Raw genomic sequence first — 229,145 nt, forward strand, 5'->3', positions numbered from 1 at the left:
AACTGTAGGAATCAGTGACTCCATAAAATATTGGAAAATTCTAAAGGCAACCATTTTCCAAGTTTAAGTTTAACAGGGATAACCCTTGATGAGAGCGGTTTACAAGCACGTCCTACAGTGAGCTTTGGTTACAATTATGGTAAACTGTTTTGCAGGCCTTCTTTTATGTAAAAACTGTAAGGATTGCTGGCTCAGGATATGGTTGTTGCTTAAGAGCCTGTCTTAGAGGGGTTGGCATTTCCTTATCAACTCACAGCCCCAGTAGGGGCAGTTTCTCAAAATAACCTGCCCTTCCCTCTGTTCCCCTCTCACCCCTACTACAGATGAGTGTCCTGATCTACAGAGTTACAGGCCTTATAGCCCCATGCAGAGGAGACAGAGTGAACTGGACAGTAAGCCCCTGACTAAGGTCCAGTTCCTGGGAGGCCTGATTGTACTTCCTGGATTGGATTCTGTAAGAATGCCCCAATTTCCTGAAACAAAGTTCTTTTCCTTAAACTAGCTTGAGTGGGTTTTGGTTTGTTTTGTTTTAAATCTTTTTTTTTTTTAAGATTTTATTTATTTATTTGAGAGACAGTAAGAACACGGGAGGGGCAGAGGGAGAAGCAGACTCCCCACTGAACAGGGAGCTGGACAGGGGGCTGCATCCCAGGACTCTGGGTTCATGAACTGAGCTGAAAGCAGACATTTAACTGACTGAGCCACCCAGGTGCCCTGGTTTGTTTAGTTTTGATGCTCATATCAGAAGATTGGTACCAAGATTGGAAGGAAGACCCAAGGATGCTGTAGAGTTGGGGTGAAGAAGGGTGGTTACAACGGATCTCAGTGTGAGGATCTGACAAACTGGGGGAATGAAGTGGAAAAATAGCTTGCTAAGTCTCTACTGGTAAGCCTACACCACAGGCCTCCTGCTGGATCAGGGGGCCAAATACTCTATCAGGATGTGATTGCTCCTTGGGATCTTGAGGGAAGTACAAGATGAGAGGCAGTCTGAGGTTTATCGGGCAGAACTGGAAGCAGATAGAGTAGGAAGAAATTTTCTTCCCTCCTTAACCCTTCTTTCCAACTCCTTTCCACTAATATCATTGGGAGATTTGGGTAAAATACTGTGTCAAGAGTTACATTGTGAGGCATGGCTGATATTAGCAAGATGTTACTTGTAGATTGCCCAGTCGTATCAGTAGAAAATGAAGTCTCTTTCTATGAGGCTCTGTAAGAACGTTCCCTTGCATGGTAGAAAAGATAGTGAGGATTGTGATGGGGAAAAAGAAAAACAGAGTTGAGTCTCCCAGATGCCCAAGTGAAGCACAAGGACTCTATGAACTGGACACTGGAGAGTGACACAGTGGGAAAAACAAAGAGGTATTTGGCACCATCCAGAGGACTCTGTGTTTGGGACCCAGTTAAAAGATTTTCATATACACAGGACAAATCCTTATTTACTAACATTTGTAATACACCTAGTATGTACCTAGTGCTTTATACATAGTAACAACACAAGAGTGTTTCATCTTTCAGAAGATGAAGAAACTGAGGCTTTGGCTTTACATCACTTGGCAATGCTAATATGATAACCATTTATTTACAACCAGTAGTAAGTAGAGTAAGGTTCTGAACAGTGGCCATCGGAATCTCAATCTTCACAGACTTTTTCCACCAACCAATCTGTCTCAGTTTACTCTAAATGACATAGATTCAAAACACAGATGTAAAAGGATAGAGGGTTTAAGTGAATACTATAATGTTCCTACTTTTGATAGTAATGTAAATATACAAGAACAAACAGCTTATGAAATTATTCTCAAGTGTTTAATTAAAATCCATATAGCATTTAACATGTATAGATTTTTAAACTTTCAGTGACTCTTATATTTTAAAATCCTTCTGCACAACATTTTGAGGCTAACTTCATGCTAGATATCTACAAATGTACAATTTAACACAAAAATACATTCGGAGTCCATTCCAATGCAAGTTTAAAACACTTTAATTGCAGATAATGTAAAGATATTTAAAAAACAAAAACTACAAAATGAGCACATAAAAGTCTTCCCTTTTCAATTTTTAATAAAATACTGCTCTGTATAAGATCTAATGAAAAATTCCAGTTACTTATAAAATAGCTATGTGAGAAAAGAAATGAATTAAGGTATATATGTATGAATTATATTGTTTAAATGAATAGAATATTGAACATTTTGATTGATACAATACACTATTTATTACCCATATATCAAAATAGAGGAAAACCCTCAAAGAAGCAACTGGGTGCAGGCAAAAGAAAATTTAAGAGACCTGAGGCAACAAAACAACAAAAAAAACCAAACCCCAAAACAAAGGAAAGAGCCCCTTAGCTATAAAGGAAAAGGAGTAAAAGAACTTAAAGCAAACTGTGGACCAAATTCTCAGTCCTATTATTCATGAGAAACAGTATGAGAATTTGGTTTCAAATTACTAAAACATCTGTATGAACTTAATTATTTGGCCTAGGCAATTTAAAAGTATACCAATTGTTGAAATCAAAAGCAATGGGTGTACTGCTGGGAAAAAATTAATTTTTGCAGGTTTTACTATGTAAAACTATCTACTGGAAACCAGAGTCTCCATCACAAATTGCACTTGAGATGGCTGAATGCATTGATTGAGCAAGGCATAATTGCTGGTTCACTGACATACACACAAACACAAAAGCAGCTATAGATTGCTGATATTTTTAATTACTGAAACTATTTTACATGTGTTTTTTTTTCCCCCCCTCTTTCTGGGGGGAAAAAAAAAGATCAGCAATACCAGAGCTGTTAACTCAGTATGGTATGGTAATAGGGACACTTCCACATGCCTGCTGACTCACCACTATTGTCTGTCTGTTTCAACACAGTCTCTTACTGCTCCCTGGCGGAAGATGTAGAGGTCTGATGGAAATACAAACCAGGTCAGTTTGAAAGTATTCATTTCTGGAATTTTAAGCTTTATTCTGACTAGAAAAGGATGCTCCTGTGAAAAAGACTGTTCCATTGACGAAGCTTACAAAATATGCATAAAGAACACTACCAGTTTGAGTGCTATCACTATCTCTAGAAAAATGATAAAGGAACTTAAGTGATTTTTTTTTTTAAGTAGACAAAACTTGTCACAGTTATATCTCTCCAATAAATTAATTCTCCTCTATAGTAAAAACACAATTTGGAAGCAAGATGACCCTAAGAAACATAGCAAGCTTGAAAAGCTGGGAAATTGTAGACTGTTGCTTTAAAAAAGATACTCTGAAAAACGAGACAAAACACATTAGGCCTAACTTCAGTGGAGATCTGGACAGTATTATTCACCCTAAGGTAAAAATTAGACAACCACTACAAAAAAGTATGATTCATTAATACAAATAGAACAGATGAAAAGTGACTAAAAAAGCCCCTGCAACTTATCTGCTTCCTTGATCTGGAAAGATAGAATATAGTCTGAAAATGCAGTGATTGGAAGTATCTTATTTAATTGGTTTCTTTCTTCCAAGTCCTCCCTCACTGCTTCTCCCCTTAAATGAAGATTCTAGATTAGTTTGAAAATAACAGTCTAAAACCAAAGCAAATACCTGATCATAGGAAAGGAAAAACAACAAAAAGCCTGCATCAAGAGTTCTTCATCTCTCCTAATAGAAACAAAACTAAAACAAACCTTATCTTTTCAGTTTTAAAAGAACTCCTTATCCCTCTGAAAAGCAAGCAACATCTTAAACTGAAACCAAGGTACACTGACAGGCAAAATTAATGTCTCATGCAACTGACTCTCAGATGTTTAAGACCTTAGTCTACATGATGTTTAAATCAATTAATAGATTTTGTCCAATTATAAAACTAGGTGATGATCAGGCAATGCAGGCAATTGTAACAAGGAACAATGAAACTAGAAGAATCAATTTCAAAATTCACTTAATGCACTCAAAAAAAAAAAAAGAGAAATTAACTGAATAAGAATATTTAGTTACGTGGAACTAACTTGGTTATGTGGAAGCATGAAGCAATCTGGGGACTCTGCTCTTCTGTGCCCTATTGAGACCACAGCTTTCACAGAAAGTTTACAGCAGATTCAACAGTCAAATGGCATATTTCTAAACTTTGAGCTGATCTGAGTTTGCCCAATCCAAGAGGGAAAAATTGTAAGTTTCCCATACTATCAACGAATCCAGTCTCCTCAAGATTATCATGAGATAAAAACTCTGTTTTTATCTCTGTTCCTTATGTCCTGCACAGGGAGGCACAAGTCCTGCTGATCTCCTATTGATCTCATGCCCACATTTGGAATAGGTCTACAAAGGGAAAGGAAAAGATGAAGGCCTGACCACTAATCTCGTCATTATCAAGCTCTTTCCTATATTTTAATCTCTCTTCAATCTTGACCTTTAGAATACTATGTGTTTTTTTAAAAAGGGAGCAAGTACTAAAAAGAAAACACTTTTGCTGCCTATTCATGTAGAATTATCAGCTCACTTTGCTCAAACACTGGGGGAAATATCCTATGGGTCTGGTGGCAATATGCTTTTTGAAATTTTCTTGGAGTTTTCAGAAGATGGCACATGCTCCTTCCTTTGTACTCTAAAAAAGATGTGGGTTGTACGCTGTTTTTAGAGGGGCCACACAGCAGTGATGAGCGAGGCAATTCTTGAATGCTGGAGTTTGTACAGGTACATAAGAAAAAATATTACATACTTTCAAGTAGTTAAGAGGTTAACAGAACATTATTATCACAATTTAACTTTTTTGTATTGTATTCTCATAATACAGATTTCCTTTTAAAATAAAGAGAGAGTTTGTGGGACACTAAGGACAAACACAGAATTATTTGAGCTTCATTATTCAAGATCGCACTACAGATAAACATTCCCAACAAGGACATGCTGGGAACCAATGAACATCTGAATCTAGAAAATTAACAGAAAATAAAATCACAGAAACTCACATGACTATAATAAATGACAGATAATGAACACTTATCTCTTACACTAAAGGCACTACTAATATACAAATATCCTATTAACATTTCGAGAAACTCTGAAATCAGCAGTTAGAGAAAGAAATCCATTTAGTTCAATACCAGCACTTAAAAAAAAACAAACAGACTACTTTAGGACTCATGGCAGGGTTTTTAATGAGTTAAATGAAACTGGATATAATAATAAGTAGCTCCATATAAACATTATGGTTCCTACTTTTTAAAAAATTATGATAACTTACTTCCTTAAAAATATAAGCATATCACAAAAACTAAAGGATAAATATATATATGTGTGTGTGTACATATTTATATACATATATAAAAAAAACTCAGGTCCTGGTACCACTGAGAAATTTTCATAAATTCTAAAATGATTTCAACAGCCACAGCTTGAACAATACACACTTCACACATGACATGCAAGGACAAAATGCCAGAGTCACTGAGCAGTTCAGCATAAAGCTAAAAATATGGAAACAGAATGAGACAGGCGTTTGTCATGTAAATAAAGTACATCACAAACTGATTGTGCCTGTATTATAGCACACCTCAGAATTTTTTTAAAAATTAGAATTTCATCAATCTCAAGAAACACTACACATGGACCAACAAAGAAGCTCTCATATATGTTTAAGCAAGTAAAAAGCTATACAAAAGAATAACACAATTTCAACTAACAACATGATTAATATATTTTATTCTATTAGAAGATTAATTTGTAGTCATTGTACCCTGTAGATTTTGAAACTTAATTTTATTAGAAATTTCTAATGCTGGTTCTTGAGTAATCTAAAAAATTGTAATTACTTGCTCAAATCTAGATTGCTATTTATAGTTCTAAGCAGTTAAATGAAATACTCTGATCAGTATTCTAAAGTTGCTTTGGTACAAAATTTAGAATAAAGCAAAACTGGCAGCACCACAACACGTGTGATCATTTCACAGCAGGTCTAAAGGACCCTCAGAGACAACAAAATGTAAGTTAAAATACTTATAAATAAGAGCCATTCTCCTGACAAACCTGTCACATCATTAAAAAGAGAAATAAAATCCACATTCAGTAGATTGAGGCCCAATTTTCAAGCTCCATTTAATTATCCCTCAATAGTGTAAAAATTTTTTTTATTATTGCACTATGATGTCTAATTCATGGTTCAGTATACTTCTGTTGATGAGAGGCCAAGAGTTAGAGTGGTACACTTTAATGCTTAGTCCACTGATACTATTTTAATACAAGGTTTAATTTAGTTTTTCTTTTTTATAGCTTTACTGAGGTATAATTGATGTAAAACAAACTGCGCATGTTTAAGATGCACAATTTGATATAGCATGAAAAGTGCCTGACAAATTAAAACATTTTAACTGAAAGGAAATTTTTTAATCAAAATGTACTACTTTAAAATAGCACATTCTAATTTTTTATGAGACACAGATGTGGATTTCTAAAAAGGTGGGTGGAAAGGAAAGAAATTAATTTAATTCCAGGTACCAAATTTATTCAGAAGGTTTGGAAACGCCGAAATTGACAGCCAGTTTTCTTGATTTTCTTCTTGAAGAAGAGCTTGGTGTTGACTTGTGATGAGACATACTATGGCCTTGGGAGGCAGCTTCAACTTGAAAAGAAGACGCAGGCTGAGTATTCTGAGAGGACTTTAAGGAAGCGGATGAACTCTCCTGTGGAATCACTTTGGTGACACTGGAAGACCCTGGCTGGCTAGTCTGAAGTGGGGTAGCGTGAGAACTCTGGGCCTCCTTACTCTCCAAGTTCTTTTTATTTGCAACCCTTTTTTTAGTAACCTTTAAGGAATAAAAGTGTTGTTAATTATCAATGTACACAGGAAAAACTAGTGTCATAAACCATGTGGCTAATAGTTGTCAATCATGCTGACCTGTGACTTCCACTTACAGTCTACAAACCAGACTTAAGAAATTAAAGGAAATTTAAAAATTCTCCATAACTTAAATATAAAGAAAATTTTAAAATTCTCTATAAATTAAAAACAATTTATATTCCTGATTTTAAAATCACTTTGTGCTAGAAAAGGACATTACTTGTTGTAATTATTGTTATTTATTGGAACACAAACTCAAGAAAGCAGGGACCAGGTCAGACTGGTCACTGATGGTCATAATATATATTCTTAAAAAAAAAAAAATACATACATATATATTTTAAAAATAATCTCTACACTCAACGTGGGGCTTGAACTCATGACCCTGAGAGCAAGAATCGTATACTCTACTGACTGAGCCAGCCAGGCACCCTGAGCATGGGTCATTAATATATATTCTTAGGACCCGGACCAGTACTGGGCTTCTGATTGGCCTTTAATCAGTAATAATTTTTCTCAACAGTCCTTGAGCATTAGCAAATTACTCTCTTAAAATATAGCAATTCTCTTTTCAGATCTCACCTGTAGAGGTATGAACTGATTGTGCACACCACCTGGCATTCCCCCAGCCATTGGCATGGTCCCAGAATATGAAGGATGATGAAATGGTTTCCCAGGAACTGGCACTGGTGGTCCCCATGGCATGGAGCCAAAGAGGTGAGATGATGAAGGCATTATATTAGCTGTTAAAAATCATGGACAATTTCTTTTTTAGTAAAATGGTGTCATCAGAGTCCTGAAATCTAAGATCTCTTTCTGCTGCCCCCTTTATTTTGTTTTTGTTTTTTGTTTTTCATCTTGACAAAGGGCATACACTGAACTTGTAATCCATTTTGCTTACAACATTCCACCTCAGGAGCCCCTTATTTACATAAGTTAGCTTGTCATTATGCTGTCTGGCTTACAAAGGCCAAGAGTACCATATAGTTATATGAGCTTTAGGAATATTTGTAATACTATTTAATAAAAGGATCATGAAACTGTCCCTTGGGGGAGAAAAGTCAGGGCACAAAGAGAGAAATCTTAAGGATCTCACCTGTCCCCAATGCTAAGTTGCTTCCATAGTGATCCCAGCCTACAAAAAAACCAAAAAAGCTCAAGTCTTTAAATCTGATCACTTTCATTTGACATGCACAATCTTTCTTTTCCCTATTCTAGTATTCTTAATTAAAGGATTTTTAAAATTTACATTTTGTTTCTTACTAAATGTACACTGAACCGTGGTTTCCAGAACTGATTTCAAAACCAAGAGTTGGACTCTTAACCGAGTGAGCTGCCCATGTGCCCCAAACTTGTCATCGTTTAATGTAGTAGTTTCTAAATGCTGCACTGGTAGTGGCTGTGTAAGAATCCACCTGTGGAGCTTGTTATCAATACAGATTCCTGGGGTGCCTGAGTGGCTCAGTCAGCTGGGCATCTGACTCTTGATTTCAGCTCAGGTCATTATCTCAGGGTTGTGAGATCAAGCCCAAAGCTGGGCTCTGTGTTCAGTGTGGAGTCTGCTTGAGATTCTCTCTCCTTGTCCCTCTGCCCCTCCCCCAGTTGGCACATGTGCTCTCTTTCTTTAAAATAAATAAATAAACTCTTTAAAAAAATGACAAGTGGGACATTAGCACATCACCACTGAAAAAGATATGCACTGTGTTCAAAACTTCTTTTCAGAGAGATAAAAAGGCAGCCAAACCTGTAAGACAGTATAACTTAATAATTCAGCCACTTAAGAGACAGTATAGCTTAGTAATTCAGCCACTTAAGAAATTTTGGCATCAGGAAAAAAATCATATATTTTAGTGTTTTGAATTACACATGTACAACATCTAGGATGAAGACAACTTTTAATATGAAAAATGCTAAAAATATTCAGAAAATCAGGTCTTAGTACTACTAACTATAAGCAACTTTGGTGCCAGTCATAATGTTAACAAGATCTGTTTAAAAGATGCTATATTAATCTTCTGCAAGGATCAGTTCCACAATTTCCCCCTCAAAAAATAACTGTCCTAAATATGAAATACACTTTCCTCCACTTGTTTTCCACTGGGACTTTTAATACCAGAAAATAGAAATCTACAAAATAACTTAAAAATGTTAATCTGATGATTCAGTTTTTTTCTCCTGATTAACACTGAAATCTCTTGGCTTTTACTTATATCATGTATAATATGGTCCAATTGCATTGGACCATGGGAGAACACCTATTATGAGACCAAAAGATTTCCAAATATAACCTTAAAATTCTTGGAAGGTAGGAATACAGTATCATAAACATGATATACTAATGAACATAAGTATAATAATTAACACAAAAAAGGTAAAAATATCAAACTGTAAAATATCAATAAGTGGGAAAACAATCATTCTTTTTAGATAATACAACTCATAACCTACACATATTAATTATACTAAAGATTTATATATAGTTACTGGGTTCACTTTTGAAAGAGAAAAAGCTGTCAAATTAGATTTTGGAAGTCAGAGTGAACTTACTTCCTTGAGCTATATGAAAACATCAGATTTATTCAGTCACAAAAATTTTATGACTAAAGCATTGTTTATACAGTTGAAGAAATACCAGTCCAGTACAGTAACAAAACCATGGACTTTGGAGTTAGAAAGACTTGGGTATGAATGCTAGTTTTGCTACTCAGGAACTTACGTCCTTAAACAAATTACATTTTCTTAAAAAGTCAAAGTAGTATATATACATTGTAATAAAAATATTTTCAACATAATAGAGTAGATGATGCCAGGTTTAACTGTTTAAGCTGTTTATTTCTACCACTGTTCAATAATTTGCTTCTACTACTACTGATTTTTCAATGTTAGGCATTTTTAGGTCTACTGACTTCCTAGTAAGATAGATCAGAATTCAGGTTGATCAAAATCAAAATTATTTTATATCACTCCTTACTACTTGCTCTGTTTTTCCAATAAAAATATATCATTATGATTTATGATTTAAACAAATATATTTGTTTAAATATATAAGTGGGGTTTACAGTATGTGGTTCTGTAAATATTGTCATTGCAGAGCCAAGTAGGTACTCTGATTATGTTCTTTTCTTGCAAAACTTTTTATTGTTTTTTAAAAAATTTAATTATTTTTAAAGATTTTTTTAATTTGTCAGAGGGAGACAGAGAAAGAGAGATAGCAAGCACAAGCAGATGGAGAGGCAGGCAGAAGGAGAAGTAGGCTCCCCACTAAGCAGGGAGTCCAATGCAGGACTCAATCCCAGACCCTGGGATCATAACCTCAGCCAAAGACACACGCTTAACCAAGTGAGCCACCCAGGTGTCCCTATTCTTTAAAAAGTAATTATCTTCTTAAAACTTCTTACTCTTCTAACTCTTCTATGTACTTATCCTTGATGTTTTTCCAGATGCTGCCCATTTATCAGATAACTATCTTACCTTCTAAGACCTCCCTCTGCTCTTCCAATTGGGAAGAGTTACTTTCTAGACCTGCTGAGGAGCTGGCACATTGGGACTTCCATTCATTGCATTAGTATACTAGACCTCTTGTGGTGTAGTCTTATGGTTTTTCTTTAATTTTTTCTTTCCTTCTTTGTGTCTTCCTTTTTTCTTTCTCCTTTTCTTTCTGTCTCTCTTACAACTACTTTGTTTTGCTGGAACATATAATCAATCCTCTAGCTTCTTAAGGGTGCATAAGAAGGAGATTAGCATGTCTAAAAATGTTTTTATTCCACCTTGTCTTAGACTTATAGTTTGACTATACAAAGAAATCTAAGATAAAACTAATTCTGCCTCAGAATTTTGATGTATTCAATGCTTAGTGCTTCCCAGTTCTCTTCAGACAACCTCTTTATCATTTGGTATTCTCAATTTCAAGGCAATCTCTTTTTTCGTGGCCCTTTCAACCTAGAGCTGCATGTCCTTTAGTCCAGGAAACATTTTTATCTTATTTCTTTGATACTTTCTTCCTTTCCTACCTTTGTCTCTGGTTCTTTGTTCTGGAACTCCAATTAGACAGGTCCTGGATCTGTGTACTCTTCCTCTAAATCTCCATTCTTTCTGATTTTCCACTTTTTATCTTGTTCTTCCTGAGAGTTCTTTGGCTTTGCTAAGGCTTTATCTCTTGGAATTTAAAATTTCAACTTAACAATTTAGTTCTTATTCTCCAATTATTCTTTTTTTCCCCCTTACATTCTTGTTCTTATATTTTAGTTGCAATACTGTTTTATCTCTTTAAGAATATTAACCATAAGCTATCTTTGAAGTTTTACTTCCTACATTCTCTCTCTCTTTTAATGGTAGAGATTTTCCCCAAATGTTCCAGATCTCTCACAGTCTTGTATCTATTCATATTAAAGAGCACTAAAACTGTGATTAGAAGCAGTGTTTGTGTTAAGGGGCAACATGACTTGAGAGCTTCTCTCTAGAATAGCCCTAGAAAGATCCACTTCGTATTTGGTGGTGAGCCAGCCTTTTGGTATTTCTTCCAAAAGTCATTAGGTCTTTCCTTCGCAGTTCAATGAATTTCTGAAAAGAACCATCTCCTACTTCCTATATGAGCTATGGCTGGCTACAAACTGAGAACAGGATGGCAAAAAGGAAATTTACCTTAATATCAGTTTTCAGTCTTATATCTCTACTCTGTGCCTGGTGTCCCCATATCTAGGAAACCTTCTGGAGAACATACCTCCAATGCTCTGCCTGAAGAGGCAACTGCCTGTGTTGGGGAAGGATCTGAGGAGCAGTCCCATTCCTCCACATACAGACTTCGAAACAATCCTCCTCTTTTCAGCCCATGCCTCACTGGAAGCGCTGATAGCTTCTGACACTTCTAAGTTCTGAATCTCTTGGGATCTGTCAGGGATGAGCTACTCATCAACTAATTTGTATTATCTTCTACAGATATTTTAGTTTGTAACTTACTCATGCTCTGCTAAATTAGTTACTACTCCTTCAGTTGCTTTTCTTATCACAAACTCTTTTCAAATTTCTAATCTGCTGGTATTTCCTCTTTCATCTCTGTCCTTGTAGGTTTATACTTTTAAAATCACACTTACTATTCAGTTTCATGTAGTTTGGGCAAAGAGAAGGGAAAACTTGTTTAATTAGTATTATTAAATTTTCTAATGTTTGTGAGAAGACTAGGTATGTAGAGCTCCTAGAGTAATACCCGGCACACAGTAGGCTCAGAAATTTTGTAAACTCGAAATAAACAAATGATTAGTTTTAAAATGATAATTAGGATATGAAGAAGTCAACTGCCATTAGGAAAACGAGGTGATAAAAGACACGTTTAATGAGCTAAAGATTTAGAATGATAAAATTATAAAATGGTAGTCTCACAGAAATCCTGGACATAGTCTAGCATAAGTAAGAAAATAGGAGTTCCAAAGAAGTTACATGATTTTCTCAAAATCAGTTAATAAAAGAGTCTGGACAAAAATCCTGATTCCACAGTGACCCTTTCATTCCCTCCGAACATATGAAGACCCCAAATGGCTACAGAAAGCAGGAGCTATCTGCTCGATAACTGAGGTTCTACATTTGAAGGAAGAAGATAGAGAATATTAAGAGATACACAGTAAGCTTAAAAACTCCTTCATTCTTCACTTCCTTCATCATCAAGGGCAAGTTTCTTTCATATCTGCAGCTTCAAAGTCTTACCTGTTTTTTACTCCTTCCACTTCTGTTTTCTCTCCTCTTCCCCTACCTGTGCTTTGAAGTCTGACCTAAACCTGAATTCATCTGTTGGCAGCTACTGGGGAATAAGGGGCTGCCCAGAACAAAGAACAGTCCTACTATAGCCACACTAGAAGCTGTAAAAGGGAATAGTATTTCTACATGAATCTACAGGCTCTGGTTTCAGACTGACTTCTCCTAATTCCTTCTTACATTCCCTAGACATTTAAATAAATTTTTTGGTTTCTTCAAAATGATGCTTCTTAAAATAACTTTTTTAAAACAGTAACTCAGGGGTGCCTGGGTGGCTCAGTGGGTTAAAGCCTCTGCCTTCGGCTCAGGTCATGATCTCAGGGTCCTGGTTCAAGACCCTCATCAGGCTCTCTGCTCAGTGGGGAGCCTGCTTCCCTCTCTGCCTGCCTCACTGCCTGCTTGTGATCTCTGTCAAATAAATAAATAAAATCTTAAAAAAAATAAAAAAAAACAGTAACTCATTAACAAGTATTTATTTCATTTAATTAATTCATGAAAAGATTGCTTATTTATTTATTTATTTATTTGACAGAAAAACACACACACACACAGAGCTGGAGGAATGGGAGGAGGAGAAGCAGGCTTCCTGATGAGCAGGGAGCCAGATGTGGGGCTCAATCCCAGGACCCCAGGATCATGACCTGAGCTGAAGGCAGATGCTTAATGACTGAGCCACCTGGGTGCCCCTTTATTTTATTATTTTTTGAAGATTTTATTTATGTGAGATAGAGTGAGTGAGAGAGAGAGCACGAGGTGGGGGGCAGAAGGAGAGTGAGAAGCAGACTCCCCACTAAGCAAGGAACCTGATGAGGACTCGATCCCAGAACTCTGGGATCATGACCTGAGGCAAAGGCAGACACTTAACTGACTGAGCCACCCAGTTGCCCCAATAACAAATATTTAGAGGAACCAAATATCTTACCAGTAGGTTGAGGAAAAACTGGAGGAATGGTTCCGGGTGGTACAGCAGGAGGATAATTTGGAAATATTGGTGGAGGCAAAGGGAAATTCACTCCTAAGGAGCCCTATGGAAGTATTTAAAAGTTAGAAGACAATGCAACAAAAACATCTATAGAGATTAATTAAAAGTTTAGTAGAGAAGTCATGATCAATTCTTACCAATTGTTGTAAAGCAAAAAGTGCGGCTTTTTCCTTGGCTTCATTTTCAGAATGGCACTGTGGCCCATGTACCAGTAAGCCATTAGATAATTTTACCTGGCAAACTGTCATTGTCTAAAGAAGAGAATATGAAATGTCTATAAAGTTAACTGTCTAGGATATTGGCTTCCTCCCCCCACGCTTAGTCTAAACAAGCAGAATAATTTCATGTGACATCCTGTAAAAAAGAATTCAAAAATTCAAAAGGGCAATCAATTTAGTTTTGGGTTGCCCTACTAAACCTTAGAATCATTTCCTAATCTTGCAATGTTTATAAAATAAAATGCTCTTTAAGCTAGCTGAAGGATCAAGAATCCTAATGCAAATGAAAGCCAATAAAATTTTTTCTTTATACCAAGGGTTAGGAAACTAGGCCTTTTACTTGTTTTTGTAAATAAGGTTTGTTTCAGTTTTTGTTTTTTTTTGCAATACAGTCAAGTCCTTTCATGTATTGCCTATGTCTGTTTTCATACTATAACAGCCCAGCTGAGTAGGTGTGACAGAGACCATGAAGCCTAAAATATTTACTATCTGGCCCTTGAAAAAAAAATTTGCTGACTCCTGCTTTACACCTTCCTCCAAATAGCAGATATTTCATTAATATGAATTAACTGTCAAAATCTAAAAGACTTAGTGGTAATGACCAATTTCATGTTCACATTTTAAGGTATATAACTCTCTATTATACATTTTTTCTTTTACAAAAAAACTTTTTAAAAAATTCTACTTATTTTTATGTAATAATATTAATTTTTTTTAAAAGATTTTATTTATTTGACAGAGAGAGAGAGAGATTACAAGTAGGCAGAGAGACAGGCAGAGAGAGAGGAGGAAGCAGGCTCCCCGCTGAGCAGAGAACCCAACACGGGGCTTGATCCCAGGACCCCGGGATCATGACCTGAGCCGAAGGCAGAGGCTTTAACCCACTGAGCCACCCAGGCGCCCCATAATAATATTAGTTTAAGATTGTTTTGTTTTAGGTGAGAATGTATTAAGAACTTGGATAAAAAGAAGATAAAACAAACTTTCCCATAGTAAGTGGTTCTCAAGGTGCAGTCAGGGCAGCCTGGGGGTCCCTGAAACTCTTTCAGGAGGTCCTTGAAGTCAAAACTATTTTCATAATAATATTAAGGTGCTATTTGCCTTTTCCACTCTTAGTTTCTCACAAGTATACAGAAGACAGAAAATCCACTGGAATAGCTTTAAATTCTACACTGCAACTAACTTCTAAGAAAATACCACATTTAAATGTAGTATCAAAAAAATATCCATTATGGGGCGCCTGGGTGGCTCAGTGGTTTAAGCCTCTGCCTTCAGCTCGGGTCATGATATCAGGATCCTGGGATCAAGCCCCACATCTGGCTCTCTGCTCAGCGGGGAGCCTGCTTTCCTCTCTCTCTCTGCCTACTTGTGATCTCTGTCTGTCAAATAAATAAATAAAATCTTAAAAAAAATATCCATTATCTGAAAAAGTTATTAAAATTCTTTCCCTTTCTCTATCAATCTGTCTGGGGCCAGATTTTCTTCAGGTATTTCAACCAAAACGTAACACAAGAGATTGATATTAAGAAGCGGATATGAGAATCCAGCTTCTTCCATTAAGCTAGAGATGGAAAAGACTTGCAAAAATGTAGAGCAGTGCTATTCTTCCCACTAAGTTTTTGAAAAGTTATTTTTAATAAATATTTTTAATTTTTTTCAATTTCAGTTTCTAATAGAGTTAATAAGAACATAACCCAAGTAAACAAAAACTTTGGCAGGACCTCAAAAAAAAAAAAAAACAGTGGGAGTTTATGAAGCCAAAAGTTTGAAAGCTGTTCCTGTAGACAGAGATCCCTGGCTCTATCAATCTGTCCGGGCTATGTGCTGCCCAGGTTTCCTCTTTGTCAGCATCTCTGTGGGCTCTGGCATAAATGTGAGTGAGCCATAGTGGGAAGTATAAATCTATGCTGCTCATAAAGTAAAAGAAAAAATCAGCTCCATTATATTATTTTTGCCAAAGATTTTCAGTCAGTTTATTTAAGTTCAATGTTAAATAAGTTACATAAATGCAACAGTAGTATACTGTACCTGTGGCGTTCTAAGAAAGGAGAAATCTGGTTGTGGCATTCCAATAAGGGAACAAATTCGAGAAAGTTCAGTTACTGGTGTGGACACAGGAGGGATATGGCTGGGAGCAGGCCAACACACATGGTCCATAGACTGAACATTATGGTATTCGCTAGTACTGTGAGGCTTATTCATGTAAGATGCTACCAAAAAACAGAAAAGGATATATGTACAGATATTAAACTATATATTGAGCTCTGCAATTATTATAGAGTTTTATAGATAGCAAGCAGAAAATTGTTAAAAGATGAAAAAAGCAAATTATTTAGTATTGTCTAAAATTACCAAGAATTCAATAGAGATTTTTAGATGATTATAACTGATTAATGATACATGACTAAGATAAAGATTTTAAAATATGGTAAGTAGCTGACTACAAAAACCTGAAATCTTGAGAGAAACATATAGATATGTTTGAGCAAAGCTATGTTTGAATAAGCAGTTTTCTTGAGCTGATTTACAATTAAATCTTAAGTTTTGAGGGGCACCTAGGTGGCTCAGTGGGTGAATCCTCTGCCTTCAGCTCAGGTCATGATCTCAGGATCCTGGGATGGAGCCCCGCATCAGGCTCTCTGCTCAGTGGGGAGTCTGCTTCCCCTTCTCTCTCTGCCTGCCTCTCTGCCTACTTGTGATCTTTGTCTGTCAAATAAATAAATAAAATCTTAAAAAAATTTTTTTTAAGTTTTGAGGCTTTGGCTTCAGTCTTACTTGTCAAAATTCCATCTTACGTTCTGTGACACATGAATAAACGGTTTGGTTGCTCCCAAATGATGCTGCTTAGAAGTTTTTTCTAAAAGTAACCCTTTTAAAAAGTGCTTTTATAGAAGATGATTAAAACATTCTGAAAGTTCACATTCTTTATGATCAATAAACTGCCTAATAGAACAAGAGCATATCCCAGTGAAGAATGAAACTAAACCTCTTATTATTACAGATTAAAAAAAGGTTAAGTGGCTTGCCCAAAGTCACAGAACTTATTAACTCTGTATTTTGGGCTGGATTCTGAGCTTTTGACTCTAAGAGATAAGATATTCTTCACTATTCTGAAATAAAGTTGAATTGTTTTGACAGTAGAACCATCTTTTTCCAGTTTTGTTTTAAAATTTTATTTTGTTCTGGGGCGCCTGGGTGGCTCAGTGGGTTGGGGCCTCTGCCTTCGGCTCGGGTCATGATCCCGGGGTCCTGGGATCGAGCCCTGCGTCGGGCTCTCTACTTGGCGGGGAGCCTGCTTCCTCCTCTCTCTCTGCCTGCCTCTCTGCCTACCTGTGATCTCTCTCAAATAAATAAAATCTTAAAAAAAAAATTTATTTTGTTCTACTTTAAGAGCATGTGTGTCACCATGATAGTTTCCTAATAGTTATTGGAATTTTAAATTAATCATTTATTCTTATATTCACTAGAATAGAAGATAAATGAAGCTAGGCTCTGATTTTGTTCCAGATTTTGATCCTTAATGAACTCAGATCTATTTCAAAATTTTTTTACCTCTAGAAACTTCTGTCCCCACTTACTTTTATATTAGTCATTCTTCCTAGGAGGCTTCTGTAGATAATTTACAGAGGCTAATACTAAAGTACAGGGGACACAGACAGTAGGAGCAATGATGGATGTGTATTAAAATCTGGGTATATACCAGATGGTATACTATAGGCTTCACAGTTATAAGATAAGTACCTACTTTCCAATGTCTACATTCAGTCTTTTTTTTTTTTTTTTTTTTTTTTTTTTTTTAAGAGAGGGAGAGAGAAAGAGAGGTTGGGGTAGAGGGTAAGGGAGAAAGAGAATCCCAAGCAGGCTCCAGGCCCAGCACGGAGCTTGATGCAGGGCTTGATCCCACAATCCAGAGATAATGACCTGAGCCAAATCAAGAGTTGGACGCTTAACTGAATGAGCCATCGAGGCACCCCTCTACTAATTTCTTTTTTAAAAGATTTTATTTATTTATTAGACAGACAGATCACAAGTAGGCAGAGAGGCAGGCAGAGAGAGGAAGGGAAGCAGGCTCCCCGCTGAGCAGAGAGTCCGATGCGGGGCTCGATCCCAGGACCCTGGGATCATGACCTGAGCTGAAGGCAGAGGCTTTAACCCACTGAGCCACGCAGGTGTCCCATCTATTAATTATTTTTAATTGATTTTATCACTTTTTCTATTTTTATGTCAGTCAACCTATTGTAACATAGTACTAATATCAATTATTGGTACCTATAATAAGCCAGACACAGTGCTAACTGCTTTATATGTATCATATGATTATCACAAGTCATTTGCAATGTTATTCTGATTTTGTAAATAGAAAAAAAATCTTAAAATCTTAAAATCTTAGTAAAGTGAAATAACATACTTAAGTTACATAATTGTTTTTAAATTACTGAGAAAAAAAATCTAGAATCTAAAAACTTTTCTATGTTTGGGTACTACAGAATGAATATCTGTAATAGCACAATTTAAGTAATCCTAAGACAGAGACTACAGATCTAATGGTTACATAGTTATATTATTATTTAATAACACAAGCATAAAAATTATACTCTTATTTGTTACTCTTACTTATACTCTTTTAAAAATATAGTTTTAACCCACTGAGCCACCCAGCACATGACAAAAATACCACAAATTAACTGAAGTTTTGAAATGATATTGGTTATTAGTAACAGTACTTAGTTTAGTTTACATACTTAATTTCTTATTTTGTTTAGCCTGGGAGGAAGGTCCATATTCATCTCTTCTATTAGAGGAAACATTGACTTCATTACCAAACTGCTTCGTTTCATTTTTATGGTCCACAGCATCAGAGCCATCAATTTTTAGTATTTCTTTAAGCATCCGAGTTCCCTTCTGTTTTGAAAATAATTGGTACAGAGATGGTGGGGGTAGATGGACAAAAGTTAACATTAGAATTACAGAATTTATTAACCCTTCTTTTAAAGAGTTCCATTATTAAAAATTAAGATGGTAACTACAGATAGGGAGTTAAGCAAAATCAACAATCTAGAGTTGAAAAAAAATAACCACATTTTCTACCACAGAAAACAATACTTAATCCTTCTGCTTAACCTGACCAAACTGCCTGGTAGCAATGTTTGAAAAGCAAGGGAGCTACATGGTTTAAAGAGGAAAACAAACAATCAAACAAACAAATAGATAATTGTGCAGGGCAGCCTGGTTTTCCTAAAAAAATGTCAATATGATGCAACACTCCAGTACACAGGAGACCAAACTGTTTTAAGAGTTACACGGGGTAGGTATGCAGAGGCCACAACAGTGAAGTTACTACAGTATGAAAGCTCCTACAAAATACGAACCATAGCAAATGACTGTGGTGACAAAAGTTCTTCACTTGGAGGCTCTTCATGATGAGATGATTGTACTTCATTTTCTTTGGAGATATTCAAGGATGCTAAAAAGTTCTCAATTCTAGGATTTGGCTAAAAGAAGAAATATTTTGTGCATGAAGAAAGATGAAAGTAGAAGGACATGGAAAAAGTTAAGAATTTTAGGTACAAAAATGATAGGATAATTTCCACTCAATCATCTTCCCAGGAGCCAAAGTTCGGGAAGAGAAATTGAATGAATGGTTTTTTACCTTATCAATAGCGTTTGGGTAACCAGTCACAACCTTTTGGTTTTCTGAGACTTCTGCACTTTCATTTCTCTTCAATAGCTTAATATTACATTTGGCAGGCCGTCCAAACATCTATAAAAGAGTAAGAATGAGCTTTTTGTGCAAATATAATAATAAAATAACTGTCACTTAATAGTGTTCTAAATAAATTGCTGCAAAATTTTTATGTGTCATTTTCTTTTCTATCATAAGGGGACCTGTAAACTTGGATGAGAAAAAAAACTTAGACCTTTATCTTCATTAACTTCTAAATGAATTTAGAAGTTTTTCTTCAATTATGAATGTAGGGAATAAGGTGATTCTAATTGTATCTCAATATAATTAATTTTCTTTCAAATCTTATGTATTTTATTTTAGCATTAAAAACATTATTCTGAGAAAGAATCCATAAAAAAGTTTATAAATCCCTCTCTAGAAGAAAGGAAATTACAGCTAAGAGTTTCAGAAAAAGAAGGCTTTAAAAGTCAACCATTTACTGGGTTCCATTATTAATGGGTTCCATTTACTGAGAACCTGTTATGTGCCAAATATACTGCTAAGATGTCTTTAATAAATTTGATAAATTATTAGCTTATAAGGGATCTAATTTTTAAAAACTTTTTATTAAAATAATACACATATAGAAAGTACATATATCATTAGTGTCCCTGAATGTTTTTAGAGTAAATATTTGTTAATCTTTGATTGTAAAATGTGTATATTCTCCTTATCGATCAGCAGAGACTATATAAAATAAAACATAAATGATCTCAGCTTCCTCCCACCAAGCTACTCCACAGAATTAACTATTAACTTTGCTAAGTTGATTCAAATGATTCACTGAATACATGCACATATTTTTACACATTTTATACATATATTCATGTATGTAGGTATGTTCATATGTATGTAGGTACGTATGTATATATAGACTACATACAAGGAGTGAGATGAGTGATCTATTTTTACTCCATTTTAAAGATGAAGATAGTTGGGCGCCTGGGAGGCTCAGTGGGTTAAGCCGCTGCCTTCGGCTCAGGTCATGATCTCAGGGTCCTGGGATCGAGTCCCGAATCGGGTTCTCTGCTCAGCAGGGAGCCTGCTTCCCCCTCTCTCTCTGCCTGCTTCTCTACTTGTGATCTCTGTCAAATAAATAAATAAAATCTTAAAAAAAAAAAAAGATGAAGATAGTTGAGGATGTGAGAGATACAGTGAATTGCTCAAGGCCACCCAACTTTTAAATATATATGTATGTATATATTTGCGTGCGTGTATATGTGTGTGTATATAAATATCTCTAGTCCCAAATCCTGACTCTAGCTGTGTAACCTCCCATTCCAAGTGACAGGCAGTTGCTATACTTCAGCAATCTTTTTGTCATACACCTTAATGGATTAGGGCTGCAAAATTCAGATGCCACAGAGCTACCAATGGTAACAAAAAGGTGGCTACTAGAAATTTGATTTAAGAAAGCTTACCTGTTTATTTGACATTTTTTGTAGCCGAGTCTCAGTTTTAGGACTTTTACACTCTTCTTTAACTAGGAACAAGAAAATAGGAATTTTGGTAAGTGAAAAATATTGCTACAAACCAGTTAAATTTACCAAATATTTGCCACGGCAAGGCACACTGTGTTGCTGTGCTGAAAATTCACAGAATTCTAAGAGGACAAAGGCCCTCATCTTGAAAAACTTGTAGAAGAGCAGAAGAGATACTCACAGATATAAGGGAAAAGGAAAGGTGACATGTAATTGAGTCTCCAAGAACATAAATTTGCAAAGGGCAGAGTAGAAGGCTAAGCATTCCAGGCAAAGGAAATAACAGGAGAAAAGAAATGGAAGCAAAAAACAAGGAATTTATTATTATTATTTTTAAAAGATTTTATTTATTTGAGAGAGAATGAGTGAGAGAGAGCATGAGAGAGGAGAAGGTCAGAGGGAGAAGCGGACTCCCCAAGGAGCTGGGAGCCCGATGCGGGACTTGATCCTGGAAGTCCGGGATCATGACCTGAGCCGAAGGCAGTCGCTCAACCAACTGAGCCACGCAGGCGCCCACAAGGAATTTATTTATGGAACTCTTAGACTAGTTTTGTTGGAGGTCAAGGAGTATCACAGAGCTAATGTGATGGGAAACGGGCAACCAATCACAGAAAGGTTTTGAGTAGCAGTGATCTGATCAGAACTGTGCTTTAGGGAGATTAAAATATGGCAGTAGCTTATCAAATAGATAGGAGAGTAAGAGAAAAACTAGGAAGTTATGTTAGTATTCCCGTTAAGAGGAAAGAGGGAAAATGGTAGGGAAAAATGAAAAGGACATATTAGAAGAGGAAGGAAAAGGGGTGCCTGGATGGCTCAGTCAGTTAAACATCCTGGGATTGAACCCTGCACTGGGCTCCCTCCTCGGCAGGGAGCCTCTTCTCCCTGCCCTGTTCCCTCTACTTGTGTTCTCTCTGTCAAATAAATAAATAAAATCTTAAAAAAAAAAGGAAGAGGAAGGAAGAAAGGAAAAAAAGGAGGAAGGAACAAAGGAGGAAAGAGAGGGTGAGAAAAGAAGCAGGGAGAAGGTATGGGAAGAAGGTAGGGATGGGATGAAGAGAGAAGGGAAGAAATGAACAAAGATAGGAAGATAGTGAACAGAAGAGGCGACATAAAAAGGGTAGGGGAGGAGAGGAAAGGGAGGTAAGGGAAGTAAGGGAGAAAGGAAGGAAGTAATCTTACAAAAAGAAGGAAATAAAAAAGCAAGTTTACATATACTGACTTTAAGCGTTTGTTGAGACACACACACCAAAACTAAATTGGAATTCCAAACAATGTAGTTTATTACATACATTCATGTAAATAATAATTTGAAGAAAAATAGCAACATATTTCAATTAAATATAAAATCTTTAAGCGATATTTATCAGACTTGTAAGGACATTAATCTATAGGTAACTTAAAATGTAAAAGAAACAAAAATAACAGATATTCATGCAAAAAATAGTTCAGCAGTTATCAAACTGAACCAAAGTTATAAAACCACATATTTTTCTTGGAAACAGCTTTTTAGAAAAATATTTTAAAAGACCATTCTTGGCGCACCTGGGTACCCAGGCTCAGTTGCTTGAGCATCTGACTCCTTGTTTTGGCTCAGGCCATGATCTCGTGGTCATGGGATCATGGGATTGAGCCCTGAGTGGTGGTCGGGTCTCTGCTTAGTGGGGAGTCTGCTTCTCTCCCTCTGCCCCTTCCCCCACTCATGCTCGCTCTCTCTCTCTCTCTCTCTCAAATAAATAAATCTTAAAAAAAGAGACCATTCTTATACTATATTATATATACATAAAATACATGCATGTATAAAATATAATAAATTAGACTCAGGATACTGCATGAGATATTTCCTCTGCTAGAATGCTCTTCAGCAAATGTTTTACATAGCTTATCCCTTTATTTGGGTCTCTGCTCAAATGTTTTATCCTCAGAGAGGCATTCATTCTGTGACTACTCTATAAAATACCATCCCTACCTATACTTTTAATCTGCTTTATTTTTCATCATAGCACTTATCATTACTACACATTATGGAATTTATTGAATAGGGTTTTTTGGCGGGGGGGGGGGGGGGGGGGGGGGCTATTGTTTTGCCTATTATCAGTTTCCACCTAAAAATGTAAAGTCCATTAGTCTGGAAGACTTGTCTGTCTGGTTCACTCATATATCCCTACCACCTAAAATAGTACCTTGTACATATAGCTCAATAAACAGCAGCTGAATAAATAAATGAATGAATAACAAATGAAATGAAAAGGAAGAATGAAATGAAATGAAAAACAAATGAAAAACAAAATCATACTTTGAACTTAAAGAGTAATTTGCAATAATTTGGGAATATTTTGATCAAGAGAGAGAAAAACTAACTGCAAGATGAAGATTCTCATCTCTGTATCTGCATTCCCCACTGTGCCTGAAACATAGTAAGCACTACTGAAGGACTGAAATAAAAATCTATATATTATGTAAGAGAATATTAACAAAATATACATATTTTAAATAAAAAATTATAACATAGGTTAGAGTAATTTAATAGGCAAGTGTTTACACACAAAAAAGTAACTGGATTATGCTGAATAAAATTTATTTCAAAAAGTAGTGAGGGGACATCAGCCAAAAAGTCAGAGTAAGGACCTTTAAAAATTCTGTGCTCCATCCCCTGGGGATAAAAATATATTATATGTTTATAAAAAATAAAATTAAAAAAAAAATTCTGTGCTCCATAAAAGCAACAAGAAAATGGGCATAAGGTTGGGGGAACAAGGTGGAGGGTATTAGGGAGGGCACGTATTGCATGGAGCACTGGGTGTGGTGCAAAAACAATGAATACTGCTACGCTGAAAAGAAATTAAAAAAAAATGGGGGAACAAAAAAGAAAATGGGCATAAATTACTTGAATCCAAATTTTTAGAGTTACGGAAATTAATCAAAGGCCCATAACAATCTGAGGGATATTTACTCCAGAAAAAAGACTGACTCTTCCAATGGTGAGCTTTATGGCTGAACCTGCCCTAGTCTCAATCCCTACTCTACAACTCTAAGTAGCCTTAAAAAATAGCAGCCAGCAGTTTTTGGTGAAACCAATAACCTGGCAGCTACCAGAGACCAGAATGAGCCTGAGCTCTTCCAAAATATTATTCCCCACATTCTGTAAGGTCAGTATTACCATGATTTCACAATCAAAGATATCACAAGAAAAGGAAATGGCAAATATCCTCTATGTATATAAATGCTAAAATAAAATCCTCAACAAAATACTAGCAAATTAAATCCTGTAGTATATAAAAAAGATTAAACTCCTAGACAAAGTAGGATTTATTCCAAGAAGGCAAAGTTGGTTCAACATATAAAAGACAATCAATGGAATCTACCATATTAATTAAGCACAGAGATAGCAACTGACAAAAATCTAATATTCCTTCAAGAGGGAGCAAAACCAACAACCTAAGAACAGAAAGGAACTTCCTCATCTAATAAAGGGCGTTTACCAAAACCCATAGCTAATATTAGACTTAATGCTGACAGATTGAAAGCTTACTCCTAAGATCAAGACAATTAAGGGTGTTCATTCCTAATACTTCTATTCACCACTGCATTGGTGGTTTTAGCTACAGCAATTAGGCAAGAAAAAGAAATACAAGAAATCATATAAAAAGAAGTAACACTATCTCTATTTGCCAAAGCCACAAAAAATTAGGGCTAATAAACAAGTTCAGCAAGGTAGCAGGATATAAAATCAATATACAAAAGTCAGCTTTATCTCTATAAACAGCACTGAACAATCCACCCCCAATCACCAATTAAGAAAACAGTTCCACTGACAATAGGGGTGTCTGGGTGGCTTAGTGGGTTAATTGTATGACTCTTGGTTTTGGCTCAGGTCATGATTTCAGGGTTGTGGTATTGAGCCCTACATTGGGCTCCATGCTCAGTGTAGAGTCTGCTGGAGATTCTCTCCTCTCTCTTCCCCTCTGCCCCTCCTCTAGCTCTTTCTCTAAAAAATTAAAATTTTGAAAAAAACCCAAACCAAGAAACAGTTCCACTGACAATAAATAGCATTTACAATAAAATACTAGGAATAAATTTTTCAAAAGATGTAAGACTTGTACACTGAAAACTGTAAGACATCATTGAAGGAAATTAAAGACTTAAATAAATGGAGATACTTTATGTTCATGGATTAACTTTTCAAGGAAAACTTAATATTGTTAAGAGGATAATACTCTCCAAAATAATCTATAGATTCAACACAATCTCAATAAAAATTCCAGCTGCCATTTTCACAGAAACAGGCAAGTTGGTCCTACAATTCATACAGAAATGCAAGAGATCAGAACAGACAAAACAATGTTGAAAAAGAAAAATAAAGTCAGAGGACTCAAAGTTTCCAATTTCAAAACTTAAAACAAACCTGTGATAATTAAGATAGTTTGTTCTTTGCATAAAGATGGTATATAGATCCGTGGAATAGAACTGGGAGGTCAGAAATAAACCCATTCATCTATGGTCATGGTCAATTGATGTATAACAAGGGTGCCAAGAGAATTCAATGGGCAAAGAACAGTCTTTCAGCAAGGGGTGCTGAGACAACCGGATATCCACATTACAAGAATGAATATGGACCCCTCCCTTGTACCATATACAAATACTCAGAAATGGGAAAAAAAGACCTAAATATGAGAGCTAAAACTACAAATCTCTTAAAAGAAAAGATAGGTATAAATCTTTGTGACCTTAGATTATGCAATGGTTTCTTAGATATGATACATAAAGCACAAGTAATCAAAGAAAAAGTAGAAAAGATAAATTAGAATTGACCAAAATTAAAGATTTTTGTTTTAAGGACACTATAAAGTTAAAAAGACAACCCACAGAATGACAGCACATATTTGCAAATCAAATATCTGAATATGTATGTAGCATACAGAAGAGGTAAAGGACTCACACACTCAAGGATGAAAAGAAAAATAACTCAATTTTTAAAATGAGCAGAGGACCTGAATAGACATTTCTCCAAAGAAGATACACAAATTCCTGATTAGCACATGAAAAGATGCCCAATGTTATTAGTCATTAATGAATCACAAATGAAAACCACAGAGAGACTTCACTTTACACCTGCCAGAGCTGCTGCAATAGAAAATATGGGCAATAACAAGTATTATGGAAGATGTAAAGAAACTGGACTCTCATATATTGCTGGTGGGAAAGACCAGTTAGAAAAGTTTGGTAGTTCCTTAAAAAGTTAAACACAGAGTTAACATATGACTAATTCTACTGAACTGGATGTATACCTAAGAGAACTGCAAACATATGTTCAATCAAAAACTTCTACATGGATATTCACAGCAGCATTAATTATAGCCCCAAAGTGGAAAAACCCAAATCTCCATCAATGGATGAATTGATAAACAAAAATGTAGTATTCACAGAACAGACTATTATTCAGCCATAAAAAAGACTGCAAAAAAAAAAGGAATGAAGCATTAATACATACTACAACATGGATGAACCTTGTCTTCACCATGCCAAGTGAAAGAAGCCAGTCACAAAAAGTCACAAATTTTATGATTACATGAACTGTCCAGACAGGTCAATCCATAGAGGCAGAAAGTAAATTAATGGTTGCCAGGGGGCTGGAGGAATGACCGCTGATAGATATGGTGTTTCTTTTTGGGGTAAAGAAAATGTTCTAAATTTAGAGAATTACATAGGTTTACAACTTTGTGAAAACAACACAAAAATCACTGATTAAACACTTCAAAAAATGAATTTTACGGTATGTGAATTATAACTCAGTAAACTGTAACAATAAAAAAGAAACCAGTTAGCATCATAAGTATATTTTTAACTTTCAACTTACATTTCCTGTGAGCCTCATGTTTTCTTTGCTGACATTTAACACTGTTGTCAGTAAAGCCAGATTTATGATGTTGAGTTACTTGACTTATTTCTTGAGGTAGAACTGTAACCTGAAAGTTAAAATTCTTATAAATGAATTAAAAACAAACAAAACTACCTTTCCTCGAAGTGATAAAATATTTGGTTGTAGAACTAAATAATAGGAGAGCTGACACTTGAGCTCTAACACTAAAACCCATGTTCACAGTACCAGAGCAGAGAAAAAGTATGCCAGAAGTTTAATTAGAAAGTATTCTAGTTTTGGGTATAGTTTATTGGGTTGTTCTATCTGATATCTACATAAAGTTATTTATTACTCCCGTTGTCATATTTTGCCAGTAAAGACTTAAATTTTTTTAAAAACAAGACTTTTTTTTAAAGAGTTTTTGGTTTACGACAAAATTGAGACAAAGGTACAGAGATATTTCATATCCTTTCTGTCTCCACACATGTACAGCATTCTCCATTATCAACATCCTCCACCAGAGTGGTATATTACTACAACCAATGAACTAACACTGACACATCATTATTACTCAAAGACTATAGTTTACATTGGGTTCACTCTTGGTGCTGTATGTTCTATGTGTTCAGGCAAATGTATAATGACATGTATCCACCATTATAGTATCACACAGATTATTTTCAGTGCCTTAAAAAGCTTCTGTGTTCTATCTACTGATCCTTCCCCCAAACCCTGGGCAACCACTGATCTTTTTACTGTCCCCATAGTGTTGCCTTTCCCAGAAGCTTGAATACTTTTTATTTTTTTAAAAAATATTTATTTATTTATTTATTTGACAGACATCACAAGTAGGCAGAGAGGCAGGCAGAGAGAGAGAGGAGGAAGCCGGCTCCCTGCTGAGCAGAGAGGCCAATGCAGGGCTTGATCCCAGGATGCTGGGATCATGACCTGAGCTGAAGGCAGAGGCTTTACCCACTGAGCCACCCAGGTGCCCAGCTTGAATATTTTTTAAAAAATCATGTTGAGTTGTCTGGAATATGCTTATCAAATGAACACCAGGTTGCTTATTAATGCTTCACGGATTTAAGTGATATATGTGGTGGCTCATAATTCTTGGAATATATAGGAGGAAATACAACATGACAGTGTTTAGCTGATACAAATACTGAAATAGCACCCAATAACAGGAGCAGCATGCAGAAGATTCTGAGGAAATATAATATCAAGTGTTCAGTTCCATCTCAAGGCAATAGGCAAAAAAATGACTAGGAGAACTTGTTGGAGATCTAGGGGAATTTTGGTTGTGAGAGAGGAAAAGTAGAAAGAACAGTAAGAACACATAACCTGAAATGGGAATTACCTACTTGTCGGGAAGGGAAAATAAACAGACCAATCTTACTAGAACAGACCATTTTACCAAAGAGTTGAATACACTTTATATAAGAATTACGTAGAGTTCAATATAGAAGGGCTAGATACTAGTTTCACTTGAGGCTGAATTCCACTAGTACTGAACAGAGAGTCCTATACATTCTATAATATTTGAATAACATTCTTTGGGGCACCTTGGTTAAGCAACTGCCTTTGGCTCAGGTCATGATCCCAGAGGGCTGGGATCAAGCCCCACAACGGGCTTCCTGCTCAGGGACAGACTACTTCTCCCTCTGTCCCTCACTCTACTCTCATGCTCCCTCTCTGTCTCCAATAAATAAATAAAATCTTAAAAAAAAATAACATTCTTTTAGGACTGAAAAAGAGGTCATCTAAGTCTAATGCCTTAATTTTGCACATGAGGCCACAGAGGCCCAAGGAAATTAGAGTTGCTCAAATTGAGTCACCAAATCTGACTTTGAGTCCAGTGCCAGATTGATTACACCACAGTGCCTCAGGGAACAAACTAAGGTCAAACCGAGAAGTCTTTATTAATTAGGTATTTTGTCCAGTTATGCCATTAGGCCAACACAGGTGAAAGGATCACCAAGAAAGATCAACAGGAAAGATACATCAAACAGTACTATGTAAGAAGGACTAAAAAGGAAAGAGAAAAGAAGCAGGAGCACAGATAGGAGGTTTATCTAGGCTTAGGATGACAGTCTAAGGCCCAATTGTGGGAACTGGCAAGAAATAAAAAGATTTGGAATTTCACCGCAAAAAAAAAAAAGTGGGGGGGGGAGGAAAAAGGTTTTACTCTCTTCTTTTCAGATTATATGCCTGGGGAAATGGTAGTGTTAGAAATAAGGATAAGAAGCTTTAGATGAGGTCAATTCTAAAACATCTTTTGGCTGAGGTGATGGTGGGATGTCCATCTATACCTGCCTTCTAGAAAATTGGAGATACTGGCTTAGACTGATCCTGATTGAGAAATATGGATAACATAGCTTGAGTGGTTAAATTAGCAACGAGGTAAGAGCCAACATCACCAAACAATAAAACAAAGGTGGAGAAAAAAAACAGTTTTTCAGTTTTTGGGAACAGTGCCCAGAGAATAGCTGGAAAAACAGAGGTTAAGAAAGAAGCTGAAGGGGCGCCTGGGTGGCTCAGTGGGTTAAAGCCTCTGCTTTCAGCTCAGGTCATGATCCCAGGGTCCTGGGATCGAGCCCCGCATTGAGTTCTCCGCTCAGCAGGAAGCCTGCTTCCTCCTCTCTCTCTGCTTGCCTCTCTGCTTACTTGTGATCTCTGTCAAATAAATAAATAAAATCTTTAAAAAGAAAAAAAAAAGAAGCTGAATAAGAAGCAAAAGGTGAGAGGGGAGTCAGGGTAATGTTTCCTTTTAGAGTATAACTCCTTGAAGGAATTGCCTATTCTGCTACCTCCAATTTTTCTTCTCCCCTTCTCTCTTGAACACACTCTTCTTGGTATTGCACTCTTACCACTCTACTGGAAGTGCTCTTGTCAAGATTCCCAGGGACCTCAGGTGTAAAACTCTATGGTCAATTCTCAAGTTTTCATTTCAACTGATCCACTGCCAGCATTTGACACAGTTGATTACGCTTCTTGACATGCATTATTCACTTGGCATCTACAACACCACACTTTACTGGTTTTCTCTGGCTCTTTAAGGATGGAATTCTCTAAGGCTAAGTTGTTAGACTTCTCTATCTATATCCACTTCCTTGGATATAGATAAACAGATACACATACACATGCCCAAATTTCTCCCTCCAGATTGGACATCCTCCATAACCATCAGAATCAATGTCCAACACTATATCTCTACTTAAATTTCTTTCTTTTTTTTTTTTTTCTTAAAGATTTTATTTATTTACTGGAGAGAGTAAGTAAGTGAGAGAGCATGACCAGGGGGAAGAGCAGAGGGTGAGGGAGAAGAAGTCTCCTCGCTGAGCAGGGAGCCTGATGTGGGACTCAATCTCCTCCGGGATCATGACCTGAGCAGAAGGCAGACACTTAACTGACTGAGCCACCCAGGCACCCCTCTACTTAAATTTCTAACTTGTATCTCCACTTAGATGTTTAATATACATCTCAAACTTACTATGACCAGAATTGAATTCCAGATCCTCCTCCATAATCCTACTTGACTTGCAACCTTCTCTATCTCAGGTAACAGCCAATCTATCCTTTTAGTTACTAAGACCTTAAGAGTCACACTCTTTAATCCATATTTTCTTCTCTTAACCCTATACCTAATTCATCATTAGATGGCAATTCCTTCCAAATATGCCTAGAATTTGATCACTTCTCCATGCTCCTATTATTCTGGTTCAAGTCAATATGAACTCTATCTTGATGATTCCGGTAATCTCCTAAATAATGTTTCCATCCTGGCTCCTCTATGTTCTATTCTTAAGAGAGCAGATAGAATGATCCTATTAAAATATAAATCAGATCATGTCATTCTGTTGCTCAAAATGCTTCACTGATTCCTCATCTCACTAAATAAAAAAACGATATCCTTATAATGACCCAGAAGGTCCTGCATGGTATCTAATTACAGTTCCTGTAACTCAGCCTATTGATTCAAAACTATAATGGTCTTTTTTCTCTTCCTTGAGTACACTGGAATTGTCTTCCCAACAGGGTCTTTGAATATCTCTAGAACACTCTCCTCTCAGATATCTACTTAGATACTCTATTCCTCATTTCATTCAAATCTTTACTCAAATGTTACTTGATCATTCTATTTAAAACTGCAAAACCTTGTCTCCTCCTCCTGCCAACATTCTCTACGCTCCTTCTCTGAAATTTTTCTCAAACTTTTAAATTACCATCTAATATACCATGTCATTTACTTATTTATTGTCCTCTCCTCCCTAGAATACTAATTGTTTGAGGGTCAGAATTTTTGTTTTGTTTACAGCTATATTCTCATTACATAGAACAATGCACATGATAGGCACTCAATAAATACAAGTTGAATGAATTAATTAAATGAATGAATGATAACAAAGCATTCCTAATAAATTAATGGTTAGTGGTACCAAATAGATTAGAGAGGAAAAGAGGGTTTGAAACTCAGATATAGACTGCATTTAGGTAGTAAGGATTTATGGATGATCTAAGCAAAACTTAGCATATTGGCAGAGGAGCCCTGTGTATTTTGTCACTCTCACTTTTAGGTTTATTTTACCATAATATCCTTTGCTACTTTCTTCCTCTACTCTGAAAATGTCACCATCACTGGAAGACATTAGAATAAATGAGGCCTCCATTGTGCAGGCTACTGATTTATAAACTTGAGAGAATATTCTTTCTTTACCTACGCTGTGAAGATAGGTCAATAACTAGCAAAAAATGTTGTAGGAATTTATTTCTTAACTTTTCCTTTTTTTTGGTCTGAGTCTACTTTTTAAGCAGAATTTCTTTTCCCTTCTTAATTTATACTAAGGAATGTGAATTTGCTCATTCATATTTAAGACAACCAAGTGCTAACATATAGCTCCACATTCAAGTCGAAATTAATTAGTTAATAATAAGTGCATTAAGGCCTTTGTTGAATTTAAAATATAGTTATTGAGATTCTGCAAACAACTAAAACAAAATCTAAAATAATTTAAAAGAAAAATTATCTATATTCCTTCTCCTGAGTCCAAAAACTTTTATTAATGGCTGAAAAGAATTATGAAAATTCATGATTAAAACTGTTATTTCTATTTTATGAGATTTGGGGAAAAAAATAATCATTGCATGCTCACAAGAGAAATGTAAATTTTGTTTTTTAGAATTAAATGTCTATCAAACAAGGTATACTAACCTTCTCTTGTAGAGTTGGCTGAAAATGTTGAACCTTTCCAGATCCCTGTAAGGACTGCCAAATGTTGCAAAACTCATCATCATCTTTAGTAGGTACCTGGCAAAGCACAAAAAGTTTCTTAAGGAACTGAAATATGAGAAAAAAAATAAGGATTTATATTAAAATAAAAAAAATCATTAGTTATTTAGTAGTACACAAAATATTAACTTCCGTTATCTGAATCTCAGTTCTTTTTTTCTGGAGCTCAGTATAGTCATCATAAAAATATTCTATTGGAGTAAAAATGGTCTTTATCATTTGTATTGGTTTTGAATGGTTTTACTAAAAAGTATTTAAAGCATGAAAAATGCTATGGAAGATTATATTAAATTAATATCCCTACCAGTAGATTTTTTTTTTTTTTAAGATTTATTTATTTGTCAGAGAGAGAGAGGGAGAGAGAGCGAGCACAGGCAGACAGAATGGCAGGCAGAGGCAGAGGGAGAAGCAGGCTCCCTGACGAGCAAGGAGCCCGATGTGGGACTCGATCCCAGGACGCTGGGATCATGACCTGAGCCGAAGGCAGCTGCTTAACCAACTGAGCCACCCAGGTGTCCCTAGATTTTTTTTTTTTTAGTCTTCCAATGTACTGATATCTCATTCAAGCTAACATTTAACAATTTAATTTTTAAAATCTTCATTTTACACAAAAGTAACAGATTAAAAAATCAGCTATTACTTATGAGGAACTGATTTTGTGCAGATTAAAACTCTGAACAAATATGTACCAAAATTTAATAGTGGTTACCTATGAAATTTGATTTTTGGTTCTGTTTCCTTTGCTATTATCTCCTTATCTGTACTTTCTAATTAGTCTATAATGAACATGTATTACTTGGATAAAAAATGGGTAAGATTTGGGGACATGGAGTTACACAAGGTTAAATGTCTCACACAAACCAATTCAATTTTCGTCTCCAGAAAGATAAAATAGGGGAAATCACCCATGAGTTGCATGGGTAGGAACTTGAAAATGGATTTTGATTAATGTAATTCTCTCCCTTTTAACCTCTCAAATTCATGTCATTTCATAGCAGACAGAATACAACATCTGAGTTATACAAATGTAGTTTGAAAAGTAAACATATGAAAAGAAAACAGGCATTCTCAGGTTCATTTTTTAAAAATGTATTTCTTGGGGCGCCTGGGTGGCTCAGTGGGTTAAGGCCTCTGCCTTCGGCTCGGGTCATGATCTCAGGGTCCTGGGATCAAGCCCCACATCGGGCTCTCTGCTTTCGGGGAGCCTGCTTCCTCCTCTCTCTCTCTCTCTGCCTGCCTCTCTGCCTGCTTGTGATCTCTGTGTGAGATGAATAAATAAAATCTTTTAAAAAAAAAATGAAAATGTATTTCTTTTTTAACTGTAATTTTATAACAGACATAGAATGTTGTCAGTAGCTTTTTTTTTTTTTTTTTTAAGATTCTATTTATTTATTTGAAGGAGAACATGAGTTGGGGGAGAGGCAGAGAGAGAGGGAGAAGCAGACTTTCTGCTGAGCAGGGATCCTGATATGGGGCTCGATCCCAGGACCTTGGGATCATGACCTTAGCCAAAGGCAGATGTTTCACAACTGAGCCACAGAGGCACCCTAGTAGTGTTCTTTACTAGCCTATTAAATTAAAAACAAATCTGAAATGGACTTGAACCAAAAATTTTTTAAAAACTAAGTCAAATTAGGTTTTACTTATAAAGTCTGCCTGAGATTTATAAAGGGGCAGAAAGAAATGAAAGACTAAGAGTCTTACTTGAGTAGGAACAAAAAGTGATTGGGGAGAATGGTTCAGGCCTCCCAAATGCCCAGATGAAATTGATGAATTTGAGCTATAGTGATTCACAGCTGGTTGTGGTTTCACAATGGCTGTCAACTTCTGATTTCCAGTTTCAGAGCGACTCCCATGAGTAAGATTTACCAAGGCACTTGTTGGCAGTCGATAACCTCTACCAGGCGAGCACCTAAAAAGTAAACAGTTATTTCAGAGGGAAATAATACTAAATAATACTAAAGGGAGCAGAAGAATCAAATTATTTTTAGGTGGACAATCAGTCCATAATCTCAATTAGTAAATATTACTTTTAAATTCAGTAGAGGAGCCTGAAATCATAGAAAGATCTCCATTTAGGGGCGCCTGGGTGGCTCAGTGGGTTAAAGCCTCTGCCTTCGGCTCAGGTCATGATCCCAGGGTCCTGGGATCGAGCCCCGCATCGGGCTCTCTCCTCAGCGGGGAGCCTGCTTTCCCCTCTCTCTCTGCCTGCCTCTCTGCCTACTTGTGATCTCTGTCTCTCAAAAAAAAAAAAAAAAAAAAAAAATCTTAAAAAAAAAAAAAAAGAAAGATCTCCATTTATAAGATGATACATTTCTGAAACCAGAAAGGACTTTATTTAATCCTCATACATACTAGTGAAGTATGTATCTTCATTATAAATGAGGAAACTGAGGGTTAGAATGCTTTTAACTACCTACGCAGAGTAGCACAAAAGTTAAGTGACAGAACCCATTCCATGCATCTTTCATTCTATCATAATCCTTTTTCCTGTAACTTTAACTTTTCTATCAGTACTGTCCCCAAATAAGTAAATCTCACTCATATAAGTTAAAAACAAAAAAATCCTATCTTCTGGCTTTAAACCTGCTAACCTCCAGTTACCTTTTCTCTCCTTCATGGTCAAACTTCTCAAGGGTCAGCTCAATTTCCTGCTCCCTCAAACCACCCCAGTGTGGCTGTGCACCCACAATTCCACTAAAATATAAATCTGCAATCATGCCACACCTCTGATTTTGATGACTTCACATTGCTTTAAGGATAAAGACCAAGATATCAAAATCATTAGCATGTCCTCAAAGTCGGCTTAGGAGCTCCTACACAGTGTGGTCCTTGCTCTTTTCTCTTACTTTCATCTTACATAGTTGCTGAAGTTGCTGACACTTACATTCTTTTTTTTTTTTTTAATGAATAATTCCTTTGTTGCACATGCTATTTCCTCTTCTTGACCACTTGCCATTCTTCTTCCCTCTTCCTCTAGTTAACTATTACTCAATCTTCAAGTCCCATCTTAAATATCACTTGTCAAAGAAGCCTTTCTAGAAGTCATACTCTTATAGAAACTGGAACTTCTCCTTCCCAGCACTTCTCACATTTTAATTAAATAATTAATATTATAATCAGTTACACAATTATCTCCCCCACTAAAATGAAAGCTTTGTGAGTCTAGAAAGCATGTCTATCTTACTCACTGTTACATCCCCAGTAGCATGTATGATGTCTTGCATATGACAGGAATTCAAATTGTGGACAAATAAACAAATAATGTAAAGTCACTGGCCACGTGGACATACTTACAAAGTGTAATTATCATCAGGAAATACAAACCTTATTGTTAAGCCTCCAGGAAATTCTTCATCAAATAATACTTCAAATAGTACATCAGCTTCTCTATTAGCTGTTAAATAAGAGGAATTTAAAAATCATATGATGAAAAATCAGCATTTAAGTGTCTGGCTTGTAAGAAGCATTACACCTACAAGAAAATGGTGTAGGGGAATACAGTAAATGAAAAGTAGATAAACTTGCAGATTACCTAAATGGTATTGAAGTAAAATAATATTTTAAATTAGATGTTGTGAGAGGGTTAATTTTATTTTTCTCTGTGCTTTTATCTATGTTGGAAATTATTCATAATGAAAGATTTAATAAAAGAGGTAACTTTGGGGGCGCCTGGGTGGCTCAGTGGGTTAAAGTCTCCACCTTTGGCTCAGGTCATGATCCCAGAGTCCTGGGATGGAGCCCTGCATCGGGCTCTCTGCTCAGCAGGGAGCCTGCTTCCTCCTCTCTCTCTGCCTGCTTCTCTGCCTACTTGTGACCTCCATCTGTCAAATAAATAAATAAATAAAATCTTAAAAAAAAAAAAAAAGAGGTAACTTTGGAGTCTGCAGTTCAGAAGGTCTTGCAGTAAGATAAAAGACAGTGATGATCTGAAAGCATGGCAGTTTATTTAATAAAGGGAATAGAATGGAGAGCATAGAAATATTATTAGATAGAATTGGCAGTAATTTGTGACCTGTGTAGATAAAAAGGACAGAGATGCCAAAGATGACTCTAAGGTTCTGGCTGAGATGACTTGGTAGATTACAGATGCCATAACTGAGATATGAGACATGAGAAAGTGCAATAAACTTAGATAGGAACAGAGAAGAACATACTTGGCAGAGAGGCTGATGAGATATATCTGGCAAGAGTAAATTTACCCGAAACATGAAGATAAAATGAAATAATTAGCTATATTTGAATTCTAAGCCTAAATTAATAATAGATCTATTACATTACTTCAGAATTCACTGACCTTACCTCCTCCCCTCTCCCCTCTTCTCACTCCCCTTCCTCTTTTACCCCTTCCCCTCCCCACACCTCAATTTCTCTCCACCTTTCCCCTACCCTTTTTCTACTTTATTGGTTCTGTTTCTCTAGAGAACCCTAATACAATATTTGATAACATCCTAGCCTGGGATAGGAGTGGAGGGATGTCTGATCCCCATCCTCAGTCCTGCCCAGCTGAAACCAGGCCTGCAAAGCTCATCCATTCCCCAACATTCAGCTCTATCTTTCAACCTGACACTTTTGCCTGAAATCTAAGCTCCAGAAAGTAAGAAGAGGCTTAATGAGAGGCTGGAGTTTCTCCTCTGAAGGCTTAAAGCTCACCTTTTATGTTCTTATTCCCTATCTGAGGGAGGGGTACTTCCTCAAAAGATTATTAAGATTATAAATGTTCACTCCCTTTAGTGAGTTGACTATGGAGATGAGGTCTCAGATGAGGGCTGAGGGGAAATATTCCCCTTTTTTATCCATGGCAGACATGGTTAATCGGGACAGAGCTCTATCCCACTTGCATATATACAGCTTTAAAAACCTCAAAACAAAATTCCAAGGATTCACTATTACTGATAGGAACTGCCAGAAGAAAGGAAACTCCAATGTTATCAAAGTCCTAAGGCCTTATCAAGATAACTTAACTAGAACACAATCTAATAATATACTCTGTATTTGAACAGCTGATGCAGGGGGTTGAGCAGACAGCAGCAGGAGGGTTGTTTCATTATACCCATCTGGCCCTTACCATTCCTAGCCCAGACAATCAGACCAAAGTTGAGTGCTTGAGACATCAAAAGATAGTGCTGCCTTGGCACTGGATTTGCTGCTTCATGCTAGGCTGACTTTTTTGGAATCTACACTGCAAAGCTGCTCACAACAGGCATCCCTTTGAGGCAAATTTAGATCCTCAGTTGCTTCTTCCCTTTTCCCTCCATTCTCTTTTTCTTTTATTTTTTTTTTTAAATAAAAAATACATGACATAAAATTTACCATCTTATTTTTAAGTGTAGAGTACAATAGTGTTAACTATATGTACATTGTTGCTTTCTGCTTAGATATAAGACACAGAAATTTGTGTTTTACTTTACAATTACAGATGCAGTTGAAGACACACCAAGTATTGAGATATTACCCCCTTTAATTCCTATGATGGTGCCCCGAAGGCCAACTGGAACTGAAAAGTACTCTCTCACATTTACCACACGGTCAAAGAGACGAAATTCTGCATCTCGATCAGGAATGACTCCATGTTGCTGTTCTAAAGGCTGAAGAGAAGAAAGCTTTAATTATTATTAACTCTAATTTGAAATAATTTTTCTATTACTATAACAGAAATATTTTGTTCCTTCTATACTTTTGAAATACAGACTTTGAATTCTTTGATAGGAAACTTACTCTGTACAGCAAATGGGGCTTCACTGTCACTCGTACCTTCTTATTATTCTTTCTTTGCTGAAGAAAGAAAAATTTTTAGATATTTAAAAATATTAAATTATAAAATTACTGTCATTTAGATTTACACTAAAAATATAAGATTATTATTATTCAGTTGGACATGATTTTATTCATTTTTATTTTTATTATTTATTTATTTACTTTAAAAAAAGATATTATTTATTTATTTGACAGAGAGAGAGATCATAAGTAGGCAGAGGCAGGCAGAGAAAGAGAGAGGGAAGCAGGCTCCCCACCGAGCAGAGAGCCTGGTGCAGGGCTCGCTCCTAGGCCTGAGACCATGACCTGAGCCGAAGACAGAGGCTTAACCCACTGAGCCACCCAGGTGCTCCTATTCATTTTAAAAAGCCAAATGAAATGAGTAATTTAAAGAATATTTGAAGTTAAAAAAAAATATTTGAAGTTCTTCAGGTGCAGCAGGGAGGGATAATAAATTCTTACTTAAAAAAATTTTTTTTAAAGATTTTATTTATTTATTTGAGAGAGAGAGAGACAGTGAGAGAGAGCACGAGCGAAGAGAAGGTCAGAGAGAGAAGCAGACTCCCTGTGGAGCTGGGAGCCCGATGCGGGACTCGATCCCAGGACTCCAGGATCATGACCTGAGCCAAAGGCAGTCGTCCAACCAACTGAGCCACCCAGGCGTTCCACTTACTTAAAAATTTTTTTAAAAAAGATTTTATTTATTTATTTGAGAGAGAGAGTGTGCACAAGCATTGGGGAGAAGCAGAGGGAGAGGAGGAAGACTCACTGCTGAGTGAGGAGCCTGACCCAGGGCTTGATCTCAAGACACCGAGATCATGACCTGAGCCCAAGGCAGATGCTTAAGCAACTGAGCCACCCAGGTGCCCCTTACAATTTTTAAAGGGAAATTTTTTTGACATTTATGGCATAGAAAAATAAAATAGTATGCATAAAACTTGATGGATTTTTATAGTATAAGCTTATCTATGTATAACTATGCTGAGTTCAAGAAAGAAAACATTACTAAGCACAACATAAGAACTCTTGTATTCCTTCCCAGTTATTAATATCCCCAAAGTAACCTTACTGCTAACAAATGATTAGAGTTATGTTTAGAACTTTATGTAAATGCTATCCTATTCAAATGCCTTTTTACTCTAAAAAAAATTGTATATATATGGTCAATGAAGATCTGTATTAAAAGAAAAAAAAGTATAAAGTACTGATCTATGACAATACTAGGGTTTTATGGCTACTTAAAAAAATTAAGGTGGCATTGATTTAACAAAGCCCTTGCTTTTGGAATCTATTATGAAATTGGCTTTGATATTTGAATTTTTCGATCATCTAACAAATGCTGGAAGAAGAGTTCTGTTCCATCTTTACTCCTTGTTAATTTTGTGAACTCACATCCAACTTAAGCATCAGGCTCCTTCTACTGTAAAACAGAAATAACGTTACCTGTTCTACCAATAAAACCATGAGGACAGTTTATATCCATTGCAATCCATAACTACCATTCACATCAAATATTTTTTAAGTGAAGTCTTACCGACTAAGAAAAATAGCAACAGTTTACTTAATTTGCAGCCACCCATCTTTAGAACACTTACGGAAATAAGTACAAAAGAGCATAAAACAACTCCAAGCTATAGAGACCATATACCATAGAGTTCATGTATTTATATACTGTAAAATGCTCAAGTCTTTAAACAGACCCTATTATCTTTTATTATAAAGGTATTTCATTTATTCTTTCAACAAATCTTTACTGAGTTCCATTTATGTGCCATGTAGTGATCTAGGTACTAAGGATAAAACAGTGACCTGTTCCTTTGCTCTACTTAGAGAGACATACATACAAGCAACAAATGTTTGACGGTAAAAAGCAGAGAAAAATAAAGCAGGTAAGGGGGGATCAGCACTGTGGAGAGAGATCGTAATTTTGAATAAAATGAATAGTGAAGGCAGTACTGACAGAATGTCTACGCTTGGGGCGCCTGGGTGGCTCAGTGGGTTAAAGCCTCTGCCTTCGGTCATGATCTCAAGGTCCTGGGATCGAGCCCCACATCGGGCTCTCTGCTCAGCTGGGAGCCTGCTTCCTCCTCTCTCTCTGCCTGCTTCTCTGCCTACTTGTGATCTCTGTCTGTCAAATAAATAAATAAAATCTTAAAAAAAAAAAAAAAAAGAATGTCTACACTTTCAGCCCACAGCAGAATAGGACTAATAGGGTACAACTGGTGACCCCTGAAAACAGCAAGAAGGAGAAAAAAGAAGTATTTTAAGTAATTTTAAAAAGCAGTCCCCAAACTTGCGCCTGGAGTACTGTATATGAAAACAACAACCTATAAGCCTTAATATATCTCTAGACATTACTACATTATAGCACTGATTAGAGGACATGGCAATCAAGCCTGATTCACTAAGCAAATTAATAAACTTAGGAATTTTCACAATAAGCCCTAACCCACATATACGAAATGAAAATTTCTGGGGTCTGGCTATTCAAAATGTGATCTGGGAGCTTGTTAGAAATGGAGAATCTCAAATAAAATTTAGGGGCTTGGAGTAATAAACCTTTATTAAGTGAGAGACTCATTTCAAAAACAATGCTGTACAAACGGATTTTAGTCTAGATTGAAAGACAAAAAGAAATGCAGGTTAAAAATGAAATGCAGGTTTCTATCGTTATCTGAGTATCTATCAAAAGATAGTGATAGTGATTGATAGATCTATCAAAAAATCAAACTCTTGGGGGTGCCTGGGTGGCTCAGTGGGTTAAAGCCGCTACCTTCGGCTCAGGTCATGATCCCAGGGTCCTGGGATCGAGCCCCACATCGGGCTCTCTGCTCAGCGGGGAGCCTGCTTCCCTTCCTTTCTCTCTGCCTGCCTCTCTGCCTACTTGTGATCTGTCTGTCAAATAAATAAATAAAAATCTTAAAAAAAAAAAAATCAAACTCTTGGCTCTAAGACTTTTTTCCTAAAGAGAACAAGAATCATCCAGTAATAATTTTTCAGACTGTCTTCAGAGCTCTTGAATATGTGATAAGAGAATTAAAATAATAATAGCCAAGCATCGTTAGGCATTAAAAACAGACATTATTAGAAGGAGTTTACATGATTTAACTTAGTTAATCCTTTTGATGACCCTGTGAAGTAGTACTATTTGACTCTCATTTTATTAATGAGACAATAGAGGCATGGAAAATAAATATCTAAAGTATCTGGCCTAACGTTAAACGTATTGAAAGAGAAATGGGGGAAAAATGGCTTCAGAACCCATTTCTTTTTTTTTTTTTTTAAGATGTTTATTTATTTGACAGACAGATCACAAGTAGGCAGAGAGGCAGGCAGAGAGAGGAGGAAGAGGCAGGCTCCCTGCCTCCCTCTCCAGGTCCCCTGTGCTTGTGTTGCCTCTCTTGCTATCTCTCTCTGTCATAAATAAGTAAAATCTTAAAAAAAAAAAACCTCAAGACATAAAAAAATAGGAAAGATTAAATAGGATTTCAAAAATACTGAGTATGTTTAGAAGTGATTCTGTAAAAGTGAATTAAACACAATGTTTATGTTCTATAAAAAGAACTATGTCTTTAAAGAACTTAGAATAGGAAGGAATAGGGGATGGACTTTATTTCTTAATCACAAACTTTGTATTTTGGCTAGAATTACAGAATATTGATTCCTAAAATTAGAAACACCATTAGAACATAAAATTTAAATGTTATAGCTTTTATATATATTAAAGTGCATTTTTAAAAATTCATATAAACTTATTAATGGCCACTGGAAGTGGCTGGAACATTTTTTTAAACTATAGGATTACCTGACATAAATTAGAATCATTGAGTTCACATTTTATTTGGTTGAAACAAAAATAATCTGTCAAATTATATACAATCCATTTAACTTCAAATCTCATCAGTCATCTTGGTTATTGAAAATTACTACCTTGCACTTTTCGACTTCTTCCTCAATTTTCTCAACAATAGCTGCATCCAGAATTTGTAAATCACAAGAAGAACGAGACAAAGTACTGACAGGATGTCCCTTTAGCCAAGTAATAATTTCTTGAACTTTCTCAGCACTACATTAAAAACAATAATTTTTTCACAATAATTAAAACTTTCTGAGGGTTAATACAAAAGGTCTAATAAATTTCTGAGGGTTGTGAATTATAAAAGATATCAAATACATAATTAATAATTAATCATTAAACTTAATTGGGACTAATTATAAATCTTTCAGTAATTAAAAAAAACCCACAAAATTAGTTTAAAAGTACTTTACTGATATAAGTGAAATAAATTATATTACGATCTTAAAGCAAATATATAAAACCCTCCCCACAAAATTAGTATAAATTCTTGATAAGCTAGCTATTGTACCCTTCACTAGAACTACTAAGCTGAACTATGAGCCAATAAATACCACAAATTTTGCTTACCCATTCTCATTTTCTCCAGGCCAAATGTCATCTTCATAGAATACATCCTCCTGGCTGTTTTTGGCTATATAACTAAATAGTTCTGGAGCCCTAGACAAACAAACAAAAATACTGCTTAGAAAATATATATGGCTAACTTCACATAAACTTCCTATCAAATAATTTTGGATTCCAAGGGAATCATCAGTATTGAGGACTGATTATTACACACAGAGTATTAATAAGGGATAGAGCCTAATGATTTGAAAGTATTCGCAGGTCCTCAAAGAACTCTCAGTAGCTAAGGGAGAAGTGATTCAATTCATAAAATGTAATAAACTTCAATTACTTATAAATTTCAATTACTGACTCTAACTGCTCTCAGATCATAATGATAGGTGATAAATGACAAAAATAATATCTATACATTCCTTTTCTAATTTTCGCAACAAAGCTGTGTACAAGAAAGGCAATGCAACCATAATCTACAAGGTCCACCTGTGACCATTTACATTATCTCAATCAAGTAAACTTTAAATCAAGATTTAATAACTAAACTAACCTAAAAGTTTCTTCTGATACACCTAAAAATGCCATTGCTTCCTAAATAGTGCAGGACTTTTAAATACACATAGCAGGGACGCCTGGGTGGCTCAGTTGGTTAAGCAGCTGCCTTCGGCTCAGGTCATGATCCCGGCGTCCTGGGATCGAGTCCCACATCGGGCTCCTTGTTCTGTGGGGGAGCCTGCTTCTCCCTCTGCCTCTGCCTGCCACTCTGTCTGCCTGTGCTCGCTCTCTCTCTCTTTCTGACAAATAAATAAATAAAATCTTAAAAAAAATAAATAAATACACATAGCAGATTGAACTTATGTGCTTAATATTTGCTCACTTCCCAACCTACTAAAAAAAGAGTAAAGTATAAAATAAGGCATAGACCCAGAAAGGCATGAAAAGAGAAACGTTAAGTCTGAGAGCATATATGAATTGTTAACAAAATTTTAGAAACTGGAAACTGTATGGGTAAGTATTAACTGGTTTGAAAGACAGGAAAAAGCTACACCCTAAGCAACCAGGGTGGGAAGTCAACAACAAGCAAGATGATTTAAACTGTGCATGTCTGCAAAAGCTCTGCAATTAGGGTTCCAGGTACATTTTAATGCTGTAGTATGGGCAGGGTGAAGTTTACTAGGCTTTTAGTTGAAAATTTTGTATAATAGCAATTGGTTGATCATGTGCTTACTTACCTTCACCCCAGCACAAGACCTGTCTGTAGTTTATCTTTTGGAGAGGTTAAATAGAGGATGCTCTAGCTTTAGGAATACAAGGCACAGGGAAATGTGTGGGTAGGACATAAAGAGATGATAGGGAATTGATGAAACTGTAACTACTACATAACGTGTTGCTAGAAAGCAGGCTAGGAAGTGTAACTTCTTTTTTTTTTATTTTTTTTTAAAGATTTTATTTATTTATTTGACAGAGAGAAATCACAAGTAGGCAGAGAGGCAGGCAGAGAGAGAGGAGGAAGCAGGCTCCCTGCTGAGCAGAAAGCCCGATGTGGGGCTCGAACCCAGGACCTGGGATCATGACCTGAGCCGAAGGCAGCGGCTTAACCCACTGAGCCACCCAGGCGCCCCGGAAGTGTAACTTCTTTAGGAAGCACACTCTTGAGATGAAAATAAGCAAGAAGGAAGTTTATTAGAGGGCTCTTGTGGAATCAACACATGTAGAAGGGAAGGAAAAAGGGAAGGAAGCAGAACTGGGCAGAGGAAAAAGCTGGGCTGTCATCCACTATTAATGAACTCCTTGGTCAGTTCTACAGAGATCTCAAAATAGGATGGTCCTTCAGAATTATCCTGAACTAGGGCAATCAGGTCCGCTGGGTCTTACACACCTCCTTGTAGATCAGGTGTTGGATCTATGGCTGTTGTGGGATGGGGACATAACTTTAGGTGAGGCAGTTCTCTTCTGTAAGGCAATTCCTGAAGAGAGCTCATAGCTGAGGGCTCTCTGACAACAGCATTCTAGCTGCCATAGAAATAAGTCCTTTAAAGGGAGGTTTGGAGGGATTTCAGAGTATCCATTCCATAATGAGATCCCTTTTTCCCAGTTAATAACCAAAACACTGGAAGTCAGTTTTGTTCCTCACATCTGTTCTCCAAGGAAAAAGCTGGAGGAGCCAGCCTGAGAGAAAATATACACACATAAGTAGTGATATTTGGAGGGCCTCTGTGACAATAGCAAAGTCCCACCTGACAAGCCCCACCAAAGCACACTAAATTTCCAATCTGCTTTTTAGTGCCTCATTCTTAAATATAATTAGACACCAAAGAAGTACCAGACAAGTTAAAAAAAATCTTTAATATGAAAGATCAAATCAAACAGAAAATAAAAAAGAGCAATTTGGAGAAAATAGAAAATACAAAGAATAGAAGAAAAATGAGAACTACCATCTGAAGAGAAAAAGACACTACAGAAAACGAATATCAGAGGATAAGGACACATTTGAGAAATTAAAAATGATTAAATCAAATAAAAATAAAAATGATAGGAGATAAAGTTGAAGAAATCTCCCACAGAGTAGAACAGAAGTATAACAATATAGAAAATGGGTGAGAAGAGATAAGAAAATTAAGAGGATTAATCCAGAGGTCTATCATCTAACGGAAGTCTCAGAAAGAACAGAAAAAAAGAGAGGAGGAAATTATCAAAGAAATAATACAAGGAATTTTCTCATAATGGAAGGGCATCAGTTTTAAGTGTGAAATGACTCAACAGCCAAAGGAAAGAATACTCATACCAAGGCACACATCATCACATTATTAAAACAGCACTGGTAAAGGGAAGATTCTGAGAAGATTTCTGAAAATGAAAACAGATCACACACAAAGATTCAGAATCACAATGGCATAGGACTTCTTACCAGCAAAGGAAACAAAAAGAGAACAGAGTAGTACTTTTCAAATTCTGAGGAAAAACTTCTCTAATCTAGGATTTTACACCCAGGCCAGCTATCAATCAAGTCTAGCCAGGGAAGAATAAAGACATTTCCAGACACATAAGCTCTCTTAGGAAACTCTTGGAGTAAGTGCTCCATCAAACTGGAGACATAAAACAGAAAAAGGTATGAAAGCCAGGAAATAAAGGAATCCTGTAAGGCAGAATGGTGAAGGGAATTCCTAGGACAACAGTAGAGAGAAACCCTAGAATGACAGCTGTGTGATAGCTCTAGAAAATAATTAGTTTACATCGAAGCAGGAAGATAGAAGGTTTCAAGGAGGAAGTCTATATGAAAAAACGGAACTGAGAGATCTCCTGATCTGTTTGACCATACAAAGTCTTCCAGCTATGACAAAGAGTTTAGGGTTGAATTAGTTATGTGAATATAGACAATAAGCAAATGATCAAAAAAGACGGGGAAAAGAAAAATGTGTACCAGAAAGGACATGCAACCATATTAATCTACAAGGTCCACCTGTGACCATTTACATTATCTCAATCAAATAAACCTTAAATACAGATTTAATACAACTATAATGAAAGGGGTATTACACACACACACACACACACACACACACACACGTGTGCAGGAAGGTGAGGAAATAGAAAGGGAAGGTAGTAGAAGAGAGCTAAAGCTTCATCTTTCATGGTACAAAATCAATGCATATGTCAAGTTGAAAAATCATGAAAAGGTAGGGTAAATACAACATTTTAAAGAAATATGGAAGTGAAAAAAAAAAGAAATATGGAAGCGAAGAAATAAATTTTCAGATGATAACACAAGATTGAGTCATGTTTCTTCCCCAAAAAGACAGATTGAAGTCCCACTCCTACTACCTTCAGAATGTGACTTTATTTGAAAATAAGGTTTTTTTTGAGATTATAAAATAAAAATGAGGCCTTTAGGGTGGGCCTAATCTAACATGGCTGTGTCTTTATGAAAACAGGAAATTTGGGACACCAAAACAGGCATTAACAGAGGAAAAGATGATGTGAAGACGTAGAGGGACAACGCATGTGAAGATGGAGGCCTGGAGTTAAGAACAAATGTGTGAGGCTACAAGAAGCTAGCAAAGAGGCATGGAATGGTTCCTTTCCTACCATCTTCAGAGGAGGCATGGTCCTACCAAACACCTTTGTTTTGGACTTCTGGTCTCCAGAATTGTGAGACAATGAATTTCTGTTGTTTTAAGCCATCCAGTTTGTGCTACTTTGTTACGGCAGCCCTAGTAAACTAAGATGATCCTCAAATACAGGGTTAGAAACCAGTAGAACAAAGGAATGAACATTCAATTATGAATGAGAAGTAAACATTTCCCTATAAATCTTTGTCACTGAGTAACTCAGTTAATCTCAGTACACAGTTTTCTCATTTTTAAATGAGGAGCTGAGATTTATTGATTTCTTAGATCATTTCAGCATAAGATTCAATAATTTTAGGACAGTAATCTATTATCTGGTTGGAGTTTTAAGACTCAGAAAATCCACTGTGTGAAGAGTTGCTTTGTTTTTCCATACCAATTCTCTTACTACTAACACAGACATGCAAAGTACTGAATAATTTATGATAGCGAGTTAAGGAAAATTTTCAGTAAAAGGAGGCTAAAGGGCACCTGAGTGTCTTAGTTGGTGGAGAGCACAACTCTGGATCTCAGGGTTGTAGGTTTGAGCCCCACGTTAGGTATAGAGATTACTTAAAACAAAACAAAAACTTTAAAAATTTTAAAAATTAAAAAAAAAGGCCAATTCTCATCATCCTTTTTCATTTTAAATAATATACAGTACTTTTCTATTTTCTTTTTGCGAATAGCTATGATGCTCCATGATACAAAATGAAGTTTTTATGTAATACATCACATTTTACCAAAGGAAACATTTTTTTGTCTAAAATTGGTATCAGCAAAGTAAAATAGTTACTACATTCCCACATTTTTGGATGCTTAGTAGGATCTTATTAGGCACTTACCTCTCTAAGTACTCTGCGAGAAGTTGTTCTGCTGCAGATGAATACATCCACTCACTTCCAACTTTCTTAGTATAGCCAGGTACCTCCTCATTTTTTTTGTTGAATTTGAGATTCAAACCCACATTTGCTTTATGGTCTCCATGAGGGCTGAATTTAAATCACACACACACACACACACACACACACACACACACACACACACGTTTTAAAATTTTGTTCAAAGAATACAAAGTTTTACTTTCAATTCTTAGAAAAACTTAATTTTGATTGTTCTTCTATAGTTTTCATGGTTATTTCCAAAGTAGCAGTTATTGAAAGACTAGAGGAAAGGCTTTCAAACCCAAGTTAACAAATCATATAAATAGATTATATAACTAGAGAAGAGAATGAGATAAGAAAATGCAGGGAAATATATTATTGAGATTCACACACACCTTCTGATACCTTTTTTCAAGGTTCAATTTGTTAGCTGCTAAAAATAAGAACTGTCTTTCCAAACACCTAAAACATGTGCCATTTAGATGAAAGATCACCATCAGAGGAATTTATGCATAATTTTTAAAGAAAATTCAGAGCAATTAATAAAAGAAAATAAATACTAAAGTATTAACCAGTTTATCTTTATCATTTAATTTTTTCTGCCACTTTAAGTAAATTTCTCTAACATAAACTTACTTTCTCCTAGATCCTCTTCCAATAAAAATACTTCCTGTAAACCTTGAAACAAGGTATCCACTCACTCCAAGGCGACTGGCCAACACATATCCTGGGTTGTACTTTATAGAATATTTCTTCAAATATAAAAACAAAAAGGTCAATTATGGAAACACAAAGCATCAAATGTTATTTCTTTACCTTTAAAATCTGGAGATAATCAAGACATCACTAACCATTGGAATGTGGCAATATAAGGATTCTCAAAAGTAAGTGATCCATTTCCCTTTTTATTTTTTTGAAAGGATCTGTAGGCAGAATTTTTCTGCTCCTCTCTCTCCTTAAAGGACAGAATTCCCAAGGATGGATGAAAGGGGGAGGAAATATACAATTTGTGAAACTGTCTCAAGAAATAAAGTCTACTCTAAGTCTAAATGGCGAACTCTGCAGACAAGAGCTATTTTTTAAACATTAATTTTCATATTCCAAGTAGGGACTAGTAAAGCACTGGGACATAATGAGGCCTTGATGATTATTAACATTGAACTAAAACATGAGTATGTCATCAAAACAGTTGCTACTGAGCACAATTAAAAATGTTCTTCATTATATTTACTATGATATGAAAGTAAGAAGTATATATAGGCTTATAGTTAATATAGTCAAAGAAATATAACCTAAATTTATGTACATAAGGGAAGAAACTAAGATTAAAAAAAGTATCAGATCATATAATTTTTAAATTAATCAGGAAGCAAATTACAAATCCAGTACCAAAAAAGGTAAGCTACCATGTAATCTTGACATAATAGACATAATAATAACATACTTATTTTATATGGATTTCATGTACTATATTCATATGAATGTGTATAAATATAATAAACACTTATGAATTAAATGCATATTTTATGCCTACAATAACCCCCAAACGGATAAATTTTTTTTGGTGCATGGAATATATAAATTCATTATTAAAATATGTTAATATCCTGGGTAAAGAATGCAATATAGTTTTTCCATCAAGAGCATTATTAGGATTAGAAATAATACAGACAATTCAAATACACTTTCCAGAACAGATAGGAGGACTTAAGGTAGTAGTTCTCTTATCATAGGTAGTATTACTTATTTTTCTAATAAGCATCTGGAAATGTATAGGGCCACATCATTCAGTTACTGGCATGGGCCACTACCTCTTAGTCTCCAGGGGACAAAGATGCCAACTACACTATCATATACTGGACAGTCCTATTTTATACAGGAATTGTCCTATCCAAAATACCAATGGTATTGTTTTTGAGAAATATTTGATTATGATATAATTAAAATTGATGAAGATCATCACAAATATTCTAGAAAATGTAAAGTAAAAAGCAGAGAACATTGGGGTAGAGAAAAAAGATGAGTAAAAGTTAATAAGTTATGTAAAGAGAAAAAGCATAGAGGAGAAGGCATGCCTAGCAACACTGTACTTAAAAGGTGGGCAGGCTCTTTCAGATCTAGAAAAAGCTAGGGATAAAGGAACATAAATAATTTTTTCCCTCCACTGACTCCCAGAACAGAGAGCTCCAGCATCTTTATCAAGCAGGACACTCTCCTGGTTTCCTGACTGTGCTTTCTGAATCCTTTCTCCAAAAGATGCCTGATGGTAAGAATTTGGAGACTTTTCTGCCTTCCATGAAGTTTCTTCAAGTATATGCTGATGTTCAATGCCCTCAGTTCATTTACAGGATAAAAAGCTTTAGAATTTACTATTAGAGAAATAAAAGTATAAGTATCAGTAGCTGGCTGATTGTGAATTAATTTCAGCTGAAGTAATTATCTAATCAATCATTAAGAATATACAATAGATATCAGAATCCTCCTCCTATTGAAATAGAGAAAAATAAAAGGAGGCCAGTGAACATTTTGGAGGAAAAAGGTCCTAAAAAAGGATGCTGTGAATTTAAATGCAGTTTCCCATTTTTTTCTAGTGATTGTTCATCTTTAGCTTCCATTGCAAAAAAGGCCACTACTTGTAACTAAAAATGTAGGCTTTGATTATGAAAAGTTTATTTAAATAAAAAAAACTAAGCCTATTCCCAGAGGGTAGGCTAAGACACGTGCCCCTTCTTGAGCTTGAACATGAACCCATAAAAACTGTTACAGATTAATAATGAGATTTCAGTGATATTTTTCCCCCTGAACATTTGCATGAAGTTTGAAAACAGATTCCCCACACTCATTTTTAAGTACTAGACATAACTGTGAGAGAATTTAATCAGTACTAAATAAAGTATTTATAATATATTCAGAGGAGGTGGTAAAAATATGCTTCTAACATTTTTAAAAGTTTATCAGTTCTAAATTAAGCAATATGGACTATGGTACTCACATGCTGGTTCTGTATTAAAGCATCAAGATAGGGTTCACATGGAATGCTGAAAATCACACGAATCCTACCTTCTGTAATCACATCCCCTGAATCCTGAACCTTGGAGGGAAAAAGAAAATCACAATGTTTTAGTCTCTTTCATCACATTTTATTTACTTTTCTACTTATTTGAACAATGTTTATTTCTGAAATACAGCAAGACAGTAAAGTTGGATACTGGAGATTCTCTTAGAATTCATAAATGAATGTGATTACATTATAAATTTGAGCCAATACACATTGCTTTAATAGCTGTTAGCCAGTTTTTTTCCTTTAAATTAACTTTTTATTTGCAAATAACTTTAAATTATCAAAAGGTGCAAACATAAAAACAGGTCAAAGATCACTTATAAAACATTTACCTAGATATTAACATTTTACTCAATCTGCTTTAACATTTGTACTCTATGTGTATACATAATTATTTTTTTTAAACTTTTTCAGGGTATATTACATATATCATGTCCTTTACCCTTTAATATTTTGGTGCATACAGCCTAAGAAGAAGGATATTTTACTATATAACCACAGTACAGTTACTAAATACACTCATTTACATTGATAAAATAGTTCAATCAACTGTCCATATTCCAGTTTTGTCACGGCTGGCCCCAAATTTTTCCTATATTATAATAAAGAAAATCCTTTTCTCCCTCTACTACAGAATTCAGGCTAGGATCAGACATTACATTTAGTTATCATACCCCCTAGCCAACTTATATTTAGACTATATCCAAAGTCTTTGTCTTTTATAACATTGACATTTTTGAAGAATAAGGTCATTCTTCCCTGTTCATCCTGCCTTTAAAAACAAAAGTGCCTCATTTTGGATTTGTCTGATGCTTCCTTGCGATTAAGTTAAGCTCATATATTCTCAGCTAGAATAGTGCATGGGTGATGTGTCCTTCTTAATACCTTGGTATCACATATGGAGGTGCATGATATTGCTCAATTTCTTCACTGTCCAATTAGTTTTTTTTCTCTTATAACTAATTAATGGTCTGTGGGCAGACACTTTCTAAGGCCATGAAAATATCCTACTCAGATAAAAAACTCCCCCTAGATTTAGTTTCCAATGGAGATTGTTACTTAATTCAATCTTTATTGTAATGCTTATAAAATGGTTTTCCAACTCTAGCACACTCTCCATTTACCTTTGACATGATACTATAAACAAGGGCCCTTCTGTTCCCTATTTACTTATCATCACTGTGGAATCATTAATTCCTATCCCACCCCGTCCAATGGTTTATAATCCACTAGTGTACTTTATTATTTTGGTACTCAAACTATCCCAGATTTGGGCAGTTTGGTAGGAGCTCCTTTGACCTGGTTTCTGTGTTTATGTGATATGGTCCCATCACTCCTTTGAGCACTTCCTTATTTTCTGGCCTAACCGGTGGTTCTAGAAAATATAAAGTAAAAAGCTTATCTTCTACCTACCCTGCCCCAGCCTAGTAATGGGCCATTTCTCTCAAATGCTTTCAGTGGGGTGTATTATTAGAGGTCAAACCTGGAGATTATATATATTCACTGTTACTAGATTATCTTTGTTTCTTAACCTTCTGAGCAAATACAGCTAGAAAATACATGTATGTATAGGCATATATGCATTCACACACATACAAATATACATATATATCTATATACATGTGCCCATATACATATGTGTAAATACACGTATGTATTTTTAAAATCATAAGTTCACATTAATACCTTCAATTCTAATCTGTCCCCACAGATTCTTCTTTGCATTCTTCCATTTCATATTTACATGTATCTTTTTCCATGTGAGAACTGGAATTCCTCAAACTCAACACATTTACAAGTTCATCAACCCAATAATACAACTAAAATAATTTCATAACTGCTTCATCCACTACCATAATGAATAAACCTGCTAAATAAGGGATTAAGATTTGAATTCCTTCTCCTCTGCCTCTTAACCCCAACCTGCTCAAGATTAAAGACATATAGTCAAATACTGTGTTCATAAGTTAGACATATGAATTTTTCCCCTTTAGTATTACATTTTATTTTATACCTAAATGAAGAGAAGTTAAATAACTATCACTTAGAACTAGAAAGAAATTTAATTAGTAACAATAACAGGAACTAACTTCTCCAGTGCAGCCATAATAGGGGGTTCCCAGCATAAAGACCGTACTTCTAGGAGGAAACAAGTCATCCAATGTTTTGATATTGGAGAAACGGGAGTCAAAAGCTCGGATGTCCTATACAGAATGAAATATAAAAGTAAATTATCACAGCCAAAAGTCCTATGGATTGGATATCAAATTTTTCTTCCTATGGGGTTATTACTATGCTGTCTGCAAATGCAAAATGTAAAGATTTTCTACATAACAATACTGGCAGCTAAAATGTATTGACTTTATATGCCATTTTTCTAGGTATTTCGTACATTAGTTAATTTCATCCTCAAGACAAACCTGTATAGCACAGATCATTATTAGCCTCACTTTACACATGGGGAAACTAAGGCACCAAAAGGGGGTGAAATGTCACCCAAGATCATACAGCTAAAAAGTCAACTCAGGCAGTTTGTGCTCTTAATCACTACACTATACTGTTTCTCAAAATTACAGGATCAGTACATGCTTTAAAAAAATTTTGTCTCAGGTGCCTGGGTGACTCAGTTGTTAAGCAACTGCCTTCAGCTCAGGTCATGATCCCAGTGTCCTGGGATCAAGTCCCACATCCGGCTCCCTGCTTGGCAGGAAGCCTGCTTCTCCCTCTCCCAGTCTTCCCACTTGTGTTCCCTCTCTCACTGTGTCTCTCTCTGTCTAATAAATAAATAAATAAATCTTTAAAAAAATTTTTGTCTTGTTATCACACCCAAAATTACCAATACAAAAGCAAATACTTTTATTTATTTATTTACTAATTTATTTCAGGCAAACATTTTTTGGAGAATAAAAATCTAAAACTGTAGGCTGTTAAGCTAATGCTAGGCTTTTTCATTAGAGATTAAGTTTAAAAAATAAATAAGTAAAAAAGACAAGTTTCCTAATCATACACAGAGTGAGCATATAACAACCCTTTCAAAGACTACAGTTTTTGCGGTGGTTCAAGACGGTTCAAGATGGCAGCACAGGAAGATCCTGAATGCCTCTCCTCCCATGGACACACCAAATCTTCAGCTACCTATGGAACAATTAGTTCCCTCTTAAAGAGACCTGAAAACTAGTTGAACAGCAACTCCACAACAAAAGATTAAAAGGTACAGATTGATTTGGGTAGGAGAAGTAGACATACTATCGCCAAAAACCCCACCCCTGATGTGGAGACCCACAATCAGGAGAGATCTCCTTCCTGAGGAGCAAGGGGTTTGTGTTCCGTATCAGGTACCCCAACCCTTGGAAACTGCACTGGCAAGACAGGCTGCCAAAGTATCTGGCTTTGAAAACAAATGGGGCTTATGTCTAGGAGACCCAAAAGGCTGTAGGGAATGGAGATTCTGCTTTTAAAGGGCTTGTGTGCAGACTTACTAGCCCTGAGATCCATGGTAAAAGCAGTGGTTTGAAAGTGCCTAGACCATATGGAGAAAACATTAATTTGCTAATCATAAAGTTTCTGTCGGGGACAGGGGACTGTTGGGACTTTCTCTGGACACAGAAGTGCTGGCAGGTGCCATTTTTTGTGTTCTTCCTTTACTCTGCTAGCATTAGCAAGTGTGCTCTACTAAAGCTGGCAGGCACATCCTACCCCCATGTATATATGGGGTCTCTCTCTCTCCCTCTACACAGACACACAGACACAGACACACACACACACACACACACACACACGGTTATTACTCAGTTATAAAAGATAATGAAGATCTTGCCATTTGCAACAACATGGATGGACACGAGGGTATTATGCTAATGAAGTAAGAGAGAAAAACAAATACATGACTTCAGTTAATATGCAATTTAAAGAAACAAAACAAACAAATAAAACACAACACAACTAACAGATACAGAGAAATGACTGGTGGCTGCCAGACAGAAGGGGTTTGGGGAGATGGATAAAATGCATGAAGGGGCTTAAGGGGTACTAGTTATACTAATACTTAAGGGGTATTAGTTACACAATAAATAAATCATGGGGATGTAACGTATAGCATGGTGACTTTAGTCAGTAATAATGTACTGCGTATTTGAAAGCTGTAAAACAGTAAATCTTAAAAGTTCTCATCATAAGAAAAAAATTCTGTAACTTTGTATGGCGATAGATGGTAATAAGACTTATATTGGTGATCATTTGGCAGTGTATACAAATACTGAATCATTTTATACACTTTGAAACCAAATAGTCAATTATACATAAATATAGTTTTTTCAAATGATATTAAATCATAATCTCCATAATGCATTGCTGCATTAGTTTTCTATTTATAAATAAATATTAAATATGATATAGTTTTTTCTTTATACAGTGGGAGTAGTGCACATTTAGATACAATTGAGATTTGATGGAGACTTACCTTTACAATAGTTTGATAAACAAAAGGAAGAACTTGTTTCGACCATTGTTTCTCTAGACGGACTTCGCCATTTTGATTTATTTGATATTTACGACCTGTGAGTAACTGAGCATATACAACTGCGGATGTTTCATTTATTATTATTCCTTTTCTTCTTAGGTAGCTAAAAGAAAGAATAAAAAAGAAACGTAGATATGTATGAGTATGTTGAGTATGTATATATTCTAGGATGATAATCAAACTACCAGCTCATAATCAAATGTTTAAATAAAATTTAAATAAATATGCTAGCAGTTCTGAGTACCTAACTTAAGGTTTTTTTGCACTAGTTTTTTATTCTATGGATACCTCTCCCAATGTCTGTGTGATTAAAGGAGAACTTGTTTAAGAAATTCTTGTGTGTTGGGGCGCCTGGGTGGCTCAGTGGGTTAAGCCGCTGCCTTCGGCTCAGGTCATGATCTCAGGGTCCTGGGATTGAGTCCCACATCGGGCTCTCTGCTCAGCAAGAAGCCTGCTTCCCTCTCTCTCTCTCTCTGCCTGCCTCTCCGTCTACTTGTGATCTCTCTCTGTCAAATAAATAAATAAAATCTTTAAAAAAAAAAAAAAAGAAATTCTTGTGTGTCATAATCACTAGGATGGGGATAACAAAAAAAAGTGAAAATATCAAGTACTGGAAAAGATGTGGAGAAATTGAAACACTTGTACGTTGTTGGTGGGAATGCAAAAATGGTACACTCACTGTGAAAAACCATTTAGCAGTTCTTCAAAAAGTCTACAAATTCCACTTCTAGGTATATACCCAAAAACTGGAAAGGTACTCAAACAAATATTTATAAATGAATGTGCATAGCAGCATTACTCACAATAGCAAAAAGGCAGAAAGAACCCAAAAGTCCTCCAATAGATGGATGAACAAAAGGCAGTATATCTATAAAATATTTGGCCATCGAAAGAAAGAAGTACTGATATATGTTACAATGTATATGAACCTAAAAATAAGTTAAATGTAAGAAGTTAGACACAAAAGGCCACTTATTCTATAGGATTCCATTTCTGCAAAACATACAGAATAGGTGAATCCAGAAAGACAGAAAGAGGTTAGTTAACAGGGGCATTCAGTGGTCCTTTTCTTTCTTTCTTTTTTTTTTTTTAAGATTTTATTTATTTATTTGACAGACAGAGATCACAAGCAGGCAGAGAGGCAGGAGGAAGCAGACTCCCTGCTGAGCAGAGAGCCTGATGTGGGGCTCAATCCCAGGACTCTGGGATCATGACCTGAGCCAAAGGCAGAGGCTTTAATCCACTGAGCCACCCATGTGCCCCCAGAGGGCCTTTTCAATCTCAAGTACAGGTCAGCAAACTAAGGTCATGAGACAAATCTAGACTGACTCCAGTTCTTGTAAATAAAATTTTACTGAAACATAGTCATCAATTTATTTGCTGTCTATGATGGCTTTTGTGTTACAATAGCATAGTTGAGTAGTTATGACAAACACTGTAAAGTCTACGAAGCCCAAGATATCTACTATCTAGCCTTTACAGAAAAAATTTGCTGACCTCTGATCTAAAGATAAAATTATTCTTCATCCAAGGATATTTTCCTATCTCCTTTCCATTTGCTCTTCCTAGAACTCCTATTTGAGAAATATTAGAAATTCTGACTATACTCTTTTCATCTCTTCATGCTTTTGTACTGTGTGCTGAGGGAATGAATCCCTCAGCTTCATCTTCTAGCTGATTGAATTTTCTTTTTTTTTTCAACTAAGCCACCCAGTAACCCCTCACTGACTGAATTTTCAGTATCCCTATATTACTATTCAGACCATCTGCTCAGCTCATTATATCATAATTTAAATTTCTGTATTTGTGTTTTATATAAATAAATGTATTATATAATATATACTATAGATATAGTATATAGATGAATGACATTATTATATATAACACACACATATATATATTTTTTCCATAGCAGCTGATATATATATGTTGTTGTTCTCAATGGTAGCCTTGGTCTGAAATAAGTCACGCCATCTTAGAAAAAAGAAACAGAAGTCTTCCAACAAATTTTGAAATGGAGCATTCTGCTTTTTCGTTCTTTCTTTTTTTATTTTTTTTTAAGATTTATTTATTTGTTAAAGAAAGAGAGAGAGAGCACAAGCAGGTGGAGTGGCAAGCAGAGGGAGAAACAGTCTCCTTACTGAGCTAGGAGCCTGATGTGGGACTCAATCCCAGGACTCTGGGATCATGACCTAGGCCAAAGGCAGACACTTAACTGAGCCACCCAGGTGCCCTCTGCTACCATTTTCTAAAAATCCAGTGGGAAAACCTACTAATTTTACTCAAAAGTTATTTAGCCAGTAATCTTGCTACCAATATGACAAGGATATCCCAAGAAAGGAAAATTATTTGCTAATCTTTCTCATAAAAATAAAAGCAAAAATTCTAAACAAATGTAACAAATCTAATCCAATTACATATAAAAAGGAAAATACTCTAATAGTCTAATCATAGTCTAATAGGATTTACTCTAGGAATTCAGGGATAGATTTATATTTGAAATTCAATCAACATAATTCACCAGATTAAAAGAAAAATCATATGGTCGTTTTGACTGATGCAGGAAAAAACCTGACAAAATCAGTACTAATTAATGATAAAAACTCTCAACCAACTAGGAATAGAAGGAAATTTCCTTTATCTGATAAAGAATTTCGATTAAATAAAAACACTCTAGGGGCTCCTGGGTGGCTCAGTGGGTTGGGGCCTCTGCCTTCATCTCGGGTCATGATCCCGGAGTCCTGGGATCGAGCCCCGCATCGGGCTCTCTGCTCAGAGGGAGCCTGCTTCCTCCTCTCTCTCTGCCTGCTTCTCTGCCTACTTGTGATCTCTGTCAAATAAATAAATAAAATCTTAAAAAAAAAAAAAACTCTATGGCAATCATTATATTTAATAATGAATCATTTAAGGCTTTTCTCTGAAATTGAGAATAACATCACACGAAAATCATAAATAAGAGACTGTGGGGCACCTGGGCGGCTCAGTGGGTTAAGCATCTGCCTTCAGCTCAGGTCACAATCCCCAAGTCCTGGGACTGAGCTCTGAGTCAGCCTCCTGCTCAGCACAAGCAGTCTGTTTCTCCATCTCCCTCCAACCCTCCCCCATGTTTGTGCTTGTGCTCATGCTCTTGCTCTCTCTAAAATAAATAAGTAAATAAATCTTAAAAAACAAAACAAAATTAATGTAAGACTGGTAATCAACTCAGAAAAAGGACAAAATATATGAACAGGCATTGCACAAAGGAGCATATTCAAATGACCAACAAATATGAAAGGATGCTCAACTTTTACTGTCATTGGGGAAATGCAAATTAAGCCAAATGAAATACCACTATATTATAATGGCTAAAATGGAAGAGACAATAAGTACTGAAGGTAGAGATAAAATAAATTCTTATAAATTTCTAAAAGAATGTAAATTGATACAATCACTTTGTAAATCTTTTTGGTAGTATCTACTCAAGCTGAGCTTAAGCATTATCCTATGAAGCAATAATTCCACTCTTAATTATGTACCTAACAGTAATGCATATATACGTATTCACTAAAAGCGCCAAACTCAACTATCTATCCACAAAAGTATGGATAAATTGTACTATATTCATACAATGTAATGTAATCATTAGTGAAAATGAACAAACTAAACTATATGTAACAACATAGGAATATTAGAATCACAGTACTGAACAACAGAGGTCAGGTTCAAAAAGAATACATTCTGTATGAATCAATTCTTACAAAGTTCGAAATAGGAAAAACTAATCTCTAGAGTTACAAATCAAAATAGTTACATTTGGAGGAGAGGAGAAATAGATGGTAATGGCTGGAAGAGGGCCTAAGGGGCTTTGTAGGATTATGACAACTTCTCTGTTGGTTCTATTTTTTTTTTTTTTAAGGATTTTATTTATTTATTTGACAGAGAGAGTCACAGCAAGAGAGGGAACACAAGCAGGGGGAGTGGGAGACGGAGAAGCAGGCTCCTGGGGAGCCCCATGTGGGGCTCAATCCCAGGACCCTGGGATCAAGGTCTGAGCCAAAGGCAGATGCTTAAGGACTGAGCCATCCAGGTGCCTTTCTGTTGGCTCTGTTTCTTGACTTATATTCTAGTTATGCATGCGAAAATCTATCAAGTAAAATATTTATGCATTGTATATATTCTCTTCTCTGTATACTTCAATAGAAACTTTCCATTAGAAAAAAACCTAAAATAGTAATTTAGAATAATAGCTTTAAATTTTCAAGTGGTAGGAAGACTTTCCTCCATTTACTTTTTAAAAGAAAAATTTATTTATTTGAGAGAGTGAGAGTATGTGCAAATGCACACATGGATAAGGGATAAGGGCAAAGGGAGAGGGAAATCCTCAAGCAGCCTCCCGGCTGAGTGTAGAGCCTGACCTGGGGCTAGATCCCAGGACCCCGAGATCACAACCTGAGCCAAAATGGAGTCAGAGGCTTAATGGACTGAGCCACCCAGGCATCCCTCTCTATTTACTTTAGCTTTTACTTTACACTTTTATTGCTTTGGGGTCAGTGTTGTGGTCAGTATTCTCCTTCTCTCTTTTTAAACACCTGTGTTTATTTATTTATTTTTATTTATTTTTAAGTAAACTTTACTCCCAATGTGGGGCTTGAACTCATGACCTTGAGATTAGAGTCATGTATTCTATTGACTAGCCAGGTGCCTCTAGTCTGTATTCTTTCTCTCTTTTTTAACTGAAGTACACTTGGGCATACAACATTAGTGTTATTTTACGATATAGGCTGTATAGTGTTGTTTTACTAAACAAAAATGGCACCTGCCAACTTTGGCACTTGCAAGGTAGAAAAAGAATGCAAAAATGGCACATATCAATGCCTCAGTCCCTGAAAAGAATTCCAATAGGCCCCTGTTCCTCCAATAGTTACCTAAGGTTAGCAAATCAATGTCCTTCCCATATGGTCTAGGCAGTTTACAGATTTCAGCTTTTACCCTACCTGAGTCCTGGGATAATTGAGTCCATGTGGGAACTCTTTAAGAGCACAATCTCCATTTCCTACAGCTCTCTTTCTCCTGGTCACAAGCCCCACTGGTTTTCAAAGCCAGATGTTTTAGGGCTTGTCTCTCTAATGCAGATTCCAAGGGTTAAGAACTGATGTGGGGCATTAAATTTTTAAAAATACTTAACATATCTCTTCTTTTCTAAAGTATAAACAAAACTATACTTTAACTTTCTCTTATGTAAAATGTGAGTTAGTACTTAAAAAATAATTCTGTATTTTAATAATTTATTAATAAACTAGCGTTTATCACCAATGATTTGGTAACCACATTTTTTGGGGTTGATTCATCTCTTGCTTGTTTGAGGTACAAGGTTTTGGAACTTTTCTCCAAATTATCTTCTAAATGCATCATCTTCTTCATAGCAACCCAAAAAGTACTTTCTTATGTCTTTCTTTCAGTCTTTTCTCCAATTCCCAATCCTTTTCACTCTATTATATCCTCAATAGCAACCTGTTTAACCGAAGTATCATCAGTTCTCCGTGTAGCTCTCTTAAGGAGTAGCCATTTGTTTTCATACTATATATGGGCTAGGATAGGGTGTTCTCCTTACAACCTACTGTGACATTCAAATCCCTCATAGTAAACTACTCTGCTCTTTTCCATTCTATCCTTATGCCCACTATCATCCAGAATGCTCTCAGAGTTTACATATATAACCTACCTAACACCACAGGAATTTAGTTTCACTATCTTCTTACCACCAATAACCTTTTCCATTCCACTTCAGCCATCTAGTCCTATAGCTATGACTTGGGTCATGACATCACCCATAATAGATGTACCTCCAAAATCATTAATCCCAACATCTTATTGTCTAAAAATTTTTCCAGCTAACTTGCTTGTTCAACCCACTTTATGATTTTTTTAAAATTTTGTTTGACAGATAGAGATCACAAGTAGGCAGAGAGGCAGGCAGAGAGGCTGGGGGGGAAGTAGGCTCCCTGCTGAGCAGAGAGCCTGATGTGGGGCTCAATCCCAGGACCCTGAAATCATTATCTGAGCCAAAGGCAGAGGCTTTAACCCACTGAGCCACAAAGGCAACCTTCAACCACTTTATGATTAGCTTAATTTGGGATCTCTAATCCACTGATCCTTCTACTTTCTCTGAAACTATTAACTTAACCTACTTTTTTTACTTCTCCTACTATCCCACTTAGATTCCATTGTCTACTTTTTCAGTAACATTCCTGCCAATATCCTTAACTTCCTTGCCTTTCTGTCTTTTCATTATATCCATCTAGCAAAATCCAGTGCTTGTTTAATTTCTGCTTTTTCTAGGCCTGTAACTGATCAACAGAGCTCTACTACCAAAAGATAGGGCAGATCATTACATTATAAGTTAATGTCATTCAACTTCAAAAAGGGCCCTCAATATTGCCTATGATTCAACCACGTTCTTCTGATCAACTGATACTCTTCCATTTTCTCCAAGGACTTTTTTTTTTTTTAAGTTTATTTATATATGTAAGTAATCTCTACACCCAATATGGGGCTCGAATTCATGACCTCAAGATCAAGAGTATACAAATTCTTCTGAATGAGCTAGCCAAGTACTCCCCCAAGCACTATTTTCAAACCTTCTCTACTTTACTCAAATTTAAGACCAATCTCTCTTTTCCTGCCTCCATTCTAAATAGGTGAATTCAATATTCACTTTACAAAGAAAACAAAGGCAACCAATGAGAGCTTCTCATCTGCTCCATGCCAAACACACATACCAACCTGTATTTGTATACCATCTTGTTAAAACAGAGGAGCTACCTTTTTCCTCTTTAAGACTCTATCTTGTTCCATCTTCAAATACATTGTTTTCTTTCTTTTGAAAATTGCACCTCTCTTCTCATTTTTACACATGATCCTATCTCGCTGAATAAACCAAACACCAAGTCCATTCAATTCTATATCCTTCTTCAGCTAAGTCCTTTTTTTTTTTAAAGATTTTATTTATTTATTTGACAGAGAGAGAGATACCACAAGTAGGCAGAGAGGCAAGCAGGGGTTGGGGGTGGCACGGAAGCAGGCTTCCTGCAAGTAGAGAGCCTGACACGAGGCTCAATCCCAGGACCCTGAGACCACAACCTGAGCCGAAGGCAGAGGCTTAACCCACTGAGTCACCCAGGCGCTTTTCTTTAGCTATGTCTTAATGGTAGTTTTCATTAGAAAGGAAATCTGCTACACAGGAATACAAAAGGTACCAATATTGTCATATGTACTTAGAGAGTTTCTAAAAATAAAGTCACATAACTTGGTACTCCTCGAAGTATTTCATGTGTTATGTTCACACAAAAAAGGATGTACTGAACTTAGGAGAACAAGTCTTGGTTAGTAAGATATATGGAGATAAGTGAAATAAGTAATGGGTTCTACATTCTTGTGTAGAAGTTTTAGAGTTAAGGATGGTCTGTGCAAGCATTACTCTTAATATTAGAGCCATGAGATCCTCATGTTGATATAATGTGCAAAATCACAAGTAAGTAAGATAGACCCTCAGGGGCAGAGTACCACTGGCTGTATGAATTTCACCTTACAAGACAGATTATAGAAGTGCTGGGGAGGTGTGGGAAGAGGGGACAAAATGTGAGGTGATATGAGAGAGGAATATGGTGGTAAAAAAAAAAAAAAGCAGTCTAAGAAAATGGTAACCAGAATAAATACACCTAAGTATTTATGAATCCACACAGCCTCGTCTACCCTATTTGGTTAACCAGAGATCCTGAACAGGCAGGCACTAAAAATCATTCTTTTGTATGAACCAACACACATTGCCATCAACTTCAGCAGTCTGCTGCCTTGATTATTATCTCTGCTCTTTGCGGCGATCAAGAAGTTCAAGTCCATCCATATGGGAAGAACCGATAGAACAAGGAGTCAAGAGCTTTTGGTTTACTTCACAACTGAAGTTTTTGAAATTGTTTACTCCTATTATGTCTCCATTTCTGTTACTCTCAATCATTCTTCCACCCATACTAGTCCAGCTTGCAGCCCCACTGTTCAAACAAAACAGCTCGTTTATTAATCTTCTTCATAATATTTGACATGACTTATTCCCTTATTCTTCAAACACTCTTTTTTTTTAAAATTTGCATAATGTAACACTTCCCTGGCTGTTCTTCTACCTCTCAGATTGCCTTGTTTTTTTTCCCTTTGTTGCCTCATCTTCCTCATTAGGGTTCCTTTTTGGTTCCAACACTCCAGCCACATTGGCCATTATCATTAAGGTTATACATGCTACTTTTCCACTTGCCATAGGAACTTTATATGTATCTTTTTCTCATCCTGAAACATGCTCCCTTTTCATTCTTTGCCTAACTCCTACCCCACATTCAGATAACCAGTTTCATCAACACTTTCCTTTGGTAAATTTTCTCTAACTAAGGCAAATGGCTCCTTAGCTAAGTCAAACTCCTCTATTACATGGTCTCAGAGCACTACTTCTTCAAAGTAATTATCATAATTATAGTTTGATCAAAAATTGACACAAGATGGGGCACCTTGGTGGCTCAGTTAAGTGGCTTCTTGAATTTGGCTCAGGTCCTGATCTCACAGCTCCTGAGACTGAGCCCTGCATTGGGCTCCAGGCTTAGCTGGAGTCTGCTTGGATATTCTCTTCCTCTGCCCCTTCCCCCACTCATGTATGTGCTCTCTCTCTCTTCCAAATAAATCAATCTTAAAAAAAAATTCACACAAGACATTAATGCCCAATTTTCATCTACCAGCCGTAAGTTTCATGAGCATAGGGACTATGTGATTTTATTCTTTATGGTATCTACAGTGCCAACCACTAAACCTAGCAAGTATCAATAATTGTTGAACACATGAACAAATGTCTAAACTCTTGTAGTGTTCTGAATGGAGTTTCTTGTCAATCAAAGGAGTCAAACAAAACAATCTCTGTTCATTTAAACAAAGGCTGCTTTAGCATTAGCCAAAGAATGAGGACAGAGTGTTAACAAAAGTAGATATCTTCCCTACCCTTATGGAGCTTACTATCTAAGGAAATGGTCATTAAAGTAATCACACAAATAAATTTATTATTGTGATTTTTATTTATGAACTATAAAATAAAATTCAGTATAGTATGAACTATATGACAGGGGTATTTAATTTATACTCTCAGAAGGCAAAAAACAGCTCTACCTCCAAAGAGCTGTTTATCTCCTTGTTTTATGCTAGATGGGTTTTTGTGTTTTTTTTTTTAAAGATTTATTTATTTGAGAGGGAGAGAGAGAGAGAAAGAGAGAAAGAGAGCGCACACATGTGAGCAAGGGGAGAGGGAGAGAGAGAATCTCCAGTAGCCTCCATGCTGGGTGGGCACAGAGCCTGATGCAAGCTTGAACTCACAACCCTGAGATCACGACCTGAGCTGAAACCAAGAGTTGGATGCCTAACTGACTGTGCCTCCCAGGCACCCCATGCTGGAAGGTTTTTTATGGTCTCTTTATATTTTCCCTGTTTACTCATTTTTGAATAAGGATATTATAGCCTGTTATTAACTCCAAAATTGTATAAGAGGCATCTCCTTAAATTCCCATTTACCAATGGATGTTATTAGTTTTAACAGGAAGGGAGATGGATATACATTTACAACACAATTTCATGTGCCATTGCCAATATCTATTATCCTGTTTTGGTTTGGAGAATTCTAGTATTTGGATGAAGAAAGAGAAGTCATGGTGGGAACATGTAGGAGGGCCAGCTTCTTAGTTACTTGGCTGGTTACAGACCCTGCATTTCTGAATTCAGGGGCATAACGGACTTAGATGTAGAGAAGGTAGGAAAGTGATCAGAGAGTGAGGGTGAGGAACAAAGGAAAATTTTCCTTCCTATTTTCCTTACTTACATGTGGCCAAGAAATTCAGTGGCAACCTATTAACTATTATTAACTGTTATTCCTAGTATTATGTGATTGTATCTTTTCTTTCTTTGTACATCATGAAGTATTTTAGTGACAAACTGGGCAAAGCTATCACTGCTGCTAACCAGGTATTATTTTAAACTAGGATTGTTGTTTTCTTTAGAACATAAAATGAAGATGTAGTCAGTATTCATAGTGATTACTATGTTAAGTAGGAAATAACTAGAGAACAAGTACATTAGATCACATTCTAGTTCTATGACATTAAATACATTTTGACACTCACTATTCTGAAATTCCTTGTACTTCTTTTGTCCAGTTAGATTGCTCTTTGTCTCCAAGATGGACCACTTTAGATGGTGGGGCAGTTCTTCCCAAATAAAGCTTCTGTGTTCCTGGAGGTTCTTCCAAGTAAAATCTTAAAAATTAAAATAAATTTAAAATTATATTACCCCCAAATTTATGGTTTAATAAGGTTCTAGCAGCATAAGTCCTCAAAGTGAAAAGGTTTCTACATGATGTAACAGCAAAACACCAGACATCCTTTTTTTTTTTTTAATGGACAGAGGGAGATCACAAGTGAACAGAGAGGCAGGGAGAGAGAGAGGAAGGGAAGCAGGCCCCCCGCTGAGCAGAGAGCCCAATGCGGGGCTTGATCCCAGGACTCTGGGATCATGACCTGAGCTGAAGGCAGAGGCTTAACCCACTGAGCCACCCAGGTGTCCCCCAACATCCTTTTTTAAAACTGTAACATGAAATTTTAGAACAAAGACTTGTAAAAAATTTCAAATATAAAAATTTTATTTTCTGTGAAAAAACTAAATATACAATAAAATATAAAAATTTTTAAATTTTTTATTATTTATTTTGACACAGAGAGAGAGATCACAAGTAGACAGAGAGGCAGGCAGAGAGAGGAAGGGAAGCAGGCTCCCTGCTGAGCAGAGAGCCCAATGCAGGGCTTGATCCCAAAACCCTGGGATCATGACCTGAGCCGAAGGCAGAGGCTTTAACCCACTGAGCCACCCAGGTGCCCCTAAAATATAAATTTTTAAAGAATTAAAAATACTCTCAAATTCAATAAAGTATATTTGCTAAAAATTTTAACTTGATTCTCATTAAACCATTATACCTAAATTCCAGTTAGCAGGAAATATGTGGGATGGAGGACCAAGTTAAATGATACTAAGCAGAGACAATCCGGTAAATCCAGAATTATACAAAATAACTGGCCTGGACTCTTCAAGAAAAGAGGCAGGGAAGTAAACTTAGTTTGCCAGATCCCAGGATATAAAATCAACATACAGAAATCAACTGTATTTCTAGATACTAGCTGGGAAAACCAAAATTTAAAACATAGTATCATCTATAGTTGCTCCAAAATAATTTAAATACTTAGGTGGAGCAATTCCTTCTGCCTTATTTTTATTTTTCAAAATTGTTTTAATTATTTTTGTTCTTTGCCTTTCCATATAAATTTTAGAATACATTGTTCTGCATCCATAAAATCTGGGAGAGATTTTGGTAGGAGTACTTTAAGCCTACAAATTAATTTGGGGAGATTTGGTATCTTTACTATGTTGAGTCTTTTGATCCAAATGGATCTCCATTTATCTCACCATTTATTTCAATTTTTGATTTCTTTCCCCAGTGGTTTGCTTTTTTTTAGCATACAGATCCTGCATGTAATTTGTTAGATTTATACCTAAGATTGAGACATATATAGCTACAGTAAGAAGACAGTGTGGTACTGGCATAAAAATGGACATACAGATAAATGCAACAAAATGGAAAACTCAGAAATAGACCCACACAAGTATGCTCAACTGATTTTTGACAAAGGTGTAAAGGCAATCTAATGGAGGAAGAATAGCCTTTTCAACAAATGGGGCTGGAACAACTGAACATTCATTCATAGGCAAATATATGAACCTTGACCTAAACCTCATACCTAATACAAAAATTAATTCATAATGGGTCATGGATTTAAATGTAAAAGGATGAGGTAAAATTATAAAACTTTTTGAAGAAAATATAGAGAAAAGGTATGGGACCTCGGGCTAGGCAAAGTTCTTATACCAAAAGCATGATCTGTAAAAGAAAAAACTGATAAATGGAACTTCATTAAAAAGGGAGGGGAACTGCATTCTGATGATTAAAAAAGAAAAGAACCCTCAAGATTTCTCAAGAGCTCCTCAACAAAAGCAGATACCCACAGAAGAAAAAAAATCATAATGGGACTGATCTCTTATCAACAAAATTTTATGACAGAACACAACAGAAGTATGCTCGCAGAAAACTAAGGAAAAAGGACTGGGCCTCTAAAATTCTAAACCTATGTGTGAGGAAAACAAAAATGATCTTTTGGATATGTAATGGCTCATTACATCAGAGAAAATGCAACATTTTCTCTGAAAAAATTACCTTTAAAGGTTCTAGACACATGAAAAATAACAATCAGACTAAATTTACATAAATTAAAGATACAAAATGACAAAGAATAAATTGTCTAAATAATCATTGACAAAATCATCATGAGCTGAAATAAAATAAGAAACTATTTCTTAAATTGAAGCTATGTACTTTTAAAAATTGATGTATTATTTAAATGAAATCTGGGAGGGGCATGGAAGGTCAGGTTATATATGCTATTCATTCTTGTCAGAAAGAGAAATATATTTGCTAAACAATAGCTGCTAGCAAAAAATTAGGATTCAGGGCTTTCAGATAATTAAAAGGAAAAGAAAGCAAAAGGGAAAAGATAAATGCATTTAAAATATCTCAGTGAGGTACTATGGTTGAACATTGAATGATGTGATTAAAAGACTTTCATTTTCACTACAGAGTGTAAATATTTTTACAGTCATTCTATCAGTTTTTTTTGTAATTCTTTCAGTTTTAAAAAGTATCATTAAAAGCCATCAAGTAAGCAAAACAAATATAAATTTTAAAAATATACATCAAATCTTACTTACTTAGTTTCTCCATCTGATATACCAACAACTCTAGCTTCTTCAAGATGAGGCCAATTAACAAAGACAGACTTTCCAAGCACGGATGAAGCTATATTTTCTACACACTTAAAGTAAAAGCAGAAAAGTTCACTCATATTTCAGGTCCGAGAGGTAAGTGTACAAAGGCAAAATTAAATAATTAAAACCTGGCTTGTGTTTACAAAGGTCTTTAAAATCAATAAAAACCTCACCTTAATAATTAAGACAGATATAAAATACCATTTGCTTACTCAAGCCATTTATTTCCTACAGTTCCTCCTCTTTTCAACTTTACTCTCCAACTAATTACTCCACCCACTTGAATTCAGTTAGTTTTCCTAATTTGTCTTCTTTAAGTTGTATCTTTATTGCTAACTACTCTTTTTCTTTTTAGTATGTTTCCCAGGATTTCTGGTTGGAGTCTTAATTTTTTTTCCCCTTTCCTTTATTTAAAAAAATATATTTCACTTGTTTTTACCCATCTGCCTTTCTTTAACCCTTTATTTTAGTATGAATCTATTAAAGTTGACCAAGTTTACCTTCCCCGCTCCCAATCCCTTCTTATTAGAGAGGCACTATGACCAACTTAAAGTACTGTTCTACAGTATAAACATTATGACACCAGGAAGCTTGCCTCCTTCTCATTTTCTCAACAGCAATGGCACTTATTAGTAAAGGATGGCCCACTGACTTTAATCCTGAATGAAATTACTTGGTGAAAAAATAGGTTCCAGTGAAATTAAACTGAAGAGCACCGACGTATAATGTATTACTGTCCGTAACAATAGCCAACATTACTATAAATAATGTTTAGCAAGAAACCTAGGTTCTTAGTTCTGCTGCTAACTCCATTTAAGTTTCTTAATTTGTAGAATTAATGATTTTGAATAGATGCTTTACAAAATTCTACCCAGTTGTAAAATTCTATGATCCTATTATTCTCATTGTTATTTTTCTGATGGAAACTGAGAAAGGTGGTAAGAATAGCAGAAATGTCTAGAAAAGGGCTATTATTCATTGTTTCATATCAAATAATCAGATAACAGAATCTAAGAAATCTGACTTCATTTCAGTTTGTAGTTGGTATAATGAAATAAGAACCCTAGTCTTAAAATTAGGAATCATGGGTCCAAAGTTGAGTTCTATGTCTTTCCAGCTATAGAATCGTAGGCAAATCATTTAAATCCCACTGAGGCAGAGTTTTCTTATATGAGAATAAGAAATAACATCTACCTCACAATGTTTATTTGGTGATAAAATAATACATACAAAATCTTTTGTAAACTGTAAAATGCTGTATAAATATTCTTTTATATATATATATATATATATATATATATATATATATATATATATATATTTAAAGATTTTATTTATTTATTTGTCAGGGACAGAGGGAGAGAGAGCGAGTGAGCACAGGCAGACAGAGAGGCAGACAGAGGCAGAGGGGGAAGCAGGCTCCCTGACGAGCAAGGAGCCCGATGTGGGACTCGATCCCAAGACGCTGGGATCATGACCTGAGCCGAAGGCAGCCGCTTAACCAACTGAGCCACCCAGGCGTCCCCTGCATAAATATTCTATATGAAATATCTTAGGTAAAAATTCTAGTTTGTTTACAACAACTTTGTAGTAGCAACTGAAATTTAAATACAAATTTTCATTCAGTTCTTTTCTGTTTATTATGCTTAATCATTATTAGCAATTTTTTTTGAAGATTTTATTTATTTATTTGACAGAGAGAGAGATCATGAGTAGGCAGAGAGGCAGGGAGAAAGAGAGGGGGAAGCAGGCTCCCTGCTGAGCTGAGAGACCAATGCGGGGCTCGATCTCAGGACCCTGAGATCATGACCCAAGCCGAAGGCAGCAGCTTAACCCACTAAGCCACCCAGGTCCCCCTAGCAAATATTTCTTTAACAATTACAGATGACTATTTTTAGACTTTTTGCAGCAACTTTTAATTAGACATTTCTTAATGTCTAATTAAATATCTAATTATATGTCTAACATATAAAGCAAAAGAATGACTATTCTGATAAATAAAACAAGTTTCAACATTAGAACAAGGAACCCATAATTATCCTTTTCCCTTCTACACATGTATTTCTTCTCTCATTTTCCTTTAGTTTTTGAAGGAAAAGTTGTCATTTCTCAAATTAATCCTCAGACTAAGCCTAAATCCTCAAAGGCCAATAATGATCCCTGAAGGACAAATTCACAGACCTTGTTTCAGTTTTTATTCTTGCACTACATGTAGTATCTACTCCATGCTTCTGTGGTATTACTTAACTTGGAAATCATTTTCTCACCTCTGAACACTATAGTCAATTTCACTGGTTCCTTTTCCACCCTTTTAACTATGGGTATTTCTTCATGTTGAGATTTGAACTCTCAGAGTCCATTTTCTTTTTTTTTTTTTTTAAGATTTTATTTATTTATTTGAGAGTGAGAGGAAGCTGGAGAGAGAGCACAAGCAGGGGGAGTGGCAGAGGGAGAGGAAGGGAGAAGCAGGCTCCCTGCTGAGCAGGGAGCCCGATGTGGGACTCGATCCCAGGATGCTGGGATCGTGACCTGAGCTGAAGGCAGACGCTTAATGACTGAGCCACCCAGGCGCCCCTCAGAGTCCATTTTCTTCAGGAAAATGAGCCCTAAGCCCTCAGCCATCACTCCTTGTAAATGACTCATATAGCCCTACCTCCTTCCAAGCTCTAGCTCCAGGTATTGTGTATAAGCAGACTTTCTCCACTGAGGTTCTTCATCTGAACCACAGAACACAAAAAATAATTTGACTATTTTTTTCAATTCTCCAAAAGATGGTACACAATAGTCCCACTCTAAATGTACAGAAAATTAATCTACTACATTCAAATGGATGACTTAGGGCGTTAGGGCTTAAATCTCTTACGGAACTCTTGTTGAGAAAGTCTGGCAGGGCAGCGCCAGTTAGACACCCTGGCATCACCTTAAAATTCCATCATTACTTATCATTAATCCCCTCAAGCCAGAGACTTTCCCACTTTAACTTCCTTATTCCAATAAACAACAACTATTTACTAGTTAACTAGGCTTGACATCTCAGTCATATTTAGTATTTTCTTCCTCTTTTCATCCTCTATGTTTGAACGAATGATGAAACTTGTCAATTTTAACAGTCTTATTCATCTAGATCTATTACTACTTTCAGTTTTTGTCCTTATTACCTAACACTTCTAAACCACAACCTCTTAACTTGCAGGCTTTTTCATTTTCTTCCATTTCTTTTTTGTGCCATTTAGTCTATTATACTGCCACCAAATTAATCCTTCTGAAAATACGATTTCAAGGTAACAGTTACGGGAAAACAAAGTCCAAACTGCTTAGCCTGGTATTCAAGGTCCTCCATAATCTGGCCTCAATCTGTTTTTTCAACCTTATCTTCTACTACTTCCCAACACAAGTCCTCTGCTTCAGTCAGGTTTATCTATTCCTTCTCCTCAAATACATCACATTTATTCTAAAAAAAGAAAAAGTATTAAGAAAAATTTCAGACATACAAAAAGGTTAAAAAGAATAAGATAATGTATCACACATTTATTTCCAGCTCATGTTATTCCTTTCAACTAGAATACCCTTCCCCTACTTTTCTCCTCTCTGTGATAATCTTTTCCTTTGCACCCAGCTTAAGCCTAGTCTCATTTATAAGCTTGTACTTAATCTTCAGCTCACACAGTTTATCTTCTTTCCAAAATTCATGGAGTATTTCTTGCTCATTACATCATAATTATATATTTCCTTTAAATTTTATGTAAATGTTTCTTTATTTTATCCTTATTTACTATGAATTTTTGGAATTATTACATGTTATACCTCTTTGGTAAACACATTCCAACTCGAACAGTTTAATGCATAATAAGCACCTAATAAATATGTAACAAGGAAAATACTTACAAGTTCATCTGATTCTGTATTCACTAAGATTTCTAACATCATGTTTTCTCCACGACTGCTTTGCTGGAATACTTGAACCCCACTCTTCTTCAAAAAAAACTTTAAAAGAATTCAGAGAATTTAATTTCAATCTTTCCCCATAATCATGTTATATTCAATAAGGTGGAAAAATTTTGAACTAAACAACCACTGACTTTGTGTTTGATGTGTTTCAGGGTAGGAAATCCACAGAAATACAACGCCTTCTGGTCAACCCTGGTTATTTTGTTCTTGCTTATGTCTACACGCCAAGCATCTAATGATATTATTTTATACCTAGAAAATAAATCAAGGCATTTAATTCAAAATTCACACACTACAAGCAATCAGTTTTTCAGTATTCCCTTGAATACTTACTTTGCAAGAGTCATCCTTGCTTTTAAGCAAGGGAATGAGAATTTGTCTTTCAAGACAGAGACAATATGGAGCAGGACAACCCATATTCTGTTATTATAATTGACTAGATGCAACTACACGTGTAGGTTACTGAATGGACATTTTCACCATTAACTTAAAATAAAACTCCCCCTATATATATATATACATATATATATATATACATATATATATATATATATATTTAATTTAGAAGTAAAGGAACATATAAAGCATGTTACAAATCTCCATATCCTCCATGTTCTATAACCCAGATGGAAAAGCAACATTTTATAATGTCTATTCCATCTTTCTCTTTGCATTAAAAAAAGAAAAAGCATAACTGGGATATGTTCATTTTAGGTTCCATCTGGGTAAATTATTTGCAGGGAAAATGAGAAAAAAGAAAAAAAACAAGGACATTTTAATGAGGAAGAGAAAGTAGAAACGGGTTTGAAGCAAGAAATTATAGGACCCTTTTAATTCTTTTTTTCTTCTTTCTGGTGGGGTGGTTAGGAATGTAAGAGGCAAAGTCACAGCACATCAAATAATGCTAGGAGCAGACACTGACAATGGAATTCATACATCCTCTTAAAGTGGGGACGGTACAGATATACACTAGGGAGGAAAAACTAAAAAACAAACAAACAAAAAACCCAACTTTAACAGGAGAGAGAGAAAGAGAGAGAGAAGCAGAATCTGACCACAGCAGAGAACTACAGAAATAACTGTGAGAGGGAGATGCTATGGTCTCTGGCAAGTTGGATATAACTCATTAGCAACTGACTGTAACTATCAAAAATTATTTGTTAATTCTCCAAGTAGATACTCAAAAGCTTCCCCCTCAATGCCCCCAAAGGGAGCTCTTTGCTATAGTTGAAAAATTACCAAATAACATTACCTTGTGCAACAATGTTCTATGGCAGGGAACTTTTCTGGCCATGGTGAGGGGTAGGTGAACTCTGTGTCTCTATCATACCAGCACATTAGGCACTCACTATGTTGGTTTCTTTTCCTTTCTTCCTTTTTGAGGGAGTGGTTACATGTTTCCATGGCTTCCAACAATCGCTTCTGCATTAAAAGATTGAAGAGAAGAGTTAAAAGTATAAAATTTCTGGCGCCTGGGTGGCTCAGTGGGTTAAAGCCTCTGCCTTCGGCTCAGGTCATGATCCCAGGGACCTAGGATCGAGCCCCGCATCGGGCTCTCTGCTTGGCAGGGAGCCTGCTTCCTCCCCTCTCTCTCTGCCTGCCTCTCTACTCACTGCCTACTTGTGATCTCTGTCTGTCAAATAAATAAATAAAATCTTAAAAAAAAAAAGTATAAAATTTCTATAATCTCAACATACAGAATAGATCTTTTCCCTCAGTATGCAGAATCATTATTTGTGTTCTTGAAAAATAAAAATCTTAACTAATGGAATTCTTTTCCATTTTATTATATGAAAAACTGTTTCAAAGGCCCCTAGAATATTGTTTGCCACTACAAATTATTCTGAACCTATTATTCCAACAATAGGAACTAACCATGAATAAGAACAGCAGAGAACAGAGGTGCTTGGGTGACTCAGTTGGTTAGGCATCTGCCTTCGGCTCATGTCATCATCCCATTGTCCTGGGTTTGAGGTTGGGCTCCCTGATCAGCGGGGAGTCTGCTTCTCTCTCTGCCCCTCCCCCTAGCTTGTGCTTTCTCTCTTGCTCACTCTCTCTCAAATAAATAAAATCTTTAAAAAAAACAGCAGAGAATCAAATTTTATTTTTTTTAAGATTTTATTTATTTATTTGATAGAGAGAAAGAGTGAGAGCAGGAACACAAGCAGGGAGAGTGGGAGAGGGAGAAGCAGCTTTCTTGTCACTGTGCATGGAGCCCGACACGGGACTCAATCCCAGGACCCTGGGATCATGACCTGAACCGAAGGCAGACACTTAATGACAGAGCCACCTGGGCACCCGAGAATCAAATTTTAAATGTGAATTTACCACAATTATTATAGTTATCATAATTCATAAAGGACTGATCTCTTACTTTACAAATTTTGCCATGGTATAGAAAATGTTTACCTCTCCAAATTATCTCATATATTTAATTAATTTAATTACATATATTTTAATGGCATCCATCAACAGAAAGGCCAAAATTAAATAAAGCAGTAATATTCAGGTCTGGAGAGGCAGAGAAGTAGGCACTAAATATTGGTTGAATTAGACTAGTCTTTTTGAAAAAGAATATTCACTAAATATAAAAATATACATTCCCATTAGCCAAGCAATCCTGCTTTTGGCAATCTATCTTAAAAAAATAAAATTTCCAATACCTAAGACTGAATAAACAAACAAAAATACATGAATACACAAGTAGTTTATTATAGCATTACAAACAGTGGCAAAGAACAAGAAGATTCATAAGAATTTACAAAATTAGTACAGATTATTCTCATGTACCTCTCACCCAGCTTTCCCCAATAATATCCTACACGTAGCATCAGTAAATTATCAAAACCAGGACACTGACATGAGTACAATACTATTAACTATACTTATTCAGATTTCACTGGTTTTTGTATGTGATTTTGTGTGTATACAGTGCTATGAAATTTTTATCAAAGTGTATAGATTCATATTAACCACCACTAAAACTGGAATACAGAATTGGTACAACATCATAAAGAAATTCCTTATTATTCCTTTATAATCATACCCTATTCCCAACCTTAAACCCTAGCAGTCACTCCATGTTTTATATCATAGTAATTTTATCATTTTAAGAATATTATATAAATGAGGGGCGCCTGGGTGGCTCAGTGGATAAAGCCACTGCCTTCAGCTCAGGTCATGATCCCAGGGTCCTGGGATCGAGCCCCGCATCGGGCTCTCTGCTCTGCGGGGAGCCTGCTTCCTCCTCTCTCTCTGCCTGCCTCTAACCCACTTGTGATCTCTGTCTGTCAAATAAATAAATAAAATAAATCTTTTTTTAAAAAAAGAATATTATATAAATGAAACAATGTAATATATAACCTTCTGAGACTGATTTTTCACTCACTGATTTTTTTCACTTAACTAAATTGTTTTCATCCAAGTTGCTTATATCAATAGTTCTTTATATTGCTGAGTAATATTCCACCATATGGATATACTACAATTTATCTACTCACTCATTTAAGGGCATTTGCATTTTTTCCAGTTTGGGATTATTACAAATAAACTGCTTTAAACTTTCGTGTATAGGTTTTCCTGTGTGGACATAATTTTCGTTTCTCTGGGATAAATATCCAGTAGTGTAACTGCTGGGTTGAATAGTAAATGTATGTTTAACTCTATTAGAAACTGATAAACTATTTTCCAGACTGGCCTCCTAGACTTTTAGTTCAATAATGATCTATGCCATTTTCAGAACATTTACAGAAAAAGTGGTATAAAGAGGAAAGAAGTAGCAAAATCTAGAAAAGATTATAGAATAAAACAGATTATATTATACCATAATTTCTTAATTCTAAGATACTACTGATATTGTAAATATCAATACAAAAAATCAGTAACCGTTTTTCAGGAAATACATAGTAAATTGAATTTCTATAATTACTGTTCACTGACAATGGTATTTACTTACATCCTATTTTCTTCTCCAATGTCACATTCAAAATTTGAGTCTAATCCTTCTTCACATTCAAAATATAAAAAGTTTTCAAAAATAGGGGTGCCTGGGTGGCTCAGTGGGTTAAAGCCTCTGCCTTCGGCTCGGGTCATGATCTCAGGGTCCTGGGATTGAGCCTTGCTTCGGGCTCTCTGCTCAGCAGAGAGCCTGCTTCCCAACCCCCCGCCTGCCTCTCTGCCTACTTGTGATCTCTGTCTGTCAAGTAAATAAATAAAATCTTCAAAAAAATGTATTTTGGGGGGGGCCCTGGGTGGCTCAGTCAGTTAAGCATCCAAATCTTGATATCAGCTCAGGTAATGATTTCAAGGTTGTGGGAGTGAGCCCTACTTTTAGGCTCTGCACTCCATAAGGAGTTTGCTTGAGATTCTCTCTCTCCCTCTGTCCCTCCCCCACTAATTAATACGTCTTAAGGAAATACATATAGACATAAAATTTTCTGGGTTACTTGGCTCTGTGAATGTATGCATCTTTATAATCTTATAATCTTGAACACTTTAGCATCTTTAGGATAGACAGCATAATGTTAAGGTAGAATGATGTAATAGCTGTTTTAATGTGTTGTGACTCCCATTAGTACTAAAGGACTTATTTGCCCAGATGCTGAAAGTGCTGCTGGCTTGCAACCCTTCCTCAGCTGTCAGCTATCTCTTGGAAATATCTGTAGATGAAAAGTTACCTCACATAAGGTCATGCACCCTTCTGAAATGAAGTCTGGATCCAAGACTGACAGATGAAGGGTATAAAGTCTCAGGCCCTTTACAGCACCTTTGGAGAACTCAAATGGGCCATTCCAGCTTTAGAGTGACTTTTAGAGTCAGTTAAGGCTTTTTTGAGACAGGACTGTAGTGTAGCTTGTCCTTTTAACCAATCCTGTTTTTTTTCTCTACTCAACATCTTGAGGGTAGCATCAAGAAACCAGAGTAGGGGGCCAAAAATCTAGAAGAGACTGCAGAGACACTCCCAGAGAACAGATTTAGGCTCTAATTAGGCTCTATTCAAGGAACAGTATGTGTCTCTGGATATAGGGATTTGCTGCATGCTATTTAGTTGGGATTTCAAAATTGTTATGGATCAGTGATTGTTACGTGCATCCTGTTCCTGCCCTTTTTTGATAGGAGCTACTTATTGTGGTTATCCTGTCATTGTCTGTCCAACATAAAATTGGGGATGTTGGCGAGTATAGATAATGTTTTTCTTTTTTTTAAATTCACAGGTGTCTGAGTCAGGAGAGCTGTCCCGGGGGAGCTGCATTTGAGGAGCTTAATCTACAACTAGACTTGATTTGAAGATGAAATTCTAGGCTTTGAGCCTAGAATTGAGATGAAATTTTTGGGAGAGGTCAGTGTTTTATATTTGAATGGGATACAAATTTTAGTCAAAGGGGGCAGACTAGAGTAGATGGTTTGCAAAGATGGCCATAATAATTCCTCCTATCTCGATATGTAAGCTCCTTTAAATGTTAAGAAAATGGTCTATTTCCCTACTTCTTAAATCCAAGTTGGTCTTATAATTTGTTTTCAAAAGAATGTAATGAAGTGACACTATGCAAACTCCAAAGCTCAAGAGGCTTTGTAGCTCCTGTTCTGAGAATAAACTTGAGTTAGCCTTCTAAAGGGTGAGAGATCACATACAGGGCTCAGCTCACAACTACCACCACCACCAATCCTATCAGTGAGATCATCTCAAACAACCAACTCCACTAGACTGCAAGGGTGAGGGTGAAGGCAAGGGTGAGAGTATGTATGCCAAACAGCTCAAGTCTGCAGGTAAACTCTTTGTAACACCAGAGTTTGAGTAATAATTTTTCACGAGGCACAAGTAGGTCCTATCAATCTCTCAGTTCTGAAAATTTTATCATGTATTCCTATTTAATAATTTCCACCACCATATACTTTCACTGACTATCTTATAACAGGAATTTTTCTTTTTACATCTTATATATCTATTTTTAGGTAACTTCTTGCATATCTTTTGAACTTTTGTTTCCAAAAAATATAGAAGAATATGGTAATTCTGTTTTGTTTCAGTGGTAGTATCATAATACAATTTTGTTGAAAATCCCATTGAGGTGTCCAACCTTAAGTTAAAATTCAATCACAATGAATTAAAGTGATAACTGGATGAATAACAATAACTGTCTACATGGAACTAAGTCTGTACATATGCAGGCAATAATGGCTATGTCACAACTTAATCCTGTCTGGTGGCTAGCAAGTGTCTTTTCACATATAACAGGTATTCCTGCTTAAAAACTAATAAGGTGTGAATAAACACTTGTTTCCTCCACTCCATAAACATGTCAGTTTTTTTTTCCTCCTGAGAGGACACTTTTTTTGATAAATTTACTTCCAGAGCTTTTGGTTCCATTGATTTTTCCTCTATTGTTTGTTCATTTTCTATGGATTTCTGTTCCTATCTTTATTATTTCCTTCATTCTGTTTTGTTTGGGTTTAATTTCTCTTGCATTTTCTTATGGTAGGAAGCTTAGGTAATTTATTGTGAGACTTTTTTTTGTTCAGTATAAGCATCTAGAAACTTAAATGCCTCTTAAAACACTATTTTAGCTTCATCACACAGATTATATTGTGTTTTTATTATCATTTAGATCACAATATTTTCAAATTTCCTTTGAATTTTTCTTTCCTTTCAATTTTGACAGCTTTTGCTTTATGTATTTGAAGCTCTGTTATAATGTACTTGTACATTCAGGATTTTTATATCTTCTTGATGAACTGACTTTTTTTTTTTTTTTTTTTTTTTAAGTAATCTCTATGTCCAACATGGGGTTTGAACTCACAACCCCAAGATCAAGAGTAACATGCTCTACTGATTGAGTTAGCCAGGTGCCCCAAACTGACTTGGCTTTTTAATCTATATGAAATTTCTTCTTGATCTCTGGTAATACTCCTTGGTCCTGAAGTCTTTTTTTCTAATGTTAGTAAAGCCACTCCAACTTTCTTATAATTGGCATACCGAGAAGTTTTTATGCACATAATGAAGAAGGGAGTAGTGAAATCTCATTAATAAAACATAAATGGTGATTAAAACCCATTGCTCATTAATTTATGTGAAATAATATCATTTAAAATATATGCATATAAATGGAAAGATGTTCAACATCACTCATGATCAGTGAAATACAAATCAAAACTATAATAAGATATCACCTCCCACCAGTCAGAAGGGCTAAAATTAATAACAAAGGAAATAACATGTGTTGGCAAGGATGTGAAGAAAGGGGAACACTCTTACACTGTTGGTGGAAATGTAAACTGATGCAGCTACTGTGGAAAACTGTATGGAGGTTCCTCAGAAAGTTAAAAACAGAACTACCCTATGATCTGGTAGTAAATATCTTTAGGTATTTATCTAAAGGATATAATAATACTAATTTAAAGGGATAAATGCATCCTGATGTTTATAGCAGCATTATCAACAACAGCCAAACCTTGGAAAGAGCCCAATGTCCATCGACTGATGAATGGATAAAGAAGATGTGGTATATATATAATATGGAATATTACTCAGATAAAAAGAATGAACTCTTGTCATTGCAATGACATAGCTGGAGCTAGAGTATTATGCTAAGTGAAATAAGTCAGAGAAAGACAAATACTATATGGTTTCACTCATAAGCAGACTTTAAGAAACAAATGAACATGGGGGGAAAAAGTCAAACCAAGAAAACAACTATTATAGAAAAACTGATGTTTACTGGAGAGGAGGTGGGCAGGGTGTCGGGTTAAGCAGGTGATGAGGATTAAGGAGGACAAGTGTTGTGATGAGCATCAGGTATCCTAAGTGATGAATCACCAAATTCTACACCTGTAACTAATACCACACTAACTGGAATTTAAATAAAAACTTGAAAGAAAGAAAAAAAGAAAGAATATTCACATATATATAACTACTTCATGCACTGACCTCATCAATAAAAGGTATTAGTACCACAGCTTCCCATTCCTGTTGTTTCCCATTTAGGTCAGTTTTAAAATCAGGTGGATAATATTCTATAATTGGTGAGTCTTCACTGGTCATCAAATGCTATGGAAATATAAAAGAGTAATAGAAATTTAAGAACTAATATCAATATAACTTTTTGTTAATATATTTACAATATTTACTCATTACAGTTTAAAATTCCTAAGCATAAGCAAAACTAAATTTTTACATCTTAGAAATGCTGCAATAGGGACGCCTGGGTGGCTCAGTTGGTTAAGCAGCTGCCTTCGGCTCAGGTCATGATCCCAGTGTCCTGGGATCGAGTCCCACATCGGGCTCCTTGCTCAGGAGCCTGCTTCTCCCTCTGCCTCTGCCTGCCACTCTGTCTGCCTGTGCTCGCTCTCTCTCCCTCTCTCTCTCTGACAAATAAATAAATAAAATCTTTAAAAAAAAAAAAAAAGAAATGCTGCAATATACTTGCTATATTTTGATTTTCAACTATGAGACTTCTAATTTCACAGCTACTCTTACTTTCCCATTGTAGTGACCTAGTTATGTAGCAAAACCATCTTTACTCTGAATTTCAAGTTTACCACTTCTATCTTTCATTGTCTTATCACTCTATAAGGCCCACTTAAATTCTGTTCTCAGACTTAATTTCACAGGTTTCCAACAGTCCTCCATTGTTAACCTTAATTTACTTATGAACTTTCAAGTCCTCATCCGTTGATTTTGGCAAGTAATGTAAGAACTGTATCTAAGATAATTTAAAAAGAAAAAAATTTCTAAAATCCAAGAATCTGGGGTGCTTTGGCGGCTCAGTTGTTAAGTGGCTGCCTTTGGCTCGAGTCATCATCTCTTATATGAGGAACTCCTAAGTATCAAAAAGGACATACAAACATTTAATTTTAAAACCCACCTGGTAGCATGTAGGAAGTAAATTTTTGCTAGCTGCTGGAAGTACAGCAAGAAGCTGTTCGAATGGCTTAAAAGGTTTTCCTAGTTCAAAATGGATTTTGAGTGTACTGATGTTACGGATATCAGACAGGAAAGGTGCATAATGGTAGGGATAATACCTGTAAAACAAAACTGAGTTTTAAACAATTGGCAACTTTATGCAACAGGTCAATATTAAATATAACCTTTTCCTTTTTAACAACAGAGCAATAACTCTAAAGAAAAAAAAAAGATCACCCATAGTACTATCACTTGATTTAAGAAATCAGCATTAGCATATTTAGATCATATGATGGCAACAAATGTTGTATCTCCTTAATTTTTTTTTAAAAGATTTTATTTATTTATTCGACAGAGAGAGATCACAAGTAGACGGAGAGGAAGGCAGAGAGAGAGAGAGAGAGGGAAGCAGGCTTCTTGCTGAGCAGAGAGCCCGATGTGGGACTCGATCCCAGGACCCTGAGATCATGACCTGAGCCGAAGGCAGCGGCTTAACCCACTGAGCCACCCAGGCGCCCCTCAATTTTTTTTAAAGATTTAATTTATTTATTTGACAGAGAGAGAGCACGTGCGCACAAGCAGGGGGAGCGGCAGGTAGAGGGAGAGGGAGAAGCAGGCTCCTTGCTCACTAGGGAGCTGGATGTGGGTCTCGATCCCAGGACCCTGGGATCATGACCTGAGCCACCCAGGCGCCCCTGTATTTCTTTAATTTTTAAGGTATAATTTCACATTTCCAAAATTGGGATGTATCGTGTAACTGAAGGATAGAAATACACACACAAACATATATTTATATAAATATACATATATATGTGTGTATACATGTATGTGTATGTATATATAAAATATAATGGTCTTTTTAGCTTCTACGATATTGAGTGTGAATCTTCCAATCAACAGACTCTTAGAATGAGGTACCGGAAAAAAAAAAAAAAAAAAGAATGAGGTACTGAGGTAGTCAGAAGACTTTCAGTTAGAACACATGAACTGGAGCCTCTCTCAAGAGCACAGACAGAACAGTGAGTCTGAGCTCGTATGGTTGTTACTAGTTAGCTCTAAGAATTTTGTATCTTTGAGGGGCACCTGGGTGGCTCAGTGGGTTAAAGCCTCTGCCTTCGGCTCAGGTCATGATCCCAGGATCCTGGGATCGAGCCCCGCATTGGGCTCTCTGCTCAGCGGGAGCCTGTTTCCTCCTCTCTCTCTCTGCCTGCCTCTCTGCCTGCTTGTGATCTCTGTCTGTCAAATAAATAAATAAAATCTTTAAAAAAAAAAAAGAATTTTGTATCTTTGAATTGGTATATATATATATATATAGGATTAAACCATTTATCAATCATACACACTATTTTTATTTTTAATGCCTTCCAATCTACAACTACAGGTATAAATATTTTTTTACAAAGCTCCGAACATAACAATTTAAAAAAATTTCATTGGGGATGCCTGGGTGGCTCAGTTGGTTGGACGACTGCCTTCGGCTCAGGTCATGATCCCGGAGTCCCGGGATCAAGTCCCGAATCGGGCTCCCAGCTCCACGGGGAGTCTGCTAATCCCTCTGACCTTCTCCTCGCTCATGCTCTCTCTCACTGTCTCTCTCTCAAATAAATAAATAAAATCTTTAAAAAAAAAATTTCATTGTTTTTAATGTTTGACTAAGGATGCTAAAAAATAAGTATATTATCCCCACAATTACGACATATTTCAAAAAGATGAGAAAGTTTAGGAGGTAGAATAGCATTTAGAATGGAAAATGTATAGATTTTAGAATCAGACAGGCTTAGACTTGATTCTTGGGTGTATGACTTTATAAAGATTACTTTCTGGGGTTCCTGGGGAGCTCAGTTGGTTAAGTGTCCCTTGATTTTGGCTCAGGTCATGATCTCAGGGTTGTGAGACCAAGCCCTATGTTGGGCTCCATGCTAGGCATGAAGCCTTCTTAAGATTCTCTTTCTCCCTCTCCCTCTGCCCCTCCATGCTGCTCAAAGAAAGAAAGAAAGAAAGAAAGAGTAGATCGATTCCTTTCTAAAGTAATAAAGATAACTGGGCCTCATCTGTTAAAGTCAGATAACAATAAAGTGGTGAGGATTATAGGAGAACATGCTTTTCAAGTGCCTGGCCTTATGCATGATACATAATAGGATTAGTTTACACTCATCCTATTAAGAAATGGCAAATCAAGGATTTTTGTCATTAGAATGCTCTTCAGAGAGGCCCTCAGAATTAGATTATGTATTGCTAAGTTTTTTTTAAAGATTATTTTTTTAGGGACGCCTGGGTGGCTCAGTTGGTTAAGCGGCTGCCTTCGGCTCAGGTCATGATCCCAGCGTCCTGGGATCGAGTCCCACATCCGGCTCCTTGCTCAGCGGGGAGCCTGCTTCTCCCTCTGCCTCTGCCTACCACTCTGTCTGCCTGTGCTCATGCTCGCTCCCTCTCTCTCTCTCTCTTTCTAACAAATAAATAAATAAAATCATTAAAAAAAAAGATTATTTTTTTAAAGATTACAATCTTTTTGTATTATAATCTTTTATGTATTAATATACATAATTTGTACTGGTGTGTTTGGATGTATGGTGCTTTAAAACAAAGCCTAGTAAAGGTGTTAGCAAAGCAAAACAAAACAGAACAATTTTCATCACTTAAAAGTCTCTACTTTTCCCTGCATCATATTTTGCTTTGTTATTTTTCTATTCGGATGGTTTAGAAATGTAGACATAACTTTCTGGAATAGGAAACATGGGAGAAATGGAAAATTATTACTATTTCTAGGAAAAGTAAATAATTCTTCTTTCTTCTTCTTTACCCTTCCAGTCTTACATTCAAATAACCCATTCTTTAGTAATCACTCTTGACAGAAAAATTTCTTCAAATACACAATAATGTAGCAAAGAATATAATGAACAGCCCTATATAACTATTACTCAGACCTAATAATTATCAAGACTCTGTCACAGTTGATTCATCATGAGAGACAATTTTAAATCCTTAGATTGAAAGAGGTTTCATCATTGGTCATCTGCTAGGGCTGGAAGTATCTTTGTACACAAAGGTCTTTAAAAAGTACTTTCATATAAGAAAAGATTACCTATATTTCATTTAAACTTGGTTGTATGTATCTTTTTAAAAATGCCACCATAAGTAGGAATAAAGAGAAAAGAGATCTACAAATGAGATTACAGGAGAACAAACCATTATTTAAAAAAAAAAAATTTAAATTTAAAATTAAAATCAAAACTTTATTTTTGTTTGTATTCCTCACCAGCTCCAGGACTGAACTCCATGATAGTAATAGTGCAAAATCCACTGTATTGCCTGAACATAACATGCAGCTTGATCAGCCAGAAAGTCACTGAAAATGGAAAAGAATATTTTCATTATAATGTTAATTTTTGAAGACAGGCCATTTGTCTTTAGAGCATGATATCTGCTAATACACTTTCCCTCACATGTTTTATATAATCAGTGAAGAAGCTAAAAATTGTAATCAGAAAAATTCCAAAATAGTATTTAAAACAAATTTCATCCTGTCAGGTTAAAGGTTCGCCTTATAGTTTTCCTAAACTGTCTATCACAATACTTAAACCTACTGTGCATATTTATTCAGTCAAGGTACTATGCCTGCAGTTTAAAGTTCGAGGATTTGGCCCATGAAGCTTTCTATAAAGTGGCACTACTACTGTCCTAAATAGTTAGGGTGTGATGGGAAACAGGAATGGGAAACTTTAGCTGGGAGGACGCCTAAGAAAAATCATAGGAGGAAATCAGGAAGATCACAGAATCTGGTTATAGCAGCTAGAACACACTTTGAAAAATGCTGTATTTACGGAATATTATTCCCTGTAATCCTTTCTTTCTCAAAGACCATGATTTAAGGTAAAATACATAAACACACACCCACACACCCATGAAACTTGGACGAAAGCCAAAAAGTAGCCATAAACCTGCTGGTGGCTATTACCAAAATTTAGGTAGAGATGCCAGCTAGAAATTCCAGATCTCAATATTTCTAGGAGGTACACTTTTGAAAATGAAACATATTAAATTTTCATTAAAAAATGTTTTCATTATTAAAAATCTAGATAACAAAGACAAGCATTTTTTAAAAGATTTTATTTATTTATTTGAGAGAGAGACAGTGAGAGAGAGCACGAGAGGGGAGAAGGTCAGAGGGAGAAGCAGACTCCCCATGGAGCTGGGAGCCCGATGCGGGACTCCATTCCTGCGACTCAGGGATCATGACCTGAGCAGAGGGTAGTCGCTCAGCCAACTGAGCCACCCAGGCACCCAAGAAAAGCATTTTTAATCACCTTAGAGCAATCACTATTATATTTGGTATGTTTCCTTTCAGTCTTTTTTCTATGCCTAGGTTGGTTGGTTGTTTTGTTCAATATTAATGAGAGTATACTGTATACATGATTTTGTGTCCTGCTTTTGAAATTTGTGCTTAATAATATACTATAAGTATCTTCCTAAATTGTTACAAACTTCTTATAAATAACAGTTTAGCAGTTCTACAGATTCTGAAGACAGAGTAATGGCAAGATGGTATGATACAGGGGAAGCAGACATGATTATGAGGACAGGTAGATCATTTCTAATTTTGTACTATTATAAAAAACTGCAATAAACATCCTTGTGTATAAGGATCTTCTGTGTTTAAGTTTATATTTTTAAGACAGATTAATAATTAGAATTATTGTGTCAAAGGGATAAATATATTTTTTTCATAAAGATTTATTTATTTGACAGAGAAAGACACAGATAGAGAGGGAACAGAAGTAGGGGGAATGGGAGAGAGAGAAGCAGGCTTCCCATGGAGCAGGGAGCTGGATGTGGGGCTTGATCCCAGGACCCTGGGATCATGATCTGAGCCCCAGGGCAGACACTTAACAACTGAGCCACCCAGGAGCTCCAAAGGGATAAATATTTTAAAGACTTCTGGATATGTACTTCCCAAAATAATTTTACCAATTTATATTTTCACCAATAAATGGGAAAGAATACTACCATCATTGCTTCTGGACCAACACTGAATATAAGAATTTTAAAAGATTTGCTTATTTGTTAGGCAAGCAAATGGTATCATTATTTTCATAAGTCTACATTTTAATATATAAAAAGGAAGGGAAATAAAACAAGATTTGTTAGCTATCAAATTAAGGATTTAGTGCCTACAGCAGGTATTACAGTGCTACATAACTGTAATCAAGGAAATATAAGGATTAAGGAATAAAATATTAAAAGCATAACTATTTTAAATATTTTATTTCTCAAGTCTTACATGCTAATGGTACTTGACAAAGCTTCAAATGAGCTGGTGAACTGTACTAGAATTCCTATACCTCTAGTTCCTGGAGGTCAGTATGAAAAGAGACAAGAAATACTACGTCTAGACTAGAATGGAAGACAGTCTGAGCGTACATAAAGCAATGTCTGAAAGTCTATCTCTGGGCAGATTATAGAAAAGATCTAATATGTAGTGCTTTATTATATTAAAAGAAAAGTAAAAATTATAGTATAGAAAATATCTAAGTATAATATCTAAGCAAGTAAAAGGGTACATAGCATTTCATGAAACTCTTATCTCTCTTATGGAGAAGCAGTCTCATCCAGTGGTTAAAGAATATTAACTGGGGGCACCTAAGCTGACTCAGTCAGTAGAGCATGTGACCCTTGATCTTGAGGTCGTGAGTTTGAGCCCCATGCTGGGTGTAGAGATTACTTAAAAAAATAAACTTAGAAAAGAGAGAGAGAGAGGATTAACGCAGGAGCCAGATCACCTATGTTCAAATTCTGGTTCTGTCTCTGACCATGCCACCTTGGGCAAGTCACTTAAGCTTCTCAAATCGTTGGGGTGCCTGGCTCACTCAGTTGGTAGAGTATAAATAAATAAATAAAATCTTTTTAAGAGATTTTATTTATTTATTTGACAGTGAGAGAGGGAACACAAGCAGGGGAAGTGGAAGAGGAAGTGGAAGTGGAAGAGGGAGAAGTAGAGGAGCAGGAAGCCTGACATGACCCTCGATCCCAGGACTCTCGGTTCACAACTTGAGCCAAAGGCAGCCACTTAACGACCGAGCGACCCAAGCACCCAGCATGCAACTCTTGATCTTGGGGTTGTAAGTTCGGACCCCATACTGGGTGTAGAGACTACTTAAAAATAAAATCTTAAAAAAAAAAAATGAACCTGCCTTAAAAAAAACCTTTCCATTCCTTAATTTCTTCTATTGTAAAATAATAATAACTTATTTATCTTAAAGAATTGTTGTGAGAATTAAGTAAGTCAATATTTTTTAAATGTTTAGAATAACACTTGGTACTTGGTAACCGCTAAAGATTTTAATTAAATAAATACAAACATACATAGTTCATATTGTGGGTTGCAGTTTAAAGGTATGAAATCTACCATTCTAGAGGTCAACTTCTTAAGGAACTTTTGAGCTAGATTATTAACTTGGGGCTAAGCCAGGTAGCTTTTGAGATGAGTTTGACGGGAGTCTAGAAAATGGAATGGGAAAAAAACAAATTGTTTTCTACTTGCCAACTTTTTTTTTTTTAGATTTTATTTTTTAAATTTTTTTTAAAGATTTTATTTATTTGACAGAGATCACAAGTAGGCAGACAGTCAGGTGTGGGGTAGGAATAGGCTCCCAGCTGAGCACAGAGCCTGATACAGGGTTCGATCCCAGGACCCTGGGATCATGACCTGAGCTGAAAACAGAGGCTTTAACCCGCTGAGCTACCCAGGTGCCCCTAAAGATTTTATTTATTTACTTGTCAGAGAGAAAGAGAAAGCGAGCGAGAACAAGCAGGGGGAGTACCAGGCAGAGGAAGAAGCAGGCTCCCTGTTGAGCAAGGAGTCTGACTTGAGACTCGTTACCAGGACCTTGGGATCATGATCTGAGCTGAAGGCAGACATCCAACTGACTGAGCCACCCAGGTGTCCCTACTTGGCAACTTTTTTTTACTACAGGAATATAACACATGTCAGTTATCACCTATTCCAAAACCACAGCAGTTGAAAGATTGACACTACAATAATTTCTATAACCAAAAAATTCTCCTCGCCCACTACCTTAACTATCAAAATTATGCTGTTTTTTGAAGAACCACAAAATCTAATTTTTTCTATTTTAAAGTAAAAGCATTGGTAAAAACGTACTCAGACACTACATCAACTCCCATCTTCGTCATGTAATATGTTCTTTTATATTGTCTAAACTCAGTTTCAAATAGGTCATCATCTTCAGTCTCATCTTCTAAATTATCTGGAAAAAAAGCCAGAAAAATAGTGGCTTAAAATTATAAATATTCTGTTTTTCTACCTATGGTCTGGTAAATATTTATCAAAGCAAATGCTTAAAAACTAACATAGAAATCTATTCTATCCAATATTATTGAATTAGCATTTACTAAGGAAAGATAATTAACTATCCTGTCAAAAAAAAAAAAAACAAAAAAAAACAAAGAATACAGAGTTTGTACTCACCCTTAGAAGTTACCACTTCTTCTCCACTTTTGTCTAAAGCAGCCCAACAAATGGCATTTTCCTGGCCCTACAAAAATTACAAATCAACATAAAATTAATGGCAAGATAACTGAATACAGAGATTTAAAAAATACTAGAAAGAACTGACTGATCCTTAAGTGACAACACTGTAAAAGTTCATTCAAAAAATAATCTGCAAATGCTATGTAAGTGTTTTGGTTTTATATCATTTGTTTTCTAAATCTTTATCATGTAGAACTTAATATTCAGGCCTATCAAAAATATGTAATAGGTAATTCTCACCTATTGAGTTAATATAATCTATTTGTTTACAATTGAATCCAATGATTACAAATATTACATGTTTTCTGTATCTCTGGATTTCATCATTCTTTTTTTTTTAAACAATTTTTTTTTAAAGATTTTGTTTATTTATTTGACACAGATCACAAGTAGGCAGAGGCAGGCAGAGAGAGAGAGAGAGGAGGAAGCAGGCTCCCCGCTGAGCAGAGAGCCCAATGTGGGACTTGATCCCAGGACCCTGGGATCATGACCTGAGCCGAAGGCAGAGGCTTTAACCCACTGAGCCACCCAGGTGCCCCTGGATTTCATCATTCTTATAACTGTTTTCTATCTCCACTTCTAAATTTTTCTCTCATGCAACTCATTTGCTTTTCTATAGTTTTCCCATCTCATCACATTCTTCATATTCCTGCCCAGCTGTTTTTCTGCCCTTGTGATCTCAACTCTTCTCTCTTCTATTTTCTGATTGCCTATCTACTGCCAGTGACTTTCATTAGTTCTTCCTACTCCCTTATTCCCATTTCCCTTTGTTCATCCAAACTAGAGCCTCAGCTAACTTCCTGTGCTTGGGCTCTTCCTCTAGTTCCTCCCATTTTGCCAATGTCTTTAATAGTAACTACATATGCCGGAAGTCTTGTGAAGCTTAAGGACTGGGCTGAGATGGGTGGAGCCAGGGATTACTGATGTGTAAGTTTTGTGAGTAAAGTACAGATTCCCAAAAAGTTTCTGAGACTATTTCCTTAAGAGCAAAAACACAGTAGAATGCAAATGGACTGCTCCTAAGCTTCACTGAGAAAAATCTAATCAAGTAGAAGGACTACACTAGAGAAAATTAGGATAAATGCCCTTTTGGAGCAAGAGTTACTAGCCTTGAACCTAAATAGAACCAGTATGGCAAGGAGAGTGCAGGAAACTCCTCAATTTTATCAGAACTCAATAATTATGAATAGGCTGAGGAAAATTTCAGAAGAGGTTTATTTTCTGAGCTAACACATATAAGACATTCTTTAGAGCTTATTAGTGATGTTTTATAGGGTATTAGCATATTCTGATTCTATTATTTATTTGTTCTAACAATAATAAAATAATAAATAATTATTTAATTACTGAGCACTAGCATTAGCTATTGTGCTATTATTTACTCTTAAACTAGCCTATTGCTTTTTTTTTTTTTTAAAGTATTTATTTATTTATTTGACAGACAGAGATCACAAGTAGGCAGAGGCAGGCAGAGAAAGAGAGGCAGGGAAGCAGGCTCCCCCCTGAGCAGAGAGCCTGATGCGGGGCCTGATCCCAGGACCCTGAAATCATGACCTGAGTGCGAGGCAGAGGCTTTAACCCACTGAGCCACCCAGAAGCCCCTTTTTGTTTTGTTTTCTAGATTTTATTTATTTACTTGACAGAGAGAGACACAGTGAGAGAGGGAACACAAGCAGGGGGAATGGAAGGCTTCCTGCTGAGCAGGGAGCCCCATTAGGGGCCGGATCCCAGGACCCAAGGATCATGATCTGAGCTTAATGTCTGAGCCACCCAGGCACCTTGTATATGATTTTATATATAAATTATTTCTAGAGAAAAATCACTGATCTGGTTGATGTCTCACTATTAAATGCCTGCATTTTTAAAAAAGATAACTAATTTTCTGGGCTCTTTTATTTAGAAGTTTTTCTACACTTATTAATAGGATGAATGAACAAAGAAAACACAATGTTCTTCTTCAAAAGTAAAAAATAAGAAGTTGGTTTTTAAACATCAGATTTAAATGACAGGATCTAATAGAGAAGAAACCAAAAAAATCTTTTTAAATGTTCAATAGGAGAAAATAAGAAATGAAAATGAAATAAGGCAACCCTAAAAACCATAAGAAAGAAAATGAGGAACAAGGAATATCAGCTTTACTTTTATAGCTAAAAAATTGAAAGGACACCTAAAAAAATGAACACCTTTGTTTTTTTCTTTTCCTTGTAGTTCTTGGCTTCTTCTGCTGCAACACCTGCTGCTTCATTGAGGTACTTGTTACCAACTTTGCTTTCAAACCACTTTAGGTCCACAAAAACTTCACTGAAGTGCTCCCGATCAAACTGTACAGAAATATTTAAATTCATTTAAAAATAATTTGAGTATGCTTGGAAAAATACAACCCAAACTTTTACCAGTTGCTACTTCTGGGGCATAGGAAATCAAAGAATGTTACTTTTTTGTGCACATGGGGACCTCATCTACTAGTCTGAAAATGACAAATAAAAAGCAGATAAAAATAAAATTAGGTGAAATTATAAAAGAATGATCAATTGGAGTAGAAGTACCAAAACTTTTTCTTCCGACACTATGTAACTGGTTTCTGACCACTTATCTCTACCTGGGACAAGAAAATAAAAATATCTAGTTACTTACATCTGATAGTTTCACAAGGTATTTCTCAAATCGAGGTAAGTTGAGATGCCCACTTTCATTAATATAACCTAAAAGGAACAAAATCTAAATTTGTACTAAAAGCTGACACTATTTTTTCTAAACAATTCTATAAAACTCTTTTTATAAAATGTTGAATACTGGCACTCGACTAATCAAGAAAAAACTATATAACTGACTCTAGTTTCTATGAACTTGATGTTATTATAATATAAAATATGTAACAACTAAAGCAAAATAAAAGAAATTCCAGGTTCACATAATAATCCTCCCACATTTCCGACATCTGCTAATAGTTAATTAAATATGTTCTAAAATCTATCCAGATTATTCATTTAATATGTTAACTTGAGAAGAACTAATACCCTGCTATTCTGCTATCTGTTTTATTCAGAATTCACCATTGCTTATCGATTCCTCATTTTAATTGAAAAAGCTTTCCCTATTAAATACTTCAATACCTATCCATTCAGAAAAATGAACTTCTGTGCTTTAATAAGTGAAATCAACAACTTCCGATGGCTTTCTTAAACAATCAAAGGCAGAGATGAGTCAGATATCAATACATGAGGCTTCCTAACTTGTCATTTTCTTTGCTTGTGAGCCACTGAAAATTACAATCCCAGAGCTTGGTGCCTTAGACCAAAGGAAACCCCCAATTTTTTCCCTAATATAATTGTGCATGCAATAATCTAATAAACTGAGTGAAATTTTTAGGATTAGCTGAGTGCTTAATAAAAGTAGCCTCCAATGAATATTAAACTTTTCTTACCACCAAGTTCTGGCAGGATGGTAATATATGTTCCATAAAGAAGAGGCAGTGCATCATGATTAATATGTAAATGAGGTAGATGAGGGATAAAATCATTCCCAACAAGAAATCCCATCAAAATCCAATCATCTATTATCCTTTCAATATCATATTTAAAAGTGATCTTGTCCTACAGCAAAATGGAGAAAAAATCAAATCGTATGGAAATTCCTTCTAACACATCTTTGGTTCACAGCTATATTAATACTTACTTTCAGTACTGAAAACTCATAGTCAATATACTCTCTCATTAAAGACAAGTGTAGGAGGTGAAATGTGGTTTCTTCTGGTGCGCATACCCTGTAATTAGTCAGATGATCAACAAAGAATTAATTATATCTTTAAGGCTCAAATTTTAAAATGCAGCAATGCTTAAAATAAAACTTATCATTAGAAAATAATTAATTCTTGTAATCTAGGCATGTAATTTATATGAAATCTCCAAGGTAGTATAAACATAAAAGTATAATTATAATAGATGTAACATAAAGTTCAAAATAATTTGTCTGCATTATGCTTTCTGTGGAAACATGCTCAGAATTAAGAAAGCCTAAATAAGATATAACAGATATGAGAAACCATGGGATCTGGCCCATTTAAGGTTGGCCACCAGCATAAAGCATACAGATAAGTGAATATATATACTTTTCTGCCTACTGAAGTACAGTCTAAGGCTTCAATGGTGAGGCACCATCATTTCTTTCCTCTTATCTTTCCCTGGCTTGGTTTAGGGGTCTATATACCTTAGCTATTGGCCAATATTCCAACTTTAACCAGAAGTAAGAATATAAACTGACAGTTGTACTTTAAAAAGATCAGATACCAGAGCAAGTGGATTAGCCCAGGAATACAAGGACAGCTCAACATAGGAAAATAAATCAATGTAATAGATCACACTAATAAACAAAGGAAAAAATACCATACAATCAACTAGCAAAGAAAACATTTATCAAAATCAATACCCTTCTATGATAAAAGTACTCAGTCAAGTAGGGATAGAAGGGAATCTCCTTAATATCAAAAAGGGAATTTATGAAAAATTCACATCTAATATGTTGATGGTAGAAGACTGAAGGCCTTCCTCCTAAGAACAGGAACAAGACAAGGATGCCCATTTTCACTATAGCTATTCAGCAGCATTGTACTTGAAGTCCAAGCCAGCGCAATTAGGCAAGCAAAGAAATAAGAGATACACAAATTGAAAAAGAAGAAAACTATCTCTATTTACAGACACCATGAGTCCATATACAGAAAATCCCACAGAATCCACAAAAGCTACTAGGACCAAAAAATGAATTCAGTATAACTGTAGGAAGCAAGATCAACACATAAAAATCAGCAGTGTTTCTACATTCCAGCAACAAATAACCCAAAAAAGAAATTAAGAAACAATTCCATTTAGAATACCATCCAAAAGAATAAAACACTTAGGAATAAACTTGACCAAGAAGACAAAAGAAAAAAAACAGAGGCAAAAAACTGAACTTAGGGAGTGAGGAATAGGGGAAGGTGGTCATAAGATGGAAGTTTTCAGTTATAAGATAAATAAGTCCTGGAGATGTAATTAATGTATAGCATGGTGACTGCATTAATTTTTTTTAAGTAAAAGGAAAAACAAGTAAGAAAAAAAAGCTGGCAAAAGACTTATATACTAAAACTACAAAATGCTGCAGAAAAAAAATTAAAGAATGGAAAAACATTCTGCATTAATGGATTAGAAGACTTATGACGAAGCTGTAAATAGTAGCCAAAAAAATCTATATAGTCAATGTCATCACAATCAAAATCCCAATGATGTTTTCCACAAAAACAAACAAAATCCTAAAAATTGTTAATCTCACAAGACTCCAAATAGCCAAAATAATCCTGAAAAAGGAGAACAAAGTTGGAGGTCTTACCCTTTCTGATTTCAAAACTTATTACAAAGTTTCAGTAATCAAAATACTTTACTACCAGTGGTACTGGCATAAAGACAAACATAAAGATCAATTCAATAGAATACAGAGCCCGGAAATAAACCCTTGCATAAATGGTCAGGCAATTTTTGACCAAGGTGCCAAGACGATTCAATGGGGGAAAAGACAGTCTCTTCAACAAGTGGTTTTGGGAAAACTGATATTCACATGCAAAAGAATGAAGCTGACCCTTACCTTACATCATATACAGAATTAACATGGATCAAAGACCTAAGTATAAGGGCTAAAACTACAAAACTCTTAAAACGGGGAAAAGCTTTATAACATTAGATCTGGCAATTTCTTGGCATTATATTTTAAGTACAAGAAATAAAAGAGAAAAATAAACTGGACATTGGCATAATTAAAAAAATTTCGTACATCAAATGACACTAAAAGCAGAGTAAAAAGTCAACTGTGGAATGGGAGAAAATTTTTACAGATCATTTTTCTGTTAGATGATTACTGTCCTTAATTTAATTGCTGTTCTTTCTTTTCCTTATGTGCAATATAATTTACCTTTGTGTCTTTTTGCCACCAAACCGAACCTCTTCTCTTAAAAGAGAGAAATGTGCCTCATGACTTGTTAATCCAAGCATAATCTGTTGAAAAATGATTAAAAAGTTTCTATTCTCTAATTTTTATATTATCAGGTTCACAGAAACAAACAACTAAAAAACATTTCAATATAGAAAAACAAATGCTTATTTAGTAAAAAAACAATTTATTAGCACATTAAATATACAAATTTCAAAATCTGATCCACTTATTAGTTATGGGATAAAGTGTGTTTTTCTAAGAAAAAATGTTTACCTTAGACTCACATGACCTTTATAACTGCCATTCTGTCCACACACAACCCCCAACACACCAAATCCCCAAAACCTTCTCTTGGTTTTCACACCTTTCCATTTGCCAGAGGGAGTGGATAAGAAATTAGAGACTGTAGCTCTTCCATGACAGATGAATGTAGTATTCTTCTAGAGTCCAGAATGCCTCTAATATGTGAAAATTAAAAAAAACTGGAAAAGGGCATTTTCATTTAATCTTCTCATATAGTATTCTAATGCCCAAAGAAGTCAAATAGTCTAGTGAGACATATCAACCACTGCGACATATATTGTTTATTTTATTTCAATCCTGATTCAAACAAAACAACATCAAAAATTTACGAAGCCATCAGGGAAATGAGAATACCAAATGGTTATTTGTATATAAAACACTGATTGTTAATTTTTATTTTATGTAGGATAATGGCATTATGGTTATTTTTTTTAAAACAATCCTTCTCCTTTAGAGAAACATTACAAAATATTTACAGACCAAGTGATACAATGTCTGGGATATACTTCAAGAGTCAAGGGGAGTAGGAAAAAGGAGAGCAATGGTTAGGAATAAGAAAATGAAAATTAATATTAAGGTAAATTATTTAGAGCTAAAAATTATTTAAGATGGATAAAGGACATAGGAAGTTTCATTATATTGTACTCTTTACTTTATGTTTGAAAATTTCCATAATAAAAAGTTAAAACAAAAAAAGCATAGTAAATTTATCTGGGTCTCGGAGTTATCAGATCAGGTATTATTGAAAGTTATATATCAACATGAGGGTAAAAAGCGCTCTCTACCTGATCTCGACAGACTATTCACAGCACTAGGATCAGTCAAGTATGAAGACTACAGAGATCTGTTGATCATAAACTATAGCAAAAGAGTTCATTTTCCAATTGTTTTAGAACCTTGCTAATGGCAGAAGTAGCAATCCTTATTATGTCTAAAATATTTGTTTCCACAGCGAGAAAGCTTCTTACATAAGTCTCTTAGAGATTTAATTATAACGGCATAAGGTTATAATAACAATAAACATCATACCTACCAAGTCAGCATCTAAACCATAAAGACAATGTCTGGTGTTGGGATCATGATCTGGCTTTGCTTTCTCGGATCTGATAAATTCCATGATTTTATGCTCTCCTTCTCCGGGGGTCTAAATATATGTTTAAAAAAAATGTGGTAATAATGCTATGCTTTAAAATATTAAATTTTTAAAAAATCCCTTTAAATAAAAAAAGATAATAACCTCATGGCCTGAGAAGTAGATGGTAACTCCTTGCCACGACTTATCTGTAGAAATTTTCATATTTACAAAATACTTCAGATGTTCATGTAACCTGGCCATGAATTCAGTCCCTATAAATAAAAAGTTTTAAAAAGTTTATAATCTGAGAGAGACATAAAAAGAGTGAGTTCCCAGGGACAACATGAACTTGGATCTGAGTATGCAGGAAAAAGCTAGGTGTAAGATCTCTAAAGAAGTCAAAACCCCTCATGCTTATCTTGAAAAGTAAGTAATTTTGTACCTTTCTCTTGCAAATATTACAACTGTTTCTCATTTCTCTGCTCACCCTAAAATGAAGTTAATGTCACATAGATAAGTCAAGAAATTTTACTACTGCCTCAAACTATGCTTCACACATTTTCATACCAGTTTCAACTCCCTAATGAAACTTAATCTTCTATCTCCTCTGCAGGATTCTGAACTTTTTTTTTTTTAAGGCACGCAGGTTTAGATTGCTAATAATAACAACTATTATTATTACTATTATTTACCTAGAAAATTATTATTATTCTAGAAACTGAGTCTATGGTGATTATGTTTCAGAAAAAGTTTAGATGGTCAAGAGTCAATGGCAATGCAGTCTTAAACCATAATTAGGATAAAACTGGTTACTAAATCAAGCAATTATGATAAAGGCACTTAAATGAAAGATAAATTACCACAGTTAGTAAAGAATTCATGAGTAAATAAGATTTTAAGATATTTTTCCGAAGTAAAGGAGTGCAATGATGTTAGACAAAGCTCTAATAAGTACAGTGTATGTTGTTGCAAAGTTAAATTAAACTTATTATACTGATAAATTCATTAAAATCCTAGAATTTTTAACTATACTTTAAGAAGTACAATAGTACGTGCTCTAGACTAGGAGAATGGGTTTCTTATCCTGAATACAATAGCTAGCTACATGACGGTGGGTGAGCCACAACCTCACTGGATCAGTTTTCGTACAAATAAATGGTGGGAGTACAGGGGATCTTTTAAGATCCTTCCACGTTTGGAGTTCTATGCATCTGGGAGAGTCCTGTCCACAATTGCTCTTATCGACATCTGTAAATCTCTAGAGTGGGTCTTCATAGGAGCACTTATAATCAAGATGACCAAAACATCTCCTGAGGAGACACAACTGGGAAAATAGCAATTGGAATTTTAAGGACAAATTAAGCAAAGGCTATAATACATTTGAAAAAACAAAACAAAAACAAAACCCTTACATTTACATTTAAATCTCTCAGAATTTGAGGTGCCTGGGTGGCTCAGTTGGTTAACTGTCTGTTTTATGCTCAGGTCATAATCCCAGGGTCCTGGGATAGAGACTCATGTCTGGCTCCCTGCTGAGCAGGGAGCCTGCTTCTCCCTCTCCCTCTCCCTCCGCGCCCCCCTCCTCTGCTCAGGCTCTCTCTCTCAGATGAATAAATAAATAAATAAAATCTTTTTTAAAAAAAAATCAATCTCTCAGAATTTTTCTCTCAGTGAATTTACCTGGTGTAATACAGTTGGAATCAAATCTGGCCTCTGTAGGAAGAGTTTCTCCTTTTTCTAATGCCTTTTTAATTTTGTCTTCTGCCTCCTTTGCTGACCTTAAATGTTAAGGAAAAAAAAAAATCTCAAGGTTTCTGGGAAAAAGTATAGTTCTTTATATAAAGTAAACTTACTTAGATGCTTTTGTAACTAAAATACTAATTAATCAATTTGAGGTTCAACACAGAATATAAGTTTTAAAATTACTATAATTGATAAAGATGGGCCTCAGAATTGTTCATTTTTACTAATTTAAAGAATTGAGTTTTTTAGAAAAAGGACTATAGAAGTAGACATTACAACAGTATAAAACTGACACAGAATGTTAGGAATATTTATAAAGTAATTCTCTTCTTAAGTATATAGCAAGTTGATTCTACAAACAAGCTCAAAAGTTGAGCATTAAACATTCATTATATATACTGCATTTTACATTTAATAGTAACATCAAACAAGAAGTACATTATTACAATGATCTAAGAATATTATATAAAAAATAACTATAGGGACGCCTGGGTGGCTCAGTTGGTTGGACGACTGCCTTCGGCTCAGGTCATGATCCCGGAATCCCGGGATCGAGTCCCACATCAGGCTCCCAGCTCCATGGGGAGTCTGCTTCTCCCTCTGACCTTCTCCTAGCTCATGCTCTCTCTCACTGTCTCTCTCTCAAATAAATAAATAAAATCTTAAAAAAAAATAACTATAAAATTGCAATGGATATCTTTGGGGTTCCTCATAAAAACATTTAAAATATAAGCCCAATAACATTAATGACATCATTTGCCATAATACCTCATTTTTTAGGCAATAGGACTTACTAGAAAGACCATGTGTTTTAGAGTTGGACAGACCTAAGTCTGAATATAGGCCTCTCGATTCCTATTCTGCTTCTCCTAGTACCCATTTGTGGCATACTGTATGCCACTGGCATGTAAGTTAATAAGCTCTGCTTTATGTACATTTTCTACAGCTTTGCTACTAGCTCTACCTACTGTGCCCTGTGGAATTATATTTCTATGATAAACAATCTTTTTCATATGTAACCTCTCTCTTACCAAATTCAATATAACAAAAACTCTGAAGATATCAACTTATTTGTAATTTCTTCAACAGAAAATTTTTTTCTTCTTTTCTCAGCTTCCTTCCTTTGATTGAACAAATTCAATGTTATTATTATGTGACAAGTTTGGGGAATATAATAGAAATGATTCCCATTTTCACAGAGCTTACACTCTAGTGGGGAGAAAGAGAACTTAACAGCCATAATGTTTAATGTGGCTGCAACACAGAGATATTTGGGGCAGGGACAATGAAAGACTATTAAATCAATGTAGGTGGAAGGTTTAGAATACCAGCAGTAAAGATGAAAAGTAAATATGTATGTCAAATTTAAGAGACTGGTAAGTAGGATTGGGTGTGCAGAATGAGGAAGAAGAAGTCCAAATTACTCTTGGACTTTTGGGTTGAGCAGCTATTTGCATGGTGTTAACATTCACTGAACTAGGAAACAGAAGGAAGGCAGCTTTGAAGTGGTCTTCAGTTCTGAACATGTTAAACCTGAAATGTATCTGCGGTATCCAAAAGGAGATATTTATGAGACATTTGGATATTTAGGGGTTCTGGAGAGAGATATCTATCAGGAAGATAAATTGAGGAGTCATCAGTATAGATACAGTAGTTAAAACAACTAGATAAGATCACTCAGGACCAATGATAGAAACTTAAGTAAAATCAATACATAAAAAAAAAAAAGGCAAAGGAACAAGATAACAAGGAGACCAAGAACGTGCAGAGAGAGTGTGGTTACATAAAGATCACGGAAAGGAAGTTTAAGAATGAAAGAATCGTCACACTGTTAAATACTATAGGTAAATGAAGTAATTTATAGAGAATAATTCTTTAGATTTAGTCATAAGGAGGCTATTTGTAATCTTGTAAGGAAGTTTTAGTAGAGGGGTGAAAGCCAGATGGCAGCAGATTTGAAGTAAGAGATGCATAAAGATTATAATTAAAGATTATGAATGGGGAAAACAGTATCTGTGGAGAATGAGAAAAAGCTGACTAGGGGATTTTAGGGAAACACAGAACACTCAATGCCAGCACAAAATATTTAGTAAATGCTTGTCCATTCTCTTAGTTTGTCTTCTGATACTGGAGAGGTTAGAAACCTAAAAAATTAAGATCTCAGGCTTCCTTGCAGCTAGGTGAGTGGATATAACTTAGATTCTATCAGATGCCTCCACAAAAGGTTCAGAAGGTAGAAGTGTGGTGAAGTCATACAGACTTCACCACACTGAAGGAAGTTGAGGAAGAGGACTTGTGGGGTGTGTGTTTCATTATAGTAGAAGGGATCTCAATATTCAGCAGTTTTGTAGATGCTGAGAAGCGAAGTATAGGGCAGATCTACCAGGTACACTGGGGCTCTTGTGCTAACAGAGTGGTGGCTTCTTGATTGCTGAATTCTAACTAAAGTGATACATTTTTGGAGCCAATAGTTCAGGTAATATCTTCTTAATCCCTGGATCACAACTAAAGCAATAAATTCCTGAACAACCTGTTCTGGTGGGGGCCTCTGAATTCACCTTCTTGAATGTTGTAGTAATAGTGCCACTGGTGGGTCAATTCTGTGGTGCTGTTCTGAAGTCATTCTTGAAGGCTCACCTAAATTCCCATCCTTTTGGCTCTTACAATGATTTTTATAAGCACCTAATTCTTTGTAATATATATACTTAAAATAGGTAGGCTTCTATTTCTGGAAATGAACAGTGACTGATATAGTGGGCTTAAATAATCCTTTCTTAACACTAGATTTTCTAGCCCAGTAGCACCCCCAAACTAGTTTAACAAATACCAGGGGAATCTAGTAAAAATCGTTTCCAGGTTCCAATTTTTGAGATTCAAATTAATTAAGTTTGGGTGGCACCAGAGGTTCTGAATTTTAATAAGAGACAGTCCTTGTCTTGATGGTCGTTTTATAGTCGTTCAAGTATCTTCAAGATCTTTTCTCTTTTGGTGTTTAAATCACTACTTTTTACTATTCTTTTCTCATTTTCACTGCTAGCCTTCCCTATGGTACCCTCCCACTTTCCTTGATGATTTCTGTATTTGATTCATAGGTGCTCCATCCACTCCTTTACCTGCTTTGTGATGAAACAATTCATTACGCTAACAACCCATCAAACGTACTGGACTCAGAGTCTTCCCAACAATTCTAACAACCCTCTTAACTTTACTTATAAATAAGGACTCATAAATAAGGACACAGCATGATCTCATTGTTTTTTAAAACTATACCACATGCCCAGGATTTTGACTTTAAAACTTTATGTGCCTCTTCTCATTCTGTTACACCCAATGCAACACATTGGGGATGAGAGTATCTCAAGTGTCCTAACTCAGCTCTCTTCCCATATTCCATCAATCACCTTCTAGTCTCACTTGCTTTTCTGTCCAAATTGGACCCATGTTCACCCAGAGTCAGCATCTGGCCCAGGTCTGGGCATTGAACAAAGTTTGTTGAATTAAACTGTCAATGTTTCTATTAGAACAATCTCTCATTTCACCCTGTAGTTCTCTAGTTCAGGAAAGACTAAGAGAGGAGCTTTCTCTACTACAGTTGACCCTTGAACAACACAGGTTTGAACTGAGTGGGTCCACTTGTACATGGATCTTTTTTTTCAATAAATACAATATAGTACTGTAAATCTATTTTCTTTTCCTTATGATTTTCTTAATAACATCTTCTTTCCTCTAAGCTTACTATAAGAATATGGTATATAATACATACAACATACAAAGAATGTTTTATGGTTTAAGTTATTGCTAAGGCTTCCAGTCAACAATAGGCTATTAAGATTTGGGGGAGTTATATGCAAATTTTTGACTGTGTGGGGCCTAGCATCCCTTACCAATGCATTGTTCAAGGGTCAACTCTACTGCTATTTCTAAATTGCCATGGAGAAGTTTGAAAAATTTATGACAGAGAGCAAAAGTAACTAAACAGCCCAACATATGCTTTGAGAAGGACTCCTCACTTCAATGAATTACTAATTTGTTTATTCAATTGATAAAATGTGACATAACCAGTTATTTCCTTTTCTGGAGGAATTTAAGCAGAAAAGAAACATGAACAGAAGATGAGGTCATTAAGTCAATTATCTTTAAAATAAAACATTTTATTAATCTAAGTAGTATTCTAAAATAAGCCACAAATGTTTTACCTAAAACGCCTCCCCCGCTGCTGGTTCATTTTTGCTCGAGGAGCCACACCATCAACAGCCATAAAGAACACTTTCCTAGGTTTAATAATGCGAAACAACACCTCCAAGTAGTGAAAAATATCAGTAAAGATTTTATCATCAGAAATTCTGAAGTGAACATCATCATCATTAGGATGGGAACATTGATGTATGATTCCATTCATATCCAGGTACAAGTTGTCAAATTCAGGAATCTAAGAAATAAAGAAAAATGACCAAGATTGTTACTATAATCAATGATGAATATTTAAGCAGCTGGGAAAAGCAGCTGATAAAAAGCAGGATATAGGGGCATTATTATATAAAAACTGAGAAAATAATCACAGTTGCATAAAGAAAGTAAAGAAAAAATGCATAGGAGAAATTGGTAAGATGGAGACATATTATATAACTATATAATGCACCAACAGCTTGATCAAATTTACTGCCGGGAAATTATCTACTTATTTAAAATGCCCAATGGGAAAATACCAAATTAAGTACTTGGTTCATTTGGTACTCAAACTATTAGTTTGACATCAACTTCTTAAAGTCTCAATTCCCCCTATAAATGGGTAACATAATGCCCATTTAAAAGGCTCTTTGTACATGGTCATTAAAAGATTTTACATATGATTTAAACCCTTGTATATTTGGTTTCACTGAGAGTCACCGATTTGGTTGTATTAATTAAGAAAGCTTAGATTATGCCAAGAAATTAAGGAAATTTTGAAAACAGATTTCTTGTTTTTGACATGTGGATTAAAAATTTCCTAAACTTTGACTAACAGGTGTCTAGTTTCATAAATAACAGGTGTCTACTTTTATAAAAAGACTTTATGGCTTGGGCTCTCTTAATCTTTCCTTTATTTAAATGTTTGTAATCAAGTAAGGGGAACACTACGAAAACAAATCTACACTAACAAGGAAATGAAGTGGGCACAACTTAATAGTTATAATATCTAATGTAATTAAAGATTTTGAGTCTGTCTTACATACTAACTGAAGAAAAGTTATTTCAAATTTTCAGACATAGAAACATAATGAACTTTTCTTATATAAACTTAATGAAAGCCATCTCTGAAACAATTCAAATTTTACCATAGGTACAGAAATGATACATTTTCCTCTTACTGAGAAAATGGCAGGCCTTTGAGTTTGGGGAGTGAAAAGTTTTGGCCTCTGAATCAATGAACACTATAAAAACATACTGACAAAACACTCATTTTATGGGATGGTACCAGGCACCACATAAAAAAATGTTAAATGTCCTTACTGAGTAATAGGCTCAAATGACATGAAAATTGTGATAATGAGGTTTTAAAAGTATATTCAAGATTTACTGTTTGCTTCAAAAAAATCTGAAAACCTCAACCAAAATCTCTAAGTGAGAACATTACAAAACGATTCCAAAGTTTACCTACGAGAATGAACATGCAAGAAAGAATATTTTAAAAGAAAAGTAAATGAAGGAATCTACTTTATATGATATTAAAAATTATAACGGTTTGATTGAACAAAATAGTTTACAAATAGTAAAAGTATGGGATGACTGGGTGGCTCAGTGGGTTAAATGTCTGCCTTTGGCTCAGGTCATGATCCCAGGGTCCTGAGCTCTCTGCTCAGCGTGGAGCCTACTTCTCCCTCTCCCTCTGTCCGTTTGTGCGTACTCTCCCCCCGTCCCTGTCAAATAAATGAACAAAATTCTCAAAAAAGAAAAGTAGTAGTTCAAGTGTATATAGAAATTTAGTACCTAAGAGGCATTTCAAACCAGTGAAAGGGATGGAGGACCTAGCTAACTATCTGGAAATAAAACTGTATCTCATCTTATAACACAATAAATTCCAGAAAGATTAAAAATGTTAATGTGAGGGGTGCCTGGGTGGCTCAGTGGGTTGAGCCGCTGCCTTCGGCTCGGGTCATGATCTCGGGGTCCTGGGATCGAGCCCCGCATCGGGCTCTCTGCTCAGCCGGGAGCCTGCTTTCCCCTCTCTCTCTGCCTGCCTCTCTGCCTACTTGTGATCTCTCTCTCTCTGTCACATAAAAAAAAAAAAAAAAAAAAAAAAAAAAAGTTAATGTGAGAAATATAAGTAAAAAATTATATACAAATATTTTGGTGATTTTAGGATGGGGAAAGCCAAAACTCATAAACCAAACAAATGATGGACTTGGCCATCTATATTTTTTACATCTATAGGGTTAAAAAAAGTTTCAAAAACAAGTTTAAACTGAAAGTGACAAAATGCAGGGAAATGCTCGCAAATTAGGATAAAGTCAGCATTCCCAACATACAAAAAAATCCTCAAATAAAAAAGAGCAAATTTTAAAAGCATGGAAAATGCACAGCAATTCAAAAAAAGAGACACAGCAATCTGATAAACATATGAAAAGATGTTCAACATCCCCAAATTTCAAATTAAAATAATATGTCATTTTCCCCATCATGTTAGCAAAGATTAGAAAAAATGATATTACCCAGTTACTGGCAAGGTTTTGGGAAAATAGATATTTCCTATGTTATCAAAAGTGATAGTTGGCATTTAATAAGCACTCATTAGGTGCCAAACATTGAGCCAAACATATTCATTGTCTCACTAAATTATGATAAATTTAAAAGAAAAATATTTGGATTCTCCATTTTGCAGAAGAAGAAAATCACAGAGATAGAAAAGAGAGAAATGGCATTTACACGCAGTAGTCTGGATGGGAATATAAATTGGTGTAATTAATTGAAAGTATATATCAAAACCTGAAGCATTTTCTTTTCTTTTTTTTTTTCTTTAAAGATTCTATTTATTTGAGAGAGAGAGAGAGAGAGAGAGAGAGTGAGAGAGCGCCAGCAGGGGGAATGGAAGGCAGAGGGAGAGGGAGAAGCAGACTCCCCACTGAGCAGGGAGCCTGACGCAGGGCTGGATCCTAGGACCTGAAATCGTGACCTGAAGGCAGATGCTTAACCAACTGAGCCACTCAGGCACCCCCCAGGATTTCTACTACTTGAAATTTATTCTGAGAAATAATCAGAAATGTGCACAAAGATGTAAGCACAAGAATATTAATGGCAGTGCTATTTACAAGAGAGAAAAAATGAAATCAAAATGCCTAATAGGAAACTGATGATTGTACATCCATACAAAAGAATACTACACAGTAATTACAAATTATGATATACATTCATATTTTACATTAGATAATGTGTAAAATGCAGATAGTCACATGACAAAAGTAGGCTATAAAAGAGGGGGCATATTATTATCCCATTTACAGTAAATATTTATCTATATGTACATCTACATATAAACATTAGGAATATACAGGAACAAGACATTACTGGTAGTTAACCATTGATGCTGGAATTTCAGTTGTTTATTTTCCTTTGGAAAATATAAGAGCTTTTACAGCTCTCAGTACTATATTAATTTTTACATAATAAGTACATACTTGATAATCTGAAAAAAATAATTATCCTTTTAGAAAAGAAATTTTAAAAATTCTCTTACATTTCAGATTAGTAAGAAAAATACAGGATGAGTAACCATTGACTAATTCAGTGAAGAAAATGAGAACATGCAATAAAATCTTGCTCCTTCACAAACATAATACTGGGGGGAAAAAAAAAGAGAGGCAAACCAAGAAACAGACTCTTAACTATAGAGAACTGAGGACTGAGGGAGGGAAGGTAAGTGGGGGGTGTGTGGTGGGGGGTGGGTAAATAGGGGAAGGGGACTAAGGAGGGTACGTGTTATGATGAGCACTGGTTGTTGTATATAAGTGACAAATCAATAATTCTACACCTGAAACTAGTATTATACTGTTTGTTAACTAACTGGAATTTAAATAAAAACAGGAAAAAACCCCCAAACACAATACTGAGTTATTACATCTGTAAAACAGAAGTTCTGACATTATTTTATACTTTCACCTGTCCTCAACCCCTGTATCTAATTAGTCACTTAGGTTTCATTTATGGTTTTGTTTTTTAAATTTAACTCCCAAAATGTCTCTAGAATCCTACCCTCTTAAGCATTCCTATTGTGTTAGGCAATCTCATAATTTTCTCCATCCCCAGATTTCCTGTCCTAGTTCAAGCCCTCAGTTTTCCAACTAGACTGCTTGCTTTTTTTCTCTCTCACCACAGTGTAGCTAGCCATTTTTCTAATATATAAGCTAATCATGTTGCTTCCATACTTAAACCCATATGATACTAAAAACCTTTAATACCATAAAATATTCTGTATGACTTGGCTGTTATCTCTCCCACCAATTCCATGTTCTTTCCTGTTTGCATATACAGTCTACAAGCTAAATATACAGTACATTACCTAGAAAGCCGTAGATGTACTGGGCTGTTCCAAACCTCTATGACTTAACAGATACTGCTACTACTTCCTGAAATGCTTCTCTTTCCTTTATGCTCTTTCTTCCACTGATCTTGCAGATTTTGACTCTGCTTTCAAGATCCAGCCCAGTATCTTTGGAAGCTTTCCTATACTTACCCAAGGAGAAATGATGCTCCCTTCTCTATGTCACACTCTTGTTTTTGTGTTCCCAATGCATACAAGAATGCCAGGTGTATGTGTATGTGTATGTGTGTGTGTGTGTGTGTGTGTGTGTATATATATATATTACATACCCTACTCATTTTTGTTGAACACTTAAGTGTGATGTCTGTCCTTTCCTACTAAACTGTGAGTTCCTCAAAGCAAGGTCTCTGATTTGAGGAATTCACAGTTTAGCAGAAAAGGACAGAAATTACACTTAAGTATTTGGTCATGTTCAGAACTCTTTGTATACTACCTGACACAAAGGAGTGAGTAGAAATATTTAATAATAAACAGTGAAGCTCTTCCTTTATTAGATGTGATAGCACATGGAGGCTATAACACTTACTTTGAATATGCATTCATACTGCTTTAAATTGTGGTTAAGTATTAACATTTCAGTATCTAATTTTCTCAAAACAGTTTCTTTTAGCTAGTATAACTTTGTATCCTACTTAGTGCTGCTGCTAAATGTCTTTTTCATTAAGACAATATGTATCTGACTATTAAAGAGAGCTGCTGGCAATTCTTTTGTCCCAGTTCTTTAATCCTATTTATCTTAAACAATCCCAAGATTTTGTTGCTTCAATTCATTTTTTAATATGCATGTTTTGTTTTTATTTATTTTTTTAGAGAGAGGGGAAGGGGCAGAGGGAGAGAGAATCCTAGCAGGCTTCATGCCCAGCATAGATCTAGCTCAATCTCACAACCTTAAGATCATGACCTGAGCCAAAATCAAGAATCGGAAGCATAACTGACTGAGCCACTCAGGCACCCCTTTAATATGCATGTTTTAAAACATACTACATATACAATGTATATTTTAATATGCAATGTTTTTATATACTATGTATTTTTTATGTTGTATTAATATGCTATGATTAATAAATTCATTTGCTTAATAAATATTTACTGAAGACCTATTATGTACCACAAAAGTAGGGATTAAGTTTGTAATGAGGAACATATATATCTGAAGAAAACTTAACCTTTACAAAACAAAAGTCATACAATTAAGATTATAAACTCTTATAGCATATGCAGTTCTCCTGTGATTAAAATCTAGTACAGTGCTGTGAGGCTCCTGGATGGCTCAGTGGGTTAAGCCTCTGCCTTTGGCTCAGGTCATGATCTCAGGGTCCTGGGATCGAGCCCCTCACTGGGCTCTCTGCTCAGTGGGGAGCCTGCTTCCCCCACCTCTCTCTGCCTGCCTCTCTGCCTACTTGTGATCTCTGTCCAATCAATCAATCAATCAATCAAACCTTTAAAAAAAAATCTAATACAGTGTTACTATAACAGCTAAAATATGGGGCACCTGTGTGCCTCAGTCAGTTAAGCATCTCAGTCTTGATTTTGGCTCGGGTCATGATCTCATGATTGTGAGCTCGAGTCCCACTCCATCCTGGGCATGAAGCCTGCTTAGCATTCTCTCCCACTCACTCTTCCCCTCCTTGCTGGTGAGCGTGCTCTCTCTCTCTCTCTCTCTCTCTCTAATAAATAAATAAATAAATAAATAATAATTACAGGTAAGATCTGTTAAGCACTTGCCATGTGCTAGACAGATTTAAATGCTTAATAGTCGACCCTTGAACAACCCAAGTTTGAACTGCATGGGTCCATTTATATGTGGATATTTTTTTCAATAAATACAGTACAGTACTATAAATGTATTTTCTATTTTCCTATGATTTTCTTAACACATTCTTTTCTCTAGCTTATTTTATTGTAAGAATACAATACACAATATATAACATATAAAATATGTGTTAATTGACTGTTTATGTTTTCAGTAAGGCTTCAGTCAACACTAGGCTATTAGGAGTTAAGTTTTGGGCAAGTCAAAGTTATACTTGGGTTTTTGACTATGCTGGGGTTGGCGGGGGGTCGGTGCTCCTAATACCCACATTTTCAAGAATCAACTTATGTGCATTCACTTACTTAACTATAGCAATCCTAATATTATTATCTCCATTTTGTAGCTGACAAAACTGAGTCACAAAAAGATTGAGTTACTCACCCATAGCTAATAAAGTAAGTGTTGGGGCTAAATCTGAAACCAAGCAGAACTGCTCTAGAGCAGTATTTCTTAATCTTTCTTTCACTATTGTCCTTCTTCCAGGTAGGTCTTTAGACTTGTTTTTTTTCCTAATCATCACCCTCCAACAGAATTTCAATACCACAGCTATACTGTATATCTGTTTACATACTGTGGCACTTTAATATGCAAACCCCCACCCTCTCAACAATTTTGGTCCCTTAAGGAACGATATTGTTCCTGTTCATAATTTGTACTCTTGTGCCTGCATTTTTTAAAAACTATGGTAAAATGTCATTAAAACTTTCCTATCTTAACATTTCTAAGTGTACATGTTATTCCAGTGCCTGCACTTTTCAAGCCAATCTTCTATGCATTTTGCTACAAATTGCACAGAAGGAGACACAAGCTAATATTTCCGTTTTAAAGTGTTTGCTCTTGTATAGGGAGCATATCTGTTTTATCCTTTACTATATCTGCCTCAGAATGATGCCTTGGCAAGTCAGTTATGTGAGTTCATAGGAGGCCAGCTACTCCTGCCCTTTAAAACCCCTTAGCTATAAATACTGCTACGTAACTGGTCTACATAGTCTTTTAGTGAATATTCTGCAGTTCTCCTGTTCTCAGGTCCATCAGATATTGCCACATTGCTTCCTTTTTCCTCTTGCAGGGATGCCAACACCAACTGGGTCTAGAGGCTATTGGTAGTTTGTCCCTACCTACTTGTATTTGGGTGTTCACAGGGATATATTACATGGTTTTTTCATAAATGTTCTATGGATTTCAAACATTGCTATCAAGTTGTTCCTTTTTTTTTTTTTTTTAAGATTTTATTTATTTGTCAGAGAGAGAGAGAGAGAGCACAAGCAGGGGGAGGGCAGGCAGGAGAAGCAGGCTCCTCACTGAGCAAGGAGCCTGATGTGGGACTTGACTCCAGGATCCTGACCTAAGCCAAAGGCAGACACTTAACCGACTGAGCTACACAGGCATCCCTAGTTGTTCTGTTTTTGTGCAAGGAATCAAAGAGACCAAAAATGATGTTGTTGTCTTTACCACCACCATCTTCCCACAACTTACTCCTCCTCCCAATCTCTTCCTCCCAGGACTAGCTTTTGAATCATGGTGACTTAGGTTTACCGGCTTTTAAATACTGCTTAAGAGAATAGCTGCTAACCCTTTATTATATTTGCTCTCTTTGTTGTGGTGGTCGTTGTTAACTACAAGAATCAAACATTTTTGAAAGACACCATTTTGATAAGCCAAGTTTTAAACCTATCCTTTTAAACCTATCGTATGACTGCCTTAAAGAGATTATTTTTGTTCTTCAATAAAAAAATTCCTGGGCGCCTGGGTGGCTCAGTGGGTTAAGCCGCTGCCTTCAGCTCAGGTCATGATCCCAGGTCCTGGGTTCGAGCCCCACATCGGGCTTTCTGCTCGGCAGGAAGCCTGCTTCCTCCTCTCTCTCTCTGCCTGCCTCTCTGCCTACTTGTGATTTCTCTCTGTCAAATAAATAAATAAAATCTTTAAAAAAAAAAAAAATTCCTCAGGATGGTGAGAAGCCAAGACAGCTTTACCAAACCAAATTCTGCACCAAAGAGTACAGAACAAAAATATTAATGAACAAATTATATGTTATCAAGTCAATCCAAATAACAATCACACTTTTTTCACTTTGGAGATAATAGTGACTGATACATGGCAGGCACTCAGATTTTTCTTGAATGAATGACCCAGGAAAAGCCAAAGTTGGTTGTCTCTGTTTCTGAAATGTACCAGACATCTTTTTTACCTTTTTCTCTGGAAAGAACTATCTTCCTAAATCTGACTCAACCCATGTTTCAAATAAACGAAAAATAAACTACTGTTTTGGAATTTTTGGTAAGATTTTCTTCATTTACCTAATCTGACAGGAATTCAACAACAAAGTAACCCTTCTGGAAGTTTCACCCTATCTTCATGCTTATTGTACTTTAAAAAAAAAAAAAAAGGTTAAACCCTAATTTAATAAACAGCATGATGGTGTTGGCCGGATTATCTCCCCTCACTACTAATAAAATGTTATCCATCAAAACTGATTCATTAGCTACACAAACATCAAAACTGATTTTCCTGTAAGATATAAAATGGACAAGAGATCTACCAAAATCATTAAATGTGACAAACACTAACGTATCACCCGAAGTCTAGTTTACCTAATAGATAACTGCTTACTATTTCTCCCCACAATTCCTATACATAAACATTTTTGGAATCCACACAAAACCCTTGCACTGGGATATTATTACATACCGGATTACAAGCCAGATATTATTATTACTAGTATTATGCTCTAACAATCAATTTCTCTTTCTCTTTCTCTTTCCCTGTCACACACGCACACTCGCACACGAAGTCTCCAAATAACTGCCCCTGCCCGTCCAAGTGTATTATTGTTTCTCCTGGAACACGTATTCGTACGACCTTTGAGATAATCGAAAAAGAGTAACGAAAGGTATCATAAATATGAACCATCAGCTACGTCAAGAAGTCTAGGCGTTGGGGGTGGGGTGGGATGCAAGTCCCGATAAGAGAAAGTAAACAAGGCGACTCAACCGCGGAGGCACTGATTATATTGTTCCTACGCGGGTCTGTTGCTTTCTGGGGGGGATGGGGGGACTTCGAATACCTGCTCCGGCTCTGCTGCCTCTATAAGGGAATATGCAGCTCCCCGGGCAGGAAAGGAAAGAACTCACTAAAATGCTCCTGCCCTGGACTTAATTTCCGAATCGCGGACGGCCCTACCCCGCAGCAGAGCTGTCAGAACTGCCGCGATGCCCGCGGCTCTGCCCACAGAAATGAAACCCACGTCTTCGCCCCCATTCTGATAGTCGGGTTATCTTCAAACCTTCTCCTCCCTTCCCTTCACCGATCATGGGGCAGACGACGAGCAGAAAGAGGAGGCTGGGGAGCCCTGTCCCAGGAAGAGGGAGGGCCGCGGGGCCTGGGTTCTGGGCCTCCTAATCCGCTGCCTCCTAGCTCACCCACCTGATGCTCTTTCACCACTTCACTGAGGCAGGGATACCGCTCCGAGATCCATCGGTAAAACTTGGGGACTCCCATTTCGACCGTCAACGCTAATTCCAGTCAGGGCCAAACCGAAACCAAACGCCCCGCCGGGGCCTAAGCCTCTGCCTCCGGCCGTCGCTCCGCGGATGACAACACACCGCCCGCCCGACCATAGAGAGCAGTCGCCGGGGCTAGAGCGGCCGATTCCAGGACGCTTCCCCGGGGCGGAGCTCTAATCCCGGTTCTCGCTCACCGCCGAGCTCCCCGGTGGCTGCGTCTAAGAGCGCCGCGGCGTGTGGGTGTGTTATATTTAGTTCTGGCAATGTCGGTTGACCGAGCTGTGCTTTATAAGTAGACGTGGGAATGCTATGAACACCTCACGGACCTGCTGGAAGAGTTTTGGAACAGGGTATTTGTCCTGCTTCTGTGCCCTGGCATTACTAATCTCAGTATTTTTCAACACAGATTTGGAAAGATCTGGTGATTTCTTTGGTTTAGTTTATTTTGTTTGGGGAAGGGGAAGTTTTTTTTCTGAGGAATATAACCCTATATCAAAACTTCTTTTAAAAACTTTTTCCCGCAAATTATTTGTTGGAAAAAATGTCTAATTTCCTTCCACCCCATCCAGCTTCCTCCTTAAGTCAACATTAGGCACCCCTCAGAACTATGGTATACTTTCACATTCTTGTCTCTTGGTTTTCATGTTTTTCTCCCATCACACTCTAAGCCCGTACAGAAAAGCACAATATCGACAACTTAAGTGAAATTGTTATAATTTTTCCATTTATTTGAATAGCCTCATTATTTTGTAAATATTGTGAATTATTTTACATCAGCAAGAAAATTTACAAAAAATGAGACATTAAAATCTTTAATTTCAAAATCTTGTGAAATTTTAAGTGTCTTCTAAGACTACTAGATTCTGTTTTCTGGTAAACTGTCCGTATGACAGATCTTTAAAATTATTTAGTTTTCATATTCATGCCCCTTGGTTTATATTTTTTTCTATTACATTTTCAACCATACAAAAGTTGTATTAAGTGAACTTTATGTGTGCATTATGTTTATATCTGTTTTTTTAGACTAGACTGTCAGTTCCTAGAGGGCAGGGAAGGTAGCTCTGTGCAGGAATCTAGCATAGTGCTGTGCCTACAGCATTTATTCAATGTAATTTTCTGTTCAAATGAATCCTTTTGCTAGCTAGTACTTAAAAGAAAACTCATAAAAGTTATAAAATGAAATTAGGAAGGCTTATTTCTTGTAAATACATCTTTCTAGTACAGAAAAACATAAGATGTCCCATTTCTCCAGTTATAATAAACAATATATATTAAGAAAGTAGTTTAGGGGTGCCTGGGTGGCTCAGTTGGTAAAGCATCTGCCTTCAGTTCATGATCCTGGAATCCCCGGATGGAGTCCAAAGTTAAGCTCCCTGCTCTGTGGGGAGTCTGCTTCTCCCTCTCCTTCTGCCCCCTCTACTTGTTCTCTCTCAAATAAATAAATAAATCTAAAAAAAAAAAAAAAGGCAGTTTATTTCTTAACAACATATATTATTTTACATATTATTAACAATAAAGTAGTAGTTAATACCAGTTGCTCCAAGAACATAAACTTATGCTGTACTTTGGAACTGAATAAACAATCACAGGTAATACCAAATGCACTAATTTTAGATTATTTGCATATTCTTTGAAGTAATTTCATTTCACATATATGGGGTCCAACCAAGGTACATTTGGCACAGTAAGTTTTCATCAGTAGCTTCTTGTATTAGGTAATGCACATGTCCTTCGATAGATAATGGCAGCCCTGTCACTCTGTTTCGGGTCTTGATTACACCTTGCAGTCGCTGCTCGATGTCAAGAACATGGGTCTTGGCCTAATAAGAAGAAATTGAAAATCATAAGTGCTAAGAACCTAATAACACCTGAATGCTGATAATTTGAAATTACTACTTTTTGGGTGTTTGACAAATGTTTATGTCATTTTGTGAATCATTACCCCTTTTTAGGAGCAAAACAGGCAAAAGAGAGAAGAAATGAAACAAATGCAACTTGAGATACTGATTTTGAGGCTTGCAATGTTGATTTAGCATCAACTGCATGGACATTTTTCTGGACTATGTGAAATACCTGGGAATCTCTTCAACACTACAATTCTAGAAAAATAATAATTTAAAAAATTTACCCCAAAATGTTAGGACTAAAACATCTGAATGAATATTCTAGTAATAGCAACAATACTCTAAATGCCTAATATTTAGATTATGTTACTAAGTGCAAATAGAGTTCTAAGCTACCTGGAATGGTACACATTTCTCTCAATAAGAAAGCTTATCAAAATGCAAAAATAAGAATGTTATTAGAAAAACAATCCTCAATCTATTCTCACTTAATAAAAATGATTATCTGCAAACTTTGAGACTTCAACCAATGTTAGTAAGGAGTAAATTGCCATATATTAAAGTTGATACCTGCTGCTTTCTAAGTTCAGGCAATCTATTCGCAAGCTTTTCCCACTGTATCTCATAATTCTAAATCGTCTGAAGTTAAACAAATGTGTCTTGAACTTTATTACACAAATTATAATAATGTTAACATTAGTAATGACAATAAAGAAAACTTATTGGCACCTTCATACTAAAGAACTACATTTCAGGGGTACCTGGGTGGTGCCATTGGTTAAGCGTCCAACTACTGATTTTGGCTCAGGCCATGATCTCAAGGTTGTGAGGTCTGAGTCGCATTTCAGGCTCAGTGCTGGGCATGGAGCTTGCTTAAGATTCTCTGTCTCCCTCTTCCCCTGCCCCTTCCCCTCCCTTTCTCTCTTAAAAAAAAAAAAAAGTAATAATAATAAAATAAAGAACTAGGTTTTCAGAGTATTCAATGGCCAATCACTGACAGTATTTTGAGTCAATTCTCATTGATAGAGACATACTGTGTCACCTCATATCAAGCTACACCTTCTACTAACCTTTTCATTGACAACCTCCCCAGTTTCATTCAGTGGTGCTTTGGAATGTCCTTTCACTGGTTTACTCCATTCCACAAGAGGATCATGTAGAAAAGTTTTTAAGACACTAAAATGTAAGTAAATATAATACAAAGTTATCTTTGTAAAAAGAATTGTCACTACTAGTCAACATTTAGGTGAAAAATAAGGATGAGAAGCTAATGGTAATATTCTTATAATACACATTAGTACTGCATCATTAAGATGTGAACTTACTGTTTTAGACTGAGGGGTTGAAAGGAAAGTGAGGAAAGGGGAAGATAGAGGGGGATCTGAGGTGCTCTTGGAGAGTAGAGCAAGGTGAGTTCTGTGTGCCATTTCTAAATGCATACAGTACACTTCATATAAACTACCTATGGAAAAACCCACTCAGATTTCTTGTAGGCACCTCAAATTCAGTATTTCCAAAACAAAACTCATTACCCTTTCCCAAACTATTTCACCAGTATTCCCCAAATCAGTAAAGAACAACGTTATTCACTCATTTGTCCTAAACAAAAGTCTAGGAATCATCCTTGGCTCTCCTTATAACACTCAATTCTACCTACTAAATCCCTTTAGAATCTATTTACCTTCATTTCTACTGTCACTACCTCATCCAATGCACCATCGTTTTTTTCTGAGTTACTCAAATAGTCCACTAACTAGTTTTCTGGATTCTAGCCCAGACTGCAATTGTAATTTTTCTATAGGGTAAAATCTGATGACTTCATTCTTTTTTTTTTTTTTTTTAATTTTCTTCTTACCCCAACCCCCAATGCTTCTGGTTGTTTTCAGGACTAGGTGTAAACATGTAAACCGGCCCCACGTGGACTTTTCATAATCTAGCCCTGCCCACCTGTGTGATCATCACAGCGCCTTCTACGTGAAGTGTATGCTCTAGAAAACAGAATTACATTTTTTAGGCAGTCCATGCTTTCACTTGTCTTGATATTTCTATCAGAACACTCGCTTCCCCTTTGTGTAGTCAATTCCATTTATCATTAAGGTTTTAGCTACTTCCTCCAGAAATTATTTCCCGACTTCCCCAGATTGGAAGGGGTTCTTAGTGTTTCACAAGATGCTGTACATAACATTCCTTTGCTCTGTGGGGAGTCTGCTTCTCCCTTTCCCTCTGCCCCCTCTACTTGTGCTCTCTCAAATAAATAAATCTTAAAAAAAAAAAAGACAGCTTATTTCTTAACAAAAACATTATTTTAAATATTATTAACAATAAGGTAGTTAATACCAGTTGCTCCAAGAACATAAACATAATATTCCCATGACTTATTTCATAGCTGAAAGTTTGTACCTTCATCCATTTTGCCCATCCCCCACCCCCAACTGATGGCCACCACCAGTCTGTTTTCTGTATCTATAAGCTCAGGTTTTATTTTTTTTTATTTGCTTTTATTTTAATTCCAGTTACTTAACATAGTGTTATATTAGTTTCAGGTGTACAGTATAGTGACTCAACAGTTCCACACATCACCCTGTGCACATCATGACAAGTATACTCCTTAATTCCCATCACCTATTTCACCCATCCCCCCACTCTCCCCTTTGGTAACCATCAGACTGCTCTCTATAATAAGAGTCTGTTTCTTGCTTTGTCTCTCTCTCTCTCTCTTATTTTTTTCCCTGTCTGATTTGTTTCTTAAATTCTACATATGAGTAAAGTCATGGTATTTTTCTTTCTCTGATTGACTTACTTCACTCAGCATTATACTCTCTAGCTCCAACCATGTCATTGCAAATGGCAAAATTTCATTTTTATGGCTAAATAATATTCTATTGTATACATATACCACATCTTCTTTATCCATTCGTCAATTGATGGACACCTGGACTTATTCCATATCTTGGCTATTGTAAATAATGCTGCTATAAAATCAGAATGCATGTATCCCTTTGGATTAGTAGTTTTTTTTATCCTTTTGGTAAATACCCAGTAATTCGATTGCCAGATCGTAAGGTAGTTCTATTTTTTTAAGACTCCACATATAAGTGATCTCACATATTGGTCTTTCTCTGTATGACTTATTTCATTTAAGCATAAATGCCCTCAAGGTCTATCTATGTTGTTGCAAGTGGCAAAATTTCCTTCTTTTTTATGGCTGAATAGTATTCCTGTGTGTGTGTGTGTCTGTGTGTGTGTGTGTGTGTGTGTACACCACAGTTTTTTTTACCCATTCATCCATCAATGGACACTCAGGTTGCTTCTTGGCTATTGTAAACAATGCTGCAATGAACTGTAAGTTATACCTTAATAAAGCTATTATTTAGGGCGCCAGGGTGGCTCAGTTGTTAAGCATCTGCCTCTGGCTCAGGCCATGATCCCAGGGTCCTTGGAATGAGCCCCACCTGCATCAGGCTCCCTGCTCCCTGGGAAGCCTGCTTCTCCCACTCCCACTCCCCCTACTTGTGTTCCCTCTCTCACTGTCTCTCTGTCAAATAAATAAATAAAATCTTAAAAAAAAAAAAAAGCTATTATTTAAAAAAATCTACTTCAACCAATGTAAAGTGGCTTCTAGTATAAAAAAACAATATTTAGGAACCAATAATTACATTCAAGATTACTGTTAAACTGTTTACAAAACACACATAATTACCTCATTAAAGGCTCTCTCTGATCTCGCATCAGCCTCATTGTAACTTCACAAGCCCTTCGAAAAAGACCTTCTGTTCCCATAGGACCCATTCCATTAACCATATTATGAGTCAGTCGAAATGGAACAATTTCTGGAACCTCAAAGGTTTCTCCCTTAAAACAATGCATTTTATTAAAAAGTAACAATGTTAAAAATTTAAACCTTTATGCAAAAAAGTTAGAACTTCATGTCTAGATGCTAAGCAAAGTGCAAAGTACTGCCAAAATATTTATATTTTTAATGATATTAAAGGCCTCTGTCACGAAGGAGCCATGTAACTCTATCTTTGATCTAGAGGATGGATGATCACCTGTCACTGAATTAGTATAGTGAATATTACTATAGAGAAATTTTTATTTCTTTCAATATTTAGTATCATATTAACTTCCTTATAGTTCTTCTTAAATAATATAAAATAAAACCAAATATCCTTATATTTTTCTTTTTAAGACTTTCACTTTAAAGCAGGAAAGGAAGAGAAACAGCCAAATGTTAGATGTTCATATCCCTCAGACAGAATATATAACATACATACAGTATAATGAAGTCCAGTTCATTTACTTTCTGCCATTCTCAACCTGCCTCCCATAAGGCCTTTTTATCCCCAAACTTACTGAGTTTCTCTAAATTCCTTTCTTGTATGTTTTAACATATACTAGTGGTTTAACTCTAATTTGATCTCATGTGTATCTATGACCTTTCTTGGTTTCCTGTGACAGCAGAAGGCAATCCATAGAAAATGGGGATGAAGAAAATTGGGGGTTAACCTACCAGTCTGTCTTCTAGAATCATTAACATTGGAAAATTAGAAGGGGCTTTAGGGAGAGTCCAACCACCTTAATTTATTCCCAGGCCCCACTCTGGATCTACAGAATCTCCTCGGATGTCTGCTAGATATCTGCATATTTTGCTTAAATTCTTGGATGATTCTGATAACGCTGCCGGGTTTGAAAACCCTCACATTAAACTTTTACGTATCTCTAAAACCAAGTCTCAGTAAAATGACCTGATCTGTCCATGTTCACATAAGTAAGAACTGCGTCAGAACTTGAACCTTTGGATTTTAAGTTCAGTGCTGATTTTACTGTATCACTATTCTGAGTTCTCTTCATCTTAAGTTGCTTTACTGAGGACTCAGGGATTCACCAATCAAAACCAGTCAACAAACTCTTAGTGTGACTCAACTGTGACTATAACTGCCACCAATGGGTATGTCTAAGAAAAACAGTTGTTGAACAAAGGAAATTGGGAGAAAACATACAATTACTAGAGTAAGTCACATCACCTACCTTATTGAAGAGACAGTTGAAATCTACATGTACACATTCACCAGTCAGAGAATCAAAGAGAATGTTTTCACCATGACGGTCTCCAAGCCCCAGGATATAACCAACCATTGACATAACTGCAGTGGAACGGCAGTATGCTGATCTGCTACTGTACCTAAAGAAAAGCACAAGGCTTATCAAACAGCTTTATGCCACATGAGGCAACATAAATCTAACATATTTTTTTAAACATTAACCATAATAATGTATTATCTTCTTGGTAACTTACCATGATGTAGGATCAGGGAATGTCCTCAGAAACCACTCATGAAAAACTGGAGGATGCCTGGGTAGGAGAAATTCTCGGAACACTTTGAGTTTTTCAGACAAAGCTGCAGCTTTTGGTAGCATACACTGGCGAAGTTCTTTTCCTGTCATATAAACTCCTGCAACGTAGAGTGGTTTCCATTAATCACAAGCCAAAGAAGAAAATAGGCAACTTTTAAAAAAAAATCTATTTTTATTCAAATTGTTAAACAAAAAAGCAAGAACAAACAGAAAAATTGCAATTATGCATAGGTAAACTTATTATAATAAAATAACACATTATGTTTCCCTGTACTTATCTGAAGTGAAGCTACTTGTTGATGAAAATGTCAACTAAAACTAATGTTGTAGAATCAACTAATTCCAGAAAATATCACTCAGAATAAATCCAACGTAAAGAGTACCCTTGGAATTATAAAAATGCTGCAGCTCTCACTAAAATTATAGTGATTTCTCTGTTCCTCAGCATGTAGTATAGATCCACACAGAATCATTATTAAAAAACGTATAATGGTGCTCTGAAATAATTTACTCTGTATGAATGCTAGCCCATAAGCTTCATTGTATACCTGGTTCTTGAGCTAATCTTGTACAATGGAAATCAACTGGAGAAACAGAACTTTTTCTTCTGATACACTGGTTAGCCTGTATAATGACTCCAGTCTATTAAGTGCCTTTTAGGCCCACCTTGGTTTGGTACTTTTTATACCCGAATCATGGCCAAAAGTTTTATGGACAAGTTTGAGATTTGAGGGTTTTTTTGTTGTTTTTGTTTTTATTTTTTTTAAAAAGATTTATTTATTTGATAGAGAGATAGAGAGAGCAAAAGTAGGCAGAGCGGCAGGCAGAGGGAGAGGGAGAAGCAGGCTCTCACTGAGCAGGGAGTCCGATGTGGGGCTCGATCCCAGGACCTGAGTCGAAGACAGCCACTTAACCAACTGAGCCACCCCGCTGCCCCAAGATTTGAGGTTTTTAGATTCAAATGTTACAGTTCCTGTGTGTTTATGATCTAAAAAAAATTTTTTTACTATTTTTAAAAATCCAAAAGCAATAATTAAATCACACATAATATTTTAGCTTTCTAATAAAATATCAATAGCAAGTTCCTTGCAATAAGAGTCCAATCTTTGAGTTTCAGCTCTGCAACTTATCAGCTTTGTGAACTTGGTATGTTACTTAACCTCTGGCACTGTATAAAAAATAGAGATACTCAGACTTATTAACAATAGTATATAACATACTTAGCACAATAATACAGTAATTTATCAGTATCACTTACTGTTATGGGTTAAACTGTACCCTCAAAAAAATGTGTTTAAGACCTAACCCCTAGGACCTGTGAATGTGACCTTGAAAGAGAGGGTCGTTGCCCATGTAATCAGGTTAAGATGAAGTCATTAGGGTGGGCCCTTATTATGACTAATATATAAAATGTTATATAGGAAGAGAAAACAGAGACATACAGACTTAGAACACTATGTGATGACAAGAGAGAGAGTGAAATGATCCATCTATAAAACTAAGGCACATCAAAGATTACTGGAGACAGCAGAAGCTGACAGAAAGGCCTGGAAGAGATTCTCCCCTAGAGCTATCAGAGATCTGGCCTTACTGACACCAAGATTTTGGATTCATAGCCTACCAAACTGTGAGAAAATACATTTCTTTTGTTTGTAGGACTTTGTTACAGCAGCCCTAGGGAAATGAATACACTTATTTTCTACCTTATTCTGATAACTTCATCTATTTATTTATAATGTACTGCATCATATGCAATAAAAATTTTATTTCAAAATAGTGCTAGACATACAAAAAATTGCATAGTGATACAAAGAATACCCATATATTCTTCACCCAGCTATTTTTAATGTTCATGTCTTTTATAATAATAGCACAATTACCTAAATTAGGAAATTGATAGTTATAATGTTATTGACTAAGCTTCAGATCTTATTCAAATTTCACCAACTGTCCCACTACTGTCTTTTTTTCTGGACCAGGACCAACTCAGGACCCCATATTACATTCAGCTGTCATATCTCCTTAATGTCCTCAAATCTGGGAAATTTCTTTCTTTGTCTTTCATTACCTTGACATTTTTAAAGAGTTCTAATGACTTTTATTTTTGTTTCTCCACTGTAAAGTTACTATTTTTTTCCCTTTATAATAAATATGCTGTGGGGAGATACTCTGAGACCAAACAAATAACCTGTTTCTCATCACACTTTTGCTCATTCATTTTAGGATCCATTGATATTCATTGCCTGCAACAATTATTACTGTGGTACTTGCTAATTGGTTATTTTCTATTTCCATCATTTCCTCTACATTTATTCACTGTAATTCTATTGTAAGGAAGAACTATTCCTACTTCCCTACTTAATTATTTATTTATATCAGTGTGGATTCATGTCTATTTATTTAAAAGATTTATTTATTTATTTATTTGACAGACAGAGATCACAAGCAGGCAGAGAGGCAGGCAGAGAGAGAGGAAGGGAAGCAGGCTCCCTGCTAAGCAGAGAGCCCGATGCGGGGCTTGATCCCAGGACCCAGAGATCATGACCTGAGCCGAAGGCAGAGGCTTTAACCCACTGAGCCACCCAGGTGCCCCAGCATGTTTATTTATTTTATTCCATAAGTTAATCTAATACTATATCGTCATTTATTTTGTTGCCCAAATTATCCCAAATTTGTCCAGGTGGAGACTCTAATTCCAATCTAATACTTGTGGCTCTATTCTAGCCTTCCCTTTCCTTTTCTTTCTCTCACAGTGAAAAAGCTAGCTCTCATTATCCATAACATATTTATTTGCTAAAGTTGAGTATACACATAAAGTAGTTTCAGAATCACTAACCCACACCTTTGTGAAGGAACAAATTTTAGTATACATTCTTATAAACTACATCAAATTCATACATTCTTATAAGCTACATCAAATTCTTTTGGGATAATGATATAATTAGGATAAGAAAGGGAATAAAACACTAGGAAGAAAAACATGTAAGTACTACTGTATATTGAACCTCATTTGACCTAGAAATTCTACTATGGCTCATACAAGAAAAGGTATAATAACATCTTAATAATTATGCATATTGTCAGATTTTATAATCATATATTTATATCTTAAGAATTAATTTTAGTACCCTTTTCCTTATATAGTTTGGTCAGAATAGGTCTCAAGCCAGCAGTGTTGTTAACCCATTCAATAATCCCACATTCATCATTCAGGGGAATAACTGCATACGTTCGAATATGAAGCTCTCTTCTACGAGATTCTGCATCTTTTCTTAAGCACTATTAAAAAAAACACATAAACATAAACTTAAAAATTCAGAATTTCCAAATGTCATGTCAAATATATCTTAAGATTATTCATTTCATAGCAAAAGAAACTCAGTTAAAGTTTACTATGTGGTATAGATGAGTAATTCTTCAGAATGATAGGAAAGGAAGCTACTGGGATAGTATCTATAGTCTTTTCCAAATCATTAAAGATGTGTCAGGCAAGTCGCTCTTTTTGATTATTCATGGTTAATGTGACAACAATATTGTGTTCAAAATATTATACTTGTATATTTAACAAGAACAAAATGTTCTTTTTTTATTGCTTTATAGATATTACAGAAATATTAAGTCCTTGGGCACAAAGACTGCTGTTTAATTTTGATTTAAACAAGAAGTATGAGTTTTCTAATAACCTCAAAATGTCATTTTATTCTTGCAATTTAATATTATGGCTTCATTTGAAAAACTGTCTCCTAGTAGAAGAAACCTTTTTACATCTCATCGGATTAATCCTGAATTATTCTAGGTAAAGATGAACAATATTTTGTATAATTCTGAAACTGTATGAAATAAATAAACTAAGCACACAAATATAATTGCAACCTATTCAACTAAAAAGCACAATCACTAACCAAAAACATATTTTTAAACTTCAGGAATAAACAGACTATATAAATGTCAGCCAAACAGTACAGTATTAGAATGACATGTAAAGAGATATTTGCAAACAGCATTTTCAGATAAAGGGCTAGTAGCCATAATCTATTAAAAACTTATCAAACTCAACACCCAAAAAACAAATAATCCAAACAAGAAATGGGCAGAAGACATGAACAGGCATTTCTGCAAAGAAGACATCCAAATGGCCAACAGACACATGAAAAGTGCCCAACATCACTTGGCATCAGGGAAATACAAATCCAAACCACAGTGAGATACCACGTCACACTGGTCAGAATGGCTCAAACTGTAAGTCAGGAAATGACAGGTGTTGGCGAGGATGTGGAGAAAGGGGAACACTCCTAAATGGTTGGTGGGAATGCAAGGTGGTGTAGCCACTGTGGAAAACAGTATGGAGGTTCCTCAAAAAGTTGAAAACAGAGCTACCCTACGACACAGGAATCGCACTACTGGGTATTTACCCTAAAGATACAAATGTAGTGATCCAAAGGGGCATGTGCACCCAAATGTTTACAGCAGCAATGTCCACAATAGCCAAACTATGGAAAGAACCTCGATGTCCATCAACAGATGAATGGATAAAGAAGATGTGGTATACATATACAATGGAATACTATGCAGCCATCAAAAGAAATGAAATCTTGCCATTTGCAATGATGTGGATGGAACTAGAGGGTATTATGCTGAGAGAAATAAGTCAATCAGAGAAAGACAATTATCATATGATCTCCTCATATGAGGAATTTGAGAGGTAATGTGGGGGGGTTTGGAGGGTAGGGAAGGAAAAAATGAAACAAGATAGGATCAGGAGGGAGACAAACCATGTTGAGGGTTAATCTCACAAAACAAACTGAGGGTTGCTGGAGGGAGGGGGTTATGGAGAAGGTGGTTGGGTTATGGACATTGGGGAGGGTATGTGAAATGGTGAATTCTGTGAAGTATGTAAGCCTGACGATTCACAGACCTGTATCCCTGGGTCAAATAATATATTATATGTTAATTAAAAATATATACAAAAAAAGGAAAAAAGAATGACATGTAAAGATCAGTTTGTGGTCCCCTAGACCAATACAGACTGTAGTTTTTCATAATCAGGCTATAGTATTTTACCATAGCAATGTGATGGAATAGTAATGAAATAATCAGTGACAAAGCTGATTAAGATAAATCTATAGGCCGCCTGGGTGGCTCAGTGGGTTAAGCCGCTGCCTTCGGCTCAGGTCATGATCTCAGGGTCCTGGGATCGAGTCCCGCATCGGGCTCTCTGCTCAGCAGGGAGCCTGCTTCCCTTCCTTTCTCTCTGCCTGCCTCTCTGCCTACTTGTGATCTCTGTCTGTCAAATAAATAAATAAAATCTTTAAAAAAAAAAAAAAAAAAGATAAATCTATAAACTAAAGCCAGGCCAGTTGATGCCCCTAACCAGAAAAACACTTAAGGGAGATTCGGATGAACAAACTAATGGTCAGTGAATTAGGTTACCAATTTACTAAGCATTTTAAATAAAAAATAACCCTTCTTAGTGCCTTTGAAATGGGTTTTTAACGTGATATTAATTTTTAAATTATTTTTGGTTACACTAAGTACAAACCAGTTATTCTTTTCTAAAAATTAAGTTATCTGTTGCTGCATTTTTTTATGTTGAAAGTCCGTAACTTTTCCTGCTAAAAAAAGAGGTGCCGGTGAAATATGGGGAGAGGATAGAGAGGAGGGACAAGAAGTTTATTTAAAAAATAATTAAATTTCGGGCGCCTGGGTAGCTCAGCAGGTTGAGCCGCTGCCTTCGGCTCAAGTCATGATCTCAGGGCCCTGGGATCGAGTCCCGCATCGGGCTCTCTGCTCAGCAGGGAGCCTGCTTCCCTCTCTCTCTCTGCCTGCCTCTCTGTCTACTTGTGGTCTCTGTCAAATAAATAAATAAAATCTTTTAAAAATAATAATAAATAATTAAATTTCATCTTTCTATTGTATGGTTTAATTTTCACCAATGGAAAAAATAGCTGCTATGCATTTACAAATACCTGGCCACAGAATAATCAAAATACCTAAGGTCATCCATAAAATTAATAAAATTTCTCATATTATCTCTGAGACAGAAATCAAGCACTTACCAAATGAACCGAAAAAAATACTAATGATCACCTTTAAGTGGTGTGTTGATAAAAAGAAAACCTGGGGCAGCTGTGTGGCTCAGCTGGTTAAGCATCCAACTCTTGATTTCAGCTCAGGTCATAAGCTCAAGGTTGTGAGATCAAGCCCTGAATCAGGATTGTGTTCAGCAGGGAGTGTGCCTGAGATTCTCTCTCTCCCTCTCCCTCTGCCCCTCTCCACCCCTGCATACTCTCTCTCTAAAATAAATAAATCATTTAAAACCAAAACAAAACGAAAAAACCCCAAACCCCAAAATAGAACCCAATATCTTTTGTCTAACACTAAAACAAACACATCTGATAGAGCCTATTACAGATAATTTAAATATTAAATAGAAAATATTTCCCCTAACATGTGCTACATGTTTTTCTCAATATAATAAAAGTAATGTTATTTTTTTTTGAGAATTGCTAACACTGTTTTTATTTTTAAAAATTATTTTTATTAACATATAATGTATTATTTGCCCCAGGGGTACAGGTCTGTGAATCATCAGGCTTACACATTTCCCAGCACTCACCATAGCCCATATCCTCCTCAATGTCCATAATCCAATCACCCTGTCCCTACTCCCCACCACCCCCCAGCAACCTCAGAGTAATGTTATCTTTTTAAAGTAAAAAATTACATGAAACCAGCAATTCTATTTCTGGATAAATACTCAAAACTGAAGAAGGGATTCAAAGAGCTATTTATTATTCACAATAGCAAAAAGTGGAAGGACCCCAAGTGTCCACTGATAGATGAATGAATAAACAAAATGCAGTATCTACATACAGTGGTATATTATTCAGCCTTACTCAGGAAAAAAATTCTGACACATAATATAACATTCATGAACAAGGCAATGCTAAGTGAAATAAGCCAGTAAAAAGGCATAAAAAATGTATGATGCGACTTCTACAAGGTATCTAGAGTAGTCAAACTAATGAGAGAGAAAGTAGAACAGTGGTTACCAGAGGCTGAGGAGGAAGGGAATGAGAAGCTATTGTTTACTGACTAGGGAGTTTCAGTTTGGGAAGATGAAAAATGTTCTGCAGAGGGATGGTGGTGATAGTTGTACAAAAATGTGTATGTACTTAATGTCACTGAACTGAACTCAACTGGTTAAAATGTAAGTTTTATCCCAATAAAACAATTAAAACAAAAAAGGCAGTACATTTCATTCTCTTTTTAACAATGATCTATTTGCATTATGAAAAGCTCTTATCACATGATAGTAGAGTAATTCTAAAATTAAAGCAAACTATCTCCAAACCTTATTAATCAAGGAATTGAATTCCATTAGTCTACAATCCTTTCTCAGGTCATCTTTTGGCTTACACATCATGATGTAGAACTTTCCATCTGATCCTTTCAAAGAGATCTTCTTTGGTTTCTGAAGAGAAGCAAGAATTTCCACCTAAAAGATAATGAGTTATATATAAGTTAAGGTCAAGATTCTTTGTTTAAAATTTTTATATTTAAATATTGTGTTACCTAACAAAAAGAATATAATAACCTATACTGTGTAGTAAGTTTATTATTTTAATAATTTCTTTTATCATAATCACTGATGGTCTATGAAAAGAATGTCCATGAATAGAGACCCACTGTCACCCATTAGGAATGGTTATAAAGTAAAAGGATTACTTAATTAGCAATATAAGTACTTACACATCCAAATTTAGGCAGCCTCTTCAGGACAGCCACAATATTTAAAAGATTTTTTTTTTTTTAAACATTTATTTGAGAGAGAGCGAGCATATGGGAGCATGAGTGAGCAGCAAGGAGGGGCAAAGAGAAGGGGAGGAGCTGACTCCCCACTGAGCAGGAGCCTGATAAAGGTCTGGATCCCAGGACCACAGGATCATGACCTGAGCCAAAGGAAGCCCCTCAACTGACTGAACCACCCAGGCGCCCCTAAAAGATTTTTGGAACCTGTCTTGAGAGCTGGAGACACTGTTTTTAAATGTCTTTAATGGTAAGAAATGGTTAACAATTTAATGTAACTCGATTTTTGAAAAAAGAATCTCTTTCAGCAGTGCGTGGGTGGCTCAGTGGGTTAAGCCTTTGCCTTCAGCTCAGTTCATGATCTCAGGGTCCTAGGATGAAGCCCCACATCTGGCTCTCTGCTCTGCAGGGAGCCTGCTTCCTCCTCTCTCTCTGCCTACTTGTGACCTCTCTATGTGTGTCAAATAAATAAATAAAATCTTAAAAAGAAGAAAAAAAAAAGAAAAAAGAAACTCTTCCACAATCAAGTCCACCTAATGAGGTGAGTTAATAAACTGAATACTATTAAGTTAAAAATAAAGCATGATTGTAAGTAAGAATTATTTCATTATGTGGTTTAGTACCTGGCTCTGAAGCAATTAAACAAACGTTTTGATACACAGAATTACTGGAACAGTTTTCAAAAGTATTTACTTAGAAATGCTCTAGTACCACTTCTTTAAAATAGTCACATATTCATAGTCACATGTTATACTTAAAAAAAAATCAAGCTCTTCTTAGCTGAATTTTACTTCCTCCTGAAGTATAAACAAAATATTTTGTTCTCCATTTTCAGGATGAAAGAAAGCATGGAAAAATCAAATTGTGGGAAAAGAGAAATCATACTAAAACAATATAAGCATCTAAAAAAATCAAAATACTCAGTTTAACATGGGTTTGTTATTTTTTTAAAAGACACTGTCCTAGTACAATCTTGCTAGTACAAGATTAAAAGGAGAATAAGCATGAACACTGTGTATCTTACAATACACTGGGGAAGATAAGTGTATATAGTTGAAAAGTTGACAGTACAAAGGTAGTAACTGATTAGAAACAGACACATAATGTTAGCAATATGTACCAGAGAAGCTTAGGAGAGAAAAGGTGATCACTGGAAGACACAGAAAGCTAAAAATGGTGAAAGAACCATCTTTCTATTATGCTATTTAAGATGCATGGCTCTCATTCATCATAATACACACTGGAAAAGTATCAATCTTCTCCATATGGATATTTTTATAGGTCACAGATATTGAGAACATGGGATTTTTAACATTCAATTTTATCCCATCAGTGTAAGAGAGTTTTACTTTTCTGTATTTCTAGTAGTTTTTTTCTTTACAAATAAAATGCACTTAGGGGGCACCTTTGTGACTCAGTTGGTTAAACGACTGCCTTCAGCTCAGGTTATGATCATGGAGTCCCAGGATGGAGTCCTGCATCAGACTCCCTGCTCATTGGGGAGCCTGGTTCTCCCTCTGACCCTCTCATGCTCTCTCTCTCTCTCAAATAAATAAATAAGATCTCTAAAAAGAAAAAAAAAAGTGCACTTAGTCTCTGAGAAAAACACTTTAAAAAAAACCCCAATTTGAAGTTTTTAACTAAATTTAAAAATCATAGTTACAGTTATGTAATATTGAAGTTTACCATATCATCAAAGCTTGCGATATAGGCCCAGTGCCCAGGAAATGGCTCATGGTTAGCATGGGCACCCGGAATTGATGGAAGAGTAGGTATCATGACTGACTGTAAAGGAATGAGGATTTCACTAAATGTTGGTTCTTCTACCAGCTTTTTAAGCATTTTAAAATGAGTGCTCATGCTTAATGTGGAACTACTTCCATCCACCTGGGGAAAGAAAATAATACATTTTAATTTTCATGGGTTTACCTTGAATTACAGAACACTTATTCTCAACCAAAACAAAATTTTTACTTTTACAATATTTTAGTTACAATGGTTAAGCAGTCAGCAGTTTTCTAAGAGTTTGTTATATATCTCATTTACCCTCTTCACTCTTTTGCCTTATCGATAATAGTACCTATACCAGTGGACTGTTTAATGACTAATGGAGACAATAAAGGCCTACAATCTATTTATCAGACATTCCAAAATCCAAAGAGCTGTGGAGATCAAACCTTTTTTTGTACCAAATCTCCTTAGGCAGCAAAATGAAACCTGAGCTTCTTACTTAGAGTAAAGATTAATACATTTCACTGCAGAAACAGTTACGTAACTGATTATGGGATACTCTATCAGAATACTCTCAGTAGGGACACTGAATATTGAGTACATATACTATTATATTACCTTGAAAAATCTGAAAAATTCTGAATTCCTAAATGCAGCCTAGCTGGCCACAAAAATTTCAGATAAAGAACTGAAAACTTGTACATGTAAAGCACTTAAAAAGTGCCAGGGTTTAATAAGTATTGGCTATTATCATAACATTTGTTACTCAAATAGGACTAAAATAGATAACAAAATCAGATTACTCTTTCAAGGTGTTTACTGATGAAGGGAAGGTAAAAAAGAGAATAGCCTGTATTTTCTCACCTATAAACAGCTAATAGACTGAATATTTGTAAAGTGAAATCTAGCTATTTAACTGTAAAGACTCTCTTTCCCCTTCCTCCTAACTATCCTTATTCCTTACTTTTACCTTTTCTATACATATGTTTAGGGTTTTTTCCCTTCTATTTCCTTGAGTAAAAGAGTGTTACCCCTGTAAGCATGTTGTTCATACTCTAGACACAAGTATACTGAAAAAAGTAGTTATTAAACTATATAATAACCATCTCCTTAGCTCCCTATAATACTATCAGCACCTCAATGCAGGACAGCATGTCTTCTTTATCTTTGTTTCACTTATCATTAATGCTGCCAAGAGGCAATGAAATAAATATGTACTGGCAGAATGAAATGAAATGAAATGAAAACCAAAACTCCAATCATCTTTCCTCTCATATATGTAGGTTAATGTAATAAATTCTGAAAATTTAAAGATACGACACAAAACAATAATAGAAATGACTTTGAGTATTTTACATATTTATATTTTTACAGCTTATTTCATACCCCTCTACTTAAATTATTTCTAATTAATATGGATAATTTACCCTCAGAATCTACACTAAGAAGAGCTTTAGAAATTTTAAAGACCATTTTATTAAGGTAAATTGCATATTTTTAAGTATACAATTTAATGAATTTTTATGTATGTGTATACCTACTTATGTTAGCGTTTTAACTTAATTAAATCGAATGAAAGAAAACCAGCTAAAATCATAGAGAAGTTTTTTATAATGATCCAACACTGGTGTGTAAGTGGGAAGATTTATGATCATACCGGTTTATTGCACAATTCCAGAAGCTTGTCTGTTAGGCGAGTTGCATCGCCAATAAATTTTTCTAAGGATTTTTTCATATGAATAGCTTTATTTAGGATTTCCTTGCATCTGTTCACACGCATGGGATAAGAAGACTGTCATAAAAGAATTAAATATAGTTTTATATGAGATTAAAAAAAAACAGAATTTTGATAGATACAATTTAAAAAGTATTCATGATGAGAATTTTTACTGATCAAATTTATACTGATCAAATTTCCTGGAAATCAATTTGGCAATGCTATCAACAACCACAAAAATGCTGTTATCCTATGACTTCATGAATTCTCTTCTAACACTCTATCTTGGTGGAATAATAAGAAATAAGAATAAATATATATGTATCTATATGTATTTATTACAAGAGCAAAACAATGGAAATACAGCAGTTAAATAAATTATAGAAAATAATTATAAGCTAACTACCATAGAATTTTATATAATTATTAAAATTTTGTCTTCAGAGAATATTTCATGCATAGGAACATGCTATGGTAAAAATGTTAGGTGAAAAATATCAAATTATATATCTCTATAATCCAAGCTTAGCATTAAAATATGCATAGAAAATACACAAACAAAAATATAGAAGAATATTAATAGTATTAGTGAATTTTAATTTTCCTTTTTATACCTGTGTATTTTCCAAGTTCTCTAAAATATTTATAATTAAATATATTTACCATCTTATAAATATCCATTAATAATGCAATAAAGTTTTTCTATTATTAATAGCTTAGATTCATAGCTTGGATAAAACACCTTGAAAAAATAGGCTACCATTTTATACCAAGCACTAACAGTTTATTTGACTTCATAGAGAAAAAACACACTGAATTCTTTGATCTTAACATTTTAGTCCTTTCATTTGATATGGTAAATATTTCTGAATTTTAACATGATACATAATGCTTTAATTTCTTGTTTTCAAATATTTAAAACTTGTGTTTTGCTACTAATCTAAGAAACACTGGAACTTGCATCTTCATATTAGCATTAAATAATCAATGCCATATAAAATGGAAAAAGACACTACTGTGATGACTATATTACCTTTGACACAGCTGTCATCATCCACATTGCTTGTTGAGGATAGGCTAGAAACACTTTAGCTATAATTTCCATCAAGACAACAAAAACTTCATCGTGAGAATGACAAATTCGGGAGATCAACTGTGAAAAAGCAGTCAAAAACTGATACGGTGCTAAGTGATTTGTGTGCTCTGTGATAACCTTGTTTATTTTAGCTAAATCATTTCTCATTTGTACACGATCAGAACGGCCAGCTGGAAAAAAGTCAAAGTTAAAAAAACAAGAAAAAAACAGTGTATCAGTTCATTTTACAGAAGAAAAATTTTGTTTTAAAAAAGGCTTTACAAGAGGTGCCTGGGTGGCTCAGGGGGTTAAGGCCTCTGCCTTTGGCTCAGGTCATGATCCCACGGTCCTGGGATTGAGCCCCGCATCAGGCTCTCTGCTCGGCAGGGAGCCTGCTTCTCCCTCTCTTTCTCTGCCTGCCTCTCTGCCTACTTGTGATCTCTGTCTGTCAAATAAATAAGTAAAATCTTAAAAAAAAAAAAAAAAGGCTTACAATATATGTTATTCCCACACCTAAAACTAGATCACTTGCCAATTTGTGAACATAGTTGTCTTTGTCTAAATAGGAAAACATATTCCGGGCCATTAAAAAACTCAAGGGCTATTAATTTTCACTAGAAACACAGAACAAGTCACACTCCCCTATAACTTTTAGGGTAAATTATTTGGCTTAAACTAGTATCTCTCAATATGTATTAGGTTCAGGAAGGAATGAGTAGATTCTCATTTGCAGCCTTGAACTGTAATAACTTATGTCTATGTGTTCAGTGTTTCTCCTCGTTGTTAATATTCTTGCTCACATTTATACTCAATTTAAATCATCAAACTCATTCCTAGCTTTTTTAAGTTAGACTGTCAAGACAAATGTGACTTTATACCAAAGTTAAAATTTTTCTTATTCCTTAAAACTTTAACATAAAAAAATTGTACCTTTTTCCCATTCATATGCTTTAGCACCAAAATCAAGCCATAGTGATAACATTCGTGGCATTGACTGATATATGAATTGGTTTCCATATTGGAGAGATCTGCAATTATATAGAAAAGATGCTATTAACATAGTGCTCTTTTTTGCATTATATGAATTAAAATGTAAAGACTTAAACTATCACTTGACAGATATAAACAGAAAATGTTTGCAGGATCAAATAATTATCCAAAAGTATCCTTGACATGGGGCACCTGGGTGGCTCAGTTGTTAAGTGTCTGCCTTTGGCTCAGGTCATGATCTCGGGGTCCTGGGATTGGCCCACCTTAGACTCCTTGCTCAACTTGCTTCTCCTCTTGCCCCTCCCTCCCGTACTCATATGCTCACTTGCTCTCTCAAATAAATAAATAAAATCTTAAAAAGAATGAATGGAATGTCATTATTACTTCTTAGGAAATAATATGTGAAAATATAAACAGGCATGAGACAATATGCTATGTAATTATAATACACTAATATATAAAATCAAGTTATATTTTACCTGTTACCTAGTCTAAGAGATAAGCTCTTTTTATAAGTCTAATGTCAAAAGCATTTTCATATATGGTATTTCTTAGCAGAATGGGCAGGAAGGAGACATTCCACTGGTAATTATAACAAATAAATATATTATATTTAGGGTCTTCTGGAATTTTATAGAGGGGGACTCAGGAGAGGAGGGTCTAGAAAGGGAAGGACAATTAATTTTCATTGTATAATATTGGTACTACTGAATTTAAAAATATAAATGCACCTTACTTTTTCCATTAATAAGTTATTTTTTGAAAGGAATAAAGAATGATATAAAGAAAAACTTAATATCTCATCTAAGGTTAGAGACTGAATCAGCAGTAACGCAGAAAACATCCTGAATATGCTAAAATCTGTGAAACAGTTCAAGATCAAGAGTCTATTTGACATATTTCATCAGCACATATCAGTTCTCACACTTACCTGCCAAAATGAAGAACTATATACCTAATGAGATCACCCTGCTTTTCCATTTTGTTGTCTGTGACCATGGGCATCAATTTGTCATAGTACTTGGCAAGGTAAAAATGCCCATCCTCCCACTCTGGCAGAAACAAGGTCACATCCTATAAAAGACAACACCAGATACTCACCTAAGAAAACCCATACTATGCTGGGAAATAAAGTATGAATAGATGAATAGGGATCAAAAAGTTTAAGAGCCACATGTAAGCAGAGCAAAGTCAAAGGCAGAGTGATTCTTTCATTTGGATAAAGAACTATCTTAGAAAGGTTTTCTCAGGATGGCTGGTTGGTTCTGGATGGCTGGTGAGTTGTCCACTGGCCAACATGAAACACTGTTGGGATAATTAGCTATTTAAGGAAAGAAAACTCCATTTACATTGCTACATTATATGTCATCAAAATAATTTCCAGATTGACTAAAGTATTCTATGAAAGTTTTATATGTATGTTATTATCAAAAAGATCTCAGTGAAAGGAAAATATCAAAGCTCTGAGGATAGGGCTTTAGGAGCATAAAAATATGGTTAAAAAATTACACCTTATTTTTTTCCAAGATCTTTCATGGGTTATTGCCCTTCCTCCCAACTCTTTTAAAATCAGGTTTCTAAGAATTCATCTCTCATTCACTCCTCAAACTATTTCATGGTTTCAGTCTTTGGCATTCTCCAAAAGCAACACCTTACATCTAAAAGATCCTTCCCAGTTCTGATCTCATCTGAACTCTCTTCAGCATCTGTTTCTGCTGTCCACACCACTTACTCTTTGAAATACTTTCTTCTCTTGGCTTTAGTGAGGCCACAATCTTCCAAGTTTTCTCCTACCTTTCTGGCCATTTCTAACTCTGTCTGCTGTTCATTTCCTTTCCCTGCCTTTTAAATATTTGTGTATTTATTTTAAAACAATACTATTTGAAATGTGATGGAAACAAAACATACAGAATGGCAGACTATCAAAAAATTTTTTGAAGGGTGCCTGGGTGGCTCAGTCATTAAGCATCTGCCTTCCGCTCAGGTCATGATCCCAGGGTCCTGGGATGGAGCCCCGCATCGGGCTCCCTGCTTGGCGTAAACACTGTTTCTCCCTCTCCCACTCCCCCTGCTTGTATTACCCTTTCTTGCTGTGTCTCTGTCAAACAAATAAAATCTTTAAAAAAATTTTTTTAAAAAAATGAAGTTCCACTCTTAATTCAAGCAAGTATGAGAACATAGTTTGAACTAGGAACATAAATGAGATCTTGAGTTTTCCCTGAACCTAATCCTGCAAATATACAGACAGCACCCTGTCAGTGGAGGGAGGAGAGAATGACATGACTAGATATATGGAACAGATGCTGAATTCATGTGCCCAACCAGCCACAGGTACAAGGCTGCCAGCATCCCTCCCCCATCTAGTCATAGAAGCAAAGGGAATAAGGCAACATATTAAAATTTCTTTTAAAAAGGTATTTCTCAGGCTGGTTTACCATCATTTTACCCTCCTTTCCTCTTACCTGTCTCCTCCTTCCTTCTTTTCTGGTTTAAGTCTTTAATATTTATTTTCGAAAATAAAATTTACATACAGAAAAATACACAAATCTTATATATATAGTTTGATCAATTATCACATCCAGATCTTTTGTTTGTCTGGATATCTTCCATTTCTCTCATCGCTGTCATGTTTTCCTCTAGGCTTAAGCAAATTTATGGTAGTGATTTTATTTATTTATAAAAAGATTTTATTTACTTATTTAATGGAGAGGGAGAGGGAGAGAGCATAAGCACAATTACTTATTTAATGGAGAGACAGAGGGAGAGGGAGAAGCAGGATCCCTGGTGAGCAGGAGCCAGATGCAGGGTTGATCCCAGGACCCTGGGATCATGACCTGAGCTGAAGGCAAATGTTTAATCAACTGAGCCACCCAGGCACCCCTATGGTAGTAATTTTAAAGTCCTTATCGAAAACATATTTATGATAGGTGTTTTAAAGTCATTTTCTGCCCATTTCATCATCTCTAACATATCTGGGCCTATTGCTATTGACTAACGTTTCTTCGTGTATGGCTCATAAATTCTCTCTTTTACATATCGAGTGATTTTTTTACTGGATGCCAGACATAGGTCATTTTATGTTGCTGAGTTTTAGATTTTGTTATTTTCCTTTAAAGAGTGGTAGACTTTGATTTGGGTAGGCAGTAATGTTATTTGCAAATGAGCTTAATCCTTTTAATGTATTGATGCTTTTTTAGGATGGAGGTAGAGAAGCCTTTAGTCTAGGGCTAATTAAACCCACTTCTAAGGTGTCACCCTTTGAGAGTTTCTATATATCATGTATGCAATGATGCCTCTTGCCTAGCTGATAGAATGCTGAATGATTCTCAATCCTATGTAAGCTCTGGAAATTGTTGTTGTTGTTGTTGTTGTTCTTCTTCTTTTTAAAGACTTTATCTATTTATTTGACAGAGAGAGACAGTCAGAAAGGGAACACAAGAAGGGGGAGTGGGAGAAGCAGGCTCCCCACTGAGGAGGGAGCCCGATACAGGGCTCGATGTCAGGACTCTGGGATCATGACCTGAGCTGAAAGCAACGCTTAAAGACTGAGCCACCCAGACACCCTGGAAATTGTTCTTTTTATAGCACTCCCGATTCCCAACCCCCAGGTCATTGTTCTTTCCCTGATAATTGTTTCCAGTCAGGCCTCAAAGAGAGTTGAGTTCCGCCTGCGTAGCTCAGAATTAGGTCAAAGATGCAGGGGGATTCCTGCACAGATCTGGAACTGTCTCTGTTGAACTCCTTTTTCTCACTTTGCCTCACAAATTCTAAAAGTCATCTGCTCTTACTTTATTTCTGATCTTCTACATTCTTTGTTTTCACTTTTGCTCTTTTTCAGTTCCTTTCCTAACTCCTTGAGATGAATACTTAGCTCATTAATTTTAGGGCTTTATTTTCTTCTAACATACACAAATAAAAATTTTATATTCTTTTTAATTGGTTTTACCAATTAAATTGGGTAAAACTGGTTTTACCCAAATTCTACAGGTTTTTTTTTAAGTCTTAATTGTTTTTAGAAATCTCTACATCCAATGTGGGGCTTGAACTCATAAACCCAACATCAAGAATCACATGCTCTTCCAACTGAGCCAGTCAGATGCACCCCCCCCATCCTACAGGTTTTGTTATGTCAGATTTTATTATCATTCAGTTTATTATAATTATTTTAGCATTACAGATAACTTCTCAATTTCCACTGCAATTTCTTCTTTGACTCATGGGTTATTAGGAAGTATCTCCCTTATAACACCATTCATGTAAAGTTTAATACTTAGTAAGGAAGGTATGCATCGTGTTTCTTTAAAAAAATTTCATGATACAGTGTGGTTAACTTTGAGGAGGGTGAAAGGGTGGATCCTAGACTGTTAATAATGTTCTACTTCTTGACCTGGGTGGTGGTTTCTTGAGTGTATTTCCTTTGTGTAAATTCTTATTACGTTCTCCACACACTAAAAAGTAAAAAAGTTTCCTGGCTATTTTTATACATGTGTTCTTCCATATAGACTTTAAAATCATTTTATACATTTTTCTGAGGCGCCTGGGTGGCTCAGTTGGATAAGCGTCTGCCTTTGGTTCAGGTCATGATCCCAGGTTCCTGGGATCGAGCCCCACACAGGGCTCGGCCAAGAGCCTGCTGCTTCTCCCTTTCCCGTTGCCTGCTGCTCCCCCTGCTTGTGTGCTCTCTCTTTCTGTCAAATAAAGAAATAAAATCTTTAAAAATAAATAAAATAAAATCATTTTATACATTTTCAAAATTAAAAAAAAGATTCAGTTCTTAATGAAACTGCATTATACATATACTTGCCTTATATTTTTTCATAACTGCATTGCTTTCAAAGTTAGCTGTTTCTTCCATAAATCGGCCCACTAGTAGCATAGCTCGGCCATGGATTAACATGTTCTTACTCTCAGTTGGTGTTTTATTTTCAGGAAAACACAATTCAACACCCTTCTGAAGAACAATTAGTGCCTGATGAACATCACCCTAAAAGGAAAATGGCAACAACAAGCCTTTTAAGATATTTCTGTTTTCTGAAAAACAAAGTTATTAGTGCTTGAAGTTCATTAAGTATGTTTTATGTATAAATCTTTATAATTTCATGTTCATCTCTCATTTCCCTCCTATGAAAGTAAAATCCTAAAAAGGAAGCATTGCTTCAATTCATACAGAACTCATATTCATTCACCTATTCACTCATTTTTATGGTCAACCGAAGTACAAGGAACTGAAGATATATATAGAAGACTGGGGATAAACAAACATGAATAAATCAGAATTTCTGGCTTAATAAAGTTCATAATCAAGTGAGGAAACAGATTATGTAAAACAGCAATACAATGTTAAAAACTATTAACAGAGGAAAATATATAGGTATTACTAAGGACAGAGAAGGGAATCCCCTAAATCTACGTGAAGATAAAGAAAAATGAAGAACAGCATTCAGGAAAAGTTACCAAATGAGAAAAATTTGAATTAGGTTTTAAAGAATGAGTAGCAATCTTCCTGGAAGTGAGTGAATTCAGGGAAGGACATTCTTGGTAAAAGAAGTAATAATTTGGGGCACCTGGGTAGCTCAGTCCGTTAAGCATCTGACTCTCAATCTTAGTTCAGGTCTTGATCTCAGGGTTGAGGGAAAAAAAAAGGAATAATAAGTCTACTTGGAAAAGGTGAATAGTTTGGTTTTAGCTAAAGCCTAAAGGATTTGAGATAGTGAGTGATAAATGAAGTTGAAGAGGTGGACTGGAACTCAATCAGAAAAAGCCTTGTATACTTTCTAGAGTTCAGACTTCATCATAAAGGCATGAAGAATACTTCAAAAGATTTTAATAAGAGGAGCTACATGATTCAATGTGCATTTTAAAAAGATCACAAACTAGAGTCATGAGCATAAATAGGAAGACTCAAATAAAAAGGCTATTAATATTATTAGAGGCTATAAATGCTAAGAGCATGAATGAAAGCACAGATAAGAGAGAAGACTCAAAAGATGTTTTCTTTTTAACTTTCAAATATGCAATAAGTTATTATTAACTACAGTTACCATGCTGTACACTATACTATGACTTATTTATTTTATAACTTGAAGTTTGTATCAAAATATCAAAAGATGGATTGCCTAGGTGGCTCAGTTGGTAGGGCATGGAACTCTTTTTTTTTCTTTAAAGAGAGTGTGTGTGAGGCTCTATCTCATAACCCTGAGATCATGAGATCATGATCTGAGCTAAAATCAAGAGTCAGAAGATTAACCAGCTGAGCCACCCAGGTACCCCAAGCCTGCAACTCTTGATCTCAGGGTTGTGAGTTTGAGATTCAGGTTGGAGGTAGAGTTTACTTAAAGAAAAAAAATCAAAAGATATTTCTAAGGAAAATTTAGTCTCCACCTGGAGGTGAAAATGAGGGAGAGGAAGAAGTTCAAAATGATGTCTAGATTTGTGTCTTAGATGAGAGGATAAAATAGAGTCCTATTTAGAAAAACAAAGTATATAGGAGAAGCAGTTATTGAATGGTAAATCATCAACTGCATTTTGAACGTATTGAATTTAAGGTATTACAATACATAGACTAGCACTAGCTCAGAAAACGACCAGCTTCTGACAAGTATAGGCTGAATCATTACTTTTGCCTCCACAATCACAGATGGAACCAGCTGTAGATGCTAAGTGTCAACTTCAGAACATGCAATGCTTACGACTAATTCTAGACTGGTGGCAAGCATAAGGAGATATGTAAGTAATAACCATTTAAATGTGGCGCATAATCTTTGCAAGTAGTTCAGATACTCAAAAAGCCTCTTTTTCATTACTGTTGCTTCAATCTAGGGATGGCTGGGAACTTTTGTTCTTACACTAAGTCTTTTCTGATAGGCTAAATCAGAAATTAATCTTGACAATAAAACTGGACTAATTATCTACCAAGGATGTAAGTAGTGAACAATGTTATTTTCTTTTAAGAAATATTTTTTGAGGGACGCCTGGGTGGCTCAGTTGGTTGGGCGGCTGCCTTCGGCTCAGGTCATGATGCCAGCGTCCTGGGATCGAGTCCCATATCGGGCTCCTTGCTCTGCAGGGAACCTGCTTCTCCCTCTGTCTCTGCCTGCCTCTCTGCCTACTTGTGATCTCTCTCTCTCTCTCTGACAAATAAATAAATTAAAAAAAAAAAGAAAAAAGAAATATTTTTTGAGTGCCTACTATGTGCTCCACGTATATATATGGGAGGTAAAAGCAAAGTAAAAATTGGCTGCTTCCCTCAAGGAAAAAATAAAAAGGAAAACAGATGAAAACTGAAAGAACTGCACTTTCAACTTGAAATGGAAAGACATTTAGGGACTTCAGGAAAGAAGGAACAGTTTCTTCTTATGGTAGAATTATGGGAGAATGATAAAGACGACAGAAAATGACTCTGAATGTGGATTAGGGAAAATCTACAACAGAATACATATACATGATGACGTTCTCTTGGCCATTACCTTGGACCATAGCCACTTTGCCCTTTCCACATACAGTTCGGCAAGTCGTGATTCTCCAGCATTAAGGAGAGCATTGTAGGCTGTTTGGTGGTGACCGGCTTTTCTAGCTACTCTGGCACTCTGTAGCCAGCATTCTCCAACCATTTCATTGTAATCTGGTCTATATGAATGTGACAAAAACAGGGGGAAAGAGCATTAAGTATTTCAACAATTTAACTAAAAGTATCTCTTCCTAACATGGAACCTTCTCAATTACTATTTCAAAGAAATCAAAGAAGATTAATTTGTTAAAAAACTGATTTTAATTTTCTTAGCATGTTCAATTTTTTCAGTTATAAGTCTAGGAAAACTCTAATACTGACCTGTATCTGTATCTCTCCCAGATATTTTAACAATAAAAATGATACACTGCATATTCATTTCAACTTACACAGTATTGCTTTGATAAATGATAATAGAAAAATATATATTGGAGAGAAAATTAAGAAAGATAAATACTCCCAAGTAATATGCAAATATAATAGAAATTCATGATTACTGATATGCAAAAAAAAAAAAAAAAAAAAAAAAAAAAAGAAATATGAAAAACCTTTTGTTGAGACTTAATAAAGCTCTCCGGAGAGCCAGGATGGGCTCTTTGGCTCTGTAGGAATTCTGGGTCATTTCTAGTCGAGCTACCCAGTTTAGAGAATCTTCTTGAGAACTGTCACCTGGCAACTGGTGAAAAAGTGGTTTGATGCTATGCTCCAACTCACACAACATGTGCAACCTGAAGACAGATAGAGCCCATGTTAAAATGTTATTATATTCAGCCTATTAATCTCATATACAAAGTACATACTCAAATTAGCCATGAAGAATCTGAAATGTGGGGGCGTCTGGGTGGCTCAGTGGGTTAAGCCTCTGCCTTCGGGTCAGGTCATGATCCCAGGGTCCTGGGATTGAGTCCCGCATCAGGCTCTCTGCTCAACATGGAGCCTCCTTTCCCCGGTCTCTCTCTGCCTGCCTTGTGATCTCTATCCGTCAAATAAATAAATAAAATCTTAAAAAAAAAAAAAAAAGGAATCTGAAATTCTGAAATGTGAGGTTTTCTTTGGAAGAACTTTAGCCATTCTTGGTATATAAACAGTAACATTTTTATCTTTTTAAATTGGATATAAAACACAACTTATGTTGATTCAAATGTTTAGTGGTTTTCTATGGTCCCCAAATCCCTATTAATTAAATTGGAGAAGGGTATATAAAACTAAATTCAAGTGTATGAAAATCAAATTTTATTACCTATATAACAATTAAAAAATATATAGGTCCATTATAATCAAAAGAAATATGTGCATATAATGATGGTGCTTCTATAAGAGGGCCAGGCATAGTAGATGCTGGCAAAAAAATGTGAAATGATGCAATTTTAGTTTTTCTAAGAATGATGGAAACACTCATGACACAGTCACACTACATTTTTTTCCATTTATAATACTCAGGGTCTATAACTCAGTGTTCAAGAACACAGTTGAGCAGCTACAGAAAAGAATCTCAGTGGTCCAATCTACAGTTTCATTAAGCTACTACCAAAGGGGCCAATACAAACTACAGTAAATTCTTCTAAATTTAAAAAAAAAAAATGTTCTGAAGTATTTTTTAAATTATAACATCTATTATTTTCCTCAGGTGAGCTAACAGACCTGAAATGTTTTTCATTTTCTTCCTTACCTCTAGAAGTTAATTTTCCTTTCTACTAGATAATGCCCACATTTTGGGGGAGGAAAATGTCAAATGCATTTCTAAATAAGAAGGAGAGGAAACTAACAAGTACTGAGCACCAAAGTGCCAGGGCATAAATGTCTACACTGCTTAGGTTAGTTACAGAGCAAGTACAATATGACATTACAAAAGGATGAATATAAGATATTTTTCTTATTTTTTAGAAGTCTCTCATAATTGCCTTTCCAATGAAGGAATTATGTATTAGAACATTTTTTAAAAACTAAAGAGTGAGGGGCACCTGAGTGGGGCTCAGTTGGTATAGCATGTGACTCATCATCTCAAGGTTGTGAGTTCGAGTCCCATGGCGGGCATAGAGATTACTTAAAAACTAAACAAAACAAAACAAATATAAGGTGATTTGAGATAAAGGAATAAAAGAGCCATTGTGTGTAGATACACAGGATACCAAATATACTATCACTTATTTACTAACCAAAATGTTCCAAGTCTGTGTCAGAAGACAAATTATACACCAGGAATATAAAGATGGAAACCCCCCATATACCTCACAATATATTCATATCCTCGTTGGTAAGAGCCTCTTTCAAAGCTTGCAGCTGAAAGAGGTACAATTTGTTCTGCTCTCACTAGTTTCAGTGTGTCATAAAAAGCTGTGATATCTCTTTTTTTGGCTGATAATAATAGCTGTCCCAGTCTGACACTCCATGTTGTAGATTTCCCATCTGAAAAATAAATGTAGAGCCCCAAAACAAGCTTTATTTCATTTGGTAAAATGGTCAGCAGAAATACTGAAACAGATGGTTTCATTCTACTTTGAAAAACTAAGCAAGGCAATTATAAGACAAGCTGAAAGATTAATTATAGATGTTACTTAGCTACTTAAGTCTGAATACTTTAGGATATTAAAATTGTTTCTCTTGGGTGCCTTCGTGGCTCAGTGGGTTAAAGCCTCTGCCTTCGGCTCAGGTCATGATCCCAGGGTACTGGGATTGAGCCCCGCATCAGTCTCTCTGCTCAGTGGGAAGCCTGCTTTCCTTCCTCTCTCTCTGCCTGCCTCTCTGCCTACTTGTCATCTCTGTCTGTCAAATAAATAAATAAAATCTTCAAAACTGCTTATATTGTAAGAAGTAATTTTACCTGCTGCCAAATAGTTTTCCACCAAATCCCACTGTGACAATTTCCAAGCTGCTTCCACTCTGTATGTGTTTAATTCATCTGTCCATTCAGACCTATTAAGAGAAGGCAGTATCAAATAAACTTTATTTAAAGTGGCATTTAGAGGGGCGCTTGGGTGGCTCAGTGGGTTAAGCCGCTGCCTTCGGCTCAGGTCATGATCTCAGGGTCCTGGGATCGAGTCCCGAATCGGGCTCTCTGCTCAGCAGGGAGCCTGCTTCCCTCTCTCTCTCTCTCTCTCTGCCTGCCTCTCCGTCTACTTGTGATCTCTGTCAAATAAATAAATAAAATCTTTAAAAATAAATAAATAAATAAAAAATAAATAAAGTGGCATTTAGAGATTTTTTCATTGTTTTAGAACTCTATTTATTGTATTTATTTATTGCTCTATTTATTGTATTATATTGTATTTTGTACTTAGATACAAAATAATTATCTCTATCCAAAATAACCCCCAATTTTTAATCTTTCCATTCCCCCAAGACATTTTTTTCAATAATTACTTCTAAAAGGGCCATTTAAATATGCCATTCCTTAACAAATTAAACTGTGCCATATAGGAGCACCTCGGTGGCTCAGGCATTAAGTGTCTGCCTCTGGCTCAGGTTGTGATCCCAGGGTCCTGGAATTAAGACCCACACTGAGCTCCTGCTCAGCGGGAAGCCTGCTTCTCCCTCTTATCCTCCCCCTCCTTGTGTTTCCTTTCTTGCTCTGTCTCTCTCTGTCAAATAAATAAATAAAATCTTTATAAAAAATAAATTGTGCTATATTAGAAGAGAAATTGATGCCTGGATAATTACAAAATGTAGTTTACAATTACAAAGGGCAGGAAGGAAAAAGAGCCAACTGCATATATACACATTCAGAGGTAAGGAACTCTCAGAACTTGGGACTTCTGAATTAAATTTAAGGCAAAAATACAGGAGCCCATGGGTAGGTCAGGGACAACTGGGAGTACCTAGGACACTCAGTAATAAGGCTTAAGAAAATTACAAATGCGGGCACCTGGGTGGCTCAGTTGGTTGGGCATCCAACTCGGTTTCAGCTCATATTGTAATCTTGGGGTCCCGTGATTGAGCCAAGGGCTTAATAGGCTACCTGCTCAATGAAGAGTCTGCTTGCCCCCCTCCCATTCCTCCCTGTGCGTGCTCTCTCTCTAAAATAAATAAGTAAAATCTTTAAAAAAAAAATCTACAAATGATGTGTCAATGACATAACAAAGGATATAAAATTTTGCTACCTAAAATATGTATTATTAAACTATTTTTAGTGACTTTAAAATTTGGGTTGGTAAAACCGGTGTAATATTGGTAATTATTTTTTCTAAGCATTCTACTTATGTGACATTAAGATGGGGTAGTGATATTTTATATCATGACTACATAGAAGAAGGTAGACTTTCCCCATATTTTCTTGTTATCAATTACACCATTTGAGTATCTGCTATATGCTACACATCGGGCTAAGCTCATTTTTCCATTTAATTACTTAATAACACTGAAAGACACACATACTCTCATATTATAAACACAGTAAAAGAATCAGAGAGGCTAGGATCAATGTCCTTAAAAGTCTTCCTTGCTCTTTCTGTAGTTAAACACATTTTTAAAAATTTAATAAATGAGTCAAGTTTTTACTGGGAAAAAAAAACTTATTTATAGCAGCATAAATACTGACTATCTTCTTTCTAAATACAAATTACACCAAAAACAGTATAACAAGGATAGAATATACTAGAAATGTAGTTTTTGAAAGTCCAGTTGTAAATAACTTTATAAACTCATCATCAGGTGCCAAAATATCAAAATTTTAAGAAAAAAATCTGAGTAGAATTAGCAGGATTTGCTATCTAGAGGGGATGTGCCGTAGGAAGCATTATACCAAGAAGTACTAAAAGGCAGTGAAGATCAGGCTATGAGAACTTATCCACAAGAATACATAAATTAAAAACAGTAATACAGTCGGGGCGCCTGGGTGGCTCAGTGGGTTAAGCCTCTGCCTTCGGCTCAGGTCATGATCTCCGAGTCCTAGGACTGAGACCCACATTGGGCTCCCTGCTCAGTGGGGAGCCTGCTTCCTGCCCCCCTCTCTGCCTGCCTCTCTGCCTACTTGTGATCTCTGTCTGTCAAATAAATAAAGCTTTAAAAAAACAGTAATACAGTTAATAATTTTGGAGAAATATTTGCTTAAATGCAAATATTCTCCCCAAAGAAAACACATGCCCTCAATGACCATTTGATCCAAGAGGACAGAGAAATCTCGACTGAATAATGACACTTGACTCTTCACAGCTCAAAGATCAAGAGGCTCCAAAAAGAAGACAAGAGGAGTCTAACTGTCCAGCATGCATTATTAAGAAACCTGACACCTAGGCTTGAGCCATGACAAACAAATCTTCCCAAAGTAATTATAAGGTCTCTCAACTAACCTAGAGAAACATCTAAAACATATAATCACTCTTTCTCTGCCTCTGCAAAGCTTATTCCCTCATTTCATAAATTCCATTACTGTGAAACCATCTGATTAACACTGAGCTTCTCTGCTCTCAAACATTATAGAATTGTGGTTTTTACAAACAATTTGGAATTACAGAAACTATACTTAGGGGACACCTGGGTGGCTCAGTTGATTAAGCAGCTGCCTTTGGCTCAGGTCATGATCCCAAGGTCCTGCGATTGAGTCCCACATCTGGCTCCTTGCTCGGTGGGGAGCCTGGTTCTCCCTCTGCCTACCGCTCCCCTTACTTGTGCACTTTCTCTCTTTCTCTCTGACAAATAAATAAAAATCTCTAAAAAACAAAAACAAAAAACTATACTCAGAAGAACTGTTATGAGAGTCCTAACTAAAAATGGTGGCCAGTGTGCTCTTTTGTTAACCGAGTTACCATCCCTTTGATCAGATCTCACTGATCTCACAGATCTCACTGCCCATAATAGTCAGTCGGCATCTGGTAAATTTAACAAGAAGTAAGTCTTTTAGCTCTCAAAGCAAGGCAGCTTCAAGAGCAGAATCAACCTCCACAGTTACTCCTCAGACCAAAAGATCTGTGTAGCCTTAATCTTTATTACACATACGTATTACATTTTTGCATCATTTGGTTTGCTGTAACAAACCCATTTTCTTTAGCAAAGGAAGGCAGCTTTCATTTTTATCAATCCTTTAGGGAAAAATCAACCCACACAATCTAGAGTGATGTTCTACAAATCAGTAACAAGGTTTTCCCCTCCCCAACACAGAAAATAACTGGTGTTGATAATGTAGACAAAGCTTAGATACTTTTTGGATACGTTCTTATGAGCCTCACCAACACCAGGTGAGCTTTGGAAGGTTTCAATCTTAAAGCAAATATAATTCAAGGTTGACTCTTGGGACAGAAGATGAGCTGTTAAGTGCTAAATCAACTTATGGCAAAGTAGAAAAAAATATATATTTTTTTTGTTATCTCCAACACCATGAAAACATAAAAAAGATTTCATTTCTTCAATAATTATATCAACCCAATTCACTAATTAAAATTTTCCCATTCAGATATAATAACAGAAGAAAATAATTCTTTAAAAAATTTTACCTGTTAGCATGTACTCCATTCACCTGAGTGATTACAGTAGACAGCTGACCAAGACCTAACATGGACTTCACTACCCCATGATAATGAATGATCTAGAAATTTAAAAATATTTAAAATAGCAATGATCATTTCAAACACACCTTGGGAAACAAGGACAGTTTAATTGATATTCGTTAAAATGTATTATTTGCCCGATGAGCCTATCTTTAGTTCAGCCACTGACTTGCTTGGCCTAATGGCAAAGTGCCCAACAATAACCTAACACATGTGAATATTAAAAAAATACATACACAACCTAAAAAATTATCAGACTGAATTATTTTTTTCCAGATTCGGTCTAATTTTTGGTTCAAATCAAATATAAAAGTAAGAAGTACTCTTTAATATTTTATTTAAAGATTATAGGCAATACTATTTCTCACACAAAAATTGAAACTCCAAGTTCACAATAACATTAATATAGATTTAGGGCATTAGTAACTAAAAATTACATAGGACTACGCAGTATTCTTTAAAACTGAAAACAAGATTGTGACAAATAAAGACCTTGTACATTGAGCTTCTGAGAAAATGAACATGTCAAATACAACGAAAAGCAGTATTCCACGATTACAGAGAATCTAAGCCAAGATTATAAATCAATAATTTTAAACTCCCTTCCCATCCTCGTAAACATGAGATATATTAACATGCCCCCATTATAATTATAGCTTATTGATTCTAAGGGATCATTTCAGAAATTCACAGATGATAGTAGGGGGTATATGAAATGTGAAAATGCTTCCTAGGCTGTAGAGAATCACAATTATTATTAAAAAATTGACATACGTGTTATACTTTTTATTGCATGCTAAAATTGCACACATTTGAGTAACTGGACACACAGCTTAATACAAATATAATCCTCAACAAACCTCATTCATTTGGGGGATTTTCTAAGGTCACAGAAACTTGGCATTGAAGGGATTACTGAGATCATCTCATATCTCTGATTTTATGAATCAGGAAACTCAAGCTCAGAGATGATTAACTATTTTCTAGACACACTGTGACACTAACAGAGACAGTACTGAAACAAAGATTTCCAGAGTTCCTAGTTCAGGGCCTTTTCATTATGTTGCCTTTCGTTTATTATCTTACCTGGTCTGGTTCTAGCTGAATAGCCCTGTCATAACAAGCAGTAGCATCCCTCAGTAAGCCAATGCTTTCATGTTCAAGGATCTGTTCTTTCAGAGATGGTTCTGCCTTTCGAATTGCGCTTACTCCAGCTACTCCATCTGGTTCATGCATAGCAGCGTACAATTTCTTTGTTCAACCATAACAAAACAATTAAATAAGAGGAAGAAAAAAACACAACTAGAAATAAAACTATTAAGATGACCAGTTTATGAGAAAAGAGCATATGAGAATTTTTCTCAAAACAACAGTATTTGTTTCAAGGCAGATTTCACGATAAACTTACAAAAAACCTATTTCCAGGCATCCTATTATTTTAACACCTTTGTTCTACTTAAATGCAAATCTACATTAGTATTTGTTACTGATGAGTTATAAAGAACAAGGTCCTGAACTCTCTTTAATCCAACTTATGATAAATTCTGTTGAATAAAGTTTATAAGTGTTACAAAATTTTTAAGTAAATATTTTAATATATTGATATAGAGATGCCTCAAATCTGAGTTTGATGGAGATATTCAGGTTCAAGATAAAAATTTGGCAGCAATTAGTACAAAGATGTTCTTTAAAGACTCGGAAAAGGGCATGATTTAGTGAATGAACAGGGTGAGGGAGGAGAAAACAGGGGAAGGGAAGAAAACTGGAGTGCTTCCATATTCATAGAGGAAGAACGAACAAATGAAACTGAGAAGAGAAACCAGGCTAGTTTACAGGAAGCTGGACAATGTGATATCCCAGAAGCCATGAAATAAAAGCAAACATCTTTTTTTTTTTAAATATTGTATTTATTTATTTGACAGAGAGAGAGAGACCACAAGTAGGCAGAGAGGCAGGCAGAGAGAGAGGGGGGAAGCAGGCTCCCTGCTGAGCAGAGAGCCCGATGCGGGGCTCGATCCCAGGACCCTGAGATCATGACCCAAGCCTAAGGCAGAGGCTTTAACCCACTGAGCCACGCAGGCGCCCCAAAAACAAATGTCTTAATGATAAAGGAATGGTCAAATGATTCTGTGAGATTAAGAAAATGAGAAATGGGAAACATTTACTGGATTTGGTAACATGGAGGCAACCGATTTTCTTAGCAAGAGCAGTATCAATGGAATGGAGAAAAAAGTCTTGTTGAAATCGTCAATGAATGGGAAGTAAAGTGAATACAGAGAACAGAAACAGTTCTTTTAAAACTGGCTATAGGGGCACCTGGGTGGCTCAGTGGGTTAAGCCGCTGCCTTCGGCTCAGGTCATGATCCCAGGTCCTGGGTTCGAGCCCCACATCGGGCTTTCTGCTCAGCAGGGAGCCTGCTTCCTCCTCTCTCTCTCCCTGCCTCTCTGCTTACTTGTGATTTCTCTCTGTCAAATAAATAAAATCTTTAAAAAAAAAAAAAACTGGCTATAAAGGGAGACAGAGAGATGGACAGTATCTGAAGGAGAATGTATGACCAAGGGAATTATTAAAATTAAGGTGGAAGATACAAGAGTATGTCTATATACTGCAGTTAAGGAAGATAAATTACTGATACTAGAGGAAGCAGGAATATTGAAGGACTGAAATCAAGAACATAAACAGAAAGACTGAATTTTGACAGGAAAGGATCCTTCCTTAGGAATAACATAAGAAAAGAAAAAAGGATATGGTGCAAAAGTCAGTGTATTTTCAAATTTGGTGGACATCTAGCTTCTATTTTCTCAATGATGATAAAACAAGACTACTAGCTGAGAGTGAGTGAGGTAGATAGAAGCTGAGAAAGGAGAAAAAATGGTCATCCTGAAGAGCTGGAAGGTAGGCTTACTAGAGAAACATAGATGGACTGAAGGCAGTATTAAAGAGTCCCGCTGAGGTCACAGATTACAAACTTAAAGTAAAAGCAGTTAAAAATCCACTGTGATGTCTCTCCAGCAATGTTCAACTGCTTAAATGCAAGACACTGGCAAGACAGATGGGTAAGTTTATCCAAGGACAGTATTTTACAAAGTAAGTATCACACAGATTAAGAAAGATAAGGATGAACATCTTTGTAAGGGAATGATTTTAATAAAGAACAATAGGCTCAAAGCTAGGCAAGAAGAAAAATAAAGACAGGAGAAGGCTAATATTCATCCCAAGACTACAAGCTACGGGGGTGCTTAGCTGGCACAGTAGGAGGAGCATGAAACTCTTGATCTCAGGATTATGAGTTTGAGCCCCACGTTGGGTGTAGAGATTACATAAATGAATAATGAAAACTTAAAAAAAAAGACTATAAGCTACTAATTTTTCCGTTTCTCACTACTCTGTGTTTTTGACTTTAAAAAAGTCTACCAATTTTGACCTTTTTTTTTTTTTTTAAGATTTTATTTATTTATTTGACAGAGAGAGATCACAAGTAGGCAGAGAGACAGGCAGAGAGAGAGGAGGAAGCAGGCTCCCTGCTGAGCAGAGAGCCCGATGCAGGGCTCGATCCCAGGACCCCGAGATCATGACCTGAGCCGAAGGCAGCGGCTTAACCCACTGAGCCACCCAGGCGCCCCCCAATTTTGACCTCTTATCTAATCCCCTGTATTAGCCCCACCTTCCCCTTTTTTTCCTTCCCTACACAATCAAAATATTATCACCTAAACCATTATTTCACTAGCACTGTCATGCCCAATTCCTGTTACAACCAGAACATCCCCCTTCCCACCCACCCCAAATTCAGGGCCACATATCTCCTAAGAATAACAGTGGCCTGCTTCCCTTGCATCATTGCTATTTCAAACCTTCCCTCCATGACTGTCATAGTCATTTAGCTAAAATACCATTTTGACCATAGCACTTCCCTGGTTAAAATCCTCTAAGAATTTTGGACAATTTAAAAATCTTCTATGTTGTATCTTTCCTCTGCCCAAATCTTTATCTTTCCTCTGCCATTACCAAACTGACATTTTACTCTTTAGCCCAAACCACGTTTTTTCCCAACTCCAAACAGATGCCTCTGAAATATCTTACCTCCTTCTTTTACCTATCTACCATCCATTCTTTGAGACCCAGCTTAGACATTGTCTCCAAGAAGCCCATACTGACCTCTTGCTCAGTCCCATCTCCCACCCTATCCCAACAGAGGATAACCTAAGTGCCCTTCCTGAGGACAACAGCTATATCACCCAACACCAAATTGATGTTTATCTCTCGCCACTAATCTGTAAGCTTCTAAAGTGCTCATAAATATCTAGTAGCTAGCACAGCATCTAAAACACTCAATAAAATGAACAACATAAACAAAAAAGACTGGAAATATTAAATATCATTAAATTTACTGTATTAATTTCAAACCTGTAAAAATCCAAGATGCTCTTGAATATTTTGTTTCTTTTCTGTAATAAATGATTCAAAGTGCATTACAGCTCGTGTATATGCTTTGGAGCGAAAGGAAGCTACTGCCAGGGTATCCTGAGGTATGAGGTCTAGAAAACGAGTTACACTCTGATAGTCTTCATAATCCGCAGTAGATACTAGATTATAAAAAGACAATTGAGTGATTAAACACTTATAAAATGAAATTTTAAGAGTGTCAATTTACACATACATTTAAATACAGTAAATACAATAATTACTTAAATACATTTAAATTCTAATTTACTGAAATTCAATTTAGTTCACTAAATAAATTCATCTAAATATATTAGAGTTTCATACTTAGAATGTAACTACCAGAGGATTATTCAGATCATTCCTGCTCCAACTCCACCATTATCACTCACCTTACTTGGAGATATTTAACTTACTTGAGCTTGTTTCCTCATATATAAAAGGGAAATATGAATATTGTCCTGCATTCCTTACAATGTTGTTGTAAGGATTAAAGTAAATCTGTATTATACCATATCATTTCACTCATATGTGGAATTTAAGAAATGAATGAACAAAAGGGGAAAAAAAAGAGAGAAGCAGACCAAGAAACACTCTTTTTTTTTTTTTAATTTATTTATTTGACAGAGAGAGAGATCACAAGTAGACAGAGAGGCAGGCAGAGAGAGAGGAGGGAAGCAGGCTCCCTGCTGAGCAGAGAGCCCAATGTGGGGCTCGATCCCAGGACCCTGGGATCATGACCCGAGCTGAAGGCAGAGGCTTTAACCTGCTGAGCCACCCAGGTGCCCCAAGAAACAGACTCTTTAGAGCACAGACTGATGGTTACCAGAGGAGATGTGGCTTGAGGGATGGGTGAAATAGATGATGGGAGCTAAGAAGTGCACTTGTGATGAGTACTGGGTGATATATGGAAGTGCTGAATCACTATATTGTACACCTGAAACTAATATTACACTGTGTGTTAAGTAACTGAAATTTAAGTAAAATTTAAAAAAAAAAAAAACAAACTAAAAAAAAGAGTAAATCTGTATTAAATGTTGAAAAGACCCAAAGATGACATAACAGATACAAAGATGATTTATTAATGATAATTGTAAGAACACTGATAGAGTATAACAGTAGAGAAAAAGCAGAATTACAGAAGAGCTTCTTTTTTTTTTTTTTTAAAGATTTTATTTATTTATTTGACAGAGAGAAATCACAAGTAGGCAGAGAGGCAGGCAGAGAGAGAGGAGGAAGCAGGCTCCCTGCTGAGCAGAAAGCCCGATGTGGGGCTTGAACCCAGGACCTGGGATCATGACCTGAGCCGAAGGCAGCAGCTTAACCCACTGAGCCACCCAGGCGCCCCAGAAGAGCTTCTTTTTAAAGTTTAGAATTGCTAACAATCTACTTTTTTCCTCTGTTGCCACATAAACAATACAACTGTTTTAATGAAAATTCAAAGTAGAAGTGCCATTGAAGTAAAATCATGAATACCTTAGGGTACTTTATTTTCAAGAATCTAAGAAAAGACTTAAATTGGAAGCTTCAAAATGAGGACAGTCCAATTTATGAATTCTTATTTAAAACTTATAAATTTTAGTAGCAATTCATAACAGTATGTAGAGAACAGGAAACAGAAATAAGTTTCTTCAAATTTTAAATAATCAAGATGGTAAATTTAAAAGCGATTATATTTAAAACAAGTCCTTGATTCAATCAAAATTTATAGATCAAAGTATGAGAAATGTTAAAAATATTTTATTTTTGAACCATTACAAATGTTATTCTTAAAAGCTAGTGTATTTCCCTTGTAATGTTAATGTTAGTAGCAACAGAGGTTGTATTTGGTTTTATTTATTTATTTATTTTAAAAATATTTGTATTTATTTATTTGACATAGAGAGAGAGATTGTAAGTAGGCAGAGAGGCAGGCAGATGGAGAGGAGGAAGCAGGATCCCCGCTGAGCAGAGAGCCTGATGCGGGGCTCGATCCCAGGACGCTGAGATCATGACCTGAGCTGAAGGCAGTGGCTTAACCCACTGAGCCACCCAGGCGCCCCTGTATTTGGTTTTATAGAACCATTTACACAGGCAGAAATAGGAATAAACATCAAATTGTTAAATCAATGGAAAACATATTAATAATTAGCCACAGTCCTCAGGAAAACAATCCCCCAGATACTTGTTTGCAAGTCCAAAAACTTATAAAAATAAGCGATTGTGCTTAACAATAGGACTGTATGTGTTTTCCTCACATATATGGACAAGAGGGAGACACAAACTGAGAACTCCATAAGTGAAGGTCTCTTTAAGGACTGTTAAACAGTCAATTTTTCAATTACTCTCAAAGTCTAGGTGGCAAAACATGTGATTTCCTTTCAAATAGCTGAGATATACAGAAGCAGAATGATAATGATTCTGCTCATTAAATGCTTCTATCCTGGGGGCATTTTTAATTCTAATAAGATTCCACTTTTAGTCACCTTAGTGGGAGTTGTAATGTCACAGGAAAAAAACTGCATATATTTGGTATAGCAGGGTGTAAGCTGTAACGTGTATTAAGCATATTTGGAGAGACCTCTGGATATCAAACACTACCAGAGACAGGAAAAACAAAAAAATGAAATGAATAGAAAGTAGAAGAAAAGAATAGGTCATGAAATGAAATTAACAGCTCTTCTGAAATTTAAAACTCACCTGTGAAAAAAATCACAGAGTATCTCATAAGTGAAAAAGGATAAAGAATACTTTACTACATATATATGTATGTATACGCATGAGTGTTTAGATATGTGTATACACAGTAAACTGAGGGAACACAGTAAATACACACAGTACACTGAGGAGACATGGAGTAAACAGTTTAGCAGTGAGGGGTCAGTTATTAACAATATTAACATGTCATTTATTTCACATTTTACAATTTATATATTCAGCATCTCATTTAATCCTCAGTCCTCTAAGGGAAATAATAGTAATCCTGTGTTATACAAAGAAAAATTAGGCATCTGTCTTGCCTAAGGTAGTGAGAGTAGAATTTAAAGAGAAGTTTTCTGACTATAAATTCTGTTTTTTTCTCAGTGAAAGGGCTACCTCACGGGGTAGGGGGAAATATGCAGGAAAACAAACATAGGTCTTTTAAAAAGCTAATGCTTAAATTACAGAACTGATACAGGAAGTAGCTAACTGGTTAATAATTAAGAGAAGAAAATAAACACAAGTTATGACTCACCTACTGAGTCTAATTTATCTCTGTTGGATTTGCTTTGAGGAAATTTCTCTGCCTTCAGTGCCTGAAATTTGTGCCTTGCCCACTGTGTGAGATGGTCAAGCATGGAGAACACAGTTTGTGTACTGAGCTGACACAGATCAGATGCACTGTCTTGGGTACTTATGGTATGTTGATCATCATGCTTTAGAACTGCCATAATTTCTGCATAAACCTAAGAAGAACTCATTTTATGGTTAATAATGTATCATGTAGTATCATTTTGCTATTATCTTACATGTGAGACCAAGCATTCTAAGGCAACTATAAGCAGAAGAGATGAATTTAGTCTCTAATAAAATTTTAAATGTACAATACCATATAAACCAACAGTTCTCTTTTTTGAAATACATCTTAAACACACACACACAAATGCTTTCACAAGTAAGAATCACCATAATGCATACAATGGCATTGTGAGGACAAAAACATTGGAAATAATTATTATTATGGCAATAGTTAAACTACAGTACAACTACAAAATGGAAGGATTATATTATACAGCATTAATAAAAAAAAGTTGGCTCAATAAATATATATTTAAAAAATGGCAAGTTGCAAAATACCTACAATGATATCATCAAAAAACTTAAACAGAACGAACTGCATTAAAAAATAAAAAGGTTTGAAAATATCTACACAATGGGATGCCTGGGTGGCTCAGTGGGTTAAACTGTTGCCTTCGGCTCGGGTCATGATCCCAGGGTCCTGGGATCGAGTCCAGCATTGGGCTCCATGCTCAGCAGGAGCCTGTTTCTCTCTCTGCTTCTGCCTGCCACTCTGCCTGTGTGTGTGCGCTCTCTCTTTCTCTCTCTGATAAATAAATAAATCTTAAAAACAAACAAACTACATTAATTTGAAAAGAAAAAAAAAAAGAAAATATCTACACATCCAAAAAAAATTTTTTTAAGATCGTATTTATTTATTTGACACAGAGAGAGTGTACAAGCAGGGGGATCAGCAGGAGAGGGAGAAGCAGGCTCCCTGCCAAGCAGGGAGCCTGATGTGGGCGGGGTGCCATCCCAGGATCCTGGGATTGTGATCTGAGCTGAAGGCAGATGCTTAACCAACTGAGCCACCCAAGCGCCCCTGAAAATATACATTTCGAATTAGTATCAATGATGATCTCTGGAGATATGAGATCAAGGATGGTAGTCAAAGGGTACACTTTCATTTGTATAATTCAAATATTTACATTAAGAACATAGTAATATGCTACTTATGCTATTAAAAATAATCATTTTGGGGGGCACCTGGGTGGCTCCATTGGTTAAGCATCCAACTCTTGATCCTTTTGGCACAGGTCATAATCTGAGGGTCATGGGATCGAGCCCTGCGTTGGGCTCTGCACTCAGCCCTGTGTTGGGCACCCTTCCCCCTGCCCTTCCCCCTAATCCTATTTTCTCTCTCCCCGTCAAATAAGTAAATAAATCTGGGGAAAAAAAAACTATTTTTTAAAAAGAAATGTTATATGTATGTGATTAAAAAAAGAAACTTTACAAAGTACAGTAAAACAAAAAGTAAAATATTCTCCCTCCCCTATCCTTTTTTTTTTTTTTAAAGATTTTATTTATTTATTTGACAGAGAGAGAGAGAGAGAGAGAGATCACAAGTAGGTAATGAGGCAGGCAGCGGGGGGGGGGGGGGGAGGGGGGGAGACACATAGGCTCCCCCCTGAGCTCAATTCCAGGACCCTAGGATCATGACCTGAGCCAAAGGCAGAGGCTTAACCCACCGAACCACTCAGGTGCCCCTCCTTCCCCTATCCTAATCCATAGTACTATTCACCAGGAAAAACCACTATCAGTAATTTCTTATGTATTCTTTATTTCAGAAAGTTCTATATATATTTGGGCATATATAATATACATTTTCTAATTTTCTAAACTAATTATTAAATAAATAAAAGGTTAAAAAGATTTTTAAGAATGAGACATGTATATATACAGCCAGCCATATACTGATCTGTATTTCCTAACATTTAGCTTTTCTTTTTCTTTTTTTTTTTAAGATTTTATTCATTTATTTGACAGACAGAGATCACTAGTAGGCAGAGAAGGAGGCAGAGAAAGAGGGGGAAACAGGCTCCCTGCTGAGCAGAGAGCCCAATGTGGGGCTCGATCCCAGGACCCTGAGATCATGACCTGAGCAGAGGCAGAGGCTTTAACCCACTGAGCCACCCAGGCGCCCCACATTTAGCTTTTCTAATGCTAATTACTAGTGGACAAATGTTTGGACGAACAGAAATCAAATAAAAATGGTATCTCTCACCTCTTGCCGATCTTCCTGATTACAACCCAACAAGACATACACTAGAATATGTGGAAGAAGATAGATGGTCACCTTGAAATCATGTTTCATCATAATGCTACAACAGGTGAAGATTTTACTGGCAAGATCATGCCGAACCTGTAAATCCAAATGGTTTAGGATAGTAATTTTACTCTATTGATTAGTGTAAAAAAAAAAAAAACACACACAAGATAATTTATCATTGCAGAGTGGGTATTCTTGTATGAAGAGGGGCAACGCACACTCATGCAAGAGGATGTCAGATCACCAACTCTCTGGTCACTCTAAATATCTCAAAATGCCTGAACTGCTGTGACCCCTAAAGGCAATGTCAATCACCTCAACATAAATGGCCTTCCCCCTTTAGTTAATTTTTGGACGCATCATGTTTTGTTACAGATTAACCTCCCTAATTACAGTACCTTTTACTTAGCTAACATTAAATTTTGTGTACTAACTCCCTGAGCACACAGATGAGTAAAGTAACCAAAATGTGTACTCTGGGCCAGTACATAAAGTATAGACTCACATTTTTAATAAGTTATGAACAGTAATTAACTATAGGAAAAAAAATGAAAGAAATAGAAAACTAAATTACTTGGGATTAGAGTCAAATTTTATATTTACGATTTAATGTTAGATTTGCCAACATTACTGTTCTCTTTTTAAATTTAAAGATTTTTTCCTTCTCAAATATAAACACTTCACTTAAAATACAACAACAACAAAAAAAGAAACTAAATCAAAGATTCCATATCTGGAAGTAATTAATCTAATGGTATTCTACATTTCACATAATATATTTTCAGTATATTCATAAAAATACAAGAAACTTAGAGTGCCTGTGTGACTCAGTTGGTCATTTTTTAAACAGTATCATTTCACGATGCAAAATGAACAGACATAATGTAATAGAAATTTTGCCAAGACCATAACTATTTGCCTGATAAAATAATTACCCTCTTACCCAGAAACTAGTAACAATACAGAAATTGTTACTATTAGTAAATGGTTTCTATAGAAATTTCTACCACTACCAGCACACATATTTCAATGCCTGCTATTTATGCCAGACATTCAGATAGATGTTCTGGTTTCCTGTAACATTTCTGTTCATTTAACTAATTCTGAACAGTTATCTTACCTTTGTTATGAGATAACCTGCCCAAGATGCTGACCATTCTGCAAAGTTATTACCTAATTTACTCAAGTAAATTGGCTTCTTTACTCCAGACCAATCTGTTGACTTCTGAGAACTCTTATACCTGTAATTTCGAAAATTTGTTGATTAAAATACACATATATCCATCTGTTTAGAATTTTAGTATAAAACATACAAAGAACTACATCAACTCCTTCACTGACTACCCCACTACTGCCTTGCTTTACTAAAATATGGTTAAAGACACTACTCTTCCGATTTCCTTGTTAATAATGGGGTGGAAAGTCACTCCTGCATACCCCAAGTACTTTAAAGGATTTGAGTCTGCCTCCTCCTCTTCCTCAGTGCTCCTTTCTGATCCTTCCAACTCCATTCTGTGTAAGAAAGACTCGTTCCTCTGAGGTTCAAGCCTCCCAGGCATATCATTCTCTACTCCTTATGATGGGCATCTATTAAACTCGCTGATTATCAAACTCACTGATAACTTTAGTACATCTCTGTGTTTCCTTTCCTCCCTAAGTCTTACCATCCCAAGTGACTTTAATGGCTGGCGGGACCAACTAATCAAACTCAAAACTTCTCAATGATTTTCTCTTCTATTTCTTTATCAGGACTCTCTTGCCAATACAAAAAAAATTTCTTCACTTCCAAAATGAACTACTTAGATATCTTACTCTATAGCCCTAGCTTCCAAAATTTCTAGTTCTTTCACCCAGTTATACAAGCACATTGACTCTCTGTCACTGAGATGTTCTGTCCCTTGACCTTGTTAAATTCTCTTAATCTGTACTTTTCTTTCATTACTTTTCTTAACCAGCGTGGTCTTCATGGTCCTTCATTTCATAAGGCCTTTCATTTCATTTAATAAGAACTCTCTTGTTAATATTCTCTACCTACTCCATTGCCCCACTGTCTTTATCAGCTGTACCCATCTGTTTTCTACACATAAAACGTTCTAAATTTAAAAGGTGTCTAAATATAAAGAGATATCTACCAAGTAAGTATCCAAACTTAAGGTCTTTTATAAAGAATTTACTACAAGGCTAGGACTATACCAGGGCTCAAAGAAGTAATTTTCCCAAGGTCACATATCTAATAAGTATGTGACCTAGTGTACTTCATAGTTTCTAATTAAAAATAATTTATAATTCTATAGATTTCAATCAGTCTTTTCTTTTTAAGATTTTATTTGTCAGAGAGAGAGAGAGAGAGAGAGAGAGAGAGAAGGTACAAGCAGGGGGAGTGGGCAGGCAGAGTGAGTAGCAGTCTCCCTGCTGAGCAAGCAGCCCAATGTGGGACTCAGTCCTGGGATCATGACCTGAGCCAAAGGCAGATGCTTAACCCACTAAGCCACCCAGGTGTCCAGATTTCAATCAGTCCTAACAAAATTATTAAAATTAAAAAAGAAATTAGAATATACTTTTTTTTTTTTTAAAGAAAAAATGGGCCAGTACATTTTTTTTAAAGAAGAGGGAGAAAATAGCTTCATGAAGAGAAATGGAGAGTTGAAATTTCTACTCTGTAGTTGGGGTTACTAATGGCTTTGGAACTAGCTTTAAACTCTTAAATTTCTTTATTAATTATGCCTATCAAAAGCTTATTAAACTCATATTCAATTTAAAATGGATTCTTTCAAAGTATTACTGACCGAATTTAAAAAAATCAATCTTTTTATAGCTTTAATAAATTCATCTAAATACTTAAAATTACAGAATTTAACCAATGAGCAGACTGTACTTTTCACTTTGACATTATAGGCATAGTCACAGTAGAAAATACATACTGGACTACTGAAAATACCTTCAATGCTAAAAAATTATCTCAAAAATAACATTAATTTTATGGGGCACCTAAGTGGCTCAGTTGGTTGTGTGTGACTCTTGGTTTCAGCTCAGGTCATAGTCTTATGCGTCATGGGACTGGGCCCCATACTGGGCTCTGTGCTGAGTGGGGAGTCTGGTTGAAGATTCTCTCTCCCTCTCTCTCTGCCTCTCCCCGCAACTCTCACACATGCATGCTCTCTTGCTCTCTCTAAAATAAATAAATACATCTTTTTAAAAAAATGACATTAATTTTATCAAGTTAAAAATAATTTTATAAAATTATTGAGTTTACAGACCTAGTATTTAGATGAGGTTCCAGGATTTCCCGAACATGCTCAGGAAATCTCCTCCACAACTGGTGACCGGGGCCATCAGTCTGCATCTCTCTACAGTCATAAATAGAAAGTAACTCCTACAAATACATATTTTACATTTGTAAATCTATAATGAAGCAGATAAATCTTTATACTCATCAATATTCTATTCATAATGGCTACAAAAATAATTTTTAAATACATAGAATTTAAAATTTTGGAGTTGTGAACTTGCTTAGGACATCTATTTAATGCTTAAAACCATTTAGGTGACTTACTTAAGGTCACAGAGCTGTGACTATGCACTACTTGAACATGAAGGTAGTTTATGTTCTATACATATAATATGTACTGTAATATAAGATTAAGAGCTATTTGGAGAAAAATGTGAAATTATCCATATTTGCAGCAGTATAATTCTTTGAATTTGATCTTTTCTGAATTTTAATGAAAGCAACTACAAATCCAAAATAGTTTTAAAAAATTCAAGATATCTCAAATTCTATGTATAAAATACTGAGCTTAAAATTGTGAAAAGAAGGGGTGCCTGGCTAGCTCAGCAGGAAGAACATGGAACTCTTGATCTCAGAGTTCAAGCCCCATGTTGGGAGTAGAGTTTACTTAAAAAAGAAACTGTGAAAAGAGCATGGAAATGTTAAAGACCAATTTACTATTCAGGCCCCCAAATTAAATGGTTTTATTTTACTTTCGTGAAAATAGTAAAATAAAATATTAATAAATGAAAAGATCTTTGCCACTAGTATTAATATTCAAAAAAAGACAAACATGTTAGGGTATTATATCTTTTATCACCAAATTACTCTTTCTTTCCAATTCCACTGCACATGACCATGACCATATGCAATAGATGTATTTCTAATATTTATAAATATAAGCACTGTCTGAACACATACTTCATACTTATATTTAGTATTTTTTAGTAAAAGTAAGGAAGTATCTGAAAAGTTCAAATACAAAAATATCCAGAACCCATTTTCATTTTACTTTAAAATATTAATAAAATTGTTTGAAGCCAGATTTTTTTTCATGGGGCAAAGTCACTCTAGTTAATAACAAACCCTCTTATGTAGATCAGTAATTCTCTCTCTTTTTGGAGGGGACCATTTATACTCTTAAAAAGACCAATATACTTAACAATTGTAGACCTTGCTTCATATTTCATTGAAAAAACAGATGTGATCCAAAGAGACTTCCATAACTTCCACCTACATATCTCCCCAGACTGGCATTATCAGTATCAGTGCCCATATGCTTTCTCTCCTCTTACTACAGATGAATTGCTTTTGTTTTTAATTAAGGCTACCCCCCACTTGCACACTATATTCCACATCTTCCTATTAAAAGTAGTATTACATCAATTCTTTCCTACATCATCTATTCTCCTCTCCGCTGAATTATATGATTTACATGTAAGCATACTATTATTTTTCCTATCTTCACTCCTCTTTTCTTTCCAGGTACTATTTCATTCTTCCACTCTCCCTTAAAGACACTTTCTGTCTTTGGAACACCACATTTTCCTACCTTACTGGCAGCTCCTTCTCAGTTTTCTTACCTGTTCCCTCCTTTTCTCACTGCTCTCTCAATGCCCAGAGCTCAATTACTAGAATCTTTTTACCTGTACTCCCTCTCTTGATCATTTTATCCAGGATCATAATTTTAAATACTATCTCTATAATGAATAACTCCAAATTTATATCTGAAACTCAAACCAATAACCATGAATTCCAGACCTGAATATCTATCAAAACAAAACAAAATTTTTTTAAACACATAGATTTTTGAAAAAAAATCATGAAAAAGGGCAAAAAAGCCAAACTGGAGAAATATTTACTACATGTATGATTTACGAAGGGTTAATTTCTACTATATACAAATAAGTATAATAAATAGTAATAAAAATTAAATCTATACCAAGAGAACAGGCAAAGATCATCTAGAGAAAATTCGCCAAAAAAAGCAATAAATATATAAAGAATGATATACCTCTCTCATAATTAAATGCTATTCAAGTAAAATGGTACTATTTTTTCATCTGTCACTTGATAAAGATTTAAAATTCTGAAAAAGGCCGGTTTTTCAAAGAAGTATAAACTGGTGATATTTTTTTTGATAAAATTTATCAAATGTAAATTCTGTACTTGCTCTGTGACATATTTTAACTTCTAGACATTTATATTATTGCTATATTCATTCAAGTACTCAGAAATATATGTACGTTCTCTGACATATTTCTTATAAAAGCAAAAAACCTGAATACATCTTAAGTATGTTAAATAAATTTCTTAAACAAATTATGGTACATCCATATTGAATATTAAGTTATTGAAAAGAATAAATTAGAGACCTATGTACTGAAATGGAAAATTACCCAAGACAGACTATGGAATACAAAAGAAAATCAAGTTACAGAACATCGTAAGTAGTATGATCTCCTTGTGTGGTGGAAAAGACAAATATATTTGTTAAATACTCTGAAAATTTTCCAAAATATCTATAATGATCTGTCAAGAGAGTACATTTCTATACTCCGAAATTTTGTCATGAGCTTCTATTATGCTCATTATGAACTCTGATAATGATAGTTTACAAAAATAAGTTTTCAACATACAGATTTACAACTTTCTTACTAGAATTCAGTAACACAAAGCCAGTACTGACCATACATACTCTTACCTGAATGGCGTAAGCAGCTGAATCTTGAGCCCGGCTATTATCTGCATATGCGAGGTAAGCTCTTGTTAGTTCCATCAATAATCCAAAGGCGAAGCTTGAATCTTCTACTCCAGTCTCAAAAAAAAGAAAAAACATGGATAAAGTGTATAAATTTTTTTAATCTGTACTGTGCCTTACTTGGTTAAATTTACCTAATTTACTTAATTACCTAAGTGAAATTAACTCAAAAAAAGAAAGGACACTAAAGTTTAAACTAGGTTTGATATCAAGTCTAAGACATAATCTGTACCCAAGAAACCAAACTTAAGGCTTTTTAGGCTATTTATAAAGAGTATTAGAATCAATCGACTCTTGTATAGCTCCAACAAGTTTCACTTTTTTGTTTTATTCTGTTGCTGCTATTGCTGAAGATTTTATTTTTAAGTAATCTCTACACTCAATGTGGGGTTCAAACTCATGACCCTGAGATCAAGAGTCAGTCACATGATCTTCTGACTAAACCAGCCAATTGCCCCTCATTTTTCTTTTTTTTAACCTTTAAAAAGAAAATTGCATATATAGCATTTCCTAAATTGCATGCTATAGAAGCCTGGTCATTTGAGACACTCCAAGAAGTAATTTTACCATACCCTCCTCTTGGATGTGCATAGTGCATACATTAAATGATATAGTAGATGTTCTGTTTGATTTTGTTTTACAGGATTACTTAAACATATTTGACCATGGAAACTTTTCTATACATTCACTATTATGACACCCTGAGAAATTAGTTTGCAATGAAAATACTTAGCAATAGTGTTGAAATAGTAGTATTTAAATAATTAATTAGGTTTTTTTTTAATTAATTAGGTTTTAACTATTTGTCATCATTAGGTTGGGAAGCTTTTAAAAAGAACACAACACACTAGTCTGGACTCTAGCTTTATTGTTTTTAGCACTAGATCCTGGCACATAGTATTAAGGAATAAACTCTGAAGTTACCTAAATTGTCTAGTTTAGATCATGTTGCCACTGAGGATAACCTGAAGAATTCTTTGTAAACGAAATATAGAAATTCAAATAGGACAGAGAACTCTTCTTGTCATTCCAAATTACCATTACTTACCACAAATGTAAAATCTTTTCCTTGGCTTTCAGTTGTTGAGAAATCTAGTCGACCTGGATCTATCGCCCCCAATTCCCCTAAACATTCTCCACAGAGCAACCGAGCTTGAGAGTTTGCATCTTGGCAACCTTTCAAAAGCACTGTCACCAACTGTGAGATAACAGGTTCCACTGTTTCACTATCTGTTGCATATTTTATCAGTTTTTCCTGAAAGCAGAAAGAAAATTTTTACGTAATTTCTATAAACTAGTATATTTTCTTAACTAGAAAGCTTAAAATATTAAGGAATATATGACATAAACATTGACAAAATTAAATTCCTATATCAGCAGAGTTCACATAATATAGTTCACAATACATTCTGTAGGATTATAATCATTATTTTAGAAAGTTTTAATCCTTAATCCACTAAACAATTACTGAGTATTATTATATTAGTATACAAAAATAAATAACACACAGACTTCTCCCAACAAGTTCCCAGTCTAAGTGGAAAACAGACACGTAAATAAGTAATTAAAATATCATATACGTTATGTACAATAACAAATATATTTACAAAGTAAGAAAGTAATCAAGAAAATGAAAAAGATCTCAGGGTAACATTTCAAGGATAGAGGAGATAGATACTTAAGTAAATAAGTGTCAACAAGGAACAGCTATTATTAAAACAAGCAGACTGAAGTGTATATAAAACCAGCAGAGGAGAAAAAAATAACAAGAAAAGGGTTCCATGGTGATGAGAAACAAAATGTTGGTTCAAGGAATATTTTTTATCAATTTCCTGAGGACGCTGTAATGGAAACCTGTTAAGTAAGAAGAGACTATTTTCAAGGCAGTGGAAATTTAGATATTGTATTTGTGTGACACTTTAGAACTTCTTCATTTATACTACTTTCTTTCTACCAAAAGTAAAGCATACATGAGCATCTCAAACTCCATGTTAAAACTATGATTCAAGAGTAATCATTTCAACAGAAAAATAAAAAGACATTTTATCTCATTAAGAGTCTTTAATAGTCGATAACTTAAATAACATTACAGATTCAGATATAAATACTTAAAAATTAGCTAGTAATGAATAAATACCAAAACTAATACAAGAAATTATAAACATTTACTAACATGCTAACACTAGAAAATATAAGATCACTTTAGTTGGCAGAAATAAATTCAGTTCAAGGCAATACTTGTTATGAAACACTAAATGTTTCACATACTTATCTCTTATGTACTTAATAATGTGTCAACTTCTAGGTTAGATCAATTAAGTTACATTTTTTTTTAAAGATTTTATTTATTTATTTGACAGAGAGAAATCACAAGTAGGCAGAGAGGCAGGCAGAGAGAGAGGAGGAAGCAGGCTCCCTGCTGAGCAGAAAGCCCGACGTGGGGCCTGAACCCAGGACCTGGGATCATGACCTGAGCCGAAGGCAGCGGCTTAACCCACTGAGCCACCCAGGCGCCCCAGTTAAGTTACATTTTTTTCAGCAAAAATACTGAATTCCAAAAATGAGTGTGTGTTCAATTCCTCTATTAAAAAGGCTTTCTAACATATGGACACAATTTTATCATTTTCCAAATGCTTAACCAATTGTCAAAACAAATTTGTTTGCTCTAATTATTGGAAATATAATTTTTATCATATCCTAAATGTCCATATGTTACATAAAGGTCTATACTTGAACTTTCTTTCTCACTGATCTATTTATTCATGCACCAGAATCACACTGTTAAAATTATAGAGGCTATAGAGTATATTACTGTCTAGTAGGGATACTAAACCCTCATAGTTAGTTGCTTTCCCCGCTCAGAGTTGTCTTAGCTATTATTATGTTTATTTTTCCACATGAACATTAGTATGAACTTTTGTAGTTAAAAAAAAGAAGCCATTTCTTGGCATTCCTTTGGGATAGCATTAAATTTATAAAATCATCTAGAGAAAACTGAAACCTTTATAATACCTAAGGCAACCTACCAGATAAATATGGGATGCTTTCCATTTGTTTAAATCTATTACATTTTTGTGTCTTTCAGGAATGTTTCAAGGTTCTTCTTTATTGGTTTATACATTTCTCATTATGCTTGTTCCTATATTATCTTTTTCTGTACTATTATAAGTTGGATTTTCCAAAAGATCTTCTACCTGGTTATTGCTTGTTATATGAAAAATTTTTTTTTTTTTTAAGATTTTTTATTTATTTATTTGACAGAGAGAGATCACAAGTAGATGGAGAGGCAGGCAGAGAAAGAGAGAGAGAGAGAGGGAAGCAGGATCTCCGCCGAGCAGAGAACCCGATGCGGGACTCGATCCCAGGACCCCGAGATCATGACCTGAGCCGAAGGCAGTGGCTTAACCCACTGAGCCACCCAGGCGCCCTGAAAATTATTTTTTATATGCTGACTTTATATCTATCTTACTGAATTAGTTATCTGAGTTAGTTTTATTGATAATTCCCTAGTTTTTCAAGTATATTAGCCTATCTGCCAATAGAAATTCTTTTACAGGGGCATGGAGTGGCTCAGCTGGGTAAGCATCTGCATTTGGCTCAGGTCCAGGGTCCTAGTATTAAGCCCCACATCAGGCTCCCTACTCAGTGGGGAGTCTGCTTTTCCCTCGGCCCCTCCCCTGCTCATTCTCTCCCTCTCTTTTAAAAATAAATTAATAAATAATCTTAAAAGAATTCTTTTACATTTTTTCCAATTCTTTATGACTCTGACTTCTTATTCTTATCTAAAGTCATTGGGTGATACTTTCAGCTCAATGTTAAATTACAGTGGAGATAATGAGTAAGCTTGCTTTAGTGGGAATACATCTTATTTTCCCATTAAGTATGTGTATGTACGTGTGCACGTATACAAATATATACATACACATATATGTATTATATATGTGTATATATACACATATATAATATACTACATTGGTAGTATCCACCAATTCTTATTTTCTTGGGTGTTTTTATCTGAAGTGGATGTTACAGTTTACCAAAGGCTTTTTCAGCATCTATGGAAATAATGGTATGACTTTTCTCCTTACACATATGAATATAGTGAATTATATTAATGAACTGCAAAATAAGAACGATCCTTTCAATCCTGGAATAAATTACAGTTGGTCATGAGGTATTATTTTCTTATGCGAACTGAATTGTTTGATAATATTTCACTTAGAATTTTTTGTATCAGTATTTTTAAGTGGATAATGAAATTTAATTTTACTGATTTGTGCTATCTTCATGAAGTTTAGTAAACACTGTTACATAATATTCCTCAGAAAAAACTGGATGTTTTCCTTCATTTACTATGCTCCAAAATAATTTAAAACAGCATTTGGACTAACTGGTTTTTTGAAGATTTGGTAAAAATCCCCCTGTGCAACCACTGGGCATGGTGCTTTCCTCTAGAGGTAATTCTTTTATAATATTCTCTAATTCTTCTATAGAAACTAGTCTTTCTACTGTAGTCAATATTGATAAACTGTATTTTCCAGGGAAAATATCCAAGTTTGCAAATATATTTGCACAGAAGAGTATAAAGTGGTTTGCCATTTTAAAAAATATTTCCTGGGGCACCTCGGTGGCTCAGTGGGTTAAAGCCTCTGCCTTCACCTTGGGTCATGATCTCAGGGTTATGGGATCAAGCCCCACATCGGGCTCTCTGCTCCTCGGGGAGCCTGCTTCCTCCTCTCTCTCTGCCTGCCACTCTGCCTGCTTGTGATCTCTCTCTCTGTCAAATGAATAAATAAAATCTTAAAAAAATAAAAAATAAAAAATAAAAAATAAAAAAAAATAAAAAAAATAAAAAATATTTCCTGGGGCGCCTGGGTGGCTCAGTGGGTTGGGCCTCTGCCTTCAACACAAGTCATGATCTCAGGCTCCTGGGATCGAGCCCCGCATCAGGCCCTCTGCTCAACAGAGGGCCTGCCGCCCCACCACCCGCCACCCGCCTGCCTCTCTGCCTACTTGTAATCTGTCAAATAAATAAATAAAATCTTAAAAAATAAAAAGTATTTCCTTTGTTTCAATGGTTATTTCTGTCTTGTCATTTCCTATTTACAAATTTGTGCTCTCTGCTTTTTGTTCTTCATTAGGTTAGATATTTATCTATTTTGCTGTTTTCCAAAGAACTAAAATTTTTATTAGTTTTTTTGTTCTCTATATCATTAATTTCTATTTTAATTTTTTAAAGATCTTATTTATTTACTCATGATTGACACAGAGAGAGAGAGAGGCAGAGGTAGAACCAGGCTCCCCACTGAGTAGGGAGCCTGGTGTAAGACTTGATCCCAGGACCCTGGGATCATGACCTGAGCGAAGGCAGACACTTAACCATCTGAGCCACCCAGGAGCCCTCCACTTTTATTTTTTATTACTTTCTTCCTGTGCTGTCTTTTCTTAAATAGGTTTGTTGAAATTTAATTCACATACTATAAATTCCCTCTGTTAAAGTATACAAATCAGTATTTAGTATATCTACAAAGTGTAATACAAGCACAACCATTACTTCTAATTCCAAAACATTTTTTGGAGATTGATTTATTGATTTTAGAGAGAGAGAAAGGAGAGAGAGAGAGCATGCATATGGGGCGGGGAGGAAGAAAGGAGGGTCAGCAGGAGAGAGAATCCTGAAGCTGACTCCCCACTGAACTGAGGGGCTCAATCCCAGGACTCTGAGATCTTGACCTGAGCTGAAATCAAGAGTTAGCCACTCAACCCACTGAGCCATCCAGACACCCCATTCCAGAATATTTTTATCACCCAAAAAGGTAACTGTACCTAATAGTGGTCAATCCCTATTTCCCCCATCCTCCCAGCCACAGGAATCCACTAATCTACCTTCTGTCTCCATGGAGTTGCTCATTCAGGAGAATCTATATCTATATCTATATCTACATCTATATACATATATGTAGTATCTTCTTTGTGAATTTTGCATCTTCTTCATGAATTATGGCTTTTACCATTATAAAGTGACCATTTTATGTCATATTAAGTGCTTTTTGGTTTCAAATCTTTATCATCTGGTAGCAGAATGAGAATTCCTGTTTTCTTATTATTTCAACTTATTGGTTATAAATTTGCTCATCTCTTTATTTTTAACATTTCTAAATTATCCTTTTTAGATGTATGTCCCATATATAGCAAAGAATTTGTTCTTGCATTGTAAGTCAAATTACTAATTTTTTTTCTTTTAAGGTCTTTCACATTTATTAATATGACTGATATCCTTAGCCTCAATTCTGTTATTTTTATAACACTGTATGTATTATAATTATTTTATTTTTTCTCTTTTGTTTTAAAAATTAATTTATTTTAGTATGGGAAAAAGTTGATATTTTTGTTCTAAAGGTATCCTCTATACTAATACCTTTTTTAATGTTTCCAGTCCTTTTTTCTTACTTAACCTTCTATATCTGCTACCAGTTTGAAATGGTCTATTTTGACTCCCAGTTTTTGCTGATGCAACAATTACTGAGCTTATTTTATTTATCTCATTATTTCTCTTCTCCCATTAAAAAACTACATTATTTCTACTTTATTAGAATATATAACATTCATATATAATTCTTGAATATTTGTTCCCACTGTTGCTCTAGTCTTAGATCTATAATTATATATGAACAGTAACCATCAGGTCCTTTTGCCAAAGTCTCCCCAGTCTTCTCTTAATTACCTGAAGCTGTTCTCTAATACATCTCATAGGAAGATTTGCTTATACAAACAGTATACCTTCAACTCTTATATGTTTACAATTGTGCTTCTCCCTACCTGTGTTAGTCTAAGGATAGCTTGACTCATTCTTTACTCATACTTTATGCCCATACTTTATGCTTGACGTTTTAAAAAATGCTGCTACCCTCTCAACCTACTGTGTTGAGAAGTCTGATACTAATCTACTTTTCTTACTCTTCTAAGGATTTTTAAATATATACTTTTGCATGTAGGTCCTGAAATTTTCTTATTATTAAAGTCTAAGGTATTTATCAGACTTGACTGATAAATTTTCTCAGGTACACAGTTGGGTCCTTTCAACATGCAGATTTAGACCTTTTCCTTTCAGAAAGTTTTTTTACAATTTTAAATATTAATTCCACTCTAACAAAAAAATATTAATTCCATTCTATTGTTTTATTTTTCTTCTTCAGAAACTCTAGTGTATGTGAAATCTGCCAACCTTCCATTTCAACCACTTCTTTGATCCTATTCACTCCTTTTTTAAACTTTATTTTCATTCTCTTGGTAATTTTTCTGCCTTTCCTCAGGGCTCCTTACTAAATTTTTAGCCAAATATATCCTCTCTTGTGGTCCTTATAATTTAATCTTCATTTCTTAAGTTTCTTTTCTGAATTCAATCACCTCTTATCCCATCTTTCTGGTTTTGGTCCATTTCTCTTGCTTTTTAAATTTTTCATTTAATTTTCTTTTCATATTTGTAAATGATTGCTTGAAATATTTAATTCAGGCTGTAGTGTTAAGTCCAGTTTTCTTCTGCTTTATGGTTAGTGTTGGGGGAGGACTTGACATTAACCAAAAGATTTGATTTTCAATTTTTGTCTTACAAAAACCTTGTATGTATAGAATATACATATTTTTATTTATACTTTAGACCCTCTATATTAGCTGTATGCAGTAACAGTAAGGGTTTTTAAAAAATTATTTTTATTAACATACAATGTATTATTTGCCCCATGGGTACAGGTCTCCACAGCACCCACCATAGCACATACCCTCCCCAATGTCCATCACCTAGCCACCCATCCCTCCCACCCCCACCAGCAGCACTCAGTTTGTTTTGTGAGATTAAGAGTCTCTTATGGTTTGTCTCCCTCCCAATCCCATCTAACAGTAAGGGTTTTACAGTGGCTTGCAAGATTCCTATTTCATGAGTACTTTCTTCTGTCAACCTAGTGAAAGTTTTTTTCATGAGTAGCTTCTGGGGAAGGAGAGTAGAGGGAGAATCTGGCACATCTTCGATCTTGTAGATTTCTTTTTATTTCTACAGGAATCTTAAAACTCTCTTACTTTCTTCTGTTTACAATTAAGTACCCAAAGAATGTCCCCATCCTCCTATTCTTTCAGTTCTCCCCAGACATAATGATTTTCAGAGACGATAACCTTAGGATCTACACATTTTAAAGTACCTTCCTTGTAGCCAGAGCTCTGATATACCACATCCTGACCTACTTTTTGAGTTGGACGATCTTTGTTGGTGATTTTTTCTTTGCCTCATTATCCTTGGCTCCCCTCTCCACTCTCCTCTTTTTCATATAGTCTTTTCAAAATCTAAATGCTCTTAAAATAAATTTGTGATGTGAGCTCCAGATAGCTCCACTGCTTACAGGTAATCTGAAGTTCATAGTATTCTCAGCCTCACAGTTATGCTGAAGGTATGTTATGTGTGGATTTATCTGCTCTCCTTGTTGCTCTTTACATTTTGGAGGGTATGCAGAGATTCAGATTTAGGCATCCAACATTATCCTAGTATAACTTGGAGGTCTCTAGCAGCTTTATTTTCAATTCTCAGATTTGTAATCATTAGCAAATATGTCTTTTTATTAGAATACTGCATTGACAGCAAAGTTTACTTTGTCCTCAATACAAACACCCTGTCCTACTGGGATTTTACCACAGAGATTCACTTCAACCTGAGTAGTATCAATTTTCAGAAAGAGATTATATAGTTGCTCAGTTTGATCTATAGACTGATTTTTCTGACATAGAAATAAAAATTTCCTGCTATATCCACTGACCTTATGTGTCATTTATATCCTTCAAAACTGTATATTCCTCCTTAAAAGTAAGGAGTATAAACTTATTTCTTTAATGTCAATGACCCTCTGGGGACTACCCATTAGAAGAGGATTTCTGCAGGGTCAATCCATTAAAACAGTCATGTATCTAAGGCTACAGTAGCCCTTATCTTATTAAATGTCACACCATCTTTTAGAGTTTACTTTGTTACTATATTATAACCAATTATTTCTTTAGCCAATTATACCAAAACTTCAGATCTAATTATTTTTTAAGATTTTATTTATCTATTGGTCAGAGAGCGAGCACAAGCAGGCAGAGTGGCAGGCAGAGGCAGAGAGAAAAGCAGGCTCCCCACTGAGCAAGGAGCCTGACGCAGGAATCAATCCCGGGACCCAAGGATCATGACCCAAGCCGAAGGCAGCGGCCCAACCAACTGAGCCACCCAGGTGTCCCCAGATCTAATTATTTCAAACACCTTCTTTCAATGTACTCCTGAAGTATCTTTTCCTCTCCCTCTGGTTAAGATCTGAACTTTTATTTTTTTATTTTTTTTAAAAGATTTTATTTATTTATTTGACAGAGAGAAATCACAAGCAGGCAGAGAGGCAGGCAGAGAGAGAGGAGGAAGCAGGCTCCCTGCTGAGCAGAAAGCCCGATGCGGGGCTCGAACCCAGGACCTGGGATCATGACCTGAGCCGAAGGCAGCGGCTTAACCCACTGAGCCACCCAGGCGCCCCAAGATCTGAACTTTTAAAAGAGTATCTTTTGCATTTGTTCTTTCATAGATCGCACAGCATTCACTACAAAGACTTTGACTTCTAACCCTGTTTTCTTAACTCAGTTTCTTGCTCTCATATCGCTATAGGTTCAGTCATCCTGAGCTGCAACATTCAATATCATAGCCACTATCTATATGAAGCTATTTAAATTTGAACAAAATGAAATAAAATTAAATACCTAGTTCTTTAATCACACATCTTAAGTGCTCATGAGTACCACACATGGCTAGCAGTTACAACTGGACAGTGTAGATACAGAACATTTCTATATTCAAAGAAAATTGTTTTGGACAGTGCTATTCTAGAACTTAACTGAATTGCTTTCAACACTGATTTACTTTCTCGTGATACTTCGCAAAAACCAAAACATTTCCTTCTTTCTTTTTGTGTAGGTGTTTTAGGTCATTACCTGTGCGGATATGGCTGGGAACACATGTGTCTCTGGATGTCTTTTCTTATTTTCCCTGCCTCCTGCAAACCATTATCTTTAGTTTTCTTCTTACTAACTTAGAGTAAATTTGTTCCGCTATAAATTGATTCTAAACTAAATTAAACCTTACTTTAAAATATCTGTAGCCATTACATCTTATTCAGACTCTATCTGACCTTCAAGATTCCTACAAGTACAATTTCTACTCTGCCTAACTAATCTGTTAGCACTGGGGCTTTATGTTGAAGGAAGGCTTGTCAGGGTTATTACCAGATGTGATTTTTCTTTTGTGACACAGGTAGCAAAAGTTGGGCAGTTGTGGCTTTTCCCTAAGAATATAAGCAATCTCTTTAAGTTCTCAGATTAAATTGGGCCATAATCATGTCATCTGCTTAGAAAAAACCTAACCTAGGTCTAGGTTAGGCCAAGAGGAGAGATCCTATGCTATTCGAAATCCCTATATTAATATAGAAAGCTAGAAGCCCTCTAAGTTACCTGAAATCCAGGTAGAGATTTGTTTGGGGCAAGGGGTAAGCACACAGTTTCAGTGAAGTAGTGGAGGGCATGGAATGAGGCTGTAAGACTGATAATGTAGACTTAGAGTTAGGAGAACATAAAACTTAAACTTAAGGAGATTCAAGGCTCCCCACTTGTGGTAGGACCATCTCCACATTGGCTGCTACCCACACTGGTTCTACAAGTTCACTGAACCATCATGTGATATGCATGATAACCATCATGTATACCTTTTGTCCTAAATAAGTGCTTCCTTCTATCATGAAAACAAACATAACCTGGTTTTGCAAAGCCCCTAACTCATGAGGGGTCTTTAGGCTTTCACATCCTATCATATAAGTTCTTGGCATGCAAAAACAAGTATCTCAGGTAATTTTTTTCTGTTTTACAGCTTCATAGTGATCAAGTTATTTTAAATACCAGTTCTCACTGTCATCAAGGTTAGAGCTAATCTACAGTATGTTGCCAAAGAAAAGAAAAAGTTCACTGCCATCATGAAAAAGTAAACTTAAAAATTTAGTTCATTAAAACTAAAAGTTAATTCAGTCAAAATGTAAAATGGCAAAATTACTGAGATATTATATGATAGGTATCTATAGGAAATTATACGAGAAGGCAGATGGACTGCTGGCATTGTACACATACAACCTTATTTAGGAATACGCAATAACCAAAAACAAAATGGTCAAATCAGCACTCTTCAAAATAATAAGAAAAAACTCTGCACATCCCTGGTATTCAGCCTCAAAGAGTATTTCATGGATTAGTGATTCTAGTCAGGTCTGATAATCTCGGTAAAATAAAAATTACTTCTTTCAGGGACGCCTGGGTGGCTCAGTTGGTTAAGCAGCTGCCTTCGGCTCAGGTCATGATCCCAGCGTCCTGGGATCGAGTCCCACATCGGGCTCCTTGCTCATCAGGGAGCCTGCTTCTCCCTCTGCCTCTGCCTGCCATTCTGTCTGCCTGTGCTTGCTCTCTCTCCCTCTCTCTCTCTGACAAATAAATAAATAAAATCTTTAAAAAAAAAAAAAATTACTTCTTTCACTAAACCTACTGAATCTCAAGTAAATATGCTAACCTGTCATTTTTCTTTAAACTTTAAGCTTTTAAATTTCTTTAACATCTTACTTTCCTGTACTTTTAATTATATCATAGGATCTTAGTGTACCTGATTTTTATACAAAGTTTCCTTCAGACTTGTAAGAGCATGAATACGAACATCTACATTTTCATGCTGAATTGCTTTCATGGATAGTTGAAGAGTTGTCTGAAGATCTGTACTCTCTGAGGTCTCCTATATACAGAACAAAGAGAGATACACCATGTCAGTTAACGATTTCAGAAACCATTTCAGAAAGTATGGATTCCCTACAGAGTTACCATTAAAGTAGTAAACTATACCTCAATTAAAAGTAGCATTAAAAAATAATTTCTGGGCACCTGGGTGGCTCAGTGGGTTAAGTGTTTGTCTTCGGCTTAGGTCATGATCCCAGGGTCCTGGGATCGAGTCCCATATCTGGTTCCCTGCTCAACCAGAAGTCAGCTTCTTCCTCTCCCCCTCCTCCCTACTCATGACAAGCTTGTGCTCTCTCTCGCAAAAATACATACATAAAATCTTTAAAAAATAATTTCCATTTCTTCCTTCATATAACATACATTATTTTTAGTAATTCTTGCAGAAGGGATTTCATTCTAAAATTTTTTTTAAGATTTTATTTATTTTTTTGATAGAGAGACACATAGCAAGAGAGGGAACACAAGTAGGAGGAGTGGGAGGGAGAGAAGCAAACTCCCCGTTGAGCAGGAAGCCCAATGCAGGGCTCCATCCCAGGACCCTGGGATCATTACTTGAGCTGAAGGCAGACACTTAACTACTGAGCCACCCAAGTGCCCCTCATTCTAAAATCCTCAGACCTGGAGAAAAATTTTATTCCGATCAAATAAAGAATCTACTTATCTGAAAAAAATCCTTCTTGGTAAGAAATAACAAGTTTCCCTTAACTTACAAAGAACTACATAATAGCCTTGAACCAAATCGAGATTATACAAATGAATAATTCACTCCTTATTTGATTAATTATCTTATGACTATAATGAGTTATCCAATAAAAGAGAAAATAAAGACCTCAGGACCAATCTTGGGGTCTGCAGTAAATATTTCTGCTATTCTGACCCAATATCAGGTATTCTACTTTCTGTCCTAAAATTCTATGGAATCACTATTAACACGTTCCTAATTTCGGAGAATTCACTGGACTTCAAGATGATGGAACTACAGGTTATTCCCCTTCTAAAGCTCAGGAGTCAGTAAGATTTGACAATTTCATACCACTGTTTGTAGTACAACATAACTAGAATTCTCCAGCAGCTTTTCTGGGCATGAAGCTATGGTAGCTTTTTCTTTGGGGGACAACAAATAGGGACATATTGACCTAGGAAGTAAAGTCACAAGTACTGTATTTTTTGCTCTCTGTTCTACATAATAACATCTTTATCTAAGTGCTAAACTTCCTTCTAAAAAAATCATAATTTGTGATAGGGCTATCTAATTGCCAAAATTAGCCACTGGAACAGGACTATATTACCCCTAGATCTAATTCTAAAGAATCTGTGTTCAAAGTATTGGAATTTGGGAACAATTTTGTATCAATGATCTCCTAAGACATAAACAAAAAATTAAATACCTTTCTGTATTCCTGTAGACCTGCTTTTATCTTTTTTAATTCTGGATGATCAGGTAAAAAGTATATTTCATGAAGAAAATCTTGTACAGCATCCCTGATAGTTAAGTGGAAGAAAAAGAATTATTTGCAAAGAATATGAGTCCTTAAAAAAATAAAGCAGAAGTAGAAACTAAGGCCAATTTAGTTCACACTTAAAAGTGCTAGTGGGGGGGTGGGGGGGTGGCTCAGTGGGTTAAGCTTCTGCCTTCGGCTCAGGTCACGATCCCAGGGTCCTGGAATCAGGCCCCGCATCGGGCTCTCTGCTCAGCAGGGAGCCTGCTTCCTCCCCTCTCTCTCTGCCCGCCTCTCTGCCTACTTGTGATCTGTCAAATAAATAAATAAAATCATTAAAAAAGAAAAAAAAAAAAAGTGCTAGTGGGGACACCTGGTGGGCTAAGTTGGTAGAGCATGTGACTCTTTATCTCCAGGTGATGAGTTTGAGCCCCACACTGGGTATAGAGATTTTAAAGCTAATATTAAAAAAAAAAAAAAAAAAAAAAAAATTAAAGCTAGAGATGCCTGGGTGGCTTAGTTGGTTAAGTGTCTGACTCCTGATTTCAGGTCATGATCCAGGATCATGAGAGGGAGCCTAATGGGGCTCTGTGCTCAGTGTGAAGTCTGCTTGGGATTCTCTCTCCCCCATCCTTCTGCCCCTCCCCCCCACACTCTCTCTCTCCCATACAAATTTTTTTAAAAAGTGCTAGTGGAATAATGATCTTTCCTAACCATGTCTAGTTATTAATAATGGCAAATAATCACATCTAAGGAAATCACCCTATTGCAGTATTTACATTGGTGGTCCTGAATAAAATTGTATTTCTTTGTATAGTTAGGCATATATAGTCACTTCCTCTTCATTCTGGGCAAGGTGTGTAACTTGCTTTAACACACAGAATGTGGGAGAAGAAAATGCTGTGCCAATTCAGGGCCTAAGTGTGAAAAACGTCTCGCAGCTTCTGATTTGTGCTCTTCAGAGTCCAAAATCACCGCATAAGATGTCTGGCCACCAACACGACAGGCTACATGAAAACAGTGAGGCTCCAAGACTACATGGCAAGAGACAGAAACCCAGCCAAGTCTACCTGCTGGCTGACTGCAGCCATACTAGTGACCAAAGAATCTATCAGCTGCACCCAGTCCAGACTGCAAAATTATAAGTAAATAAAAATGCTGTAATTTTAAGACACTAGATTTTGGAGTGTTTCACAGTGTAGCAATACATAGCCAAACCGAACCTTAAAACACAAATTCTCATTAAAAAAATAGATATAAATAATTCTTATTGAGGCTACTCTAATAATACCTAAATACCCAAAAAGTATTTCTAAATTCTAGTCTTCATTCATCTATGCAACAAGTATGAGTAAAGCAACTATCATGTGCCACTACGTGCTAGACACCGGTGATGTAATAATAAAGGAAGTTGAAAGAATTTCTTTATTCAGGGAGTTTAAGATCTTCTAACTTGCACTAAATGAAAGAGAATTTTTTTATATGAAAAGGTAGAAAATTAATTGCTGTAAATAAATAGCACAGATAACAGTATTTACATAATTCCAAGAAAGTATCTGAAAAAGTCATCTAGATCAATGGTTATGTTGTTCTATTATATTCAAATTATCCAAAATAAAAGTATTTTAACTGAAAAAAAAAAAACCCTATGTTAACCTTTTTTTCTGTACTTTCTCCCTCCTTAGACAGTTATTGAAAATGATTAATGGGAATAGCAGTAATATGTGTATAAACAGGTAAATAAGCAGTACTTAAACCCTAACTTCTCAGAAGCAAAGGTATATATATAACAGTAAGTGTAAACACAGAAACAATTTTAAAATGTATAGAAACACATTCCAGGCTAAAAGCAACCAGGGTAAAATGCAAAAATGGAAGGGAGTAATGTATGTTCTTCCAATAGCATTCCAAGTAAGTTAGAGCACAGTCTGTTTTGGAAAATCTTGAGGAAAAATTTAAAGAAGTAAAAAGTGACCAAATTTTGGAAAGACTTAAAAGTCAAGATAAGCAATTTGAAATTCATTAGTTAGTAATTGGGAGAATCACAGAATGTCTCCATATGCTATAATAATACTGATGGAAGAGATGCTTTTATTTTTTTTTAAGATTTATTTTTTTGACAGACAGAGATCATAAGTAAGCAGAAAGGCAGGCAGAGAGAGAGAAGGAAGCAAACTCCCTGCTGAACAGAGAGCCCCACGAGGGGCTCGATCCCAGGACCCTGGGATCATGACCTGAGCTGAAGGCAGAGGCTTCAACCCACTGAGCCACCCAGGCGCCCCAAGAGATGCTTTTAAATATGAACAATAAGAAATGTGATAAAAGCCTAAAGGAAGGGAGTCTGGTTAAAAGACTAATGCAATGAAGTAATGAGAGTTTCAATTAAGGTAAGCTATAGAAAGTAGGTGAACATACCTCCTAACCTTTCTCATGTTATTCAACTACCTGCCTTTTAAGTGTGAAAGGAAAGGTAAAGGGGCGCCTGTGTGGCTCAACTGGTTGGACGTCTGCCTTTGGTTCTGGTCAAGATCCTGAGTCCCAGGATAGAGCTCTGCTTCGGGCTCCCTGCTCAGTGGGGAGTCTGCTTCTTCCTCTGCCCCTCACCCTGCTCGTGCTCTATCAAATAAATAATCCAATCTTTAGAAAAAAAAAAAAAAGGAAAGGTAAACTTAGCCTTACTTTTTTCAAAACTGATGAGAAATAATTTTGAGTTGCTGATCTAAATGTTTTAAATATAACTATTATGGGTCAATGTCACAACTGAAATAACATTAGTTTAATCTATATTGGCTTAAAGCATGTCAATTATTTTTGTTTGATGCACTCTAAATTAAAAAGAATGTGAACAATTCCACCTTACCAACAGAAATTCCAATACCATGAGACATAAATATACGGTAATAAAAAGTTGGTACTTTACTATTAATTTCAGTTACAATAAATACCTGTTTTCAATTATGAGGTAGTGAAATATAGCTGCAGTTTCTTCAGGCTGGATGTGTATGAGAGGTAACAAAGCTACTATCACGTGACTGAGAAGGGAACCAAGATAAGCATGATCCAAGCAACGAACAAAGCAATCCCAAGCTCTATATGAAAAAAACAAGTAAGTTAAAAGTCACATTGTTCTGTAAAGCCCATCAATGAGTTATCAGCTGGGCAAACAATAATATAGACAAATAATGAGATTATAAGGCAGCTGTAAAAACAGAATAAAGGTCAGTATTCTATCTGTAAATAGAGTGATCTCTCTTATGTATTAAGTAAAAAAAAGCAAGGTAAAAAACAGGCTATAATATGCTACCTTTTGAGGCAAAATTAATACAAATAAGTGTGTACGTATGTGTGTGCGTTTGTTTATATGTGTGTGTGTGTGTGTATATATATGTGTGTGTGTGTGTATATGTGTATATATATATATATATATATATATATATATATATATTTAAAAGATTTTATTTATTTATTTGAGAGAGACAGAGTGAGAGAAAGCACTACTGGATAGAAGGGCAAAGGGAGAAGCAAACTCCCCACTGAGAAGGGAGCCAAACATGGCACTCAATCCCAGGACCCTGAGATCATGACCTGAGCTGAAGGAAGATGCTTAACCAACTGAGCCACCCAGGCATCTTGCATGTTTATACTTTTAAAACAGGGAGAATTATACGAAAATTAAGAAAAATAGATATAGTTAGAAAGAAAACTAGATTCACAAATTTGAATTTCAGATTATGTTTATGTTTTACATGAATTTAAAATTAAAGAGGGAAAAAGCAACCTCTAAAAATTTTAAACAAACTAGGGGCACCTAGATGGCTCAGTTAAGCGTCTGAATTCAATTCAGGCTCTGGGATCAAGCCCAGCTCTACACTCAGTGGGAAGTCGGCTTGCCACCTTCCTGCCCTCCCCATTCCCCTGCTTGTTCTCTCTCTCTCAAATAATAAATAAATCTCTTTTAAAAAATTTTTAAACAAACTAAAACAACTGAACCTAACTGAGTATCGTTGGTGGCACATGTACATAGAAAAGAATTACTTCACATGACTTTAAAATGTATTATTCTGACACTCCATCTCCAATAAATACAGTCTAAGGACAAAAAAGACCTCTGGAAAAAAAAAAATACATAAGTAAATAAATAAAACAAAAAAAGGACCTTCAAGGAGCTTAAAATGCATTCACTAGTCTGTTAGAATACTAAAATTATATTAACTTAAATTAGAAATCCTACATACCAAAATCTCAGTGGCCTGAAAGAAGTGTGGGGAAGGGTTTTAAGGAGTGAATCCATTTGCAAGAGATTATATTTAAGGGGCCAAACCACCAAATTTGTGACTTGTGCACGTCATTTGAATTCTGATCCAAACAAACCAACATCTTTGGGAAAAAGATCTTTGAAACAATTGGGGAAATCCAAATATGGACTGAGTTTTAGACAGTATTAAGAAATTCCTATTAATTCTAAGTATAATAATTCATGATATTTGTATTTTTTAAAATGCCTTATCCACTAGGTAAATCTGAGATATTTACAAGTGCAATGATACTGGGGTTTTCTCTAAGACATTCCAACTAACAATAAAATAAGTGAAGGTGGTCAGATTAAGTAAGATTAGCAATGCTGATTAACTGTTGAGGTTGGAAAATAGGTATTAGGGGTTCATTATACTATTTTATTTTCCAGTATCTTAAAAGATTTCATACTAGTATGTCTATAAAGTAAACATATTCCCTTTCAATACAAATATCCTTTCCATCTTAATTATTTACAGTCTGAATCCCTCAAAGAGATAGGAATTCAAGTTAGTGCTACTGGGAAATGCAAAAGTTCTAATGAACTTAGGCAGTCATTTACCTGCAACACAATTCAGGAAAATCATCCTTGAATCTCAGGCCAGTTCTTAGCGTGGTCATCATCTTCACCCTCACAGAACTGACATGTTTTGGTCCCATCAACTTCATCAAAGACATCAAACTGTTCAAAGCCTATAAAGGAAGTAGGACTTTAAAATAAAGCCTATAAACAAGTCAGCAGGAGCAGATGAGCCCTAAAGACAAGATCCCACTCACATCTCAGAGTAGTACTATTCTCTAGCAATACAATGTCTAAATGTTGGCCAGTTCATTTTGTCCAAATTCTTATGTAAGAATTACAAATTTGAAAAATGTAAGCTGAGTTCTGGTGTGTTTTTTTCTTGTGAGGGTAATTTATTATTTTTGTCCTAGCAGTCCTCTAGAAGAGTAATTTTCAAATTTATTAAGAATACCTATTGTTTAATTTTCTTCATATTCATCCCAAACTACTATGTAGCTGCATGTATTTTTTTGTTCTAATGGTACTAATTTCAAGATGCTCTGAGTTTAGTAAAAGAAACAAATTTAGGAAAATAAAACTGATGACATACCCGGAAAATTACATACACATTTTATTGTGGAACACAGAATCGGACTTATATCACAGCTCCAGGTTCTAATGAAAGGGTAAAGAAACTCTCTAGTCAACCTTAACTAAGGGCCAAAACATACAAGCTTTTTATGGTTTAAAATACAAACTAGTTTTCTTAGATTGGAGGTCATTCTCTCACTCTAAGAAAGATTTCTATGAAGATGAAACAGAAGTTGTCTGGAGGATTAAATTTACCAGCTCACACCAACAGAGTAAGTATTGGCTGTAGAAGTAGCTCAATATTGTGTCATGTCTGTCTTGGCTCCTTAAGGTTATTAAGAGAAGAAGAGTACAGATTGAATAAAAGCTTTTACTCATAGATTTTTTCTGTAATTTTATTGACTGTAGAGATGGAAAGCAATGAAAAGGGAAATTTAATCAATTTCTAAAATTCTACCCTCATCTATGGACAAAAACTTCCAGTGGTGACCAACTGTTACGCAGTCATAATAAAACTTCATTGTGCCAAACACATTTAAACACAAACTGACAAATACCGAAGTTACTTGACTATATATAACCTAACATTTTCGGATTTCAAAAACACCACAGGCCATGATTCACAACATACCAATTTGCACCAATGAATTCAATTATGCAACTTTTGCTGAGCCATCAGAGATGCTAGTCTCCTTTTTACCCACTGAGCTAGATGGTGTGATGACATGAGCCTGAAGCTATTGGGGTCATTACCTGGCACTTATGATCGAGCCAATCCAGGGGTGTTTGAGCTAAGAGATGAATTCTGAGAACATTGTGTCCAAAGTCAAGTTATGCCCAAAGCTATATTATTCTTACATTTTTAGTCACAAAGCCAATAAATTCTTCTAAGACAGTTTGGGTTAAAACTGGCTTTATAAACAAAGAAAAAAAAATGTAAGTGATATAATTCCTCTTTTTATACTACCCAAAAGCTCATAAAGGGAGAGAGGGATCCAGAATATCGTATATTTGATTATTTATTTTTTTAAATAAATATTTTATTTTGAAAAAATGCACAATTAATAACAAAAAATAAATTACCAAACTACTCTAGGGAAGAGGCTTATTTGCATCCTAAACTACATGCAAACCAGCACAGAGATTACTATAGTGGAAAACTATAAGTAAATAAATAAGTAAAATAATAAATAATAATATAACTATAAATAATATTTATATAACTATAAATAACCATAAATAATATAACCAATAAATACTAGTCCTGAGAGGCGCCTAGGTGGCTTGGTCGTTAAGTGTCTGCCTCCAACTCAGGTCATGATCCCAGCACCCTGGAATCCAGCCCTGCATCAGGTTCCCTGCTCAGCGGGAAGCCTGCTTCTCCCTCTCCCACTCCCTCTGCTTGTGTTCCCTCTCTTGCTGTGTCTCTCTCTGCCAAAAAAATAAATAAAATCTTTAAAAAAAAGACTAGTCCTGAAAGAACCAAGCAGAATACCAAATTATGAAAAGCCAGGTTTCTAGATAAAGAGTCTACTAACTATATATATTTAATTCTTATCTTTGAATGTTTGTAGCTACAAGCAGAAGTCATGTCTCCTATAAATTCTATATGAATTCTAGCACTTTGTACCTTAATATCACTACCTACCATTTTCTTATCTTCAATGCCAACACTGGAGCTCAGTAACTGCATGTTAAAAAAGGCCAAAATGCCCAACAACTTAGGTTGCAAATAATCAGCCTAATGAAAATAAAAACACATAAAACAGATATTATGTAAGTTTTACACAGATCAAATTCCATAAATTAAAAATTTAACTAACAACATTTCTATATTACCTATGTTAGGATATTAGGAGTAACAAGCACTTGGTGGACTTTCTCTAAAAGTATGAATTTTCTTATCTAGTATTTTAAAAATTAGTGAAACTGATTTATAATCACCATGACAGTACTCCACAATGAGAAAATCATGAGCTTTTGAATTATGAAGTGTGCTGGGGGTGAGATCCTCAGGATTTGACACACAGAAGGACTCAGAATGAAGAGGATATTTAATCTTAAAGAGAAGAACAGACAAAGACAAAGTGACTGTCCTTATCTAGAACATTCAGAATCAAGATGGGGGAAAAAGCGCTTAAGTAAGGAAAAAATAACCTACAGAGCCAACGGTCAGACACAGGGGTCAAAGCCCCTGAGGTAACAGTGGTAGAGGGGTATAAGGCCATGGGCATCAACGGTTAAAGGCTAGGTATCACTGACCATGGCACTTTGAGTCTCTGAAGTGAAAAGGATTAATTCTTTCTTATAAGAGGGTCCTAGAGGAAAGGGTATGGGCTTTAAGTCAGCCAAACCTGGGTTTGAATCCCAATTTTGACCTACTCAGTTTGTGTGCTGGGTAAGTAACTTAACTCCTCTGAGTCTGTAAAATGAAAAGACCTATTGCACAGAGATGTTGTAGAGATTAAATAAGATAACATGCATTAAGGACTGAAAAACAGTACAGTACTGCTTTTGCTACAGGAGCCATTAAGAAGCAGCACCCATGGCTCTGCACTACTCTGTGGCCATAGGCCTCAAGAACGGCCACAAGGTGACTAAGAACATGAACAAACCAAGGCAAAGAAGCTGCTTGCAGGCACCTTATCAAACACATCAAGTTTATGCGGGACAGGATATGAGAGGTATGTGGCTTCACCCCATACAGCAGCATGTAATGGAGCTGCTCAATGTCTCCAAGGACAAGCACACCTTCAAGTTCATCAAGAAAAGGATGGGGCTACATATTCAGGCCAAGAGGAAGACAAAGGAGTTGGGCAATGTCCTGGCAGCCATGAGGAAAGCAGCAGCCAAGAAGGACTGAACCCCTCTCCCATGTATGTAATAAAGCCTTTTTGGAACTTTGGGAAAAAAAGAATACAGTAAAGTGTTACACTTAAGTTGTTAATACTATTACAAACTGGGAATGTGAGTACTCTGCAAAGAATATTCAAAATATTTACGTATAGGCAAGAAGGATACTAGAGCGCCTGGGTGGCTCAGTAGGTTAAGCGTCTACCTTCGGCTCGGGTCATGATCCAGCAATCCTGGGATCAAGCCCCACATCAGGCTCCTTGCTCTGTGGGGAGCGTGCTTCTCCCTCTCTCTCTCTTCCCCGCTCGCACTCTTTCTTGCTCACTCTTTCTCTTAAGTAAAATATTTTAAAAAATAACATAAAGGATAAAGAAGAGAAAGTAGAAAGAAAGAGCCAATAAAGACTGAGTAGATGGTTAAAAAAAAAAAAATCAAGAAAGTGTGGTATGACAGAAGCCACAAGGGAAGGGATGGTCAGTTGTACTGAATAGCACTGAAAGGTTAAATAAGATAGGAAAAGAGAAGTAACCATTGGATTTGATATCAGGAAGACTATTTTTGAACTGGGTAAGAACTTCAGTTGAATAGTGAGAACAGAATTAGATTAACATCTAGTTTAGATGAACTAAAGAATGCATGGGAAATAAGAAAGAAAACAAGGAAGAAACTCTAAGATATTTTGCTGATTGCCCTTTGAGTTTCTTGAAGGAAGGAGAGCAATCCAAAAAAAAAAAGTAAGCCTGAAGATTTACATATATATATTTTTTCACATGAAAAAGTGACATACATGAAGAAGCACATACAAATTTAAGATAGGAAAAGATAAAAAGGGATAACATATTCTTCTGACTTTCCCTTAAATATAACAATAGATTTTAAATATAGTTAGAATTGACAAGGTTAGTATGTTGTGCCAAACAGGTAGTAAGGGAAGGGGTAGGGGGAGTCACAAATGTATTCTAATCTATAGTTAAAAAGTAGTGAAAAAACTTAATTTGCACTTTTTCACCCAGTGAAAAAATAAAATCTATAATCATTTCAAAACACATGTTTTTTTAACACTAGGTATGCTGTTAATATCTTGCTATGAACATGCAATTTAAATCATCCTTTTCAAAATAAAAATCCCAATTTGAAGTTTAAATAAATCTCTAGCATTTGAAAGATACATACAATACCCATTTCTCCAATCTCAAAATTAAGCTATAAAAAGGCAAAAACAAAATCCCAAATAATATTCCTTACCATTAATTCAGGTGATGTGATCTCTCTGGGGCCCTGATATGGATCATCACTAGATGCAAATGAGGCAAGTATTGACAAACCATTGAAAACCTGCTGATAGTGTTCTCCAATACGTAGCAATAATTCATTATGCAATCCTTGGAAATCTTGTCTCAATAGACTGCCCAGTTCAATTTCTGTTTCATTCTAGTCCAAAGACACATTAAAAAAAAAAAAGGCTTTTGGAAGTAAGTACCTTGATTTTAACATACTATTAGTAAATCAGAAGATTTACCTCATCTGACAAGATTTACTAAAGGGGGGTGCCTGGGTGGCTCGGTGGGTTAAGCCTCTGCCTTCGGCTCAGGTCATGGGTCTCAGGGTCTTGGGATAGAGCCCGGCATCAGGCTCTCTGCTCAGCAGGGAGCCTGCTTCCCCCTCTCTCTGCCTGCCTCTCTGCTTATTTGTGATCTCTCTCTGTCAAATAAATAAATAAAACCTTTAAAAAAAGGAAAGAAAGAAAAATGACTCATCCATTTAAAAAAAAAAAAGATTTACTAATGGTATTTTAAAAGGTATTGGAAAAGGGTCTAATCTCGATTTCTCCAGGTAGGTCTCCCACACGTAATGAAGAAAAGTGATTAGACTTTATTTTCTAATAAAATTTTAAAAACGAAGTCCCAGTTTTCTTAAAATATCCTCAACTCATTATTCATAGATATATAACCCCTGAGAGGAAATACAGTATAGTGGCAGTCTTTCTGGTCAAACTGTTTAAATTCCAGCTTTCTCACTTATTACTTTAGCTGTGACCTGGATAAGTTACCTAATTTGACCTCTCTCTACCTTAGTTTTCTCAACTATAAAAAGGAAAAATAATAGCATCTTCATCTCATTGCAAAAATGAGGACTAAGTGAAATAAATGATCCATATAAATTGTTTAGTAAGGTTCTGATATGTAGGAAAATATTATTATCATTCTACCTCTATAACAGATTTTTTTCTCAAAACGAATAAGCATATTCAATAATTCTCATATGGAAAGAATTTATTGCTACCATATCATGAAACACATGAAATAAATTAACATCAGAGAAAATAGTAGTCACAGACGTATATCTGACAGTTTCTCCTGTTCCTGCATAGTCTCATATTTTTTCAAAGATACTGTTACTGGGGTGCCTGGCTGGCCCAGTTGGTTAAGTATCCAACTCTTGATTTCGTCCCAGGTCATGATCTCAGGGTCCTGGAATTAAGCCAGCAACGCCCACTGGCCTCCACACTCAGCAGCAGGGAGTCTGCTTGTCCCTCTGCCCCTTCCTTCTGCTCATGCTTGCACACACACACACACACACACACACACTCTCTCTCTCTCTCTCTCTCTCTCTCAAATAAATAAATAAAATCTTAAAAGAAAAGATATTCTCTCCCTCTGCTCCCCCCACTGTGTGGGCTCTTTCTCTAAAAAAATTAATTAAAAAAAAGAGATATTACTGCTGTATGACACCAAAAAAGAAGTATTAAGCTATAATTTTAAATTTAAAAAAACAAGCAATGTACTGGGCCAAATAGTAACTTGAGCAGTAGGGGCGCCTGGGTGGCTCAGTGGGTTAAAGCCTCTGCTTTTGGCTCAGGTCATGATCCCAGGGACTTAGGATCGAGCCCCGAATCAGGCTCTCTGCTCAGTGGAGAGCCTGCTTTCTCCTCTCTGCCTGCCTCCCTGCCCACTTGTGATCTCTGTCAAATAAACAAAAACAAAAACAAAAACAAAAAACCTTAAAAATAAGTAATTCAAGCACTAACTAAACAAAACAAAACATAACATTATGCTACAGTTGAGATTGCCTCTTCCTGTAAATATAATTACTTGCATATCAGTCAACTTTTATCTCCAATCAAAAAATTCATTTTTGGGGGCACCTGGGTGGCTCAGTGGGTTAAGCCGCTGCCTTCGGCTCAGGTCATGATCCCAGGTCCTGGGTTCAGGCCCCACATCAGGCTTTCTGCTCAGCAGGGAGCCTGCTTCCTCCTCTCTCTGCCTGCCTCTCTGCCTACTTGTGATTTCTCTCTGTCAAATAAATAAATAAAATCTTTAAAAAAAAAATTCATTTTTGGGGGCACCTGGGTGGCTCAGTGGGTTAAGGCCTCTACCTTCGGCTTGGGTTGTGGTCTAAGGGTGCTGGGATCGAGCCCTGCATCAGGCTCTCTGCTCAGCAGGGAGCCTGCTTCCTCCTCTCTCTCTGCCTACTTGTGATCTCTGCCTGTCAAATAAATAAATAAAATCTTTTTTTTTAATTCATTTTTTAAAAATTCATTTAAAAAAAAAAGATTTTATTTATTTAATTTTATTTATTTGAGAGAAAGAGAGAGAGTTAGTGAGCACGAGCATAAGCAGGGAGGAAAGGGAGAAGTAGACTCCCCACTGAGCAGGGAGCCTGATGTGGGGCTTGATCCCAGGAGCCTGGGACCATGACCTGAGCCGAAGGCAGATGCTTAATCAACTGAGCCACCCAGGTGCTCTGCCAATCAAAAGATTTTAAAATGAGGGGCACCTGGCTGGCTCACTCGGAAAAACATGTGACTTTTGATCTTGGGGGTGTGAGTTAAGCCCCACAATGGGTGTAGAGACTACTAAAAAATAACCTTAAAAAAAAAAAATTCTGCAATTAAATGAGTTGAGAACCTGATCCATGAATGGGTGATTATCTTATGCCATTAGGGTGAAATGATCAAAGAAAATAACAAGAGAATAACTCTATTTAATAGAGTTTGGGTCTCTAGGCCCAAAATAAAACTTATTTACATGATATTATCTGTACTTATATTACTCTAGAATAAGCTATAAATTACCCACTCTCCTTCCTATGAGAATGTTACAACAGCTTTCCTGTAATGCTAATTTAAACCAAAGAGTAAAATATACACAAACATTCAATTACCTTCAGGTAATGAAGGGCACGTTCTAATTCATCCTTGGAACAGGAACAGACCAAATGAGAAAAAATATATTTGAAGTTATTTATTAAAATCTCTCTACGATTGACATTTAATTGTTTTCCTAAAGTTCGAATGAGAGCAGAAGCTGCAGGGCTTGCTTTGGCGGCAAGGTCAGGTAGCAGAACTTGTAATGTCCTCTGAAAAAGAAACACTGCAATTACTAAAAAGTATATTTGTCCAGGTAATAACATATTCACATAAGTTATGTGAAAAATATTTTAAAATGCCAAACAAATTTGGAGTTTATATGCAACATAATTAAATTCAGATTAACCACTTATCCATTCAACAGGTATTTACTGAGCATCTACTATGATTCAGGAACTACAGGTATAGAAGCAAAAAAATGGCCAAGGTCCCTGACAGCAGAGTTCACACTGTAGGTAATGTAGAAACTAATATATAAGTAAAGAAGAAAATTTTTCATGAGTATGTTAAAATATACTCATGCTCTTAGGCAGAAGTTCCAAGTTTGATTTATTATATGGGCTAACCTGGATTTAGACAACAAGCAAGAGAAACCATAAATACATTATTTTAGGTTTTTTTTTTAAATTAAAAAGTTGAGTGAAAAAATTAAAAAGTTGATGCTTCAATATTAATAGAACCATTTTAACACACTCACCATCCTAACATGGCAAAAAATCTGTTTTGATTTTGGTCTATTTCCTATAAGATCTTATTCATTAAATATACAAAATTCCAAACATAAAAGGGTTGGCCTTCCATTTATTCATCCAACATATATCTAAAAAGTACCTACTACATGTCAGTCACAATTTAGGCACTGGAGATTTAATAGTAAACAAGCCTCAGGCCCTGCCCTCAGAGATGCTTACACCTTCCTTGTCTAATACCCTTCAAATTTAATATTGAAATGAAGCTATTTTAAGATCAATTAAACATTACAAGATAGTCTACAAAATATTAAAAATTATTATATTAATGGTTTGTTCCATAATTATCTATAACCTAAATATTAGACATTTAGTTTTTTTTCAGGGTTTTGTTTAGTTTTGCTACCTAGAAAATGTTGCAATAAACACCTGCACTTTTTGGTTCCCAGAGTGAAATTACTGAATGAAAAGGTAAGAATATCTTTATAATCCTTACTGTATAGTACCATATTTTCTTTCAGGATTTGACCAATTTACAAGCAATTTAAGCTTGTTTAAAATATAATAATATTGTAGGGAAAAATACTCAGTTCTAACGGTGTGAATCACTATATTTATTAAGGATAATGATAACTGCCTTGGGAAAAGGTAAGAAGATAATCTACTCCATCCATCTTGGAAGCCTAACCCTAATTTCAAAGGCTTCTCAAACCACTCCATACTACAAACTCTGTAACCTGAATTCACAGAAGATCATATATACCAAGAGTTTTGTACTTTATTACTCTAACTCCTTAAGGATAAAAATGATATTAGACTGTGCATTACCAATGGAACCAATCATAACACTAAAGACATTAAGGGCTCAGTCAACTGAATTAGTTAGCATTTATCAATTAGTTTTAACCTTTCAGGATAACTAACCATATAAAGCAATAACTCAAATTAACATGAACTTAAATTTTATAATATATCCAAGTCAAAAGAAAACATGTACATTTGAAAATCAACAATCTGTATGCTCCTCAGGGTACTTGACAGATTTTCTTTAAAACAGACTAGAATGGAATAAAAACAAAATTGAAAAACCTCAATTAAGTCAACTATGCCTTACAACTTACAGTGAGAAAACGATTAAGATCAGGAAAGTCAAAAACATTGGCAATTTCAGACAAGGTATTTAAAGCCATTTCTCTCTGGTGAGCCACATCTTGTTTTCGCATCTCAGCATTCTGGCATGGAGTACTAGGAAGTGCTGTCATCTGACTGGAATGAAGGGATTCTACTAAAAACTAGATCAAAACAATTTAAATTTCATACAAGCAAGGAAATTTAACAAATACTCTCGAAGCTAACATAAAGGACATATCAATGCCCTAAAAACATTACTTTAATTAACTCATTCAATTGTTAACAACCTTAATAAGGTAGATTATGTCATAATCTCCCTTTTACAAATGGAGAAACCAGGTTTAGTTAAGAAATTTAAATTTAAATTTAAATTTACACCACTAACCGGGCAAAGCCAGTATTTTAACATATCTAACTCTTCAACCATGAATTGAATCAACCTTTTTTAAAACAAAATGCCTTACCCATAATATCAAGCCATAACAAAGTTTATCAAAAAGAAAGAGTAAAAAAGCATTTAATAGATTAACAATAGAGCATAATAATTCAATATATTATCATGATTTCCCCCTCCCATTTATAATATACATCTTCAGTTCAAGATCATAAAATATAAAATTGGTAAGATTTAGTTTCTCTTATTAAATAAACTAAATAAATCATTTAAAAAATATATCCTTTAGGGGTGCCTGGGTGGCTCATTTGGTTAAGTGTCTGCCTTCAGCTCAGGTCATGATTCTCAGGGTCCTGGGATAGAGCACCACATTGGACGCCCTGCTCAGAGTGGAGTCTGCTTTTCCCTTTGTCCCTCCTCCACTCATGTTTATGTGTTCTCTCTCTCTCAAATAATAAAATCTTAAAAGAAAAAAAAAATGGATACATGCACACACACACACACACACACACACACACATATCTCCTTTAAAGCAAGACAAATAAAAAATATATATAGTTTTCTTTTTCTTAAACTCTTACAAAGTACTGCTATTGCCTATAGTCAAGGCCAATCCTGACTCTCACCTGACAGATGGGTTTCTTATACTGGCTGAAAAAGTTTTGGAGTTTAACACTCTTAGCTGCAACCAGAGCTCTGATTTCTGTATATGCTGCTCCAGAGACAGACGCTGACTTCGATAATAAACAATGCAATAAATGCAAAAGTGCAAAAGGTACCAAATCTCCTTTTGCTGCCCTAAAATTAAAAAAAATTATAATCAATGTCTCAAATATAAATGGAAATCCATAAAAAAAATACATGTTGATAATCTTTCTATATCATATCTGTCACACCACCATTTCTAACACAAAGTAAACAAAAAAGGAAGTATAAAAATGCTGCCAAACATACCTTCCAATATCCCCTGTTGTAAGAATCAAGGTATCCTTCAACTCATTATTTCTTGAGATTTGAGCATGTGTATATGCTTCCTTCATTCTTAAGACAAAAAGCTAGAATAATAAAATTAACTAATTAAAGAATTTTTTAAAGCCAGGTTAATGAAGATACAAATGTTGAAAAATAAAAACTATCAACCTCTTTTATAAATCCATCTTCAGAGTCCAAGGATTCCAATATATGCTTGATATTTCCACTAAAAGCCACTCTAACATCCTTGTCTGGATCTTCCATTAAATTTAATAAAGCTCCAAGAACTGTTTTCACATCTGCTTCATCTTCTCTAAAATCAAGGTGCTTACAAAGATGATATAGATTATCTATGAAAGCTAAAGGATGAGAGCATATAATACCTAATAAATACATCAAATATCCAAGTTTTACAATAAAAGAACCAATAAATAATATACAAAGATTTCTAACTTGCCTTTTAATGTCATTATTTAAATTAGAGCACACAGAATTGTGGAAAATTAAAATGAATACTTAAAAATTTAAATTTACTTTATACTTAATAAAAGTTGTAATTTTAATCTAAAATAAAGTCTAGATTTCTTTTAAGTTATAAAATGACTAGTCACTTAGATTTTGTAGATTATATTTTACCAAAATAGACTTAAAAGCACATTTCACTAATTTGGGGTACCTGGGTGGCTCAGTCAGTTATAAGCATCCAACCTGACTTTGGCTCAGGTCATGATCTCAGGGCTGTGAGATTGAGCCCTGCATCTGGTTCCTTGCTGGGTGTGGAGCCCGCGACTGAGACTTTCTCTCCCTCTGCCCCTCCCCACCCTCTGGGGAAAAGAAAGCAGGGAGGGGGGGAGCCCATTTCACTAATTCAGAGGACTGTGAACTAAGGGCAATCTTAGCCTTACTATTAATCATACATTACAAGATTTACAGAGTCCCAGAAACTACCTATTACATATTATTTGAAAACTTAAGAACAAGTTGCAATTTAATACCCAAAAAAATAGATCTTACAAGTATTTATATAAATTTCATGTTCTCAACATACTCATGTATCATTACCATTGGAAAAGTGGCTAAGAAGATATAGCCTATATACAGTCCTCAGTTGGGCAAAATATCTAATTATTTGAAGTTCTGAAGGTCCAAGGTAGTGGCAGGGACACATTAAGAAGGTCCCTGGTATCACTAAGGAGGATACAGAGTATATAATTCTATCACTGATTTAAAAAAGAGAGGTTAAAAAGGTTTTAAAGTAGGGCGCTTGGGTAGCTCAGTTGGTTAAATGTCTGCCTTCGGCTCAGGTAATGAGCCTAGGGTCCTGGGACTGAGCCCTATGTTGGGCTCCCTGCCCAGCAGGGAATCTGCTTCTCCTTCTCCCTCTGCCCCTCCCCTACCAACTCAGTGCATGTGCTCCCTCTCAAATAAATAAAATCTTAAAAAAAAAAAGTTTTAAAGTATTACATAAATCATAACAAATCACTCACCAAGTTTCACTGGACTAGGTGTTTTTTTTTTTAGTAGGAAAAGGAAAGGCTTGCAAATAGAAGCTTTTAGTTGAGAAGATGAACATTCGTGTTGAGAAGTTACTTTTAGGCTTTTACAGAAAAGGTCAGTATGTCCACGTTCAGAGAAAGGTTCTGCTAAAGAACTTGTCAAATAATACATGCCATGAAGCGTACAGATAAGTTGACCAAGAATAGAGGCAAATTCTTTCTGGACAATGTCAGAATCATCTTTGACTTTATCTCTGGAGAGAAAAAAGAAAAGGTACTAACTAAACCTTGCTTTATTTTGTGGTCTTAATTTGGGGTAAAAATAATGGTAAGACAAAGCCTAGAAGAAAATTTAAATTCTAAAACTAAAATCAACACTTGCTCTATATACCCACCAATATACATATACTTATATATAGTATGATTTTTTCCACCAAGTTATATATTCCAATTAAAATATTAATACATACATAAGAATCTTGGGAACTCTGTTACATGAATTCTGCTGCTGCAGTAAGATAAAAAATCCATTAACACAACTAGCCCGGATTACTTCATAGGAGCTCTGTAAGGCCCAGGTATAAACTGCTGTTCTCCATTCAAGGAACACTCTTCTTGGAAATAAAGTTAGAAGAAACACACACCGTGATTGTGCCTGTGGTGCTGAAAAAAATTAAGTCTATTAAACAAGATTTCTAAGTGTTAATTTTATTTATATATGTATATATACACATATTCATTTCATGTATGTATTCATTCTTTGTTGTAAAGTAACATTTAAAATACATATAATATTTAATTAAAAGCTCTTTTTTCAAAAATAAAAGCATATGCACTGAAAAAGGTCTATGTTCAATCTTACTGGATAACCAGAGAAATACAACTAAAAATCACACCCATCAGACAGTAAAAAATAATTTCTTTTAGTTACCTCAACACTTAAAACATTTTAAAGTCTGACAAAGTGAGGATGCTAGACAATAGGAACTCTCATATTCTGCTAAGAGGAATGTAAACTGGAAGGGCATCTTTGGAGAACAATGTTGCAGAATAGAGCTGGATGTGAAAATGCTATAATCTATTCAATTTGTTACTTTTTAAAAATCTAACTTCTTTTTGAATCCTTAAAAACATACTGCCTCTTTTAATTATTGAAAAAAACAGCAACTTATTAAAGTCCCACATAGAGAGGAGTTAAACCACACACACAGAATTTTGTGATGACTTACAGTAGCTATCTGAAATCCTCTGGCTTAATGCTAAAAGATTAGTGGCAAATGTGGTCAACTTTAAAGAGCCATCATCAGAATGGGGATGAATCCATGGAAGTGAGAGCATTCCACATAAATCTTCCAGAATATGATCTTCAAAAGAAGTTTTCACTACAGAAAAACACAACAGGATGAAGATTATATCTTCATCCTTAATCATATTTACCTAGATCTTTTTTTCTTGTAATAAAAATAAATGTTCTAATCATCAGGTGGAATTATAGCATTCAGTAAACAAATGTTCTTAATACAGATATGATGTTCTGAGGTCTGTGAACCCAAAGAAATTAAATGTGACTTTATAAAAATATGCATCCATGTATTTTTTAGAAGGATCATAACATTCTTCAGAAATTCTAAAAAAATATAAGTTATAAATTATTTCTATATGCTGAAAAAGAATAATAAATCACAATATTACACGGAAAAATTTAGAACTTAGAAATTACTGATTTAATTACTGAATTACTGAAATAGAACTGAAATAGAATGAGAACTAAAATGAAGAAAAAACTGTTGGTTATTTCAAACATTTGTGCATGTAGGCCTTAGGCAAAAGAGAGCCTATTTCTATAATGATGATCTTTATTTATTTATTTGAGAGAGAGAGAGAGAGAGCATGAGAGGGGAGAAGCAGAGCTGGGAGCCCGATGTGGGACTCAATCCCAGGACTCTGGGATCACGACCTGAGCTGAAGGCAGTGGCTTAACCAACTGAGCCACCCAGGCACCCCCTATAATGATGATCTTTAAAGGCTATTTTGTTTTACTGTTTATTTATACTCACTGTGAATATAAATCAGAGCATCATGTATTTTCACCACTTTATCAATAACTGCCTCCAGGTCAGGCTTCTGAACAGATTCTAACAAACTCCTACAGCTCTTAAGCAGTGTTGTGTAAAAATCCAAAGACATCCAAGTTATCTCTACTGAAGGTTTCTTCTGACATTTCTGTTGACAGTCCTTGAAATTATGGCTACAGTTAAAACATTTTTAAGACACAGAATTACAATGAATTTTGTTATAGTCCAACCTAATATTGAAGTATGCCAAAAGAAACTGTGAGTATAAAACTAACATAAGTTTAAACCAATTCAAAGTAAATATGCAAATCAATTAATATGCTATTATTATTTTAAGTTTAAACTATGTCAGTCTAAATCACTCTTAGGATTCAGTAATTAAAATTAAATTAGAACATTCAAATTTGGTATCACTAGGCTTAAAAATGACAGAAGATATCCCTGTATAATTATTAACTGCCTCAGTAAACCCTTTCTTAGTAATAGAAGAGTAGCTTACAGCCTAATCAGCTATTTCTTCAAGCTGTCTCAAATTCCAAATTTAATGCAGTCTGAATTAATACAGTTTCTTTAAAATCTCCTTCATAACTTTTTATTGGCTAGGTAAGTCAGAAAATAACAGAATAAATGATCATGTAAAAAACTAACAAAGAGTTTTGATCTGTAACTTGACATTAAAAATAAGACTAAATCTTCAGAGAAGATTCACACTTGTTTTCTTCTGATAGAATTAAACTATATTAAGAATACCAAACTGAAAACATACTTCTAACAAGTTCTAAATCCCTATTCTTATTATCAAAGGGAAATGCTCTTTTGACTAAATGTATGACTAAAACAACATTGGCTTTTGAGTTATATAAAAATGTGCTCTGCTACTTTCTAATCATGTATGCCCAGGAAAGTTAGTTTTGGCTTCAGACAAAAATAGTCTTATTAGAGGAAGCAATCAAGAGGATGACTACCAATTGACCCTCAAGCTGGACCCAGGCCATCAGAGGCTCCTCACCCCTTCCCCTGTCTTTGGAATGTACATTCTACCTAATGGTCCCATAGTGGGAGGTGTTCCAAGGACAGAGCCTTCAGAGTAAGGTGTTGTTGAGACCATGTGGACTGAAAACATGACTTAACCCCATTAAGCCCTCCATATAAACTTCTAAGATTCTGGAAAATGAGCTGAGAGATGATTTTTGTCTTCCACAGCTGCCTGAGATAGGCCTTGTAAGTAAGTTCCCTTATAAAACCTGCCATCTACCAATCTGGAGTGATCTGCCTCTTTCTTCAGTTTCTTACTACCTTGTGCATAAAGGACCAATTTACAAAACAATAAGCCTCAATTTCTCTAAGCCTCAATCTCCAATTTGTGAAGTAGGCATAACAGCATTTAACTTAAAGAACTGTTATGAAGATTAAATAATATATGTATAGTACTTAATACAATACCTAGCATTTAGCAGGTGCTCAATAAAAAACAAATTTCCATTTCACTGAAATGTCTGTGCTCTAAGGTCAAACAAATTGAGCAAATAATGAGGTCTCCTAAAGCAATAAATCCAAATTTATTACAGACAACCCACCCAAAAAATACAAGTTGTTTTACCAGTCCATGTTTTGATGAGAACAATGAACTGTACACAGAGCAGTCAGCTGTAGGACAACAGTGATTCCTTCTAAAGTTGCAATAACAGGATTCTTTAGTCCACCACATTCAAGGAAAATCTGAAGGGACTCTGCTTTCTGTTTCAGGGCACTCCACAGTATGCTCTTTTTGTTCATATCCACATGTTTAATTCTGTAATTAATTATAACAATATAAAGATATTCATATTTAATATAAATTTGTTTTAAATATAAAATTGGTTCAATTAAAACAACTTTCAGGGCTAACTGAAATATGGGAATTCTTTGACCACATTATTTGTTAACATTTAAGTTTATTTGTTAACATATCTTAAATTGCTGATAAATACATTATCTCAGAGTTTTTTTAGATATTAAGAAGTTAAGTCAGAGAGGCAAGTAGAAACTTAAAAAATCTTCTAAGTAACCATATGTAGTCATGTTCTCTTTCACATTAGAATGGACTACAAGTATTAAAATATTTTAAGCATTCTTTGACTGCCTTTAAAAGAACAATTGCTCTGTATTTAAGTCAAAGCACTTAACTAAAGGTGATTTTTAAAAGTGGATAAAGGTTTCATTAAATGACTAAATACAAACTGAATGAAGGTCATACTCTTCAGTCTGTTTTGATGGTCTTTTGGAAGAGTTGAGAGATGAGCTGAGTCGACGCCTTTTGGCTGATATTCCATCACTATTACTGCTGAGGTTTTCCTGTTGAATTTGGCTTTGAACCTCCTCAATGATTTCCATACTCTCCATTTTTAAGGCTGCATAAAGTGGGCCCAACAAATACTGAGAAAGTAAAAATAATTTCAAAAACTGCCTTAGGAATACGTTATTCAAAGACTGCAAAAATTCATTAGGTTTTAAGATTTCTATTAGGGCAAACTATTTTCAGAGTCTCATCAAGTAAAACAAAGACCTAAATTAATCTATATAATTTCACAATCTATGAATAGACATATATATGATTCTGTATGTAGAACGACGGTTCTATAGACCTAAAAGTCTTCAGACAAATTCTCTCTCTAATCTGTTTTTCCCTCTGTCAAAATTCTACAAAGTGGGGCTCCTGGGTGGCTCCACTGGTTAAGCATCTGCCTTGGGCTCAGGTCATGATCCTAGAGTCCTGGGATCAAGCCCCAACTTGGGCTCTCTTTGCCCCTCCCCCTGCTTGTACTTGCTCGCGCTCTCTCTCTCTCTCAAATAAATGAACAAAATCTTTATTTAAAAAAATGCTACAAAGAAAAACTCCATAAGGGAATTAGTAACCTCTTTCATACTACAAATCCAGCAACTTATAGGTAAAATATTTACCCAAGTTACTGTATATTTTTTATTGTACTGCCTGTCTCTCACAGTCTGAATAGGAAAAAAAGGCATAATTTGGCATGACTAGTACTATGTACCCACAGGTTTTCTAAATGTGATTGAATATAACCTGCCAAAGACAAAATCTAGGTGAGTGCTTGAAGTTTTTGCAATTAAGCTGCTAACTGGTCCCCTTTTAATTAATAATGCACGGAACATGCTTATACTTCACAAATCCTACTTTAAAATATTCTACTCCACTGGCAGTTCATTACCAAGTTAGTGAAATCCTTCTCAAAGTAAAAGTCCCTAATAAGGAGCCAAAGTTGATTGTGAAAAAAATCATTCCATTCTGAATATATGTTATTAAAGATATTCTATTTTCTCATTATTACATCTGAAATATACACATACACTTACACTATAAAGAAAATACACACTTATCAAGCAACCTTAAAAATGACTTACCTCTGCATCTACCTGAAATCCAAGCACATCCACAAGAACTCTACAAATGTTTCTCACATAAACCTTCCTGACTTCTAAAGCAGATTCATACCCAGCTGGCACATATTTAAGAAAATACTGCAGTAAGTGGCACAAAGCTGCTTTTAGCAAATCAGACTTAAGCCGCATAAGCACACCATCTTCAAACATGACACAGAGTTTTTCCAGTAGCATATTTAAATAGACAGGTTCAATATTTCTATAAACTTCTGCTTCAAAGGGGAACAGTGTTTTTATCAGCTTTGATAATGGTTCTTCATAGAGTTTCAACTGGTCAGCATCCATTTCTACAAGATGTTTTAATAATCCCAAAAAAGAGCTGAAGAAAGTGCTGGCTGGTTGTGCTGGTAATCCTCCAAGCTCGAAGAGTTCAGTTAAAAGGGTAATTGCTAAGGATTTAATCTTTGGACTACCATACTCTAGCAGAACACAACCTATCTGCCAAAGAAAGAGTTCTTGCCTTCTAAAAAACACAACTGCAACAATACGAATAAGAACTGTTAATAAAGTGACTTCAATAAATTCTAAATTTTCCATGTTCATGAACTGCAAAGGAGCTGGTTGTAAATATCCCACATGTTCATCTAATTGACTTAAAAATCGGCTAACTACCACTGGCCATTCCACAACATGTCCCATTGCATTTTTTCTATGGAGGTAAATGACATCTTCAAAAAGATGTAGTAATTCCTTTGTCAGAACTCCAAAAATTACAGGGTTCTTGCTTTTAAAAAGAAATAATAATGAGCAGATAACTTCACAGATTTTCTTGTGTAACATATGACAGGATGGAGTTGCTGCAATCCTCAGAAGTCTTGTTATGATCCAATTACTGAATTCTTCAAAATAAACAAAGAAGATATTAAATAAGTACATCAGAAATGCTAATTAATTTGCTAAATCCCTGATCATTCATTTTTAATTTTTTTTAAAAGATTTTATTTATTTTGACAGTGAGGATGAGAGAAAGAGAGAGTATGCACGCATGCACGCACCTAAACAGGAAGAGGAGCAGAGGCAGAGGTAAAAGCAGGCTCCTAGCTGAGCAAGGAGCACAATGCAGGACTCCATCCTAGAGCCATGGTATCATAACCTCAGCTGAATGCAGACACTTAACGTACTGAGCTGAACCCAGGCATCCCGATTCATTTTTAAAGTATAACACTAACAAGACAGTCTAAAACATTCCCTACACAATGGAAATATGGTAATTTAGTACCAATTTTGGAGTCAAAAGTCCTAGCTTTCCAGTTAGGAGCTGTGTGAACTTTTCATTTCTCTGAACCTTGGTAACTTCATCTCTAAGAAGGGAATAATGAAGGTTACCATGAGGAACAAATATGATGATACACATGAAATCCTCAGCAAAGTGCTTGAAGTTCAACAAATGGTTACTATTATCATTCCTTCAACAAACATTGCAACTCTGTCCCAAGTGCACAAAAACAAATGTCATAGTCCTCATGAATCTTGTAACATAGTTTCTCAAACTAAGAGATACATTTTCTATCATGACCCAGTCTACATATGCATATTTCTTTTATTTAAATATATGAAACAAAGGTTTCATGAAAAAGTATTTATTACATGTAATATATTATGATATTTTCTGGTCAATTATATTTTATCTTCATAACCTACTAACAGGTTGTGACCTATTGTTTAAAAAAGTGTGATGAAGGGGTGCCCCAGGTGGCTCAGTCAGTTAAGTGTCTGCCTTTGCCTCAGGTCATGATCCCAGGGCCCTGGGATCAAGCCCCACTTGGGAGCTGCCTGCTCAGTGAAGAGTCTGCTTCTCTCCCTAAGACTTTGCATCTGCTAGTACTCTCTCTCAAATGAATAAATAAAAAAATCTTTAAAAAAATTAAATTAAGGGGCGCCTGGGTGGCTCAGTGGGTTAAAGCCTCTGCCTTTGGCTCAGGTCATGATCCCAGGGTCCTGGGATCGAGCCCCGCATCGGGCTCTCTGCTCAGCAGGGAGCCTGCTTCCTCCTCTCTCTCTCTGCCTGCCTCTCTGCCTACTTGCAATCTCTGTCAAACAAATAAATAAAATCTTTAAAAAAAAATCCTTAAAAAAAATTAAATTAAATTTTAAAGGTGGCAAAGAATGCAAACAGGTTTTTTTTTTTTAAAGATTTTGTTTATTTATTTGACAGAGAGAGATCACAAGTAGAGAGGCAGGCAGAGAGAAAGGGGGAAGCAGGCTCCCTGCTGAGCAGAGAGAACCCGATGCGGGGCTCGATCCCAGGACCCTGAGACCATGACCTGAGCCGAAGGCAGAGGCTTTAACCCACTGAGCCACCCAGGTGCCCCGCAAACAGGTTTTATAACCCACCTTAGTAACCGCTGTGATAGAAGAAATGCAGAACACTGTACTAACAGAACCTAAAGAAGGAGCAACTAAGTCATTGCTAGGGCAGGCAGTCAGGAGTTCTAGTCAGAAAACACTTTTTTGGAGGACATGCTATCAAAGCTGAATACTGAAATTCAAGTAAAAATATTTTAAATACCCTATGCGTTGTACAAAAAAAAAAAAAGATATTTGCTTCACATCTCGTTACAAGGAGGCCAATAAAGGGATAAAAGTAGTGGGGAAAATAAGGGTAAAGCCTAGAAAAAAGCTTCAACATCTAGGAGTTAGCAAAATTGTTTTTAAAGGGCTAGATAGGAAATATTTTGGGTGTGAAATACTTATGGCCTCCCTGTCAACTACTCAACGTTGCCTTTCAAGTAGTTACAGAAAATAAGGAAATACAGTAAGTAAAAGCATGGGTTTTCTGATAAAACTTTTTTTTACAAAGAAAAGGCAGCCAGTCTGTGGGCCACAAAATTACTAAAGCCTGATCTAAAAGAGATTATCAAAAACAGAAAAAAGAAAACTGCTCAAGTATTCAATGGCAAATAAACAAATTTGATTACTTCTATTCAATCCTGGGTACCTACTTCATAAGAAAAGAAAATAAAGATGCATAAAACAAAACTAAACATTACCATTTTGCTCTCTTAAATTCGGAGCAAATACGACCGAAACGTGCATAAAATGTATGTTATATTTCAGAAGAGCAAAAGAGGGTAGATTTCATAAAACCAATTGGAAATGCATGCATAAATAGCAGGACTTACCAATACAACTGCCTTTGGCCTCATTTTGGCCTTGGCTTCCATTCACGTTTACAAACATAAGTGGGGAAGACTTCATTATATGCTGGATGAAATCAAGCAACATCACAGAGGTTGGCTGAGAGTCAGTTTTCTTTACAAGTTCTAGAGCAACTAAAATAATAAAAGATTCATTTTAAAGAGTCATGAAAATTAGATGGCAGTCCTTTTGTTAAAAAACTAGACTTTGGTGACCAGAACTGTGTCCAGCACAGTATTCATGATAAATTGATGGGACTAAACTCTACAATCCTATCTTTCTAATTTTAAATGTTTAATAATCATGTACATTCATCTATTATACACTAATTCACCAAATACAGATTAAAGGCCTACAAGATGCCTGGCAATGTACTATAATCTGAGTGGGGGAAAAAAACTTCACCTGATTAGGTGAGGGAATCAGACAAACTAATAATTATAATATGGTATGTTAACTGCACCAATCCACAATAGAGGAAACAAGTGTTTCCTGGATGATGAGATTCAACCAGGAACTGCTTCTGGTTAGGAGATTCTGGTTAGGGAGGGGAAGGGCAAGTGGTCTAAACGAGGAGAGTACTATGTGAAAACACATCTTCCAAATATTCAGTAGTCCTTTGTTATTTTTCAGCAACTCTTAATTTCATAGATTGAAAAAAGAAAGGCTGTCTATTTTAAGTCATAATATCTGTGCTGAATTTGGAAGTAAGTTTATACACTACAAGCCAAATGCTACTCTACATCACCCCTTCCATGTAATTTTAACAGATATGACAAATGTGACACTATCTTGCCAAGTCGGTAATATTTGTCTCTTAGACTCCCACAAACAGGAGTTGCTCCAACAACTCACAAGATCTTACTACCTCCCACAGAGTCACCAAGTCTTAATTAGAGTTTTTAAATGGCATTTGTTTCTCAACCACTAGTGTAAGACCTAGCTAAAACAGGGTCCACATCATTAGAAATGGCTATTTTTTATCTATCATCTATTAATAAATCAAAGAAGAATGCCATAGCAAGCAGCAGAAAATCTAGACAACAAGCAGGTAAACAGAATTACTTTAAATGCCTAAATCACATATGTAATAGTTAATATTATAAATAAGTTTCTTGAAAATAGTAACTATCATGAATACTAACTCTATATTTAAAACTACATGAGAAAAATGCTATCATAATGTTGTATATATGAAAAGGAAAACAGTTTAATTCATAAAATTTATATAAGAAATAACTGTTTCTTACCAACATTTACATCTGTAAGTATTCGGTCAATGAACTGACATAAAATTTGTCTCGGCTTCTGTACAACTGTATTATATTCCTCTGGACTGGCACTAAATAGATAAGATTTAAATAAGATAAAAAGTTTTTAAGCCTTAAAGAGACTTACAATTTCATTCATAAAAATTTCTCTAAATTTGAATTTATCAAATGTATTTAGTTTTAATGTTGACATTCATTGTACCCTTCTGTTTAAAAATTAAAGAAAAATCTAAACACGTTACTGATTTATAAGGGGAAAAAAAATGCTAAATGATACCAGAGGCACCCAATATGCAAAATCTAGACCTGCACTGCCCAATATAGTAGCCATTATTTATATAGCTATAGAGCACCTGAAATGTGGTTAGCCCAAATTGAGATGTGCTTTAAGTATAAAATATACTCTGAATTTTTAATATTTGGTACAGAAAATATATATCTCATTAGTAATTTTATATTAATTACATGCAGAAATAATAGAGATGCTGAGTTACATAAAATACATTAAAAATTATTTTCACCTATTTTATTTTTTGTCATGTGGCTACTATAAAATTTTTAATTATACAGGTAGCTTGCATTTTATTCATATTGATCTAGACCTGGAAAATCTACTAAACATAGTTTCTTCAACAAATGAATTCTAAAGGAAAAAAAGAGGAGAAACCTTTAACAAAGACTTAAGAGCCAAATCAATCAATTACAATCTATGATCCTACAATGGATCCTAACTTAGAAAAAAAAAAAACAAGCTAAAAAAAAAAACACAAAAAAACAAAAATAAAACTATTAGCAAACTGTATATGACAACTGGAAAAATTTAAACAGAGGCTAGATATTTGATGTTATTAAGAAATCATTCTTAGGTATGACAATGGTATTACGGTATGTTTAAAAAGTCTTTATCCTTTACAGATAAATATTGGTATTTATAGATGAAACGATGTTTCAAGTTTGCTTCAAAGTAATCTGAGTTGAGAGGAAGAGGGCCATGAATAAATAATTATTGGGCTGAATGGGCAACTGATACATCATTTTCCTTCTTTTTGATGTTTGAAATTTTCCACAATTAAAATTCAATAAAGTATTAGGGAAATTACATATAATTACATAAAGTATTAGAACTAATCAAGAAAAAATAAACATTAAGAGAAGATAATAATTAAGCAGAGCAATTGTATCTTAGAATCCCGAATGAATTGAACTTAAGCTCCATGATTTGGTATAAACTAGCACAGAACTGAATGTAAGAATATAGTAGTAAGTCTGTATTCTACCACACTGGATGAAGAATTATACAGTCATTCATACAAACAACCATTTATTGAGCACCTATAACGTGCCACACTAAATACCAGAAACCACCAGGGGGAGGTGAAAGACAAGTTAGTGGAGGAGACTGGTAAATCAACCTAGGCCTCTATCCAGGGTGAACTGTGAGGCCAGTCACTGAAACAGTTAACACAGAAGGAAGCACAGGTCTGGGGAGAAAAACAAAACCAGTTTTAGAAATACTGAATTTAAGGTCTCAAGGGAACACTAAGTGGGATGCACAAAAGACTGTTGGAATTAAAGTTCTAGTCCCTCAAGGGGTGCCTGGCTGGCTCAGTCCACAAAGCCTGTGAGTGGCTCTATGATCTCCGGGTGGTAAATTCAAGCCCCACAGTGGGCGTAGAGTTTATGGGGAAAAAAATTTTTTTTTGAAAGCTCTAGTCCTCAAGAAATATCTAGCCTAGAGATATAGATTATCATTATATAACAATACCTATCAAACAAGGCTAAACACATTGTCTACATTAATGCATATTTCACAAGCGGTATAATAGCAATATTAAACCCTAATTTACAAGTAAGGAGGCTGACGTTCACGAAAATTACATTATCTAACACTACTATAGTTTATGGTAGTGGAAGCCTTGAAAATTAGTGCAATATAAGTAATAAGGAAGCCAAAGAGAAAACCCAACATTAAAGTTAAAGGGGCCATGAAGGAGAAAGGAAAAGAGCCAGAAAAAGAAAAAGAAACCATAAGAGGTATGTTCTAGAAACCAAGGTTAGAATTACAAAGAGGGAGCTCTAGACAGGATCAAATTAAATTTGTTTGTGAAAATGTCCTTTGAATATATTTTTTATTATGGTCACATATACTTAACATATAACTTATTTTAACCACTTTAATTATACTGTTCCATGGTATTTAGTATATTCACATTATTCTACACCATCACCACCATCTCCAGAACTTTTTTATCCTCTCAAGCTGGAACTACTAAGTTACTGAAATTAACAAATACTGACAAGTAATACAAACCCTAGGTATATGGAATCAAAGGCCAAGTAGTTGTAGTTTTACATGAAAATGAAACAAACTTGGTGCTATTTATCTTATTATTTAAACCAGCCTTAGCCCATAGAAATAATGCAAGTCACATGTGCAATTCAAATTTTTCTAAGTAGCCACATTAAGAATAGAAAGAAACAGCAATTTTCGTAACAATATTATCTAAAATATAATTTGAACATGTAACTGATATTAAAATTATTAGAGACAGTTTATATATATTTTTATACTGACTCTTTGAAATCCAGTATGTATCTTACATTTACAGAACATCATTTTTTTTTAAGATTTTATTTATCTATTTATTTATTTGACAGATCACAAGTAGGCAGAGAGGCAGGCAGAGAGAGAGGAGGAAGCAGGCTCCCTGCTGAGCCAAGAGCCCGATGCGGGGCTCTATCCCAGGACTCTGGAGATCATAACCTGAGCTGAAGGCAGAGGCTTTAATCCACTGAGCCACACAGGCACCCCCATTTACAGAACATCTTAAGTTAGACAAACCACAGGTGGCTACATTTGGCTAGTGGCTACCATATTATATGACATTACAGATTTAAATATAACAAAAAATTTTAAAAGTCTAAAATTACAAGATAATACCAATTGTTTTAGACAAAGTCAAGAGAGTTTGTCTTTACAAACCAAGTGTAATTTAGCAAGTATCATCTAGAAATGTAAAATGGGAAATATTGAGAGAGGAATCAGGACTGCGGGTGGTAGTAAGTTTTCTACAAAGTTTCATTTTCTATAAAGACAATTTATGTCATTTTTATCAAAATTTTTGATACACTATCAACTTGTGTCATTTTTATAAAAAAAATTTTTTTTAAGTAGGCTCCCCGTCCAACATGGAGCTTGAACTCACAATCCCAAAATCAAGTCACACATGTATCAACTGAGCCAGTCAGGTGCCCCAATTTTAATCAGTTTTTTTAAAAGATGAGTTGATTATCATTCATTAGATGTACTATTAGAATACTCACTCATGGGAGAGTGAACATTTCTTTTTATACAACCTCTACGATGAACTGACCTAAGAGGGTATACTTAGGAGGAAATTTAAATATCTCCTGAAGGTTGGATACATTAGCAAATACTTGATTATCTCTTCTGGGGCAAACATCAAATACCAGGTTAACCAAGATATCATGTATCAAACCTAAAAAAATGTGTAGATTAAAAGTTAAAAAAGTAAACAGGTAATTTTAACACAGCATGGTTAAGTGTCAATAGAGCCAAGACATAGCATAAGAAGGACACTCAGCCCTGAGCAGAGCCTATGGGTCCAGGCTCCCTGAAGGAAGTGATACAAAGCTTTGCCTAAGGGGCTAGGCAAGTAAAATAAGGAAAAGGAGGAAGTATTCCAAGCAGAGGAAACAGCATGCGCAAAGGCATGGGAACAGGAACACAGGCTGCTCTAGAAACTATAAGGAGTTCTATATGGCTAAAGAAGAGGGAGGCAGTAACTGGAAATGAAGCTGAAGAAAAACTGTAAGGTCAAAGCTCAAAGAACCAAAGAGTCTGGATTTTGTACTGAAGACAATGAGACATTGAAAAGTTCTAAAAGTAAGAGAGTGAAAGGTAAACGTTATCAAAATTTGAATTCACTTGTTATTTCCCTGTCTAAAACATTCCAATGGTTTCCCACTGCACTTAAATAATAAGTAATAATGATAATAATGGGCCAGAATAAACTCCTTGTTCTGTCCTATAAGGTACTAAAAAGGACCTGGCCCATGGCTACTCCTCCACCATTGATTCACACCAGTCCCTTCAGTGTTTCCTATGGTTTCATCCTTCTTCCCATTCTTTAAAAAAAAACGTAGGCTCACTCCCACCTAGAGACCCTTAAACTTCCCATTCAATCTCAGACACTTCTCCCATTTTCACATGACTGGCTTCTTCTCACCATTCAAATCTCCTCTAGTGGCTAATGTTAATGCTTCCCAGACTTTCATCTCCCTCCCATTCCCCATTTAATATTTTCTTTATTTCTTAAAATTTATTTTGAATTAACATGTAATGTATTATGTGTTACATGTGATGTGAATCATCAGTGTTATATAATTCACAGCACTCACCACAGCACATACCCTCCCATGTCCATCACCCAGCCACCCTATCCTTCCCATCCCCACCACCACCACCCAGCAATCCTGTTTTCTGAGATGAAGAGTCTTTTACGGTTTGTCTCCCTCCCCAGTCCTATCTTATTTCATTTTTCCCTCTCTTCTTCCCATGAACCCCTACTCTACCTCTCAAATTTCTCATATCAGAGATTTGTGATAATTGTCATGTGATCATGTGATAATTGTCTTTCTCTGACTGACTTATTTCACTTAGCATAATACCCTCTAGTTCCATCCACGTCATCACAAATGGCAAGATTTCGTTTTTGATGGCTGCATAGTATTCCATTATATATATATACCGCATCTTCTTTATCCATTCATTTGCTGATGGACATCTAGGCTCTTTCCATGGTTTGGCTATTGTGGGCATTGCTGCTATAAACATTGGGTATACACGCCTCTTGGATCCCTACATTCCTATCTTTAGGGTAAATACCCAGTCTCATTTAACATTTTAAAAGCAACTTTCATTACCTGAAAGTATCTTGTGATTACAAAGTAATTTAATTTTTTTTCTTTATGCTTTTTTTAAAATAAAGACTTTATTTGACAGAGAGAGAGAGTGAGCACAAGTAGGCAGAGCGGCAGGCAGAGAGAGAGAGAAGCAGACTCTCTGCTGAGCAGGGAGCCCAATGCGGGGCTCGATCCTACGACCCTGGGATCACGACATGAGCTGAAGGCAGCCACTTAACTGACTGAGCCACCCAGGTACCCCTACAAAGTAATTTTAAACAGGAAGATCAGAGAGGCCTCTCTGAAATGACATCTGAATGGAACCAGTCTATTCAGAGAGAAGAACAAGGTGCAAAAGATTGAAGGCAGGAATGACCTTGGCGCATATGAAAAATAAGGCCAATGTCACTGGAGCAGAGTCCACATATCCTAATATGTGGCTTTGAGGTTAGAGAAAGGCAGAGGAGAGATTATACAGGACCTTAGAGGCCTTGGGAGAAGTTTGGATTTTATCCTAAGTGTGCTGGAAAACTAACAGAAGTTTTAAACAGAGGAGTAATGCAAATAATCTACAACATAATTTAAGCTATTAAAATCACTTTGCCCCCCACCCCAGAAAATATCACTTTGGTTGCTGAATGAGAAATCCATTTTAAGTGGGTAAAATGGAAACAGAGAGGTTAACTGAGAGGTTACAATAATAGCCTAGATAAGAGGGGTGCCTGGGTGGCTCAGTGGGTTAAAGCTTCTGCCTTCGGCTCAGGTCATGGTCCCAGGGTCCTGGGATCGAGCCCCACATCGGGCTCTCTGCTCAGCAGGAAACTTGCTTCCTCCTCTCTCGCTCTGCCTGCCTCTCCACCTACTTGTGATCTCTGTCTGTCAAATAAATAAAATCTTAAAAAAAAAATTATTAAAAAAAAAATAGCCTAGATAAGAAATTATAAGAATAGCAGTGGAGACGGTGAGAAGTATATTTTAAAGGCAGGGTTGTCAGGACTTGCTGATAGATTATTAAGTGATAAGGAAAAGAATCAAGAACAATCCCTAGGCTTTTGGTTGGTACATTTACAATAACCTGGGGAAGGAACAAGTTTAAAGACAGTAAATCAAGAGTTCTGCTTTGGATGTTAATTTTCATTTCAGGTATAGATGTTCAACAGCAAGCAAACTAATAATATCTCTGGGTAGATATAAATTTGGGAGTTGCCAGCATATATATGATATTTAAAGCCATGAGACTTAGATAAAGTTATTTAGGAAGAGAGTAAAGATGAAGAGAGGAACAAAGGATGTAGCAAAAGCACATGGGACGTCAAGAATGATTCCTACACTTCTGGTTTGGAAAAATGAGTGAATATGGTATCATTTACTGAGCTACCCGTACCTCAGTGAATGGGAGGGGGAAAAAAGTTGGGGAGGGTGGGATATGTGGAAAAGTTGTATTGGCTCTGCTGAGCCTTTTTTTTTTGTTGTTGTTGTTGTTGTTGTTGTTGAAGGGAGAGAGACAGAGAGCGCTCAGTTTTGGGGGAAGAGGGGAGAGGAGAGGGAGAAAGAATCTCAAACACACTCCCCACTGAGTTGGGAGCCCAACACAATCTCACGACCCTGAGATCCTGACCTGAACCGAAATCAAGAGTCAGACACTTAACCAAATGAGCAACCCAGGTGCCAAGCTATGTTGAGTCTTAATGGCATATGGGACAGCCAGCTAAAACTGCCAGTATACAGTTGATAAATATTCTATAGGAAATGGATGTGGTCTGGAGAAACATATCATCAAATAGATGGTAGCTGAAGGCAGGAATGGATGGGATCATCCTGAAAGACTATGCAGAGAAAAGAGTGCTAACAGCAAAAAACAGAAGCAAAATTTATCAGAGACATATAAGAGTCCCACATTAAGACAGTTAACATCTCACTTTTTTTCAGAAATCAAATCACCAGTCAATTAATGGGAAAAAAAGGTAGGGGATGAAAAGGCCTTGATGCCTTCCTTGAATCTGAAACCCGGCTCTGATAATGCTATCTCTTCTGACTTTGGTTCTTCAATTTCTGTAACTCAGTTTCTTACTGAATAGTGATAAAATACACTCCATTCTACATCATGAAGATACTGTGAGATGGAATAGGCTTGAATGAAGCAGTTGCAATAAGAAACTCATGATAGTTAAAACTATTATTATACAATTCTCCATGCGTCACTTTTTCTATTCTTTCCCTTAAAATAGCCACAATTAAATGAAAGGTAACATTAAGCCCTGGTGATGTAAGAGACTATAAAAAATCCAAGATACGGGCGCCTGGGTGGCTCAGTGGGTTAAGCCGCTGCCTTCGGCTCAGGTCATGATCTCAGGGTCCTGGGATCGAGGCCCGCATCGGGCTCTCTGCTCAGCAGGGAGCCTGCTTCCCTCTCTCTCTTTCTCTGCCTGCCTCTCCATCTGCTTGTGATCTCTCTCTGTCAAATAAATAAATAAAATCTTAAAAAAAAAAATCCAAGATACTATTACTTGTACTAGCAAGTCTCATAAAGGAAGAAAAAAGAAGTAAGAAAAATATTAGTTAATTCTACACTAAAACAAGATGGGAAAAAAATATCGAGCTTCACATTGAGCCTGAAAGATGAAATCTGTACATCAATTTCCTAAAATGAGCACTTGTATTCATGTTCCTTTATAAAATGTTAACACAAAGTACGCTTGCAACAGCCATGCAAAGTAAAAAAAAACAAAAACAAAAACACACAAAAACAGAATGATTCGGTTAAGACAAGTGTGCTTCCTTCATTTTTCCTCTTATTTATGTGACTGAGGAAGACTAAATATCCTTGTAAGGCCAACAAGTGGAGATGAACACAACTGCTCCGCAAAAAGAAAGGAATTAAATATCCCATGGACTTTATATGTCAATTCTGACTCTGTGTGCTTAGTTTTCAAGCAGCTTTAAAAATTGGGAAGCAATTATTCAACTGATAGTTCAACTGCAGTTGTGGTACAAGCCCACTTTTTTTTCGTTCCCAATGGGTTACAACTTAAAAAAAAAAAAAAAGGCAAAACAAACACGCTGCCTTCTTTAGGCCTGGTTGAGGGCAAGTTGCTCGTGTGCCGAAGGTGGATGGCAGCCATCCACATCCCTCCCCTCTCTTCAGGTGGGTACTGGTTTACGGGATCTTACTCTTCGGTTTACAGAAAACAGGCCTTTGCAAATGAAACAGTACTAAATTATCTTTAAATTTTGGCAACATTCTGCGCACACTTGTGTCTTGCGGACGTTGTGGCAGATCCCTGAACTTCTGACTAAAATAACGGACTGGGTAACGGATGGCCAACAGGAAATGGGTCCTATCTTCAGAACGGCCTATGGTTTCATTTTGAAGAAACCAACTGCCCTTTTTAGCAATTGGCCTTCCTCGCTCAAAATGAGAACCAGTGATTTTTCTTCTAAAGAGGTAGTTTGGGTCAAAACGTAAAGCTAAAAACCCAAGTCCTCCCTGAGCGATCACAAAGAATATAAATCGGGGAAGTTCACGGGTCAAGTCCCTCATCTAAAGAAAGAGGTTTCCGGAAGTAAATGAGTGTAGAAAGTGATCGGAAGGGACGGTTCTCTCCAGCTGCAGGGCACAAGCCCCGGGTTAGGGACAAGCTCCAGGGCGCCGCTGAGGTCAAGCAGGGTCGGCGAACACCTCTCCCTGGACCGGCTTCCCAAAGGCCTGCGGCAACACCTCGCATATTTTTAACCACCTCTCTGAGAGAGAAGTACGGAAACCAGTCGCGAAACATCCCCAAGAGCTGGGCTTGAGGGTTTCCGAGCCGGCAAGCGCGCGGCTGGGGGGGTGTGGGGAAGAGCACGTGAGACGCCAGCCTGGTCGGGCGGAGGAGGACGCGGGACCGGGAGCGGCCGGGCCTGGCCCTACCTGCCCAACTCCCGCAGAGCGGGGATCATAGACGCCAGCTCCAAGCCGTGGTCGCCCATGCTGAGGAAGCGCGGCATTCATCAACGGCGCCTACGCTGACTCCCGGCGTCTCCACAGCTACCTCTGGTGCGAAAGCGCGGCGCCCGACGGTGCCTCGCCAGGCCCAAAGCTCCTCCCGGAAGCCGTGGCTCGTCCTGCCCTGTTAGTCTTTGCTCTTTTTCCTCGTAGGACCCGGGGGAGGCCGGGAGGCAGAAAAGGGGTGGGGCCAGCAGACGTCGCGCGCGCCGGTCTGATTTCCGACTGCGGATCCGGCTTAGGGCAGAACTAGGGGCGGCGTGATTCGCGGGGAATTTTGGTTTTTAGCCCGCGCCCTTTGCTACTCCCACCATGGGAGGCCCAGAAAGGCTAGAGCCTAGGTTCTGGTGAAGAAACAGGCCTAACGGGCACAGCCCTGCCTCCCTCTCATCACCAAAGTGAGAACAGAGACATTTCGACGAGTAAAGGGCATGACTGACTAGATAGTAGGTCTCCCCATGGCGGAAAGCCCTCAGATTTCTGTCACTTTCCGGGCATCCTTTCTGAGAGATAAGAGACTCCCTGTCTTCCCTGTTTCAGCGGGTTCTTTCCCACTTCAAGTCAGGCTTTCTCGAAGATATTCCCAACCAGCCTTTAATATTTAAAAAGGGGTTTGAACTTCTTATATGTGTCTCATCAAATCAACGTCAGTACTGTGTTTATGTCACCATTATGGGCATCTACCACCCACGATTTAATTTTTAAAGTAAATAAATGGATTCGGGCTGTAGACATTTTCTAAGCCAACCCAATTTGTTTATTTGAACAATGGCCATCATAAGAGACTGTTAACATGTCAAAAATAGGTATTTACTAGGGCAAAGCCATGCAGTGTGCTTGCATTTATTCCAGAGTACATGAGAAAAATAACTGATAGAGTATCTAAAAAATATCAGGCGCCTAGGTGGCTCCATGGGTTAAGCGTCTGACTTCTGCTCTGGTCTCCATCTCAGGACCTCTCCTGCATGGGGCTCCCTGGTCTGCGAGGAGTCTGCTTCTCCCTCAGCCGGTCTAGTGCTATCTGTCTGTCTCAAGTGGATAGATAAAAGTCTTTAAAATAAAAAAATAAAAATAAATCAGAGTGATGGAATGGCAGCCATATATGCTCCTGCCTTAGGGATTTTGCATTTGCTTTACCTTCCGCCATGATCTTGAGCACTCCTCTCTTTCATATGTTTGCTGAAATGTCACCAGAGAGCCTCATAAAGAATATCGCACTTACACTCACTCTCTTTCCCTCTCCATTCTGCTTTATTTTTCTTCATAGCACTTGGAACCAAATTATCACGTTCTATTATTGACTGTGTACTCCAGTTAGACTTTAAGCTTCTGGGAGCAGTATCTTATCTGATTTCTTCACTTCTTAGATACCCAGGACCTAAAACAGTGCCTAGCACCGTACTGTTCACTGAATATTTGTTACATAGTTGAATGCTATAGCGAAAAGAACATGGGATTAGGAGTTGGAGACCCTGCACAAGTTCTCATTCCATTTGCTAGAAATTATATGACCTCAGTAAAATTATTTAACCTCTCTGCACTTCAGTTTTTCATCTATCAAATGGAATTAATATCTACCTTACGAGATTATGGTAAAAGTTAAATAACAGGTAATCGAGTCATATAGTGGACCCATTTCTTAGTTAAAATAAGTATACAATATATGCCAATAAAGATAAATCTTGAAAATGATGAGTAAAAAGAGCAAATTGCAAAGGGATACGTAATACTATTGTATCACATATCATTTTAAAGCCACAAAATAAGGCTGTGAGTTATGTATACATACATATATAATAAAAACATGGTTGGGAAGGATATATATCAACTCCAAGAGAGTTGTACCCCTCCCCCCACCCCGGGGAAAGAGAGAAGGGAATGAAATGATGAGGTTTCAACATATCTGTGAGGGTTTTCTTCTAAAAGGATCTGAATTAATTATGACAAATGTAACATTTGTTACATCTGGGTGAACGTTACATGACTGTATCTGTATGGATATAATATCCCAAAATGTTTAAAAGAATAGACTTTTTAAAGATTTATTTTATTTATTTTAGAGAGGTGGAGGGAGAAGCCCAAGCAGACTCCGAGTGGAGTCCATGCTGGGCTTGATCTGACAACCCTGAGATCATGATCTGAGTGAAATCCAAGAGTCCCACACCCAAATGACTACACCACCCCTAAATATACTTTTTTAAAGCTTGGATTAGATTACATATATGAAAATGTTTATGCACTAAAAAGTAACAAATGTTAAGTATTATTTTTAGATTATATGAAGAAATTACATAAAAATGTAATTTTATAAAAATTACAATATTATATGGAAGGCAATAACTGAATAGCATTAGAATTCTGAAAGGCAGTATACTTAGAAACATTGGAAACAATAGAGCTTTGGGAATCCAATTTAATCCAAAAAGTTTCTCTGCCTGCTTCTCTGCCTGCTTGTGATCTCTGTCCGTCAAATGGATAAATAAAACCTTTAAAAAAAACACAAAACAAAAAGTTATTTTTGTGCAAGATATTTTGTTAGGTACATCTATGACACAAAGATGAGGACAATAAAGTGTCTCAGGTAGCTGCAAACTTGCAAACTGTAGATGTAGAAGGACATTGTCAGAATTCAGAAAATGAAAAAGCACAATCCAATGAATGCTATGAGAGATATAAAAAACATGCACTGGAAAAATAGAATAGGAAGAGATCAAGTATACTCTGTGGAGAGGAGGTGGAGCAGGAAGGGGCTCAGGGAGAACATAGCACCACATCTGAGATGGGATAGAAGGAAGAGCAGGATCAAAGACTGGAGAAAAGGAATATTTTCTAATTAGAGGCAGCAGTAAGAGCAAAAGCATATGGAGGGAGAGAATGGTGGCCCCCTTCAGCTGATGTTAGGGAACATTTAGAGTAGTCCAATTGAGTTACTTGTACAAACCTCAGTAAGAACTAAGGAGGCACTGGAAGATTTTGTATGAAGTGACAGTCAAAGCTACACTCAAATCTGGCAGGAGGGTGCAGAACAAAAGGAGAATAGCATATTATTTCAAGAAATTAAACTTAAGCAGCAAATGAATAAGTGAGCAATTGTCATTCCAAGCAGACATCATCCCTCAAGATACCCATATATTTCTCTCTCCCATCAAACTTCTTCAGTTTTTCATATAGGCTGATTGTACTTCCTCACCTCCCACTCAAGTTTTAAACCTACATAAGCTATTCTCTCTGCCCTACCTGCCCCCTTTTATTTTTTTTTAATTTTAAAGATTTTATTTATTTATTCATTTATTTATTTATCAGAGAGAGAGAGAGAGCACAAGCAGGCAGAGGCAGAGGGAGAAGCAGGCTCCCTGCCAAGCAAGGAGCCGGATGTGGGACTCGATTCCAGGACTCTGGGATCATGACCTGAGTCAAAGGCAGCAGCTTAAGTGCCAGGTGTCCCACCTGCCCCCTTTTAAGTGCTGCTCACCAAAGTCATCAATAACTTTCATATGTATGGGCAAATTAAAAAGATGTTGATAGGCCCTTTTCTTTCGTGACCACTCAGCAGCACTTAAATGTGTAGATTAATGCCTCTATCTTCGGATATTTTCTTCCTTTGGCCTATGTTACTCTTTTGGTAGCAACACTTCCTTTGCCATTCTCTTAACTGCTGTTATTCCTTAGGACTTTAATTTTCCTTCCTTTCTCTCTCTCTTTTTTTAATTCCAGAGCCCTGCATTCACTCTTGAGACTTCAGTAAACTTTCCACCTGCTTATTACTCCCCAATTCTTTGCTTCTGCCCAAATCTCTCTCTGAGCTATATGTTTCACAAGTCTAACTTGTTACTGAATTTTTTATCTTGAATTTTTCCCAGGTACTTTATTTTTGTTTGGCTTTTTATTATGAAAAGTTTCAGTATATATAAAAACAGAGGGCCTAGGATAAGGAACCACCTTGTACCTATCGCCCAACTTCAACAATTGTTGCATATGGCCAGTCTGTTTCCTCTATAACCACCCTTCCCATTACCCCTCTTCTTAGTTGGATTATTTTTTTTTAAGATCTTATTTATTTATTTGACAGAGAGAAAGATCACAAGTAGACAAAGAGGCAGGCAGAGAGAGAGGGGGAAGCAGGCTTCCTGCTGAGCAGAGAGCCCGATGTGGGGCTTGATCCCAGGGCCCTGAGATCATGACCTGAGCCGAAGTCAGAGGCTTAACCCACTGAGCCACCCAGGTGCCCCAGTTGGATTATTTTTTTTTTTAGAAGATTTTTATTTATTTGACAGAGGGAGAAAGCACAAGCAGGGGGAGAAGTAGGAAGAGGGAGAAGGAGAAGCAGGCTCCCTGCAGAGCTGAAGGAGCCCCATGTGGGACTCAATCCCAGGACCCTGGATCATGACCTAAGCCGAAGGCAGTGGCTTAACCAACCAAGCCACCGAGGCCTACCCTAATTGGATTATTTTAAAGAAAATCTCCAACATCAAGTCAATTTATCTATAAATATTTCAGTTTCTATCTCTTAAAGATAAGGATTCAATTCTGCCTTGAAGTGATCAAACCAATCTACTTCCCTCCAAATCCTATTATCACTATGCTAGTTTCAGACCATCACATTTATTCCTATAGCATTCTAGTTTACCTCTTCCTTTAGGCTTTTCCTTCCAATTTGTCTATTCTTTACACTGGACTCTCCCAACTTTTAAAAATTGTTCAACAGTATCATTGAAATTTTTAAAATATATGCATCCTAATGTGTATATATTTATTAACCACATGTATTTAGCACTATGTTGTAGTATACATAAAATTCCTGATAATGTAAATTTGGACAAAATACAACTGTTGATTGGGGTCCGTATTCTTCTCACTGCCTTTTTATCATTAGGGGAAGTGGAATGTGGGGGTAGAGAGTGAGGCAGGAAGGAGAGAGGCTGAGGTAGGTGGGTCCTAGTGTCCTTGAGACCTCGGTATTTCCTAAGCCCAATGTCTCGTTCAAGTTGATAAGGGGGCACCAGCCAATGCCTTGGAGGATTCAGCCGGCTGAATCATCCTCATTGATGATTAAACTAGGGGACAAAATGACCACCAGGTGGCACGACAACCCAAATAAGAGGAAACTGGCTTCTCCATTCTCAGATACCGAAATTCTGGTAGCCCAGCTGGGCAAGTTCCATGATAATGCACCAGATTTTATGTTTTTAACTCCACTTACATATTTTGTCAGGATTTTACTGCATAAGTCACATCATTAAATATACACTAAAATAGAAATCTTTTTTTTTTTTTTTTTAAAGAAAGATTGTTTATTTGTCAGAGAGAAAGCGCACACAAGCAGGGGGAGCAACAGGCAGAGGGTGAAGCAGGCTCCCTGCTGAGAAAGGAGCCTGATGTGGGACTTAATCCCAGGGTTCTGGGATCATGACCTGAGCCAAAAGTAGATGCCTAACCAACTGAGACATCCAGGTATCCCTAAAATAGAAGTCTTAAGGAAATGAGATAAAAATATTAACAATTTCAATTTCCTTTTTACACTGGAATGGACTTCAATATATACCTCCTTGGTACATGGTGCTCGAAAATTTGCATTTTAAATAATTTTTTTTTAATTATTTGAGAGAGAGAGAGAGCATGAGAGAGAGCATGAGAGGAGAGAGGTCAGTGGGAGAAGCAGACTCCCTGCTGAGCAGGGAGCCCGACATGGGACTCGATCCTGGGACTCCAGAATCATGACCTGAGCTGAAGGCAGTTGCCTAACCAACTGAGCCACCCAGGCGCCCCTAAATAATTTTTAATAATTTTTGTTTCTCCTAATTTCATTGAGAAATAAATGAAGTGTTACTGTGTAAGGTTAAGGCATATAGTATGATGGTTTCATTTACATATATTATCAAATGATTACCGAAACAGGTTCAGCTAACGTCCATCTTATATAGAGACAATAAAAAGAAAAGAAAGAAGAATAAAAGAAAAAAATTTCTCCTTGTAATGATAAGTCTTAGGATTTACTCTCTTAACTTTCTTATACACCATACAGCAGTATTAACTGTAGCCATCATGTTGTACATTATATCTCTAGTACTTATTTATTTTGTAACTAGAAGTTTGTACTTTTTGGCCACATTGCTCCACTCCCCTCCTACTACCTCCTACCTCTGATAATCACAAATCTCACCTCTTTTTCTGTAAATTTGGTGGGATTTTTTGTTTGTTTTAAATTCCACATATAAGTGAGATCATATGATATTTCTCTTTCTCTGTCCTGGTTATTTCACTTAACGTAATACCTTCAAGATCTATCCATGTTGTCAGAAATGGTAGGATTCACATATATATCACAATTTCTTTATTCATTCATCCACCAGTGGATACTTATGTTACCTGTTTCCATATCCTGTCTATTGTAAATAATGCTGCTATGAACATAGGACTGCAGATACCTTTTCAAGTTAGTGTTTTCATTACCTTAGAATGTAGTCCTAGAAGTGGAATTGCTGGATCATATGTAGCTCTATTTTTAACTTTTTAAGGATCCTCTATAGTCTTTTCCATAGTATCTATACCAATTTACAACCTCACCAACAGTGCACAGAGCTTCCCTTTTCTCCATATCCATGCCAGTATTTGTTGTCTGTCATCTGTATGATAGTAGCCATTCTAACAGGAGTGAAGTAGTGTCTCACTGTGCTTTTAATTTGCATTTCCCTAATGATTAGTGATGTTGAGCATTTTTTCAGGTACCATTTGGCCTTTCATATATCTTCTTTGGAGAAATGTTTATTCAAGTCCTTTACCCAATTTTTATTTGGGTTGTTTGTTTTCTTGTTATTGAGTTGTATGAACTCTTTCTGTATTGCGGATATCAACCTCTTATCAGATATATGACTTGTAAGTATGTTCCCCAATTTGTTGACTGTCTTTTCACTTTATTGATGGTTTTTTTTTTCTGTGTAAAAGCTTTTTAGTTTGATTTAGTCCCACTTGTTTATTTTCTATTTTGTTGCTTATACTTTAGATGTCATATCCAAAAATCATTACTATGATCCTTTCTTCTAGGAGTTTTATGGTTTCAGGTTTTACATTTAAGTCTTTATTACATTTCAAGTTAATTTTTAAAAAAAAATTATTTATTTATTTGACAGAGAGATAGAGAGAGAGCACAGGTAGGCAGAGCAGCAGGCAGAGGGAGAGGGAAAAGTAGGCTCCCTCTCCAGGAGGGAGCCTGATCCAAGGCTCTATCCCAGCACCCTGGGATCATGACCTGAGCTGAAGGCAGATGTTTAGCTGACTGAGCCAATCAGGTCTCCCTCAAGTTAATTTTTGTAAGTGGTATAAGATATGGGTCCAGTTTCATTCTTTTACATGTGAATATCCAATTATCCCAGCATCAGTTATTGAAGAGACTGTCTTTTCTCCATTGAGTATTCTTGGCTCCCTTTCAAATATTAGCTTGAAATCAGGAAGTGATACCTCCTGATTTGCTCTTCTTTCTCATTTCTCATGATTTTTTTGGTTATTCAGGGTCTTTGGTGGTTCCATATAAGTTTTAGGAGTGTTTGTTTGTTTCTATATTTCTGTAAAAAATGCCACTAGAATCTTAATAGGGATTGCATTGAATATATAGATGGCTTTTGGTAGTATTGACATTTAACAATATTAATTCTTCCAATCCATGAACACAGAATACCTTTCCATTTCTTTATGTCTTCTCAGTCTCTTTAATCAATGTTGTAATTTTCAGTATAGAGATCATTTCCTCATTAGTTAAATTTATTCCTAAAAATTTTACCAGTTTTGATGCTATTGTAAATGGGATATATTTCTTTATTTCTTTCTCAGAAATTTTATTTTTAGTGTATAGAAATGTTACTGATTTTTGTATGTTAATTTGCTATCCAGCAACTTTACTGAAATCACTGATTAGTTTTTTGGTTGAATCGGATTTTCTACATATAATATCATATCATCTGCAAATAGAGACAATTTGGCTTCTTCCTTTCCAATTCTGTTACCTGTTTGTTTGTTTGTTTGTTTGTTTGTTTTCCTTGCCTCATTGCTTTACCTAGGACTTCCAGTACTATGTTGAATAGGAGTGGTGAGAGTAGGCACTTGTTCCTACTCTTATTCCCACTGTGAAAGGAAAAGCTTTCATCCTCTCACCATTGAGTATGTTAGCTGTGGTCTTGTCATATATTAAGCTTTACTACATTGAGATATGTTCTTTCTATGCCTACTTTGTTAAGAGTTGTTATCATGAATGGATATTGAGTTTTGTCAAATGCTTTTTCTGCATGAATTAATGTGATCATATGATTCTTTTCTTTCAGTCTTTATTAATATTATGTAGCTCATTGATTGATATGTGTATATTGAACCATCCTTGCATCCCAAGCATAAATCCCACATGATCATTGTGAATGATTTATTTAATGTGGAGCTGAATTTGGTTTAGCAGTATTTTATTGAGAAGTTTTGCATCTATATTTATTTATATATAAATATATATATAAATATATATTATTTATTGCATCTATATATCTATAGGGTGTTAGCTTGCAGTTTTCTTTTCTAGTAGTGTTTTTCTTGGTTTTGGTACCAGGATAATTTCAGCTTCATAAAATGAATATGACAGTGTTTCCTCCTCTTCAATTTTTTGGAAGAATGTGAGAAGTATTGATGTCAATTTTCCTTCAGATATTTGGTGAAATTAAAGATTGAAGCCATCTGGTCCTGGGCTTTTCTTTGTTGGGAGATTTTTTTTTTTTTTTTAAGATTTTTATTTATTTATTTCACAGAGAGAGATCACAAGTAGGCAGAGAGGCAGGCAGAGAGAGAGAAGAGGAAGCAGGCTCCCCGCGAGCAGAGAGCCCGATGTGGGGCTCGATCCTAAACCCTAGGATCATGACCCGAGCCGAAGGCAGAGGCTTTAACCCACTGAGCCACCCAGGTGCCCTGGGAGATTTTTTTTTTTAATTACTGGTTTAATCTCCTAATTAGTAATTGGCCTAGTCAGATTTTCCTTTTTTTTTTCTGATTCAGTCTTGGTGAGTTGTGTGTTTATAAGAATATTTCCATTTCTTCTAGGTTGTCCAGCCTGTTGGTGTTTAGTAGCCTCTTATGATTCTTTGAATTTCTGTGGTATCAATTATAATGTAATTTTTCATTTCTAATTTAGTTGATTTGGGTCCTTTCTTTTTTTCCTTGGTTAATCTAGTTAAGGATTTATCAATTTTATCTTTTCAAAGAATCAACTCTTTTGTTAATCTTTTCTGTTGTTTTTCTGTTCCTAATTTTATTTATTTCTCCTTTCATCTTTATTATTTCCTTCATTCTGCCAACTTTGGGCTCAGTTTGTTCTTTTTCTAGTTTGCTAAAGCATAGAGTTAGTTTGTTTATTTGGGATCTTTCTTGCTTCTGAATATAGGTGTATATTGTTAACTGTTCTTACTGCGTCCCAGCAGTTCTGGTATGCTGCGTCTCCGTTTCTGTTAGTCTCAAGGAACTGTTTTATTTTCTCTTTTAATTTCTTCTTTCATCCATTGGTTGTTCAAGAGAATATTGTTTAATTTCCACGTGTTTGTGAATTTACCAGTTTTCTTCTTACTGATTTCTGTTTTTACGTCATTGTGGCCAGAGAAGATACTTGGTTTGACTTCAGTCTTCTTGAATTTGCAAAGATTTATTTTGTGGCCTAACATATGGTCATTCCTAGAAAATGTTCCATGTGTGCTTAGGAAGGATATGTATTCTGGTATTGTTGGATAGGATGTTTTGTTTTAAAGATTTTATTTATTTATTTGACAGAGAGAGAGAAAGTGAGAGAGAGCACGAGCGGGGGTGGGGTGGGGGGGTAGTGGGGAAAAGAGAAGCAGGCTGCCCGCTGAGCAGGAAGCCTGATTCAAGACTCCACCCCAGGATCCTGGGATCATGACTTGAGCTGAAGGCAAGGGCTTAACTGACTAAGCCACCCAGGCACCCTCGATAAAATGTTTTGTATGTGTGTTCGTTAGGTCCGTTTGGTCAATAGTGTTGTTCAAATACACAGATTCCTTATTGATCCTCTGTCTGGATGATCTGTCCATTGTAGAGAGTGGGATATTAAAGTCCTCAAATATCATTGTATTACTATTTATTTGTCCCTTTCACTCTGTTAGTTTTTGTTTTATATATTTAGGTGCTCTGATATTGGGCACATAAATATTTACAATTGTTATATCTTCTTGAAATACTAACCTCTATTATTATATAATGACCTTCTTTTTTCTTTTTACCATTTGTAGTGTAAAGTGGATTGTTTCTAGATATAAGCATAGCTACCCCTACTTTTTTTTTGGTTGTCATTAAATGGCTTTTTTTCTGTACCTTCACTCTTAGTCTATGTGTGTCTTTAAGGCTAAAGTGAGTCTCTTGTAGGCATCATATTGTCAGATCTTTCTTTTTAAATCCATTCAGCCATTCTATGTCTTTAGAGAGTGGGGAATTTAATCTATTTGCTTAAATTAATTATTGATAGGTAAGGAATTACTATTGCCATTTAGTTGTTTTCTGGTTCTTTTGTAGACCCATTTGTCCTTGTTTCTTTTCATGCTTTCTTTTTCTGTGTTTTAAAGTCTTTTGGTATCAGTATGCTCTGACTTTTTCATTGTTTTCTTCTGTGTATACTACAAGATTTTCTCTTGGGGTATCGAGGTTTACATAAAATACATTAAACTTATAACACCTATTTTAAAATTGATAACAACTTAATTTTAATAGAATTTATATACTTTACACTTTTATTTCTTATCCTCCTCACATTTTAAGTTATTGCTATTACAATTTACATTTTTTAATATTATGTAATTAAGAATAGATTATTGTATTTATGGTTATTTTTTCTAAGCCCATTTTTTTTAACTTTTAGAATTGTGAGTTATGTACCACCATTACCATATTGTAGAATCTAACAACACCTTTATATTTACAATTACCAATGAGATTTATGCTACTTTTTTGTACTTTTATTATATTAATTATCCTCCTTTTACTTCTACTCAAAGAACTTCCTTTAGCATTTCTTGGCAGGCAGGTCTGGTGGTGAATTTTTTCAGCTTTTATTTGTTTGGAGCGTCTTTATCCCTACTTCATTTTCAAAGGACAGCATTGCTAGTTAGATAATTCTTGGTTAACAGTTATTTTTTTCAACATTTTGAATATGTCATCCCATTCTCTGCCTGGCCTAAAAAGTTTCTACTAAGAAACCCACCATGATTTTATGGCGGGTTCCTTATATGTAACTACCCTTTTCTCTTGCTGCTTTTAAAATTCTTTCTTTGTCTTTGACTTTTGACAGTTTAATTATAATGTGTCTCATTGTTACCCTATTTAGGTTCAACATATTTGGAGTTATTTGGGCATCATGGATCTAGATGTCCATTTCTCTCCTCAGGTTCAGGAGGTTTTCTGCCACTATTGCTTTAAATATGCTCTTTGGGGGCGCCTGGGTGGCTCAGTGGGTTAAGCCGCTGCCTTCGGCTCAGGTCATGATCTCAGGGTCCTGGGATCGAGTCCTGCATCGGGCTCTCTGCTCGGCAGGGAGTCTGCTTCCCTCTCTCTCTCTCTCTCTCTCTGCCTGCCTCTCTGTCTACTTGTGATCTCTCTCTGTCAAATAAATAAATAAAATCTTTAAAAAAAATAATAAATAAATATGCTTTTTGTCCCTTTCTCTTTCTCTTCTTCTTCTAGAAATCCCCTAATGTGAATATTGTTTCTTTTCATTGTATCCTAATAATTGCCATAGGCTTTCTTTACTCTTTTTCTTTCTTTCTTTTCTTTTTCTTTTTTTTTTTCCTTTTCACTCCTCTGACGGAGTGATTTCCAATGTCCTATCTTCCAGGTCACTGATTCTTTCTTCTTGATGTTCAAGTCTATTTTTGAAACTATTACATTTTTCAATTCATTTATTATATTTTTCAATTCCAGGATTTCTGTGTTTTTGTTTGTTTGTTTAATGGTTCCTATTTTTTGTCAAATTTCCTGTTTTGTCCGTGCTTCGTTTAGTTAGTCTGTGTTTTCTTATAGTTCATGAAACATCCTTAGGAATTCTTTGTCTCACAGTTAATAAATTTTTTTATTTTTTTAGAGTCAGTTATTGGACCTTCATTGATTTCCTTTGGTGGTATTGTACATACCTGATTTTTTGGTGATCTTTGATTCTTTATATTGGTATCTATAAATGTGAGAAATGGGGCTTCCCTTCCAGACTCCACAGGTGTGCTTTGGCAGAGATGGTTCTTTACCAGCTCAATTTGGGTTTCTAGGTGTGTCTGCTTGTAATGTCTTTGGGCAGGTGGGGCCTGCTATTATGGTTTAATTTGGGAGGAGGCAAATGTTTGAGCTCTGAGGATGAGGATGGGGAAGCATGTCACCGGCTGACAGCAGCTGGGTAGGATTGCAGGCTTGGCTCCCTACCCAAGTAAGATTGAAGGATGGGTTCTGCTGGTGCCTGGATTCTCTAGTCAGTCTTACTAGATGGTTGGGTATATTCGCTAGTAAGTGGGGCTATGAATTAGCTTCCCTGCCCTGGCAGGGTAGCAGGCCAGAGCCCAGAGCCTGTGCACTTCATTGTTTGTGGGCCCTAATCAGACCTGACTATACACTGATTTCAAGTGAGGAGACCATTGGTTTTGCTCTGCAGAGGGGTATGTCACAGGTTGTGTTCTCTCTTCAAATGCCACTGTATGTAGGGCTATTAAATGGGCTATGCACCTTCCTCTGTACTCTGGTTAAGCTTCTTGATCAGACAGACGGAAAGCTATAATCAGCAATGAGCAGGACTATGAATTAGGTTTCCTGCCAGGTGCAGCTGAAGAAGCTCTAAAACTGGTAAACTCTTTTTTGTCCAAGCTCAAGCTAAGGTGTCCCCCAAGTTTTCTGGTTTAATAGAGCCACTGGCTTTGCTCCACAAACTGTCAGCTCTGTTGGCTTTTTCTCTGTTGAGTGCCACTGGGCCACACAGCTTTCAGCTATTTTTACCAGCCCTTCTGGTCAGATGGGGCTGGAAGTCACTCTTCAAAGTGGGTGAGGCTGTGGCTCATCTCCTTTCTTGGGCATAGGCAAAGTGGGCTCTAGGGCCAGCAAAACTCCTCATCTGAGGATCCAAATCAGGCACATCTATTCTTCACTGAGTTCCCTGGTCAGTGTGTGTCTCTGACCTGGTTCTGCAGATGAACAAAACCAATGGTAAGGATTATTACTTGGCACAAAGCAGGTATGAACTCTGTCTGCCAAGATCCATGTGCTGGTTGTTGCAAGCCCTTCCTCCTCCATCACAGTCAGATTCCATTAGCTGGGCCCCCCAGACACCCCTGTAATTCCTGTGCTGTAAGATTGGAGTAGGGCCTCCTCAAAAGTGATCCACAATGTGGGGGAAGCCTGGTTATCCCTCCTGGGTTCTTTCTTCCCACTAAGGAACTGAAAGTTCAGGAGAGGCCTGTCTTACTGAACTTTCCTGAGGGAGGAGCAATGCATTCAACATGTAGTTGCGTCTCTTTTCTAATGTAGTCTATCTTGGTCTCTGGGTGCCTGGGGGTGCTTCAACCTAACCCCTGTGTTCTAGGATTCTCTCAGTGGTTTCTTGTTCTTGAATAAGTGTTGGTTGTTCTTCTTGTGAGGGGAGAGCAATGTCAGGAACAACTTGTGACATCACTCCCAAAATTTTCATTTTAGGTAATTTTTAAATTACTTATTTAATAATTCAAAATTTATTTTTATTTTTAATAATTTAAAAAATGCTCCTAAGTGATGCTGATGTTATTTGGAATTGTTCTACGTGGTAGACAGAGCACCATTTTATTTATTTTTTATTAACATATAATGTATTTTTTTAAGATTTTCTTTATTTATTTGATGGACAGAGATCACAAATAGGCAGAGAGGCAGTCAGAGAAAGACGGGGAGGCAGGCTTCCTGCTTTAACAGAGAGCCCCATGCAGGGCTCGATCCCAGGACCCTGAGACCAGGACCTGAGCTGAAGGCAGAGGCTTTAACCCACTGAGCCACCCAGGTGCCCCTATTAACATATAATGTATTATTAGCCCCAGGGGTATAGATCTGTTAATCGCCAGGTTTACACACTTCACAGCACTCACCGTAGCACATACCTTCCCCAATGTCCATAACCGAACCACCTTCTCCATACCCCCTTCCCCAGGCAACCCTCAGTTTGTTTTGTGAGATTAAGCCTCAGCATGGTTTGTCTCCCTCCTGATCCTATCTTGTTTCATTTTTTTCCTTCCCTACCCTCCAAACCCCCCACACTGCCTCTCAAACTCCTCATATCAGGGAGATCATATGATAATTGTCTTTCTCTGATTGACTTATTTTGCTCAGCATAATATCCTCTAGTTCCATCCATGTCATTGCAAATGACAAGATTTCATTTCTTTTGATGGCTGCATAGTATTCCATTGTGTGTGTGTGTGTGTGTGTGTGTGTGTGTGTATCTCTATATATATATATCTCACATTTTCTTTATCCATTCGTCTGTGATGGACATCTAGGTTCTTTCCATAGTTTGGTTATTGTGGACATTGCTGCTATAAACATTTGGGTGCACTTGCCCCTTCGGATCACTACATTTGTTTCTTTAGGGTAAATACCCAGTAGTGTGATTGCTGGGTCATAGGGTAGTTCTATTTTCAACTTTTTGAGGAACTTCCATACTCTTCCCCAGAGTGGCTGCACCAGCTTGCATTCCCACCAACAGTGTAGGAGGGTTCCCCTTTCTCTGCATCCTCACCAACATCTGTCATTTCCTGACTTGGCAATTTGAGCCATTCTGACAGGTGTGAAGTGGTATCTCAGTGTGGTTTTGACTTGCATTTCCCTGATGCCGAGTGATTTGGAGCACTTTTTCATGTGTCTGTTGGCCATCTGGATGTCTTCTTTGCAGAAATGTCTGTTCATGCCCTCTACCCATTTCTTGATTGAATTATTTGTTCTTTGGGTGTTGAGTTTGATATGTTCTTTATAGATTTTGACACTAGTCCTTTATCTGATATGTCGTTTACAAATATCTTCTCTCATTCTGTCAGTTGTCTTTTGGTTTTGTTGACCGTTTCCTTTGCTGTGCAAAAGCTTTTGATCTTGTTGAAGTCTCAATACTTGGTTTTTGCCCCTGCTTCCCTTGCCTTTGGCAATGTTTCTAGGAGGAAGTTTCTGTGGCTGAGGTTCAAGAGGTTGCTGCCTGTGTTCTCCTCAAGGATTTTGATGGATTCCTGTCTTACATTGAAGTCTCTCATCCATTTGGAGTCTATTTTTGTGTGTGGTATAAGGAAATGGTCCAGTGTCATTTTTCTGCATGTGGCTGTCCAATTTTTCCAACACCATTTGTTGAAGAGACGGTCTTTTTTTCCATTGGACATTCTTTCCTGCTTTATCAAAGATTAGTTGACCATAGAGTTGAGGGTCTATTTCTGGGCTCTCTGCTCTATTCCGTTGACCTGTGTGTCTGTTTTTGTACCAGTACCATACTGTCTTGATGATGACAGCTTTGTAATAGAGCTTGAAGTCTGGAATTGTGATGCCACCAGCTTTGGTTTTCTTTTTCAACATTCCTTTGGATATTCAGGTTTTTTCCTGGTTCCATACAGATTTTAGGATTATTTGTTGTTGATGGTATTTTGATAAGGATTGCATTGAATGTATAGATTGCTCTAGGTAGCATAGACATTTTAACATATTTGTTCTTACAATCCATGAGCTTGGAACGTTTTTCCATTTCTTTGTGTCTTCCTCCATTTCTTTCATGAGTGTTCTATAGTTTTCTGTGTACAGGTCCTTTGCCTCTTGGGTTAGATTTATTCCTAGGTATCTTATGATTTTAGGTGCAATTGTAAATGGGATCGACTCCTTAATTTCTCTTTCTTCTATCTCATTGTTGGTATATAGAAATCCAACTGATTTCTGTGTATTAACTTTATTTTTTTGAAAATAAATTGGTTTTATTTATTTATTTATTGAATTTATAAATAAATTCCACTTATTTTATTGAATTCCTGTATGAGGTCTAGCAGTTTTGGGGTGGAGTCTCTTGCATTTTCCACATAGAGTATCATGTCATCTGCAAAGAGTGAGAGTTTGACTTCTTTGCTGAATCAGATGTTTTTATTTCTTGTATGTTCTTTATTTCTTCAAGATTTTTGTTGTCTGATTGCTGAGGCTAAGACTTCTAGTACTATGCTAAATAGCTGTGGTGATAGAGGACGTTGCTGCCGTGTTCCTGACCTTAGGGGAAAAGCTGCCAGTTTTTCCCCATTGAGAATGATATTTGCTGTGGGTTTTTCACAGATGGCTTTTATGATATTGAGGTATGTACCCTCTATCCCTACACTGTGAAGGTTTTTAATCAAGAAAGGACACTGTACTTTGTCAAATGGTTTTCTGCATCTATTGAGAGGATCATGTGGTTCTTGTCCTTTCTTTTATTTATGTAGTGGATCACATTGATTGATTTGTGGATGTTGAACCAACCTTGCAGCCTAGGAATAAATCCCACTTGGTCGTGGTGACCAAGTGGTAACCAATACCAGTACTGTTGGGTTGTACTAGCTATTAGTTTGGTGAGAATTTTTGCATCCATGTTCATCAGGAATATTGGTCTGTAATTCTCCTTTTTGGTAGGGTCTTTGGTTTTGGGATCAAGATGCTGCTGGCCTCATAAAAAGAGTTTTCCTTCCACTTCAATTTTTCAAAACAGCCTCAGAAGAATAGGTATTAATCCTTCTTTAAATGTTTGGTAAAATTCCCTTGGGAAGCCATCTGGCCCTGTGCTCTTTTTGTTGGGAGATTTTTGATTACTTCTTCAATTTCCTTGCTGGTTATGGGTCTGTTCAGGTTTTCCATTTCCTCCTGTTTCAGTGTTGATAGTTTTTGTCTCTAGGAATGCATCCATTTCTTCCAGATTGTCTAATTTTTGGGCATGTAGTTGCTCATAATATGTTCTTATAAATGTTTGTATTTCTTCAGTGTTGGTTGTGATTTCTCCTCTTTAATTCTTCAGTGTTAAATTCCTCTTTAATTCTTCAGTGTTTAATTTCTTCAGTTTTGGTTGTGATTTCTCCTCTTTAATTTAATTCTCCTCTTTAATTTTTCCTCTTTAATTTATTTGGGTCCTTTCTCTTTTCTTTTTGATAAGTCTGGCCAGGGGTTTATCAATCTTATTAATTCTTTCAAAGAACCAGCTCCTAGTTTTGTTGATCTGTTCTACTGTTCTTTTGGTTTCTATTTCACTGATTTCTGCTCTAATCTTTATTATTTCTCTTCTCATGATGGGCTTAGGGTTTATTTGCTGTTCTTTCTTCATGTCCTTTAGGTGTAGGGTTAGGTTGTGTATTTGAGACTTTTCTTATTTCTTGAGAAAGGCTTGTATTGCTATATACTTTTCTCATAGGACTACCTTTGCAGCATCCCAAAGGTTTTGAATAGTTGTGCTTTCGGGGCGCCTGGGTGGCTCAGTGGGTTAGGCCTCTGCCTTCGGCTCAGGTCGTGATCTCAGGGTTCTGGGATCGAGCCCCGCATCGGGCTCTCTGCTCAGCGGGGAGCCTGCTTCCTCCTCTCTCTCTGCCTGCCTCTCTGCCTGCTATGTGATCTGTCAAATACATAAATAAAATCTTCAAAAAAAAAAAATAGTTGTGCTTTCATTTTCATTTCTTTACATGAATTTTTTAAAAAATTCTTCTTTAATTTCCTGGTTGACTCATTTATTCTTTAGTAGGATAGTCTTTAGCCTCCATGCATTTGAGTTCTTTCCAACTCTATACTCTTGTGATTCAGTTCCAGTTTCAAAGCATTGTGGTTTGACAATATGCAGGGAATGATCCCAATCTTTTGGGACCTGAAATGTGACCCAGGTTGTGATCTATTCTGGAGAATGTTCCATGTGCAGTGGAGAAGAATGTGTATTCTGTTGCTTTGGGATGGAATGTTCTGAATAAATCTGTGGTGTCCATCTGGTCCAGTGTGTCATTCACAGCCCTTATTTCCTTGTTGATCTTCTGCTTCAATGATCTGTCCATTGCAGTGAGTGGGGTGTTCCAGTCCCCTACTATTATTGTATTATTATCAATGTGTTTCTTTGATTTTTGTTATTAATTGGCTTATTGAAATTCTGCTCTTTATGATCTCCTTCTCAATATCAATAACCCTGGAAAATAAATTAATAATCCAGAGGCTCCTTGGAAAATGTGAAATTAGCAAAGATTGTCTTTAAATAAAATGCACTTTTCAATTTAGTTTTTATTTGATTTTCATT

At 35.9% G+C, this 229,145-nt stretch overlaps 2 protein-coding genes, 1 long non-coding RNA gene and 1 pseudogene across 7 annotated transcripts; 1 reads left to right on the forward strand and 3 right to left on the reverse strand.

Annotated features, from left to right (window-relative positions):
• Nucleotides 1-1,787: 1,787 nt before the first annotated feature.
• Nucleotides 1,788-111,257, reverse strand: XRN1 (5'-3' exoribonuclease 1). 3 transcript variants are annotated; one of them, XM_047726782.1, is made up of 43 exons: nucleotides 111,074-111,257; nucleotides 101,459-101,691; nucleotides 97,200-97,297; nucleotides 95,682-95,791; nucleotides 95,478-95,588; nucleotides 94,121-94,203; nucleotides 91,859-91,946; nucleotides 91,608-91,776; nucleotides 90,818-90,885; nucleotides 90,367-90,504; nucleotides 88,121-88,187; nucleotides 87,794-87,899; nucleotides 83,891-83,980; nucleotides 80,597-80,753; nucleotides 79,660-79,779; nucleotides 72,988-73,157; nucleotides 71,867-71,987; nucleotides 71,673-71,771; nucleotides 67,731-67,834; nucleotides 65,042-65,173; nucleotides 54,801-54,963; nucleotides 52,432-52,545; nucleotides 50,273-50,371; nucleotides 47,917-48,032; nucleotides 47,242-47,388; nucleotides 42,300-42,389; nucleotides 41,804-41,939; nucleotides 37,835-37,891; nucleotides 37,572-37,704; nucleotides 35,444-35,513; nucleotides 33,821-34,028; nucleotides 32,039-32,134; nucleotides 26,824-26,932; nucleotides 20,910-20,971; nucleotides 19,414-19,524; nucleotides 19,133-19,255; nucleotides 18,506-18,665; nucleotides 15,792-15,973; nucleotides 13,683-13,796; nucleotides 13,486-13,588; nucleotides 7,915-7,953; nucleotides 7,401-7,561; nucleotides 1,788-6,783 (listed from the first exon to the last, which is right to left on the reverse strand). In XM_047726782.1, exons 1-43 carry the CDS (start codon nucleotides 111,146-111,148, stop codon nucleotides 6,481-6,483), a joined length of 5,235 nt encoding a protein of 1,744 aa, XP_047582738.1. In that variant the 5' UTR covers nucleotides 111,149-111,257; the 3' UTR covers nucleotides 1,788-6,480. The 3 variants fall into 3 exon arrangements, with proteins under 3 accessions (XP_047582738.1, XP_047582747.1, XP_047582756.1); XM_047726791.1 differs by lacking the exon at nucleotides 7,915-7,953; XM_047726800.1 differs by lacking the exons at nucleotides 95,682-95,791; nucleotides 97,200-97,297; nucleotides 101,459-101,691; nucleotides 111,074-111,257 and adding an exon at nucleotides 94,506-94,599 and having other exon boundaries at nucleotides 95,478-95,586.
• A 1,301-nt stretch (nucleotides 111,258-112,558) lies between these two features.
• ATR (ATR serine/threonine kinase) lies at nucleotides 112,559-210,999 on the reverse strand. Of its 3 annotated transcripts, XM_047726812.1 has the most exons (47): nucleotides 210,794-210,996; nucleotides 201,937-202,028; nucleotides 200,671-200,820; nucleotides 197,510-198,387; nucleotides 196,344-196,522; nucleotides 195,708-195,899; nucleotides 194,090-194,280; nucleotides 193,262-193,414; nucleotides 192,503-192,695; nucleotides 192,024-192,286; nucleotides 190,705-190,895; nucleotides 190,519-190,619; nucleotides 190,191-190,362; nucleotides 189,161-189,331; nucleotides 187,365-187,559; nucleotides 184,446-184,631; nucleotides 181,996-182,088; nucleotides 179,817-179,947; nucleotides 177,907-178,050; nucleotides 174,911-175,004; nucleotides 173,395-173,520; nucleotides 162,745-162,951; nucleotides 161,640-161,753; nucleotides 158,925-159,040; nucleotides 156,788-156,908; nucleotides 155,623-155,760; nucleotides 153,316-153,526; nucleotides 150,066-150,244; nucleotides 146,747-146,911; nucleotides 145,607-145,698; nucleotides 142,003-142,094; nucleotides 141,410-141,587; nucleotides 139,730-139,909; nucleotides 139,141-139,300; nucleotides 136,479-136,658; nucleotides 132,606-132,748; nucleotides 131,615-131,712; nucleotides 130,643-130,875; nucleotides 129,550-129,684; nucleotides 127,848-128,048; nucleotides 125,707-125,850; nucleotides 121,481-121,631; nucleotides 118,294-118,450; nucleotides 118,026-118,179; nucleotides 116,698-116,849; nucleotides 114,068-114,173; nucleotides 112,559-112,973 (listed from the first exon to the last, which is right to left on the reverse strand). In XM_047726812.1, the coding sequence occupies exons 1-47, from the start codon at nucleotides 210,868-210,870 to the stop codon at nucleotides 112,800-112,802; spliced, it is 7,953 nt and encodes a 2,650-aa protein (XP_047582768.1). In that variant the 5' UTR covers nucleotides 210,871-210,996; the 3' UTR covers nucleotides 112,559-112,799. The 3 variants fall into 3 exon arrangements, 2 of the variants coding, with proteins under 2 accessions (XP_047582768.1, XP_047582778.1); XM_047726822.1 differs by lacking the exons at nucleotides 197,510-198,387; nucleotides 200,671-200,820; nucleotides 201,937-202,028; nucleotides 210,794-210,996 and having other exon boundaries at nucleotides 112,560-112,973; nucleotides 194,090-194,267; nucleotides 196,344-196,482; XR_007126768.1 differs by lacking the exons at nucleotides 112,559-112,973; nucleotides 114,068-114,173; nucleotides 116,698-116,849; ... (3 more) ...; nucleotides 125,707-125,850; nucleotides 127,848-128,048 and having other exon boundaries at nucleotides 130,643-130,762; nucleotides 210,794-210,999.
• LOC125098246 (uncharacterized) lies at nucleotides 148,159-150,054 on the reverse strand. Its single transcript, XR_007126770.1, has 2 exons — nucleotides 149,296-150,054; nucleotides 148,159-149,085 (listed from the first exon to the last, which is right to left on the reverse strand). It is a non-coding gene; the product is annotated as an uncharacterized LOC125098246 (long non-coding RNA).
• Nucleotides 182,702-183,403, forward strand: LOC125098240 (60S ribosomal protein L36-like; annotated as a pseudogene).
• Nucleotides 211,000-229,145: the final 18,146 nt, after the last annotated feature.

Source organism: Lutra lutra, chromosome 1, assembly GCF_902655055.1.
Source record: "Lutra lutra chromosome 1, mLutLut1.2, whole genome shotgun sequence".
Taxonomy (NCBI): domain Eukaryota; kingdom Metazoa; phylum Chordata; class Mammalia; order Carnivora; family Mustelidae; genus Lutra; species Lutra lutra.

What these genes read in the sequence shown, in the direction of transcription:
- ATR (XM_047726812.1), bottom strand. Translation starts at nt 210,870, where the DNA reads ATGCCGCGCTTCCTCAGCATGGGCGACCACGGCTTGGAGCTGGCGTCT. An exon ending in GTCTACAGGAATACAGAAAG is followed by an intron (nt 173,521 to 174,910) that starts GTATTTAATTTT and finishes TTCTGTATATAG; the next exon opens with GAGACCTCAGAGAGTACAGA. An exon ending in GAAAAGATTTTACATTTGTG is followed by an intron (nt 161,754 to 162,744) that starts GTAAGTAATGGT and finishes CTTTTTTTTGAG; the next exon opens with ACTGGAGTAGAAGATTCAAG.
- XRN1 (XM_047726782.1), bottom strand. Translation starts at nt 111,148, where the DNA reads ATGGGAGTCCCCAAGTTTTACCGATGGATCTCGGAGCGGTATCCCTGC. An exon ending in CCTGGAGAAAATGAGAATGG is followed by an intron (nt 41,940 to 42,299) that starts GTAAGCAAAATT and finishes TTTTTAATGTAG; the next exon opens with TGCTGAGAAAGTTCAAGAAA. An exon ending in CCTTTCTTAGAACGCCACAG is followed by an intron (nt 13,797 to 15,791) that starts GTACAGTATACT and finishes TCTCTTCTTTAG; the next exon opens with ACAATGACAGTTTGCCAGGT.